Raw genomic sequence first — 231,611 nt, forward strand, 5'->3', positions numbered from 1 at the left:
CAAATTCATGGACTTCGGATTATGAAACCTGCTCTCTCTCCTGGGCTCGCCCTCCGTTCCCCTGGGTGAGATCTGTATTTTGTTTGTGTTCTTCTAGCCTATACTATACAGATTTCATAGGGAAGACCAGCATGTCTCAAAATTGGGGGCTGTGACTCAAAAGGAAATTGCAGGGTGATCAGGGTTATTTTAGGGGTGTCGTGGTATTGCCACCCTTACTTCAGAACTGGGCGCTGGAGAGCGATAGCTGTTAACTGGTCTCCCAGTGCCCCAACAGCAGTAGTGCAGAAGTAAGGAGGGCAATATCATACCATGCTACCTTACTTGTGCACTGGTGCTGGAGGCAGCTCGGCCTTCAGAGTTGAGCTCACAGCCAGCAGCCCCTGCTCTCCAGCTGCCCAGCAATGCCACTGCCAACAGCATGGGAGGGTAGCAGTACCTCAGTGCGCAGAGCAATAACTTTTCAACACTCCCACCCCCAACTACTTTTTTGGGGGGAGGACCACTACAATTTCACCACCATGACATTTCAGATTTAAATAGCTGAAATAGTGAAAATCTTATGCCTATGAAATTGACCAAAATGGACTGTAAAATTGATAGGGCCCTATTTATGTTTTTCCTTGCTCCCTATGAGTTTCTCTCTGTTTTGATTTAACTTTAATGGAAGGAGTTGTATTGCAAGATAAGCTACCGGGGGATCCATTTAAGCTAGAAAGGGCAATTTTTAGAGGACAACTAAGCCATAAAATGGAGAAATGAGTCCTGTTGTCACCAAAATTATACCAAACCTTTAATCATCCTTAGAAAAGAGAAACTTTTTACGAACAGGTCTCCCAAATTATTTCAGAATGGATTCAAGGAAAACAGTAGAGGAACAAAGAATTCAGCATAAGTTCAGAAGGATATTAAGACAAGTAAGATTATTTTTGTCCTATACCAAGTAGTCTTATATTTGCTGGAAGAAAATTCAAAACTGTTTTATCATTTGTCAATAAGCCAGTACTTGTGATTTTTATTAGAACGCATTAAAATCTCGTGGCTTCTATGAATGCACAATTTTTAGTTGCCAGTAGAATTTCTGGCTTGCAAGAGGCGATATATACTGTATGACTGTTTACAGTTGCATATAGCACATTCCATATCTTGACAGATATTTAAGATTTACTAGATAAGCCATGGAAAATTCCTTTTCCTTCTCAACCTCAACTTTGTCTCCATGAAGCATTGCTGCTAAATTCATAATCTTGACTGTTAAAATAGTTTACTTCAAGATGTTGATGCTTTATTTAAATACTCAAATCCCCAATATCCCTTTGAAAAAGTGAAGCTATGTTAAGGTGAAGGAGTTCGAGATTTACAAAGCCAATAAGAATTCATAACTTCTGCATTTTAATCATTCATAGCCACTGTATTTGATTTACCCCACAATTTCCATCAGAAAATGAAAAAGTTTTGAAGAATGAGTTATTCTCAATGTAAATCTTCCACAAGGCTCTGTCAATCATATTAGTCCTTTCTCCAGTTAGCTTTTCCTGCCTCCTGATTGAAACTACACGACCAATTTAATTGCTTTGTGACTTCCTATCTTAAAGGCAGAAAATATGGAAAGCTAAAATGAAGAGTTTACACTCAGCAGTTCCTTTAAGCAATGATGGAAAGCCTTTAAAAAAAACATAGTGCATTAAGATCTCAAATGGATTAAATTCACCCTTCACTACCCTTATACGTTTTTGAGGGAAGCAGTCAGCATGCGATTCCACAATTACAAGAAACACTATTCTGAAGTCTTCTCATATTAGAATGGGAAGAGACTGTTTACCATAAACTACTATTCTAACAAGGTCAGGAGATTTTGAAAATGGGAGGGAAACTATAATTTCAGGAATTTTAATGTAAAGATAATATTCTAATTTGGATTTTGGGTGTAAAGACTTGCAAAGTCTTCAGTTAGCAAGTTTTTATAGTTTCCAGGCTGTTGAACAGATCCTTGTACAATGCACAAACGCATATTTTGTTTGCAGTGTGGTTTTCTATGAAAATTCTATTTTCTATTTCTACCATCAGTGAGGAATGGGGGGAAAAAAGACCTGGAAATATGGCAAAAATGTTCTAAGCTTTGGAGGGACAGTGATTTTCAGAACTATGTTCTAAAGAAGTTTATTTAACAATGCTCCAATTTTTATATGATTAAACAAAATAATTTTAAAAATCCAGTTAACATGTCACTCTCTGCTCCATTTAACTTTTTGCAATTCTGATCAGTTTGGACAATTAAAGACAAATTTCAGTACATGGTGAAACTCTCTAAACTGGGACTCTCTGGTCTGGCAACCTCCAAGGTTCAGCATGGATGTTGCAGGACTAGAGTGTCCTGGTGGAGGACCAGCAGCAGGGAGCCCTGCAGGGCCAGCAGGGCAGCAGGCTGCCAGCAGCAAGTTGCCAGCGGGGCTGCCCAGTATATGGTAGCGAGGTTGGGAGACCCAGTGCGTGGCTGCCTGGCAGGGCTGGGAGCCAGGGTACATGACTGGCTGGTGGGGCAGGAGGGTTGGAGCAGCAGCGGCTGCCTAGCAGGGTTAGCAGGGCTGGCAGCAGGTAAGGAGCAAGCTGGCAGTCGAACCAGGGTTGGCGGAGGGGCGGTGGTATGGGGACCAGAAATTACCTCCCTCAGTCCAGCAAAATCCCTCATCTGAGAGGGATCAGGAACCAGGGAGGCCCAACCTGTACTGTTTATAGTCCACTTCACTGACAGTTCAGTGCCCCAAAAATTGAGGTTTAAAATCACTGCAGGAAAGTGTTTGCTTAAAAGACCCACACACATCCCCAACTGTTTTCAATGGTACTGTCATTTCAAATGTACATAAACTTCTTTATTTAGGTTGTATAAGAACTTGATTTCACAAAATAAAATTAAGCCCAAAAGTTAAGAGTTGACAGTGTCACTTTAAACCTTCAAATAGAAAAATACCTAAACAAATCAACCAGCTGTTGTGCTGACAACATCAAATAAAGAAATTGCGGAGTTTATTCTACCCTTTATCAATAATGCATGGCTGCGCACAGACAATTTATAGCTGTTTTCCATCACTGGGTATTGTGTAGTACTAAATTAAATCTACAAAATTCAAGGACGGTCCACCCACACAGCTACTGTAAGCCAGACATGCCACTTTGAATAAACATTTTAGAAGCATTTTATGAATTTTATTAGCGTATTTGGTCACACAACTCCTCATGGACCAAATATTTCCTTAAAAATACTCATGTTGAGAGTGTTCCTGAAGATTATCAGCAATAGGAAAAACGTTGGTGTTATGCCTCCACCTTGTATTTATTGATATTTTATGTATATAGGTCTGACTTTAAGGGTCAATAAAAAAATTAAACTAAAACCCCTTTTGTTTTTTGAATCTTGTGGTGTCATAACTTCATGACTGCAGCATTCGCCATAGAGTTTTTGAAGTTAGGCAACGTTTTAGTTTATTGGGTAGAAAATAAATCTTATTTTCTACAGCTTCAGAGGGGTAACTTTGTTGGTTTTTAAGTTTATCCTGTACAGACTAACTAATAGTCTGGTAGCACTTTAAAGACTAACAAAACACGTAGATGGCATCATGAGCTTTTGTGGGCATAGCCCACTTCTTCAGATGATTCGTCATCTGAAGAAGTGGGATGTGCCCACGAAAGCTCATGATGCCATCTACATGTTTTGTTAGTCTTTAAAGTGCTACCAGACTATTTGTTGGTTTTAAAATTTATTTTCTACATAGGTTTAAATTTTAAAATTTAAAGTCCAATGATTGAAGGACATTTTAAATATGTCATTGCAGGTCACAATCTTTGGAAAGTACACATCAGGTTTTCAGAAACATATATAATAAAATATAATTAGGAAAATGGTTACTGTACTGCAATCCCCTTCTAGGCTATGTCTTTCAAAAGAGGGATGTAAATTAGACAGATCAAAATTGCCAATGAATCCAGGATTTGAATTCCCCACGTTTCATTTACATAATGGCGGCCATGCGTTCTTTCGAAAACAGGTATTTTGAAAGTGAAACCGCTGTCTAGACGCAGTTCTTTTGAAAAACAAAACAAAACCCCTTTTTCGAAAGATCCTGTATTGAGGAGCAATTAGTGACAATGGAGAGCCCTTATTTATGAGAGAACACCACCGTTCTGAGTTACGAGTTTTGTGGATCAGTTCTATTAAGGCTCTGCCCACAGTGTAAGAGAAGCCTGATTTCAGCATAGGTCTTGCTAGCTTCATTCCAATTTCAGAGCGGACAAGCGTGTTGTCAGTTAGAAAGGGTTGGTCGTACCATCAACAGATAGTCCTCTGTCCCACTGTTAGCCCATTGCTTCCTTCACTGTACAGTCACTACTGACCCATTGTCCATCTACAAAAAAACCACTGGTGACACCGACAGTTTGGTGAAAGCCTTGCTTCCTGCAATACTTTTGCTTTTCCACTAGCAGCCACCACAGCAAAAGGAGTGTCTAGCCCTGACTGTTGGGACCTGGCTATACACCTGTGAGACCTAGTTGGGCTTCCATCTGAATCACATGGCGTGCCATCCACAGAGTAATGCCATTAGCGCCACTCTGTGTGCATATCCAACTAGTACCCTAACCCCAGTGAAGCAACATGGGACAGATACTCATATTTTCCCAGAATACAGTTAGACTTCATTGTTATTGCAGTGTTGTAGCAGTGTTCATCCCAAAAGATTAGAAAGTGAGATACTATAATCTGTTAAACCAAATTCCCCTTTTGAGCTACACAGAGCTCTTCTTCAGGTCACTAGACAACACTGTTAGTCAGTACGCAGATACCCCTCAGGAGCTGGAGTCGTCATGTTATTTTCTGAAGAGCAGAAAGCAACTATCTTGTATTCCAGAAGGTGATTGCCTGGTCAGCTAAAAAAAAAGCAGAAAGCAGTGGCAAGGCAGATTAAGCCTCAAAACCAAAGCCCCTCCTCAGACATGCTCTCCATCTCTGTCATGGCATCAACATGTTTACTTGGAACAGGATTAAGAGTTTATTGTCTGAGAGGCAAAAGTTACTCCAGCTCAGATTCAACTGTAATTCAGCCACATCTTTTACATCAATCCAGTTTCACCCATGAATATGTAAAAGCCTCTTAGCCAATGCTCATTCAGTAAATTTTTTAAAAGTACGTTTACTGAATGCTTGGATTTAAATTGATAAAATAAAGGTTTTTAATAGGTCCAAGGATTCCTGCTATAGAACATGCAGCTGCCCATTTAAGATTTGATATGACTGGACTGTTACCCTCAATTAATTCAAAGCAGTAGGAGAGAGCTCTGAAAAATGAGAATGCTCTGATTCAGGTTCCTTTGGTTGTTTAAACAAAAACAAAAACAAACAAAAAAATCAGTTATAAGAAGCCTGTTGTTCTCGCAATGCCAAGAAGTTTGCTTTAGAATTAGACAGGTTTTCATTTCTTCTTGCATGAGCTGCACTGATAATACAAAATATACATAGAATACTGGGACTGGAAGGGACCTTGAGGGGTCATCGAATCCAGTCCCCTGCCCTCATGGCAGGATCAAGGACTGACTAGACTAGCTCTGATAGACATTTATCTAACCTACTCTTAAATATCTCCAGAAGTGGAGATTCCACAACCTCCCTGTCAGCCGACAGTCAGGGCAGTGAGTGGTGTGTGTGTGTGCTATACACCCGAGACTTCAACTGCTGAGACCGGGGTCCCTTGCAGCAGGCAACCTGGAGGAGGTTGACGAGTGCCCCAATAAGTTTACAGAGAGAGCTTATTACACTTCAGATTTTAGCTGCTAGAATCCGTGATTCCTTCGCAGCGGGCAGCCTGGGGGAGGCTGAGAAGTGCCCCAACAGATCTGTCACCTGGGAGTGACACAAATCCAAACGCCCAAGCTCTCCCTATATCTGTCCCTTAAGACCGGCTGAAGTTCTTTTAAATTGTGCCTGGTTCTGTTGCAGCAACTGAAGGAGTCAGGTTAAAGCTTAAACAGTTACAGGTTTATTAAGGAAGCTTATAAATCATATGGTTGCAATGGCTATTGTTCTATTTCTTAACTGCTAGCAAAATAGAGATCTTTAAAGATTAAGCTGTTACTTGGTACTATTATTTCTGTTTTCCTATCTTTATCTTCTTTGTAACCATTTTTAAAATCTATAAGTCTGTGTACACTTAAGACAGAGGACCACATCCAGGTACAATTTTTACCCCCTTCTGTGCCTCTCGACTCCAGCGTGTCAGGCCAGGGCCGGTCCCTCAATTCCTAGGAAAGACGAAAATACGAGGTGGGCGTCCCCATAGAACTTCGGGATGTCAAACACCTAACCCGACCAGCAGGTAGAGGGTAGATTGACACTCAAAGTGAGTGTGCTGCTGTACCCATCTTTATACCCATGGGGTCACGTATTTCTCTTTCTTATCTGTGATGCCAAATAGTGCTGGTCTGCCTTTTGTGAGACCAGTTCTTACAAGGGAGTTGTGAACTTAATTTACACTTGTAAGAGAGAGTTGAGAAGATTAAATTGGAAGTACTGGAGATTCTTTTCTCAGTGGGGGATTCCTCTCCCAGGGACGGCTGTGTGTTCGTATCAACATGGGTGCCAACCGGGCACTTCTCGCAGCCTCGAGGCCAGCTTATTGCCTTAATCGTTCTCTCCTCATATCTATGTTTTCAGCTTCTCAGGATCAGATGAGCCAGCATAGACTATGCTGATTTTATTGCTCCTTCTCTGGCCTGTATGCTTCAGGAACCTCAGAGAGGCAAATAAGATGGCTGAGATGGGGGGGGGGGGTCTGTCTGGCTACACTCCCTGCCGGAGAAGCGCGCCAGTGTAGATGAGATTTTCCGGAAAATAAGCCCTTTTCTGGGAGATCCCTTATTCCTACTTTCAAGGAATAAGGGATCTCCCAGAAAAGGGCTTATTTTCCGGAAAATCGCGTCTACACTGGCGCTCTTCTCCGGCAAAAACCCCGAGCCGGAAAAAAGCGGCAGCCATATAAATGCAAATGCCGCGGCGGATATTTAAATCCCCCACGGATTTGCAATTCCGAAGTGTCTCATTAGCATCCCTTTTCCGGAAAGGGATTCCAATGTAGACACAGGCTATGTGTGAAACTGATTGTTCCTTCCTAAGTGGAGCACTTTGCATTTGTCTTTAGTAAACTTCATCCTATTTACCTCAGACCATTACTCCAATTTCTCCAGATCATTTTGAATGACCCTATCCTCCAAAGCACTCACAACCCCTCCCAGCTTGGTATCATCTGCAAACTTAATAAGCGTACTTTCTATGCCAATATCTAAATCGTTGATGAAGATATTGAGCAGAGCTGGTCCCAAAACAGATCCCTGCGGAGCCCCACTTGTTATACGTTTCCAGAAGGATTGAGAACCATTAATAACTACTTTCTGAGTAAGGTTATCCAGCCAGTTATGCACCCACCTTATAGTTGTTCCATCTAAGTTGTATTTGCCTAGTTTATTGATAAGAATATCATACGAGACCGTATCAAATGCCTTATTAAAGTCTAGGTATACCACATTCACCGCTTCTCCCTTATCCACAAGACTTGTTATTCTATCAAAGAAAACTATCAGACTGGTTTGACAGGATAGCTGTTCCCTATCACCTTATTACCTTCCAAGTGTTTGCAGATGATTTCCTTAATTACTTGCTCCATTATCTTCCCTGGCACAGAAGTTAAACTAACTGGTCTATAGTTTCCTGAGTTGTTCTTATTTCCCTTTTTATAGATGGGTGCTGTATTTGCCCTTTTCCAGTCCTCTGGAATCTCTCCTGTCTCCCATGATTTTCCAAAGGTGATAGCTAGAGACTCAGATACTTCCTCTATCAGCTCCTTGAGTATTCTAAGATGCATTTCATCAGGCCCTGGTGACTTGCAAGCATCTAACTTTTCTAAGTAATTTTTAACTTGTTCTTTTTTTAATTTTATCTTCTAACCCTACCCCCTTCCCACTAGCATTCACTATGGGTATGTCTACACTACCCTCCTAGTTCGAACTAGGAGGGTAATGTATGCATACCGCACTTGCTAATGAAGCCCGGGATTTGAATTTCCCGGGCTTCATTAGCATAAGCGGGGAGCCGCCATTTTTAAATCCCCGCTGCTTCGAACCCCGTGTAGCGCGGCTACACGGGGCTCGAACTAGGTAGTTCGGACTAGGGTGCCTATTCCGAACTACCGGTACACCTCGTTTCACGAGGAGTACCGGTAGTTCGGAATAGGACCCTAGTCCGAACTACCTAGTTCGAGCCCCGTGTAGCCGCGCTACACGGGGTTCGAAGCAGCGGGGATTTAAAAATGGCGGCTCCCCGCTTATGCTAATGAAGCCCGGGAAATTCAAATCCCGGGCTTCATTAGCAAGTGCGGTATGCATACATTACCCCGCTAGTTCGAACTAGCGGGGTAGTGTAGACATACCCTATGTTAGGCATTCCTTCAGACTTCTCGGTAAAGACCGAAACAAAGAAGCCATTAAGCACCTCTGCCATTTCTGTAATAAGCTTGAGCTCTATTCTTCAAATAGAGGAAACTGCTTTAGTATGCACACTGTCATATAGACAGGTATATGTACAAATGAGAAAAAAAAACAAAACCCTTTAAAATTAAGTAGCAAATAAATAAAGTATTGATCTGAACATATTACATATACACACAGTGCTCCAAACTTATTTCATTAAAAGAAAACCTCAATTATGTTTCTACTAAATGAATAGTATTGCTGTACTGTGTTTTAATTTTTAATAAGACTCTCCTTAATAATACACACTGATATTATTAATACGGTGCTTTATTAGTACCAGCAATTAAGTAGCCACTTAGGTTATGATCTGTTTTACTTTCACCTTTCAGGTACAAAAGGCAAGAAGTGTTTACTACAGCTAGGAAGGGTGGGCTAGAGAGGAAGGGGAAGAGGCAGTTGAGCAACTTAATAAGGAGCAATGCAATACTGGCATCTCAAACTTTCTCCACATTTAAGAGAAAGTTTTAAGAGAAAGCAGGGACCACATTTAAGAGGATTTCATTCCTCACCTATTTGCACTCACTTAACAGGCTCGTGGGCACCTGGCAACCACATCAATAGCTTATGCCTTACATGGAAGTAGCATTTGTTTGTTTCTTAGCAGGCTGGTGTGAGAAGTTTGACTTTGGAACAGATGAGAAGGGGGAAATCAGATGCAGCCTGCCTCTGACCATTCTTCACCAGTCTCCCTGCTTCTCTTCCATTCATCCCTTTCTCCTCCCTTTGCGCATGCTTCCTTGCTCTGTTCTCCCCTGCACATCCAGTCCAACCACCAGTTGTGTCCTGCACAAATCAACTAGCTGCCTTGTTCTCTATGCTCCTGGGCATTTCTCTCTCCCACAAGTGGCTAGCACCTCCAGTCCCACAGTTGATCCCTAAAGAAAGCTCCGCCTTCCCGACTTGCTCCATAAATAGGATTCATTCCTCCAATGCTCTTCGCTGCACAAACAGCCTGAATGCCTAGGATCATGAGGGAAACCCAGCACTGCATGACCCAATAATCATAACAGAACTAAAGGGAGCAATCCGTGGATCATCAATATCCCAGACTACAAACTAAAATCCACTGGTTTAATATGCATATGGGCAATCCAAGCTAATGTTTCCTTTTCACCTCTGGAGTGTATCACTGTTGCTCAGCATGGATGAAGTTCAGCTCTCCCTGCACCAACCCTGAAATGAATGCTGTGCAGTAACTCCAAAGGGAAGGAACCAACAGAAGCTACGTTCATCTCTAGACACGCCCAGCTGGCCTCATGGCCACCACAAAACCCCGCCCTCGCACAGAGTGACTACTTTGGGGGGCTGCTGTCCCAGTGATGTTTTTGGGCCATTGGATTCAGCTGCCTCTGCTTACCCAAAGGCACCCATTGCAGCCAGACATTCAGGAAAGGCACAGAAACCTCAGGGCCTAAGCCTGTTTGGAGCTCTGCATCTGCACTGATTTCACTCTGATTAGGTGTCTCATTTCTTCTTAGTTACTTTCAAATGTGGCAACCCTCAGGGTTAGTAAGAGATCTTTCACATTTAAGAAGCATGTTTAGTTCTAAGTTGTGAGCAACTCCCATCTTGTTTCTTCTTCCAGTATCTCTGGGAAGGTGGGTCATGACAGTGGCCTGTATCTCTGGGAAGGTGGGCAGTGACAGTGGCCTGAGAGCTGTTGCTGTTTCAGCTGTAGCCACTGTCACAACCTAACGAGACCTATGGCATGGAGCAGCTGAGGGATGGCACTTGTGCCTAGAGTTACCAGGTGTCCAGTTTTGAACCCAACAGTCTGGTATTTGAGGGTTCTGTTGGGGACAAAAAATTTAAAAAATACCAGACATATAAAGTGTCCGGTATTTTCTAATTAGGTTAGTTTTATTATCATTAGGAGTTTCAGTACCGAGTTGCAAACTGCTTGGCTGGTAGATAAGTTCACGTATGCAACTGCAACGATGCGAGGGGGGGCGGGGGCAGGACAGAAGGGAATCCCTGGGGCAGGACTCGCTTGTGGTTCGCCGGGACCATGCACAGGATGGGCAGCACCCCGGGATCTGCGTGCGCCTGGGTCAGTCCCACTACCCGCCAGCCGATTCTCTCCCCCCACTCCCCTCCCTGGCCAGCCCCGCTCCCCCCGACCACCTCCCGGCCAGCCCCACTTCCTGTCGGCCGGTTCTCCCCCGTTTTCCCCCCCGCTGAATTGCCCCGGCTAGCCCCACTGCCCCCGACCAGCCCTGCTTCGCACCCCGCTCCCCTCTCCTCCCAGCCGGTGTCCCCCCGCCTCTCCCCCCCGCCCATCTGAGATCAAGTGTGTCCAGTATTTTTTTTTAAGCCACCTGGTAACCCTACTTGTGCCACGCTGCTCCCCTGACATCAAAACTAGGATCCTAAAAAACAAGAACACGTACCAAAACAGATAGCTGACAGTAAGAACCAGCAGGCCCCCTGGCACAGCAGGCAAACCAGAAACCAGCCCCAGGATGTTGCCTGCCCTCTCTGAGCTTGCTAGCGTCCTGCCTCTTTCCTCTATATGCCCTCAGCTTGGTTTTAGAAAACGAAAAGGGAAACTGAGGTGTCTCTTCAGCTCCAACGTCAGTCACCAGGAGCAGAGTACACTGCAGCTCTACTATGATCTTTGCAGACCATCATACAACTCGTTCCTCCTGTATGTTATAGCCCTACTCTCCACCACTGCCCTGATGTCTGGTCAGGACTGCAAGCTCGTCAAAGCAGGGACTGTTTCTAAGTGTGTTGCCCTTAACCTGACTTCCGCCCACAGATAAAATCTCTCACTCAAGCATACGCCATGCCTTACACCAAGGCTAGCTGGGGCTATAGGCTAATGCCCAAGTGCTGCTGTCACTAACCTGCCCGCTTTGCGGTGAGAACACAAATTCAACCCCTTGAGTGCTGACAATTCAGTGCTTTCCCCACAATCCCCCTGTGCACTCAGATGCACAGACAAGTTCTCTCACAATTCACTGTGAAAGGATCATAGAACAACTCAGCTCAGCCCTAAGAACCAAGGGCTAAGTCCTCAGATACCCTAGCTGAACACATGGGGAAGCGAGGACACCATATGGCTTTGCAGTTTGGAAATTCATCCCCACACCAGGTCAACCCAGGTGTCAATCACCTCAGTTAACACTGCAGTGAAGACTTACCTTGTTTATAGCATGCCTACCCCAGCAAGATGCACTCTCATTTGGCTTTTAGGAGTTATGGTAATACAAGCACAATATAATAGTAGCTAGCAGCTCTACTCAAAGACTGGAGAACAGGGGTTACTTTTCAGATCAGAAAGGCACTATAACTTTTATATGCCTCAGTTTCTGGTAAAAATGGGGCTCAGGCAAAGACAAAACAAAACCCAACACAATCACTGTAGGTGAAACACAGAGGGATATAACGGAAGGAGTTATACAAATACTAAGCCTAGAATTAGTAATTTGGAAGAAGCCTAGTTGTTCGATTAAAATATCCTAAATTAATAAAGCCTCATTAGTTCAATGAAACTAGCCATGATTTAACTGACCTTAAAGATCTAAAATGAATTAGTCTGATACCATTGGGATGGGGGTTTAAACCTTACCTCCAAAAATCTGTACTCAACACAATCCTCCAGTTTCCTCCAAGTGTTTTTAAGGTCAAAAATAAAAGAAAAGATGATTCAGCTAGTGTACCACTTCAACATCTAACAGTACATTCAGATCCTTGGAAGTCATTCTGTATGGAAAAAGGCAAAAACAAAGCACCTGTTAATGATCCACAAGAGTAGCACTGAGCATTTAACATACCTTAAGTTTGTGATCTAATTATTTCACTATTTAGATTTGTTAGACACTCTAGACATTTTAAAAATAACCAAAGTTTTTTTTAAAGGCTCAAAGTCACCTTCTGCATCCAAGTAACATGACTATGCTCACAAATAGTGAGCAAATTGTGGGTAGGTCTAGACAGCAACGCTATTTCAGGATACATCCAATATCCCAGAGAGCGTTTTCCACATCTTAACAGCACACCCATTATTTCGGAATGCAATCAAAATAACAGGCTTGCTATTCTGACCTCCCGGTAAACCTCGTTCCATGAGGATTAAGGGACTTGTCAGAATAGCAGTCTATATCAAAATTTGGCGCTGTAAATTTCTAAATAGACTATCTCAAAATAAGCTCAAAATTTTGAGCTAGTACCACTGTGTAGACCCACCCTCAGGGAGAAGGAGTTTGTGAACTTTTTGGTTACAGGATGGAGTTTGTGAACTTTTTGGTTACAGGATCTCTGCAAATAAAGGAAGTGTGTAAGGACTTTACCAGTTTACAGCAACAGCCAAGATGAAATACACAAAACAAGAAGCTGAGCTTGTACTAAAGTTATAAGAATGCCATATTTACCTACTATTAATCAGTGCTGCCAACATCAAGAATGAAAACCTAGAAAAAAAAACTAAAGTAGCTTTTGACCCAAGTTAGTGTTTTGTCAGTCTAGATTATTAATGTACAAGCATTCGGTAGAAGCATTACTGAATAATCATAAGTAATAGTTGAATGTGAAAAGCACAAGGATGCATTTTACAGAATGTGCTGTTAATGAAGACTTGCTAAGATGTAACAAATTTGTTATTCCCCTATTTGTCTCAAAATTGATTGAGCCACTTTATTTTATCCCGATTTTGAAAAAGTTCACACACATGCTGAACTTTACACATGATGTGTAGTTCTCACTGAAGTCAACAGAGGTACTCAGAATTGCGACACATGAGACAGTACCCTGTTATATCCTGCGCAAGCCTTATTTAATTAAGTATCTCTGGAGTCAAGTATATTAAAATGCAATTGTCTGTGTGTTAGAAAACACACAAACATGGAGAGTCCACATATGCACTAATTCAAACTGGATTCACCAGGGAACTATAAAGAGTGTTTGGATAAAAAGACTTGCTTTAAGCTAGCTGAAGACCTCCTTTCCTCTCCAGCAAATGGACAGGATTTCTGGTCCAAGGGAATCCCCAATCCTTAGGGAAGGGTTGGATGGACTTTGGCCCACATAGGCCTCCCAAAGCTTTACTAAGCTGCAGCAGTGATGAACTTCTCATCATAGGGACCATTCCTAAGTGGGGTTTGAAGGACTAACTACTAATCAGAGCGAGGAAGTGATCCTTGCTAAGTTTATCAGAAACTATATAGGCTCTTTTATTGTTTTTAATAGGTTTGCTCAGTAATGCTTTCACTGTAAGAATACATTGCTTGCGTACAGCTTCTCTATATTTAAAAACACTACAAGGGTGTGTCTATACCACTGCACACCTGCAGCACTTCGGCATGGGTAATACCTATGCTGAGGGAGGGGTTCTCTCACCAGCATAGGGAATCCCCCTCTCCCACGTGGCAATAGCTTGGAAGAATTCTGCTGTCAACCTAGTGCTGTCTACACAAGGACTTAAGTCAGCTAATGATGCCACTGTAGGAGGTGGATTTTTCACACCCCGACTGATACAGTTAAACCAATCTAATTTTTTAGAGTAGACCAAACCATAGAAACAGGCATGTGTAACTTAACTTAGAAACCAGAGGTCACCTGAAAAATAAATAGGCAGCAGGTCAATGCAGAGTCAAACTGTGGAACTTGTTGCCAGCAACATTATAAAGGTCAAAACCATAACTGGATTCAAAAAAGAAAAAGGTAAGTTCACAGAGGATAGGTCCATCAATGGCAATTAGCCAGAATGGCCAGAGAAGCAACATTTGACAGTGGGACCAGATGACAGAGAACGGATCTCTTGATTATTACCCTGTTCTGTTCATTCTCTTTGAAGCGCCTGGTATTGGCCAATGTCAGAAGACAGCACAGTGGGCTAAATGGATGATAAGAATGGCCATACTGGATCAGACCAATGTTCTTAACTGTGGCAGTCACAATGTGTCCCATCTCTGAAGAGAGAGGCAAAGCAGGCCTGCTAAGATAGTCAGTCTGTCTTTTGCTGGAAATTAAGTGAAGGCCCGGAAATACTCCACTCAGGAAAGAGAGAGGAGCAGGTTTCCATGTAAGAGAGCAGATAATTGGGGAGTATGTGTTTCCACTGGTGGTGCACATCTGCACATGCTTTGGAGCACAACAAAAATTATTCATCACATGGGTAGACAAAATTAAAGAGAACACTGATGGGCACTCAAATTAAATCTCATCCTGATGCCCCTCTTGCTGTTTTATTTTTACAAGGCACATATTTTTAGCCTGGCTGCTTTAGTAACATAGGGTATGTCTACACTACCCCGCTAGTGCGAACTAGCGGGGTAATGTATGTATACCGAACGTGCAAATGAAGCCCGGGATTTGAATTTCCCGGGCTTCATTTGCATAAGCCGGCCGGCGCCATTTTTAAATGCCGGCTGGTTCGAACCCCGTGCCGCGTGTAGCCGCGTACAGATAGTTCGGAATGGCTTGCTAGTTCGAACTATCTAGCCTGTGCCGCGTGTAGCCGCGCAGCACGGGGTTCGAACCAGCCGGCATTTAAAAATGGCGCCGGCCGGCTTATGCAAATGAAGCCCGGGAAATTCAAATCCCGGGCTTCATTTGCACGTTCGGTATGCATACATTACCCCGCTAGTTCGCACTAGCGGGGTAGTGTAGACATACCCACACATACATAAATTTTAAAAACTCAAAAAAACCATTTCTGCTCAAATGCTGCTTAAAAAAATAAAAGCTAGGATGACAGGCACCTTTTTATAGCTTAGAAAAACACCTGATTTTACTCAAATTTCGAGGAAGATAGGAGATCCAATATTGAACAAAGACCAAGGAGTAGCCCCCTTATTTGTTTAAAACCTAAAAAATAAACTATTAGCAATGAAAGTAGACCCTTTCATCAATTTTAAGGCTTTTCAAAGCTGGGAAACAAAAACAGATGAGTATTTATTTATTTTATTTATTAAAAATATATTTACCCCACCTCTTTATTTAAAATATCCAAGGCGACACACACACACACACACACACACACTTTAGCCTGACACCAAAACAATGCTAACGAATTCCACAGCCTGGGAGCAAAAGCTGAGAAGGTTCTGCTCCATGTAGATGTTAATCTTATCTCCTTAAATGGAGGAACAATCAGCAGAGCCCACACTCCCCTGACCTCCGCTGACCTCAATCCCCAGGCAGATTCCTATGGGAGAAGACAGTCCTTCAGATACCCAAGACCTAACCCACTTAGGGCTTTATAGGTCATAACCAAGACTTAAATTTGTGCCCAGCCACCCACTGTGGGAGCAGTGACGGCTGGTGCCCCAGGCCCTTTTGAATTGCCGCCAGAGCGCCACTCTGCCTAGCTCTGCAGCATGCTCCCCACCTCTCCCCAGCCCACAGTCTGGGCGACACTAAGGGCTGACTGCCCTCAGCACCGCCCCTTTCACCCTCGGCCCCGCCTCTTCCGAGGGCACAGAGCCAGCCCCCGCCCCCTAGCTAGCTTGCCCTAAGGTCTGCAGTGGCTGTTAGCCCCGCTGCTTTCCACTGCCCCGCCCAATCCCTCAGCTTAGATCAACATTTCAGATTTGTCATATATAATAAACTTGATTTGAGTTACACATTTATCTATTCAGGATGTCCTCTGAATGACTGTAAAAAAGCAAAGGAAAGCAGTAGGGCTACATTTATTATTAACAAGAACTACTTGACACATTGGCTGAAGTTCTCTATTTTCAGTGTCAGGGGGTTACAAGCCACTTCTCAGCTCAACTGTATTACATCTATTTATTGTTCTACACAGATTTAGAAAGAAAAAAAAATGGTTCTCCAATGTTGGTTTATATTTGAAAATACTTTAAGTCTGGTGTTTATTTAAATGTACCATATACATTTTCAAGTTTGTCAAAGATTTCCAATCAAGTCAAGCCAATCACATCTGAAAGGGGTTTTATTTTGTTGTTACTTTTTACTATATCATCAATTTAAACTTTATCTAAGCCACTGTATAATTTTAGGTTTAGAGAACTTTAGTATTTTGTAACTCCATTACCTATTTTCCCTTACCGAGGATTTTATTGATGTTTTCAAAAATCCCTCCCTTCTTCTTTATCTCTCCCTCCAAATACATAATTCAGTGATTTAGATCAGTGTTTCTCAACCAGTGGTACGAATACCCTTAGGGGTACTCGAGAGAAGTCTGAGGGTACATCAACACAACTGAAATTTGGAGAAAACTGAATTTTTGGGTGTAAAAAGTACAAAAATAATAACGTGCTGTAAAACTTTACACCCAAAAATTTCATCACCCACCCAGCTACAATTAAGTTGTTTAAACAAATGTGTTGCAATGATAGAAAAAAAATGTGTGTGTCTAAAAACTGTAGGTATTGGGGGTACTTATTTTTAAGGGTACTTTTTTTTAAAGGGGTACTTTATAAAAAAAAAGGTTGAGAAACACTGCTTTAGAAGAGCTAACTGAGATGACACAAGGTGGGCATATTCTGAAACCAGATTGAAAGAGGTATTATGGAGCTCTGTAGTCCTAGTTTTGAGAGTCTCCTGTCTTCAGCTCTCTACACTGCTACATACAGCATAACAATTGAAGTTCAAGGTTTTAGTGCTTAGACACTCAGGCTATGTCTACACCAGTGTTGCTCAATTTTTTTTTATAAATAACCCCTTTTTTTAAAAAATAATTGTAAGTACCCCCAGTACCTACAGTTTTCAGACACACAAAATGTTTTTCTACCATTGCAACATATTTGTTTAAACAACTTAATCATAGCCGGGCAGGTGATGAACTTTTTGAGTGTAAAAAGTACAAAAATAATAAAGTGCTTTAAAACATTAAAAATTTCAATTTTCTCCAAATTTCAGTTGTGTTGACAAACCCCCAGACTTCTCGAATACCCCTAAGGGTACTCATACCACTGGTTGAAAAACACTGGTCTACACTAAAGGCTTCCTGCAGAAGAAGCTTTTTGAGAAAGAGATCTTCCACAAAAACTTCTTCCGCAAGAGCGCGTCCACACTGCAAAAGCGCATCGAAAAAGCGATGTGCTTTTGCGCAAGAGCATGTACAAGGAAAGGAAACTGATTGCTATTCACCGACTGGCCACCAGGGCACTTGCGCTTTTTTTCAATTTCCACTTTGTGCAAAAAAACCCTGTTCCCCATCCACAAACCTTTTTGTGCAAGAGCTCTTGAACAAAAAGGAGTTATTTCTCATAGAAGGAGGAATACCTACACTGGAAAACCCCCTCTGTTCTTTCCTTTTACTTGCTTACAAACACACAAGTGTGGATGCTCCATGAGTTTCTGAGCAAAAATTCTGTAGTGTAGACCTAGTCTCAGTTGCCTAGGCCAAGTATATCTAAGGGCTCACCTAAAGCTCTGCAATAAGGACCATGACACACAACTCTACATCTATTTTAGAAAGTTCCACTGTGCTAGAGAAGCAAAGTTTGTTGACGTGAGAGACGAGCTCTCAGAGGAGCTGGTTCAAGGCAAAAATCCCACAGCACTAAGGAGCATCACAAACTTGGTTCTTTAACACACAAACAGCACACACTTTTTAAAAAAAAAAACACAACACACACACACACACACACACCCCTTTTTACTTCTAAACTGCCAGCTTTGTCACTTAGCCTGGCTTATTTATCTATCTATGATCAGACCTTTGTTAAAGTCCACAAGTGAGGTACAAAGCAGAGGAGAACTTAGTTCACTTCACCACAGCATTTCAGAGCCACTGCAGCTAACCAGAATAAAGATGAGAAACAAAACTTTGCTCAAAAGACAGTCCAGATACTATACTGGACACAGAGCACATCTGTTCATGACATATTTACACAGCCAGTTTTCCAATCTTCACCATATTTTCATATAAACAAAACTCATGCACAGATTGAGGTCAGACGGGGCCACTGTGATCATCTACTCTTACCTCTCACATGTTGCAGGCCACAGAACCTCACTAATGCCTCCTACAATATACCCATGACCTCAAACTGAGCTACTGTAGTCCTCAAACCATGGTTTAAGGGCTTCAAGTTAGAGAATTTGCCATTTATTCTCATTTAAGCCAGCAATTTGACCCACATTCCATAGTGCAGAGGAAGACAAAAACCCCTCATGGTCTCTGCCAGTCCAACCCAGAAAGAAAAAAATCCAAATATGGCAGATAGTTGAACCCTGAGCATGTCAGCAAGACCCACCAGCCAGGCACCTGGGAAAGAACACTCTGTAGTGACTCAAGAGCCATCTCTAGCTGTTGAGAATTTTTGTTAGTAGCAGTCGCAAATGGGCCAGATGCCATTTTAGGCAACCTCTTTGCACCCTCCTCTCCTTAAAACTGATCAAGCCCAGTATTGAAAAATGTTAGGTTTTTTACACCCACTTGCTCTTCTGGGAAGGCTGTTCTAGATCTTCACTCCTCTGTTGCTTAGAAATTTGCATCCAATCTCAAGCCAAAACTTGTTGGTGGCCAGTTTCTATCCATTTGTTCTCATATGAACATTGGCACTTAAAGTCCTCTCCCTCCCTGGCATTTATTCCAAAAAAATCTTATAGGACTTTCAAATAAAATGTGTAATAGAGCCCATTTTTCATGATGAATGTTCAGCTACTAAGAGGCAAGTTGAACAGGGGCCAAAATAACTTGGCAAGTTTCTTTCTGATGTTTCAGTGACAAAGCAAATTTTTTGCTTAAAGTCCAGGCTATCCTGTCTGCCCCACCTCCCCCGATGATCTTTGTACGGAGAGGCAGCATCGCACTTCACTAGATGCAAATGGACTTTCAACTTTTTGGGGCTTGATGGAGTGCACAGGATCAAGAACAACATGTCTGGCTTCTGACTGAACTGCCTATTAAAAAAAGAATAGTTGGTGGTGGGGTGGAGTAGTACAAAGTTTAAAACATTTTACTGTGTGTTTATTAGAGAAGTCATTCTTCTGCTCTACTGTGCACTGATTTGGCCTCAGTTGGAGTGTTGTGTCCAGGAAAGATGTGGATAAATTGGAGAAGGTCCAGAGAAGAGCAACAAAAGTGATTAAAGATGTAGTAAACATGGCCTATGAGGGAGACAAAGAACTGGGTTTGGTTAGCCTGGAAAAGAGAAGAAAGAGAGGGGACATAACAGCTTTGTTACAAGGAGGAGAAGAAATATTATTCCGTTTAACAAGAAGCAATGGGCTTAAATTGCAGCAAGGGAGGTTTAAGTTGGACATCTGGAAAAACTTCCTAACTGTCACGGTGGTTAAACACTGGAATAAATTGCTTAGGGTGGTTATGGAATCTCCATCACTGGGGATATTTAAGAGCAGGTTAGAGAAACACCTATCAGAGATGGTCTAGATCAATGTTTCTTAAACTATGTTCTGCGGAACACTGATGTTCCATGAACTCGCAGGTGTGCCGCGACCTCTTCTTTGTTTTTGTCTTTTTTTGTCTGACAATTTTTTTTTTCATATTATTGTTTGGTATTCCACGGTCTCAAAAAGTTTAAGAAACACTGGTCTTAATCAGTGTTTCTCAACCAGTGTTATGAGTACCCTAAGGGGTACTTGAGAGAAGTCTGGGGGGTACATCAGCACTGCTGAAATTTGGAGAAAACTGAATTTTTGTTTTAAGTTTTACAGCGCTTTATTATTTTTGTATTTTTTACACCCAAAAATGCCATCGCCCACCCAGCTAGGATTAAGTTGTTTAAACAAATGTGTTGCAATGGTAGAAAAAAATTGTGTGTCTGAATAGTTTTGGTACTGGGGGTACTTATAGTATTTTTTTTTTAAAGGGGAGTACTTTATTAAAAAAAAAAAAGGTTGAGAAACACTGATCTAGATATCACTCTAGATGAGGGCAGGGGACTCTGGTCTGGATGACCTCCCAAGGTCTCTTTCAGGTCTAGTATTTTATGGTGTTATGATTCTATGATTATGCAACTACACCCATAGGAGCTATTATTCAAAGTGGAAGGCAATGAGGAGCTGTGCAGAGAGGCTATAAAAGGATAGCAAAGTGGGATGGTAACATGACTACCTCCACACTACACCTGTGTAAGTGACAAGCCTGAGCATCATTTGAACAGGCAGTTTCAGTTACTGGGTAGCCACTGGCTATATGGAGACATTTTCTGGTTAGCCACATTAGCGGCAAACATGGTTTCTTTCCACAGAAATCCTCTTGTTTAAATTGAGACAACCTTTTACCTGGAAAATCTTATTATTTCAGGACTTTAATTATGGTCTCTATCAAGGCTGTGCAGCTGACCTCCCCTGCACAGCTCAGCAACATGAATTAATGCATGAGATACTTTAGCAGCAAAGACTAATGGAGCTGGTAAATAGGTTACACAAACTCAAGTAGGACCTTGGCTAAAAGAGTCAGTTCTCAAGTTTCAGTTAATTTACATAGAGGTTTGAGAGAGAGTGAGAAAAGGACAACTTCACCTTGTTTAGGATTAACTTCGGAACATGGCTAGCTATGGTCAGCCATCTCCCTGACACCTGTAACAGTAACTGAAAAAGAGCACATAGCATTTCTAGTCCAGGCAGCTACATGACGTTTGTTTAAAGAGACCACCCTTATCAAGCAACATGAATGCCCTCTTATCAATTCAAGAATATCACCAGGAGAGAGATATGAAAACTGTTGTATCAAAAAAATTAATAAATAGGATTTATCAATAAAATAGTTAGCTTGCCTGAGATTTAGATCTACAGAAGATCCGGTCATGGAAAAAGAAGGAGGATTAACAAAAGCAAAAGTTTTCAGTATATGACCATTCTCAAAACAGGTAGGAAATGTTCTTTGTGAACAATTACCAAATTAAATTGATGCAGGTTCAGGAAAGGCAAATGGGATGGGTATATATGGGTAGCCTTTTAAAACACAGCTTTTTTTTTTCTGTTTTGATGTCGTAACTTTTCCTTGGTATCTCAAAAAAAAGTATCCAACCATTGGGTCAAAACAATAGCTTGTATAAAACAATAAACTGTAAGAAGTGTTTCATTAATTACCAGGAGGATTAACTTGGCATTCCTTTTCATTCCAAAAATGAACTGACCATTCATTTACCTGGAATTTGCTGCCACAAAGTGGCTATAAAATACTTCACTCCTTCTATAGTCCATGTATTTAAGCTTGTGATAGAGCCTTCATGGTATCTAGTTACATGTAAATACCATGCTGTATTATTATGTGCCACTGTAATAAACAATCTACCTCATCATTGTGCTAAGCAGAATTTTCACCTGGAAATTAAGACTGAGCTTCACTACATACTTGCTAGTTTCTTTCCAGGTAGAACAGAACCCAAACAGAATCCTCTGAACTGTGATTCATGCTTAAATTCAACGCTTTATGCCTAACTTTAAACAAAGACATTAATTATCTTACCCATTACAAAGATAGCTTTCCCAATTATCACCTCTAATATCATTAGCTCACAGACATTTACCTTCCCCCTCCCCCACATCCCCTGTTCTGTTCTGAAATTTGATTTGTCCTTTTCATATGTGTTCATTTCTTTTAATTGTATCCTTTGGTATATATGGTTGTGACAATTTTCTTCCACTATTTGATCTGAGGAAGTGGGTCTGGCCCATGAAAGCTCATCATCTAATAAACCATCTTGTTAGTCTTTAAAGTGCTACGTAGTCCTGTTTTTTGTTTCACCAAACAATTAGACACCCAACCAGCTACTTCCCCAATAATGTCATTAACGGTACATTTACACTGCAAATGAAGGCGTGACTGCAGCTTGGGTATGCATACCGCACTAAACAGCAATGTAGACTGATCTGGTAGTATACAGGCAGGTCAGTACAGTCCACTCAATCACTTCTTCACTGCTATTTCAGGCTGACAGATTCAGGGACTTTTTAAAAAAGATAAAGATCAGGTCGGGGAGGAGAGGAAGAACTATAACTCATTCTGCTCTTTCCATGTCTAGATCAGATAGCCACTCATCAGTTAAGGGTGGGCAACATTTACCTTGAGGCAGACTGTTGCTCTGCTGAATGTGACAAAGTAGGTGAAGTAATATTTTTTTAATTGGACTAACTGCTGCTTGTGAAAGAGACATACTTTTTTTGCTCCAGGGATCTGAGTTCTATGGTACTCAAAAGTCTTTCACCAACAGCAGTTAGTCGAATTAAAAAAAAATTACCTCATCTTCTTTGTCTCTCATATCCTAGGACCAACACAGCTACAACACCCCACAAATGGCTCAGATGTGAAGCAGTTGCCTAGTGTCTGTAGTACGCTGTCTGTAGTCACACTGAAGCGTGGAAAAATGCCTCCGGACCATAAGGGAGCAGCCATAAATAGCTAGTTCATGCAACATTATTAGTAATAATATATTGTCCATTTATAACCTTGAATTTCAGGCAACTTTATAAGCAGAGCAGTTTCAAGAGTCTCTTAAGTATTTAAAAAGTGCACTTAAAAATAAGCTTCTAGGCTGCTGAAGCTTAATCGAGGTGGAGCACATCCATGGAGAGCTAACTGTGTGCTAAATTCATCTCTGGTGCAAGCCAAGGGAAGCCAGGGTTAACCTCAGGGATGTAAGCAGCCTAATACATTTGGGCTGGGATTTTCAGAGAAAGCCATAAAGGGATTGAAAGGCAAAGGGATTCGTGTATTTAACTCTTTCAAAATGCCTTTGAAAATCTCAGCCTTCATTTTTGCGCTCTTCCCTGGGCATGGAATGCAAAATGTATTGCGTTGCTTCTTTGACTGACATGGGCATGACTGAACAATAAAGCATCGCCTATGCAGTTGGTTTCATTGGAAAACTATAGTGCCAAGAAATAATAAAAAAAAAATCACATCCTGGATGATTCATATCTGAAAAACAAGACTCTCCATATTAAGGCCTGGAGCATCGAAGTTTTACTTTTCCTGCAGGGCACCTTAAAGTGGAATTTGGTGAGACCAATAGACCTCACCCTTCCTTCAGGACAAAGAATTTTTAAAACTTCAGATCTGCTGGTGTTACATCACAGTAGAACAAGCTTCCTACCTCAAGCGATTAGTACAGGGGAAATGGGACTCGGATTACCTGGATCCAACATCTGGTTGTGACACTGACTAGCAGGGGAACCTTGGGCAAGTCACCTGGCCTCTGCGATGGATTTTCTATCAGTAACATGGGAATAAGGATGCTTAGCTGCCTTTGTAAAACACTTTGAGATCTCAAACTTCAATATGTGAAGTTTCAGCATCATTTCATTTTCTCCTCTGGGGTAGTTTTGAAGAGCAATGGTAAATTAGGCCTCTATAAGACAGGTAAGTTTAGGAGTGCATCTCAGAAATGTATCTGGTTTAGTTTTCATTCTCCCCACTCCAAACACACACTATCTTTTGTTTCTCCTCCAGCCCCCACGCTGCTCTAGGAATTGCTCAATCTCGAACACCGGCAGAAATGAGCGGGGCTGCTCATTTGCCGTATTTTAAAGCTGCACTAATTTAGTAGTTCTGGATTCAGCTGCAGGCAGCACCATTCTGTAAAATGATTGGCTGTCTGCTCAAACACGCTGGTCAGAATTGTGGTTTGGTGTGAGCAAGCATGGGCATGTACCAGTAATGGATATTACTGATGGTAATGCTGCTGCTTTATGCAGAGGAGGAAGAACTACAATAGCTGGCTCACCAGAGATGCTGAATCAGGAGCAATGTCTGCCAGCAGGACACCACTAATTAGGACTCTTGGGATACAAGACACCTTCACCTCTCTCGAGAGATGGCCCTTTCCTCTTCTAACTTGCACACTACTCTGGCCCCACCTCCCTTCTTTAGCTTCTTCTCCGACAACCAAGGAAGCAGGGGATGGGTGGATTCTAACTACCATATAGGCTAGGAAAGAACAGCAGTAGACATCACCATGGTTAAAACTCCAGTGACTGCCAACACCTTGTCTCTATTAGGACCAACATGGTTGCTATCAACAGTTCTATGGGGAAAGTGAAGGACCACCCAGGGAGCTACAATGGTTAATATCCAGTTCTAACACACTCAGCAAAGTTAGCAGCTCTAGGTTAAGTGCTACCCAGAAAAAGAAAGTTAAAGAAGGAAGCAAACAGGAAACTCTCCATAAACTATATGGTCCATTAGGCATGTTTGCCTTAATAACATCCAAGTATTCTTTATGTACATGGTTTATAAAATAAGCAGGTCAAATAACAATGCAATATAAACCAGCTTTGGCTGAAGAGGTAGAGTTGAATGGCAAGTAACTACCAGAAAGGACAGGCACAAGAAACCCAATGTAAAGTTCTGCCACACTGCTTTATCATCACATCAGCGTGAAGATTCAGCATGCTTGAGGTTACTTAGGGATGTTCCAGATGACTTGCTCATAGTCATATCACAGAATACATTGTGCAGGACTTTCAAACTTGCAGTATCCATTTGTATATTCTCTCTTTCTTTCGATGAGGGAAGGGCAACAGAAAGACAGAAGAGATGTAGGAAGTTTACAACTACAGGTTTTTAGGGTATTAAGCACTACTCCTTAAATAGGATTTCAGTCGTTATTTTTTCCATTTAGCTTTTTCTAAATGAGCTTTAAAATAAAAAAATACTTTCCCAAGATACCAATGTAACCACCAATACAAAAACCTATAGGACTTTATTATTTAGTGTAAACAAAAAACTTAATTTAGAAGGCTCTTAATCCCATGCCCCTCCAGCATACAGTGCATCATTTGACCGTAATGCTTGGAGCAGTAACTTGACCTGTCTGGGAAGGTGGGTGGTGCTACACAAGCTGAAACATTAGAAAGTTTATGCGTAATTAGGCTGGGTTTTTGCCACATTCTTTGATCCATGAACAAAGTAGTACAGTATGAATAGAAAAGTTACTTTGACACTCCAGACTCAGATTACATCCAAAACCTTTAAGAGGACTTTTATGAGATTCAATGCAAAAGAAAAGTTCTCATACCTTCCCAAAAAAGCCCCATTGAACTTTCCTACTTAAACTTTCCCCCTGTGGTGTTGTCAGCTCACACAGAGCCAGCATTGTATTCCAGCAAGGGTTTGCGACCTTTCCTTCCGGGACACAAATTTCAGTCACTTTGTTCTCCGGTGAACACACACAGAGACACAGAAGCTTTTGCACCTATTCATGCAGTAATGCCAAGGACACCTGCCAGTCCACCCTTTCCTACACCTGCTGGGCAGTGGCAAGGGCTGCTCTCTGCGGCACTTAGCCCTGCCACTTTTGAGAGGGCATACATGTTCTTCTATGCGTCCATGCCCCACTTCCTTCTCTGCTCCTTGGCTTAGAAATCCCATTCAGGGATGCCAAAAACAAGTGAGAAAAATAAAATCTGTGGCTTTTGCTGCACTTATCAGGAACAAAGTGTTGCCAACTCTGGCCAACACCAGGGAAACTTGTCTGCCCCCCTCCCGGCCCCGGACCCCTTAAAGAGGCACGGGCTGGCTACGGTGCCCGTGCCAGATGCAAGCCTGCCAGCACCCAGCCAGCAGACCCTGCACCTGGCACGGATCGAGGCACCCACCCGATGCCCAGCCCTCCCCCTCTTCCCGGGACCAGGCTGGCGGTTCCCAGGAGCTTGCCCGGGACCGCAAGAGGCGGGCACCCGCCTGGTCCAGTGCAGACATCGTGGACCTTGTCCACGACCTCTGCACTAGGCACATGAAAGTGGCCGTCTAGGGCAGGAGAGCTGCCAGCCTGGCCACCCAGGAGCAGGTGTGCATGAAAATCAAGGTGGTCCACTGAGACCCCCGACCCTGAGCCCTGAGCATACAATGGCCATACTGGGTCAGACCAAAGGTCCATCTAGCCCAGTAGCCTGTCTGCCGACAGCGGCCAACCCTAGGGACCCTGGAGGGGATGGACCGAAGACAGTGACCAAGCCATTTGTCTCGTGCCATCCCTCTCCAGCCTTCCACAAACCTTGGGCACTCCTATCCCCTGGCTAATAGCACTCCATGGACCCAACCTCCATGACTTGATCTCACTTCCCTTTAAACTCTGTTCTAGTTCTAGCCTTCACAGCCTCCTGCAGCAAGGAGTTCCACAGGTTGACTCTTTGCTTTGTGAAGAACAACTTTCTGTTACTAGTTTGAAGCCTGCTACCCATTCCTTTCCTTTGGTGTCCTCTAGTCCTTCTTTATGGGAACTAATGAAGAACTTTTCTTTATGCACCCTCTCTATCCAACTCCTGCTTTTAGAGACCTCTATCCTGTCCCCCCTCCGTCTCCTCTTTTCTAAGCTGAAAAGTCCCAGTCTCTTTAGCCTCTCTTCATATGGGACCTGTTCCCAACCCCTGATCATTTTAGTTGCCCTCCCCTCTCCCAGCCTCTCTCTTCCCCTCTCCCACCTCCTTTTCCCAGTCTCCCCCAGTTTTGTTCAATAAAGACAGATTCAATTTTTGAACACAATTGTCCCTTTATTTTGTACATCAGGAAGAGGGGCTAGGGAAGGGTAAGTGGAAGGAGGTGAGGGAGGAATGGGGTACGCGCCCCCGATGGGGAGGACTGGGCTGGCTCTGCGGGCTTTTCGGGTGGAAGCTCTCCTGCAGCCCCCCAATTGGCCCCTCTCCCCAGATGGCAGCCTGTGGCAAGTGCAGCCGGGCTGATGGCCGAGTGCTGTGATGTGCCCAGTGTGGGTACTCCAGGAAATCCAAGCCAGGACTGCTTTGCAAGCAGGGCACCCCTGAGAACTGTCTGTCCGGGGTGGGGGTCGGGACCCTTTAAGCACAGCCCTCGGCTAGCCTGAGACAGCAGCTCCACGCTCTAAGTCCTCCTCTGATGCCCTGCCGGCACTGCTTCCGGCCATCCTTAAGCCAGGTTCAGGGTCCACTTAATGTGGACATGCTAGTTCGAATTAGCAAAACGCTAATTCGAACTAGTTTTTTAGTCTGGATCCGTTAGTTCGAATTAGCTTAGTTCGAATTAGCACTTTTTGCAGAAAAGTGTCCGTGCCAATCTAGACGCGCTTTTCCACAAAAAAGCCCTGATCACCATTTTCGCGATCGGGGCTTTTTTGTGCAAAACAAATCTGAGCTGTCAACACTGGCCCTTTTGCGCAAAAGTTTTGCGCAAAAGGACTTTTGCCCGAACAGGAGCAGCAAAGTATTTCTGCAAGAAGCACTGATTTCAGACAGTAGGAAGTCAGTGTTCTTGCGGAAATTCAAGCGGCCAGTGTAGACAGCTGGCAAGTTTAAAAACTTGCCAGTCTAGACACAGCCCTGGATTTATTTTAATTGCTTTTGTATCCTGTAGCTAAAAAGGCCAGTGCCCATCAGATGTCTAGAGTGTGAAGCCTTCTCTTCTAATCACAGGCAGGAGTTTTAGGGGAAACAAAATTTAAAACAAAAACCAGTGAATGTATGGTTTGTTTCATATTACGGATGTAAGTGACTACTCGAGTAGTCAACAAAGTTAGGCTTATCAACTACTGGCTCCCCACCCTTTGCTGCCTCTGTATTTGCCTCTGCAGCAAGGCGGAGGAGGGAGCAAGAGCTGGTGCTGTGGGTAGCCAGCTTAAAAGCCAGTTCCCTGCAGCACCATCGCCGTGGTGCGAGGGGGAGGCAGAGCTGCAGTGGTCCCAGAGGCTGCAGCTCTGCCTTTTAAATGTAGCGATGCTGCCTGTGCGTCTGGCTCCTACTTCATTTAAACTGCAGAGCTGCAGCAGAGCCCCTTATCGACTTATCGTGTAGTTGATACAAATTGTTTCGAGTACATGATTAGTCAATTACCCGCTTAACATCCTTATTTCGTATAAAACTTCAAAATTAATTTAGGGATGAATTTTGGGTGATGGTAAAGAGAGACTTTCTCTATATGAAAGATTATATGTGGCAGATCTGCCACAAATACTCTCAGCTCACTCACTCTTCTAGCTGATGTGATATCCACCTGTTCTCATTTACTTTCTAGGTGCCAACGGTCTGGTGAGAACTGAAAGGATTTCACCAATGGTGGGAAAGTTTAATAACTCCTTTCAGGATTCCAGTCATTACAGGATGAGTCAACAGATCACAGTCCTCCACTTGAGGATGAAAAGCCTTGATTGCTACAAGATGGACTGGTAGGAAATTAACACAGAGGTCTGATGTCTTAAGGGAAAGCAGAAATCCTAGTAAGCTGTGGAGATAGCTGGCCGTGCTATGACCAAGAGGAGAAATACTTTCATTTGGCCAGATAGTATCTGTTAGAAGCCTTCCTGCTTCGGTTGAGAAAGGCTTGACCTGCCACTGAACTTGAGTGCTCTATGTCTGGTGCTCTCCAAATACCACTTTGAGGAGTAGAGGTCCTATGTCAGAGTGCCTGATCATACAGTTGCATTGCATCAGCTGATCCAGAAATGGTCAGCTGTTGATGGTTATAAAAGGTTGAAATCCTCAGGTGGTCTGAGAATGAGAACCACCATTGAACCCTATCATGACTGATCTTTTCCAGGACTTGTGGCATCAGTGGGATTGGAGGAAAGGTATATCTGATGCTGTCTGTCCAGGGTAGCATGTAAACACAGACTAGTATTAATTACTAAGATTTTGTGCACCATGTATTCTCTAGGTTTTGAAAACATTAGATTCTCCACCCTACTTTTTGCACATCACTTATGTGTACTGAGAATTTTTTAAAGTAAAATTCCCAGTTATTTTCCAAGGTTGACAAGTCACCACATTCAAACCCTGTCTAAACTTTCCATTGGAGGGGTGAGGAGGTGAGGGAGAAAAAGAAGCAACTTTCATATGATTTGAAGCTTTTTCATCCAGTATTTTCAATGCATGTTTTTGTTTGTTTAGGAAGTGCTTGTTTTCAAATAAGATACTATGGAAATTATAGGGAGGATGGTGTAGTATCCACTCTCAACTCTAGTTGTAAGCCTTTAATTGCACTTACAAATTAAAAAGAGAATCTCTTTTTTTCTATATTTCAAATGAAGAGGTTTCCAGGTACTAAGTTAGTGCTGAGTTTTGAATTCCAGCTAAGGTTGCCAGGTGTCCGGTTTTGAGCCAGACAGTCCAGTATTTGAGCTTTCTGTTCGGGAAACAAATTGAGAAAATATAAATGAGAAAATATAAATGTCCAGTATTTTCTAAAGGAGCTGTAATGTAGATTGTGATGTAATGTCAGGTGTGTCCAGTATTTTTGTTGAAACCATCTGGCAACCCTAATTCCAGGAGGAAAACTGCTTGATAGGAGAATAACTTGGAGAGTTTCTAAGGAAAAGTCATAGTGAATAACTACTATTTTTTGGCTTGGCAATGAAGGTTCTCAGGTTTGTCTGAAGAAGCCATATGAACAGCTTACCTGTGTTAGACCTCAGGGCTTTCTATAAATATTTTGTATTCCAGTACAAGCTTAGACAGGTTACATAAATCTCCACAATATCTTCTAAGACTGTGAAAGGGTGAGTAACTCCATCCTACATATCTCTAAGCCCCTGTTTTATAACCTGTTTTCTGCTACAGGCTTCCAGCTCAAGAATGTGGCTCCCTAATCTAAACTATCTAGTGCTCTCTAGTAGACACTGGCGTATTAGAGTTTAAGTATTTGATTTAGCATGGATGACACAGGATGAAGAGGAGAGAGAAATGAGCATTTATTTCTTGCAGATTTAAGTACACAAATAGGGTTGCCAGATACTTTCACAAAAAAATACTGAACATGGTGGGGGGCGGCTGCAAGCGGCCTTCTGTACCTAGCTTCAGTATACATGTCCGGTATTTTATGGGGTTTATTTACTGGACAGAGGCCACAAATACCAGACTGTCTGGGCCAATGCTGGACATCTGGCAACCCTATACACAAATAGTTCCCCTTTCTTTGCTTATCAGTGCTTTATTTTTGGAAATAGGGAAGTGCCAATATAATTAATGAGGAAAGATGGGTGGTGGCAGGGAAAGAGTTATATTACAGGTTGTTGACAAGACCACAGGCCCATCAACATGGCCCTTTAGACTCACTGCCAGCGCACTGAGCAGTGAGCCCCAGAGCCCTGCGCGGCACACTCCCAGACAGCTCTGCAGGCCAAAGGGGGGAGGGGACGGTGCCACACGGTCTGGGTGGCAGTGAGGGCTGGCTGCCTCAGCCCCAGCACTTCCGTCTGAGGCTCTCTCCTTTCAGGTGTGCAGAGTTAGCCCCCCCTCCATTGGCCAGGGACCCAAAAAAAAAAAATCACACTGGCCTCTCTACAAGACTTCTGCTGCGGCAAAGTCCACTGAACAGAATTTATGCTTAGTCTTTAGCTGACATAGGAACTACTCTCTGAAGTTTTAAAATACCACAATTTAAAAAGCTTTAAAATGCATAAGGTCCCACTCCTTTAAAGATGTAATATTAAAAAAAAAGAAAAAAAAAAGAGCAGGTATACCACAAACACATGAAGCTGTGATCAACTGTTCTGGAATTCGTTTTTCCAGAGTGTTATCAGCCACTGATCAGATGTTTATTTCAAAGCACACTGTACGAAAGATAGCTTAATATCAAAATATTTGCTTTACATAGAAAGTCCAAAACAAAGTTCTAACAGAGCCAGCAGGCTACCTGCTATGTTGACTGAGCAAGAGGAGCTAATGGGGGGGGGGGGAGGAGGCTCGTTTGCACACCCTGCTCTCCGTAGTGCTTTACAGCTTTACATTAGATTGCAAAAAAAGTTTGCAAGTTCTTCCTAGCAAATTCAACTATTTCATTAAATTTAGGTTTCCCGGAGGCACCTGCTGCCCAGTCTCTGGTGACATACATAGAACAAAGATACTGTATATACATTCCCCAGTCTCACTGAAGACAGAGCTCTTCACATATCATGGAATTGCTATTCACCACCTACTGTGTTCCACAGCAGCTATTTAAGGCTTTTGGTGTTATTGAGGGAAAACAGCAGCAGATAAATTTGATAGCTTATAATATCCATGTTGTTATTCCACCATGTATTTATAAGGTTTCTAAAACATAAGCAGGTCACTGTTTAAAACCACAATATCATACAAGCAGCAAAATAGTCTTAAAAAGTCAAATGACTTAAAGTTCAGATTTCAAAGCTACAATCTAGTCCTCTGTTAATCTTCTGGGGGAAAAAAACAGAATAGATACCTAGCTTCAGTCTGATTAATATAGGAATTCAAACTTCTGCAGAAGGACTTTCCTAAAGACTTCAAAGACCCAAGTGTAATACTTTAATATTGGTTTACTGCAGGGGTAGGGAACCTCACACCAGGGGGTAAGAAGCGGCCCCCGGCTTCCTTGGATTCAGCCCCAAAGGCTCAGCATTCCAGTCCCCCAGCCAGCCACTGGCAAGGCTAGAGCATACAGAATCTTCTAGCTAACCACTTCCTAGGCTCTTATGAAGACGGGGAATGTGAAGAGTGTCTGTATCAGTCAGGGACTTCTCACTTGTGTGCAGCCTCCTGACTGATTTCTCTGGGGGTCAGTGGCTCCTGACCCCAAAAAAGGTTCCCCACCCTGGTTTACTGTATCATCCATGCTATCAATGTACGCTTTCTGTAACAGCTCTAACCCCAATGAACTAGTCCAATATTCTTAATCTATTGGCCCTCTTCAACTGACACAAAAAAGATGTTACACACACTCTAAAGTAACAGGACATTTTCAATGTAGTTAAAAATTTCAATCTTGTATACAGAGACTTTACTTCCAGGCCTTCTGGGGACACAACAATGAGAGTGTTTACACTATAATGCAAATTTGTTGAGAAAAACACCCAGTTTTGACAACAAAAAACTTCCACCCTGAGAGAGACTTTTGTCTTTTCCCCTCCCTTTATTATGGACAAAGAGCCAGTGTGGACTCTGCTGTTTGTTTTGGCAAGACGACTGGCTTCTGCCAATATCCTACAATGCCTGCCCTGATGGCTGTGCTCAGGGTTTTAGGATCTCTGCTGCCCTGCAGGCATATGCCCCTCTCCTTTCAAAGGTACAGGAAGTATCTGACAGCTGAGTGAACTGCTCTGTTTGAAGAACAAACAAAGAATAAATCATTGGAGTGCTTCTGTTCTGCCCTGCTAAGGAACACAGCGGCAGGCAGACTGCTGCTGCAGAGGGATAGGAACAGGCATCCTCAGCATGGAGAACTCATAGAGCTATTCATGGTGCCCCTGCTGTCAGCTGAAGAGGCTCTGGGAGAACGAAGGAAGAATCCCAAGATGTGCAGGCATCAGCTCTGTCTTCCCGCAACACTGCATTGTGGGATACATACCCACAGTGCACTGCTCACACTGTTGATGATAATGCCCCCATTGTGGCCATGACCTGTCGACAGAGGGAACAAGCAAGAACACCCTTTGCAGTTTTTGTTTTGTCAACTTTTGGGTGTTGACATAAGGTTTGTTGACAAAACTTGGTAGTGTTTTGGCACTGAATCCTTGCCTTGAAAAGGATTTACTGGGATACCAAGACAAAACTGAATGAAGAATAGGAAAGTGAATGACTTATCACTAAAAGGCAAGACCAGAGAAAAGAGTTTTAGGCAGAAAAGAGGAGTTTCACTAACTGATATGCACAGCAGGTGAATAAAACTTATTCTCTCAATACAGCAACTCCTAACAGCTAGCTAGTAAACTAACCTGGTGTCCAAACTTTATTTCTATGGCTCCTCACTTCTTTGGCACAAAAGAACAAGTAACAATTGCTCTTATCTTTCAGTGGGGAGCAGCCTTCAAGTAATTCTGTTTGAGGAGCCTGCCTTTGATTCTCCCTTACTCCTGGGTCTGTGTGTCTCAGAACAGATTGGAAAAGGGACAACACGGCTTCCTTTTCCTGGTGGAAATTCTTGAGGGAGAATAAGGGATTTAAGAGAACTAAACATTAAAGCTTTAAGTAAATGCCACTTGATACAGATCATTTTGTGTTGGCCAATATCAGGCCACGAAAAATACAGAATTATCAGATGCACATTTCCAAATCACTCCTACATGTTGCAATTTGAGAAGAAAGATGACACCAGTTAGCAGCCAGGCTGCCAATTAATTCCTCCATCTTTCCTCCTCCCCCAGAGCATTGCTAAATGTCAAGCTAGCAGAGTACCAGCTAATCTGGGAACAAGTGTCTGATAATATTGAGAGGTCTCAGAGGGGTAGCCATGTTAGTTTGTAACTTTATAAACAACCAGTATCCTTTCCAGAACCTCTGTGAAAGACTCGCAACCTAGTTAGAAGAGTCCCTAGCTCAGCTGCTTTCTCTTTTTGTATACCAGTAGCTGATGTACCTGGTCTCGTAGGTTAACCTTTACGGTTACACACAAGCTCCCTCCCCTCTGCCCCCGCACTGTACAAAGGCAGCAGCACGGGGAGTGGGAGAGGAGACAGGCAGGTCCGCGGGAGCCGGTGCAAAAACCCCTATGGAGCTGCTGTCCCACCTGCAAAAAAAAATGTTTTTTCAAAAAAACCCCCACTTCTAAACATCCTTCGTTTATTTTCACATTTTGAAATTCTCACACATTCAAGAAAATTCTGACCATCAGTTTCACCCTAAATCATCCCCCTTGTTCAGCATACCTATGCTCTGTGCAAACTCAGCAATGCCTTTCGAGGATCCGGTGCATGCCCATCTTGTACTCACGGTATGGAATGGGTGCTCATAGCATCCATGCCCACACAAGCCTCAGAGGTCTAAACTCTTTCCCTATTTGTAAAATGGGGATCTCAGTTTTTTTCCCCCAGGGTGATGTTATGAAAGTTATTTACACCTGCTCTTTTAAGACCCTCAAGTGCAGGGGCTTTACGAATAAACAGCATTGCCAACAGTCGGAAACTTGAACTGGAGTTTTAAGAATTCACTCAAGAAAGGACAAATGAAATGACATGTCATTATCCTTCTGACACTCTGCATGCAACTATTGATTCACTTAGTCTTAGTTCAAATTATGACTCTGAGAGTCCATTCAAACTGCTGTATGAAATTAGTTATGTAAACTAGAGCTGAATTTGAAGGGAAGCCAGAAATCATTCATGTGTCAAGAACACTGGCAGCCCTCCTCAATATCAGACAATATTTACATTCAAGCCAAACCTGTGGTTTGGCAATGAAATTCATTCACCACACCAGTGCTTTGATCTTCTGACATAATTTCCTGATACAAGTTTAAACATACAAGGACTATGGACACCAACCAGCTGTCACAGTTGCATAGGGAATTGGCATTAAATTCCAGACATCTTGGGTGCATCGACACTGCACCTATAGTTCGAAATAAGCTACACAAAATGCATAGCTTTTTTCGAGTGTATTTCGAAATGGCTTATTTTGAAATTTGGATTGAGGTTTACAGGCTCGGAATAGCAAGCCTGTTATTTTGAAAGTTATTTCAAAATAACAGGTTTTTTACAAGACACAGAATAGCTATTTTGGGATACTGGATGTATCCCAAAATAGTGCTGCTGTCTAGATGCACCCCTTGAGAAATAGGGAGGAGTCAGAAGAAGAGTAAGGGTATGTCTACACAGCAGGGCTAAAGTTGAATTAAGCTACGCAACTTCAGCTACATCAATTGCGTAACAAGTCAAAATACATTAATTCACCTTTTGGCACTATCTACACAGCACGAAGTCAAAGGAAAAACACTCTTCCTTCCACACTCTTTGTGAAATGAAGGTTATCATGAGTCGGAGTAAGAAGTCCTCCAGCTTGATATTATTTCAGAATAAAGACTTGTAGTATAGGCATGCTCTGTGTTATTTCAGAATAATGTCAGTTATTCCAAAATAATTCTGCTGTGTAGACATTCCCAAAGGGAAGACAGCCTATTTGGACCTATAATATGTAAAAACTAGGGAGGGTTTTACAGAACTTATTTCTTCTCTTGGTAGTTACATGATAGAAGTTTAATATCGGGCAGGAAAGCAGTTGCAGGACATTTTTGCCAGCAGAGAATTACCATGCTAACTTTTTAACACACTAGAAAAATTAAGGTTTTTCCTCCTTTGCTTTCTCCTTCAAAATTCTGAAGGTACCAATTAAAGGGATCAACCTTAGATACTATGACGCATTTTGGGAAACTCTGCCAGTGACAGACAAGAAACCAACTTTTGATTTATTGGAGGGGGAAAAGTGGGGGGAAAAAAGTTAATTCTGAAGGTTGCTGTAGCACTCCTAATTTGGTAATCTTTCAGACAGTAGGGTACAGAACTTACATCTCTCTCTATAGAATACCAAAGTGTTTATGTTTATTCAAAAAGAGGTTTAAGAAGCAAGACACAAGTTTTTAAGTGTCAGAATGAAACTGTTGAATTCATTTGTTTAAAGGTAGGTATTTAAAAACAAAGATTTTGCTTCCTTACCCCCATCCCATTAAAAATATTATGTACACCCCTTACAACATGTTCTGGGGGTAGTTCTCATTTCACTCACTCTTATGCTTAGATGCATTCATATTCTAATGTGTTCACAGTACTAATATTTATTAGAATGGTGTTTCACAATTCAGACAAATTTATTCTAAGAAGACTTCTAAAGCACAACCAAGTAAGAAATTCACAGAGGTTCACATCTGTGAACAGCCCATGATTTTTAAAGACAGCAATTTATTGATTTAAGGTTTCAAAAGGAATATTCCACAGCAGTCAATTGTTAAATAAGTTTCCATCCTCATTCTGCCTTAAAGACTTTATGTTGACCTTTGGAAAAAGTCATCCTACAAGTGCTTTGTTTCTCCCCTGACCAAAGATCTTTATGAAACTAAGAGTGTTTATTCACAGGCTTCAAAGAAGTAAAGCATTTGTTCTGTAGATGTCCTTGAATCTCTTTGACTGCCGACTGCACAGAGCTAAATTCTTTACTCCCACTGGTGAGGCACGTGCTCCTCTGCAGTTACTTCTAATTTAAAGTGATTTCTGCTAGCCAGCTCAACAAAAAGTATTGCCACCTTCTAGCAGGTATGCCTCCCACCTTACGGAAGGTCCAACTGGATCCATATCTTAAAATAAGACACCCAAGAAAAACCAGTGTGAGGATCATTGTGAGGTAGATTTCTTTTGCATTTCTCTCATTTTCTAGAAGACTCATGGACCCACATTGTGATGCAAATCATTTACAATTCCCAGACACTCAAAAGCCTTTAAGCTGGAATTAAAGTTGTAATTACATAAGTAACTTAGACAGGGGGGGAAGAGAGACTTAATAGAACACTGATGGAAACAGACACACGCACAAAAACCAGGAAAATCAAGTTTAGGGTTCTACTTAACAAATAGAACCACAAGGCAGACACCAGGGAGTATGGAAAGAAGAGCTCGTGCAAACTAAACATTGTCCTCTGCCCCCATATAAGGCAGACTGCCTCAACTAACATGATACCCCAAAACCTCTCCATTTGGAATTCGCTCCACAAGAGAAGAGACCTATGCCTTTCTTGGTTTACAAAGAGCCTGCTTGCTCTTAACTCCACAGATTAACCATCTTTCAATTTCAGCAGCTGCAGGGATCTTCGACTTTGATGATAGTAAATGAGTTTAAGCATCTGTATAATTTGCAACACCTGGCACTGCAGGGGCTCTAAAGGTCAAATGGTGTAAATAATGCTGCAGGAAGAATACTTCTTATGTACATGAACACCTTTCCTATAAGGGTTTGTGCACTTCAGAGATCTAGTGAGACTAAACCTTGTCTACACTACCAAGTTTTCTGGCCAAAAACTGCCATTTAGCAACAAAACGAGAGCGAACATACCTCAATGCAACTTTTGTCAGGAAAACCTCCTGATTTAAACAAAAATCTTCCACCCCACCAGAGACTTTCTGACTTTATTTTTCCCTGTCTTTATTGTTGACCAAGAGCCAGGGTAGACAATGCTGTTTGTTTTTCTCCCCCAGAGGTGGCTTTCCCCACTATCCCACACTGCCTGCCCTGGTGGTTCTGCTCAGCTTTGATCTCTGCTGCCTTGCAGGCATGCACCCCTCCTCTTTCAAAGCTCTGGGAAGTATCTGACAGCTGGTTGGGGAACAAAGACCAAATCAATGGAGTGCTCCTGTGTTGCCCAGTACTAAGAACAAAGCTGCAGGCAAATTGCTGCTGCAGGGGGAGGGGAACAGACTGCTGTGCTACTTTAACATTCCTCAGCAAGGAGAGCTCAGGGAGCCTCCTGAAAAGGCTGTGGGAAAACTAGAAGGGAATCCCAAGGAGTGCAGTGGTCTGCCTTCCCACAACACTGCACTGTGGGATGCATTCCCACAGTGCATTGCTCACACTGTGGATGATGATGGTGCTCCCAATGTGGACATGCTCAGGCGAACACCCTCTGGCAATTTGTTTTGTTGAGTTTTGGTTGGCAACGTACGTTTTTGTCGACAAACTTGTGAGTGTAGATAAGGCCTAAATCACATGAGACCTTGGGGAATATTTTCTCCTTTTCACAGAGGGAAAAAAAAACGGATACGGAGAGGCCAACGTGACCTATGAAATGTCAGTCATGTCACGGTGTCAGGAAATCTGGTAGCCATATTCTCATGTCCCTCACAGGGGACACCACAGACAACAACAATGGAGTGATACCATCCCTATGTATGGGGAGACAAACGCCAGCTCTCAATTTCCCAACCTCCAATTTAATCACAAGACCATCCTTCCTCTCCCCACAGAGAAACCTGATACTGCTATCGCATCAAAGGAGGTGAACAGAAGGCAAGACGCCTATCAAGCTGCTAGCATACATGCATCAGATGGGAGGTGAAGACTGTGTGGCTCAGAGTGCAGAAGTTGAAGCTGTAGCGTGCCAAAGTATCTGGAGAGTCTAACTCGGGGAGATGGCAGATAGGGATTCTCTCTGCCTATTCATAATTTCTGAAATTTGGAGAGTTTTAAAAGATGACCTCGGTATGGAAAAAAAATATTGAGTTAATGCCACTTTTTTTTCTTTATGCATGAAAAAAGCCTGAAAGCTTCCCCCAACATACCACCTGAAAAACAAAATCCTGATAGTTTTCAGATCCAGGACCATCTAACCTAGAAAGCCAAGACATCTGTACGCTAAGAGTTAGTGACATGATAATCTCACAGGGGTTGAGGGGATGTTTCTTGGTCGGACCATTTAACAAGTGTTTTAAAACCTATTTAACTTCTACAGCCAATTAATGACTGGGATCAAGAAAGATAGTGTTAAAAGATTCACAAGACCCTAATCCCTTCAATCAAGATGGGTACTCACAATAAACATGATTTAGGTCAGTGGTCTTAGACAGGATAGTGTGCTCAGAAGTTTATCAGTAAACAGGCCCAAGTGGAATTCCATTTGGCCAGTGTCTTTGGAAGGTTTTTCAAAAGCTATCACATGCATCATGGGCAGACACAGAACTGCCTGTTAATGCTCCAAATTTCTGTTTCCTAAATGTCAGCAAAACCAGTCTGCAAACCAGTCTTGCTAAAGAGATGTTGTGCAGTTAAGTTCTCTCAAGTGAGTTTGCTGCTTAAATTATTTTCAGTAGTATCCAGGTCTTTTGTAGGCTAGCCATGGTTCAGATGTTGCCTTGCAAGCTGAAAACTCTTCTAGGCTATGTCTACACTATAGAGTTTTTTTGGAAAAACAGTTGTTTTTCCGAAAAAACTTCACTTGTGTCCACACTGCAATCGCAGTTTTTGGAGGGGGGAAGGGGAATAGAAAGAACAGAGAGATTTTTCCAACATTAATAAGCCTCTTTCATGAGAGAGAAACCTTTTTCCGAAAGAGCTCTTTTGGGAAAAGGCAAGTGTGGACGGGGAAGAGGGAGTTCTTTCAAAAGAGGAAAGAGGAAAAAGCACCGGTGCCCTAGTGGCCATTCTTTCCATAGTAATCACAGCTTAAATGCGAGATAGCATCCGTTCAGTGTGGACGCTATCTTTCAAAAAAGCAGATCACTTTTTCAATGCACTTTTGCTGTGTAGATGCTCTCTTTTGGAAGATCTCTTCTGCAAGTTTCTTCCAAAAGAAGCCTGCAGTCTAGACGTAGCCCTAGTGAGAATTCTTATGGCAACAACAAGATTAGAAAAGTGGCTGGTTACATGTGAGGCTTTATTTCGATTATGCTCTAGCTCTGGCTGAACGGAGACTGAATGGATTTTGCTGCAGTTAAAATAAGTCAAGTTCTGAATATCACAGCATCACTCCAAATCAATTTTTGTTTTAACTTGTGGGAGGGGGCTGGAGGAGTGTCATTTTCTGTGTCAACTGACCAAAAAAACATTTTCAGCTGAGGGCACAAAGGAATAGGACTATGTATGTCCAGTCCTGCAATGCCAGAGTCTGAACTTCTACCACCCACATCTGAGGTCTGTACTTAATGTCTGTTCTTAATGCTTCTGAGATCTTTCTTTATCTATTTAAAACAAGTGTTTTAAAACATAAAACAAGACTACACACCCCTTCACCAAACACACCCTCTTGCCTCTGACATGTAATAAGTCTCACTGGCCAAACATTAGGCACCTATTCCCATATATGGAAACCTAGGGTTTGATCTTCAAAAGTACCTAAGTAACTCTGGAGCACAAGTCCCTCTGACTTCTAATAGCAAACCCTGATGGAATACAGCCTGGTCCAAGCACTTCAGCTTTCTAGCCTTGAGGAAGTTCAGCATATCAGAAGGTGATATTGCTTCCAATTACAGCCCGGACTATTTGCTTATCAGTTTAGTGTTTCAGCTTGTAAGGATGTTAATGAAGCCCTAGACTTATTTTTAGTTCAGATGAGCATGGTAAGTATGAAACTTATTGAAGCAGCTCTGTGTAAAATTTTGAAATTCTACTAGCAATTTGGGCAACAAATGAGAGAGCAAATACAAAACTGCCACTCTGCCAACTTGAGACTATAAAATAAGTAGTAAAGAACCAGCAACATAAAGGTCTTTTTAATCATCACTTTTATCCACCTTGACTAACACTAAGGGCACATCTACATTGCAGAGCTAAAGCCGAAATAAATTATGCAGCTTGAGCTCCGTCAATTGCGTAGCTTAACCCAAAGTAGCTTATTTTGGTCCTCCGACTTCCCTCACTCCTCGTAAAATGTCAGAGTAATAAGTTCTCCAGCTTGACATTATTTCGACATTACTTTTGGAAGTGTAGATGCGGAGTATGCTATTTTGGAATAATGTCAGTTATTCTGAAATAACACTGCTGTGTAGACATATCCTAGGTGTCTTATGTAGAGGATTATTTTAGATAATATAAGAAGACTATTAATTTATGCAATTGTAGGGTGCTTCCTACAAAGCATCTTCATAAGCACTCGTTACTATTGTGACAGGCCAGGCTATAGATACCAAAATAATTCTTCCACTCTAGAGAACTGGATCTCACCTACCGCTCCTGTTAGTCCTGTCTCAGTGTTAATACTAACACCCAGAGTGATGTTGTGTGGTGTCCCATTAATGTGGAACATAACTATGGTGTGTCAATTGGGTGAAGTCATAGTAAATACAAAACCCCTCCCCAAAGATTCATTTCTTTCCCAAATGGTTGCAGACATGTTATTTTCTGTTATTTCCTTAATGAACACAGCTCTGGGACCACTGCAAAGTGAAAGTGACAGGCTGATGTAAATAAATGAGCTGTTTGGAGAAAGGGGAAAGATATCTAGTCACAACTTTTTTTAGCCCACAGTTGGAGGACATCAGCACTCTGTGCAAATAATCCTGGGCCTCTTCCATTATTTCTGTTATAACTTGTTGCTTCGCATTGTACTCTCTGTCCGTCTCCCCTCCTCCAGAAGCCTCTGGCGCCTTCACTTCAAAAGTAGCAACAGCTGCCTGACTATCACTCCCTTCCCCTCCCCCCACCCCCGCCTTCAGCTCACTTGCATTTGGTAAGCAAGTGACTCTATCCAGTCTATCCACTTCACATGAAGCAGAGACAAGGCAGAGGTAGCTCTAAACAGGAAGGCCCACATGTATCTAAACATTTGCTCCTCATGGGGCAAGTGAACATCTTGAATTTCCCTCTTCCTTGCCCATTTGTCACAGCTTAAGGCACCAAGAGTTTTACTGTTCAGCTCCTGCTGTCCTTTCAGCTAACAGAGAACACTTACATTTGAAGGCGATTAAAAAAAATCTTTTCATCCAAAAGAGGAATCTCTACAGCAAATGGCCTCTGTGCAGTCACTGGCTTCTCACAAGGGGGGGGGGGGGGGGGGGGGGGGGACAATCCGGAAAAGGAAAAGGAAAAGGAAAAGGAAAAAGAGACCTGCTCTCAGAGAAATTCATCTAACTCCTAGGATGTTGGGGTCTCAGACAGCTTGGTCCTGTATTATTCTAGCCAAGAATAATTGAATGGGACCAGAATCAAGCCCAGTTTCCATACAGCGGAAGGGGGGAAGAAATGATCATGGCTCTGTATTGCAGGACTATGACATTCCCTAACTCAGACAGTCCGTGGGGTGCGGATTGCTTGCAAACACTTATCTCCACAATCTGACAATAAAAAAAATCTCAGTGCACACACACACACACACACACACACACACACACACACACACATTGTCTGCTTTGCCAGAACATGAGTAGGGCAACGGGGGAGTTTCCCCAGTCGGGACACACATTAGCATGCTCTACAAATTCATACGCTTGCTTCTCTGGACTGTAGTGCCATGTTAGGCTAAAGTATGAAAAATGATAAAATAAAACAAGAATTGTGAAGGTTCTGAGGGCTCATCAAATGACTGCTGCAGGGAAAGGATGGACCATGGCTGGGTTTTGTTAATGGGATAGCTAGTGGCTGATTTTTTTCTGTATCTTTGAGGTGGCAACCCTAGCAGCCAGCCACGGGTGTTTCAAGCAGAGCCACCTATCCAACAGTACTAAAAATGCCAGTGGCTGCCAGCATCTGGGCTGGACTAGCATTCCCACTATTGCTACCGTTGGTGGAGAGAACCAATGATGGGACACGTTAAGACAAATAAACTCATGGCAGATAAGAACTACTTGTAACACAACTTTCAGTGGAAGGCTAAAAGTTTCCAAGCAGAATCTGATCCAAATTAGCTCCTCTTAAAAAGCAGAGATAACACACACTAGCCAGCTGTGGTGTATTGATGACCCCATGACAAAAAAAGAGAAAAAAACCCAACCCACAGGTTGCTGAGTTTTATAATAATCATTTTATCAATTTTACAAAATACACAAGCATTTCCGCCCCTCATATCTGACCTATGAGACAATCCTAAGGCCTAGTTACTGGTAGTCCCAAGCCTTGTCTACATGAGGAAGGTACCCATTACCACCTGTACAAGTGTAGATGAGGCTAACATGAGTCCGCCACTAGCTTAAGCCAGCAAAGCAGCTTGCTACCTTGTGTTGCTCGCTATAAAAAAAAAAAAAAAAAAAATCAGCATTTTGGGTGGCCACTCAGAAGGGAGTCAGGTGCTGCCCTGCTGATTAGCAGAGCGCCCATAGCTGCCAGCATATGTTTTTCCTGGTGGTGCACATCCACACATGACTTGGTGCACATAAAATTTATTCCATACATGGATGGAAAAATTAGAGGGAACATTGGTGTGAAGTGTCTAGCCATTAGGAACAGACTAATGTGCAAAACACAAGTTAAAATGTGTTCAAGATTCTGTTAATTAGTCCAGAAAGGATGCCATTTTTGTACCATTGTGGCATTCTTTCTGCATACATTCATGTAAACGTGGCATGCTACCGTATTGCTGGCAGATCCCAGTCATCTGTGGGCGGAACCAAACCTGGGATTTCTGGAGCTCAGAACATGAGCCTCTCCTGCATAAGCTAAAAGCCAGCTGACTATCAGCCAAGGCTGAAGAGCAGACCCATTATTCTCCCTGTAAGTGGTCTCGGTGCCACTCAATGGGAGAGTAACACCACACGCACAACCACAAAACCAAAAGCTACATCTGTAACATTTGCACCAGAAACTCAATAGAAAGCAAGCTTATCCTAAGGGAAGCCAGAGTAGGTGCACCACACACTTGTGCACTCCCCCACATGCAACTATGTGACAAGTCAAAACAAAACAGCAGCTCACATTTCAGGGTTAAGATATCAAACCTGAACAAAAACCACCTGAGGCTATAAATTTCAGAATGACAAATCTTTGCTTAGTTGGGGATAATCTGAACTCAGAAAGATGCCAGATTCCAGTAAAGGAGTCACTATCAGGTATTCACTCTGCTGGAACAACGGACTAGGGTATTTTCTACTCTGAAGAGAGATTTAAGTTAAATTAAGTAGCTTCCTTCTCAACAGATCTTCTGCTTGTGTCTACTCTGTCATATCTACTTAGGGAAAAGCAAACCTATATTTCAGACTGGCACTGCAGAGCAAACACAGCTGTGTGAAGTGTGAGGTGCATTGTACCCTAGTTTACCAGTCAAATGTTTTCTTTATAGGGTAAAGGAAGAGAATGAGATGGAACAGAGTGCAGAATATCAGACTAGCAATGATGCATACATGAGAAAGAACGTAGTGTGAACTTCAGAATGGCAGCTGAATTTGCAGAGCTGAGAGAGAGCCATAGAAGCTTACCAAGCCTCCATACTTCCCACAAACCTGGACACAAATTGAAATTTCCTAATGTCGTTATTTTTTAAATGTAACTGAGTTTGTTTTGTCACACCATCAAGATTCACTTTTCATTGTCCTTTAGTATTTTCATCTTATATTTGAGAAAGTTTTATTTTAAAACCTCCCACATAAATGTGAAAATAAATACTCCCTATAGGTAGTATTTTCCTATGAGACTGTAACATTCTTCTAAGTGGCACCGAAAGACTGAAGAGAATGCCCATCTGGAAACGCAAGGGTAGCCAAAATGCCTTCCTCCTATTTCCTAATCAGAGAGAGGAGTTTGGAGTTCCTTCTAGAAAACCTTTGCATTATCATATACTGACACAAAGCAGGAAAAGCTAATATTTATAGATAGTTAAGTATTGTCTCCTGAGGTTTTTTTGGTCACAGCTGGCCCAAAACAGAAGTCCTCGGCCTCCATCCCTCTTTGCCTTCATTTAATCAATTCTTAAATAGGAAAGAACTTTGACAGAAGCTGTGGGGTCATATAGCCATGTTTATGCACCTAAACAAACACATCTAACCTTTAATACCTCATCACTCCAGGGGTGACTGGGAAGAATCCAATCCCCCAGGTTGGGTAAATAATTGCAGTTTAAAATAAATAGAACACACTGATCAAGGAGAATTGAATTTTTAACTTTACCTTCCCTTCACAATCTACCACGAGTTCCAGAGTTTGACATGAACAAGCAGCCATGTCAAACTTCATGACTATAGATTAAGTTTAAACAAGACACAATTGCACAATCCTAACTGAAGGACAGTGTTTTAGGTCACTGTTTCTAAATCCTCAATCAATCTAGGGTTCCTACAGCTCAAGAGGATGGGGAATTTGTAGACAGCCGAATGTGCAGCTGTGTCAAAAAGAATCAAGGGAGATGCATAAAGAACAGGATAAAGAATAAAATGGAAACAATTATAATGCCGTCATATAAGTTTGTGGTGCAGCCTTCTTAAGAATTGGAGGCACAGCATTAGAGACCCAGTCTATGAAAGGATATTGCCAAACTAGAAAGAAGTTCAGAGAAACACCACAAGAATGATCCAGGACACAGGAAAGGTTTCATAGGAAGAGGTAAATTGAAAACACTGGAATTGTTACCTTAGGAAACAAAAAGAGAGGGGATGTGATAAAAACATAGGAAATAAGTAATGGTATAGAAAAGATAGATCTCGGAACCCAAAAAGAAGGGACAGCCAAAGAAATTAGAGGTAGAAAATTCAAAACTGATGAAGAGGAAATAGGGATTTTCCTACAAAGACTGTGGAACCCATTGGCACAGTAAATCATTGAGGCCAAGGCTTTAACAATATTCAAAAAGGGATTAACCATTTTTATGGATAACAAGAAAACCCAGATTCATAATAGTTAAAGCTAACAAAAAGGCTGGAAGGAATTAAACCTCATGTTTCAGAGCTTAAGTCAGCATCTACTCATTACAGATGAGTATGACCAATGGTAAGGGACAAATTATCCCACATCTTCCTACAGCAAGGTTATTACACCTTCCTCTGAAGCATCTGGTGCTGGCCCCAATCAGAGACAGGATACTTGAGACAATATGCCAGAGGTGCAGGTCATTATGCTTGTCTCTTACAGAACAGAGTTGTTTCAGGGTCACTCTCTATATGTTCAGATGACTGGCTCCATAGCAGAGACACAGTTCAGCCAGAGGTTTTGGTTCTCTAGCCGTGCCTTCAGAGTTTGAGTTAGTAGATCTCGTTCTTTCACCTTGGCTATGTCTAGACTGGCCAAGTAAGACGGAATATGCATGCAAAGCAGGCAAGTCAGAATAGGGAAATCCGCGGGGGATTTAAATATCCCCCGCGGGATTTAAATAAACATGGCCGCCGCTCTTTTTCCGGCTTGGGGAAAAGCCGTAAAAGAGCGTCTAGACTGGCGTGATCCTCCGGAATAAAGCCGTTTTACAGAGGATCTCTTATTCCTACTTGCAAGTAGGAAAAGCCGGAAAAGCCGGAAAAAAAGCCGGGGAAAAAAGCGGCGGCCATGTTTATTTAAATCCCTCAGGGGATATTTAAATCCCCTGCGGATTTCCCTATTCTGACTTGCCTGCTTTGCATGCCTATTCCGTCTTATGAGGCCAGTCTAGACGTAGCCCTTGGGTTTATTCATAAAATTGGCTGAGGAAAACAGGCTTCCTTGCTTTTTCGACTCAATAAGTTTTTCCTCTTTTGCACCTGATATCTACACTGAAATCAAACGTAACTAAGGCAAAAGCTTTTCTGCACAACAGAAACTGGAAGTACTTACATTTGGAAAAGTGTAAATCCCAACATATTTCATTGTAAAGAAAGTAAGTAATATAGATTCTTAATGCAGTATGTTAAACTTTATAAATGTCACAGTGTGTTTGGACCTAAAATGTTAAAGCTCTCTCCCGCTAATTCTGTATATAATAAAAATATATAATTCTGTATGTAATTAAAAAGGCAGCACCCTTTTAAAAAATTTGAGCCCCCCTCAAATTTTAATGTTAGATAAAAAATTAAATTTTAATAGATGAAGTTTAGCAGTTATTTTAAATTGCTCTTTTTTCAAATAAAAAAGTATTTAAATAGAAAAAATAATTACGTTTTTAATCCACCCTGATTTGGGTACTGATCCCTCAGACAGAAGTGGCCATGTTTGCACTACCTGTGATGCACACACAAGTGGAGTGGAAACCAAGAGTTTATCTACGTGCCTCAGTCTATAGCATGGGATGTGAAATGCAGCATGCACTGAATTGTTCTTCTGTAACTGTTTCTTACTGATCCTGTTAGCATGAACAAAGAGGTACCTAGCTCACATTAACATAGTCCTGGAAGAAAGGGGGTTACACAGACCCAGGTCAGTTACAGCATAACACTTTAATGCCTGCTATAACTCACACAGCTGTAGTTTGCACTGCAGGGCTGTCTTTAGACAAACTCTAGTACTCCCGAACTCATTATGCACATATGACAAGAATATGAGAGACCCCAGAAAATAAAATGCTCAGGCATTCCACCCTATTCCTAGAGATGTTAAATATCAGTTAACTGAATAGTCAATTAACCTCATGAATTCTTATTGGTTATTCGACTATACTATAGTCCCCAGGGCGGGGCCAGCAGCCAGTGTACGCCAGGCCCACTCCAAAGGATCCCCCTGCCACTCCATGCTGCTGCCTATATCAGAAGCAGCAGTGCTGAATGCCAGGCGGGAGCTGGTCCACAAGGGAAGCCAGTTTAAAAAACAGCTCCCCTCGCAGACCAACTGCCTGTCCAGAGGTGGGGCTGAGCTCCCAGTCCCAGCACGAGCCGGAACTGAGCTGGGATGCCTGCCCAACTGGCAGCTCCTAATACATTTTAAATGCAGAGCAAGAAGTGTGGGTAGGTCCCCGACCTGGCGTGAGCCAAGACTGAACTGGGCTGCTGGCCAGCCTGCTAAAAATTTACTGGGGGGCGGGGGGAAGGCATGTAGTCTATAGCATTAACCTATAAGCTTTTGTTTATCGGTTAATTGGCTACTCGACTACACTATTACATCCCTACCTGACCCAGAGTGTTCAGTTGATCTGGTTTTGCTACAGAATGAGTTGTAGATTTGCTTCCCAGTAATGTCACTCTTCTGTTCCTTCAGAGAATGTAATATCAAACCCCTTCTGAACTCAGCACATTCAGAGCTTTCTACTTTTGCCTTCTCTCTATTTTCAAGAGTGGCAGCGTCTCCAATAACCATGTTCATCATATTAGGAACTGGGGAAGAGTAGGGAGCAGGAAAACAGAAAGAGCTTGGGTTCTGTTAAGACCAAAAGGTTGAAATACTTGTTTAATAAAAGCTCCCCAAATATGGCTTTAGGTTTAGTCTTCATGTGATGATAGGCTACCACAAAAATACTTGTCATTGCCTTCCTCATCTTCCTTCTAAGAGTCTCAAAGCACTTATAAACACAAAGCCCTACCTCCCATCTGGGAGGCAGGTAAATATAATCCTAATATTCATGAGGGTGGGTAACACAGGCAAGAGAAGGCACAGCCTTCCTAAAACTACCTACATGCCAGACCGCCTAAGGCTGGGGCCACTGCCAGGGAAGGCTAGGGTCACGGCGTGGCAGCCCAGCTCCCCCTGGCCGCCAGGAAGGCAGCCCAGCTGCCAGGGAAGGCTACGGCCATGACACAGCAGCCCAGTTTGCCCCAGCTACCGGGGAATGCTGAGGCTGCAGAGTGGCAGCCCGACTTCCCCTGGCCACCAGGGAGGGCTGAGCCAGGCTTTCCACGTGGCCGAGTGGGTGGGGCCTCGTGTGAAAGGGGCATGGCCTTGGTCAGAAGGGGCAGAGTTGCAGCTTGCCTTCCCCAGCTGGGTTTTCACCTGACACCCGTGTTAATATTTAAGCTCTAGGAGGCATGACAACTTGTGTGGCTCTACCAGTGCAGACTAGTGGTCCACCTAGCTCGGACAATGACCAGTACCAAATAGTTCAGAGGAAAGTCCAAAAAAACCCCATCATGTACTATTATGGAATATTTGTGTCAGTGTGAAAGCTATCTTCCTAAATCCCAGGCAGCTGGAGGAGCTGGCTTTAGGGTTTACTTCTGTAGTTCAGGTCACTGAAGTCAGGGGAAGATAAGTTACACAAAAAAGCAGTGAATTGGACCAAATATCAAGAGTCAATCCCAGCTCTGAGAAGGGACCTGTAACAGAGATTTTCACATCTCCCTCTGATTATTTCCTCTGTAACACTATTAACCATCCAACACACACCCTTCAATGGAATTACCTCTCCGGATGGGTAGTAAACAGACTTCATTCAAATGTATGGCCACTATCACCTTCAAGTGAGACACTGCAACCACAGAGAGCAATGGAATTCACTCCTCAGTCCTCCTGCCATACACCACTTTCACAAGGACACTTAACAATCCTACTGTAACTCTCAACACATCACAACAGTTATTCACAACTAGCCCACAACAGGTTCTCACTGGGCAGGTCAATAAGGTTAATTAGCTAATCCTAAAGTTGAAGGAAGTGGAAAACATTTAAAAACAAAAAAACCCCATAGTTTACCAGACTAGATCTGAGTACTATGTTAAATGAATCATGTACTCTGTACTTCACCTAGTTCTTTACGCCCTCCCAACCCCATTATCTTCAGACCAATGTAATGGCAAAATATGTAAAAGTGTAGGGAAGTAGGAATTCATAGGGAAGTGGGAATTCTCTTGGGGAATGTCACCACTCTCCACATCAGAAATCGACGTTCTGGCGTTTGATTTACCAGCTTCGATTTAGACCCATAAATCGAAAGCTGAGGGCAGCTCCAGACAGCACCTTTACTCCTCTCAGTCTCAAGGAGGAAGGGAAGGCGACTGGAGCGTTTGTGTCCGTTGGCCTCCCACTGTGTGGACACGGACACACTCAGTTTAAGGTAAGCCAACTCCAGTTACGTATTCTACATAGCTGGAGCTGCAAAGTTCCAGGTCTATTGTAGATCTTGCCCTGGAGACTGTAGGAGGTATCAAATAGCAATCATTCTTAAAACTCTCAATTATATGGAGTAAAGAACCTCTGAGGGAAGGAGGGACATTTGTTAGCAAGTCTAATTTGCTATCCACACAAAACAGGCAAAAAACCAAAGGCCAATTTTGTCTTAATAGCTCATAGAGAGAGTCAGTTAAATATTCCTATCTAATGTAAAAATCTGAAATGCACAATATCAGAGTTGAGTTTAGCTACCTGACATTGCTCTAATCTTAATATGGTCAAAAATCCAAGCAGAGCTCCCCTCTGAAGTATATTTTTGCATGACACTAGGTGCTACAGTTCGTGAGAAACAGTTGGAAGTTAAGATACAATTCACACAGGCAATAAGAAAGGAACATTAAGGTAATCTGCATAAGGATACAATCCCTTCTAGTAATTGTGTTAATTGTTCATTCCTGACATGTACTGTCACCCTTCTTTTCAGGCCCCGACCTTCTGACAACTGGCACAATATAATTTGCATGTTATCACACCTCAATATTATAGCATCTCTAAAGGGAATAAGCCATAATTGTGACATCCCAAAGCTAACAACTCTAAGTTGTTTCCTTGATTATTCCACAAGAAATCTAAAATGTTTTTCTATATGACTGCCAGTTACTCAGCCACAAAAGGACACTTTTAAAGATACTTAAAATGAATTATGTCCCATTAAAGTTAAGAACACTGTAAGTCTGGTTATTTAAGGCAAATTTAGTTTCAAAGGCTAAGTGAGGTTTATAAAAAAGTAACATTCGATTAGTCATAATTTCACAGGGTTTACTTAAATACATTTTTCAACCAAGAATCCCTCCATGTGTTTATACAGTATTGTAACTTTTATTTTAAGTAACAGAAACATTTATTGGATACTATAGAGGGAAAACAGTCAAAGCTTCTCACAAATATTTGTTAAGTTTGCCCATGGAATCACAAGAAGCAGTATGCCAAACATTAGGACATGGTAAATAAATAAATACCTTGTTTGTTTAATATGTGCTGGATTATTTTACCACAACCCATAAGTATTTACAAATAATTTTACAATATATTCTAGTGTGTATTAGAGAAGTTTAGCATTTATGTACACTCTGCCTTACAGTCTGTTTTTCTATAAACAGTTTAAGTGGTTCTGATCGTAGCACATGTTGATGCTTGAAACTTTCACTAAGGCCTATTACTCAATTCTAACTGACCAGAAGGCCGCCCATCCCTGCTCCACAGCCACAGTAGGTGCTGACGCCGTAACAAATGTGAAACTGTTCCCACTTAACAGATTGTGCTTTTGTAACCAAAAAGCAAAAGCGACTGCCTACTTTTGACAGCTTCTCCTAGGCTGCAAAGAGAAACAGAGAGAAAGAGAGAGACGCCGCATTAGTTACAAAACAGATTCTTCAACAGTTTTAATTTCACTTCCCACATCTATTATTTAGATGTATAATGCACAGCAAGAATTGAGACTCATAGGTATCAGAGTTTAGAAACCAGAAAGGGGGTGAGAGAAACGAAGTTGTATAATGGATTGGCTTCATTTAAATGACACTCCTGAATATTTCCATTTCCATCAGTGCAAATAAACATTTACCATGATCTGTCTAAGCCACGCTTGTTGCCATGCTACGCAAGAGACCCAAGTTTAATTTCCAGTCCAAGGCCTGATTCTATTCTGTTACTCTAGGACAAGTCCAAAATAACTCCATGGAAGTTAACGGGAATGTCATGTATCTAAACTCCAATGGAATTTAGCCCCATGACTCTTACTTTACCTTGGAGTGCTACAAAAGCAACATGCTTCATTTAGGGTCACCATCAATGTAGTTGAGTCCCACCCATCCTCAGGCCTATGCAATGTAAAACATAGTTTACAAAGTGGAGAGGGGTTACTTGGCAAATCCTACCCTAATGCAGGGAAGGAACTAGATCAGTGTTTCTCAACCAGTGGAACGAGTACCCCTGGGGTACTAGAGAGAAGTCCTGGGGGGGGGGGGGGGTAAGTCAATACAACTGAAATTGTGGAAAACTGAATTTAAGTTTTCAGCAATTCATTATTTTTGTACTTTTTATACCCAAAAATTTCATCACCCACCCGGCTACAACTAAGTTGTTTAAACAAATGTGTTGCAATGGTAGAAAAAAAATTATGTCTGAAAACTGTAGGTACTGGGGGTACTTATAATTTATATATATTAAAAAAAGGGTACTTTATAAAAAAAAAAAAAAAGATTGAGAAACACTGAACTAGATGACCTGTTGGAGGCACTAAAGACCCACATAAGTGGTCATCAGGTCTTTAGACCAGGGCCTCGGAGGACACCCTCATCCTGGTAAGAGGTAGGCTCTTATTTAATATACATGAAAGACAAGCAAATAAGTGTAGCATCATCTTTTCCTCTACCTCTGTACTTATTCCCTTCCTCACATACATACACCTCCAAAGGGATCTCACCCAAAGTCACCGTGTCAGAAGAGGCTGAAATAAGAATTACAGAGGTACAAATAAATCTGATTTCTCAATTAGCCAATTGGTACGCCACCTCTCTCAGCTAGCAAAGACTCAAGGTTATTGACTAAGCAGAGGAATTGCCAGACAAGCTATTTTCTTAATTAAAACATGTATTTTAAATAAAAAGCCCAGCATAGTAGGCCTTTGCTTTACAAAAGAAAAATCGAAAGTCAACTGCTGTTAGCAGAGCAGTCACAGTGAAGCTCATCTTCATTACAGTTTTAAAGCTCACCTGAAACACTTTTTAAAAAACATGCTTGTAACACTGTAGCTTCACACACTATGTTCAAAAGTGTCCAGTGATTCTGGGTTCCTAACAAGGGGCCTGATTTTTAGCCCTCTGAAAGTCAGGCCCATGTAAGGTGTCTCAGGTTCTTAAAAAGGGGGGCAAAGTTACCCTCTACTGTGGCTTCAGCATATCAGTGCTGTCAAACACATTAGCCTGTATGAGTGGGATAAACACTCCCATTTATCCATTTGTCTCATATCTTCTTCCCCCATTCCCTTTACACACGGAATGCCATTCCTGAAGAGCGACAAAGCCATTATCCTCTCTCTCCCCCTCAAGAAGCAATGCTGCCATGAATCCTCCAAGAAATCAATTAGCATTGGTAAGCGGAGGGGCATGCGGCGCTTGTTTTTTAAAGACATAATATTCATTTTTACGTTGTGTCGGTTTTCCCCATTCCCTTTGAATGGCGTTTGTCTTTGCCAACACTTCACAGCAGGGATTGTCCCGCTGCGTGTGGCTAGCACATTGGGAGTGTTACTGAAACAGAAATAAGTAAAATGAAGTTAGTTCGGAAGAGGAACAGTATTGTAGTCTAGGCCTACCCGGGGAAAATCTCATCTTTACTGTACACACACATCACAAGCACGTCTAACTGTGTTGGAATCAAGATTTAACAACTCAGACTTCAGTTTAAATGCAATTAAACACCCTCTGGGATGGGGCTTTAATTTTCAGTAGCCATGGGCTACTGAATACAGGCCACCCTCCTAAAATCCCACCCAAGAGCTGCAGCAGTGGTAACAGTAGGACTCACTGATGCACGGTCTGTCTTTGTTTTAAGTTTGCATAGAGCATGGCACAATAGTTGTGGCCTCTCTGAGTTACTGTAATAATAACGTATTAGCCAGACTCTATACCACCTCACCTAACTCAGTGCTGGACCAGAGGATGGAGAACAATCTTTTCAAGGGTGCTCAGCACCAGTGTACCCTGTAAGCTGTGCACTTAGGGTGTGTCTAGACTACCTAGTTTTGTCGACAAAAGTGGACTTTTGTCGACAAAACTATACCAGCGTCTACACTACCGCTGAGTTCTGTCAACATAACGTCGACAGAACTCAGCAGTTTTGTCGACGCTGGTATACCTCATTTTACGAGGCATAACACCTTCTGTCGACAGAACTCTGTCAACAGAAGGTGTTATTGCCTGTAACACTGCGTCCAGACTACAGAGTTCTGTCGACAAAGCAGCTTGCTTTGTCGACAGAACTCAATGTGTCTGGACGCTCTTTGTCGACAGAAGTTTTGTCGACAGTATCTGTCGACAAAACTTCCGTCGACAAAACGCGGTAGTCTAGACGTACCCTTAGGCAGCACCCAGGAGATATTCAAATGCCACCCAGCTAATTAGCAGAGTACCCAGAGCTATCACCATGTGTTTCTATTGGTGGTGCACATCAACACGTGTTGGTGCACATAACAAAATGTATTCCATGCATGGGTGGAAAAAATAGAGGGAATGTTACTCAACAAACATAAGCCAAACCAAGTTTTCAGAAGTGCTCTTGGCGGTGTTTGTCTGAAGATCAGGCTGTGTTTCACAACAGGAGCTGCAGAGAGCTGGCTTTTAAGTAAGGTGCCTTAGTAGGAGGCAAACCAGGGCTGGGCAAACTACAGCCTGCAGGACATGTCCAGCCCATCAGACCTTTTACTCCAGCCCTCAAGTGCTCACAGGGAGTGCAGACAGAGGTTTGGCCTGCTTTGGCACTCCAACCCAGGAGCAGGGTTGGAACCTTGCCTCGGTCCATGCAAGCTGTGGCTCCATGTGTCTCCTGAACGCAGGAGCTGCCAAGGGGCTCCACATGCTGCTCCTGCCTCAAGCACTGGCTCTGCAGCTCCCATTGGCCAAGAACCATGATCAACGGGAGCTGTTGGAATGGCGCCTGCGGATGGGGTGGCACACAGAACCAGCTGACCACTCCTCTGAGTAGGAGCTGGAACCGGGAACAAACTGTTCCTTCTGGGAGATGCTTAAGATAAGCACTGCCCGGAGCCTGCACCCTGAGACCACCCGTGCTAGTCCCAACCCTCTGTGCTAGTCCTCATCCTTTTCTGAACCCCTCAGTCTCAGGCAGAGCCCTCACCTCCCCCCATGCTCCAAACCCCTGTTCCAGCCCTGATCCCCCTTCTGTCTGCCAAACCCCTTGGACCTCACCCAGAGTACCCTCCTGCACCTCAGAACCTTCTTTCCTGGCCACACCCTAAAGCCTGCATCTCATGCCAGGGTCCTCACCCCCTCCTACACTCCACCCCCCAATTTCATGAGCATTCATTGCCTGCCATACAATTTCCATACCAAGATGTGGCCCCTCAAGCCAAAAAGTTTGCCCACCCCGATCTAAACTCTTTTGCAAATCCGGGCCACAGTGCTTACTGCTGTCATACACCAGTGGCCTGTCTCCACTAGAACTGTTGGTAGCAAGGGCAGGAATTTTTGTGGTTTATTTTTGGGGTGCAGAAGAGTCCAAAACAGCTGTGGCCTGAATGCCTCCCTATCAACTCTACAACAAGGGTGATGTTGTAAAGCTGTCCCCTGACAGTGGATTTGGTCTTCGCACAAAACTCTGCTTCAAACTCAGCATCCGGACCCACGTTTTCCAAAGCAAGCCGCCCTGCAAACAACAGCTCTCCCCAAACCAACAGTCATCAGGCAGTTCGTCAGTACTGTCCCAGCACAGAGCTACAGAAATCAGCGCTTGTAACCTCCCTGTTTCTACAGGCTCCCAACACGTCCTGTTACAGCGAACCTCCCAGTACAATCCCAAGCTTCCAGCTATGCAGACAGGGCAGGCTCCCGCGTGCTAAGGGCAGGGCTGCCCAGCAGCCGCTGAATGCAGCGGGGAAGTTCGAGTCTGTCCTGGCAGGGGGGGACCATCACCGCGGCCTCCAAGTTATGTGCTCCGGCCCCTGGCGCCTCAGGAACAAAAGCCTCCCTCATCCCCTTCCCCGGCAGCCAGCAAGTGGAGGGAGAGGGGAGCCACCCCTGCCTGGCCATTGCAATGTCAAGTGAAGGGGAACCCGCAGCAGCGCGCCGTGCCCGGGGGCTGAGCATGCAGCGGCAGAGCCACCCGGCCCTGCTCCACCCTCCCCACCCAATGTCCCTAGGGAGATGGCCCAGCCACACCAGGCCGCCCCTCCCCCTGCTCCCAAGCCCGGGTGCAGGCAGCGGAGGGGGCGAGGCAAAGCCACTTGGTTGCATCCCCGCAGCCAGCCCGGGGCCAGGGGCGAAGCTGGGGCTGCCCGAGCCTCTGGCCCCCGCCCCCAGGGGACCCGAGCGCTGGGCGGGCGGGTGCTCAGGAGCCCAGCAAAGTTTCTTCTCTTTGCCCTGCCTCCCTCCCCGCCACCCGGGGCCGCTCGCAAAAACCAGGGGCACCCGCGCGCCGCGCCGCTCACCTCTCCGCCTGCATCCCCTTGCCGCGCGGGCGGCTCCTCGAGGACCTTCCCCCGGCGGGACAGGAGCGAGCAGGAGCCGCATCAGGCGCCAGGTTCCCCCAGGGGACGCAGCGGCACCGCCTCCCGGGAGCTCCAAACTCGGGTCTCTTTGTACCAGCCAGCAGCCAGGCGCCCGCACTGCGGCTGCGCGCTGCCCAAAATCAACAATGCAGCCCCCCTCCCCCCCCTGGGGTGGGGGGGGGGGGGAAGCGGGATCTGGAGCTGAGCGCAAACCCACTGCCTGGGGGTGCCCTGCGCCCGGCTGCCTAGCAAGGGGCGCTGGCTTAGGGGCAAAGCCAGTTCGCTAGAGAGACGAGGGGGAGTCCTGTGGCACCGTAAAAACTAGCAGATTTACTTGGGCATAAAGTTTCCCGAGCAAAGATCCGCTTCATCAGATGCCGCTGGCAAAGTGGGGGTGGGACCCACCAAAGCTTATGCCCACCTACATCTGTTCGGCTGAAGGTGCCACAGGACTCCTGGTTGTTTTTTGCGGATACAGACCAAGGCTATGTCTAGACTGCAAGCCTCTTTCGAAAGAGGCTTTTTCGAAAGTATCTTTCGAAAAAGCCTCTTTCGAAAAAGAGCGTCTAGACTGCAAGCAGTACTTTCGAAAAAGCAAGCCGCTTTTTCGAAAGAAAGCAGCGAGTGAGTCTGGATGCTCTCTTTCTAAAAAGAGCTGTTGGCATTCAAGAACACCTTTTTTCGAAAGAGCACTTTTGAAAAAAGGCGTTCTTCCTCGTGAAATGAGGTTTACCGCCGTCGAAAGAAAAGCCGCGTTCTTTCGATTTAATTTCGAAAGAACGCGGCTGCAGTCTAGACGCAGGTGAAGTTTTTTCGAAAAAAAAAACCCCTGAGTCTGGACACAGCCCAAGAGGCTACCGCTCTGAGACTCGTCACCTGGGGAGCTAGCTCATAGCAGAGTACTTTCAACCAGGGGCTAAAGTAACAAGAGTGAGAGGAGGCTGTGTCCATCCCAGGGGGTTAAAGGAAAGGACCAAACTTCAGGATGTTGCTTGGGTAGATCTGATAGGTCAGCTCTGTTCTGTAGAGCTGCCCCTCCCTTTTTGTGTCACTCCCTCTGTGGCTTGGCGTGCCCATCCTGAGGGTGGGGTTCTCCCTAGGATAGGAGAGAGGGTGTTTACTGGATGTATTTGTGTCACTGTTTGGATGGAGCAACAGTAATAAAAGCCCATGCCTAGTGCTTGGCCTCTTCGGATTATCTTAAATAAAACATTTTGCAATTGCTATATTAACAAACAGAATTTCCATTCCCAGGCATGAAGTTGCATTGCAGAGCTTAGTTTGGGAATGTGTGTCAAGTGCTTTGAGATCCTAGAAAGAAATGCTGCTGTACACGTCAAGAGGTATTTGAACCTGTTATCATTAGTGGTCCATGAAGTAGGTTTCCTTTTACTGATCATTCCTTTGTAGTGATCCCTCCATCTTAAGGCTCAAAAGAGACTGTTACTAGCTATTTCCCATGGATGCTGATGGGTTTGCTGATTTGTACAGATAATTTCTCTCTTTTTCAGAGCAGGTAGGAAAGACTGTTGCATTGTGCTCTCGGAGGCAGAGAAGACATGCTGGAGATTGTGGGGTGCTAATTTGAGACAATTCTTAGTAGACTGACCTGCCATCATGGCTAAAATCCCTAGCAGAACTCACACTCCCCTTGCAACAAAGATATTCTGACTCTTAGCACATTTGATTTAGGGTTGTCTGTTGTATGGACTGGATATAGAGATCATTTGGGTATAAAAAATTAAAACGGGGTGGGAGGAAACTGAGGAAGAAGTGTCCAAACTGATCTTTATAATCAAACCACAGTATCCTTGAAAAATTGCCTAAAACATATTTGTAATCTAGATAAGGAAGTATTCCCTCCTTTAAAGGGCTAAGAGTGTGATTCAAAGCCCATTGAAATTAATGGGAGTCTATTGTCTTCAGTGGGTTTTGGATCAAGTCCCAAATCCTGACACAGCTGGCACAGCGAGGGCATGTCCTGTGTCAGGGGACTCCTGACAGCCAGAGCAGGATTCCTCACTTCAGGCTGTGAGGACCCCAATGTGAAGTTCATTGGCTTTGATCAGAAGCAAAGTGATTCCCAGCCAGCTAGTACTAAATGCTGACTTCCATATTTGGTATTTCTCTTTCAGTAGGGAATAGATGGAGTATTGAGGTGAGATTTTTCAAAGCAGAGCAAGATGTGTGGTCATATCACTTGCACTGCTTTGAAAAATCTCAATCTACCACACCTCTTAAAAATATGGTCTTAAAACTGTGGTGCCAAAACTCTGTTGGCCAGTAAAACTATATTTAAAACACTTTTCAGCTAACAAGGCCATGGTTTAAAAATCATTCACTTATTTTGTATGCCTCAGTGGTTTAGGCAGCCAACCTGAAATTTCAGCGTGGATAGACGCTGTAGTTCCTTCCACTGTTTCTGTATTATATTGGGCTCTATTCTGAGTGCTCGGTGCCTCTCAACTCATCAGAGCAATAGCTTCAAAATACCTTTGTGATAGTGGAGAGACTAATTTTATAGCTCTGATTCTGAAATCTCTTTGAATTAAGGAGTGGTTAACAAATGAATTCACAGGCCTGGAACAAGTGGCACACGATAGACTCAACAAATGCCAATCGTTTGAGGACACTTGGTCTTTCTTTCCAGTTTTGGATGCATAATGTTGCTCATTGCTCAGCCATGGCATGTTATTTCACAACACACAAAGACACAACTGTTGCACTACACATATCTCTTTGGGCTTCCCTCTCTGCTTCAGTGTCAGTGTCTGACATCCCATGACCTTCCCTGGTTGTTTCATTCTTTCTCTTTCTCTGATTGGTTTCTATCTTTCTTCTGAGGAGTCTCTGGAAACCCGGCAATTTTCAGGTGTTTTTGCACCTGTAATATCTGAAAACTAATGTGACCAATCTAGATTGTTTCAATTAACATTCATTCCAGAATATAGCAGAAAAAAGATCTGAGTAAATCTACACTCTCACTCATTTTGTTAAAGGCCACAATCAATTAACTTTAGGCTCCACATTTAAATTGGTTACTGGTTTTATTAAAAAGGGGGGGATTACATAGCTTAAATAAAAGTATTTCCACCTAAATCATTTTCAATTTTGTTTTCAAACTCACCAAAACCATTAGATTATTTTTAGACACTAAACCACACACCAGCATTTATTTTGTGTAAATAAAGCTGTTGTGAAGCTGTACAGGCGCAAGTCATTTCACAAACCATTAAGCTTTTATTTAAAACAAAACCAAAAATAGCTACTTAAATATGTTGTATGTATTAAAACATTAGCACCTGTTTTTAGAACTCTTCCAAAATGGCACTGTGTTTAGATCCTGCAGTTCTTACTAACAGGAATAATCTCAGTGCTAAACTTCAGACCAGGACACATTGTTATGAGTTATCAACTCCTGAAAAACTGGGGCTTAAGAAATGAAATTTTGACCCAAGTGTCAACATTGCAAATACACTGCTAACAGAATGGCAGATGATTCCTTAATATCATCCCAAACAACAGCTAAATACAAGCAGGCCTCAATCTCCAATCCTTATTCACATAGCCCAGAAGTCGACAATGGGCTACGCACCTTTTAAAGTGAGCACATGAGTAAGAGCTGAGGAGTCAGGCCTTAAGTTTCATGAATGAACTGAATCTGAACATTATTTATTCTTTGTATGATAGTAGCCTCAGTCGTGGACCAAGCCCCATCCCCCCAATTCTGTTCAGAACTGTACAAACACAGAACAAAACTACAGTCCCTGCAGGGATGCAGTAATAAGTGGCTCACGGGCTGGACACGATTCACTAGGATTAGCCTCTGGCAAGCCATCAGAGGCTAACTGAGGTAAAACAGGTCTGGCCCACGGGCTGCTTATTGACCAGCCCTGCCCCCAAGAGTTTACACCCTAATTTGATCCTTGGCTGGAGCAAGGAGAAGAGCAGGCAGAACCTCCTCCTGCTTCTTTTGCTGCTCAATCCTTTCTTTCAGAAGCTGCCAACTGGTGATATAGTTTAATGAATGAAATTTAAGCAGAAGTCAGTTGATGCACTGCCTTCATAAGAGCTCAGGAATAGACTTTACATGGTCATGCAATAGACAACGTTGTTCTGTTTTGTCATCTAAGGCACCGGGGTCCTGGCCCACGCAGAACCCCTTGGCAACACACTGCCAGCACACAAGGCTTGTAAAGTACACAAAACAGAAAGGTGAGGATTTTCCTAGCGTGGGGAGAATCCTCATCTGAGGAAAGACTAGTGTAGCACAGCACACTCTATTCCACTCATCCCAGCCCCTGCTCAGCGGGGTTATGTGGGGACAGCAGAGATGTGAAGTGATGTGTGCTAAGAGCACCCTACCCCAGTGATTCCTTACTAGCATGGAACAGCAATGAAGCTGATCTAATTTACACGTAGGACTGAACTGGCCTCTGGGGATTAGGGAAGTGCATTTACCTTTGTTCCCAGACACAAGCTCCTACAAGATGAGGCTAGACTCAAGGCACAATATATTTTCTTAAATAATTGATGATATTGGGAGCGGGGGTGCTGGTTATTAGAGGCTAATGAGGCTCACCAATATCACAACAGAGCAATGTGGAAGAGTTACCTGTTGGTGGCTCTGATAGACTCGGGGGCGAGCTATCAGGTTGCAATTCATCTAAGTGCCAGCGCAGGGATTCTGGGCTCTGCAACATGGGCTGCAGACAGCCTGAAGAAGTGGAGAATGCCTCTCAGATCACAGGAAGGTGCTGCCGCAGTTCCAGACCACCTGCAGGTGGGTGTGCTACACACGATGAACAACCTTACTGTCAATTATTTGTGCTGGTTTCTATTGCACTGGCATTTGTTTTGTTCTGTTTGCTCATTTAACACTAATTAGTGACCTCTCTCCAAATTAACATAAGAACATAAGATGGCCATACTGGGTCAGACCAAAGGTCCATCTAGAGAAATGAAGGTTGAAACACAGTCCATTCTAGTCAGCCCAGAGTCTCAGCCAAGCTACAGCGTCTACACTTAAAATACTGCAGCAGTACAGGAGGGGTGCTCCTATCAGCCCAGGTAGCTCAGCCTCAGAGGCAGTCGCTAGGTCATTGGAAGAGTTTTTCCATCAACCTAGCACTGTCTACATTGAGCATAGGTCATCTTAACAACACTTAGGGGTGGGGAGTTTGCACCCCTGGGCAATGACAATTTTCTAGAGTAGACCAGGCCTTAATCTCACTGCCTTACTTCCCAGGTGAGAGAGCTTCCTCAGGAAGCCAACATGTCACCCTTCTAATGTTTTGTTCTCAAACTGAGGTCTTTCCCTGAGGAGGGTTGGGAAAATCCATCTCCCTGTGGGTCATTGGTTGATAGGTGCCAATATCGTGGTGGCTGGATTTTCCATTGTCCTCTCCAATTTTCCACTGATGTGGAGTCAGCTTTGGCCTGTCCTTTTAAATGACCCATTCAGAGTTCAGACAGCGAGACAGCACACACACACACACACACACACACACACACACACACACACACACACACACACACACACACGTATGTCTCTTAGCCTGCCCTCAGAGCAAACTTAGTCCTTTCCCCCTCACTGAGTAGCCATGCAAAATATGGGTAGACAGCTGAGTCTGACAGATAATCAATAACAGTAATTGATACGTCATGCATTTGCAGAAGTAAGCGACTGTAATGCTGAAAAAAGGGACTATAGAGTTCCCCAGAAACTAGATCAGATCCATGTAAATATTATGTGTGGTTTGGCAAAGTTTTGTGTTAGTTTGAAAGTACAAGTTACATACAATACACATAAAAGGCTAACCACACAGTATTTATTTTAGAAACTAGAGAGGATGTTAGATACACCGTGTGTTTTATGATGCTATAAAAGACCTTTATTTATTTTGATTTACCTTTTGGTGTGTTGTTTTACCGAGGCAAATGACAGACACAGTCAGATTAGCTATTAAAAAAAGGGACTGCGGAGGTTAATTTCCTAGCTCTTTTGTTATTAGCACTTTCCAGACCTTGGTTGCTTTATGTTCTAAGGTTAACTTAATTAGAATGGACTTTCTTACTGAATAGTCCATACAGTTTACACAAGGGCAATGTTAAGTGATGCTGCTGAAGTGTGAGGACATGAGTCTTAGTCACCCTCCGGCACTTTTATGCCACCATGGCAACATAAAGGAGTGGAAACAGCCCCAGAGCAAAGGCCCTCTTTGACTAGCATAGGAAAGGTAGAAGGATGCTGTGCCAACCCTGCTCCCAGTAAATAGCATAGGGCAGTATTGAGGGTGGCCCAAGGACAAGGACTAGGACAGAGAATGGGGCACAGTCAAGCCAGGGATAGTGAGAGCACATTGTGCTATAGATATTCTTTGGTTTCCAAAACCCTATGGGTTCAAGAGAAACAAAGCGTAATTTACAGCGTACATCTACACTGCAAGGCTATTTTGGGATACCAGAAGCATCCCAAAATAGCTATCCTGCGTCTACACAAGCCATCCGTTATTTAGAAATCATTTTTGAAATAACGGACTCGCTATTTCACCACCCCGGTAAACTTTTTGTTGCATGAGGGATAAGGGATGGCTCAAAATAGCGCATTATGTCAAAATTTGGCACTGTGTAGACACACCAAATTTCAAAATATGCTATTTCAAAATAAAATTTAAATGATACACAATTTGCATAGCACAAATTGTGTATCTTATTTCAAGTTTAAGGTGCAGTGTAACCACACCCTCAGTTATATCTGTTGTACCAGTGTCACTGCACCTGCCAGGGATCAGATGAAGCATAGTCTAGTCAACTTCCTGCCCCCACCCTCTCTTGTTATAGTGTTCTCTCTGTGTGGGGTCTGGGTGGGACCTATGCTACCAGCAGATTTGTTTGGTCAGAGAACCCTCAGATGCCCCTTAGAGCAGCTTTTGTAGTTGCTTTGCAATGCGAAGCAGGTGGGGTTGGAGCTGAGAACTTGGCTCAGGGAATAAAAGGCTGCTTAGCTTGTGCCACAAGCACAGGGAAGGGGTAACTTAGAACAGGCCCCAAGTATCTTCTGCTGATAAATAAATACCTTAGCATTCAGCTAGCAGGATTGCATAAGTATTAATGTAATACAGTTTGAACCTCTCTAGTCCGGCACAATCTGGTCCAGCAACATCCATGATCCGGCATGATTTTACTTAGGCAGATGTCCACTTATCATAGGTGTGGCCAATATTCCTGCAGTCCCATGAAGTTTGTTTACAGCCACCAGTCCTGGGTCTCAGTGTTCTGTGCTGTTATTTATCTCTAATTTAACCCTAAATGTCTTCTAAGAGCCCAGTAAGCCACAGAAGTGTTGGTAATGCTTCTAGACAGTATTGACCTCCCGTGGTTCAGTAAATTCTCTGGTTTGGCTTTGGCAAAGCTGGATTAAGGTTATGAGGGGCCTAAGGCTAGTGGGAGGGAGGGGCCTAAGTATGAATTATATATTGCAAACAAAATTATGAGGTCATCAAACATTTATTTATATACATATTTACATAAAATTAACACATTTATTCTATCTCATTATACTCCATTTTTTCCCTCCACTTTAGCTGTGGCAAAGTAACGAATGATGTCATCATCGTTCAAAGTCCTGACAATTTCTTTCTCAGTTCTCAAGAGAGACAGACAAAGGACTGAGATGCTTTTGAGTCGCGGTGGATCAGAGGACATCTTTGACCTTTGTTAGACCAGAAAAGGAATGTTTCTTTATTAGTTAGTGATTGTTAGTGACAAATACAGCTGTAGTGCAGTTTCAACATTTGGGAAACATTCTATCACACTGAATTCAGTGATAACTCAGTATATCCAAATAGATAAGCTTTCATCATCTTTTCTCTATGTCTGAGAGTGATACGAATCCAACAAATTGAAAATAAATCTTCATTAAAATCGAACAGGGAGATCATCTGGGTACTTTTGACACAGATGTTTGATCAGATCCTGAGCCCTGTGTGAGGACTTTTGCTGTCACCAGATGCCTTTTGGTTCATGTGGGAGCTCGAGAGCCAGGGGAACCTACTACACAGTGTCCTGTCTCTAGCTAGCGGCCTAAATGCATTTCCTCTGTATTCATTAGCTCTTCCACAATTAGAATCATAGAATCACAGGGCTGGAAGGGACCTCTAGAGGTCATCTAGTCCAGTCCCCTGCACTTTTCAGCTTTTGTACGAGTAAGACAAAACAGAGCTAGCCCCTGTTGTGTTCTCTGCCCCCTTAACAAAAAGACTTAATTGAAAATCAAGATCTCCAAAGAACCATCATGTCTGGATTCGGTTTGTTTACTAGGCTGGTGTAGAATGAAGAATCAAGTGAATGGCAGACAAACCTTGCTTCTCTATGCACCCTCCCCTCCTCCATTTAAAGTGTTCACAGAGGAGGAAAGTGAATGAGATTCTGCTTATCCAGGTGTGAAAAGCAGTCTTGTCTAAATCTAGCCTTGTGCAAAAATCACTTCTCCCAGCCCTAGCCTGAAGTGAGTAAGGCTCCAAAGTGTAACTGTCCCCAGGAATTGCCCTTTGTTCTCATTCGCTTCATAGAATAGAATACTAGAACTGAAGGGAACTTGAGAGGTCATCAAGTCCAATCCCCTGCACTTATGGCAGGACCAAGCACTGTCTAGACCATCTTAAATATCTCCAGAGATGGAGAATCCACATCATCCTTAGGCAATATATTCTCTCTGTCTTCTCCTTTCCAAACTAAATGAGCCCAGTTCTTTCAGTCTTCTCTCATACCTCATGTTCGCTAGACCTTTAATCATTCTTCTTGCTCTTCTCTAGACCTTCTCCAATTTCTCCACTTCTTTCTTGAAATGTGGTGCCTGGACACAATACTCCAATTGAGGCCTAATCATCGCAGAGTAGAGCAGAAGAATGACTTCTCGTGACTTGCTCACAACACTCCTGTTAATGCATCCCAGAATCATGTTTACTTTTTTTTTTGTAACAGTGTCACATTGTTGACTCATATTTAACTTGTGGTCCACTCTGACGCCTAGATTCCTTTCTGCAGTATTCCTTCCTACACAGTCACTTCCCATTCTGTATGTGTGAAACTGATTGTTCCTTCCTAAGTGGAGCACTTTGCATTTGTCCTTATTAAACTTCATCCTATTTACCTCAGACCATTTCTCCAGTTTGTCCAAATCATTTTGAATTATGACCTTGTCCTCCAAAGCACTTGCAACCCCTCCCAGCTTGGTATCATCTGCAGACTTAATAAGTGTCCTCTCTATGCCGATATCTAAATTGTTGATGAAGATATTGAACAGAACTGGTCCAAAATCAGATCCTTGTGGAACCCCATTTGTCATGCCCTTCCAGCATGACTGTGAACCGTTAATAAGTACTCTCTGAGAATAGTTATCCATCCAGTTATGCACCCCCATTATAATAGCCCCATCTAGGTTGTATTTCCCTACTTTAGTAAGGCATTTGATATGGTCTTGCATGATCTTCTTATCATTAAAGTTTAGGTATACCACATCCACCACTTCTCCCTTATCCACAAGACTTGTTATCCTATCAAAGAAAGCTATCAGATTGGTTTGACATGATTTGTTCTTTACAAATCCATGCTGGCTGTTACCTAGCACTGTATCTTCTAGATATTTGCAGATGAATTCCTGGTCCATTATAGCCAGTTTCAATGGCTACAATATTTGAAAATTGGTAAAATTCATTTTTTCAGCTTTTTAAACTGGAAATTTCTCAGTATTGTAACCGTGGGGATTGAGGGTGGGTGTCACAAATTTGTTGTAGGGAGGTCAATGGATTGCCACCCTCACTCAGTGCTGCCTTCAGAGCTGGATACCGAAGGGAGCAACTGCAGGAGGTTCCAAGAAGTAGAAGTGGGTCTGATCTCTCCTGTACAGCTGAGAGTATCTCAGCGAGAGGCTCCTTGTTGCTAGTCACAACCAGCTTGGGAGGGACAGTACTTGCACTCTTTCTCTGCACAGACATTTGAAAGTGGTGCACCTCCTGTCCCACCCTCAGCTGCAGGACCCTCAGGCTCCTGCCCAGTCCAAGCATGTCCTGCAGCAGCGGCAGGCACCCCAAGCTGGGCCTGTTGGGTTTCTTCTCACCCCTAGCAGCTATGCAGGCGGTGGACAAGTCATGTCTCTCCACTGCCCAGTCAGAGCTAGGAAGCCCACTTTGATGGGGTACTCCCTACAGCACAGGAAGATACGATCCAAGTCTCCTCCAGCTGCAGGAACCTCAGGCTTCTGCCAAGTCTCAGACAGCATCCTGCAGCAGGTCTGCCTGTCCTCTCACTGTCAGAGCAATTCACAGGGGAGGGACAAGACCTGTCCTTCCACTGCCCAGTCAGAGCTAGGAAGCCTCCTTTGATGGGGTGCTCCTAGGAACAAGATTTCCCAGGGAAGGGCTTATTTCATGGTCTATGACACATTTTTCATGGCTGTGAAATTAGTAGGGTGCTAAGTATTAGATAGGTTCACCTATCTCTGTTAGCCAAGCTAGTCAGGAACTCAACCCCATGATCTGGCTGTCCCTAAACTGCCAACTGCCAAGAGCAGCTGTTATTGGCCACTATGAGAGACAGGCTACAAGATCACTGGTTTGAGTCAAGAATTTAAGAATGGCTATTCTAAGCCTATGGAGCACTTGATGGAGAGAAAAAGAGACGTCAGGTAGGAAATTCTGGAAATTGGTGGTTAGAGAGCAGTGAAAGACTTAGAAGACCTAAGGATGGGCTGAAGAGAAGCAACAATCCTCAGGTAAAAGGGGGTAGGCCTAACCTGAGATTGGGTGGAAGACTCTTTCATATTTGTATTGGACTTCGATACCCTGGGACACGGTGTATTTTTTCTTTAATATCTTAGCCAGAGAAGTCTCTGCAACAAGCAGCATAGCAGTCAAACCAGCCTGGAAGGTTGGGGCATCCAGTCTGAGGTAGTGGTCATCCTGAAGCCAGAGTGGGTAGGTAGCGCTGCTGCATTTGGAGCTGATGTGTGATTCAGTGACAAGTGCACATTAAGCATATTTCAGTCATCCACATCCCTACTTAAAACACGTGCTTTTCCACCATTCTTTGTTAGAGAAGTAAGCAGCATAGGAGAACGTCCCATGACTTGAAATTATGCAGACTGAATTTCTGTGCTTCAGCCTCTGCAGGAGATGATGTAGAGGCAACTGACTGGGATCCAGGATATTCTCTGTGTAATGCCATTTGGGATGATTTATAAGTGTGTGCGCATATACAGTGACATCCTGCTGAAGCTGTTTCAGGGTTTGTTTTTGTTTTTGTTTTTTTTTTGCAGCAATATGTATCACAATAAGTAGCATTGGCTTTGGTATTTTACGTAGGCTGAAAATCTGTCTTAACCACATTCTTGGAGCTCAGCACCAGAAGTTTTATAGTCTTATCTATCCTATGTCCGATGCATGCTTGTTCCTTGCTTACTTTGTCTCTTTCTTTTTCTTGGAAATATTTAGAAGTGCTTCCATCCTTTGCAGTGCCTCTTCCTACAGCATGCTGCCACAAAGTTGCAATCTTCTGCTCGTAACATCACAATCTGTGCTCATGAAAATGCTTGTGGCATCTCAAAATAAGCAGCATGACATCAAGAGCAACTAGGCATGGAGAGATCATGCTGACATTTAATCACAATTACTGTAGTTCTGAGAATTTGTAAGCAAGGGAAGAAAAACTATATTATAAATGGGTTTAATATTTCTGTTGTGGTTTATGAGTAGGATAATCCCTTGTTATCCCTCTTTTAATTTTCAGTCCAGTTTAAAATGTGTCTGTTCACAAGTGGTAATATATAATATCAGTTCTCATGACCTCAGTCAAATCCAAATAGTTTACATTGGGTTCCTTGCTGCCAGGAGACACCCAGGCTACATCTATACTGCACAGTTATTTCGGAAGATATCAGAAAAGGCAACACACCTGTTGGAGTACACTTTAATCTACCTGGACACTCGTTAATGGATCTCCAAGTCGCCCTGTTGTTTCAGGACAATTCCACAAGCCAAATACACAGGGAAGGATTGGAACTTAACTTTATTTACAAGTTTAATTCTTATGCAAATAGTATGAACAGGGACATCAGCTGGCTAGCACACTACCTTCCACATCCTAATGACTTAACCAACCAACCAAACAATGGACGTGCTAATTGTGCTTATCAGCCTCTTGTAATTCCTTGAACCATCTACTCTCTCTCTTTTCCTTTCTCTTTTTTTCCTCTTTACCCCCACCTCTTCCCTTATTTATTCTTGGATCTGGACTTCTAATACTCCAGTTATCTGAACAAGTGGGTTGTGCCACGAAAGCTCATGATACCATCTACATGTTTTGTTAGTCTTTAAGGTGATACTAGACTATTTGTTGTTTTTTAAGCTATTCCTGAACAGTTATTCTGAAATATTTTATTTTGAAATAGCACATCCATACTTCAGGGAAGCCTCAAAATTAGTCCGAGGCAGGCTTCCCTAATGTAGGCGTGGTATCTCGATTTACAGCCCCTAGAGGAATAACTTAGAATGGCCCTGGTGAGGGGCTATTTTGAAATAGCAGATGTGGAGGGTCTACACATGCCTTATTTCGAAATAACTATTTCAGAATAGGCATTATTCTTCGTAGAATGAGGTTTACTGAAATCGGAATAAGCCATCTGCTATTTTGAAATTATTTCAAAATAGTGGTTTTGCTGAGTAGATGTTCACTTAGTTATTTCGGAATAATAGCCATCATTCCGAAATAACTTTGCTGTAGACACACCCTAAGAAGGGATAGTGTCAGAAGAAAAATTCCTTTACTGTAGCTGGGTCCTGCCAGAGCCTTCCAAAGAAGATTCCCTTCTCAAATCACAGTGATTCTATGCTTACCCAACATTTTCCATGTGGGAAAGAAGTTAGTTTGAATTGGGGCAGAAAAAAGATTAACTGCAGGTTTGTTTAGCTTTCAGTTTTTGGAATGAAACCAGAGGTGAAAGTAAGGCGGTGCACCCTGGTGCACCAATGCAGTTAGAGCTGGCTGGGGCACTCTGCTGTGGGAGGAGTTGGGCACACTCCCAGCTGGGTTCCTGGAGCTCTCCAGCAGGCTGCTGTGCTAAGCAGCAGTCAAGTGAAAGGAGCTGGCTTGGGGGTGCATCCTACACCAGTCTGGGACTGCCTGGGCTGCCTCCCCAGCACCATTCAGGAAGTGCAAAATGGTCTGAAGCCTCTTCCAGATTCCTGTTCCCCTTCCATCACTGTTAGGGAGCGAGAGGGAGCTCTTTCTAATCTACACAGGGCTGCTTTGCCTTGTCTTTCTTGCTGGCGGGACTGCTCCTGGCTCCAGCAGGACTATGCAAGCTAGCTCACTCCTCAGCCTTCAACCGGCCTGACTCTGCCTCCTGCCTGAGCAGGAGGACCTAAACAATGGGAGGACCTAGGGCTATAGCCTTATTAGTCTAATAGTTAATCCTGCCCCAAAGGTGCATCTGACAAAGTGGGTCTTTGCCCATGAAAGCTTATGCTCCAATATACAGGCAGTCCCCGGGTTACGTACAAGATAGGGACTGAAGGTTTGTTCCTAAGTTGAATTTGTATGTAAGTCGGAACTGGTGCTTATTGTAGGGGAAACTCTAGCCAAACATTACTCCAGAGCTCAGTTTTATTCTCCCACACCTCACTTCCCTCAGTCCTTTATTCTCAAGCTGAGGTGTCTGCTGAGAAAAGCCGCTCCGCGTCTCCCTGGTCTGCTGGAGGGGGGGTGCTAGCTTCGCGTCTCCCTGGTCTGCTGGGGGGAAGCAGCTAGTGCGGGTTTGCCTCACCCCATTTGTAAGTAGGGATCCGATGTAAGTTGGATCCATGTAACCCGGGGACTGCCTGTATCTGTTTGTCTATAAGGCGCCACAGGACTTCTCATTGTTAGTCCAGAGAGGTTCGACCTGTATGTTGCAGGTCTCTCCCACCAGCTACAGTGCTCTTGCCCGCGCTTGTATCAGTCCCTATTCAGGGATTGGGCCTGGATCTCCTAATCACGGTTGCCTTGTGTGCACTGCTTCTACCTATTTTGCTGCTGATGGGCTTTTCTCGTCTGAGGTGAAGATAGGCAAGAGATGTACTTTGGAACGTAGGGCTTAGCTCTTCAACTAAGATCAGGGGCTGGCTCTTCACCACCCGGCCTGAGGTGTAGTCATCTGTAAAATGCGACACCTGCTTTGCACAGATGCATTGTATAGTCTTACACACACTGCCTTTGCACAGGTGTAAAAGGCCATAGAGAACCTTAACAGGCTAGTTGCAAAGCCAAAATAAGCCCAACTTTGGCCATTTTCCTATTGTGCTTACTTGCTTTTTTGGGGATGCAATTATTTCTGAAAGCATTCTTCATCTTCTTTTATATCCCAGTCTTAGTACAGCACTCCACTGGTAAATTATACTGCAAGGTTTATGTTTCTGCATGTAAATTTAATAGGAGGGATTTCACAAGCACAAAAGAAGCCAATGCATTCCCTGAACACCATTTCAATGTTTATATCTGTGACTAGCTTTAAATAGCTGCATGTGTGTGCCTGCCATTCGATCCCAAAGGAGGTGAAATTTTAGTATATGATGGCTTTCTAGTATCTGGCTTTTTCAGTGCTTGAGGGTAAATTGTGCAGTTTGCCAGATCTTATCTCACATCTCACCATTAGGTTTATGCACATTTGTTGCTCTACATTGTACTTGGGTTTTGCATGAGTGCACAGGAATGTAACTCCAGAAATTATTTACTAGGTGGAATGTAATTCCTGTCTGTCTTACTATCTTTAAAGGAGTGCTATCAATTTTTTAGTTCTCCTGCCCTGCAAAAAAGTGTGTGGCTACTATAAAGTTCTGGAAGAAAGTCTTACAGCTTATCTAGATTTCATTTATAATTCTTTATTGAAACAGTAAAGAGAAATTTTCATTCCCAACTGCTGAGCCCCTTAGAACTCCTACAGGTGCGAAAAACTCCATCAAATGCAAAACTTTGTAATCAGTGTACATTATATAACTGTGTGGCAAGGTTCAGTCTCAGTATAAAGTTCCACTCTTGCTTGGCCTCTCCTGTCAGCTGTCTGCCAATAAGAGCATCTGCTTGCTAACATTTTTTGTTTTAGTAAAAGCGGCGAGGAATCCTGTGGCACCTTATAGACTAATTGAAGTGTTACTTTTAAAGTTTTGTTAGTTCTATAAGGTTTGTTTTAGTATGCACAGATAATGTGATTTTAGGGAATCCTTTTAAAATCCAGGTTGCGATTTGCAGAAGGTTTGATTTGTAGCGATGCAGTTATTTCTAAATATATATATATGTGCTGGACTCTGGAAATTGAGATGGCCATGTGTTCTTTTCTTTTAAGATGTTTTGGAACATTTGAAGAACTCTGCACTTGCTCTGAATGTACAAGTTCTCTTATGCCAAGAATTTACTCTGTAATAATGGTAAGAATCTTCACAGGCTTTGTTTTCCAAAATATGATTTCTTAAACTTTATCCCAGCTTTAGATGCATGAGTGGACTCTGATATCACTACATCATAACATTTCTGTAACATACCACTTGGGTGAGAGAGGCCTTTCTTGAGGAAAAAGTATTAAAGGGGTAATACATTTGGTGGATTGGGACAGCTGTTAATTTTTCTTTCCTACTGATTGATTTCCACTATTAGGAACTATATATCCGTTATTTAGGGTTCAATAATGAACATTTTATTCTAATATCTGACCAAAGTCCAAGCCAAAACCACCAACCAACAAAAGAATAGTTCTTTTTCCCATTGAGTGGTGGGAACCTGTTCTGGAAGAAGTTGCTGCTAGTTGAGTTCTGCAGTATGGGCATGTCTATATTAGGAAATTATTTTAAAATTACTAAAATCGACATAATGCCCAATTTTACAAAATCGAAATAGCGTGTTCCCACTACAGGGAAGCCTTGAAGTTAGTCCAAGGCAGGCTCCATTAATGTGGATGTGCTACCTCAGCTTAGAGCCCCAGGAAGCACTAGGGAGTAGTTATTTCAAAATAGCAGCACTGGAGTGTCCACGCTACCGCTATTTCGAAACAACGATCTCAAAATTAGTGTTATTCCCCAAGAAAAGCAGAAGTACAGATTTCAAAATAAGTGGCCCGTTATTTCAAAATAACAGGCTTGGTAGTAGTGTGGATGCTCTGCGTATCGTTCAACCTTGGGGGGGTATTTAAAAATAAAGCCCTAGTGTAGATCAGGGCTATGAGAAGCACATGCCCCACGCGTCACTGCGAGATTTCTAGAAGCATTTATGTGGGTGACGGTGGGGAGGGGCAGATTAGACCACATTTTGCCTGGGCTGGGATTGCTGTGCTTTCCTGTAAAGCATGTGGGGTTGGCCACTCTAAGGGTATGTCTACACTACAGCACTAATTCAAACTAACTTAATTCTAATTAATTAATTCGAAATAAGCTAATTCGAATTAGTGCATCTAGACCGAAAAACTAATTCAAATTAGCGTTTTGCTAATTCAAACTAGCATGTCCACATTGAGTGGACCCTGAACTGAAGTTAAGGCTGGCCAGAACCAGTGCCGGCAGGGCATCAGGTTAGGACTTAGAGTGTGGAGCTGCTGCCGAGGGCTAGCCGAGGGCTGTGCTTAAAGGGATCCGACTCCCACCCCAGACAGACAGTTCTCAGGGTTACCCCCTTGCTTGTCTACCTCGATGAGGGACAGCAAAGCAGTCCTGTCTTGGAGTGCCCTGAGTGCCCACACTTGGTACATCAAAGCACTCAGCCATCATCCCGGCTGCACTTGCCGCAGGCTGCCATCTGTGGGGGTAAATCGGGGGGCTGTCAGGATCCAGGAGGCCCTGCAAGAGAGCTTCCACCCTGAGGAACCCGCAGAGCCACCCCAGTCCTCCCCATTGGGGGCTCATGCCCCATTCCTTCCTCATCTCCTTCCACTTACCCCTCCCTAACCCCCCTTCCTGATGTAAAAAAATAAAGGACACCTGTGTTCAAAAATAGAAACTCTCTTTATTTAACAAAACTGGGGGTGGGGGGGGGGGATTAACCTCTGGGGAGACTGGGGAAAGGAGGTGGGAGAGGGGAAGAGAGAGGGTGGGAGAGGGGAAGGGGAAACCTGGGAGGAGGGAGCTGGAAGGGGGAAACCAGGGGAAGAAGGAGGAGGGGAAGTATAAAACTATGGTACGCCATATCTTCAGTACTGTGTACAGATGTGGTCTCCTCACCTCAAAAAAGATGTTTTGGCCTTGGAAAGGGTTCAGAAAAGGGCAACTAAAATGATCAGGGGTTGGGAATAGGTCTATATGAAGAGAGGCTAAAGAGAGTGGGACTTTTCAGCTTAGAAAAGAGGAGACTGAGGGGGGATATGATAGAGGTCTATAAAATCATGAGTGGTGTGGGGAGCGGGCATAAAGAAAAGTTCTTCATTAGTTCCCATAATAGAAGGACTAGAGGACACCAAATGAAATGAATGGATAGCAGGCTTCAAACTAATAACAGAAAGTTCTTCTTCACAAAGCAAATAGTCAACCTGTGGAACGGTGTCCCTGGCCTCTGTTTGTGGAAGTGCCCAGTGCAGAGATTGTGGACTTTGGAGGCCTCCCCCCAAACCTGGATGAGGTCTACGATCTCTGCACTAGACCAGGCGGGCGCCCGCCTCTTGCAGCCCCGGGCAGGCTCCTGGGAGCTGCCAGCCTGGTCCTGGGAAGAGGCAGAGGGCTGGGTGGCAGTGGGTGGCTGGCTCATGCCAGGCCAGGTTCAGGGTCTGCTGGCTGGGTGCTGGCAGGCTTGCACCTGGCACAGGCACCGTAGCCAGACCGTGCCCCTTTAAGAGCTCCGGGGCTGGGAGGGAGGCAGAAGAGTTTCCCTGGCTTGGCCCAGAGTGGCCACCAGGGCAAGCTGGGGAGGGCTAGCCTCCCACTAGTTTGAATTAAGTGGCTACACAGCCCTTAATTCGAACTACTTAATTCGAACTAGACGTTTGTCCTCATAGAATGAGGTTTACCTAGTTCGAATTAAGCGCTCCTCTAGTTCGAATTAAGTTCGAACTAGCGGTTTGTATGTGTAGCGCCTATGAAAGTTAATTCAAACTAACAGCTGTTAGTTTGAATTAACTTTGTAGTGTAGACATACCCTAAGTGCTGGCCTACACTAGGGCTTTATTTTGAAATAACCCCTCTCAGGTCAAATGCAGGGCAAGTGGGAATGGTTAAATTTACTGTGTTCCCTCTGGAGCATCTGAATGGAACAATTCTTTGGGTCTGCCAGTGGAACTTAAGGATACCTCACAGCAGCTGAAGGGAGGAGAGGAGACAGTAGGGGTGAATTTTTCCTTCAGTGCTAGTCTGGCCTAGGGAGATACCCCTGGCACCTATTTGTATCATGGAATGAATCAAGCCCCAGTGGCAGTATCTGCAGACTCTCTATTAACATTCCCATAAATCACTGACTCTCTGCACATTATTTATTGTTTCTCCTCCATGTGTGATTGCACAATCCTCCCTGGTCTTCTGAGGGACTCATCTGGATGAATTTTAAGGTTCTTCTTCATTATATAAATGGTGCCGCTAGGAAGAGATGTTGTCCTGAAAGTAGATATTCCCCTCAATGCCACCATGTCCCATAGAGTTTGAATTTATCTTTATTTCCTCCAGAGACTACATCCCCTGCCCAATGCCCTTCCATATAATGGCCAGCCTTCCAACCAAAGGAAACCACTGCAGACCACAACTGGATCATTATGAAGTCAGGCAGGGCATGTCTACAACAAAATGCATATAAAAATATTCCCTATGTTTATTCCTTTTATTAAGGAAGGCCACAATTGCTGTTATCTGCTAATGTACAAATGTGCTAAGTGTGATAATGTGTCACAGACACAATGCATGGTGGCTAAGTAATTCATTTTTATGGATTATGTGTTGTGTTTCCTCTAACATGCTTTTAAATATAGGTGGGTTTCTGCTGAAATAAACAATGGAGAAGGTTTGCATAGATTTTGGGGGGGGGGGGGGATGGGTGGGGAGGGATGTGGTATCTTGCACATCAAAGTCACTCATTCAAATCACAAATTCACCACTAATGCATCTGAAAACCATTAGTATCTGAGGGTTGTTGTAAAGCTTATGTGAACTGAGTTTGGTCTGTCTACTGAAAAGGTCTCCATATCATAGAACTATACCTCCAGTCGCCCCGACTGGCTCTTCCACCAGCTTTGTCGAAAACTGAATGAACGTGGAGACTGGATAACGTTCTCTTTGCTCCCCGCCCTGGAGTGTGGAAGCTGAGTCTGCTGTTTCCCCCACAATGTGTTCAGTAGAGCAGGAACTGCAGTTTCCAGGGCTTTCATTCTGGCTCTTTTCATGGGCATTAAAGCACAGTTTTAAAAAGGAAGCCTGAAGCAAGTCATTCTTCAAGCAGCAGGGATAAAACAGCCATGGAAATCATGTGATGGAATCTGTGAATCTGTAGATTACATGCCCCTTCTAAGACCAAATCCTTGGCCTCATTGAAGTCAATTGCAGAGCTCCCCTTGAGTTCCCTGGGATTAGGATTTTACCCTAAATATTTTTGTTTTAAAGAGAATGAAACAGACACTTGTGACACACACTTGTCAGGGATGATCTAGACGGTGCTTGATCCTGGCGTGAGGGCAGGGGACTGGACTTGATGATCTCTCGAGGTCCCTTCCAGCTCTATGATTCTATGAAAGGGTAGTTACTAGTCAAGGGACACTGTTTCAAGGGACACTGGTAAGAGACAAGGCACTCAAACACAACTGGATCTCTCAATTTTTATTTGAAACTTACCTTTAATTATTGCAAAATAGAATAGCAACACTCAGTACTTTTACCCTTTACACAGTTTAGCTCTTAAAGATGCACACCCTATTTCATTTTTGCAAGGGAGGGCATGGAGATTGTTCACCAGGGTCAGTAAGGGTTTCTAATCAAATTCTGTGTGGAACTAACAGCTCACCATTGTGAGGACGGGGTTAAAAATCTAGTCCTAATTAACCATTGTAGATTTTCCAACTTATTTCTTCAACTAGTGGACCTGTTGTGCAGCACCACACAACATGAAACACTTTGACAGTCAAACACAGTGCATACAGTGCAAACTGTATGCTGCATATTTGTAGGTTTCACCTCTTTTTTATTACCTGAGGTTTTTGTTAGTTGGCTGCAAATGATAAACCTCTTCAAGCTGGATTGTGGGGAGAGTGGAGTCAGTGGATTCTGAATGTGAGACTTAGATCATTTTTCAGAGCAGGGTGCTAAAAACAATAATAGAAGCACAATGTTGTGGCATTCCAAGAATCCATAGTTACCAGGCTGTGGGAAATTAACTTTCTGTTTAGTTTGTAACTGTTTCAAAGCAATTTAATTAAAGGAAAGCCACTGTCAGGAGGCATGTATTGGCTTTTAATTTAATAGATTGTTTACTCATTTGCTTCAGATGCTTTGGCTTCCTGATGCACAGAGAAACCACCCTTGGAATATTGAATTTTGCAGGCAGTGAGAGGGGGCAGAGGAAATATTCTTACAGCGCTATAGTTTGTTTTTACAAATCAGTACAAATATCAGTGTTTGTTTAATTCATCCCTCTTCCTATCCTGCTAGGAATTGGGGGATTTGCCACAAATAACTCAAAAACACTCCAACTTTGCCACACATGTGTGTCCTGCTGTTGATGTAAGTGCTAGGGGAACATGCACATTTTCAGAATGGCAAGATTGGAAATGTCCATGAAGGGTCAAAATGCTTTCAATTCTTCAACAAAATTAAAAACAAGTGAACCAGCAATCCATCAGCCTGACTATCATTTATGCTTACACTGCAAAGCAGTGTGCAGGGCCTTTGTGTAAATGAGGATCATGCTCCATAAATTTTAAATAAATTCCACTGTCCTTTCTGAAATGCTTTGACCAGGCATGACTCTGAAAACAAAGTACGAAGGAGAAAACTTGGTTTATTATTTTTAAAAACTGGTATTTTATTCACAGAGCATACAGCCTTTTATTGAAAGTATTGTTTCTATGTCTCACAGTCATGTTAATGTTTTACAAAAAATTACCAAGAAGATGTAAAATTGAATTATACCATGAAATCCTGGGTTTTTTTAAATAAAAGCAGCACTATTATTTCAACAGTTCTTAATTTAAAAGGGTAAGAATTAAGGGAATTCGTGTGGTCAATAAGACTGAATGTGTGGATTTGAAAAATAGAAGTTCTTTAATTCAAAATTTATTTTTGACACTGTCTCACTATAGGCATTAAACAAATCACTTCATATTGCTCTCTCTCTTTGTTTCCCATCTGTAAAATGGGAATCATAATACTTGCTTATGTCATAGAGGTATTCTGAAGATCTGAATGTGCAAAGCACTATTTATTTATTATAAATATTTAAGTGCTAATTATGGTTATGTCTTAAAACCTCACAAAGTTAAAATGCATTGTGGGAAATCCTCACAGAGCAGTCCCTGTAGTTTTCTGAGAGCTTTCTATGGCTACATCTATACTACAGTGGAAATCAACACTTTTGAGACTAAGCCATCAGCAGTCAATTTAGTGGGTCTAGTGAAGACCCACCAAATCAACTGCAGATTGTTCTCCTGTTGCTCCTCCCACCCATGGTGTAGATCCCACAATAACTTGACCTAAGATATGTCAACTTATGTCGAATTTCTACGGTAGTGTAGACAGTAGCTAAAAGAGCACTGTTTACTTAAGAGTTGCATTACTTATAATTTACATCTCTACTGTTAATTGTCAATTTTACTGAACATGACACTGGTTAAAAATCTTAGTCTCCCAGAGGAATAGCTCACATATTGAACAAAAACAACTCTTAAAAGAGCTATCTTTGAGGATAGGCAAGTTTATACAGAAATTGCTGCTTGCTTGTTGTTTCTTGGCTTTCAAGCTTCGCTGTGAGAAGACGTGTAAGAAACAGTCCTTTCCATTTAAAAAAACTGCACATAGGTTGCTGTGGTACAGGGAGTCTAAATGAGTAAATTTACTGTAAACATTACACATCTTTCCTAAGGCTCCAATTCAGTAAAGCACTTTACACACATTTAAATTCTTCCCTATTTAGGACAGCACTTCAGTGGCATTCAATTTTCAGATTATACAGCTGTCCTGAGGGTCATGCATAAGTGCTGTCCAGAATAGGGACCTATCTGGTAAACAGTCCCCTGTGTCCATTAAGCACGCTGAGCTGAGTCTCCGGACACATACTCAACCCCCTGGAAGTTCTAGTGCTCTGTAAACGATTGACTTCTGCACAGTAAAGTCAATTGTTCAATTGTTTATCTCTTATAATTCTCTGAACAATATTTTACAATAAATACTAAAGCAGCCTAAGTCAACTCCCTTTTTACCATCTTTCCTGCTCAATCCCCATACTTCTTTGGTTCTGTACACTACGTTTAACACTCAGTGTGAACTGGCAAGAACATGTGCATGTTACATTGCTAGAAGAGTTTCCCAATTTGCACTGCATTGGAGTATCTTCTCATAGCCGATCCACAGCAAATAGATTTCTGTCTTCTGAAGCAGACAGTCCTTAGATGTTCTGTGAAGAGTGGGCTTCATGTTTCTTAAAACTAGAGTTACGAAAAGAGTCCCTGAAATGAAATAAATCCATAACTAAAACATGGAATTGTCAATATTTTAATACCCAATAAATATATTTGACTCTTTTTCCTTGATGCACATAAGCGGTGTTGAAAAAAAACAACATATCCAAAGGTATATAGTGTCACACAGTTTGTATCTGGATCCTGGATCTGCAACATAACATGCAGTCCTGAAGTGAAATGATCACACTTATTTCATGATCTACAAGTGCTGGAATGTGCATACATTGATATAGATCAGTGTTTCCCAAATGGTGCTCCATGTAACCCTGGGGTTGTGCGAAAAAATTCTGCTCCCCCGCCCCCTGCAGAACCCGTAGGCAGCTCCCATTGGGGCTTTGCCGGAGAGGACAGGCTTCTGGGGGCATGCGGCTCTGGCACCTCCACTATGCACTGTGACTGCCCCACCCCCGCGCATGGCGTGGACCCTCGTCACTCTGCCGGACTGCCCTAGCCTGGTGCCTTGCAGCTGCCGCCGCCTCATGTGCAGGCAGAAGTGCTTATAGTGGCTGGGAGGGGTTGGGGGAGAAGTGGCCCAGGGCCAAGGAGCCGCTCTCGGACCTCGGCATGTTTTTTTACCTGCTGCCTGCGTGGAACCTGGTTTGGGCTCTGCTTCGCCCCCCCACTTGGGGTGCACTCATGCTCTGCTGCCCTCCCCCCCACCTGGGGTGCGCTCGGGCTCTGCTGCCTCCCTCCTCGGGCATGCTTGGGCTCGCTGCCCCCATGTGCTGCTGCTCTCTCTCCCCTGGGCCCCTCTCCAGCCTGCTGGGGAAGTGGCAGAGTTTGATTTGGCGGGGACTGGGTTTCTACACCCTCCCCTCCACCGCCCTGCCAGTGGGAAGCATGACCTAGTGCTGCAGCTGCACTGGTTTCCCCACTGCATGGGCGGGGGGGAGGGGAGAGAGACTGAGCTCCCTCCCTTCCCCCCCCCCCCCCCAGGAACAAGAGCATGCTGCCTAGAGGCTTTCCCTGCTGCAGCAGGGAGCCAAGCCAGGTAAGCGTCCCCCCTCTTGCCCAAACCCCATACCCATATCCCCCTCACTCCCCTCCCCCCCCACCAAGAGCCCGCATTCCCAGCTGGCTCTGGAACCCTGCCCCAAGTCTCCTCTTGAACTCTCCCTTCTGGCCAGGCACCCTGCCCCAAGACCCCTCTTGTACCCTCCCTCTTGGCCTGACACCCTGCCCCAAGTCCCCCTCTTGGCCAGACAACTCTGCCCCAAGCTTTCTCCTGTACTCTTCTTCCTGGCCAGCACATTGCAGATCATCTTTGTGATTTATACACAAACATCATGAAGTATTTTCCTACCATAAATGACAACAATAACTGGATTTGAAATCCATTAAGTATAACAGGAAAGCCAGTCAGTTTTTCTATGCAAGATTATGAAAACCTAATCGAAATCACTTCAGATGGGCAATTAATACAAAAATTTAAAGACGTTTCTCTGATTCCATTTTGGGGTGGCTTATGTCAAGAATATTCAGCTTTATCAAGACGTGCAATTCGTCAACTGCTAACCTTCACCAGTACATACTTGTGTGAAACTGGGTTCTCGAATTATGCAACAACAAAAACAAAATACAGAAATTGACCGAATGCAGCGCCAGATATACAAATCCAACTTTTTAGTATTAAACAAAATATTAAAAAAATTTGCCAAGAAAAGAAGAAAAACCACTCTTCACATTGAAAACTGCCAATAGAATTCATATTAGTTTTTGAGCTTTATTTTTTGTACTCATTAAATGTGATTCTTTTTAAAAAATATGTACAACTAAACTAAATGTTGACCTCATGACCTTTTTTAGCATTTGTTCATTATTATTATCCTTACTTATTGGGGGGGGAGAGAGGAGAAGGTGTCATGGCACTCAGGTCTGGCTTTTTTTTTTTCCTCAAGACATTTTCCCGTAGGGGTTCCTCGAAATTCTTCCGAGTTTAAAAGGGTTCCGTGGCCAAATAAAATTGGGAAACACGGCTTTAAACCAACTTTAAAATGAATTCTTATATTAGTGTAAAAATTCTATTCCTCCTTCATCTTGTGGTGCAACAGTTGAGCAGCACAATTCATATTTGATTCTGTTTAATTTAGGGCTGTGCCTCAGAAGCAAAGGAAAACACTGTCTCACCTCTCACCAATAAAGAGGCACTTTTTTTGTTCACATACAAACAGCACCCAGGGCCTTAGTTGTACCTGGTTGTACTGCGAACTTTCACAATAGGTTTATACAGCTCTGGGATTTTCCTCTCAATCATCGGCCTAAGGTTCTCCTTCAGCTTGTTATAGTTCTTTTTGAGCTCCAGCTGGTACTCCCGCTGATCTGCAGTAATAAGGCGCTTGTTTTTCTCCACGGCTTCACCACATCTGTTCTCAAAGTAAAGATTTAAAAACACATTGGTTAATTCTGACAAACACTTTAAAATTGTATGACAGTGAGTGTGTGTTAGTAAAGCAAGATTTCGGATGTTCAGATTATGTGCTGCCAGACCCATTGCAGTCCATTCATCAGGTATTAAAACTACACGAGGGAAATGAGCACATTTCAATAACCTCTGTGACACAGCATTACATTTGTGGAGTAAATGGATGCAGCTCCATTGAAAGTCGGTGAAGTTTGCACCTTCCTGCATCAGGTATGAATGTGGCTAGTACATGTCCCTCAAAAGCCTCTCTGTTGCCTCAATGTGGATGCATATGTGAGTAGATGGTTATGCATGGGACTATGAGAGCATGCAGAAGAAGATCTGCATGAATAAAGAGCAGTATACTCTCAGAGCAAGGGTGCACATCTGCAAATGTGCCTGCCACGCAGGAGTGGTTGAAAGCTTTGTCACGGAGCAGTTTCTGCAGAAAAAGCTGAGTCAACAAAACTGAGACAAGAATAGGAATCTATCAATTTAAACAAAAGTTAACAGAAATTATCGAAGTACTTCATTTCACATTTCTAAAACATAAAAGTTCTTTGGAATATCAAGGAGATATTTTTTACCCACTGCCTCTTCTTGTTCCTCCCCTTCCACTCCCATTCGCCCCCCCCCCCACCAGCTCCCATTCTCCTCTATTTATTTTGGTCCTGGACATCCAACACTTTGGTCATCTGAAGTGGGCTGTGCCCACGAAAGCTCATGACACCATCTACATGTTTTGTTAGTCTATAAAGTGCTACCCAACTATTTGTTGGTTTTTTATATACAGTGTGAAAATCTAGCTCCTGATGTTTACTGCATGGATTTGTATTAGTAGTGACAGTAACATAGCTACAGTTCCACACGCTAGCACAACTTATCTTCAATTAGTTTTCCATTCACTCACCTCATGATAAATTCCTTGAAGCATAATCTCAGCTTGTTGTGATGTCTGTAAAGTTTTGGGTCAGCTGGAATTTCTGCCAGGAACACTTGGGCTACCTCTAGTGGTCCCTTATAGGAATAACACAGTATAATATTACTAAGACCAAATTTTCTACATAACCGAAAAGGAAGCACAAAACTGATTTATTTGGTTAGGGTGTGGTTGGGTGGGGTTGTTTTTAACTTCACAGCTGGAGTGACCAAAAAAAAATGTTTATACTGTAGCAGGAAGATGCCCTATTTAAAGGTTTTTCCTGAATGTGTTTGTGTTGCATTAACCCCTGTTTTCTCACCTCCCTTTCTTTAACAATCAATGCTCAGAAGACCAACATATTTCTGTTCTGTTCTACTTTTGTGTATCATCCCCTATTGCCAGTTATTCTACCACAGAAAGAAAATAGATAAAAAGGAACAGGCAGGGACTTCCCTACAAACAAACTGTTTTACATGGAAGATGCCTGGCTATCACAGGGATGGGTGACAATACAAAACTCAAAAGCATGAAAAGTACACTTTGTCCCCAGTACAAAACAGCATGTTCCTATAATGAGTTCAATCTGGTGGAGGTTTGGGTTGAAGAAGGAGGACTAGGGTCTAATTAAGCAGGGGTAATCAATTATTTTTTTGTCAGGATCCAAATTTCTTGGTCAAGGTATAGTAAAAGTCCAGACTCCAGAGAAAACATTACAAAAATTATTACATGATGATGATAATAAGTAAATAAAAAGATCGTGCTGTTTGTTCAAAGCATTGGGTAGTCCGGATTTGGCACACAGTCCACCTATTGACTACCCCTGGATTTGGGGAACTAAGCTCTGCAGAGGTATGTTTAGGGCCTTACTTTTTCCTTCTTATTTTGTCTTCGCAGTGTTCAGTTTTTGTTAAAGTGTGTATTGTAATAAACGTCAGTTGGGTGATATGTTGGGGAGGGGAGGGGAGATAAATGCTTTCTTACATGCTAAGAGTTCTGGAATTCTGGTGACCCCACAGAAGATAGATTTAGTCATTGAGAAGTCCCTTAAATGACTAAAGTTGTTGGGATGGTTAGTACTCCTGTGAAAGATGAGTCAACTCAGTATGAGTAACTGCATAGAGCTTCAAATGCATATCCATGTTTTAGCCATGGTCTCTGAATCCATTGCAACCTCAAAATTGGGCAGTAAATGTAATGGGAACAGGCGGGTGTGAGAAATTCAATTCTTTTTGCTTCAAACTGGGATAAAAAAAACCAGCAGAGTGGACTGTCTCTTAATATTTTAGCATTTCTGTTTTAGGTCAAAACGAGGAAATGCAGAGATTTACAAAAATAAACCTGGGAGAATAAAAAATTATCCTGATTTTTTTTTCAATGGGTAGCCGAGTTAGTCTGTACCTGGAAAAACTTAAAAAAAAAAAAAACAAATAGTTTAGTAACACAAAACATGCAGATGATATCATGAGCTTTCAAGGGCACAACCCACTTCATGATACTGTCTACATGTTTTGTTAGTCTTGAAGGTGATGCTAGACTATTAATTGTTTTTTAAGTTTTTCCTGATTTTTCTGAATTTCAGAAACAAAGTGAAGGTTTAGGTTTAGGTTGGTCAACTCTAGAGGCTAGTCAACAAAGATGAGCCACAATGGGCAGAGTTCAAAGGGGAATCTGCAACTAATCAGTCTGATTAAAAGTGCTCTCATCAGTAAAGGACAAAAAGAGGTAGAAAAAAGCACACAAGAGGAGGGGTGGGTGAAGAAGCAAAGCCAAAGGCTGTTCAGAAGATACATTATTTTTGGTGAGTTTGACCTTTACCTGATTTACAGTAGCTCCAACAGAACCCTGTAGCACCATCTGGAGCATTTTGGCATCTGGTGGCTCCTGGTTGGTTGCAACAGCCAGTTCTAGTGTCTTTTTCTGCATGTCTTCAATAGCAACTTCAATTGGGGTTAAAGTGTACTAAAAACATATGGACAGTTGAATTATTATCTGAGTAATAGATGTAGTAGAGCTGATACAGGCATTGCAGTTGTTTTGGGTTGGATCACAGCCAGGATGGCAAACCCAGGAATATCTCTCAAACCATATCTGATCTCTGTAAATTCTGAGTTAAATCCATATACCATTAAAGTCAATGAAAAGACCTCAGTAAGATTTAGCTCCAGTCCTATATCTGCCATAATTTTAGGTTATTGTCTTTCAGGCTAAAACAGTCATTGAGTTTCCTACTTTTACAATGCTGCTTCTATATGGAACTCCCTCCCAACTCTACATCAGGTTTCTGATGGACATGAATGCATAGCTGAAAATTGGACTCTTCTCTCTTTCCTGTCACTCTGCTGTTATCCTTGCTGTTGGGATGCTAGGTGGAACACATGTCTCCCCAATAGTGTTCCCAGCAAGCTATGTGTGTGTGTGGCCACTCAGGAGAGATTCAAATGCTGCCCCGCTGATGAGCAGAGCACTCAGAGCTAGGTATGAGGAGAGGTTAAAGCAACTGGGACTTTTCAGTTTAGAAAACAGGAGACTGAGGGGGGATATGATAGAGGTCTATAAAATCATGAGTGGTGTGGAGAGGGCGGATAAAGAAAAGTTATTTATTAGTTCCCTAAATAGAAGAACTAGAGGACACCAAATGAAATTAATGGGGAGCAGGTTTAAAACTAATAAAAGAAAGTTCTTCTTCACACAGCGTATAGTCAACCTGTGGAACTCCTTGCCAGAGGAGGCTGTGAAGGCTAGGACTATAAGGGTATGTCTACACTACCACCCTAGTTTGAACTAGGGTGGTAATGTAGGCAAGCGGAGTTGCAAATGAAGCCCGGGATTTGAATTTCTGCACTAGCGGACATTTAAAAATGGCGGCGCCCGGCGAGATGCAAATGAAGCCCGGGAAATTCAAATCCCGAGCTTCATTTGCAACTCCGCTTGCCTACATTACCACCCTAGTTCAAACTAGGGTGGTAGTGTAGACATACCCTAATAGAGTTTAAAGAGAAGCTAGGTAATTTCATGAAGGTTAGGTCCATAAAAGGCTATTAGCCAGGGAATAAAATGGTGTCCTTGGCCTCTGTCTGTCAGAGGTTGGAGAAGGATGGCAGGAGACAAATCGCTTGATCATTGTCTTCGGTCCACCCTCTCTGGGGCACCTGGTGCTGGCCACTGTCGGCAGACAGGATACTGGGCTAGATGGACCTTTGGTCTGACCCAGTACGGACGTTCTTATGTAGGTTTTGTGTTTCTATCCGTGGTGCACATTCACACATGCCTTGCTGTACATAAAAAATTATTCTGCACATGGATGGATTCCTACAGAAGCCAGCAGGAACGTACATTATGCATCCATTAACTTGATCTATGGCATTTCTATAGCACCAGTCCATGTAGAATTTAACATCATCCCTTTCCCAACCGTGCCTTCAAGCCCTGTCTAATGACTGAGCACCATACTCAGATTCACATCTCTGACAAAGACACCATTTACCTCTTCCTTTTGAATGACACCGATTCTGGTTTTGACATAGGGAAAAGCATGCATTGTGGTCAGGATGGTGTTCCTCTTGTACTGCTCGCTCAGATCACCCCGGGGGCGTCCATCCAGGGTGAAAGGGGTGGTGTACATGAAACGCCGGAGATTGAAGTTCTTTTCAAAGTAGGTCACCCTGTCTTTCATCTCATACTCATCAAAATAGGGCTCCACAAATGTAATTTGTATGTAGGCCTGGAAGAGAGGGAAAGAAGAATCTTTGTTTTAGTGCCAAGACAAATGACTGTGGAATAAATGGAATGCATGAAATATCACATTGCTCAAAGTGAGGTGGCATGCATGAGGAGAACACGCAGGCAGTGCTCTCTCACACAGCAAGATATCTCTGATTCTGAATTAGTTGCAACGACTTCACGTTGTCCAGGACCTACTCAGTATGCTGTATTTCCACTTTTCTTTCCCCCATTTTACATCTGTACCGCTCCCTTAAAGTAATTTGTTACTGACTTCGTTTAAGTCAGCAGGGTTTCACAAGTGTATATACAGTGCTTAAGTCTTGCCTCACTGAAGTTGGAATGGTATGAGAGGAGAATTTGGTCCACTAGGTGTTTAACCATTTGATTGAAACTTAGCGAAGAAAATTAACATGTTGGCCTCTAAGCAGTAACTGTGTTTTTTCCAACTAAGACTGCCCATGGATTGACTTTATTTTAGAGTGTGGGAGGAGAGAGAAGTACTAAAGAAACCGACATTGAGAACAGACAACACAAGTCTTATTTTTCGCTTGTGTACCTTTTTTGCTGACATCAGCTCAATATAAACTAAGCAAACCAAGCATAGGAGAAAAGGGGAAAAAAGAAAAATGTAAAAAAAAATTAAAGGAGGGAGGGATAGGGAAAGTGATAAGGATTGCCTATCATCCTCATAGACTTATTCCAAACTCGCTGCAGATTCAATACCAGGTGAACTCCAGTGTCTTCATCTTCATAGTGCCAAACAGAAAAGTATCTGGCTGTCTCACTCCAAGCTCAAGTCTTATCTGTGTGTCTTATGTATTTATATGGTACATCACTCTAGCATCTGACCACCTAGCAGTCTTTAATCTATTTATCAATACAACACTCCTATGCAATACAGAAATAGTACCATCCCCATTGTACAAACAGCGACTTGATAGACACCATGAGGCTAAGTGACTTGCCCAGAGTCACACAGGAAATCTGTGTCACAGCAGGGCTTTGGAAATCTGGGTTTGAATCCCTAAGTGAGTGCCCGAGCCATTGGAGCATCCTTCTTCTCCTCAGGTGACAACTGCCTCCCCGGTTTGTTTTATAATGATAGCCCTGAACATCACACACACACTTTTTGATAGCTGTGCTAATACCATTCCTACCTTATTGGGATCCAGTTTTCCTCTGTCTACAGGAGCGGAGTCTTTAATCACCTGCACAGCATCCTCCCCAAAACACTGGCCATAAAACCCCTGGAAAGGAAAAATAATTATTCAAAGGCGATTTTACCTCTCTATAATGGAATGCAAATAATCTGTGCTGCTCTGATTAACAAAGAGTTGTGATAAGTTCTGGATTGATTGAATGGAATAAATACACTATCCTGAGGGTTAAAGTCTACAGAGGCCCTGACACCTTAATGAAGATTCAGCAGTGAATTGTCAGGTAATAGGCAGAGTGCCATTAAAGGAGGCAAAAAAAGTGAAAAATCTGTCATTGATGACCCAAGCAAAAGTTCAAAAGGATGCAAAACAAAACTTGTATCCCCTCAGGTTAACTCGATAAATTCCTTATACAGGGAGGGACATCAACAACCTCAGGACATAGGACTGCAGGTATTAAAAATTCTGACATTCTTCCTTCTGTAGAAGTGGTAGTAATCCAAAGTATCAGACTGATTGAATGATCTGAAAAATCAACTTGACTGATGTTTGTACATCACCACCATCTATAGCTTCTGTGCTGTGACTTCTTTATTCACCCAGCTGCTGTCTTAGAAAACATAACACAAAGCAGGAAATTACAGAACTATGATTTCTTTACCTCTAGTCTGTGAGAAATCTCAGGAAGTTTAGTAATTGCAGGCTCTTTATAAACAAACTCCAGTTCATCTAGGTCCCCGAATTTGGATCCATAGAAACCAACACGGAAGTAAGTTCCAAACATTCGCTTTTGACCCTGATTGATAAAAGAAGGGGAAAAAATACTCAATTAGCTTTTCCCCCTTAAATATAATCCAATTTTGATGCCTTATTCATCTGATTTATACCTGAGGTACTCCTCTGACCTTAAGCGTGTCCAGATTTCAGAGCAACAGGGTTAACATAGCACCATTCAGTTGCCTATTTAGTGTATTTATGAAAAAAAACCTATAAATTTGTCTCAAAGTTTAGGCTTTGCATGAACTCACTTTTGCAAATCTAAAACCACAGAAATTTAAAAAAAATCAGTGGAAGAATTTTAAACACACACATTATTCAACCTTCAAGTCTTTGCAACTCACAAAACTTTGAAAAGTAATAGAGAGTTAGCTGTGGTAGTCTGATCTTGGTAAAACAAAAGGAAAAATAATTATGTAGCACTTAAACTATCTTGTTAGACTTTAATTAGGTGATGAGCTTTCGTGGGGCAGACCCACTTCTTCAGATCATATTCTGGGGTCTGCCCCACGAAAGCTCATCACCCAATAAACTATCTTGTTAGTCTTTAAAGTGCTACATATTTTTTTCCTTTTGTTTTCACAAGACTTTGTAATGCTGTAAAATCCACGAGAACTTAAAAGTGACTAGAAATGAAACTGACTAATCTATTTTCATTGTCCAAACTAAGAGAAATATAGAAACAGCATGAATAGTGAAAAGTAGATTAGGTTTTACAATTCTTATGTTTTTGTAATATAAGGTACTAGTAAAAACGTCAAGAAAATTGTTTTTTCTTTTTGAATGTGTGGCCAAATGTAATCTTCCCTGCTTTCACATGGTCTAAATTTAACCTGTGATTTTTTTTAACCCTATGTGTTCCTTTAAAATATTATGAATTTTCTGTTAATCTCTTTTTATAGATGTTGTTTATAATCCTCTCCCATTTCTCCATGTTTCTGAGAGTCATTATATTTTTCTTCAGTATAGATTGTCCTTAACAGGCAAGATCTAATTTACAATAACATGTAGTCCAAAGCAGATGGAAACTCAGGTTAGAGAAAAGAAATGCTCCTGTTTGGCATGTATGGTCTTATCTTCATTATCCATAAACAAACACCGCAGCCCAGCAACACACGACTTGCTCATAGAGAAGCAGCAGCAGCAGGTACCTTATTAATAATGCTGTCAAAGGCTTTTTGAAGCTTGCTGTGAGTAGAAGTAAGCTTCCTGAAGTCTCGATGTGCTTCCAGTATGGGGATGACAATTTTGTAGACCTCGTTCACGGTTTCATACAATCCTCCCTTGTAAGTGGGAATAAAAAAAGGAAAGAAATTGAGTTTTCATACATGATATAAAGAGATTGGATCACTATGGGGATAGAAGGACAAGAGCTATTTTATTAGCTAATTTTTCTGATATGCCTGTTTTAGCTTTTAAAAAAAAGTAAAGTGATTATGGGTCTATGGGTATATAATTATAATACCATGTATTAATATGTATACATGTAATGAATCGGATGGAGTTTAACTACATGAGTCCTCTTAAAGTAAATGTGAATTGTGAGACTAAACTCTAACTGAGAATCCATGAGTAACTCTTAGAATCTGTAGTCTGTGCAGTAATATGAAGATCTTATTTCAAATTTACTCTATCAGGATAATACCCAGAGGGTATTACCCAGATTAATACCTGAGATAATACCCAGAGGACTCAGTTAATTACTTGTGCAAACCAGACTGCAAGCCCCAAGCAGTGATCAGTCTGCCTGAATTTGGGGCATAGCTGCTTGCAATCCCACCCTTTAGAAGTGGGCATGGCCTACCTCTGAGAGTCAGGACCACCTGTCCTGAGCAGACTGTACCAGTGGGGATCCCACAGGAGTCTCCTCTGAATCTTGCCATTCCCCACCATTGCCTTCCCCCCTAAGAGCACAACAACTGAACAGGAGTGAGTCTGATTCAATAGCCAAACTCATCCCTGGCCTAACTTCCATGATCTTCAACGCAGTAGTTATACAGGAATGAATTTGGCCCACCCTCTCTTCACTCACCGTGCTGAAGAGCTCTGCAGCTTGTTCCAGCAGCCCCACTAGACCACTTTCAGAGAAATACCTCCCCGAACATATCCCATCCTCGTCAGGAGACAAAATATCATCTGAGACGGCAGATTCCTCCAGCACGTTGGAGGAAATATTCTGAAATAGATCACAACAGAGACCCAAGGCTTGGAAACCAAAACCCAACAGATTATCTCAGCGACAGACCCTGCAACAGAGATTTTTTACAGACAAGATCATTCACTCAGCACAAATAAAATCACAGAAGGCCAGCTGCTGGATACAAGGCTACAGTCCACCAGGGAGCTTTTATCATGTCATAAGCCTCTTGATCTCTGGTGCTGGGGTTTTGTCACCAGAATCCCAGCTTTTCCTTTCCATTTCAGAATTTTGAAACCAAACCTCCCCACCAGCCCCAAAATTCCCTCTGCAGACAAGAGACTTCCAGGCAACTAAAGGTTTCCATGGTGTAGTGTTCACTCTCACTCTAACAACTCTTCCCCCTTTGTCAGCTGAGCATCATTGACGACTCCACAAATCCTTCCGAGATTATATGGTCATATGCTTCATATCCACTCAAAGCTGAACTATTCTGGGGTATTCTGGTTTTGACTCCACTTACGCAAGTGTGAGAGAGTGCAATGCAGCGGATGTTGCTTTCAAAACCGTAACAGCTGAATTCTTTTTTACTTGCACACACTTGACTTCTCAATCTCAGTACTTCTTCATGGTATTTTACTGAAGGTACAGGTTGAACCCCTCTAATACAACACTCTATGGTCTGGCAACATCCATGGTCAGCATGATTTTAGTTAGCCAGATGTCCACTTATTATGGGCATGACCAAGTTTCCCACGGTCCCACAAAGTTTGTTTACAGCCACCAGTCCTGGCTCTCAGTGTTCTGTGCTGTTATTTAGCTTTAATTTACTCCTAAATTTACCCTAACATCCCAGTAAGCAGTGGAAGTGTGGGTAATGTTGTTAGACAATATTGACCTCACGTGGTTCTGTAAATTCTCTTGTCCCAAGGGTGCTGGACTAGAAAGATTCAACCTGTAATATATTAGGGTATGTCTACACTACCCCGCTAGTTCGAACTAGCGGGGTAATGTAGGCATACCGCACTTGCAAATGAATCCCGGGATTTGAATTTCCTGGGCTTCATTTGCATAAGCGGGGAGCCGCCATTTTTAAAACCCCGCTGGTTCGAACCCCGTGCAGCGCGGCTACACGGGGCACGAACTAGGTAGTTTGAACTAGGCTTCCTAGTTCGAACTACCGTTACTCCTCGTGAAATGAGGAGTAACAGTAGTTCGAACTAGGAAGCCTAGTTCGAACTACCTAGTTCGTGCCCCGTGTAGCCGCGCTGCACGGGGTTCGAACCAGCGGGGTTTTAAAAATGGCGGCTCCTCGCTTATGCAAATGAAGCCCGGGAAATTCAAATCCCGGGATTCATTTGCAAGTGCGGTATGCCTACATTACCCTCCTAGTTCGAACTAGGAGGGTAGTGTAGACATACCCTTAGAGCCTGAGCCTGAAAGTAAGTTTCCCATTGAAGTTAATGGAAAATGTACTGAATAAAGCCAGCAGGATCAGGCATTTAATTTTTTTTAGACCACTTAGTAAAGTCCAGAAAATGCTTTGGCACCCATTTGAATGAAAAGCAACATATCAATGCAAAATCAGCATCACATTAGCATTTTACAATTATATGTAATGAAGACATGTAAACATAAATGAAAAGTAATAGAGAGGTAGCCGTGTTAGTTTTTCCTTTTGTTTTAGTAAGATCAGACTATGTAGCACTTTAAGGACTAACAAGATGGTTTAATAGGTGATGAGCTTTCGTGAGCCAGACCCAATATGATCTGAGGAAGTGGGTCTGGCTCACTAAAGCTCATCACCTATTAAGCCATCTTGCTAGTCCTTAGAGTGCTACATAGTTTTTTCTTTTATATAAACATAAAAACACCCCAGCATTGGTAGCTTTCTATAGCTGCAATAATGTATAGCCTCTGAATTGTTTTTAATTGAAAAAAAAATAAAGGTAAACTGAGATCCTGAAGTCCCACTTGTTAACAGAAAGCGGCATCTGAGCTGTTTCTGCTGAGGAAAAATGCCAGCTAGCTGGCAACATGAGCTTGGAAATGCCTTTTTCTAAAATGGCAGAGACCAAGTGCTACTACTTTTGATCCGATGTAAAGTTCTGATAGCTCACATCAGTCACAGCATGGGGATACTCATCTTCATTGCAGCTTTATGGGCATGTTTTCATGGAGTCTGGGCCAAGAAGGGACGGTTATAATAATCTCTGCTGTGATCATTTTTCCTTCTCTGTGGTTGAAATTCACTCTGTGCAGAGCACCCATAGAAGGCCTGTGCGTAACTTTAGTCTCACTTAAACCCTTAATGGACAGTCCAAAACCAGAGGAGCTGAATTGTGACATTAGTGACACACAGAGCTTGTGCTTTCCCTAGTACACAGCAGAACTTCACTTTTATTTTTCACATTAAACACTCATCAGTGCTAGAATTTGTTCCATTCTTGTACACATTTATTTAAACTCCCCGAATTAAAAAATAATGGGAATATGGAAGATATGGATAAACTTTTTTTTTCAGTATTGTACTTTGCACTTCATTATTAGTGTATTTATATTAGGGTATCCCTTAGAGATCTCAGTCTAGGTTCAGGGCCCTACCATGCTAGCCACACAAAGCAAAATGCCAATCCCTAAACTACACATCTTACAATTTAGCTAACAAATGTGTTGCACTTTTCATTCCAGTATCCCAATGTGCTTTCACAGGCTTAGTTCTTGGAGTTCTACTGTCCTTTATGAGCATTTTCATGGGGAATTTAAGAGACTTCAGAGCAGGGATTTATTAGGAAGGGGGAACCAAGGAAATTGCAGCTATCAAATTCTCTGTTTGTTGGCTCTAAATATTTTCCCGCAGCCCCCCCTTGTTAGCAAGGAACTGTCATTTCTGAGCACCTCTTCTATACATTTCTAATGTTTGTGCTGTCTTTTGAGAAATGGTAAGAGAAACAGGCTTTAGAGCTTACACAGCACTCTTCTTTATGTCTGTGTAAGCTTGAAAGCTGGTCCCTCTCGCCAACAGAAATTGGTCCAATAAAAGATATTACCTCTCTAATATCCCGGGGCCAACAAGGCTACAACAGCACTTCATACAACAAATACATGACTGAGTGAGGGTAAGATAATCCTGATATTTTAGCAGTCAGGCAACACTTTGGGTAGCTGTATCCAGGGCCACACACATATCAAGTGACAGAATTTCAAAGCTACTGAACTTATACCATCCTAACAGTAATTTATTTAATCCTTCCCCCCCCCTTCTGGACATTTAATGAAGCTTACAGAGCAACAGGAAAGTTTCAGCTCTGAATAATCTACAATCTTTTTGAGCCACATATACTTAGCTTTCCTTAAGGAAAGCTAAAAATTCCTAAATAGCACAAACGCAAGGGGCTCGAGTCTCATTTATGCTACATCCTGGTTCAGGAAATATAAAGTGGTCTTAAAGTAGGTGTAAATATAATAGGGTACATCTAGACAGTAGAGCTATTTCAGTATCCCCATGTCTTTTAAACATGCCCATTATTTCAAAATATTTTGAAATAACGGGTGTGCTATTTTGGCATCCCTGTAATCCTTGTTCCATGAGGGCTAAGGGATATGTCAAAATAGCGCATTATTTCAAAATGTTGGTGCCAAATTTCAAAATAAGTTATTTCAAAATACAATCAAAATAAGATATGCAATATGCGCTACGCACATTGTGTATTTTATTTCAAGTTTCGGGTGTAGATGCACCCATATACACTTACTTCAAGTTCCCTTTACTCAGTGTAAAAGAATTTAAATCCAGCACAAGATGACCTTTGCTGAAGGAAATATTTTATGTTCTACAATGCTAATAAGCCATGTATGTGTATTCTTACAATATACTGTTCTGTCTTGCACAGAATAAAAAATATATGTTATGCTACTGGTTAGTATAAGGAGGCTGGAAATTGGAAGTCAAGACTCTACCAATGACTGTGTGAGGGATTCGGGAAAGGCAGTCAGTGTCTCTATACCTCAGTTTACCCATCTGTAAAATTGGAATAATCCTACTGCTGACCTAACATATTATTTATATACTAATATTTTACATTTTATAGCACCAGCCATCCAGCTCAAAGTACACCGTAAACATTGCTTAGATTGTAAGAGTCTTTTTTGCTTTTGTGTTTGCACAACATCCAGCACAGCGGGGTGCTGCTCCGTGGCTGGGGTCCAGTAATACTATAATGCAGCTGAGCTGACAACTATTTTCCTCTTTCTCATTTTATAGACAAGGAAACGAAAGTGGGCAACTTACCCAAAATCACATAATATGTCTGAGTTCAGGCTCTGAATGAAACCCAGATGGTCTCACTAATCTTGTGCTTTAGCCACAAGATCACCCCCCCTTCCACTCTCAGCCTTACCTCAGAGGTACTGCAAGGCTTACATAATGCTTCTGTGTCACTAAGGATTTTCTGGAACCTTAAGCAAGAATATTTATTTCATGATCTCTCTACCACAGAACACTATAGCTCAACTGTCCTTTTTCTAGACATGCATCTTGATGAGAAGAGCAGATCCACTTGGGATGCTTCTAGGCACTATTTGATGTGATAAGATCAATGGATTGTAGCTGGGTAAATGACACAAGATTTCATACCAAATTACTGTGGTTTATACAGGTATTCCAGGATGGGGATAAGGGATCAACTTTCCAAGACAACTGTAGAAAATGACTGATGCTTTTGAGTCGGGGTCTCTCCTACAGGTGCCTAGAATACTTCGGTAGATAATACATATAAATGAATGCTCATTACATGTTTTGAAAAGCCACACATTGGTGAGAGGTTAGCCTTTTATGTTTAGAATGTTTCCTGTGCATCTGATTCAATTAATAGGCACAAGTTAGGTGATAACATATCTAATTTCTGGAACATTTTTGGATATTTTAGAATGAAAGCTAATATTATTACTGAATAGGTAGTTCCAATTTTAGGTATATTAAAGGTCTTAGATGTAGTAGTTGTAGCTGAATGACATAGCAGCCACAAAATAGAATATCTACCAGATTTTGAGCTACTTCAGGGGTGGAAGTTGTCTAACAGCGTACAGCAAAATGATGAAAGTTTCAGATAGGAAGTGAAGTGTACTGCTATTCTATCAGTTTAGCAACAGTTGGTCCCAATTCAGTGTTAAACAATAAGGTCTTGGGGAAACAAGTACATTATACAATTGTTATACATTTCCATCTAAATAGCCCAGATGTGGATCTGGTTAATTGGCTCTGATTGGTGCCAGGTGTGTGAAATCTCCCCAATCAGGAGAAGAGTACTCAGACACAGAAAAAAGTTTCCTGTTAGTTTTACCTGAAAGCTGACGCTGCCCACAGGCAGATACTTGTGATCTTCGAGCATGCTCAGGTATTCCGCAACCAGAGCGGCAGCATGGACCAGGCACATGGCTGCCTCGGTGTAGCACTTCTTCTTGGCATGTTTCTCTGCCATGTTCTGGAGCCAAGTCAGCCTCAAGTCAGGCGATGTCTGATACCCCTTGGCAATTCTAACGACACAGGATCAAGAAACAAATCTGAATTGGTTTCTTTTCTTTCTTTAAAAATGTACCTCTCCAGCTTCATAACTGCTGACAATGTGCATACTGAACCACGAATGAAACTGAAAATCAGTCTCTTAAAATCTGTAGAAAGGTAAATAATTGACTGCTGCACTTAGTATGTTATAGCACTAGGAATGGCTCTTTTTATCTGAACATGGTACCTGGAGAACTTGTCAGTAAATAGTACTTGGGGATACTTCTCAAAATTCTACAGGCCCTTTGTATTTGCTTCATTTCATTTGATTCAATAGCAGCACGAGAAGGTTTCACCTGTACATGAGATCCATGAGCATCTCTGGATCTTCCTGAAATTCCCTCATTTTCACTGTGTCTGACAATATATTGTTCAGATTACGTAGCAGCTCCTTCACCTGGAGATACACACAAACAACACGTGTTACGGGGTTTGATTAAAAGTTCAGTGTGAACATAAGCAGATGTATTGTTTAATCTATGAACTGTTGATCCAAATGTCATAATGCAGGATACTCATGGTGCAGACTTTACAAATCATATTCATTCAGCAAGCAACTAACAGATCAATTACATGGCAAGAGAGACTCACAAACAAAATAGCTTTTTCAAATCAAGTCCAGGCCTTTTTTTTTTTACCATGACCTCTATTATATTTATCCCTAAATGTTGTCCAACTTGTGGTGCAGAAAAACTATTGTTAAGCAAATGTTTTTGCAGTTCTTAGCACCAGATGGTTCATTATCTTAAGAGTGATAGTAAGACATGATTGTTTCTAGGAATGCAGTCACTTCCTGATGAACTGAAAAGAGTGAAAAAATGTAAATAAGGTTTCCATATATAACTGTTCTGATAATGTGGAAAATGACAAGTTTGTATTTCTCAGGATGGTTATGAAATCATCATGATTTGTAAAGTGGGATGCACAAAAGGGAAAATTTGATTAGCCAAAATGTGAGCCAAACTGAGTGAAACAAGGGTAACTTGAATAATGTGTACAGATGTGGTTTCCTCACCCCAAAAAAGACACTTTGGCCTTGGAAAGGGTTCAGAAAAGGGCAACTAAAATGATTAGGGGTTTGGAAAGGGTCCCATATGAAGAGAGACTAAAGTGACTGGGACTTTTCAGTTTAGAAAAGAGGAGACTGAGGGGGGATATGATAGAGGTATATAAAATTATGAGAGGTGTGGAGAGGATGAATAAAGAAGTTATTTATTAGTTCCCATAATAGAAGAACTAGAGGACACCAGATGAAATTAATGGGTAGCAGGTTTAAAACTAATAAAAGAAAGTTCTTCTTCACACAGCACATAGTCAACCTGTGGAACTTCTTGCCAGAGGAGGCTATGAAGGCTAGGACTATAACAGAGTTTAAAGAGAAACTAGATAGCCTTTTATGGACCTAACCTCCATGAAATTATTAGCCAGGGGATAGAAATGGTGTCCCTGGCCTCTGTTTGTCAAAGGCTGGAGATGTATGGCACGAGACAAATCTCTTGTTCATTGTCTTCGGTCCACCCCCTCTGGGGCACCTGGTGCTGGCCACTGTTGGCAGACAGTCTACTGGGCTGGATGGACCTTTGGTCTGACCCAGTATGGCCATTCTTATGTTCTTATGTAACTAAAGTGATCATAAATAATTAGAGCTGCTATCTGTACACATTATTTTTAAATTATGTGTTCCTTTTACATAGGAACTGTTTGGGTAGTTGGAATCACTTAGCTTTCAGTTTCGGAACTCACAACCACACGAAGAAGTGTAAACATTCTAATTGCATATCTTCTCCTAGGCTACTGCCTTATAATAAGGCTTATGCCATCTTTCACTGAGGGGTTTTTGGGGAAAGAAGGAAAGTTATGGTTTCAGATTGGCAGAACTATGGTAATGACCAAGGCTCGACCCATGGCGAGTAGATATCAGTCGGTCGCTCCGTTTACCAGCGGCGCAATGCGGGTCTGGCGCATGCACAGTGAGGAGCTGGCGAGTGGATTTCACCGCGGTTTGTCAAGCCCTGGTAATGACACAAATAACAGTCTCCAATACTGTACATGGGTATAACTTCTACTGGATTTAAGGGGAGTCATATACCCATAGCTCAGAGAAGAATCTGGCCTACAATAAGTGCTAATTGAATCACTCTTAAGGTTGCCCCATGGAATTACGTTCAGCTTCTGTCCCAGATATCCTAGAGACTCTCAGGATTGTTCTGATTTCAAAGGTGTGGCGTTGCATTAAATTAGAGATGGGCCCAAGAGGCATTTACACCAACATTTTCAGTTTTTCTGGTTTAGAAGCGTACGGGTATGGGGATCTCGTTCTGGCTCATATCAAGAGGAGAGGTCCTGAAAAAGCATCAGAAGCCACAGAAGCCACAAAAGGCCTAACCTGGGTTGGAAACTGGGTTGGCTGCATGTCCACGTCTTCTTCTGCATACGCCAAGATGGTTCGTAAGGATCTTCTTAGGTACTCCTCATTGAAATCAGATGATTTACCAACCAGAGAGGCCAGGGACATTGTCACCTGCATCTTCACTCTTGAAAAATTCTTTTTAGTGGGGAGGAAAAAGAAAAACAAAAGTCAAAGGCCACCCAAGACCTACCAGGAGTACAGATTCATATGTACAGATTTCCCACAGGCACCATATGTTTTTATTCATTTGTATGCTCTTTATTATTTATTTAAATACAATGGGCCAAGTACACCTGTTTTTGCTATCATTTGGCCCACTACTTTGGATGTGAATACCTGAGGGCTAGACTGTGTCTTAGGTTATGTATCTATGCAGAGTGTAAGGGGAAGTAAGAATGGTTTCTTCAACATCTTTATTAATGACTTGGATGAGGGGATGGATTGCGCCCTCAGCAAGTTTGTAGATGACACTAAGATAGGGGGAGAGGTAAATACCTTATAGGGCAGGGATAGAGTCCAGAGTGACCTAGACAAATTAGAGGATTGGGCCAAAAGAAATCTGATGAGGTTCAACAAGGACAAGTGCAGAGTCCTGCACTTGGGATGGAAGAATCCCAAGCACTGTTACAGGCTGGGGACCGACTAAGTAGCAGTTCAGCAGAAAAGGACTTGGGGATTACGGTGGATGAGAAGCTGGATATGAGTCAACAGTGTGCCTTTGTAGCCAAGAAGGCTGATGACATATTAGGGTGCATTAGGAGGAGCATTTCCAGCAGATCTAGAGAAGTTATTATTCCCCTTTATTTGTCACTGGTGAGGCCACATCTGGAGTATTGCCTCCTACTCTGGGCCCCCCACTATAGAAAGGATGTGGACACATTGGAGAGGGTCCAGCAGCGAGCAACCAAAATGATTAGGGGGCTGGAGCACATGGAGAGGCTGAGGGATTTGGGCTTGTTTAGTCTGCAGAAGCGAAGAGTGAGGGGGGATTTGATAGCAGCCTTCAATCTCCTGAAGGGAGGTTCCAAAGAGGATGGAAAGAGGCTGTGCTCAGCGGTGACAGATCAGAGAACAAGGAGCAATGGTCTCAAGTTACAGTGGGGGAGGTCTAGGTTGGGTATTAGGAAAAGCTATTTCACTAGGAGGATGGTGAAGCACTGGAATGGGTTACCTAGGGAGGTGGTGGAATCTCCATCTATAGAGATTTTTAAGTCCTGGCTAGACTAACCCCAACTAAACCATCCCAGCCAGCGCTTTGTCCTACTTTGGGCAGGGGGCTGGACTCGATGACTCTTGAGGTCTTCCAGCCCTATGATTCCATGAATTTCTTCTGTCACGGCTTTTCATATGCTACCTGGACCTTACATCTAGGGATACAAGTGTATGAGGGTTGTGTGCACCTGCTACGCCCCATTAGAAAAGATGGATAATGAATAGGTGGAGTCTCTTCCCTCAATGAGCCAGCCAGTGCAGCTGAGTTTATGGGAGATGTTGGGGGTGTGAGAATGTCATAATTGCCCCTGATATAGGCCAGCAACAAACAACTATCATTTGCCACCCACAGAGCATGAAGCAAGCAGACTGGGAATTGTGCCTCAGAGGTGTGTCTGGAAAAACTCAGTACCCGCCCTCCTTATATACAAATGTTTTCAATCTATTGCCATTTTTATTATTGGTTTTAAACTCAAATGCAACAGAATGGTGTCAAATACTTTGCTATATCTAATAACTTACACTGATGGAGCTGTAACTGTGTCTCATGAGGAGGTAAAGGGTAGCACAGGCTTGAGTTCGCGTGATGTCTATGCTGCTGCTGCAGTGATGTAGAACTCTTTGACAGAGGTCAGCACACTGTTCCATCTCCTCTTCAAACAGCAAGTCTCCAAACTAAGGGAGATAGAGAAGACACTATCAGGGCATTCGGCATCAAGCATTCAAACATCATGAGATTTAAAGATAACACAGTTTGGTTCCTTTTGATTTGGATTCTGGTGTCTCTGCCTTTCCTCCAGACTGAGGAGGCTAGACATTTACCCTTTAAAAATAAACTAAAGCTACAATTCTCAGATGAGCTCATGGCTCCAGGAGCTTTAAGCAAAACATCAAATATGGCAAGATTTGCAATAAGACTGTCTTAGATAGTATTTCTAGACTTTAACCACATCAACTCAAAGAAGTGAAGAAATATGCCAATAGCGCACTGAGAATATGGAATATTCATTGGATCTTTACACATCCTTCTGGGACACACACCCTAACTCACAGCACCAAATAATTTCACTCTCCTCAAATCCTCCTCCCAACTTTAGAGCTGTGATAGGTTTAGTTTGAGACACACACATTGTTACTGTCTCTGGTAGCCCCACAATAGGCACTGTGAAATGCAAAACTGGTAACATCCCCGTTCTGCAGGGATCACATTCTAAACAGAATATAGATGCATACACATATAGACTACGTCTAGACTGGCATGATTTTCCGGAAATACTTTTAACTGAAAAGTTTTCTGTTAAAAGCATTTTCGGAAAAGAGCATCTAGATTGGCATGGACACTTTTCCGCAAAGCACTTTTTGCGGAAAAGCATCCATGGCCAATCTAGATGCGCTTTTGTGCAAAAAAAGCCCCGATCACCATTTTCGTGATCGGGGCTTTTTTGCACAAAACAAATCTGAGCTGTCTACACTGGCCCTTTTGCGCAAAAGTTTTGCACAAAAGGACTTTTGCCCGAACGGGAGCAGCATTGTATTTCCACAAAAAGCACTGATTTCTTACAGTAGGAAGTCAGTGCTTTTGCGGAAATTCAAGCGGCCAGTGTAGACAGCTGGCAAGTTTTTCTGGAAAAGCGGCTGATTTTCTGGAAAAACTGGCCAGTCTAGACACAGCCATACTGTTTGTACACAGATAGGAACTTAGAAGGTGTACCTATAACAATAAACACACACCTTTGTTGTAAACCTTGTACACCTCTTTCCTAACTCCACCCTTGATTCATTGTCTTCCCTGGCTATGTTACATCTAGTCTATGCTGCAAAGTCTTTGGCACAGAGTCTCATTATGTTTGTTTCTAAAGCAATATGCACACACCTATAGTGCATTATAAAGACTTAGAATGGTTGCTTCATAAATTACAGCACCAGGTCATGTTAACAGGAAGATAGATTTCAGCAATCATAATGAATTGTAACTGAGGGATAATTAAATATTCATTGTACTTTATGAGTTTCATAACTATTTAGGAAACTACCCCAAGACTAATCTTTACTGCTTATCCATATTTAATGGAAGACAGAGATTAATAGGGCAAGAGTATCCTGTTTGCTTGTTTTTAGGATAATCACAATTTTTTTTTGGAAATTCTTTTTCAGAGGAGAATGACTCCTTTGTCAAATGCTAAAATATTCTGAATGAGGCTCTTCTCTTAAGACTATAGTAAAAGATAAGAAACTTGGTTTAATTCATGTTATACAGTCATCAGGCAAAATTCGGCCCTTATTTACACCTGTGGAACCGCATTAATTTCAGCAGGGATGCACAGGGGAAAGTGAGGGGAAAGTTTGGGCTAGTACTTAGAAAAAATGATATTGTAAAATATACCAAAAGACTAAGGTTCTGATCTCCATTACACCTGTTCAGGTGACTGACAACAGTGTAACTGATCACAAGTTAGTCTTTAGGCTGTAGTAATCTAATTTCTGCTAAATTAGTGAATTCAGTGCAATAAAATTCCTGATAATAAAATTCACTAAAGTGGACAATGCTTTTGTGTGGAATTTGCTATGCATTTCTATCAGTATCATTTGCTGAGCTCGTTGATAAATTGCTAGAAGCAAAAAGAAAACAACGCTTTTATTCCACATGAGTTTTTCCATCCATATTATCAACAATGTCTCCAAAGAGCAGAAGAAGACGGCCCTGCATAATAATGAAAAATGCACGCATGCTCCATGGAGGCAAAAGTGCAGTTTTTGCACCCATGCAAGTAATTCCCCCCTCTGAAAATGTTGCCTTAATGTCTTAACCAGAAGGATGAAAACAAGCAGGTTAAGAGTTTACCTTGGCAATGAGTGCTCTGAGCGTAGCAAAGCAATGTGTCAGGTAAGTGGTGCTCTGATCACAGCTGAGGGAATTTACCAGGACCTTCAACACACTGCCCAAAAGGTTATCTTTGCAGTCTGCAGCAGAGCTTGCCTACACACAGAGAAGTCCAGTATTAATTTAACCAACAAGCAAGCTAACAGGCAACAGAAGCATAGGGACCAAAGTTCTGGTCTATTGTCCAAGAGACCAAGCCTTGCAGGCTGCAAAGTGAGGTTGGAGGCTTCAGCTTCTTCCATTCCTGCCTACATGCTTAACTACATTGTGTTTTATCCTACCAAACAGAAACAGGGAAGTTGCTTGTCATGGAACAGGGATGAAAAGGGGAGTCCCCCCTGCGCCTCTCAGTTCTCCAAAGGTCCTTCCTATCCATTTTGAACTCAGTTCATTTCTAGACCCACCCTCAAAGCCCCGGGTTTTCACAATCTTACTCCTGCCTGAGTATTTTATATGTGGCTTTAATGGCCTGCATGGAATTCCCTTGGGAGATTATCACTTTTCTCCTGCCAGGGTTAAAGAGGAGTACAAACCATTTCCTCATGTTAGGACATGACCACACTGCCTCCAGAGGACTGAGAAACTCAGCTGGAAGAGACCTGTGGACAGATCCTCAGATGGCATAAACTGTCAAAGCTCCACTGATTTCAGTGGAACCGTTACACTGTACACCGGCTGAGGACCTGGCCTCTAGACATTAAGGCCCTGATTTGGCAAGTCGACTTTAAGACCCTGATGCCAACGAGGCTCCAAGCAGGCATAGTTGGGATTGGTCCTGCTTTGGGCAGGGGGCTGGACTCGATGACCTCCTGAGGTCTCTTCCAGGCCTCGGATTCTATGATTCTATAAGAGTTCCCTGTGCAGAGGCCTTTGTAGGAATGGAGACTAAATACCAAGGGTTATGTGATAACGCAGAACAATGTCACAAATCCCTTAGGCCAGTCCAGTCCCAAATGCTTAAGATCCTCAGACAAATTCCTGAAATAAATGAAAATCCTGCTCTCCCCCATCCTCCTCAGATAGAGCTAAGACCCGCCCCCACGCTCTAAAGCCAACTGAAATTGGATTTCAAGTTACTGTTATAAATAAGTGAGTCTCTTAGTTACACTGCTGCTCCCCTAGTGAACGAAAGGGGCTTGCCAATGGCTGTAAACAATTTTTTTACCTGGATCAGTTTTTATTTATTTCTGATTATAAATGTTTCCAGGGTTCCTTTTAATTAAAATGTACTGCCTAAGAGAGAATGATGCTAGGACTGGCCTACAGCTAGCCATGTAGTTTCTCACCTGGATGATATTCTCCTGCATATCTAAGATGATCAAATTAGCTTCTGTAGCCAGGTTTCCACTGATCAGAGCTTCTTGATCTAGATCCGCTTTTGTCCTGTGAAAAGAAACTCTAATTAAAGCATACAGCAAATACCTCATTATTTGCTTCATAACCTACTGTCTACACCAGTGCAAAAGAGAAGCAAACGACATTCTGAATGTTCCCATAGGGACAAGCAACAACAACATTATTGACGGGCATTTCCTAAGGACTACTGGACAATTGGGAGGGATTACTACTTTTGCCCATTGATCCCCCCAAAGTGCCACAGAACTAGGCCTATGGATATTTTTAAATAGAAGATGCTGTTTCCTTTGGTATCATAAAATAACAATAATGAATGATATAAAATGACACCATGCCCTACCCCTACTAAGATTCTCAAGGAGCTATGCAGCAGCACAACAAAATGGAATAAAATTACCCTTTACAAAATGCAAAAGAAATAAAATATAAGGATAAAGGGGCTTGGGACAATGTTCTAGTTAACATGGCAATTAAAAAAAAATAACTGTATGAGTAAAGACTATCCTGAATTTTTTAAAAGCATGGACTCAGGTGAATGAGAAGGGACAGCAAGTTCCATACCCCTGAGTCCCTGTGACAGGGTAGTCCTGTCACACCTGGCCCCAGAAAAGAGCCATAGATAAGTCCTCCAGAAGACTAGAGTGGCACTGGAGGAACCAGCCAATCAGAGGCCAGGAAGGCCTACAAAGGGAGCTGCAAAGCAGAGCTGCTGTTGGTCTGCATTGCGTGAGCTTTGCCATGTACTGTGAGGCTGGCTGTTTGGCTGAGGAAGCTGTCTCTAGGAGGGGAAGTCCTGGAGGCACCACTCTCTATGAGTGGGGAAATGGAATGACTGAAACACATGGGACAAGAGGACACTAAGATGGGACCCCTTTTAAGATGTACACCAGAAGGAGTTTGCATTATACACAAGAGTGTGACTTGGCTGGAGCGCTGAGTAGACTTTTAAAGAGACAGTGCAAGCACATGCACTTGACCAGATGGGAGTGCTCGTGGGAGATAAGTGCCACTCCATTACAGCTCACTACACCCAAGGCACCATCACCAGTTGATTTAAGAAGGGACGGTGGCATGCATCCCTAAAAAGAGACGAGGGAATGATGGGGCAAAGAGCAAACCTGTATCATGACAAGGCTCAGGGAGCAGGTCTGGAACATAACCCTTCTACCTCTCTCAGCAGTATGATGACTTGAGGTTTTTTTTTTTTTTTGTTACAACTCATTCATCAGGCTCATCTATTCATTGACGCTGAGTTACCCATGAACACAAAGGAATTTCTCAGCTGTGTTCAGTATTACTCCTAGGCTCCAGCATGTTCACACGCTCTCAGTTGTAAGTATTCAGTATTGGAAACCAGAGCTGTTCTGACAGGACTCCTAGCTCACGTAGGCTGTGTCTAGACTGGCAACTGCTTTTGCGGAAAAACTTGCTAGCTATCTACACTGGCTGCTTGAATTTCTGCAAGAACACTGACTTCCTACTGTCTGAAATCAGTGCTTCTTGAGGAAATACTATGCTGCTCCCGTTCAGGCAAAAGTCCTTTTGCGCAAAGCTTTTGCGCAAAAGGGCCAGTGTAGACAGCTCAGATTTGTTTTGCGCAAAAAAGCCCCGATCGTGAAAATGGCGATTGGGGCTTTTTTGCGTAAAAGCACGTCTAGATTAGCACGGACCCTTTTCCGCAAAAAGTGCTTTTCCGTTAAAAGCATTTGCGGAAAATCATGCCAATCTAGACATAGCCATGGAGTGTTTCTGTCCTCTGACTGGATGAGTGACTCTTACAATCAGGTTTCTGGTGCAAATTCACAAATGGAGTTCTGTGAATGTTCTGCTGTATTTGATTCAACATTTATATAGGAATGAGGTTAGGAATCTCAGCTCATAGAGTGTGTCTAGACTACATGGCTCCATTGACAGAGCCATGTAGTCTAAAGTAGTTTACCCGACATAGTCAATGAAGCTGGGATTTAAATAATCCTCGCTTCATTAAAATAAAAATGGCTGCCGTGCTGTGTCAACAATCAGCTGATCCGGCACAGTGCAGCAGTCTAGACGCGGAGCGGTTGACAAGGGAAGCCTTTGTCAACCACTCCGTTATGCCTCATGAAACTAGGTTTACCAGAGTGGTCTTCCCTTGTCGACCACTCCGTGTCTAGACTGCCGTGCTGTGCCGTATCAGCTGATTGTCGGCACAGTGCGGCAGCCATTTTTATTTTAATGAAACGGGGATTATTTAAATCCCTGCTTTATTGACTATGTTGGGTAAACTACTTTACATGGCTCCGTCGATGGAGCCATGTAGTCAAGACACACCCATAAAGTCCAATCTGGCCATCAGTTATTTCAGCAGTGTTACAGACTGCCAGAGAAAGGAAAAAAAGGCAGGTGTAACATGTCTGACCACATTTATTTAGAGCTGTGAATGCTGGAGAAGCTCTGCTGGGAGGTGATTACAATAATCAAGCCACGTGTTGCTAAATAAGGGTGCAACCTGCACAAATTGAATAAACACATTCTTTGGAGTCATTTCCAGCAGGTGGGGCATGGAGAAGTGAGGGCAAGTGTCTGCATGTGCGAAACTGAACCTGCTGTCCACCAACTGACCTCGAATGCTTTTTGGAGTATGAAAATGACAATGTGCCAATACTTTTCCAATGGGAAATGTACTAAGTCCTGGCCCACCCTTGGCTTAGGGGAGTCATTAGGGACGAGCAAGACACTCAGATACTCTAAAAACAATGGGTAGTCCTGTAGCACCTTAGGGTGTGTCTAGACTACAGGGTTTTTTCGAAAAAAGTGGCCTTTTATTGAAAAAACTTCCTCTGCATTTAGACTGCTGCCATGTTCTTTCAAAAGTAAATAAAAAAGTGGCAGTTTTTTCAACCGCAGAAAACCTCATTTTACGAGGAAGAACACCTTCTTTTTTCAAAAGTGCTCTTTTGAAAAAAGGCGCTATGTAATGCAAACTGTGCTTTTTCGAAAGAGAGCATCCAGACTGCCTGGATGCTTTCTTTCGAAAAAGTGGCTTGCTTTTTCGAAAGTACTGGTTGTAGTCTAGATGCTCTTTTTCGAAAGATATGGAAAGATGTGGAAAAGATACTTTCGAAAAAGCCTCTTTCGAAAGAGGCTTGCATTCTAGATGTAGCCTTAGAGACCAACACAAATATATGTATAGTAAGTTAGTGTCTAAAGTGCTACAGGACTACTTGTTGTTTTTAAAGTTACAGACTAAACTGCATTCCTCTTTTGAGAAAGAAATGCAAATGCAGATGAACGAAATTGCGAATGAAGCGCGGATTTAAATTTTCTCATTGTATAAGGAGTAAGGGTAATTTCAAAAGAAGGTTTTCTTCTTTTTCTTTCTTTTTATTTTCTGTTGAAATAACTGTGTCTAGACAGAGTTTCTTTTTTCAAAATAGAGTATTTCAAAATAGTGCCAGGACGCGATTATGCAGATGAAGCATGGGAAATTCAAATCCACGCTTCATTTGCAATTTTGTTCGTCTGCATGTGCATTCCTCTCTCGAAAGAGGAATGCAGTATAGACATACCCGAACACGGCTACCCCTCTGAGACTTTCAGATACTCTAGTGAGGAGTGCTGCAGGCCATGTCTACTTACAGGGCTGCATGCTGCAGCTACCCTGCACTGCACTGGGTACTCTCTGTGATGATAGGAGAGAGCTCTCCCAACAGCTTAAAAAAACACTCCCCTGTGAGTGGCATAAGCTATGTCAGCAGGAGAAGCTCCCCGGACAACAATGCAGTGCACACTCATGCTTACATCAGTATCACATGTGTCACTCAGAGGGATGGAAATCACACTCCTGAGTGATGTCAGTTTTGCCAACATAGGAGGTAGTGTCGACGTAACCATATAAACATAAAAGCCTTGTGCACATGTAGAGTTGCACTGGTTTAACTAAAGATGTGATTTTAAACTGGCTTAGCTGAATCAAGGCAAAAGACTGTAGCAAACACGTACTTCGGTTTAAGCCAGGCTTATTTTGTTTCGCTTCGGTCAATTCGGAAATGGTGTAAATTAAACCATAATAAGCCACTTTAAAACCAAAAGAAAAATGTCCACACAGGGGGTTCCACCACTTTTTAGTTCAATCAGTGCAAATTTGTGTACAATCTTCCTGACCAACAGAATCCTTATCTCCAATTACTCAATGACTGCTTTTGCAGAAAAGTAAAATTCCTATAAAAGTCAATGAGTTAGGAAAGATTGAAAAGGGCCACAAAATTTGGTCCCAAAGTTTTAACTTCTGTTTTCAAAAAGAGGATTATATTAATCCTGCTAAATCAGCATTCTATTCCATAGTTACAACTGCTACATTATTTAGTCCAGTAATTCTAGGATGTACCAACAACCTCCTGACTTAGCCACCTGCATTCTGCTACAAAGACCTTTTACATCTGCACTTGAAAGGGAATCCTCTGAACTGTCATTCATGTTAAAATTCGACACTTACGGACAAGGACTTAACAAGTCTTTGAACTTTCTCACCCATTATCAAGACAGTTTCCCCAATTATCACCTGTAATACCATTAACTCACAAACATCCCACTCTCCCTACCTTTAATATCAGCAATTCACAGACACTTACCTTCCTTCCTCCCCCTTCCCACCCCCCCGCATCCTCCTTCTGTTCTGCAATGTGATTTGTCCTTTTCATATTTGTTCATTTTTTTAAATTGTATCCTTTGGTATATATGGTTGTGACTACTTTCTTCCACTATTTGATCTGAGGAAGTGGGTCTGGCCCACGAAAGCTCATCATCTAATAAACCATCTTGTTAGTCTTTAAAGTGCTACATTGTCCTGCATTTTGCTTTGACTGTACAAATAGCACTGTTAAGAGACTGCATCAAATTGATTTTCATGAGGAAATGATACATGAACAGAGTAGACAGAGTGCACAAAGATTTGTCACTTTTTAAAATTACAATGAATTCTAGAATCAAAAATCTGCATTAAAAAAACCAGTTCTGTTTACTGACAACAATGTAGTCACTTTTCACAGTATTCACAAAACCCAGGCCCAGGAAAACAGGGCGAAACCAATTATCAAAGCCAAAATTAAAAGCTTACTACAGTTTAATAGAGAGAGGCTACTGCACCACCATAATGAAAGGCAACCCTTTCACTTAATCTAATCTCGGTTCATAATAGACAAGTAGCTGTGGAAAAATAATATCTCTCTACATTTCTATATTTATGGACACTTGGCACACACACAGTTTGCAGGAATTGTTAGTAGCATAATTAATTAATGAAAAGCCACTTTTTTATACCGCCAGACGTTCACTGATTTATGTTCTGTTGATTATGTTGATCTATTTTACCTGTGCATTCATACTTTGGAGAATGACAAAATTTGTATCCACAAATCACAATGTACAACTTGCAATGGGAAAAACATGTCATCTTTTCCCACTTTGCAAATAAGTCAACTCAAATAGAACACAAAGGGTCAAAGCTTGTTCACCTGATATCATAGTTTCTAAAGCCAGAAGGGGCCACTGTTATCATATAGTCCGAGCTTGTGTATATCACAGCCATAGAATATCCCCAAAATAATCCAATCTTGATTTTAAAATTTCAGGTAATAGAGAATCAAGCATGACCATTGGTATATTGTTCCACTAGTTAAGGTGTTCATTTTTAACAGTGAAGGTAATTATTTCCGGTCTGAATTTGTGTAGCTTCAACTTCCAAACACTAGAACTTGTATTTTGGTTCTGCTAGACTGAAGAGCTTGCTATCAAATATTTGTTTGTCGTGTAGCTACTTAGACTGATTAAGTCACCCTTGTCTCTTTGTGAAGCTAAATCGATTGAGCTCCTTCAGTCTCGCATTATAAGTAAGGCTAAGATTTTGTCACGGATATGTTTAGTAGAAGTCACGGACAGGTCACAAGCTTAAAGTCTGTGCATGATCTGTCCCTGACTTTTACTAAAAATATCAGTGTCAAAATGGGGAGCTGTGGGGTTCTCACAACACCCGTGGCAGCTGACTTCCAGGGGTTCCCACTGCTCATGGGGTCTCAGAGCTCCAGTGTCCCCTGCTATCAATAGCTTGGGGGCTGCATGGTCCTCCCTGTCTCCTGCAGCTCATAACTCCAGGGGCTCCCACTGCCCATGGTGGCTAGGAGCTGCAGAATATATCCATTGCCTGCAGCAGTTTGGAGCGTGGGGCCCTGCCGTGGCCTGAAGTCATGGAGGTCTCTGCAAGTCCCCATGGGTCTCCAGACCGCAGGCTAAAAACCACTGTTCTATGGCAATGACAACCTTTCGCAGACCCTTGTCTGAACACCGCCAGGGGTCCCAGGCCACAGGTTGGAAACTCCTGTGTTAGATAATCTGTTCTGACGTCTTTTGCCCTCGGAAGAAGGGGGCTGGACCGAAGCTGCAGATTTTGTAATAAAATCATCCCAGGAAAAATAAGCTTCTGGTATAAGCGATAAATGTTCATTAAATGACTTACTTATCTAGCCTCTCGTTGGCCTGCCGCCACTGAGTCTGCTCTTTTCTCCATCGCAGGTTTTCATTTAACCCCGGGAATCTGTCATTCCCTAAGAGTGCAACACAGGTCAGCAAGATTAAAGCAAAGAGGGGTGATCTGGATTTTGATACCAAATTGTACAGGAGGAGCTATGTTTCTCTAACAGTCACACAGGTTTCAAATCTCCCGGCTTTCAGTCTCCTGGACCCTAGCAAATACACACTGTCAAACATTTTAAAAAATCTGGGTTGATATATTTGGTTTTGTTACAAATGCCTTGGAAAATTAAACTCCCTTTTGAATTGAACTGACTGCCTCTGGGTAAGCAACTTGTTTATATTTAATATTTTTGAAACCACTGCCACATTTCTTCCTGGTATAAGGGCACTGATATAATGATATCACAAGTGCACCCACTTTTTTTTGCTTCTGCTCCTACAAGGAAGATATGGTTCTTACAGATCTGCTCTTCTTACATGTTCTGATCCTATCTGCTTCCAAGTCTGATAAAATACAGGGCCATGCAATCTCCTAAGCAGAAAACCCCACATCAGGAGCAGGCAACATTGTGAGTTTCAACTCACGCTCTTCATCTATCCATTAGAGGAACAGGGTTTTTTCTGTATGGAACAGGAAGGGAGTGCAACCCTCTCAGATGCACAGAGTTGTCCAGCTCTATAAACCTCCTTGCAGGAGGCATAAGGGATCTGTCGAAAAAGGTGTTCTTTCTCGACAGATCCCCCTCTAGACTGCCACTTTTTGCTGACAAAGTGCTGAGTCGGCAAAACGCGGTGGCCATTTTTATGCAAATTAGGCAAGGGATATTTAAATCCCTGCTTCATTTGCAGTGTCAACCTGCCTAATTTGCATCTCTCTGCCGACAGAGGGATGCAGTGTAGACATTCCCTGAGTGACTGCACAGTAGCAGACACAGGAGAGGCCCCATTGAAATTAATGTTGCTTGGAAGAACAATGGCTCCCAACTCTCAGAAATCTACTGGAGAACAGATGCTCTCTGGCTCCTCCCACCACCACACATCCCTAAGGAATACTCATGACATAGAGGCCAAGCAATTTGGTGAACGTACCATGGAGCCAGCACCCCTCCATTAAACATCCCCATATGCACAGTCCTACATTTTAAACTTTTTTTTCATTCCTCTTAGCTCTGCAGAGCCAATACAATGATGGGAAAATGAGCTCCAATTCTGTTGACCATGCCCAAGCCAGAATAGATTCTAAGTGGATCCTCACTGCAGATTAAAAAATTATTCACTGGCAACGTGACCGAGCTTGACTTTCAGATCCCAGGATGACTTTGGTATTCTAGCAGGTGGAAGAATTCTTTTTTAAGTTATAGATGGAGCACATCACATATAAAAATACTGAGAGGCAACAAACACGAATCAGATGTCCACAAAACTAGAGGGTAAGTTGAGGTCTGGCTGAAACATAGTGGCTACGTCTACACTGGCCCCTCTTCCGGAAGGGGCATGTAAATTTCACGAGTCGTCGTAGGGAAATCCGCGGGGGATTTAAATATCCCCCGCGGCATTTAAATAAAAATGTCCGCCGCTTTTTTCCGGCTTTTAAAAAAGCCGGAAAAGAGCGTCTAGACTGGCCCCGATCCTCCGGAAAAAGTGCCCTTTTCCGGAGGGTCTTATTCCTACTTCAAAGTAGGAATAAGACCCTCCGGAAAAGGGCACTTTTTCCGGAGGATCGGGGCCAGTCTAGACGCTCTTTTCCGGCTTTTTTAAAAGCCGGAAAAAAGCGGCGGACATTTTTATTTAAATGCCGCGGGGGATATTTAAATCCCCCGCGGATTTCCCTACGACGACTCGTGAAATTTACATGCCCCTTCCGGAAGAGGGGCCAGTGTAGACGTAGCCAAAATGCCTCTCCATATATTTTTGGGCCTCAGGGAACAGATGGTGTCTCCCCCTTTATTAATACACTATGCAAAACTTACGTAGAATAAAAGAAACATGTGAATTTTGAGATATGTTAACTGCATATTTAGAGCGTAAGAAGAACTCATGTATTATATATTTTGAAAGCTAAAACATTTTTATCCACAGCAAAGGGCAGAGAAGTTTGCAAGGGCAGGAAAGGAAGAGAAATATAAGAGCTAAGAAGGTCAACTTCTACAAGAGAGGGGTTTTATTGTCTTCCAAAGACACAAAGGGAAAAACATTCACATCCACAGCTTGCTTGTGGTCTTTTGATAGACATTAAATTAAAATTAGAGCGGGGGAGAAAGTACCAGCTGGTGTCCTGCAGCGTTTCATCATTTCGCCTCTGGCTCCTTCTCCTCTCAGTAAAGCCTCTTCTAGCCTGGCTTTTACATCTCTTGATTTCTGAAGCACTTGGGTGCTGACTTTATCAGAGCTTTGTTTGCCCTGGACATATATGAGGAAGCAAAGTTTCAGTGATCAGTTTCTAAAGTACACAGTTAAGTTATCTCTAAGGGTATGTCTACACTACAGATTTTTTTTGGGGGGAAATGGCCATTTTTCCGAAAAATCTTGAGTTACATCCACACTGCAAGTGCATTCTTTTGAAAGAAAATCAAAAGAACAGAGGTTTTTTCCGGCATTGGTAATCCTCATTCTATGAGGAAGAAACCTTTTCCCAAAAGAGCTCTTTTGGAAAAGGCATGTGTGGATGGAGAAGAGGGAGGTTTTTTTTGAAAGAAGAGGAAAGAGGAAAAAGTCCAGGTGACCACTTTCTCCATAGTAATCACAGCTGAAATGCGAGATAGAGTCCATTCAGTGTGGATGCTATCTTTCGAAAAAGCAGAACGCCTTTTTGATGCGCTTTTGCAGTGTGGATCCTCTCTTTCAAAAGAAGTTTTTCCTGCAGTCTAGACATAGCCTTAGTCCAAAGTATACAATGAACGCTGTAGCGAGTCTCCAGAGTCGGCAGGGGGCACTGAATGCTAACAAAGGGGTATAGGCACACGCAATCAAAGTACCATAGCAACATGCACGTGGTCAAAGAGGTAGTATGTGTGTTGTTTCTAAGCATACAGGGATAGCTGGAAGTAAGGACAAAGGTGGAAATTTCAAAAGGCTCCATTGTCATGATGCTACTATAGTCATTTGTACTTCTGTAGCATCTTGCATCCTCTGGGCTTTGCGGCTACGTCTACACTGGCCCCTTTTTCGAAAGGGGCATGCTAATTTTAAACTTCGGAATAGGGAAATCCGCGGGGGATTTAAATATCCCCCGCGGGATTTAAATAAAGATGTCCGCCGCTTTTTTCCGGCTTGGGGAAAAGCCGGAAAAAAGTGTCTAGACTGGCCCGATCCTCCGGAATAAAGCCCTTTTCCGGAGGATCTCTTATTCCTACTTTGAAGTAGGAATAAGAGATCCTCCGGAAGTACTTTGAAGTAGGAATAAGAGATCCTCTGGAATAGGGCTTTATTCCGGAGGATCGGGCCAGTCTAGACGCTTTTTTCCGGCTTTTCCCCAAGCCGGAAAAAAGCGGTGGACATCTTTATTTAAATCCCGCGGGGGATATTTAAATCCCCCGCTGATTTCCCTATTCCGAGTTTAAAATTAGCATGCCCCTTTCGAAAAAGGGGCCAGTGTAGACATAGCCTGCATGTTTTAATGTAGTTAGCCTCACAACTCCCTTGTAAAGTAGGCAGGTAGTATTATTTCAGATGAAGAAATGATCTCATCACAAGTGTTACTTGACCAGGTTCAGACAAGTAATCTGTGGTTTAGATAAGAGTCTTGATTTCCAGAGCCATACCTGAACCACAAGACTATTCTTTCATCATGTCTTGCTACAAAGGGGAGAAGAAAGAGAGCATGGACAGAAGCTACCCGCTCCCACCTTCACACATGCTACTTACGTTGCTGACAGAAAGAAGAAAGGGATTGTACTGCAGAAATATGTTACAGATTTACCCAGCGTTGCTCGGATCCCTAACTCAATTAATTTTTGTTTTTCTTCATTTGAATCATTGCTCTGGGGTGAGGTTGGGGATGAGGTGTTCAGTATGCAGGCTGCCCTGAATAGAGAGGACTACCCCAGCCCTCTCTCACTGCAGCTTGGGGCCAGGTGAGAAGCTCCTCTCCATGGCTGCTGCAGCTCCAGCAGGCACAGCTGGGGGAGGGGTGCAATATTCCCCAGCTGGGGCAAGTTCAGGTTCACCTTCCCCCTGCTCTCCCCAGCTAGACTGAGGAATGCAGCAAATTGTGCATTTTTCCCTTGCTCCCTGTCAAAGGGGAACAGCCAGCAATGTTCCTGAATGAATGTGGGGGGAGACTGTAGTCCTCCAACCTATCCCTAAAGAGCACCTGGATGGGGGGAGGCTTGGGGATGGGGGAGTCCCAGATGGAGGGGGAGCTCCCAGGGAGCCCCTTTCACCTGCCTGATGATTTGGTCTCTTTTCTGTATGCTTTTTTGAGACGAAATCTCTTTCCTGGCACATCCCAATTTCCTGGCACAACCAAACCCTGACTTTGCTTTAAGTTATGATAAGTGGAAGCTGCATCCCAAATTTGGTGGATCTAGCTCTTACCATTTAGGAGGAGTTCATGAACAAATAGACAGACAGACACACTCAGTCTATGTCTGGATTGCAGACTTATTTTGGAAGAACCTTTTTTCGGAAGAGATTTTCCGGAAAAACGTCTTCTGAAAGAGAGCGTCCACTCATACAAGGGCATCAAAAAAGCGATCTGTTTTTTTGAAAGATAGCATCCACACTGCATGGACACTATCTTGCATTTAAGCTGTGATTATTATAGACGGATTGGCCACCTGTGCTTTTTCCTCTTTCCTCTTCTTTCGAAAGAACTCCCTCTTCCCCATCCATACGCCTATCTGCGAAAGAGCTCTTTCAGAAAAAGGCTTCTTCCTCGTAGAAAAAGGATTACCAACGCTGGAAAACTCCCTGTTCTTTCAATTTACTTTTGGAAGAACATGCTTGCAGTGTGGACGTGACTCAGATTGTGTTGACTCTGTGGTGTAGACATAGCCTCATAGACAGACAAACTCTCTAAAATATATAGTAGATGTATGAGATGAGTGAAGCTCCAAAGTTGAGAGGCTTACTTTAGGTATAAATATTCAAAAGCCCTGGCTGTTAATCTGTGTATCAGAGAAATGTTGGTAAAACAGACCCTTTTGCCCGGCTATTGGATCTCCTGCTTCCATTCAGAAGTAAGACGCTCCACGCCAAACAAAATGGAAAAATCAATAAATAATGTAAACAGCTTTATAGGAGCTCATAAAAAGTTTAATCTGAGTTTTCAAAAGCTTGGGTCAATTATTTTGTCTGAATCAGTTTGCTCATCCCTTATAAAAGCAGATGATAAGAAAGACAATTTAATTTCATCCGATCTTAATGTTATTGGTAGCCAACGAAGGTTTGCACTAGAGAGTTTATTTAAAAAAATCTGAGACAAAAGCATCAGTGGAATGTTCCATTTACCTTGTACTCAAAGCATGAAACGCAAATGAAAAGGAGATCTAAAATCCTGTTCAGCTGCATGGATGGAAGGTCTGCAATCCATTTCCGAATAAGACTCTGCTCAGCATTTTTCATGATCCAGAGGAAGCAGATCAAAAGGTTGCGAGTGGTATCAGGACTTAATGTATTGTACTGTTTGTAGGGCTAGAGAGAGATAAGAAGCATGTTCCACGGAGGGATAAAAAGGAGAAAAAATTATACAGGTTCAGTAATATTATTTAAATATGGTGGAGTGTTATATCAAAACCACAGTGCATTGCTGAGAGTGCTTCATATATTCCATGTTCAATATTTGTAGTATACAACCATGGTTGTGTACACAGCGTGCATGCGTATAAAAGAAGAGGGAAGGAGCACTGGTTGATAGTTATCTGTACATCAGATTTGTTAGCATGTAGTGTATAGATAGAATTCCTAAATTGTTAAGGATTTTCCTGTTGTGTTTTTGTAATGTATCATGTGTTTACACAGATACACACATCTCAATGCTCATTAGTGCACACAGATACATCCCATGCAATTTTGGAAATCTAGGCCATAAAGCATAGACCAAATTTTAAAAGCAGTTATCCCAAGTTGTGCCTCAAAAACATTTCTGTGCCTGTATAAAGGAACAATTGCAGTCAGGGTAACTGAGCACACAAGAATACACTTTTAAATACTTAGGTACCAGGCACATATGTATCAATGTATAAGTGTCATGATCCTTTTGTGAGTGTGCTCATATTTTGTGGCAGCTATTTGAATTACTGTTTTTGAAAATATTGCCCTATAGCAATTACAAAAGGCTTCTATTTTGGTATTTAAAAGATTTTGGAATGTTTGAATGCAAACAGAAACCACTTTCGGCTTATGATGGCTTACAAAAGTGAGACCAACATCAAACAGTAACAAAAGGTAAATCAGTATAAATGCACAAAGAATGTTACAGAAAACTTTATCATAAGCATGGCTGGTTGTCTGACACTCTGCATTATAACGCCTGCTTTCAGTTGCTTATAACTTTGACAAAACTAACCTTTTGGGCTGATGGGTTTCTGATTCAGGCTTTTAATTGATATTATTATTTCAGCCAAAATGTTTCAGCCATTTCCAAGAAGGAGGCTAGGGGAAAATAATTTTTTTCCCCATCTGAAAAAATTCTTGCAATCTTTCCTTTGAAATGCTCTGATATCCCTATGGTTTGGAGCAGGGACTTGAACTTTGGCAGGGTAGTGGTCTTTGTGTCAGGGATAAAACTTTGAAAAAGTGCACTTTGCATATGCACATTAGAAACATGCTAGAGCTAAAATCTCTGAAGATTCCATTACCACAATGGGCGTGTCTACACTGCAGGGCAAAAGTCGAATTAAGATACGTAACTTCAGCTATGTCAATTGTGTAGCTGAAGTTGAAATAGTTTAATTCAGCTTTTGGCGCTGTCTACACAGCAGGAAGTCAAAGGAAGAACACTCTTCCTTCGACTTCCCCTACTCCTCATGAAATGAGGATTACAGGAGTTGGAGTAAGAAGTCCTCCATCTCAACATTATTTTGAAATAATGGCTTGTTTTGTAGATACGTACTATGAATGCTTGAGCCCCCCACAGCTTCTAAGTGTTGACCAATCTGCATATGTGCCTTTTCCACAGGACTACTGAGTATTCTCCCTCCAGCCTGTAGATCAGGGGTTGGTAAATTCCGGCCCATGGGCTGGATCTGGTCCACAGGGTTAGTCCCTGGCAGGCCTCCACAGGTTTCGGAGGGTCATAGCTCTGGTTGGCAGCGAATTGCCGTTCGCTGTCAATGTGAGCAGCAACCCAGTCCATGGAGCTTCCTGCCACTTGCATTGGCCACGAATGGCAATTTGCAGCCAACAAAAGCTGCGATCCTCCGATTCCTGCTGAGGCGCAGGTAAACATAGTGGTAGTGGCCCACCAAGGGGACTAACCCTGCGGGCTGCGGTTTTTTTATTGCTCACCCCTGCTGTAGATACAGGGGCAAAGCTGGCCTATCTTTCTAATGACTGCTCCCACTTGTTTTAGGCCACGCTCTGGAATTGAAAGCAGGGCGCCTGTCTCTCCAGTACTCTAATGGTTTAAGACAACCCCAGAGCGAGGATAAAAAATACTTCCATACAGAAAGGCCAGGAAAGCAATGCAGACATACCAGTGAAGACAGAGGTGCATTTGAAGTCCTTAGGAGGCTGAACTGATTCCCAGCAATGGCCCAGGCAACAGACTGATTGATTGGGTTGGCAGATTCTTGGTCTTCATCTGGAGTCCCTGCACGACCTTTGCCACTGCGGGCTTCTGAAACTAGATTTGAAACACCCCATTGACTCTGCGTAGCATAATCCAACAGTATTACATTGCCTCAGTATTACCACATTCCATAGTCTTGTATTCCTGTTGGCTCACAAAACAACTGGCACTTCCATGCTAGTCATTGCTTGTTAGGTTGAAAGGGAAAGGGAGACAGTGTATGAGGGGGGAAGAGGAGTAGGATTATCAGGACAGTTTGAAACCACAAGCGGACTGCCACCTTATTCCAATAAACATAGGGAGAGAAGGGTCTGTTCTAACCTGCCCCTGCTCTCTGGTAAAGCTGATTTACACTTCAGAGGCAAAGCACTAACTAAAGGATCTCAGGATGGCTCTGCACTGTAGAGTCAAACCTGTGCTTTGCATTGCTTGGATTAAATCATCAATGTCAGGTTCCATGACATTACATGACTAAGTATCATCATCAAAGCTATGGCTGGGTGGAGGATTCTCACAGAAATACACATATAATACAGTATCAGTCAGGCAATTGCTGACAAAGGAGGCGTCGTCTACTGGTTAAAAGACACCCTTAGGATTCAAGCCATCTCATTTCTATTTCCAGTTCTTCCACAGACTTTCTAAGTTACTGTTAGCAACTAAATTATTAAAATGAATTAATAACTAATACTGAATGCCAATGTTCCCTCTAATTTTTCCATCCATGTGTAGAATAAATTTTGTTATGTTCTCCAAGCATGTATGGATGCGCACCACCAGTAGAAATACATACTGCCAGTTGCGAGCAGCTGTGGGCGCTCTCTGATTAGCTGGGCGGCATTTGAATGCCAACCAGTCAGCTTGCAAGGAAACACTGCTGAGTGCCCAATTCAAGACACAGAAGGTATAACTTTTGGAGGTGCTAAGTGACTCCAGCTGACTTCAATGTGCTCAGTAGCTCTGAAAACCAGGCCCATGGCACCTCAGTTTAGACACCCCAAAGCACTGGACAAATTTGAACGTTTGAACGTTCTATGCCTCAGTTTCCTCATCTAAAAATAGGGACAATACAGAGTATGGTGTGGTTTCATCAGTGTGTGTCAAGTGCTTCTACACTCTTGGATGGCAGGTGGCAATAGAAGTTCAGAATATTATTGTTTTATTCCTGATATGTATACATAGCTCTTGATAACTGATGAAAAACGTTATTTTCTCAAAATTACGATGTACTTTTCTTTGCTGCTTTGAATTTTTCATTAAAACAAGTAATAGTTTTGCAAGCAGCAGTCTTGTCCTTTAGCTAGAACATAAATAACTGATTTCTCTAAAAAGAAAATGTCTGGGACAAATTCATGAAAACTCATTGAACATCAAATATGATTCAATCAGAAAACATAGAGAACTCATGTAGGTGCACACTAGCTAAATAATAAAACAACATAACATCACTACCTTTTTACTCCTTGTTATTGTTTGTTATTCCCATTTATATCTTAATATTAGATTGTAATCCTGTCAGGACAGGGACCATGTCTATATGTCAACCATCTAGCCAAATAATTATTAATTTTGTAACGAGAGCATTATGCATCAAGAAAGCATTGCTCTATCATTTGCTCATCTAATTCTTTCTCTATAGTTTCTATTTTATAATATTTGAGCATTATTCTGTACCTCAGAATCCAACTTACTTTTAATTAAAGAATCGTTTGCACTCAGCCATTTGGAATTACAGTGGTTAAAGCAATCTCTTTTTTGAATTTTGTCAACTCACTTAATTAAATCACTTTGGGTGCGTTTGCACTGCACCATAACTCGAAATAAGATATGCAGTTTGAGCTACATAAATTGTGTATCTTATTTTGATGCTATTTTGAAATAGCTTATGTTGTCATTTGGTGCTATCTATCCAGCACCAAATTTCGAAATAAAGTGCTATTTCGAAATGTCTCTTACCACTCACTGAATGAGGGACGTTTGATAACAAGCCTGAAATAACAGGCTTGGTGTGAAGATGCAGGAAAGCTATTTCAGTATCCTGAAATAGTGTTGCAGTGTAGATGTACCCTTTGAGAGGTCAAGTAAGGGAAGAAAAGAATGTCTTACCTGTAAAGTCATACAGCTGTGGCAGTGCATCCAAAATGATCCCAACCAATGGGAGGTAAAGGGCAGCAATTTTGACCTTCACCTCTGGTTTTAAGCAGCGTTGGTCTAGGTCATGGGAACTCAGCAGGCTGTGGACAGCACTGATTGCTTTCCTCTGCACTTTACTGATTCTGTCAGCACAAACAAGAATTAGCTCTGTTACTAAGACTATTTCTAGACTGCAAAGAAAAGTCGGAAAAAGATACACAAATTGCAAACTGCAATTTGTGTATCTTTTTCCGCTTTTTTTTTCGGAAGAGGCTTTTTTGAAATTTGGCCCATCTACATGGGGCCAAATTTCAGAAAAACTTCCTCTTTTGGAACATTCCTTCTTCCTCATACAATGAGGAATAAAGGGATGCCAAAAGAACGTGTCCGCTTTTTCGGAAACTGTTCTGAAAAAGCGGACCTGTTCCTTGGACACAGAATAGCTTTTCCAGGTATCTCAGAAAAGCTCTGCAGTGTAGACTTAGCCTGAGACACTCATAGTCTATATGGATCAAAGAGGCTATGAGAGATGACTGAGGTGGATGAAGTTAATAAATATTTTGTGGGCAATCTCTTATGCTATGGTCAGAGAGTAACATGCCAGTCTACATTCCCTACATAAATCCTGATCCAAATGATAGACTTTTACACCTACAACACAATGATCACTGGTAACTTGTTTGCCAAAGGGCCTCCAAGGAATCCATTAGGAATAACTGTCCCAGGCAATTTCAGCAGGGCGGAGAAATGTATTTAAAGACACATGTCATATCCTTGCTATGGTCAAGTATGGCAATTGTCTAACCAAATCCGCAGTGTTTTTAAGGCCTTCCTCTTTCTAAGAACAATTGAAATTGCCATGGATGGTATGTGAAATTCCCAATTACATGTGTTATATTTATTCAGTACTATTGTGTGTAAATACTACACATGCATTCACTGGGGGAGAACAAATTGCCTACAAACCAATTGCATTACTGCCTAGTTACAAAATGACCCTTCCCTAAGTAATTGCCCACAGGGTGAAAGCACTATATTTATCTGATTGAAGCACTAAGAGCTGTATATAACTGGCTTGTTCCAAGATGGTGTAGGTCTTGTTTTCACCACACTCTGCACTGTTAAAGATCTGTTATATTTAAGAGAGATTACCCTTTTCAACAAAACTTTTTACATAAGAACATAAAAACGGCCATACTGGGTCAGACCAATGGTCTATTCAGCCCAGTATCCTGTCTGCCAACCGTGACCAATAACAGATGCCCCAGAGGGAGGGAACACAACAGGTAATCCACATGTGATCCCTTACCTGTCACCCACCTCCAGAGAAACAGAGGCTAGGGACATCATTCCTACGCATCCTGGCTAATAGCCATTGTTGGACCTAACCTCTATGAATCTATCTAGCTCTTTTTTAAACCCTGTTAAAGTCCTAGCCTTCACCAAATCTTCTGGCAAGGAGTTCCAGAGGTTGACTGTACACTGAGTGAAGAAAAAGTTCCTTTTGTTTGTTTTAAACCTGCTGCCTATTAATTTAATTTGGTGACCCCTAGTTCTTACATTATGGGAATATGTAGATAATTTTTCCTTATTCACTTTTTTCCACACCAGTCTTGATTTTATAGACCTGTATCATATCCCCCCTTAGTCTCCTCTTTTCTAAGCTGAAAAGTCCCAGTCTTTTAAATCTCTCTTCATATGGGACCCGTTCCAAACCCCTAATCATTTTTGTTGCCCTTTTCTGAACCTTTTCCAATGCCAGTATATCTTTTTTGAGATGAGGTGACCACATCTATACACAGTATTCAAGATGTGGGCATACAATGGTTTTATACAGAGGCAATATGATATTTTCTGTCTTATTTTCTATGCCTTTTTAAATTATTCCTAAAAGTCTATTTTCTTTTTTGACTGCCACTGCACACTGAGTGGATGTTTTCAAAGAACTATCCACAATGACTCCAAGATTTCTCTCTTGAGTAGTTGTAGCTAAATTAGTCCCCATAATATTGTACCTATAGTTGGGATTATTTTTTCCAACGTGCATTACTTTAGATTTATCAACATTAAATTTAATTTGCCATTTTGTTGCCCAATCACTTAGATTGGTGAGATCTTTTTGAAGCTCTTCACAATCTGCTTTGGCCTTAACTATCTTGAGCAGTTTGGTATCATCTGCAAATTTTGTCACCTCACTGTTTACCCCTTTCTCTAGATCACTTATAAATAAGTTGAATAGGGTTGGTCCCAGGACAGATCCTTGGGGCAATGCACTAGTTCCCTCTCTCCACTTGGAAAACTGACCATTTATTCCTACCCTTTGTTTCCTGTCTTATCAGTCCATGAAAGGACCTTCCTTCTTATCCCATGACAACATACTTTACTTAAGAGCTTTTGGTGAGGGCCCTTGTCAAAAGCTTTCTGGAAATCTAAGTTTTCTATATCCCCTGGATCCCTCTTGTCCACATGTTTGTTGACCCCATTTTTATACTCTTTAAGTTACCCCATGTGCTTCTTGTACCATAAATTAACCCTCTATTTTCCCTGTGAATTTATATCACCATAGTTGTCCTCCTAGACAGAGAATGTGACAGTTCACCTTGCTCAAAATAACTATCCAAATGTCAGTGTCATTGCCTGGGATCCATGGAAGCAATACTGCAAGTGGATGAATTTTAGTTACAAGCATGCACATTGAGGTTAGCATGTGGTTTATTACAAGCATGCACATGGAGGGTAACATACCAACATTCTCCAGTATATACAAGGCCCGTGAAACTCTATCAATTCTACTCCAAAGGCAGAGGGAGCAGTAAGGGGTGTTCTCTCTTGATATGCTGCCCATACTGCCTTTATAGCATCTTCATAATGGAAAGCAAGAGGCTGGACCTAAAAATCAAACCCACATCTCTCACATGACCATGCTGCGTACGGATCACAGGCCCACCAGGAAAAATCCTCTTAAAAACTGAGAAGCCTACCCTTCTGCCTCTGTGTCCAGTGCAGCTGCTAATTCAGTGAAGAGTAGACCAGTCAGGAAGTGCTGCTGACGATATTCTGCTGAAAGGTCAAACATACTGGCAATTTTCTGATCTTGGAAACTAGAGCAGGAGCTTGAATTCTGCAAAAGTACATGAGGTGTTTTAATGGATGATCAAAGAAAATTACAACTCATTTAAGCAAAGAGTCATGGCAACTCACTGACAATACAGCCAATGGCTTATTCTGCTGAAAACAACAGTGTACAACATGCGAACAAGATAATCATCTGAGGGAAATAGCGGAATGTATAATAAAAACATCAAGCTTTTCAATCAAATTGAACAAATTCTTTCCCAAGCAAATATTTTCCATGAATATACAGAGCTATGCTGGATGATTGAAAGCTACAGCAGAGTGTGCAATTACAACAGAGTAATTTGTTCAATGAATTTAGCATCTTTTACTGTTTGCAGTGGTTGTATATGATTTTCTCGAATCCGTTTTGAGGAATTATTCAGTGAACGCTTTCTGTTATTAACCCTTTGTGTTAATTACACATGAGCGGCTTGGTGTGAGTGTTTAATAGGCAAGCAAGTTGTGTTGAATAGGACACAAAGCCAGAAACAACCCTGTCTTCCGACTCATCTGTAGAGTCTGCACCATTCTGCTAGCACAAAGCAACCCTAAGGCTGGCATAGCCAAATATGGAAGGATCACTCCAGTGTCAAGGGATCCACTGATGGCACCGAGCATGCCTAGTGGCTTCTTTGCTGCATGCCCCCCACAGAGCACCCTATGGCTGATGCAGAGGTATGGTCAGCAAGAAGGACCCTGCTTTTCCTGTACCCCGGCAGTCTCTATCTGGAGTTGCTAGCAGATAGTGTAATTTAGAGCAGCCTTCAATCTGCGGTGATTTATGGCTGGGGCTGATGCACAGTCAGACCAGGATCAGTGCAGATGGTACTGAGTTTGTGCTATCAGCACCTCAGCTGTAACCATGGGTCTGAGCCAGAGGTCACTTGGTCCATTTCTGTTCCTGAGTGGGTGAGCAAGAATCTTATACTCTGCTTTCAGTGCAAAGACTTAAGTTTGCCAGTTCAGAATTTGCTTTTCATTGCCACTCTTCAATACCGGCTTGAAAATATTTCTGCCAATAAACTAATTTGCTTGAATATTCCCAGAAAACAAACATATAAGAACCAAATCCCAATGTTATGGCTGACCCCAGCTCCCCAATGAGCTGAATCAAAACACCATCTCCAATCCCTGCTACCTCCCCTGCTCCAAACTTTGGGACCGTACAGGCCTGAATTTGGATGAAACCACTACAGAATGGTCCCATCCCAATTGCCAAATGTACGCAGATGTAACTGTTTGCAGTAACACAGAGGCACGGAACATCCAGTTAAGTCAATTTCATATGTGAGCTCTACACAAAAAAGTTCCACAAGATTTATCCCTAAAGCAACATTTCTTATTGAAAAAAATCTCACTCTGGTTAGCAATTCTCCTTTAGACAGAGCAGAATTGCTAACTTGGGGGTCAGCTACTGCAGTGAATCATGCAAGAGCAGCCAAACCCACAATGGTTCAAGTAGGTTGCACTTTGTGGGTGACTTTCTAAGCGAGGAAAGAATTGGTGATACTGTCTAGGGAAAAGATTGATTCTAGCTGCCAGGCTCTGCTTTGCAGTATCTGATTCTGATAGCTATGCAGAGTTCCCTGGTATTTTTAGTAGTGGAATCCCATTTCCAACTGTTTGGTATCAAGAATTAGCAATTAAGCAAAAGCAATGTGAAATCCTGTCCTTCAAGATGTATTTTAAACATCAGAAAGGACTTTAAGAAAACCTAAGGCTACCAAATCTGACATCTTAAGTATACAGGAAAGTTAGCATCCATTAAGGCAATAAACTCCCACATGCACAACTATTGTGATAGCACCAGTTTTTCTTTCATAGGAGCTCTTGGAAAAGATACATGAACTTGTACTTCCTAGGTGACCCCCACCCCCACTAAAGACCCCCAGCCACATCTCATTATATGGGCAGTGGGAGACAGATAAACACTCTGTTTTCTGCTGAGCTGGGACTACCTACCCCAGAATGATAGCTAGAGAATTCCCTTTTGATTATGGAACATTCCGGTTAGTAGCCTGCTGTGTGGAAGTGCTTCATTCTTTTGCAACCTCCAGCCTTCGAAGGCCATATTAACACAAGGGACACTGGGGTGCAAACTGGCAGAGGGCACAGGGTGAACATAGTTTTATAGGGATCCCCTGGGTCAGATATCTGCATAATAGCTCAGTTGTTGTGAGTCAGTAGCCCTCACACGCTCTGTGAAATGTGCGTATAGACAAATATTTAAGAAGTTACACTAAAGGTGTTGAGGTTAAGGCAGGTCACAGTGAGCTCACATGCCTTGGATAGGTTCCTTCCAGGCACCCATACCCCTGTTTGGTTATGTGTATATTGTCTGCCTCACAACGTAGGCCTACTTGTGTGCTGAGCCACAGGAGAAGTCAGAGGTTGCAAAATCTGACAGAAAGGAAATCGTTTGCAGAGGCTTGAGGGGGAGGCCTCAAAGAGCAGATGAAATCTTTCACATGGGAGACAAACTGACAGCATACTTGTCTCATGAAAGCAGGATCACAACTAGTTTGGGTGTAAAACGCAGTGTGGATTTTGGGTGAGCAATATTCTACAAGACGTGTATTTCTGTAGGCTACGACCCTCCGAAACAGATGTTGCCATCTATCAGATGGGACTGTATGCTGTATCTCCACAAGCACAGTTATTGCTGTACTTTGGGTGTACCTAGCTTTTATTCAATGGGTACCTAATGAAAATTCCCAAAAATATTTCTCCCTCATTTGCATGGCAAATATGTATAAATGTGTGTAATTCAACTTTATAGGAACATCTTGTTGATATTAGTCCTTCCTGCCCCTTTTCTACAAAAGGGAGCTTACAACTCTTGATGGCTAAAGGCTGATTAATCCTGACATAGCTGAATACAGTAACAATGAAAAGAGCGCCCATTCCTTACCTATGTCAAGGGGAAAAACATGTGACTTAGGAATGAGTGATGCCTACCTGTGATGACAGAGAGGGAGAAGGCGATGCTGGCGCAGACACTGAGGTCATGAAGAAGAGATTCAGATTGAGGTAATACTCATGGCTGCAGAGGATCCTTAGGAACTCCAGCCTCATGGAAATTAGGGTGGGGAGAGTATTGAGCTTGCTTGACAGCTAGGAAAAAAACAAACACAAATATCATGTGACAAGTCTGGGTAATTTAGATGTATTCTTGAAGTACATGTTAGCCTCATGTTAAAACAACATGAGTACTTGAAGACTCATGTTAAAACATCAGTCAACTTAATACAAGTAACTGAGCAGAGACACGCACAGTAAAAAGTCCACAGGGCTTGTGTCTAATTTCCCATCCCTTTGGAAGTTTAGTGGTGGATCAGTTATTCCTCCCTCCCAGAAAAAATGCAATAGCCTTTGCAAACTTATCCGGGAAATAATTTTGAAGAATTCCCCCGCAGCGTACACCCCTTTGTGTAGGTCGGGGTGGGCAAACCACAGCCCACATGCTTTCAGTCTGGTCTTCAAGCTCCTGCCGTGGAGCAGGATCTGGGGCTTGCTCCGCTACACACATTCCGCGGCTCTGCACGACTCCCAGAAGCAGCGGCATGTCCGTCCTTCGGCTCCTACGTGCAGGGTCAGCCAGAGGCTCCAGAGGCTGCCCCTGCCCCTGCCCCAAGTGTCAGATTTACAACTCCCATTGGCTGGGAATCCTAGCCAATGGGAGTTGTGGGGGTGGTGGCTGTGGAAGGGGCAGCACACAGAGTTGCCTGGCTGTGCCTCTACGTAGGAGTAGAGCAAGTACTTGTTGTAGCTTCTGGGAGCTGCTTGCGGGCTGCTTGGAGCCTGACCCCCCCCTTCATCCCAACCCCCCTCCCACCTCTGCACCCTTTGATCCCAGCCTGGAGGCCCCTCCTGCATCTCCCAGAGCTCACACCCAACTGGAGCCCCTGCGCCCCAACCCTCATCCCCCTCTTGCCCTCTGAACCCCTTGATCCCTGCCCAGAACACCCTCCTGCATCTGAAATCCTCATGCCTGGTCTGATGCCAGAGCCCACCCCTCCAGCTGGAGCCATTACCCTCTCCCACATCCCAACCCTCTGCCCCAGCAGCCCTGAGCCCACTCCCACACCCTGAATTCCTCATTTCTGGCCCTATCCCAGAACCTGCACCCCTAGCCGGGGTCCTCACCTCTTTCTGCATCCCAGCCCCCAATTTTGTGATCATTCATGGCCCATCATACACTTTCCATACCAAGATGGAAAAAAGTTTGCCCACCCCTGGTGTCTACTCTTATTAACTTAAAAAAAATAATCCTTTGCATCCAGGGCAAACTAAACAAAGGCATTTGCTCCTCCACTGTGCATCGCACCACCCAATGAGTACTGTCAAATCCCTTCCCAGAAACTGTGGCAAAACCGTTGTGGACCTCAGTGGGAGTTGTGTACATGCCCGGTGACAGAATATGGCCTTGTTTTAGGGAACATGGAAACAGGCTTTATGTGCTTAGAAAATACAGAAACACAAAATGACTTTGTGTGAAAATAATGGAGGTTTCATGAATTTTTATACTGGGGGTTTTTACTAGGATTTTTAAGCAAAGACACTCGCAAAGAACCCAGGAGATCAGAGCTCAGGATGGATATCTTTTTTTTTTAATCTAAAACCATGTGCCATGATCCAGAGGGAAGCAGAGACATGAAAAATCTGCCAAAATGCAGCAAGTACATGTCCAAGAAGGAGCAGAGTCAGCATAAACATTTTCTCCCACTTACTCCTCCAAGTTCCAATGTTCAAGTACTTTAGGGTATGTCTACACTACTACCCTAGTTCGAACTTGGGTGGTTAATGTAGGCAACCGGAGTTGCAAATGAAGCCCGGGATTTGAATTTCACGGGCTTCATTTGCATATTGTCGGGCGTCGCCATTTTTAAATGTCCGCTAGTTCGGACTCCGTGCCCGCGGCTACACGCGGCACGAACTAGGTAGTTCGGATTAGGCTTCCTATCCGAACTACCGTTACTCCTCGTGGAATGAGGAGTAACGGTAGTTCGAACTAGGAAGCCTAGTCCGAACTACCTAGTTCGTGCCGCGTGTAGCCGCGCGGCACGGGGTTCGAACCAGCCGGGATTTAAAAATGGCGGCGCCCAGCTTATGCAAATGAAGCCCGGGAAATTCAAATCCCGGGCTTCATTTGCAAGTGCGGTATGCCTACATTACCCTCCTAGTTCGAATTAGGAGGGTAGTGTAGACATACCCTCAGATACCATCCTTTGAATGATGCCTACCTGATTACAGTAATGTTTGATGAGGTTAAACACAAACCCACGGTCCATTAGAGAAAGCAGATCGTATAGGAAAAATGCCAAGCTAATGTTGATCTTTTCTGCTTGTTCAGTTTCCTTGAAAGAAAAAAAAAAAAAAAAAAAAGAATGTGAGATTTATGATACATAAAACCATTTGACTCATTCACCCAAGGGAAGTTATGGAAGCTCCACTGAATGTTTAGTATTTGCAGAAAATTAAAATACTTCACACAGATTTGACAAAATGTTATTTTAACTCTACTTACTGAATATCAGATATTGTATTTAGAAACCTTAAATTTGATTCATGACAAAAAAATGTGCAGCAAGACGAATCTCTGAGTTTTATGATTTAGCAGCTCACTTCTGAATATTTATTAATTATTTTCAGGGTCCTAGAGCTCTCACTGAAGTCACTGGTAACTCTGTATACTCAACACCTCTAAAAATAAGGCCCAAGTTCTTAGAAAATTACTGATTTGAACATAATCTTTAAAATCTTGATTTTGTGTGTAGTTCAGTCCAAAGAACTGTCTGTCGGCTTGTGTGTATGATTGCTTCTTGTGTGCATATGTGCAGGAATGTATTTAATTAACTTGTAGTCAAGTACTCCAGAGGGTATGTCTACACTGCAGAGTTTTTTTGGGAAAACTGCCATTTTTCTGAAAAAACTCCAGTTACTTCCACACTGCAATCGCGTTCTTTCGGGGGGAAAAAAATGAAAGAAATGAGGGATTTTTCTGACATTGGTAAACCTCTTTCTACAAGGAAGAAGCCTTTTTCCAAAAGAGCCCTTTCGAAAAAAAGACGTGTGTGGATGGGGAAGAGGGAGTTCTTTCGAAAGAAGAGGAAAAAGGAAAAAGCACAGGTGCCCTAGTGGCCACTCTGTCCATAGTAATCACAGCTTAAATGCGAGATAGCGTCCATTCAGTGTAGATGCTGTCTTTCAAAAAAGCAGATCTCTTTTTCGGTGCACTTTTGCTGTGTAGACGCTCTCTTTCAGAAAAAGCGTTTCCAGAAGATCTCTCCTAGAAAAGCTTCTCCCAAAAGAAATCTGCAGTCTAGACATAGCCAGAGGTAGCTCAGTCATGACTGATGCAGAATTTGTAGGAAGTAAGATTAAGGGAACTGTATTGCCTTAGTGTCTCATGGTAGAGAGACTGGCTTTATAGCACTTCAAGTGTTCAGAGATTCACTTTTTTATATTTCTGTCTTTTCTATTCAGACATATAAAGCTATTTTCTGTGATCTTTAAATCATGCTGTTAATTATTTTCTTACTATCATGGTGCAGCTGCTTGCTAGTCTGGGCACAGGAAACCAGGGGGACATACTTCATCACTTCAGCGGGACTTCAGCAACAAGCTACTCAAAACCATACCCAATATTGTGTTGAGACAAGAAGGCTGCTTTGGCATTGTCTGTAAGAATTATGCAAGTGTCATAGAATCATAGAAGATTAGCAATAGAAGAGACCTCAGGCAGCTCATCTAGTCCAACCCCTGCTCAAGGCTATGGCTTCTGAGTATAATTAATGTATAGGCCCAGTTTTCTAAGCCAGTGGTTTTCAATTTTTTTTCTCATGACCCAGTTGAAGAAAACTGTTGATGCCCATGACCCAACATCATTTGACTAGAGTTTAGACTCCAGGGTGGGGCTAAGGATAAGAGCTTCAGCTTGGGGGTGTGGTAGCAGGGGTTTATTTCTAGCAGCTTCCAGTCAGCAGTGCAGTGGGAGTGCTAAGGCAGGCTTCCGGCCTGTCCTGGCATTGCAGACCATGCTGCACCCCAGAAGTAGCCAGCAGAAGGTTCCCAGCCAATGGGAGTGCAGAGCTAGTGCTCAGGGCATGGGTAGTGCACAGAGCCCTGTGCGCTCTTCTCCGTCCCCCCCACCCGCCCCACTCCACCTCTACCTAGGAGCCAGGCCTGCTGCTGGCCCACCTTAGCACCCCACTCATCACCCTGCAGCAACAAGACCCTGCGCCTAACAATCTGCAGCCCAGTACTGGGTCACAATCCATAGTTTGAGAACCATTGCTCTAACCCCCCGAGGCACTTCAGAGGCATTTTCATGCATGGAGAACGTTTACAATTAGACCCTCTGTCCTCCCTGTCAAAATGGGATCCAATTAACAGTACTGCCTGTGTAAGACTATTTGTGTCTTCTCTGTAAAGAAGCCATACGCAGGTCATGGCTGAGTGCATTGAGGGCATACATTAATATTTTGTTGAAAAGTGTTTTACTTAAGTAAACAGAGGTACTTTCATGGAATGCTTTTAAAGATCCCAGGAACCCCATTTTTTATTTAAACGTTCCCAAAGCATTTTGCTAATGCATGAATACTAGAGAATGACACTGACAAATCTATTTTCATTGTCCAAGACAACTGAAATTCATAATGTAAACAAATGGCATAAGTGATGAAAAGTAAGGTAGGTTTTTTTAATTCTCCCACTGTTATGACCAAATATGTTGATTTTATATTAAAGGAAAGAGTTGCAGTGAGGTAAGGATTTTATTTTTGATCTCTGATTTTCATATTAACAGCATCTGAACTGGTGATTAGATCAGGGGTTACCTTAATTCCTGATATTTCCCAAGGCAATCAATGGAATCACTGATGGAATAAGTTGCTATGCAACAAGAATAAGGATATTAGAATCTACCACCACAATGATTGACACAAGTGAGACAAAAATAGAAATAATGGGTCAAAATCATCTTTGGTGTAACATCAGTGATGTCAGTGAAGATACACCAGAATTGAATTTGGCCCAGGAGGGCTTGGGAAATAGCCACAAAAAGCATGACAGGAAATGGTTTTTTTTTGTATCCCACATTTACCTTCTGTACTTTAACTAAAAGTGCTGCGATCTCCGAAGTGACCACATTGACAATAGTGGTGATGTCATCTTTGAAACGATCTGAAAATCGACTTCTTCGTGGAGAATCTTGCTTATCCACGTTATTAACATGCTGAGCCATGCTCTTTATCTGCAAAAAAACAAAACAAAAAACTGTTGCAATCGAACGGCTGCTTTAGCCGTGGCATTGTGGGCCTGATTTCCCCCAAAGGGCTATTTCACCTGCACAGAACCACCTCCAACAACTGGCATGGAGTGAGAATGGAGACTGAATTATCATCTCACACCAAGAAATTGCCCCAGCAGGTCAGGGTTGATGTAAGTCGGCAGGGCAGAATGGAGAGGTTTGCACTCCTGCTGTTTCTGCAGTACCTGTTTTGTGTAAACAAGAGGGTTTCATCCTTCCTCACAGAAGGCCAATTTTGTGCTTGGTGCTGTACACAATATACAGAGAAATGCACAGTCCCCGAACCAAAAGATTTAGGATCTAGAATAGACTGACAACACAGCTACTATCTAAACTAAGTTCCAAGAGCAAAAATGGGTGGTATTTATCAATGTCTTTTTTATGGTAGATTACCTTCAGAGATGAAAGATGTTTCTAGGAGCGATTTGAAAGAAGAGCAGATGGTCATTTGTTATACCAGGAGACGGAGACTGTTCTAGCTGTCAGACACACTCTCCATTCTTGAGCTTCTACATACACAGACTCCATTTCTCCCTACATGCCACCTATTTGTTTTTTAAAGTACAACAGACTCCAGACCTTTTCTCTGCTCAAGTGATGAAATACAAATGCCCGTTTTACCAAATACACATGGCAAAGCACACCAACCCCGCTGCATCACCATGTTCTCATGTAGGTGCTGATATTGTAACAGAACATTGGTACTTAGAAGGACAGTGCCAAATTCAGCCACCACAAAGACAGGGTGTGAGACGCCAGCAGCAGAAAGGTTAAATCCATTTTTTAAAATCTTTTCAGTCCTGTCCCATTCACTTTCTAGTCTCCATTCTGAATTCCCTCACTCATAAAAATCTCACTTAAGCCATAGCTTCAATAATCAGAAAGAAAGAGAAGATGACTGATCAGGAGTTTGAGATCAGAGAGAATGAAGAATGAAGGTCCTTGTGATCACATGATCTCACCCCTCATGACAGGTGTGGCCAGGGCGTCACTCTTTGAATGAGTTCCTCCTTCTTGCATGGCTTTTGGACGGTTTATTTGCTGCTAGTTGTAACCGGTAAGGCTACATCTAGACTACAAAGAAAACTCGGAAAAAGATACGGAAATTGCAAACTGCAATTTGCGTATCTTTTTCCAACTTTTCTTTCGAAAGAGGCTTTTCTGAAATTTGGTGCATCTACACGGTGCCAAATTTCAGAAAAATCTGCTCTTTCGATACATCCCTTATGCCTCGTAAAACAAGGTTTACAGGGATGGAGAAAGAAATTTTTTTTCGGAAAAGCAGACACGTTCCTTGGATGCGGCATTGCTTTTCTGGGATACCTGCAGTCTAGATGTAGCCTAAGAGACCATTTTCCAGTGACATCAGTCACCTCATACCTACACAGGAGAACCTCAATCTGTGAAGTCCAGGTATTACAGTCAGTTGGCAGAGGGGAGAAAATGGCAGCTGGAATATATTTCAAATGAAGGGAAGAGCCTAGCTTCAATTTTGGCCTGCAATGCTCTGTCAGCTGGAGACCAATGGGTGCACAGTGTCAGCAAGGTTCTTTGACTCCTCCTTGTAGGCAAGAGTCAGCCAGCTCCAGTTAGGACAAATTATTTCAGAGAGGCTAAAAAGGCTGATTTTTCTGTTTACATGTTGGAGTCATCAGGACTCCATGGAGAGTTGGATCCAAACCAAACCTCCTATCCAGATACACCTAAACTTTGGGGGAGGTTCAGATCTGGAGGAGAGCCAGGCCCATTCTGATAGGGAAGATTAGCCGGACAGATGGAAAAACACACATAGACAGTGTGGGCATGTTCCTAAATTGTGGGCTGTGATCCACGGGGGGCTGTGATGTTAAGACTAGGGATGCAAAAGAGTAGTCGAATAGTTGACTACTTGCATTTCCCCTTGCCCCCCACTGCCTCTATATGAGAGGCAGCAAGCAAGGGGAGCAGGAACAGGTGCTTGGGGCGATGGTTTAAAAGCCAGCACCATCTCCGTGGTGCAGGGGGAAGAAAGGAGAAGCAGAGACGCAGTGGCTCTTACTACATTTAAAAGGCAGAGCCTCAGCGGTCTGAACCCAGTGTGAACCAAGACTAAAGCAGTCCCAGCTCGTTCTAGGTCCCGACCTACTCCCACTGGCTGCTTGCACTCCCTGCTCCTACTACATTTAAACTGAAGAGCCACAGCGGCCCCTTATCAACGAATCGTGTATTCAATACAAATTGTATCGAGTATATGATTAGTAATTTACTTGATACTTAACATATTTAGTTAAGACAGAGACAAATCTGCTTTACTTAGTTAAGACATTGAGTACAAATGGCATTTCATTCCCCAATCTACTATATATTTTAGGAACTTTGTCTGTCTGTCTGTGTCCATCCATCTATGAGTCCATTTGTTTAAGAACTCCGCCTAAATAGAAAGAGCTAGGATCAGCAAATTTGGTATTCAGCTTCCTCTTATCACAACTTAAAGCAAGGTCAGAGTTTGGTTGTGCCAGAACAATGGGTTGTGCCTGGAATTTGATCTTTCTCATAAAAAGGAAAGAAAGAGGTCTGAGGAGAGGAACAGTTATACTATAGAACAGCATTTCCCAATCTATGGGAAAAATATACCGGGCCTCAGCGTGGCTGCCGGAAGGGGAGCAAAGCGGGACGGGCTGGGAGGAGGTGTGTGTGTGTGTGGGGAGGGAAACCGGCTGCCGGGAAGCAGGGTTGGAGGCAGCAGGGCTGTCCCGCGGAGATGTGGGGAGGCGGGCGGCCGGCGGAAGCAGGGTTGGAGGCAGTGAGGCTGTCCCACGGAGATCGGGGCTAGCGGCCGGTGGAACCAGGGCTGGCCGGGGGCGGGTGGACTGGCCAGGGGAGATCAGGAGGAGGAGGACCGGAGAACCAGCTGCTGGAAGCACGGCTGGGGGCTTTGGGAGGACCAGAAACAACGTATTTGAATATTCATCATTTGCTTAATGAATATGCAAATATGCAAAGGAATGTTACCGGTCCTCCAAAATCTTGTGAATGGATTTACTGGTCCTTGTGTCAAAAAGTTTGGGAACCCCTGCTATAGAATAACCACAGGGAAGGACAGAGATGGAGAGCTGGACAGCTATAACCCCATTGGGCCAGCAGGGGGCAATAGTGAAGAAAGAGACAGTTCTCTACTATATATTTCAGAGAGTTTATCTGTGTGTCTGTCTGTCCCCTACCCAGGGGGACATGCACCTCTTTCCCGGCTGTGCCTGCCGCAGCTAAAGTGCCTGTCCATGGCTGCTACTCACCTTGGTACTGTGGTGAGAGAGGGCTGGGGGTGGCTGTTCTCTCTCCCCAGGACAGCCTGCATGCTCATCCCCCAGCCCCACCCCAGGAAAATGATTTAAATGAAGAAAAACAAAACTTATTTGAGTTAAGGACCCGAGCAACACTGGGCAAATCTTCTAGTGGTTATATAGTCTTGTGAACAAAATCTTACCAGAAGTTCAAAGAAGAACCAGGCGTACTTGAAGACGGTTTCCCTCACCATGCCAGTGCTGACCACCATCTGCAGTGCTAGTTCTTCATGGAAATGCTAGTCAACAAACACAGCATGGTGAGAAATTTCTAACTCACTCATCGTCTATCACTGAACCCTCAAACCAGTACCGTGTGGATGAAAATCACTCCGTGAGTGCAAGGCCTTCCATGCTACTGTGGCCTTTTGTGGGAGAGGTGATGTGGGAGGAGTTACTGGGCACAGAGCCCTTTGTCCTCCATATATACTGAAAAAGTTGATAAATATGCTGCTTAGATTAAGCTGGTAAGAGGGGAGTGATAGGAACAGATTAGGTGAGGGGTCACGGTAGCCATGTTTACATGTATTCATGGCTGAGAAATCACCAAATGAAGGTGCAGATGGGAAGCAGCCATTTCTCAAGGCCATAGGCAGTATGTTTCAGGAGTGAACTTTACCCTATACTGATTCTGAGCACCTCTGTATAATGCATTAGCATATCTGAGGTTGGGGGAAGATGGCAAATGCTAAAGGGCGGGAATGAAGAAATCGTTGAAGTTGGACTTTTACATTATTTGAAACAACACTGTGTAGAGATGGCTCTGAACTGAAACCAGCACCAAACACCCCAAACTTTTAGGAAGTTCAAATCCAGGTTTAAACTTTGCAGCATGGTCTATTCTGTACATAAAAACAAGTATACAAATAGAGATAACGAACCATAATGGGAATATCTCCAGTTACCATGGAGAAGAAAAGTAAATCCTTCAAAAATTAGGAATCGATGTAAACCTTCATGCTTCGTAACTAAAACGCGAACGGAAGTCAGGAAGAAACTTCTCTTGTGGGCAAGTTATTTTTTAATTGCCTACTGAAGGACATCCTGTACTTTCTTCTAAAACAGCTGTTGCTGGTCACTGTCAGAAACAGCAGACTGGATTGGAAGTATCACTGGACTGATGTAGTGTGGCAGTTCCTACGTTCTGCCACCCTGGAAGATATTCTTTGTTCAGAGACAGATTGCCTTGGTTTCAAAGATGATGATCAGGGAAAAAGCCAATTTGGTGAATTCAGAGCACAGCTAGTCCTTCACTCCCCTTCCTTTACCTTGGGAAAAGCTGATCCATCATGATAAAAGTGTCTTCAGTCATATATACACACTGCTACTTTCCAGAACTATTCTGGAAACAACCTAAAAAGCCTGAAATAGATGGGCTTGATACAAAAGATATAGTAATTTATCTACTGGTCTACCACCCTGATATAAATACAACTTTTCTGGCACTCATGAATTAATCCTTCACCTCTCTCCTGCACCTCACCTAAGTTTTACTGACAGGCTGTGTCTAGACTGGCCAGTTTTTCCGGAAAATCAGCTGCTTTTCCGGAAAAACTTGCCAGCTGTCTACACTGGCTGTTTGAATTTCCGCAAAAGCACTGACTTCCTACTGTAAGAAATCAGTGCTTCTTGCGGAAATACTATTCTGCTCCCACTCAGGAAAAAGTCCCTTTTGCGTAAAGCTTTTGCGCAAAAGGGCCAGTGTAGACAGCTCAGCTTTGTTTTCCGCAAAAAAGCCCCGATTTCCGCAAAAAAGCCCCGGTCGCCATTTTCGCAAAGCACATCTAGATTGGCACGGACGCTTTTCCACAAAAAGTGCTTTTGCAGAAAAGCGTCCGTGCCAATCTAAGATGCTCTGTTCCGAAAATGCTTTTAACGGAAAACTTTTCCGTTAAAAGCATTTCTGGAAAATCATGCCAATCTAGACACAGCCACAAGGTTTGTTTTAACAGCTGTTTGCAAACATATCAGCCAGGCTGCTGGTTTTGTTAATAGTCATTTTCACATTGTGGGCACTCTACCTTCTTATTAGTTGGTCTTGGGCTTGCACACGTATTTGAAGTGTCATTGTTGGGTTCGATATAGAAAGACATCCGACTGGAGCCGCGATCTGCAACCTAGAGAAAAGGACCAAAAGTCATGGGGGAGAACTTTAATCAATTAGGGAATGTCTTCACAGCAGGGCTAAACTCGAAATAAGCTACGCTACTTGAGCTACGCTAATTGTGTAGCTTAAGTCAAAATAGCTTATTTTGACTTTTGGTGCTGTCTACACAGAAGTTATTTCAAGAGAGAGCACTCTTCCCCTGACTTCCCTTACTCCTCGTACAATGAAGGTTACAGGAGTCAAAATAAGAAGTCCTCCAGCTCAACATTATTTCGACATTATGTCGAAATAACTGCTTGTGTATAGACACAGGCTATGTTATTCCGAAATAACGCTGCTGTGTAGACATAGCCTTAATGAATTAACAAAGGAGAGTCAGATACTAATTATAAAAAAATAAAAACAAAGCAACCCTCCTCCCCAAAATATCTCCCTTGCCATCCTCTCTCATACATACTCCATAATAAAATAAAATAAAATAAAATAAAAAAAATCTATGCTAAGATTTGGAATTCAAAAGATAAAGAAAAGTAATGTAAATACCTCCACCACGTGGCCTATCTAAGTACTGTATTTAGGTTTTAAAGCTCTCTTAATTCATTCACTCAACAAGGACTGTTCTTGAAGGAATTTTCAAATGTAGAAGCACTAAATAAAATGACATAGGGGAGTCTCTTTCATTAAAACAATGTCAATTTAAAAAGTGGTGAAATGGCAGTACCCAGCCAAGCATTGTAAATTGCTGTGAAGCAGTTTTAATACCCTGGAATGTTGATATTAATGTGATGCAGCTTTAATAACCTGCATGTTAATTTTATATTAATTTGGGTGAATTAAAAAAACTCCTAGACCTGAGTTATGTTTTAGCACGTAGCAAATAGGAGGAAAATTCATAAACAATTAAATACAAATCTGCACCATTAGAAATTGATATGGATGAATAAATATGTCCATATAAATAAATCAAATATTCATAACTTGCAAATATGACTAGTTATTCTCTTCTATTTTATTATTTCCCTCAATCTAGACACAAAAGTCTGATTCACTTTAACTGAAGAGGCACATGCATGTTGGATGGAGAACAGATTTCAGAGAGTGTCATTTAAGCAAGTTTGAAAACAAACCACTGAGTCTATGTCATTCTGAATAAGAAAAAGAGAAACATAAACTGGTTTTCTTCTAAGTTCCATTAAGAACTCAGAAGAGAATGAATTCCAAAAGCAGATGCTTTTGGTGCCATGCTAGCGGATGTAAAATCACTGTGCAGGTGACAGACATCCCACCTAGTCTCTTACTTGAAGTGCATGGGGATTATTTAAATCCCCGCTTCATTGCCTATGTCGGGTAAACTAGTTTACATGGCTCCATTGAGGGAGCCATGAAGTCTAGACACACTCTGAGAAATGACTTAAAGATCCAGCAACAGAGCTTTAGCTTGCTGTTTTAGGTCCCAGGTGAACAGCAACACTGCTTGGTGGTATATGCACCATATACTGGTAGAGATGAGTCCACCCACAAAATCTGTATCTGGGTTCACCAACCTGGGTTGGAGTTAGGCACATTTCTACCTAGCTAGCTTTTTCCCCCCTCCCTTACCTTTGATGACATGATGTTTTTTACTTCCTCATCAGTAGCAGTCTGTACACCAGCGATATCTGGATTGCTGCAACTCATCACCCGGCTTTGCAGAAGTTTGGACCCAACAGACACAGCTGAGGTGCGTCCACATGTGTAATAACGAGACTCTGGCAAATTGGCGCTTCCTGCTGCACCTGGTCATAGGAAGGAGTTTATTCAATTAGTTGGTTGATTTGTTTTTACCAGGACTGGCTATCATATTAACACAATATAATGATGACATGAAAGCCAGTTGTGCTCTGCACCTTGAGCAAACAGAGCAAGAACAGCATGTAGAACATCTCTCCACCAACCTCACTTTTGATAACTTAAGTTGGCACCCAGCAAGAGCATGCAGGTTTAGGGGAAGGATCGTAAACTGTCCAGCACAGCACTGAGAGAGAGTGTACCACAGGGAGATCAGAGCAACAGCTCCAAATCAGCAGCTTCTCTCTCGTTCCTTTCTCCTTCCACTTCAGAGACAGCCCGTTAGCTCCTTGTTGCACATTAGACTGTGGGCCTTTTTGAACCATGGGCCTTTTTGAATTGCTTGGCCCCAGGGCAGATGTCCTCTTTGTCCCCCCTCTATTGGTGGGCATTCCTGTGTGTGAAAGATCTGGGGATTCCAAGCTGCAAAGCTAGTTCAACTTGCCCTTTAAGAATCTGCAGCCCTCTTGTATCATTTCTCAGGATGAGGATCTGCTATTCATAGCCAATCTCTTTAGTATATTAAGCTTAGTTTGCATGTTTTGTTTATTTGGTAGGTCATCTGCTTTACTTTGTTTGCTATCTCTTATAATCACTTACAATCTTGCAGTTAATTTGTTTTATTCTAAACCGGCGATCTCTGACTGGAGTAGCTGGAGAAAAACTCTGCTTGATTACCACAGGTGTGCATTTTCCACTTATTATTGAGGGAGAAGCAGACTGGATATTAAACTATATACTGGCCAGATTTGACTAGGGCAGGAGGGTACTGCTCTGTGGTGTGAGGCTGTGAAGCTGGAGTTTAGAGACCCTGGGTGTGTCCCTACTTGGCTGAAGGCTGGTGACAGTTCAGGCTGGAGGGCTTTATAGATTGCCACAGTAGCACAGTGTGAGAGGGTATCCAGGCTAGTGGGTCAGAAGGCTCCAGGTGGCACCTCAGGGGAAACCTATCACAGCTCTCTCTCCTATTTCTTGCATGTACTATACATTACATTTTAAATCCTGCTTCTTCTGAGTACAAATTACTCCAAATGTCAGGAGTCATGCACACCTCTGATGCTTAAAGAGATTGGGGTAGGTCAGAGAGAAGGGAATTACTTTAGTGAGCATGCAGCAAGAATACCTAGTCTGGCAATATCTTGCTGAGGCTCTGGAAGGCGAAACACATAATAGATGTATGATGCCAAGAGACAGTTCCTCCCATGCTGGTCCTTGCTCAGATCTTTACTGTTGTGAAGACTGTTCACTATTGCGACCACAGATTCAAAAGCAAACTGGGAAAAATTGGCTGTGAACCAAAGGGAAAGAATTAGTCTCAGTATTAAAGGGCATAACTTAGTTAAGTCAGCAAATTTTTTGGCAGATATCATCTGATCCATTCATTGTTTAATCTAGCCCCTAACAAATTCATAGTTGAACACAGGAACATCACAATTACCAAACTGTCTCAAATCCAGCATCCATTGAGGTCAGTCTCTTCTCTCTGACAGTGAGTGCACCAATTGCTTCAAAGAAAGATGTATGAAACCTGCAGTTGTCAGATGTGGACTTATCTACCCCCCCTCCACCCCATAAGTCTTTTCCTGATATGATCTCCAAATCTGTAATAATGCAACTCTGGCAAATTGGCACTACCTGGTATTGGGAAGAGGTTTGTTTCTTTGTTTCTTTGTTTCTTTGTTTGTACCAGGACTGCATATCATATTAACACAACCTAATGATCACACAAAAAACAGTTTTGCTTTGCACGTAGAGCAAACAAAGCAAGAACAGCATGTAGAAAACCTCTCCACCAACCTCACCTTTGATAACCTAACTAAGTCATCATGCCCTTAAGCACAAAGCTTAATATCCCTTCAAACATTCTTGTTGGGGTATGTCTAGACTACATGGCTCTGTCAGCAGAGCCATGTAGATTAGTTTACTAGACATACCCAAATGAAGTGGCGATTTAAATAATCGCCACTTCATTTAAATTAAAATGGCTGCCGCGCTGTGCCGATCAGCTGTTTGGCGGCACAGCACTGTAGTCTGGACGCTCTGCAGTCAACATCAAAGGCATTTGTTATTTAAATTGCAGCTTCATTTGGGTATGTCTAGTAAACTAATCTACATGGCTTTGGTGACAGAGCCGTGTAGTCTAGACACCCCGTCGGTGTTGATTCTAACTGTGGAGATTGTGTTAAGGTGCGTCTACACAGCAGCATTATTTGGGAATAACGACCGTTATTCCAAAATAACAATGCAAGCATCTACACAGCAATTCCATTATTTCAAAATAAATTTGAAATAACAGACGGCTTATTCCAACTTCTGTAAACATCATTCCACAAGGAATAATGCCTATTCCAAAACAGCTTTTTCAAAATAGCTGTAGTGTGGATGCTCCACTGCAGCTATTTCAAAATAGCTCCTCCCCCGGGGCCATTCAAAGTAATTACTCCCCAGTGCTTCCTGGGGCTCTAAATCAAGGTAGGGTGTTCACATTAGGGGAGCCAGCCTCAGACTAATTTTGAGGCTTCCCTATAGTGTAGACACGCTATTTTGAAATAAGTTATTTTGGAGTATTTCTTCTGGAATAGCTTATTCCAAAATAAGTGTCAGTTTAGATGTCCCCTTACTGATATAAATGTCAGTCTGCAGATACTGCACCTTTGTGCAAAATATTTGCGGAACATCCAAATAAGTAGTGTGCTCAACTTCCTGCAACTCTCTCAAAGTCCTATAAATATCCTCTAGCAGTTAAATCAGCTAATATCAATTTAGAGCCAGTCTGTTCAGCCAAATGTTTCCCTTCCACACATCTGGTTTGCTTGAAGGACCTTTCCAATACTAATGCTATTCCATTAGTCAAAGTCCATGTTTCAATAAGTACCTGTCTGACCAGCAATAACCATGGGCTGCACAGCCAGCTGGAAAAGTTTCTCCAACACCAAGTGTAAAAATAAGACCAGAGGTTCAAGGCGGGAGGAATTCAAGCAAATAATGCTGAGTTTCAACTCATGTTCCAGAGTACCCTCTGTGATCTTCTGATCCATCACTCGAATGGGGAAGGTGACTTGGCTTTCCAGAGAATGACACAGAGTGAAGAATTTTTCCAGGTGATTGTCCTGTGAATACAATTAAACACTTGGCATGTGACGCTGGGCAGTTACGGCACATTCTGTACTGCTGCATCCACAAGCAGTCACAGAACAATCAAGATGAGTGACCAAGAGCTAAAAATGTCACCAGCAGATATCTGAGAGGCAAAGAGCTTTGTATACCATGCACCAGTCCCCTTAGCCATCCAAACCCCCGATAATTCAAAGGAAACTTACGCTGGATGTAACAGATTGGCTGTAGATTCCTTACCTGAGTGTGAACAGATGAAACAGCCTGCACTTCTATGTTAAATACCCCCTTGTGCCCTTCGACCCATTTTATTGGAGGTGTCTGTGATGGAACTTTCTGTGTTGAAGGCAGAAGAAGATAATCAGCCTAGCACTTTTTCTTATAAGCAGCCAAATAGCAAACACTGTTTACTAGAGCACCTGTAGCTTTTAAGGGTGATTTTTAGTTAGAAATTAGACATGCTCCAGGTATCACCTTTTTATTCTACATCTTTTCACTCTAAATCATTCTTCACAAGGGTTCTGGTTTGCTCTGCCAGAGAGATTGAGGTCAGTGATGCAGCTGCATCTTTCTGGTCCCCTTTGCATTAAAGGGGCTCTGTCCTCATCTTTGCTGCCTTCCTGGGGGAATCCGACCCCTGCTTCTCCATCCCAGGCAATATCTTTCCTGAAGACTCCAGGCAGTGACACTCCCCTGTACTGTGGGACAGTTGAATGTTCTGAGCCACTAAGTAGCTGGAGAGTATTCAGGACCATATGACCCAGAACCCAAGGATGGAGTTTCTAGGAGGTCAGTGACAGCGGCACTAGCAAGCAATTATTTTGGTACTGACAAGCAAGTGCATGAATGTATAGCCACTTGGTTTATGCATCTTCTTTAAAGATGTTTTCCTGGTTGATTAGTTGGCTGATTTGTTAAACCATGGGGAACGGATCCTCCATTTAAGTTAGGGTCCCAGCATTTGCCTAAAATACCGACAGTGCCCCTTTAACTAGGGAAATAGTATGTATTACAAATTTTGTTCGTTACCTCTGGAGAATGCATTGAATAGTTTAAAGGCAACTTATCCACAGCCACAGGGAGACAATAATGTCCAGTCTGGAGACGATCATTTAATAGAATTGGCAGCCACTAAAATAAATAAGGCAAAAATAAAGTGATATCCGTTACTGCATATGAGTATGGCTGTTGATCTGGTTTGTAATAATTACAGTCAACAGAATAATGATGAGATATCGACAAGAACTGTTTGTTACGCCACAGTAATTTCTGCCAAAATCTTTGCATTTTCAGTTCACTGTTTGCTACTGCAGAAGTGTCATCATGTGTCCCTCCTCCCCCGCCATTTTGGACTGCTTTTAAAATCTATTCTTTCTGAACAACAACAACAACAACAAAAATAATACTAGGCTCTTCATGACTAGCAGAAATTATCCCGATGAATCTTCCCAGGAAATTATAGAGTCTATGTATAGGAAACAACAGTGTTTCTGAATCAGAATAAAACACATCTTGGGCTAAAGAAATCTCTGGAGTAATTCCATTAAATCAGTAAACTTATGCCAGGGATAAATTGAACCCTCTGGCTATCGTTGCCATTAAGATTACTTGGATCGGCATCAGAAGGATTCATCCAAACAACATTTGGATACATTGCGTTCTGATGCCACTCAAGTTTGAGAGGGGGATGCATTCAAGCATAACAGATTGGAATCATTCCTTGATTTAGTGAATGGAACCTTGCAAACATAGAAAACGAATTCCTGATCCTCAAAACACTTGTGCAAATGAGCAACCCATTGATTTCAGTGGGACAATTCCCATTATAAAGGCAAGCACTTTCCTTTCCTTTTTTTTTTTGTAAATTGACATAGAAAAGAGCAAGTGCATAAGGCCAGACTTCTTTAGGCCCACTCTCAATGTGTTAAGTTAAGCGCCCGCAGAAGTCTTTGCAGGGTCAGGGCATCTCCCTCAGTCTGTGATCTGTACTTGTGCTTATTAATTCTTTTTGATGTAGCCACAAAAGGTGTAACATTTGAATGCAGACGTGGAGTGTTAAAATTAAGACCTATTCATGTCCGGAAATTGCTATTTGCAGTGTTGTTGCAGATGTGTTAGCCCCAGGATGTCTCCCATAAAAGATATTACCTCACCCATCTTGTCTCTCTAACAACAAGATAGAGTGTTTTAGCCATTTTGGCTGGGGACAATGTGAGGAAATTAGCTAATTATTGTTGCAAAAAGTCTGTGTGCCTCCAAAGCTGAAGTGTAAACCACAGGTGACTTACTGAATATCCCAGGAGGGTTTCTGCACAAACTCCTTGCTTTGGCTGACAGCTGATATGGTAGAATGTGAACAGTAGGTGGTGTTTTCCTGTGAGTTTAGCTGGCAGTTTAATTTTCACCTCTTCATAAAAGTCAGGAGACCTATTTTAAAAATACCAAACACACCCCTCTTGAAATACAAAATAGGCAGGAAGACTACCTTGTCTTTATAAAATTTCACTAATCAACTGTTTAGTTTTTAAAGAACTTAAAAAGATATGCACAGTTAAAAGCATCCCTCAGTACATGGTTGGTATTTAATATATAATAATAATAATAATAATAATAATAATAAATAACAGTACACATACTTGTTATGATATGTGATAGCAGTGTACATCTCTTGCACAAATTCTGGACCTGAAGACTTTCCAAAAATGATCTGTATTCAAAAATAAAAGTAATAGTGATCATGCATTGAGCTATCAAATTTGACATAACTTTTTAAAAGATTTAAACATTGAAAAATTATTTTCTATCAACAGGTTGTCATGAATGGGGAGTACATCTATTACACCCCTCATTTGTGACAACATGCTGATAGAAAATAGAACTCACATTTCAATTCTTTCTTAAATACCTCATAGTTAAACATCTAAAAGGAAAACATTGTTAAAAGAACATCAAGGTTTCAAAGTCTCTCATGCATACAAAAATATCTAGGGCTGCTGAATGGAATAGTTGTCTGCAACCCAAAGCTGTTTACCAGCCCTGTCTCACTATGAATGTATTTTCTGTTCCAGTGTCAAGGTCACAGGTTCCGTCCTCGGTGTTGGGAATGGCTAGGTCTGGTATTTGTGTATTCAAAGTGTCCAGAATTTATTGCGTGGGAGACAGGCTATAACATTCTTAACAGGGTTCTGAAGCTCTGTGGATTTACTGGTAGTTTCCAATATGGTATTAACCTAGAAGGCAATGTTATTTCTTTTTAAATAGAATCTACTGAGTGTTTGCTCTTTCATGAAGGATTAGAGAATACAGAAGATTATATTCCTGTTCCACCCTAATTATAAGTCTCAGTTGGTGTTCCTCAGTCCTTAAGTCCTGCTTCCTAATGGGAGCTGCATGAGCACTGTGATAGAAACCATTCTGGCTTCAGTGCATGACTCACAAAAATTGTAGCTGTGTGTGAAGCACAAGAGCTACGAGTCAACCCTCCACATGCTTTGTTAGTTTTTCAGCTGAGTACACTCTTCAAAAGTCTGATCCTGTTAGTCTGTATTACCGGCATTGCACAGGTAGCATCTTCTCCACACATAAACTGAATCTTAATGGTAATGTTCCTTGAAGAGCCAAGTCGATTAGCAAAATTCAACCTCTGAGGGTAAACATAAAGGAGATTTCTGGAAGCAAAATAAAAAAAACATAAATGAGTAAGGAACAATTATTTGCTTTTGAAGAACAAAGTACTTGGCACAATATCTGATTTGGTCCTTCTTCATCCAATGCTGTAATTCCACCTGGAGAATGAAGACTTTGAAAGTTCTCTTTCTAGCTATACAGCTTGTTGGACAAGGGTATGGTTTTGGTACTGCACAATAAAGAACCCGTATTTTGGGGTATTCCTAAAGATAAACTGTGCCTTTGAGAGGTACAGAGAGGTAGGGAATTGGTATTCCCTAATTCTTCTAATGTACCCTGTCACCCAGCCCTTTAACTCTAGGCTGTGAGACAATCCAGAGAGTTTGGACCCAAGAAAATCTCCATACTTGTGTGAGAACAAATACAACTCCCATTCAGATACCGTAGCAAAGACAAGCCTACATTAGTTGCTAACTTGCTAGACAGACAGAGAGAAGAACAACTGTTACTAGTCCCACTGCTGGAGAAAGGGGCCAAGGAAGCCCCTTGTTTCCACCCCTCTTCTCAGGAAACTTTGAGTACATATTATGGAGGACATCATTCCATCAACTAGCCAACAATTAAAACAAATGTTTCCCTCAGTATATATATAATTATCTTTCTCTATAGGACAGCAGTGTATCATCTGATGATCCCTGAAAATCTAGGAGTACCAATGGCACCCAGAGGCTCATTGAAAATGGCAAAAGCTGATAGGAGGGAAGAACAGGAGCCTGTACCTTTGTGGGGAAGGAAGCTGGCAATAGGGGAGTCTCACAAACAAACAAAAAACTCACCTTATTTTGTGTTTCACTAGATATTTTGCTCAAACCAACAAACTTTTTAATCCAGGTCCACCTAATGTGTTGCTTAGATCACTACAAAGTAGCCTGCATGTGCTAGCTGCAATGATGCAGTTCACTGATTTTTTAAAAATTTTAGTTTACTCTTTAGACAGCAGCTGTCTGATTTTATAATTGCTGGGGGGCGGGGGGCAGAAATCTCGCAACTTTCACAGCTAGCATTTAAAGCTTTCTTGCCAAGGAAGGGAAAGTTCAAGGTACATTGGGTCTCAGCTAATCCTTCATTCCCCTCGCATTCCAGAACCTAGAGATATAGCTTATTATGAGGCAACTTGAAATGGAAACAAATGAAAGCCATTTTCATGCAGTAAAATGTGCTGATTCTGTAATAAATTAACATTCCTACTGTATACAATGAAAATTTAAAAAAAACTCTATTCAGGAAAGTGAACCTACTTTGTCTGCAAATGTTAAAGGGGGGGAAGCTTCTAAGCACTTCTTAATAACACAAAACAAATAAAGAGCATTGCCAGATAGGGCTGTTGCTTCTCAGTTACAGAGAATTTGGCTCTGGCTGAAGGTTGTGCTCAGAGATGAGAAAAAATATTCACTGAATAAACTCAGCAACTTGATTTCACATTTGCCACAATTATAACAACTCAATAGCAAAGCAGGTTAATGATGCATTTACATAGTTTTTCAACCTGTAGTTCTTAGTGTCTGGTTTAGGGGACTGATTTTCATTCATTTTTATACACATATTTTTTTCAAAAAAATGGTGCTTCTCCTGGAAATGCAGTATAGGTTTACAATTAACTAAGCCCAAATCTTGCAAGCTTCTCTACACAGGCAGATCACTGCATCTGCACAAAGCCGCATTGACTTTTGGGAGTAGAGAAAAGGCTATCACACTGGATGAATCTGAAGGATTAAATCCCAAGGGTACATAAGGATACTTTAAAATCCAAGGGTAAAACCTGGCCCCAGTGAAGTCAGTGGCAAAACTACCTTTGACTTCAGTGGGGCTGGCACAATACTGTGTTCATTACAAATAAAAAGTTGCATCTCTGCATACTATAACAGCAAAACAATATTCACTTTATACCACTCATTGGGCCAAATTTGCCATTCAGCTATATGGGCACTATCCCATTCTGAAAAAAGCCTCAAGGGAGGAAAACATGGTTGTTGTGAAGTCATTTTTATGTTGCTCTGGAAGCTCTAGAAGACTTTTCTTTAGCTAGGATTCTGCTAAATGTTGACAATGTTTAATGTAGACCAATGGCCATATGATATGAAAAGCATGATTTGCATGATTTTGTCTCTCACATGTTTCATTCTGCCTGTCCAATGTAGATCAGATTTACTAAGCAGTCCCCTACCTAGCACAGTGGGAATGAAATTAGCACTGGGTAACGAGCAAAAATCTTTGGCTGAAACTGCAGCATAAACATGAGCAGAAGGTATCCTATAAAACTTAGAATAGTGGTCACCATTTCCCATATCCTACTTGTAATTGTTGCAATCATAAATGGCACACAAAACAGCTCAGCAGTACTATATATATCCTTGTCACTTAGGCTACGTCTGTACTGCACACCACTAAGTCCAGGCCTTCCACACCTTAAGCTTGTGCTGCAATCACTGGACCATTCTTTCATGAACATTTTCTCAGAAAAAGTCCCCAGTTTTCAAGCAGCCAAAGTGACTTGCCCTGGGTCACACAGGAAGATTGTGCCAAAGCAGGGAACTAACAGTGGCATGTAAGGAACATGTAGCTATACATGTCAGGGAAACTGTGGGGGGAAACTCAGGGAGGGAAACTGTGGGGGGAAACTCAGGCAGCTCTCTGCTGCCAAAGCCTTTCATTGAGGCAAGGTAATGCTCTGCCACAGGGAGGAAATGAGGAAAAGTTCCAGCACCAGGAAGCTGCCCGAGACTTTGTTTGCTGTTGCTGCTCTGCCAAAGACCTTTCTTCAACAGTGGAAACTCCAATAGTGGAAAGGCACTGCACCACACAAAACAGCAGTGTAGATGGGAGAGGCACTGCTTGGGCTCTGGAGAGCCATGTAGGGTATGTATCTGGGTTCATCCCACAGAGTTCAGGTGTGTCTTTGTTCTACTGGGGGAGGAGGGGAGAAGTCTAAACATCTCTTTAGCCTCTCTGTGCCTCAGTTCTCCATGGCTAGATCTATACTGCAGGGTTTTTGCACAAGAAGCTTTTTGAGAAAGATATCTTCTGCAAAAACTTCTTGCGCAAAAGCACGTACACACAGAAACCTCTGTGATATTGGCACCTGCTATCATCATCCCCATTATACAGATGGGCTACAGCTACACTGCATGGATGCTCTTGTGCAAGAAATCTCTGATGGCCATTCACAGAATGGCCATCAGAACACCTGTGCTTTTCGGGTAGACTCTATTTGCGCAAAAAAACCCCGCAGAGCATCCACACTTGCCTTTTAGCACAACAGCTGTAGCACAAAAAGGAGTTATGCCTCGTAGAAGGAGGTTTACCTACACCACCAAAAGCCCTCTCTTCTGCCGTTTTAGTGTTGATTTACTTGAGCAAAAGTGCATTTGAGGTGTGGATACTCCGCAGGTTTTTGTGCAAAAACGGCCATTTTTGCGCAAAAACCTTGCAGGGTAGACTTAGCCTATCTGTATAATGGGGATGATGGTAGTAGGTGCCAATATCACAAAGGTTTTTGTGAAGAAAAATATATGACATACTGTGAAGCAGTTTGAGATCATTGATGAAAAGCACAACATCTAAGTATTATTATTAATTATTATTTTATTATTTTTACTATTATTTTTCTTTAACTACAAATAAATTTAGGGGGACAAAACTTAGCTCTGTTTCTCAATGTTTCTCAATGATGCAGTACTTTGTGATATGTAGCACGCTTAGCAGTGAAAATAAAACACACCATGGGTTGACTTATCTGCTAGGACGTGCTAGATGGACTGCAACATGGCTTAACGGACAAGCTAGTGGATGACTTGGCTTTCATTGTGCTGTGTGCCAAGTCTCACAGAGTAATGCAATCTACCGCTTACATTTTTATATGCAATTTCCATTCAGCTAGGTTCTCTCCAACATGATGTTATGAAACAGCTAAGTAAAGTGCAAAATATATCGGTAACTTCTATTGAATTATGCTTGGGTGAATGACTTATTAAACAAAGGATATTATCAATATTACGCCTGTCAGAGATGAAAAAACACATAAAGAAGAAATTGTATAATCTGTTCATTGGTTTATGGACCTGCAGCTATATAAAGGGTGCCACAAATCCATATAATGACCTAGAGTGCTAGATTTTACATTAGATGTGACTTAAGATGAAAGATGTGTAAAATCACATGAAAACAGAGAGCTCTCTGCTGCCTACACATATGAGGAGGTGCCAATATACGAATTACTCTAGCAAGTACATAGATAAGGGCCAACTTCTGACCGCCTTAATGCTCATGTATCTCCACTAGTCTGACATTTGCATAACCCCCATCACAACTAGGGACAGGAAAGGGCAGCATTTAGCACTAAATGTTTTGCATTCATAAGGGGTCAGATTGTAACGTATCCTGCTGAGCCTGTGCAAAGTCTGGAGAAGTAAGGTAAATGGAGCTTCCTCCCATTGTGCAGGAACCAGATACACATGGCAGCCCTAGCATTGTTCTGAGCACAGGCACTTTGCACAGAGTACAAGCCACTCTGTCAGGGGGTGAGTAAACAAGGAGTTGGACATGGCAATCTCTCACACTAAGCACCCCTCTATTCACACCCTACACACTCTTGTCATAATCTCTGTACAACATATGCCTCATGAGGAATCATTGGAAAACTAATAACTAATTGATCATTAATATTCTTTTGTGATGTATGTTTGCAGTAGGTATTAAAAGTTATGGATACATGCTAAAAGTATGACTAACGTGTGTTTGAACCAGGCAAACCAGATCTGCCACAGACAAAGGAATATGTCTTCCCCACCTAGGAGTCATTTCCAAAATTCTTGCAATGACAATGAGAATGTATTTACATATTGTGTAAACAGAACCATCAAGCTAGCAAGGGCTGGAGGCAAACTTCACCATAACAAGTGACGGAGGAGAGAACATGGCATCTATGCCCAAGCAACAGAGAGAAGCTGGGTCAGGGTTTTACCTGAGAAAAATCCACTGCTAAGGTTACTGGTGTATAAAGGGCTGAACCTCAAGTGATAAGCAAGTGAATCAACTGATTGAATACAATATTACTGTAGTATAGAGGTGTACCGAATGAGATTTTTTCCACTAATATAATGAGGCAGCGAGGCCTCCCTCCCACCCACTACACAGCCCTTTCTAACTTTATCTTTTATGCCTGAACTCACATAGAATACTGTTCCCTTTTGTTAACACATTTGTGTTACTATTAATCTGAAACATCAGTGCTGCTTGAATTAAAGTGAATGTTAACTCCAGTTTAGGCAAATGTTGGCTACTTTTTAGGGCTATGCACGTCCAGACGTCGGTCCAGACTCACGTAATGAACTAACTATAACTGAACTAACTACCCACTCCGTTCTTGCTGGCAAATGAGAGCTGCCCAGAGAGATGGGTCTGCAAAAGCCCGTAGTGGTATTACTGATGTGACAGGGAGGCTAACTGGTTTTTGTCTTTACATTTTATAAAAAATGTTTCTCAGAGGCACATTCTTTAGATGCTGCATGCACTTTTATTGGAATACATTCTGCCCTTGGATACATGCACCTGCCTCCCATTGACTTTAAGGAGAGACACAAGCGTATATTTGAAGATTGCATGTGGCATGTTGGGTGAACTCCTAGATCCATTAAAATTAATGGCAAGACTTCATTAAGGGCAGGAATTTATCCTTTGTTTTTATTTCTCAAAAACAAAATAGACAACCCCTCCGAAAAGCCTTTGAATGTTGACATCAGCATTGCTGTAGTTAATACGGGGAGGGGAGAAAAAGTAAACACATCGTAACCACGCCTAACCTCCAAAAAGAGATAAAGTGGGGGACAAGAGATTATAATCCTGTTCCTCAGGTAGTAGTCAAGGGCACGAAGTAGAAATAAGGCTCATTTATCATCTTTGGCTTCCCTAATCTCCAGAACAGTCAGGGCCAATTGGGCTCCTAGTACTGGCTAGTGGAACTTCAGTGTTCTCATTTACTTTTCCCTGTGATGGCCAGTTAAGCTAGACTGGCCTGGATGAAGTGCAGTTGAGGTGCAAAGTGTGCAAAGTGATGAGGCAAAGGGACGTCAGAATCTGATACAATGGCTGTGTCTAGACTGGCCAGTTTTTCCAGAATATCAGTCACTTTTCCGGAAAAATTTGCCAGTTGTCTACACTGGCTGCTTGAATTTCCGGAAAAGCACTGACGATCTCATGTAAGATTGTCAGTGCTTTTCCGGAAATACTATGCTGCTCCCGTTCGTGCAAAAGTCTTTTTCCAAAAGACTTTTGCGCAAAAGGGCCATTGTAGACAGCACAGTAGTGTTTTCCGCGAAAAAGCCCCAATCGCGAAAATGGCGATCGGGACTTTTTTGCGGAAAAGCGCGTCTAGATTGGCCATGGACACTTTTCCGCAAAAAGTGCTTTTGCGGAAAAGCATTCTGCTAATCTAGACGCGCTTTTCCGAAAATGCTTTAAACGGAAAACTTTTCCGTTAAAAGCATTTTCGGAAATTCATGCCAGTCTAGACGTAGCCACCCTGTTTTAAATAAGCACTTTTTCCTCTCACTCTATCTCTTTTTATTTTTTATGAAGATTAATTGTTTTAAGGGACACCTTACCCTACAACCTACATTTTGGCTAGGCAAAACACTTTGAAATTTGATCAGCTAGAACCACTGATATTTTTGTTTCTAGTTGAGAAACCTTATCTTCACAGTGCTGTACTGTAAATTGTTCCTTTATTTAGCCATCTTCATATAAGCAACACTGCTCTGCTATTATAAACATCTCTATTTGGATTTATTATCTCAGCAACATCCACTATGTCGATATGGACAGCCACAAACTATAACACACATTATTGAAGACTGCACATGACTCAACTTCCTGGAGGTCTTTGTGCATTGAACACTGCTGATAAGAACACTGTGGCTGTGAGAATAAAAATAATCTCAGCAATTCCCAATCATACTCGGGTGAACTTTAACATAAATGATGTCACCCCAGTTGCAAACTCTCTTTCCAGAATTTTTCATGACAAGTAAAACTGGGGTTGGTTTTTTTTCGAACACAGGCTAACATAATCTGGAGATGTCTGAAATCTAATCCAAGTTATCAGACTTCAGGTACAATGTAGTTTAAATAAAAACAACCACCTCTGATGCCAGATTTCATCAGTGTATTCTTTAAAAATCCTTTATGGGATTTCAACTATTTTTCAGATATACTAGTTTCACATATAAATGAATGGGGTACAGCATGATTCAATTACTCTTCTCAGGATAGTATTAAATAGAACCACCATCTTGAGGTCTATAATTTATTTTTAAAGATGTAAGTAGTTTTAGGTACTATGCCTGCTCTTTAGTCTCTCTGCCAGTGTGCTACTTTCAACTGCATTTTTCTGCTTTTGTAAATGCTTTTCTCTCCTCAGTTGCTGTATGGAAAACCTCAAAAGAGAGAGAGAGAGAGAGAGAGAAACTCTGGGAAAATCAACTATCTAGAAGAAAAGTGAAGCCTGATTATGTAAAAGGTCACACACTGTTAAAGTCAAAAGCATGTTTCTCTGTGTCTTTCAGTTTTAATAATTTTAGATGTGATTTGTAACCACAGCAAGGCACCAGGAGTCTGATTTTTAAGTTGCGTTCCTTCAGTGATAGTGTTTAGACACCATGTTACAAGGACAGAAATGACGTAGAACAATTTCTGTGCACGTCAGTATCAAAGCAAAAAAAGAGCTAAACGTTGGTCAAGATAATAACAAAACAATGTTAATGCAAGTCTACAAGACAATATCTACTAAAATAAACATGACTACACAAAATTAATACAAATCTAATATGATTAGAGTCTCTCAGTAAAACCGCCAACTCACAGAAACATCCCCTACTCACACATAACACTGACTTGGGTTGGAAGACCCTCTGAAGTGATATCAGCTGTGCTTCTCTGTCTAAACACAATGAGGTCAAACCTTACTCTGACTTGCAAACTGTAGAACTCCACCGGAGGAATAGGGTATTTCATGGACTTGTGTGGAATTTCATGGACTTGTGTGGAGACAATGCTTGTGGAGCCAAAACTTTTGTGATCCCAAGATTAAGGCTCTCTCCAACTGTACCAGCAGAGGGGCTGACCTAGAATCACAGGACTGGGAGGACTCTTGAGAAGTCATCTTGACCAATTTTCTGCAGACATGGCAGGATTTAAGTATTATCTGGACCACCACTGACAGGTGTTTGTCCAACCTGCTCTTAAATCTCCAATGATGGAGAGTCCACAACTTCCTTAGGCAATTTATTCCAGTGGTTAACCATGCTGACAGTTTTTATCATGTCCAACCTAAACATCCCTTGCTGCAATTTAAGCTAATTGTTTCTTGTCCTATCCTCAGAGTTCAAGAAGAACAATTATTTTTCCTCCTCCTTGTAACAATCTACCTCCAAATCTAATCACATTAAATCTTTAATAATGAACCAAAGGTTTACATTTCAGATGATCATTAATTCTATACTTTAAGGTACAGTGGACAATATTCTTGAAAGACGACAAAAGGAGTTTCTTGAAAATGTTCCTTAAATACGCCTCATTATTGACACTGTTGATAATTATGATAGAACTATTTTGGCCTTGTAAATTTAATAAATACCACTATCTTTGTAGGTACACGCCATTTAACGTAATCTAGAACTTCCCAAAATACTGATAACATGTTCCTGTGTAGTTATATGTATTACGTGATATGATACATCCTCTCACGGGCTTCAATATCACTTTTTTCCCAGGATGTTTTTAACTTATGTAATTTCAATGCAAAATATTTTGGAATTCAAAGCGAAGACTCATCACTAACCCTCCAGCATTCACTATTTAAACAGCTGCACTTCAACTGCAATAGGCGGTTAGGGGTTAACCTGTGGAATTTGAAAATACTTTGCTCTAATTGTGGATCGCATTCACATTTTCTCCCGCTGTGCTAGGACCTTTAAGTGCTCCTTTTGGAAACTTTTCTTAGATCAGTCTGGCAGATCTGTAAGAGGCTAAAAATCTTTGCAAGTTGCAATGTACAAAATATCTCTTTTGGTCCTCCTGAGTATTGCACATTTTCTAAATAGTGCAACCGAAGTAAGCTATGCATCAAGCAAAGAAGAAATGCCAGGTGCCCACTTTCATTATTCCAGTGAGGAAATCCGTGTGCTCTCTCAAGGTGTTCTGAAGCTTGGAGCTGGGTTAAAAGAGCAGGTTGACTATACCAAAGAGCAAATTACCTCTTTCTTTCGACAGCTCAAGATTTTTAACGACTCTTTGTTAGAATTATTGGAGCAGGTCAGCCTAAATAAGAGGCTGGAAAATGGTCTTATGGAGAAAACACAACAACTTGAAATTAGGAACCAAGTTCTATGCAGGCTCTCTGCAGAGCTCCAGAATCAACTCGCTGAAGTGATGCGCTACAAAATGACTTTCAACACCAGGCTGGAGTTTTTAGAGAAGGAGATAGCGAATGCCCTAAATTACAGGACTAATGCCAGTATCTCAGTGAATATGACTGATATTATGGTAAGTACTGGAGTTTTTAAACAGTTGATCTTTTTAATCTGTCTTTTAGCATGAGTATTTATTTACTTATACCTCACTAAATATCAGACATAGGACTGATTTTTAAATCCAGAAATCTATTACCATAGGAGCTGACAACTGACTTGTCTGTTTTGGTCTGCATTGTTTTCTTTATTTAAGGCTTATGTGGTTACATACTATAAGCTGTTCCAGGCAAAGCTGTCTTTATTTTTGTGCATTGTATAGCCTGATAAGTACTAATTATTATTTAGAAACATTAGTGGTAAAGCCATTTACCATATACCATTAAGAGAGGGATAAAACCTGCGGTCCTTATTCCAGCAAAACTCATATTGGCTACACTGAGAATTTAGTCTGCATGAACACTACAAAATTTACCCCCACAATAAATGTTCTATTCTATTTCTGATCATTTTTCCAGCTAAAAAACAAATCACATTGAAGATGCCCTAGTCTTTTTTTTCTTTTCTTTTCTTTCCAACACCTGTTCTACCACTTCTCCTTAGTCTTTTGTGCAAGCTCAAAGCATAAGAATTGATGAGTTGCTTACTGAAGTGGAGCTCCAGCAAGACCAAATGAGTATACAAGATTCACTCATTCAGAAATTACTGAAAAAGGTAGGCTCTTCATATTGTTTCTTCCCCATTCAGCTTTTCACTGCTGGCCTTTGTTTTGAGTTTGGAATAAAATAGAGTTCCACTAAATTAACATTATTATTTATTTATTTTTATTGTGGTAGCATGTAGGAACCCATCATGCAAGGTGCTATACAAGATTTACAAACAGAGGGTCCCTACCTCAAGGGCTTGGCCTGTTATAGGGGAAATACCGGTGATATGGTTTATCTAAAAGATCGATGAAATACAAGAGGTCTGCCAAAAATCTTGGCACCAAGAGTTGGGAATTCAAACATTGCCTGGCACTAATCTTCAAAGTACTGTATAAATAACATCAACCCTTGTAACACCTGTTTGCATGGTAGGAATTTTACAAAATGGGATACAGCCACTTACCCATGGCTATGCAGGAAATCAGTGGCAGAGCTGGCTGTATCTCTGGAAGACTGATGCTCATAGTCCCTATAGAAAGAATTTCTCTGTATACTTTATAAATGACTTGCATTAACTCTGTTTCTATAATTCTCTTTCATTTTTAACCATGCTCTGCATTGTTGTTGTCTTTTTTTTCTTTTCCTACACAGGTTAGGCCAAAAAGCAAACTAGCCAGACAGCTGAAGACAAATGGAATCAGGAAGAAAAGGGCAGATTCTTTTGCAAGACAGAACACAACATTATCAGTACATGACAGTATATGAAAGACAGTCAAGGGATTGCAATATTGTATTAGTGATCTATGCAGTGCAATTGCAGATATGCTACTAGAATTTCTATTTTGATTTAGAAGGCTAACATTCAATAAAGCTAGGAGCTATCTTATTCAATATTTTTCTGTTTTAACAAACTGCGTGGCCAACCTGCTGAAAATATCTTAAAAAATATTGTTATTGTAGTGTGAATATGACATTTACGTACTAAATTGCTCCTAACAGAAAGCTTATAGACCAGTAAAAACTAGTTACAAAGCACATATTTTAAACTACCGAGAAAAAGCTAAGACATTTTAGAGCAGTGCATCTGATTTTAAAAAAAAGGGGTTATAGACATTTCTTAGAACTGTGCTTTATCATAAAGTTTATGGAAAAGCATTATTTTATTCAGTTTCTTAGCTGACTGATTTTACTGCACAGTGATCATCATGCCGCATTGTATATTTTTCACCAATTGTGTAAGGCATTCCCTTATGGCATGTCCAGTGTGATGCATCAATTGAAAGCACTGTGATACACAAGATATATGCAGGGGGGATGCTTGTGTTACTGTTTGCTAGACGTTTTCCATGGTTTGTATTATGTTAAGTAACATTTAACAGAAATCATTAATTTATTATTTTAGCATACAAAAAAAAAAGCTCAGTAATTTCAGGAAACCTTACAAACAGGTATGTGTATGTACACACACACACAAAGGGACTGGTGGAACTACTCCTGGACAGTAAAAACAAGAAGCAGGATAAAGGTTTCATATTCTCTTAGCAAACAGGAGTGCTTACGTCACTGCTATTGGCAGAGACCTATAAAGAAGCAGAGAGGTAGCAAGACAGACAAACATAAATGGAGCCTCTGATGACCGGAACTCTGAGTGTACTACTAGAGCAGGCACCCACATTCTTTAATGAAGAGGAATAAAGTTGGGAAATTGAATCCCTCAGAAAGAGAAAGAAACCAGAGTAGCACTAGGTTCCCCAGGACTAATATACATATAGAGGAATGGGAAGGAGTGGTAATATACCTCAGAGAGACACTCTGAAACTATTAGCATGATGAGATGTTCTGCCCCAAGAGTATCACACAAATTAGGGCAGCTAAGCCCCCCAACAATACATAGACTATTTGTTGTTTTTTAAGTTTTTCCTGTTACAGACTGTCTGGGCTATTCCTTTGAAATTTATCTGCCCGATGTCCTCTTCCCCCTCCCTCCCCTCCATTATTTATTCTTGGTTCTGGACGTTCAACACTCCGGTCATTTGAAGAAGTAGGCTGTGTCCACAAAAGCTCGTGACACAATCTACATGTTTTGAGTCTTTTAAGTGCTACCAGACTATTAGTCTGTAACAGGAAAACCTTAAAAAACAACAAACTCGGCTACCGCTGTGAAACTTTTAATACATATAGGCTGCGTCTAGACTGGCATAATTTTGTGGAAATACTTTTAACGGAAAAGTTTTTCTGTTAAAAGTATTTCCGCAAAAGAGCGTCTAGATTGGCACAGATGCTTTTGCACAAAAAGTGGTTTTGCGCAAAAGCATCCGTGCCCAGTATAGACGCGCTTTTGCGCAAGAAAGCTCCGATGGCCATTTTAGCCATTGGGCTTTCTTGCGCAAAAAATTAAGGTGCCTGTCTACACTGGCCCTCTTGCGCAAGTATTCTTGCGCAAGAGGGCTTATCTCTGAGCGGGAGCGTCAAAGTATTTGCGCAAGAAGCACTGAATTCTTACATTAGAACGTCAGTGCTCTTGTGCAAATTCAAGCGGCCAGTGTAGACAGCTGGCAAGTTTTGGCACAAAAGCGGCCACTTTTGCGCAAAATCTTGCCAGTCTAGATGCACCCATAATGTCAGAGAGAAGTCCCTCTAATATGGGAACTTGGAGTGTGGGCCAGAGCACATAAATGTTCACCCAGGGCCACATCTCAGTAAAAGCATCACCACCCTAAAAAGTGGCCAAAATAATTGAAGTGGTGAAGATGCAACATTCTCTGCTCCTCCCTTCTTTTACAATATGTCATAAAATTAAACCTAAAGTTAGGAGTCTTCTACTTGACCTAGCATTATGCATAAAGTCCAGGACCTATCAGAGGGAGGCATGTCATTGAATTTCCATCCTGTATAGACATAGGAAATTACCAGCCTGTACCGGTTGAACCTCTCTAGTCTGGCACCCCTGGGACCTGACTAGTGCCAAACTAGAGAATTTGCCAGACCACAGCAGGTCAGTATTGTCTAGCAGCATTACCAACACTTCTAATGCTTTCTGGGTTCTTAGAAGACATTTAGGGATAAATTAGAGCTAAATAACAGCGCAGAACACTGAGAGCCAGGACTGGTGGCTGCAAACAAACTTTATGGGACCCCGGGAAACTTGACAACGCCCATGATAAGTGGACATTTAGCTAACTAAAATCATGCTGGACCACAGATGTTGCTGGACCAGAGAGTCCTGGACTAAAGAGATTCAACCTGTAACTGCAAAATCTCCCATTCACTTGTGTATTTTTTGTGTGTGTAGCTATTTCCTCCTCTATATAAAGGACATATAATAACTTACCAGAAAATTATATTCTCTTTCAGTATAAGTCCATGGCACTAGAGAATAAAGCTAGCCAAATGCTTTTTGGGTTGGTTTGTTTATTTTGTTGGTTAGCATTGTTGCCATTCTAATTGTATAAACCACTTAAATTATACTACAAATTGAGAAAAAGACATTAGTTTCCATGCTTCAGACACAACAAATTTCTTCACTATAATGTTCCTGGATCTAGAGTGAAGAAACAGCACCCTCAAGTGGCAGAACAACACAAATACGCATATTTACATGCCTAAAGCATTTTTACTGATAACATAGCTCCACTTACTGATGGTCAATTTTCCTAGTCCCATAAAATTTTACACTAATGCAGCCCCACTGAAGTTCTTATATCAATGAAAGGAGGGTTTTTCCCAGCATAATTAATCTGCAATCATGCACCTTGATCCTGTGGAGTGCTGAGTTCCCTCACTTCCCATCAAAGTCAACAGGGGTATTTTGAAGGAAGGGTTTCTTTTCAAAATAACCCCCTTTTTTTTTCTCGAAATACGACTTTTCAGAAAAGCAGTCGGCCACCATTATGCAAATGAAGCACGGGAAATTCAAATCCACGCTTCATCTGCAATTTTGTTTGTCTGCTTTTGCATTCTTCTCTCGAAGGAGGAATGCAATGTTGACATACCCCAGGAGTTGACAGTGTTGAGTGCCTGCAGGAACAGCCCTAGGAAATCAATGCCAAGGCCATAAAATTGACATGAGCCTCAGGAAGGATAGTTTTTGTGTGAGTGAGTTTCTTTTATTGCAGATTTCTAAGCTTGAGTTCTCCCTCATTCATCTGTCTTTGGGCACAAGTATGTGTGGCATGGGTCCTCAACAGTTTCAGTCAGGGCCCTACCAAAATCATATCCATGAAAAATGTGTCACAGACCATGAAATATAGTCTTCTGTGCTCTTTTACCATATACTATCCTGATTTCATTGTGGGGGGCAGTGTTTCTCAAACAGGGGATCCTGAACCAAAAGAGAGTTGCAGCAGAGGGGTGCAAGTTTATCATGGGGGGAAGAGGGTCGTGGTATTTTGCTGCCTTCAGAGCTGTGTGGCCACAGAGCAGCAGCCCAGCCCAGCTCTGAAGGCAGCAAGCACCCTGCCAACAGCAGCAGAGAAGTAAAGCCGGCAATAACATACCAGGCCACCCTTACTTCCGCACCGCTGCCTTCAGAGTTGGATGGCCAGAGAATGGTGGCTGCTGCCTGATTGCACTGAAGAAAGCAGTGCAAAAATCAGAGCAGCAATGCCATTCCATGCCATTCTTACCTTTGCATTGCTGTTGGTGATAGTGTTCGGACCTGGACTCCTGGCCAGCAACTGCCATTCTCCAGCCATCCAGCCCAGGTTCTCTAAAGGCAGGAGAGAGGGTGAACAAAGGCCACGTTGAACATAAACCTAAGAAATCAATGTGGACAAGGTTTATGTTCAACGTGGCCTTTGTTCACCCTCTCTCCTGCCTTTAGAGAACCTGGATCTCTGCCAATCTGCTTCAAAAAGTTATTAAACTTTCCATTTCTTTATTCAGCTTCTCTTCTCCCTGAGACTCAGGGACCTCTGGCTGCCAACTGGCAGAGGCCATGGAGGATGCATAGGGCTTTACAGGGATTCCCTGGTTCAGATCTATGCATATTACGTTCACCAAAGGGTGGAATATGAAGCCTATCAATAGCCATTAGCCCACTGCTTGTCATAACCATTCTGAAAGATATGGACAGATAGTAGATCAGAAGTTATGTATCTATATTGGAAATTATATTCCCAAAACCTTGAGAGTTAAGGCGGGCGTCCCAAGAAACAAGTTCCTTTTGAGCAGGAGGTAGCAGATGCTTCTCAACCCTTCTCAGATCTCACAACATAAACCTAGTTGCATACAGAGCCAAGTGCTAATTAAAAGACTGCAAAGTGGACCAGAGAGTGAGGTCCCAGGAAAAAAAACATCAGTAGAGGTGTCCTGTTTATGAAAAAGCACAAAGGACTGTCCTGATAGTCCCAATGGTACCAAGAGACCACCCATCTTTCACCTGGGAGACAAGTGGACAGCATGGTTTGCTTCATAAAAGGATGATCACAGCCAAGTCCAGCTGTAAGATGCTGGAGGGTGAGCATTTCTCTATTAAACAGAGAAATATCTAGTCTGGGCTCTAGAATGCACAAGTTTTTATTTTACAGATAACCATTTGTTTCCAGTGCTTCTACTTGCTTTTCCTCAAATCCCTGTACTATGTTAAATTCATTCTTAGTTGTTTCAATATCTTATGTAAATTCTATGAACTAAGCAGAGCAGTGATCCAAGCTATACAGGGCTCACTGCGACTTTGGGAGCAGCAAACCTGGGAATACTACAAGGCTATGTCTACACTCGCGGCTTCTTGCGGGAGTAATATGCAAATGAGGCTAAGCGTGGAATATCGACGATCCTTATTTGCATACCTAATGAGCCACCATTTTTTTCTTGCGCAAGAAGGAGCATCTACACTGCCCATTTTTGCGCAAGAAAAACCCTCTTGCGCAATGCCGTTACACCTATTACTTTTCAGGAAGAACGGCATTGCGCAAGAGGGTTTTTCTTGCACAAGAAGGGGCAGTGTAAACGCTCCTTCTTGCGCAAGAGCCTCTTCTGAAAAAAATGGTGGCTCATTAGGAATGCACATGAAGCTTGGCAATATTCCACGCTTAGCCTCATTTACATATTACTCCCGCAAGAAGCCGCGAGTGTAGACATAGCCCAAGTGTCCTGAGCAACAGGGGGTTGACACCCCCCAGGGGTTGGAGTGTGCCTTTCATTAGCTTGCAGAGAGAGCGCGAGGCCTGTGGAAGCCTGGAAGGATGTGCTTGTGTTGACTGTGACTCATGCTCAGAGAGCTGACCCACAGCAATCAAAGACAAGGCTTCCTCATACCACAGAATAGTGGAATAGCAAGAAGGGCCCACTATGGTGGGCCCCGATTTTGGGAGGGTGGGCAACAATGGGGATGAGGGAAATGGGACAGATGGGATGGAGATAAGCCCCAACCTTACTCCCCAGGCAGAGCTCTGGAATGGTGCAAGCCTTGACCCCGCTTGCTGACCGGAGGGCTGAGAGAGAGGGTAGCATTCCTGGCCCTGCTCCCCAGCCAGAACGCAGCAGGGCAAGCCACAGCCCCACTTCCTGGCTGGCTCGCCAGGCAGGCCGGAGGGAGGAGGGCCTGGGTGCAAAGTGGGTGGGCCATGGCCCACTCAGGGCCTGCCCAAGGCTACACCCCTGCCAAAAAGAAGTGGTGATGAGGTGTGTGACAGACACAGATCAGTTGGCTGCAATAGTCTAGTAGAAGGTAAGGATACTGGCCTCTGGATGAATAGTTTTGTGTTCCCTGGGTGACCAGGACAGAGGCTGCTCCAGAGCAGTTACGACAGGCAGACACCATAAGACATCTGGAGCCAGTTAAGAACTTGCTAGAAGCAATGAAGAGAGAGACAAGTAATCAGAACACCTGCAGCCTATTAAGAGCCTGCCAGGACTAGTTTAAAAGTCTCCCCTTCAGGAAGGGTGGTTGGTGAGGAGCTAGGAGTAAAGTGGTAGGCTGTGGAAGAGCTGGTAGAATGAGAATAATCAGATACCAGGAGCAAGGTGCTAGGAGGGTCTCTTTGGGAAGTGAGCAGGGCAGGACTATAGCTCTGGTAGTGGTGGAAAAACTACCTGTTGTTGCTGCCATTAGGGTCCCAGGGCTGGAAGCTCGAGTAGAGGGTGGGTCTAGGTTCCCCCCAACCCTGTACCACCGCTGAGACATTCCCTGAGTGGGAAGATTGAGACTAAGGAGGGTTCTCATGCCAAACCCATTGACTGGCCTATGATGAAGGCGGTTCAGTAGGCTGTGATTCTTGCCTCCAGAAAGGGAGAGAGGCTATGTGGAGGGACACAGTGAGGCTCTGAGGCAATCCCTAACTGCCTAGAAGTGTAGGACCCCCAAGGATAAACTGGAGCTTTGTCAATCCTGATGTGACAAAATGCAGGCAGTGAAGCAGTGAGCTGCACTTGCATCACTTAGACACCAATTAGTTCCACAGAGACAGCTGATTGAGCTAATTAGAGAAGCAGGTTGGTTTATTGGGTGGGATACAAAGCCAATTAACCCTTTGGCCTCAGTCTGATAAAGAAGCAGAGGAAGGAAATAGGGAGTGGAGAGAAAGAAGAGAACAGGGCTAGCAGAGGCCTCAGGGAAGCGAGACCCCTGTTTCCTTCAGGTGCTGAGGAGAGGGCAAAAAGTGCTGAAGATATTTCAAATATACTTTTGCAGAGGGACTCTCGTGTAGTGCTGGAGAGCACTCAAAATAAATGATGATGTGAATGCACAACTAGTGGAGCCTGGGCAACTGTGGAACAAGATAACAGGAGGGAAGACGCACCTTGTTACACCTGGGTACCCCCAGGAAGCATCATGTGCCCTCACTCATGTGAAATAGTCACATCTCTCTTGCTAATCAGACTGATGCTGCTATCTAAGTTCCAGTCCCATAGAGCATGCTCAGCTCTTGATTTTTTTTCAGTTCTAAAATATGTTCTCTCTTCCTTTCATCAAATTTCAAAAACAAATACAAATATTAGAGCTAAATCTATACATACTCCCAGAACATACCTTGAGTCACAAATTTCCAGACTATGTATTATTAACATTACCATACAGTACATCAGTGTGAAGAATATTCATAGCTCATTTGGGATTAATGTGTTGCCAGGCTAGTAAGAAATGATGGGACCTATTTTGATTTGTACTCTTTAGAACTTTCCCTTTTTAAATCAGTCAGAATAGACTAATACATTTTACAAAGTGATGTGCTCTAAGACAGGATCTTAATCATGGAGTATACAGAGGAATAAACTGCATCTTTGGGCAGTTTGATGACACTTAGTCACTACAAAAGCTGTTCAGTACAAAAATGCTCCAATACTGTGAATGTTACTCCTATAATGCAACAAGATAAAGGATACAACAGAATTCCAAATGAAAACATAGTGGCTGTGTCTAGACTGCATCCCTTTTCCGTAAAAGGGATGCAAATTAGACACATCGCTATTGCAAATGAAGCGGGGATTTAAATCCCCCCCGCTTCATTTGCATAAAAATGGCTGCCGCTTTTTTCCAGCTCGGAGCTTTGGTGGAAAAAAGCGCCAGTCTAGACGCGGATCTTTCAGAAAATAAAGCCTTTTCCAAAAGATCCCTTATCTCTCTTACAATGAGGGATAAGGGATCTTGCGGAAAAGGCTTTATTTTCCGAAAGATCCGCGTCTAGACTGGCGCTTTTTTCCGGCAAAGCTCCGAGCCGGAAAAAAGCGGCAGCCATTTTTATGCAAATGATGCAGGGGGGGATTTAAATCCCCGCTTCATTTGCAATTGCGATGTGTCTAATTTGCATCCCTTTTACGGAAAAGGGATGCAGTCTAGACACAGCCAATTAGTCTTGTGTTGTGAGTGTTTTAATATTCCAGGCCCCTGTTTTCCATGAATGTCAGTGGGATTTTAGAGTTGGAAAAATTGCAGCCTGGAGCCAGAATTCCAAGGCTAAAATTTTAAAAAATGGGTACCTAAAGTTAGGTTCCCAAATTCATAAGCAAGAAGCTCTGTAAAGTTGTTTAAGCACCTACAGAAGTTGATGAAAGCTGCTGGTTGGTTTTTCAACACTTCTGAAGCCCTTTGCTCAGGCCATTTATAATTAGATTGGAGAATAAACTGCAGAACACATAGTAGGGATCTTATCTTTATTGGCCAATGAAGAATGGTTGTAAATTTATAGGCTTAGATAATCTAACATGCTTTTTCAATGTCTAGTTTCTATTAATCTGAGGAAAAATATGCCATAACCATTATTGGAATAGGGGTTTAATAGTTTTTAAAAAAAAATCTATTTTTCTTACCTATATACAGTATGGGGAACATATACTTCTCGAACTGGGAACTCCAAAATCTCTTTCTGAGGACGGCTGCGGTTTTCTGGAAATGGTTTCACTTGTAGTAATTCAGGAGTGAGACAGCAATTGAGGACTTCTGAAGCTGGGGAGATCTCCAATTTAAGTGATCCTTTAAAAAATTACATGAAAACTCAGCCCACCATTAAAAATAAGCAATTAAAAATAAAACCAAACCAAATATGCATAAGATCAAAAGAAATATCTAGGAAATTTGATTTGGGTTTTTAGTTTAAGGGCTGCAGATGAAAGAAATCTTGACCACAAAAAGTGTTGTTTGTTATTTGGATACACAGGGAAGTCAATAGATATCCCTACACATCAAGATAAAGTCTCTCTTCAGATTTCATCATTATCATCTCCACAGTAAATCCAAAAGGGACATAGCCTCCTTTCAGGTTAAGCACTTCCCAGCCTGTTCTCTGGCTAGTTCCTAGAGGTAATCTTGCTGGATGTTCAGTTATGACAATCTCTGAGTAACTTATGCTGTTGAAGCTTTTGGCACCTATGTGATCCCCATCTACGTAGCATTTCTTGGCAAATGCACTTTCAAATTATTTCATCATCCAATTTAATATGTCCATATCAAGAAAGCCATTAAAACCGAACCAGTGCTAATGGAGGTGGATTCTGGGTTTAACTTCAATGATCCTCATTTCTGATCTTTTCCTGCTACCTAATATGGAACAGCTGATGAAGACAACAAACAGTCTTTGCACATTCAGGAAGGAAAGGGTACCATATACTGAGTTGACTTTCTTGTCTCGTCCATGCAAAAAGGGTAATACTTGTTAAGGATTTGATTTGGAAATAAAATAGTGAAGCACTCTCTCTAGTTTTGCATGCAAACCATGCACTGCCTTATTTAAGATGGTAAAATTAGGTGCAAATCTTCAGAATATAATTTTCCATATTTTTTTCTTGCTTGCTGTGATCAGCAGTGAAACAGTTAACAATGGTAATATCTGATCTGTCATAATTAAACTTCAGATTTAATTATCTATTGAGATGAATGGAAACAGTTCAGATCTCCCACAGCTGCTGCTTCACTGTCTCTACAGACCCTATCCCCACATCTGTTACATTCAGTTCACTTTCTAGAGATTTTCATAAGAGCTAGATATATAATGTATTTTAAATGAAAGCTTAGAATCTGGAGCACAAGAAAGCCACCACACAAAAAAGCAACGGTTGGTTAAGCTGTTGTGAGAGGTCACACTCGGTCTTATCCTGCGTTTAATTAAAATTAATTAAAACTTTTAAAAGTTAATTTTAACAGAGAGTCAATTAAAAGGGAAAGAGAATAAACATTTAAATCACCCAACCCTAGCTCTAATCCAGTCTAAAGAGGCATTAGGGAACCAGTAAAGGTCTTGCAAGTCTACTTTAATTAAATTCTCCTCAAAAACTTCAGGTAGAACCAAAAAACTGAATGGACCCTTTGTAAACCATTGATGAAAACAAACTAATTTAGAATATAAAACTAACTATAAATCTTGGTCTGCCAGGGGTGAACAAATTAGCAAGTCAAAAATTAATGGTTGGGTTGATAAAATCATTAATAAAATTAAAAAGTTCTCTCAAAATTACAGCCCTCAAAAGAAAGAGATAATTGCACAGGAGAGCTGAGATTTCCACTAGATTTGTGGTTGGGTTTGTTTTTTTGGTTTTTTTTTTTTAGTTAAGAGCCTATCTCTCATCCCATCCTAAACTCATTCCATACCTGGGATGGACTTCACTCTTCTCTGCAAAGAGGAAGATCTCTTGTAGTCAGTTAAAAATTTGAATAGGTCTTCATCACTAAGTCGGTCTCCTTCCTGTAAAGAGAGAGACAAATAAATACTGCTATATGGGTGCGTTATACTGTTGCCTACTTTCATGAATTAAATATATCTGCAAGACAAAGTGAGTTAGTAACCCTGTGTTTTATATTAATTATCCTTTTGTTTCCCAGTTATAACACTAAGTAGCATTGTTTTCAATTAAATCTGCTTTAGCACACATTGACCAGCACAATATAAAACTGCACACACTCCAAAATAAAGAGCATATTGTACCTGTTTTATAAAGTTATTGATAGTCAGAGTCGTTGTTTTGAAGTTTGACGTAGAATAATTTTCCTCTGAATTGAGGCTCCTTTCAGAAGGTCTTCTGGCTTGTAGCATCATTGCTTTTTTATCACCAGTGGATCCTTTCCCTTCAAGTGTAAATTATGTTTTTTAAAAATTCATCTTATTCTGTTTTGGTAAGCATGACAAATATACCTGGATTTAATAGTAAAACACCACAAGTACCCTACAATCTCAGGGGAACATCAAAAGACCTTAACTTTGTTTGTATTTTCCAACAACTTAGTAGTAGGCTATGTGAAACCGTGTAGTAAGGGCAGAATATTTTCTGTTGAGAGAACATCATTGCTGCTGCTTCATGATGCTATTCATGACTTTATCCCCAGCATCATAGGAGATGGGCAGTCTTGCGTGTGCTGTTGTTGGCCTGGGCCCTCTATTCATTGTGGAGGACTAATCTTCCAGCAATGTAAATCTAAAGTAATGCCACTAAAGTGAATGGGAATCCACTGCCATAAAAGTAATCTGTAACCAAAGTCAGGGACCAAATACAGGCAGTGGGAATACCTAGATTATATTTAGGGGGCTCCAATTGACGAACATGACAATTTGTGTGTATTTAGGGGGAAAGGAAGGGAAAACTGAGCATTTCTTAACTTCAAAACTGTTGTCAAGAGACCACTATGATCCAACGGCACTTTGGTACCCTGTTAACATTGCTACTAAAGCTTCTCATTGCACAGATTAGAATATTGAAACTATTACCATTTAAACTTTCTGCCTCAGATATTTCTCTTTCGAGTGTTGAAACGTTAAAGAAATTGGCTAAGCTTAAGGGAGCCCAGGCGAAAGGCATCCGGTATTTCCCCAAACGCTGACAGAAGGACTCAGCTTGGACTTTCAGTTTCTCAGCCTTTTCTTTGCTCTAAAATAAAGAGGAAACATTAAACATATTAAAAGGCCAACATTTGATGGACTATGTGAAGGCAATTTTCATTGTGTATGCTCGGCCTCCTCCAATTCTGTTTATACAGAGCCCAATGTAATGACTTCTTAAGTCAACGGGAGTCCTTGTCATTGTACAAAGCACATATTATACAAGGTCAGCCCAAAGACTTGAAATTGCAAACATAGTTTCTCTCTTTCTGGGTGAATTCACCTTTGTGAAGAGCCAGCTGAAGGTTTAGCCATCACTTTAAGCCAACTTACATCCTGAAAAATGGGACCTAAGTGTTGGATAAACCTTTTACTAACCCTCTACAAAGGGGCGAGCTTCATTCTCTCTCTCAGAAGTGCTCACCATCATGTTATGTGGGAGATTGTGTGGTACAGGCAACTCACATCACATAAAATAGGCCACTGAATAGTAGCTAGATTAGGCATGTTAAATATCAATTCATTGAATAGTCAAGTAACCTCATGCATTCTTATTGGTTAGTTGACTATTCTGTAGTCCCCAAGGGTGGGGCAGGCATCCAGTGCACTCCAGCCCCACTCCCGAGGAGCCCCCTACCACTCCATGCTGCTGCCTCTGTATCAGAGGCAGCATCACGGGGAGCGGGTCCGGGAGGGTAGTCAGTTTAAAACCCAGCTCCCCTCATGGACTGGCTGCCTGTCACCCTGTGCTGCTGCCTCTGATAAAGGGACAGCAGCATGGGGTGGCAACAGCCCCTGTTTAAGGGGTCTGAGCTCCCAGACCCAGCACGAGCTGGAGCTGAGCCAGGATGCCTGCCCACCCGGCTCCTAATACACTTTAAATGCAGAGCCGCAGTGGGGGTAGGCCCCAAACCTGTCGCAAGCCAGCACTGAGCGAGGCTGCTGGCCAGCCTGCTAAAAAATGTATTGGCGGAGGGTGAGGGAAGGCGTGTAGTCTATAGCATTAACCTATAAGCTTTTGCTTATGGGTTAAATGGTTAATCAACTACACTGTTACATCCCTAAACTGGATTATAACAGCTTTCATGTGACGACAGACCCAGTCCAAATTTGAACTAGTGGTCAAAGGTACAAGACAAAGCACACACACCTCCACCGTGCTGTGTGAATAATACCATTATATAATGAGTAACGATATAGTTATAGTTGAATGTATAGTACACATTTTTAAATACCTAGAATTAATTATACCATAGAGCCTTCCAAGTCATTGCAATGTAATTGGTGACTACCATACATTTATAGATTAGATTCATTTTTTTCCATACTTAGCGCTAAGGTTAAAATCCTTTACCTATTCTCTTTCATTCAAAGAAGAGGTGTTTTCTCATACAAGTAATGACCAAAACAGATCTTGACCTTGTTTCCATGAATATCATGATTTCACCACACGTGATGACCAATTTTAATATCCACCATAACAAATCAATAGATCTCAATATTATCTATATTCTGAATAGCTTTTAGTCGGAAAGCTTTAGTCTGAAGTTGACATTCTAGCGCTAAGCCTACACAGTGAGCTAGGAGTGTGATCCCCCTGCTCAAGTACTCAGGCTAGCTTTCATTGAGCTAGTGTGAGTATAAAAATAGCAGCGTAGCTGCCATAGGATGGCAAGAGGCAGAGGAGGCATAGCTTAACAATGTTGTGTACATTCCCACCACTTTCAGGGCACATCTCTGCTGTCTCAACCCCTGCTACTGCAGCTACACTTTTACAGCAGAACCTCAGGGTATGTCTACTGTTTTTCCAAAAAACTTCACTTACGTCCACACTGCAATCGCGTTCTTTTGAAAAAAAAAATCGAAAGAACTGAGGGGTTTTTCCGACATTGGTAAACCTCTTTCTACGAGGAATAAGCCTTTTTCCGAAAGATCTCTTATGGAAAGAAGAAAAATCACAGGTGTCCTGGCAGCCATTCTGCATATAGTAATCACAGCTTACATGTGAGATAGCATCCATTCTGAATGGACGCTATCTGTGAAAAATGCAGATCGCTTTTTCGATGCACTTTTGCTGTGTAGATGCTCTCTTTTGGAAGAAGTTTTTTCGGAAGACCTCTTTCAGAAAAGCTTCTTTCAAAAGAAGCCTGCAGTCTAGACACAGCCTCAGAATTACAAACACCTCAGGAATGGAGGTTCTTCTTAACTCAGAGTACGGCTACACTGGTTTTTTTTTTTTTTGGAAGAGGTATGCAAATAGCGCTCGCATTTGCATACCTTCTTCAGTTTTTTCCCCCAGAAGAGGCTTTTCCGCCTTTGGCCCCATCTACATGGGGCCAAAGGTCGGGGGGAAAAGCCCCTCTTTCGAAAGCCCCTGTAAACCGCGGGAAAACAAAGAAGGGGGCTTTCAAAAGGGGGGAGATTTCTGCCATTTGGCCCTGTCTACATGGGGCCAAATGGCGGAAAAGCCTCTTCCAGGAAAAAAAAATGCGAGCACTACCGTATTTTCCAGCGTATAAGGCGACTGGGAGTATAAGACGACCCCCTAATTTTCTAGTTAAAAGATAGGTTTTCGTCTTATACTCGCCGTATAAGACTACCCCCCCTTAAGAGGGCAACTGGCAGCACCCCAGCGCCCCTCCGCCTCCCCGGCTTTGCTCCCGGTGTCCCTGGTCTGCTGGAGACGGTCCCCAGCAGACCAGGGGCACCGGGAGCAAAGCCGAAGCGGCGGCGGGGTGCCGCGCTTCTGAGGCTTTGCCAGAGCAAAGCCTCAGAGGCGCGGGACCCCGCCGCGGCTGCGGCTTTGCTCCAGGTGTCCCTGGTCTGTTGGAGACGGTCCCCAGCAGACCAGAGGCACCAGGAGCAAAGCCGCAGCAGCGGCGGGGTCCTGCGCCTCTGAGGCTTTGTCAGAGCAAAGCCTCAGAAGTGCGGCACCCTGCCGCCGCTTCGGCTTTGCTCCCGGTGACTCTGGTCTGCTGGGGACCATCTCCAGCAGACCAGGGACACCGGGAGCAAAGCCTCTGAGGACGCCGGCAGCGAGACAGCCCCGGCGCGTCTGGGCTGCCCCGCTGCCGGCTTCCCCCGAGGCTTTGCAAAGGCTGGGCTGCCCCGCTGCCGGAGCCCCTCCGCGGCTTTGCTCCGCGTCTTCCTGGTCTGCAGACCAGGGAGACGCGGAGCAGCTTTTCTCGCCCCGGAGTACATGGGCGGCAGGACCACGAGGTCCCGCAGTCTGTGTCCTCCGGGGCGAGAAAAGCCCCGTTCGTACCTGCAAGTCGGGGACTGCCTGTATACCCGGCGTATAAGACGACCCCCGATTTTTGGGGGATGTTTTTTAGCATAAAAAGTCGTCTTATACGCCGGAAAATACGGTATTTGCATACCTCTTCTGAAAAAAAAACAACAGTGTATCTGTACCCTTAGAAATGTTCATAACTCTGAACAAAACGTATAGTTGCTCTTTCAAAAGTTTACAACTGAACACTGACTTAATTATAGCTTTGAAACTTTACTATGCAGAAGAAAAATGCTGCTTTTAATCATCTTAATTTAAAACAAACAAGCATAGAAACAGTTTTCTTATGTTTTCAACTCTGTTTTTAAACTATTCCTTTTTTAAAAAAAGACATTTATGTTTAACACAGTTCTGTACTGTATTTTCTTGTTGTGGGTCTGTCTGTCTTTGCTGCTTCCTGATTGAGTACTTCCAGTTCCAAATGAGGTGTGAGAGTGACTGGTCAGTCTGTAACTCTGAAATTCTATGATATTTAGGTTCAGGCTAGCTCTATGAGAGCCAGCACAAATATTTGCACCTCCTACTCACAGTGTGGACATAGCTTAAAGGTGACATACCTTTAGAAGCCTAGGAAACATTATCATTTTCCCTCTGCAGAGGTAAATAATAGTTAACTGAACCAATAAAGAGACATCTGATGAGATACTGCCTAACTGACCATGTATACAAACTGATGCTCTACACACACAAAATCAGTGATTTGTGTCCACACGTGCAAATATTTGTGCCTGCCAAACTTTGAAAAGTTAGCTCCTGGTTGTTTAACATTGCTCAAAAAGCTTTCCAATTATTGACTTTAGATGAAGCAAACAATAAAAACATACATAATCTTTTCATGAAATTTTTAGCCAATCACATGCATCAGGATTCTCTTCTATACATAACAAAAGAATATTTCAATTAATTGTCTTACAGATTTTAATTACAATATCAATTCTCCTTATTTTTCATCTCCTTTGTTTGCATTTAACAGTCATGACAGTATCATACGTACCTTCCCACCTTCACTTTCTTTTAGAGTAATGTAGGGTTCAGCACACTCTCCAATTTCTCCTTGCTGAAGTACTTTTTCAATCTATCAAATATAGTAAAAATATGAAAATAATAAAAGGAAGATATATGAAGAAAAATACAACCTATTGCTTTTGTGTTTCTAATTATGAAAATAAGAAAAAAGAAAAAAATGAAAAAAATAATTTCACAAGATTAGACTAGCACTAATACTAGAGCCATCCTTACCCATACGCAGAATATACAGCTGTGTAGGGCACCCAAAAATTTGGGGCACCTCTGGGTCTTTATGTCCACCTACCATCTGCCTCCTCCTATCTCTATTCTGTGGCTCTGCTTCTTCCGGCAAAAATCTAGGTAATGTAATAGTGAACCTTCTGGTGAGGATTTAGTTAACATAAAAGCTTGCCAGACCCCTTAGCAGACAATGAACCTGCAAAAATGCCATTCAGATGGTAATGAAGTTATTTAATATGCATTTGCCAACCCCACGTATATACTGCCAGTTTCTGAATTTACTTTGTTAGTCTACAGGACCTTAGTTTAAAATTTGTTTTAAAATATGTAATTAGTGTATTGCTGAAGTCTCTAAACAATTGTCATTCCGCTCCTCCCCACCCACACACACACACTCTGCCATTGGGCAGAAAGACACTAGTTTAACAGTACACTATGTAGTGCTCCATAAAGCCTAAGAATGTCCCTGACTAACACTATTAATAAATTAAACAAATACATATTATAAAATACCTCTGATTTTCTCTGTGGAATAATCTATCATAGTAATTCTCCCAGCTATAAGCAGTGGTCAGGAATGGAAGCAAAAAGAATGTCTCTGAATTTGCACGGAATTAAGGGAAAGCTAGTGTATCCTAAATGAAAAAATAGCACATACCAACCTCATCTGTGAGCTGAAAAAAGGCATAAACTCATGTAATCAACATAAACTGTAATTCACAGAAAACACTAACTGTAATTCAAAAATCAATGGTTTATTTCATTTTGCCTTTGCATTTTTCTTAGAAAGCTAGGAATAGTGTATACTTAGCAGCAATTTGTGTGACTGAGAGATGTCAATAGATTCCAGCTCCAGTACTATCAATGTTATATCTCTGAACAACTAAGCAACAAGAAATCCTGATTGATTATTACTACAGGCAGTCCCCGAGTTACATACAAGATAGGGACTGTAGGTTTGTTCTTAAGTTGAATTTGTATGTAAGTCGGAACTGGTACATATTGTAGGGGAAACTCTAGCCAAACATTTCTCCAGAGCTCAGTTTTATTCTCCCACACCTCACTTCCCTCAGTCCTTTATTCTCAAGCTGAGGTGTCTGCTGAGAAAAGCCGCTCCGCGTCTCCCTGGTCTGCTGGGGGTGGGTGGGGGCGCTAGCTTCGCGTCTCCCTGGTCTGCTGGGGGGAAGCAGCTAGTGCGGGGTTGCCTCACCCCGTTTGTAAGTAGGGATCCGATGTAAGTCGGATCCATGTAACCCGGGGACTGCCTGTACTCTCTCTGAAAAATTCATCTTCATAAATCTAACCACAGCTAAAGTCAGAAAACATCAATTAGAAACCAGAAGAATGATACACCCATTGCTACATACCTTTACTACGAGGTAGATATCAGAAGATGGGTAAGTGACAGAAAATACTGCAGATCTTGCCTGACTAGATGAATCAATGCAGGGAGTGTGAGTTCGTAAGAATCCTTTGAACTGTTCTGAGTTCAGGTCACAATGAAAATTTTCAGAGATCTTTAAAATCGCAACAACAAAATTCCCATATAGTTATCTGTTGTTGTTCATTGCACAGCAAAAGTGTATCAAATGAGAAAACATAAGAACATCACACGATAAGATATAAAAATGTTTTTAAAGAAGTAGCCAGAACTTCAAAATCAATATGGAAATGCAAGTTTGCACATATGTAAAACTCTCATTACATTTCAATAGATATAGGATCAGACATTATGGCCCGATTCCACAAAATATGGAGCACCCCTCAACTTAGTGAGTCCAGTAGAGTTGAGACCACTTAGCCTCCCAAAGCGGATTTAATACATTTCAGGATTAGGTCCTTTAATTTTTCACAATATGACCAGTTTTGCAATCTGGTTTTGTAGAGAAGGGACCACAAATAGCCACACAACACGTTTTTGTGCACTGTGCTCCACGTACATTGAAGATCATCCCCTGCAAGCATTTCATACAAGTGGATTGCAGCTGAACAAGCACGGCAGCAGATTTTTACCATACTTCCAGTAAAAGAAGGGCAATTTGCCCATTTTTGGCAAGACACCATAATTGTAACTTCAAAAACCAAGTCACAAAATAACATTATATAGAGGGCAGAGTCAAATGTCCTAGCATTTTCAAATTTCAATTAAACACAGCTGAGAAAAGAACAGATGGTTATTTGCCAGAATATTACTAATGTTTCATTACTGTCCTTTGCTCTGCTCTGCAGCACCCTTACCTTTTTCCTTTCCTTTATATCATAGAGGGCTATGCATGCAAACAATGGTTCGATTTCTATATCAAATCTGTTGAGGAGAGACACAGAGGATTAATAATTCACTCTTATGATTGTGCATATTCCAAAGTAAAAGGCTCTATTTTAGCTGTTGTGTCCTTTTTATGAGGAAAGTAGAAATGGGCATGATTCACAAAGTTTAGCTCCAGGTCCCAACTCTCCCAACCTCTGGGAGATAATTGGCTCCGTGATTTTTTGTTTTAACTATGAAAGAGATGAAGTCCCTGGTTCTCTAGTCTGTTAAATCTGCTTTGCACTCAGATGGCATCTTCTGCCTGGTGAAGGATTCCTCCAGTGTGGTAGACTCCTCCAGTGGCACATTGGTTCCTATGCCACTCCAACTCCCAGCCTCTGAGGTCAGAGATGTAGCTGGAAGAAAGGGGGATGGGCAGAGCATTCCTACTCCCTGATGATCCCTGAGTGCCGTAACAATTCTGGGGGCAGTTTGCAGTTGGCACCGTTTAGAGCAGCTTTGCGGTTACTGTGAACGAAGTGCAGGACTGATTCTTGTTGGTCTGATGTGGAAACTGGGGTTAGGTTGAATTTTCACCTAGGCTAGTGTCTTTCATTTAACACAGTGTTCATCCCTGTGGCCGAGTGACATCTCTGAAGATGATGCAGCTCTGACTCTTGTCATGCTGAAACAGCATTTGGCAGGACTTGCACAGCCACTGTTTCTTGACACGGATGAAGTCATATCCTCTAATAGTATGTCAGCGCGCACGCAGAGGACTCCAAGAGGAGCAGAGAAATTGGCTATCTGCTTGTACTTTCACATGTTTTGAGAGAGACAGTCATGGCCATGAATAGCAAAAGGATGACAGGCAGAGGGGATGCAAAGAGGACAGCAGCCCCAAGACCTGGCGATTGGAAAGGGGTGAGGTTCCTTGCCGCCGCTGTTGCTCCTACAGCAACAGTGGCAGCCAGAGCCCCAGGTCCTTTAAATCACCGCCGGAAACCCTGTACAGTGTGCTCCAGGCAACAATGAGGTTTGCTTGGGGTAGGTGCGGCATGCTCCGGGAAATGCTAAGGCTGTCTGGGGAAAGCTAGCCCAGCCCTGCCCCTTCTGGGACACAAAGGCAATTCCTCCTCCCTCCTCTGCCTTGCCCAAGGCTCCAAAGAGTCTGTCAGTCCCACTGCCTGGCACAGACTGTTTTCCTATTTTTAAAAAGCCAGTGGCACACACAAAGAGCAAATGAGTTTGCTCCCATTACATAGTTCAGGTATTGTTTTTTTCCCCATTGTCTCCTTGAAAATTTCTTTAACTGCAGATGGACAATTTCTCTCCAAGTATCAGCCTCAGAACAAGGAATCCAAACAGACCTTTGACATTAAAAATGTCTTATAATGGGTGCTGTTTTTCAACGGATATACAAGTTTTCTACACCACAAAAGAATAAGCATGTGACGGTCACATGAATCCTGCGAAAAACAGAAAGACACTTACTTCAGAGTCTGCAGCTTCACCAAAATCCTGTTGCCCAGATGTTCCTTTGGGCAGTCTGGAATTGGTCGTATCTCCACTGCATCCTCCTGTTATCAGCCATATTGTTAGGCACTTATTAATTATGTCTGGAACCCTAACTCGGTGTAACCAATTATTATACACAGAGGCTACGTCTAGACTGGCATGATTTTCCGGAAATGCTTTTAACAGAAAAGTTTTCCGTTAAAAGCATTTTTGGAACAGAGCGTCTAGATTGGCACGGACGCTTTTCCGCAAAAGCCATTTTCGCGATCTGGGCTTCTTTGCGGAAAACAAATCTCAGCTGTCTACACTGGCCCTTTTGCGCAAAACTTTTGCCCGAACCGGAGCATAGTATTTCCGCAGAAAGCACTGATTTCTTACAGTAGGAAGTCAGTGCTTTTGCGGAAATTCAAGCGGCCAGTGTAGACAGCTGGCAAGTTTTTCCAGAAAAGCGGCTGATTTTCCGGAAAAACTGGCCAGTCTAGATACAGCCACCCTGTAATGTATTGCCTTAATTAAAGAGTGTTCCTTCTCACGAGCTGGAAAATAAAAGCTGACAGTTAATATTGGGCTGGAGCTCATTACTATTCTGTGTTAGTACAATTTTGTACTAGTTTGTATTCAGTGTCTAATACAATGGAGTTAAAAATAATAAATTACAACAGATTTAGACTTTTGACCACAATGCCTGGATTTTCCAAGCAAACCATTTAAAATAAAGGGGCCCTTATGGTAGCGTTCCCACCCTGATTCTAGCACCCAAACATCCCCCTTTCATGGCTGTAAGAGAGACGCCAACTATCTTCATTGAAGAAAAAGATGTGGTTTTCAAATCGAGAGTTATCTCAATGCAAAATCCTAATGGAGACAAGGCACAGGTTGTTTTTATGGAAATGAAGCCAGTCCAGGTTGACCTCTTTTTTGCCCTGAAAACACATCCTAATCTTCACTAGACAGTTTTTCACCTCTTGTCAACTGATTGCCAATTAATGGGAGGTACCTAGTACCTCTGTAAAGAATGTTTATAGCCTTCTATACTGGGGTGAATTTCACTGGTCCACTAGGCTTCAACTGGTATGACACATACCTTTTCCCACATGGAAATTAAGGGATGAGTGAACCAAAATTTACATGCTAACTACAGCCAAAAGTTTACTCACAATTAGACCCCTACAGCCATAAATAAAGTGCCATCTGAGTATCAGTCCATAGCTGGTCAGAAGGAAAAGTACACCCTATGAAAAAAGGAGCAGCCACTGCAGCTGTATAGCCAGAGAGGCTTGTGGCATTTCCTTGGATCAGCAGATTCAGAGGTTGCTACAAGGAAGCCTAATTCCCATATTTATTAGCGCCAGAAGAAAATAATTTCTGTCTAAAAATGTGATACTAAAATGCACATGTTGAAAGTCTCAGAGCTCACCTCGTCCACAGCTGGATAGAGGGCAAAGAGCTCTGCATGCCTATTGGCTCGCCGGGCTTCTTCGTTCTGCCTTTCAAAGTCCTCCGCATTAACGTGCTTCAGCAGATTTTCCAGCCGTGGATCGGGCTGCAGGCTGCGTAGATCGAAGTCACATGAAGTAAGGGTGGTTCTCCCCGTCTCATCACAGAGTACATTTAAGGGCCTGGGAGCTGCCTGTTGGAAAGAGACATGAATGAAACCCCTAACAAAAAAGGAAAACTTGGACTTTGGAGTTACTCCGAGCTTGTTGCTACTTGGCATTATCCTCTTTCAATGCGATGAGGCCCATATAACACTGGTGATAGGTAGGCAGACTGTGTGTTATGATCACTGCTGATTACATGACTCAGTCTTCTGTTTTCTTGTACTCTGCACTTGTTGCCTTTCATCGTATGCTTAGATTATAAACTCTTTGGGGAAAGAGCAGTGATTTTGTTATGTGTTTGTACCGGGCCAAACACAAAGGGGACTCAATTCTTGACTAGGACCTCCAGGTGCTACCACAATTAATAGATAATATATTCAAGGTACTTTGCAAAATTGATGTATTACTCAGTACTGAAGACCTTTAGACCACTTTGTATCATTTAGCTTTGTTAGCACTGTGACTGGGAGTTACTGTGTGAGATCGGCGTTGTCCTGGGTATGGTGACACAATTACTTATGGGCTGGCACTATAGTTTAAAGGACCCCAACTAAGACTCTGGCTGTGTTAGTTTTGCTGTTAGGACAGTGGTGAAGAAGTCAGGCTGTGTGCTGCCTCTTCTCCCGTCCTGCTGCTGGAGGGTAGTTGGGAGGATTGGGCCATGAGCTAACTTCTTCATTGGTCCCAAAGTTCAAGAGAGGTGGTAACTGGGAGCTGCCTCACTCCTCAGTCCCACTGCTAGGAGCAGAGGGGGAGATCCTGCTGTGGTTTGCCTCTCTCTCTCCAATCCCACTGAAAGGTTTGGAGGAGTGAGGGAAGTCAGGTCATGAGTGGCTGAAAGTATATTGGACCTAAAGGCCTCGAGACAGTTCCTTGTTTAACTTGCCTCTGTGCTCAGAAAGAATGACAGGATGGTAAAAAATGGTGGAAGAGAAGTTATCTGCACTCACTTTTTAAAACAGAGTGGAATCAGACAATTGACCAGGGTGGAAGAACAACAGTAACATGGTTTGTACTCCATAACTTCAACTACACTGGGTCAGATTTAGCCCAGATCTATGTTGGCTGTTGCTCTCATGCCCTTGGTGGAAGCCACCTCTCCAACATAATATCTCCAAGGGGGGGGAGGGGCAAAGAAAGAACTAAATTCTTCCCTTCTCCATCACCCCAGCTGGAGGCCAGCAAAGTCCAAAATGGGACAGTGCTGGCTGTGCATGGAGTGCAGTCCAGAGAAACAAAGAACTAGCACATTCCATCCTCTTCCACCCATGGGGTGGGGCCTGCTCTCATTGAAGACAGTGGCAAAACTTCTGTTGTCAGTAGTGCATGATCAAGCTACAAAGCAGCATGTGGGTGCATACACTGGAACTAAAAACTCTGGGAGACAGTCGAGATGCAGCAGTGGCTGCCCTCTATTAGGTCAACATCCCTTGAAGTGTAGTGCCCCAGACTGGTGCCCGGAGGGGGGTTTACTCATCACTGCCATGAGTCTGCCTTAACATACTTGCACTTCAGAAACAGAACTTTTCCTTAAAGGCACATAGACATGAACAGAATGTACACGTTATGGAGTTATACTGTAAAATATAAACAACATCCCAAGCATAACATACAACTAACGATATTGGTTAGGGAGCCTTCTTTAAAGGAAGCTATGATATTTGAGAATCTAATTCAAATAGGCAAAGAAAAATACCTGGTAGCTGGCATCATTGCTATCCAATGTTTCCGATTCGAATGTTTGTTTTTGAAGGGTCTTATGAAAATCCTTTCGGGATCCTTTTTTTTTAAAGGTGCAAGTTTCTGAATTTCCTTGATTTCTTTCAATAACACAATCCGGCCAGTCAGAATGTAGGGAGAGTTAATGAAAATAAAGTAAAAATCAAAGTAAGGAAATAAAGAAGTTTCAGTTTGAAGAATTATTGCACAATGAGGACAATGCGGGACTCCTCTAATGGATTAAATCATAAAATGTTTATTTGGGGTACCACTCTCCTGGTATACTCTTTCATAACCCAGTATTTTTTAAAGAAACGTATGTTTATGTCACCATTCGCAAAGAAAGGAGCACTGCAACTCAACTCCTACCCAGTGTAGTTAACAGAAGAGCCTGATGTGGGCATAGTTCCTACAACTTTCTCCTCAAGCCTCCAGTTCCCAGAGTGATTGAAAGATTGAGAGCCCTGATAAGGAACATTTGCATTCTGACCAGTTCCCTGCTGGTGTAGTTACATTACAGGAACACGCTAGAAAGTGGTCTCATCTGAACTGCTGTTAGGGTACATCAGCTTCAACTTGCCGTGCCAGAAGACCCATCCAAAGCAACCCCGCACAAGTAGCCAGTATTATTTAGCCTCTTCAAACTGGGCACTTGTACACTGTAAACAATAACAAGCAATACAGACTAAACCAGGGGTGGGCAACCTGCGGCCCATCGGGGTTCTGTTTACCGTTGCTCATGTGCAGGGTTCTCAGATTCCACTCATTTCCCTCCATGCTGTTTTTTTCCTAACAATGCAGGAAGCCCTTGCCATTTGCAGCGGATGTGTTCCTGGTACCACCGCAAATGGTGAAATTCACGAATACTGGAAATCACAGCTCCAGCCCCCTCACAGTGAGCTCCCTGCAGCTCCTCATGTTGCAGTGAGTGCAGGAGCCAGGGGGGAACTTACCACAGGGGCTAGGAGCTGCAGGCAGCTGCCCTGTGGCTCCTGAACTCAGCCCAGGCAAATAGCAATTCCATGCATTGTGAGGGTCTCCTGCATTACTAAGGTAACATGCACATAAAGCAAGGGCATTTGATGTGAGGAGTGGGCTCATTGCACAGCACGTTGACAGTGAGAGCCGTGTGCTCCCTCTGCCTCCAATCAAAGTGCTGCTAAGATTCAATGGGCACATCCTACAAATTCAAGCGCAGTTAGCAAAACGACTTTTTCCCGGGAGACGGTTGTGGTTATGACAATCTTACGGCCCACTCACTAGCCTAAGTTGCCCAGAGCTGGATTAAACCATATTAATAGATTCCATTCCAAAATGCAGTTCACCAGGGACAGAAAAGGACCACACCGTCATGAAGAAGTCTGACTGAAAATCAAGTGACCTCTTCAGCTTACAATGTAAAGGGTTGGTTGGTTGGATGTGGTTTGATTTGATTTTTAAAGTACAATTTATGTAAGTACTTATTAGACATTACAATTCCCTCTGAATTCTGTAGGGGTATTTTGTAATCTTCAGAGCAGCAAGAATGAGATCTGTATTGAGGAAACTGAGAGGCCAATATTACATGCTGAAGATCTGTGTTCCGGAATAGCCTGGCCCCAGCATGCACACCAAACTGCTTGAGTCCTAACCCTCTTCCTCCATGGCCTCTTGTACTACTATACACAGATGATTTTTCAGTACTATCCATAGATAAATGTGCTAATCCTCAAACAACAACAACAAGGCAACATGTCTGAAGTGGGGCTCCTTTATATTTCATTCAATGTAGCACACCCAAGAAGTTCTGTGTTTGTTATGGTGAAAGGCAGGCAGAGTCTCTTCTACCCTTCAACTTGCTCACTCCGAATCTGGACAACTGCTCTTCCAGGGCATGTCTACACTAGGAAATTATTGCAAAAGAACTAAATTTGAAAAAAAATTCCCAAAATAACAAAATTGAAATAGCGTGTCCCCACTACTGGGGAACCTCGAAATTAGTGCAAGGAAGGCTCCGTTATTGTGGGCATGCTACATCAATTTAGAGCCCTAGGAAGCACTGGGGAGTAATTACTTCAAATTACTCTGAGGAATAATTATTTCAAAATAATGGGCTTAGTAATGGAGACGCACTGCCAGATTCACTTCTCTGCTTAAATGTCACAATCTGGACAAGCAACAAGATCTCTGGATGAAGTGCACATAAGGAGGGAGGATGGAACGGAAAAGGGAGCATAAAATGATGAACTGCTGCATATAAGAAGGGTCAAACCACAGTAAGTTTGAACCCCAACTCAGTGGGCAATAAGTTTCACATAAGTCTACTGTATTTGGAGAAGGCTGTTGTGGTACTATCTATTCCAGGCTGCTGCTGGCAATTCTGTCAAATACTGCAGCAAGGTCATGGTTTCTTGTATAACTTTGTTCAACAGGGAAATTAGGAATAAGAAAGTGAATACAGGCAGTCCCCGACTTACGCGGCTCCGACTTACATCGGATCCGCACTTACGAACGGGGCTTTCTCGCCCCGGAGGTCGAGGTAGCGGATTGCTACCTGCGAGCTCCGGGGCGAGAAAGCCGCGTTCGTAAGCTGCTCCGGTGCCCCTGGTCTGCTGGAGACCGTCTCCAGCAGACCAGAGGCACCAGGCGGGTTCCCGCACTTCTGAGGCTTTGCCAGAGCAAAGCCTCAGAAGCGCGGGGAACCACCGCTGCTGCCGCTTGAGTCCCAGTGCCTGTGGTCTGCTGGGGACCGTCCCCAGCAGACCACAGGCACCGGGACTCAAGCTGCAGCCGCGGGGGGGAGGGGTCCCGTGCCTCTGAGACTTTGCCAGAGCAAAGCCTCAGAGGCGCGGCACCCCGCTGCCGCTGCGGCTCTGCTCCCCATGTCCCTGGTCTGCTGGGGGGGGGGGGCGGCTAGTGTGCCCCCCCCCAGAAGACCAGGCTTTTGTTTTGGACCCTGGAGCAGAGCAGCTGGGGCGCTGCGGGTCCTGATTCAGCCGCTGCTGGTCAGTTTCAGCAGTGGCTGAATCAGGACGCCTGGGGCAGAGCAGCTGGGGTGCTGCTGGGTTGGTCCAGTAGCGCCGAGGAGCGGTGCTACTGGAGCAACACAGCAGCACCCCAGCTGCTCTGCCCCAGGCGTCCCCAAGTCAGCCGCTGCTGAAACTGACCAGCGCTGACTACAGGAAGCCCAAGGCAGAGTTGCTCTGCCCCAGGCTTCCTGGAATCAGCGCTGATCAGTTTCAGCAGCAGCTGACTTGGGGAAGCTTGGGGTTCTTAAGTTGAATCTGTATGTAAGTCAGAACTGGCGGTCAGTTTCAGCAGCGGCTGAATCTGGACGCCAGTTCCGACTTACATACAGATTCAACTTAAGAACAAACCTACACTCCCTATCTTGTATGTAACCCGGGGACTGCCTGTATCATGAAACAGGATTAGTGATTTAAACAAAAATTCAGTGAGTGCAGAGCTCTTCTGAATAATTTTAACAGTAAAGTCTTCTATATTCAGCATGATATTTAGCTGGTATTTGAGTGACATTTTTAGTGCCATCTCAGGAATACATGCATTTTGATACGTTCTGTAGCCAGATCTCTCAGTTACAATATTCTGATTTGCTCAGACTACTTGCAATAACCTTTACAAAAAAAACAGCTAAGCTAATGCCCGGAAGACTTCCATAAATCAGCCTAAGTAATTATGGATCAGGAAGACACTTTTTTGCCATTTTGGGAGTAACTGAATTATATGTACCAACATGTTTGAATTGTAATTCTTTACCAGTTGACTGAGAATGAAATCGAAAAAGAGAAGGCACCATTTCTTGGCAGCCCTATTTCCCCGAGTGTGACTTTGTTCAGGAATTGCCTTTGCCACCAAAGACAGCAGCTCTAAGCTCTTTTATTTTAAAGCCCCAAACATTCAAAAAGGGATTCTATTGTTCCTGGAAATAAAGCAAGAAATCACCAAAACCTCGGCAAACCATTTTAAATATTCAAGAGCTACATTTTTTTTTAAACAGTATGGACCAAAAATTAGGGTTTTTTTCTCCTGCTTTTCCAAAACCTTTCATGGATAATACTCATATTGAAAAGTTATTCTAACATCACTACAGGATGGCACTTAACAATCACAAAGCTATAGACCCTGTTTTCTGGGAAGAGCTCAAATTTCTGGGCCGTGCACTGAATGCTACATGGGCCTAGACTCAGGAAGACACTCTCACACGAAAGAGTAAAAGCAGAGCCTTCCCAACTGCTACAGCAGCCTTTGGGTTGGACAGTCCTTATTACACTCCCAGCCAATGCTTGGGGAATGACAGCAGTTATGGAACTACCAGCCATCCAGTCACAGATGATGGCCAGCGTTCAATAACATGCTGCAAGAAAACTTAGGTGGACAATTATGGAAAAATTTGCCGTAATAAGAGGTAGAAATAAGTGGTTTTCTTATGTTCTGAAGAATGAGAGTTATCCATTAGAAAAAAAATTATTCTGTCTCATGAGATTTGCAATATTACCCTATAAATATCTAACCCTTTTTTGGAGTTTTGTATTATCATCTCTTTACAGATTGACCAATGCATAGTTTAAATAACTTATTCAAGGTCACACCAAGATAGTGGCAAAAGCAGGAACAGAACCTATATCTCTTGGCTTCCAATTCTTACTGTGATTCCTCAAATGTTTTGATGCAACTATCCACTAAAAACACACAGCATAATTCCATTTACCCAGATAACCAAGACACTCAAACATACCATAAACCTGACTATGCTTGTATATAGGAAACAATATTTGTATGACTCCATTTACATCTATATGTACACAATTCATCACAGTATTTTGTAATTTCTATCTATGCTACTGTCTGTCACTATTACTTTTACTACCGATTACCCATTTGTGCACAGAGAAATTTCACAATCCTTTATAGATTAAATGAGGTATAAACTTACAAAACAATCATTTGTAAAGGGAGTCACTGTTAGCTAGCATCCATGCTCTGTGTACTGTAGATATTCAGCGTGAAATGCACTGCCAGCTTATCCTTAGTGACTTGTGTGACAATGTGTAAATGAATCCTCCAATGCTCATGAGAATTTAGAATCCATTTCTTCAGCTCCTGTGTATCTAAAACTCCTATTAACCTTAGTGAGTCATTTGTCTTTGTATAAACAGCAGAACCATATAGAACAGAACTGGCCTTCAGGATCAGGGATGCACAGCCTGGCTGGACCCTGAGATGGGAGCCTGTACTGTAGTGACGGATGGGCCCTAGAGGCCTGAGTTAATGCTGTCTGCAGAAGCTCCACTGGCATTCCACACTCCTGAGTGTTTTGCTCTGCAACTTGAACTTCATTAGTGTTTTCTTGGGTTGGGGTTTTACTGGTGTAATCTGGAGCATTTGGGAGAAAATTGAATTCAGCCAGGTATGATCTAACTGTATGATCAGATTAATTTACCACGTGCCAAAAAGGGAGTTGCTAGCAAACAATGAACTTCAACCTGCAGACCCACAGTAGGTAGAGCACAGATCCTACCCATGATTCCCTTTAATTTTTATTTAATGCATCTCAAAGTAGCTAATAGGAGTTGAGATATTTAGCACTTCTCAGGCCTTGCTAAGGGGTTTTTAATAGGTACATCACTGACTCCGCACCTTGAATTGCACTGATCCATATAAACTGAGGAAACAGACAGCTTTGCAACTGCTCAAAGTATTATCTAAAACAAGGCAGCTGACTGACAATAGGCTAACAATCATATGACTACAGTCAGTTCTCACGGGAGAGACGATGACATAGAACTTATGCTACTAATGCTGTTTCTCTTTCAAGTCTCCAGTGGAAATTAGTTTATGTGAAAATTCTCAGTTGAGGTTAAAGAAATGACACACAGAGCACAATTTCAATCTACATTTTGCTTCCAGTAAGTACAAAATAGATCCTTAACCACGTCTATGCTGAATGAGGTAAATCCAGCAAATCTTCTTGGCTAATCCTGCTCTTGAACAAACTGAACTTGGTTTAATCTGATGATTATTTGACACGCTCCACAAGAAGCTGTTTGCAGTGCATGGACATGTTCTGGCAGCAGCGGAAGTCTACCCATAAATGACACCTCTGGCTTTAGTCCAAAAAATACATTTCAATCTGTTAAGAGATAAGAGGTACTAAAATAATCTTTGAAACCTTGTTCTTTGGTGAGCCAGCTTTAAAAGTTAAACCAGCAGGACTGATAGAATTCCTTCTCCATCTCTTCCCCCAAATCTTCAGCAATACAGGTTCAATAGCATTTTGGGAAAAGAAATATTTTAAAAATACAGACTTTAAAAAGCTCTATGGTCCGCAAAGCCTTTAAATCCAGGGAATGTCTACACTGCAGTCAGAGTTTGAATGCAACTCATGTAGACATACTTGAACCAGTTTTAGTCTAGTTGTGACTGAGCTCCTGAGCCAAAGAAGTAAAGCTATGACAGCACAATTTTAGCACGGGCTGTCTGGAATCTTGATTGGATTTTGCCCACAAAAGCTCATGATATTATATATATCACCAAAAAAACCGAATAGTCCGGTAGCAGGGCTTTTGTGGGTTATATATATATTGCAAATCGTGTAGAAATATTTAAACTAGTTTTAATTGAATTGGTTGGGTACTAGACTGGAGCAGTCTAGCTGGAAGGGCATGAGGTTTAATATTTATTAGCTCACCTAGTAATTACCAAAAAAATGAGTAGTCCTGTAGAAGGGCTTTTGTGAGTTTTATATATATATATATATATATATATATATATATATATATATATATATATATATATATATATATATATATACACACACACACACTCTACTCATTTTTCTGGTAATTACTTGGTGAGTTAATAAATATTAAACTTCATGCCCTTCTAACTAGACTGCTCCAGTCCAGTACACCCAACCAACTCAATTAAAACTAGTTTAAATATTTCTAAACAAGTTGCAGTTAGAGCCCCTGATTAATTGTCTTCTATAAACACTTATGTTTGTGTACTGTATTTACCTTTGAAGTCAATGGCAATACACGTGTCTGCTTTTTTGATCCCATCTTGCTTATGATATAAATGACATTTATCTAGAGATCTTTACGTTGATAGATCCCAAAGCAATTTGCAAACTTAAATAACATGTAAACTACAAATAGAGATTCCCTTCATCCACAAGTGAAATACAGTCCAATCATCTCAGGGGTGCAATGGAAAAACGGCACACTGCAACACCACATAACTGTTTAGGACCAGAAATGAAGAGCACCGTACCATACTGAGAGGGAAGACAGAATTTAAGTATGGTGAATGTTATTAGTCAGTTTGGGATTTGGTCAGGATTTTGTGAATGGCACCATGGGAATTTTAATGAGAAGTGATCAGGACCTGAGTTTCACATCTCCCAAAAGTGGAGTATGTGAATCTACTTAAACAGATTCACCTGGCTTGTCAATTAAACAGGAGTAGCATAATAAATACAATATTCATGTTGCACAGAAATCATTCATCACTTAATATGAAATATTTCTCTCTGCATTTGTTCTGTTATTCTGTCAAAAAACAAAGTAACAAAAGCAAGAATTTTTATTTATGGTGCATCTGCTCAAACAAAAAAAATTATGGACAAAAATAGCTGAAAATGTACTCTCATCTTCAACAATTCAAAACCCACCTTTGTGGGATTAGTTATAACAACACCTATTATGTTAAAATAAAGCAAGGTAATTTGCTGTTTCATTTGAAAATATGTAACTTACTTTCGATTCACAATTAGCCACTCCCGAATATATGCCTGAACACAATCCTTGACATGTGGATCCAATTCAACACTGGGAAAGACAATAAAAAAATACATGTTAATACTTTGAAAACACTGTCATGTCTGAGAAGGGGAAGATTTATCTGTACTGCATGTGTTGTCATGCTGGAATTTTTGTTGCTGTTCTGGTTTCAACAGAATTAACTATTTACCACTCAATATAGCTCATGAATACAAGACTACCCAAGTGTTTTATGGCAGCCATAAAATCCTGCAAAACAAAAGAAATCATCCAGGCATGAATGCTGAATCTCAGACAGGATCACAGTCACGCCATTACTACATAGTTACTTTTAGAAGGTTAGCTTGATCAATGCTGATGCAGCTATGTCTTCTTAAGCTGAATATTACATGTTATAGCTCCAGTGCAAACATACCTTAAATGTACAAACAGTAAAACTTCCTGTAACTGGTTTTAGTTTTGCAATGTAGCTAAGATCCTTTCAGTCACGTTGGCTGGTGGTTTGTCTTCCCTGCTCTCCATGCAGGACACCTCTGACTAAAGTGCTTTACGTGCTACTGTGTGTACAGCATCCCCCAGATATTCTGCCTCTTGCTCAGGCACTCTGGGATAGCGATGAAGATTTTCTCAAAGTGCGGAGACTACCCTGGTATAGGGATGTCTACATGTAGTCGACTATATGATTAACCAATAAGCCTAGGCTTACTGGTTGATCTTTTCAACTACACGCATGTCCCCCCGACCCTTGCTGCCTCTGTATCAGAGCCAGCCGGGGGGAGAGACCGGTGCTAGGGAGGGAGCCGGCTTATCAGAGGCAGCAGCAGGGGATGGGAACAGAGGAGGCTGCCACAAAGCAGCCTCTGTCTGTGGATGGCCCAAGCATCCCGCAGACAGAGGCTGCTCCACATTCCACAGAGCAGCCTCCGTCCAAGGCAAGCCTGGGCCCACTGCAGATGAAGGCTACTTCACAGCAGCAGCCCCTTTTCTGCAGGGGGTCCCAGATCCCCATGGGCAGAAGCTGCTCTGCATCCCACAGAGCAGCCTCTGTCCATGGGGAGTTGGGACCCCGCACAGACAGGGGCTGCTGCCACCCTGCGCTACTGCCTCTGTATCAAGAGGCAGCAGTGCAGGGAGCTGGTTTTTAAACTGGTTCCCCTTGCAGACCGGCTCCCCCTGCTACTCCATGCTGCTGCCTCTGATACAGAGGCAGCAGTACAGAGAGGCAAGGGAATGCCCAGGAGTGGGGCTGGAGTGCACTGGCTGCTGGCCCCACCCCCAGGGGCTATTAAATAATCATGTAGCTGCAAAGATTTCATGCAGTTACATAACTATTCAATTACCCAATATCTAACATCCCTATCCTGACAGATATGGACATCCAAACATGGCTATTTATTTATTTATGTATGTAAAATATTTTTACCCCCCTCTCTCTATTTAAAATATTCAAGGCGGCTTACAACATTTTTAAAACACAATATAAATATATGTAAAAAATTAAAATACGAAACCCCAGGAGGACATAAAACCTGCTAAGACATGTTATGTTAAAAGCTGCTGGGTGCACATAATTCAACAATGGTGAAGCTGGTTAGATGCACTTGTCTCAAACTAATTACAAAAACAGTATTATCCCTGTACTAGAGACAGGGCCTATAAGCATGAGTCTACACATTCTTCCTGTGAAAAGGGAACACTGCTACTCTTCACTAACAGTAGGGTCTATAATCTGAAAAAAAAATTTTAGCTTGATCCACAATGAAGCAGTGTAACATTTTTAATTATTTATCTAAGCAAAAGTTCCAAACATCAAAGTATTAATGACTTATAATAATAAACTCTTGTTTTGGGGCAGATTAGAAATCACAATAATATTTATCTCCTTATATGAATTATTTTAAATAAAATTATTTTTTTAAAATCACCTTCTATGCAAAATTTTATGGACTATCCCAGGATTTATATGATGTAAGAGGCACTTGGAATTGTTCTCTGACATATTTTTAAACCGTTTTTTCATGTAATTCATTATGTGTGGCAAAACTAGATATTTCTTTCTCAATGTGAAAACCAAAAGGAAAAAATATTATCCACCATGAGGGGAAAATAAGGACGAAAATATTTTAAATTCATAATAAATAAACATTGAGCAACTGCATACGAAAATGTTTAACTTGGATCAATCATATATGATTTTGAGCAGATGGTCTACATTTAAAAAAATGCTTGGGTGAGTGATTTCTAAGGAAGTGAGCCATAGCTAACAGAACTTCCACCGACAGGAATGGCAAGTGTATACTAGGATCCAAAACAGCATATTGTCCATTATATTTACTAGGCATACTTTGTGCAAAACATATCCTAATTATGTAACAGTGGCCAGAGGAGCCGACAGCTTGTGTAGGCCGCTGGGCAAGGTGAGGTGAGGCCAGCTCTGCGCTCCTGAAAGGGGGGAGGGTTTGGGCAGGAGGGACAGGGATGGGAGCAGCCAGCCCTCCATGCCATGCTCTAGGCCTCAGAGATGCATGGAGGGTGCTAGTTTTGCCCTCCCACCCCTGTCAGCGGCCTGACAGTGGTGAATAAGAGGGTCTGGAGTGTCGCACCTTTCCCCTTAACTCACTGCCTTTGCATTAGTCAGTGACTACTGCCTGGCAATAATCTAAGGGGTAGGAGTGACACCCCAGAATTCCTTTATTCACCACTGTTATAAAATTAAGGTATGTCCAGTGCCTTGTGAGAGATCATTCTAAAAGTCTTGATCCGCAAGCTAGACATTAATATCTCGGAGTGTATCCACGTTCATCATATGGGAACTTAAGAAGTTTGGCTATGTATGTGCTACTGAAACATATTGTGAGGTTCGAAAAACCTCCACAAGCAGCCCTTCAGGTACAATAATTAACAGGTCAAACAATATTAAGGGCTGATTGAGGAAATGTACACAACCACAAAGATTACCCAGGAACTGTGTACAGAGGAAACCCCTCAAAGACAGCACTACACAATGGGAACTGTTTGACCAGGTCACAGCAAAAGAGCTTTTCAGCAAGTGAAGATATAAAAGGGGGAAATAACATCATAGGGATACCTCACTCTCCCAACAACAATACAACAGAAAACACCTGAGGAAGAAACACTGAAGTGGGGGAAATGGTGGTTCCAGACTAAAGGGATTTCTAGCCTGTGTATGGAACATTGGAAACCCAAGCTGCAAAGCCAAGGCAGCTTGTATCTTAAGAATCTAACAGCCAGTTTATCACTCAGAGTGAGAATTTTCAAATTCATACTCTACATATCTAGAGTGTTGAGCTCAATTTGCACTTTCCTAGGTTATCTGCTTTGATCTGTTTGCTATCACTTATAATCCACAAGAGGTGGACCAGGTATTAAACCCATATACTGGCCAGACTGGATTAGAGCATGATATGACTGCAGCGGGGTGTGTCCGTACCTGTGTGAATGCTGGTGACATTGCATGCTGGGAGAGCTTTGCAACTTGTCCCAGCAGTATATTGGAGAGGGAACCCAGGCTGTTGCATCAGAGGGAGTGTTTCCTCTAACTTTTCCCACACATGTGAGGAATTAATTTTTTTATGTGCACCAATATGGAAGTGATGTGTGACACAACCCCTCTGTGTTGGTGCACATAACAAAATTCATGTGGTAGGAGTGGAGCTGGGGTTCAGAGTACAGGAAGCGTCTTGAGGCTGGCGCATAGCATTTGGGGTGTGAAGGTGTTAGGACTGTGGTTGGGTGTGTGGGCTTAAGGTAGGGTCAGGGATGGGGCAGAAAATTGAGGTGAGGGAGGTGTAGGTCTGGGAGAGCAGGGAGGAAGGTTTTGGAATGCAGACTTCCCCGGGGCTACAGTGGGGAGAGAGAATTCCCTCTTGCTCTCTCTCCCCACCATGGCAACTCTGGGGCTGGAGTCATGGGATAGGCACCTCTCTCCCCAGCCACACAGGTCCATGCTGGGCCTGTTTTGGGACTGGAGGAGCAGTGCATGTCCTCTGGCCATGGCAGGCCTGTCCCCCAGCCATTGCAGGTCAGGTGCCGGACTGGGTGCTGGAAAGGACACTTCTCTCTGGGCCATGAAAGGTCCGGCAGAGCTGTGTTCCCTGAGCACCTGCACAGTGCTTAATAGGGAACTGAGGTCAGAGGGCTCAGTGCTACCGCATTTCCAGGTGGTATCCCGGGGGAACCTGTCAGAATGACCACAAGGTTCTCAGAGCCACAGACTGATTAATGAGTGCCCAGCTGCAGCTGGTCTTTTTCATCTGTTTTTCTTTTCTCTCTAATCAAATTGTTTAGTCATACGCAAAGAAAGTGTGACTTTTCTAACGTTCACATTTAGCTTCTTAATACTCTTTAACAGCAAAAGCAAAACACATTAAGAATTAACCGTGTGCTTGTTCTGATACAGCCTGTTAGGCTTAAAAGAAATAGAATGGAAGTGTGTGAGCCGCTTCATGTCTTGTAAACTGTGGTCATTATTGGCCATTTAGAAGAAAATTGCATCTCTTTTCTTTCTCTCTGAAATGTTATAAAGGAGAGGAGCCCAACTAGAACTCTGAATCTAAGCAAGCCCTGAACTTGGCGGCTGGTTTTGATCCATATTCAAAACACATAAAGGGCCAATTTTATCTAAAAGGAATAAGAAACGGAAAATAAGGTCTAGGCCTGTCTTTCTCCCAACACCTACACTCAGTGTTGCTGTCTTGTTGAAGGAGGATTCACTGACCTTGACACCTTTACAGGCTGTACAGGAGACCACCAGCTGCACACTCCCCCACACTGCCTTTTGCAATGGATGGCTGCCAGGTAATGCCTGACACTTACTTCTCCTGTAGCTGCCAACAATCCCTAGCAAGCCAGAATGGATTCAACTCCTTCCTAGACACGTTCTAGGATTTAAAAAAAAAAACCTCCAGAATTATGACTGGCCCCACACAGCTGAGCCCTGTGTCACACATGGGCCAGCAAGGACACGATCTGCTCCCTCCTGATTCTGGCAAGTAGTATTATTACATCTCCCTCGAGTCCTTGCATAGCTGTTAAGCAGTGGTCTCCCCTGTCCCTTCTAACTTTACATTTTGGGCAAGCACTCATGTTTCAAAAATACTTAATCCAGCATGAGCATCTAGCATACCTGCAGTGGGCTGTTGTTCAAGACTATTGGAATGACTGCCAAAAATTCTGGGCGGGGGGAGGAGATGGGTAGGAGGCAGGCCAGGGAGAAACACAGGAAGAGGAGAAACAGTTCAGGGGAACACATTTGGACTGAATGTGGCTCCCACTTTTAGGCTCTGGTACAGATTGCTAGCCCCATGCAGTGGCAGCAGCATCTGTTCAGGCAATTATGCAAGAAGTGTGCATGTGATGTGGCTGGGGGAGTTGAATCAGGCATTTCCTACTATGAGTTTAACTAAATAAACTGACCTTCAAAAGCATCATTTTAGCTGGCTACTAGTTGATTAACTACTCTGTTAAAAACTCTACCTTGAGGAGTCAGATCATAAACTGGATGGTCAAGGGGACTTGCAGTCCTATCACAGGCATTTATAGGAGAAAACTACATAGTCTCCAAAACAAAACCCTCTTCCACAAGTTAGATCACAACCGTCATCTATGTCTTTGCATAAATGTTTTCATAGGCTTCCAGTTCCTCGAGATATTAAGGTACTTCAGTATGTGAGCAACTCTTTTGAAATCAATGGGATTATTCAATTCCATGCTTAAAGTCAGGAACGTGAACAAGTGCCCTGCTGACGTGGGAGCATCTAGCCTACACATGGCTTTTCAGTCCCTTTTTAATCACACACTCTTTCAAAAAAGCTCTCCTTACCCTTCTTCAGGCAAGGAAGGCTGCAAAGTCCTGCATTCTTTTGGAGTAAAGACGATGTCCAAATCATCTTCAGGAAAGTCACCAAGTTCTTGCACGGTTTCTGAGTCTAAGTTGTTCAGCTGTGTCATCAGGAAACTTTCAAAATCCACTGGCTCCACTGCTTCATAAAACTGAGGCTGAAGAGAACAAATAGAACAGGTGTTTTACAGCAAGGTGGGCATTTCAAAGAAATAACTCTAGCTTACTGCCGCTGCTAAACCCAAAAAACTCTATTCCTTTTGTGGGGTGCTAGCAAAATTCTTCTGAGAAGAAAATGATTAGCGAAGGAGCTGTTTTAAAATGGAAGAGGTAGAAGAGAAAAGAGTTAATTAGAAAAGTAAAACACAGTAAGTTTGGGCCAGATTTGCAGCTCAGAACATTCACTGACTGGTGGAAGTGAGGGCTGGTTCAAGCATATCTGAGTCCCCTAAAAGCCAATCCATTTGGGCTGCTACTCCATTTAATAATTCAGTCTCCCAGTTCAGGCTGATCTTTATACTTGTGGGAATGGGTGCAGAAGCAGAGACAGATAGGAATGGAAAGGGCCCAATGAGGAAGGGTCAGCAAGCAGGCAGCAGCCAAAGGGTACCTAACATCCTCAGTGAAAGGCAACAGAAATATTCAGATCATGGTGGCTGAGTCCCTAATGTAGGAGCCACAGCTAAGGCAGGTACTGAAGATCCTGACATCCAATACAAACAGTCCGGGCCAAAATAATCAAAATATTTCACTATTTGGATTCCTGCCAGACATACTTCAATCCTAATTGTCAGAGTTGCTGAGTGCTCTCAATTCCAAATTAAATCCATGGAACCCCCAATACAATTACTATCAAAATCTAAAACCAGGGTTGTTTTCCTAGCCCCTGGCTAGGACAGATGACTTATTTTGATGATATTTTCCAATAATTATCAAAGGAACTCTTTAGAAATACATATAACTGCTGTTGCCATTATCACAAACCTCTAGCATCTGCCACCTCTGCAGTAAGTTGCGCTGTGTAACTTTAATAAAGCCAAACGATGTTTAGTCACACCTAATTAGCCATTCTTAAATGGAACATCCTCTTGAGAGCAAAGTTCAAAACATATAAACTCTTCCAATAGACCTACTATCAAATTGGTTGGTTCTTTTTCCTTGCATAGTCACAACAATAGTGTCAGAATTTCCTACTGCTGAATGGAAAAAAATATGAAACAGCAACTTAGAACTATGCTTCTTTTATATAAATATACAAGGTATTACATATGTAGAAGATACTGTTATTTCTTGTTTTTCACTGTGTAACTAATAAAAAATAGACAGCTTGTCTGAAGACAATGAAACACCTGTCCAGTCACATTCACGGATTATCTATCTCCTATTATAGGTCTTCATTTAAGTAATGAAGTGGTATAAAAGTATATAATATAATGAAGTCTTCATTATAAGTAGTGAAGTGGTATAAAAGTCTCAGTTTAAGATAATCTATCTTTTGTTCTCTGGGAGCGCTGAGGAAGTACATGAAAAACTAAGTACAGTGTGAGCCATGAAAGATAATTACAAGATTAGAATAACTAAATGTACCAATGTACAGTGGAGTATGTTTATCAAATCAGCCTGTTAAACTAGCCTTGACTGTCAAGAACAAGGACTCTGTCATGACAGTAGTCCAAATATTGCAAAAGGCTGTTTCCTGAAAGTACCAAAAATAAATGGTATAAGCATAGATCATAGTCCATGTGTACTGTCCTATAGCTGGAGATTACAAACAATATTCAGCAATTAACAAAAATAAGACATCTGATCTTTCTTATACCATTTATTTCAATATTTGGTTGATACTACTAACCACTCCCTATGAATCATAGAATATGTCTAGACTACATACCTCTGCCGACAGAGGCATGTAAAATAGGCTACCCGACATAGTCAGTGAAGCAGGGATTTAAATATCCCCGGCTTCATTAAAATAAAAATGGCCGCTGCGCTGTGCCGGCTCAGCTGATCGTCGGCACAGCGCGCGACTCAAGACGTGGATCGGTCCACAAGAGAAGCCTTTGTCGACCGCTCTCTTATGCCTCATAAAATGAGGTTTACAGGAGTGGTCGACAAAGGCTTCCCCTGTCCACCAATCCGCATCTTGACTCGCACGCTGTGCCGACGATCAGCTGAGCTGGCACAGTATGGCGGCCATTTTTATTTTAATGAAGCCGGGGATATTTAAATCCGTGCTTCACTGACTATGTTGGGTAGCTTATTGTATGTGCCTCTGTTGATAGAGGCATGTAGTCTAGACATACCCATAGAGTTGGATGAGATCTCAGGAGGTCATCAAGTCCAGTCTTCTGCGCAAGGCAGGACCAATCCTATTCTGTTTGCATTTCAAGGTTCTTCCATACAAATAAAAACTATGGACCAAATCCTGAAGTCCTTATTCAGGCAAAACTCTCACTGAAGGCAACAAGCATTTCAAAAGTATATGAACTGAGTAAAACATAAGAACTTCAGGTTTTGGGCAAACAGGTTTTTTATTTTGTTTTATTTTGTTTTTTACAAGCTTGGATTCAGATTGGATTCAGCTTTGTAAAAAAAAAAAGAGGGGCCCTCTTATAGAAATTAGGATATAGGTATTTTACATTTCAGTGAGTGAAAGTTTTTATAAATTCTTGCTTTGTGCTATTTGCATCTTGTTAGATACTATTCTATCCTTTCCTTTTCTACATCAGTTATGTTCCACTTTTAGGAACTTGAGGGTATTTTCAGTAGCAAGTGTTTGCATCTATAGCAAGTGCATCATAAAAACATCATTCTCCAGTACATCCAATACAGTACTAGGATGGAAAATTCCCAGTATGCAGACTGTCAGAAATGTTCAGGGTACTAATCTGATTTTACTTACTGTATGTGTTGTCAGTGTTATATGGACAAGTACATCTACTGAACACAAATCACATGTACAAAGTTGGCACTGGGCATTTGATGGTGCTTTCCATGTGTGCAGAAATCCACACCTACAGGATTGTCAAATCCTTTTACTGGCCTGTTTGAAATTGCTCTTTAAAGACCACAGAGCTATCTGATGTGAAACTACCTTCAGCAAGACTAATATGGATTTGACCTTGTTCTTTGGATTGCTATTATCGAAGTACCCATCTCTCCCAATTGTCTTCCCATTGCTAGCTTGCTGTGCTAATCCAATTCTTTAAAAGGGACAATATATTGTAAACAAATGGATTTTTGGAAAACACTAGCTATAATGCATGAAATCCTGGCCTCAGTGAAGCAAATAACAAAAAGTCCCATTAACTTCAATGGGGCCAGAATTTCAACCAATATCTCTAACTCCTCTGTAATCAATATACCACTACCATTCTATATCCTCTGTAGTCAATATCACTGGCTCCATAGATTGAGGAATTTTGTCTCAGTAGAAAAGTAGGAACACAGACTGATGCTCAATGGTTACTAAGTTCAGGCAGTCTTTGGCATTGCAGTCAAAATATCCTCACATATGCTCAAAATCCTTTAGAACAATTACTAGGTAAAGCATTAGTAATTGCAATTAACTCAAGCAATTAACTCAAAATGAACTAAATTTTAAAAATGCATCGTGATTAATCACTGTTTTAAGCATACTGGTAAACAATAATAGAATATCAATTCAAATTTATTATGCTTATTACTAACACTTGCATTGCTTACTTGGCTCTTAGAAGACATGTAGTGGTAAATTAGAGTTAACAGCACAGAAAATTGAGAGCCAGGACTGGTGACTGTAAACAAACTTTATGAGACCACAAGAAACCTGGCTACACCCATGATAAGTGAACACCCGGCTAACTAAAATCATGTTGGACCACAGATGTTGCTGGACCAGAGAGTGCCCGAGAGTGAGGTTCAACCTGTACTACTGTAGCACAATCTCTTTGTCATGAAAGTGTAATTTATAAATGTAGATTTGTTTTTTATGTAAAACTGCACTCAAACAAAGCAATGTAAAACGTTAGAGTCTTCAAGTTGACTCAGTCCTAATTCTTGTTCAGTCAGTTGCTAAGATCATAAACAACTCTGTTTACATTTGTTTACATTTACAGAAGATAATGTTGCCAGCTTCTTATTCACAATGTCACCCGAAAGTGAAATCAGCACGGCATGACACTGTGGTAGCCAGTGTTGTAAGACATTTATGTAGCAGATATGATAAAGATTCAAATATCTCTTCACTTTTCAACTTGTAGACTGCACTCTCTTTTTGTTTGTTTTTTTACAATACAAATACTTGTAATCAAAATATAAAGTGAGCACTCTGTTTTCTAGTTGGTGTTGTAACTGAAGTCAATATATTTGAAAAATATGGATAATAAACTTAAATTTGTTTCTATTATTGTTTAGCAGTGCAACAAAAACTCCAATTAACGATGATTATTTTTTTAAATCTCATGATTAATTTTGAATCATTTGCCATCATTACTAATAAGGCATATACCAGCAGACATCTGGTAAAATGTTCCATAGTTTACAAAAGATTGAAAACAAATGAGGCAAAGTGATTTAAAATGCATATAAGTATATCTATACTGATTTTTTTGCTTGAAAACAGTGTTTTGAAAACCAAATGATGTTGCTTATTGAAATCCAGTTTTAAAATCAACCATTATATTTACTTTCCAACATTACACCAGCCACTTTCATCAACCAAATCAATCATATTTTATTTTGCTTCTAACTTATCTAGTTTAGGTGGCAATAATAACCTTGGTCATTTGAATTGTGTGTACATTTTCCAGATAAGAATTTCAAAAAGGGGTGACAGAATAAAACTAAATAGAGATTTTATGTAATAGACTAACAGAAAAAATGCACATTTTCAAATGAGTCCTCATTGCATCTTATGATACATTATTGTACTCACCCTCCAAACACACACACTACACATGCTATGCAATGAAGAGCAATTTAATCATCCCACAGAAATAGCTCTAAATCAGACAGCAGACGTACCTTTTTAGATGATGGATGAAAGGCATGTAAGTTGTGACAGCTCACAAAATGGTGGCTACAGGAAGTCAAATTTAGTGTTACCAAATTTCCTAACAGCAGAAGCAGGTTGCTGACAGCAATAGAAGAAAGAAAACCCTGCCTCACCACGGCATTCAAATTGAGGAAGCGAGTAAAAATGCTAGTGGTTAGCCGTGACACACAGGAAGTGAATGCTTGCAGTATTTCCAGTTTTCTCAATTGCTGGGGCACAAATACTCTGCCTCCTGCTACAGCCACTCGGAAAAGGGTCAGATTTTCATTTCTGTTTTATTAGACAGCATCGGATATTCCCAAATATCCCCTGCTGTTGATGGGCCTTCAAAAAGATCTTAAAGGGAATATGTTTCCTCTTGTTACAATAAACAGGGGCTAGATTCCTCCCTATGTGACCTCTAGCAGGTTGGAGAGGATGTTGAGGGAGCACCTTACACAAGCAGAACGAGCCCAGTGACTTTCAAGCAGGGCACACCTACACACCCACTGCACCATCTGGGAAAAGGGCTTGGCATACTACCCTTTACCTGTCCAAGTAGCTCTACTGACTGACATGAAAGAGAGGAAGGAGCTAGCATCCTTCTCCCCATTCAAGCACCTAGCACACTTTTGGGTAGCAAGGATCACACTGCCCATCAAGATTCTGGATAGTCCCTGCTTAGGACCAGGAGGTAAGATACCTTTTTACCTCCAGCCCTGAGCCCCACTGTGGACAGCTGACTAGAATCTGGCCATTCAGTTGTTAGCACCTGTAGGAAGAAGACAGATCTGGAGGGCATTCTCTTGTTACATATTTGGCATTGAAGATCTTCCCTGAAAAGGCTCTAACATGGAATAATATAAAGCTAAACATCCAGTCACTTCTCTTTACTCTCTATGGCTAATTACTCGACACCTAAGCTAGAGTACTTCCTATTCCTCAGTACAACCAAAACATAAGCGAATCCAGTGCTGTCAGTTAACCTTCACTAGGTGAAATGCTGCTGTTTGGCAATAAATACAAGGAAATGGCCATCTGTCCACAGACTCATAAGAAGAAAAAAAGCACTGAAGTATGTTGACAAAATTTGTTACTTAACTAACGTACAGTCCTGTTTCCAACATTGGTCAGTGCCAAATGCTTCATGCTAGGAAGGTGGGGAACCGTGCACTGAGCTATAGCACACCTGGGTCACGTCATGCACTTTTTTATTCTATGCACAAAGCCATCTTTGCAGCGCACCATGGGCCAGCACCCAGTATATGCACCTCTATTCCTATACAGCCTTACAGGGCAGGGTTCAAAAGATTCCAGCAAAAGGCCATAATCTGCAACATCATTTATTTACTTTGATTGATGTTAACCTATCTCAGGCCCTTGGCACCACTGACAATCATTTCACATGTGCCATTGCCTCAATGCATATTGCAGTAATTTTCTTACAGCCTCATGCAAAGGACAGGAAAAAGCATGATCACCCCCCTAAAAGGGTTCAGTTAACTCAGTCTAAAAACATAAATCAATATAGATGTAAATACTATACATAAAAAACCTAAATTCAGTACTTACCAGCTGAATAGAGCCAGAGCCACTTATACTTCGTTGACAAAACTGTCCAAGGCTTGGTTGGAGGGTAAACTGTTTCCTTATCTCAGCTGATGAGTGCCTTTTATTAAAACAGAGAAACTTAAATGTAATGCACTAGCGATCCACAATTAAAAACCAACCGACAACTAATGTTAAGGGCACAGTGGTTAATTTCAGCTCTATATTTATGAATATCTGAAGTACAAATAAGATAATCAAATATTATTCCTAGAATTTAAGCAGTTTAATGATCTACTGTAATGTTTGGAAGCATATTTTGATCATTCCCTGCTTTCCTCTTGCTTTGTAGCAAGTGTTAGCCTTCACTGACTTGTTCATAAAACATCCTATATTCTCAGGATCCTGTTCAATTTCCCATCAACACATACAGTATTTTCTAAGCTAAATTCTTGGATTTGAGAAATTAAATATAAACCCATATAATAATTCGACTCTAAATCAAGTGAATTTGGAACATGAGTAGCAATACGTATTTGCAGTCTGTAAATTCAGTCCAGCAAAGAAACTACTGCAGAGCAAGAGAACAGAGAGGAACCATCAAAGAGGGAAAACATTTTTAATAAACTAGACACAGACCTGCCCAAAAAAACCCACTGGTCAAACAACAAAATCCTATACTCAGTAACACAGCATGCTGTCATTAGTGCCCCAGAAACAAAAACACTAGTCTAGAACTCTGTAGTATTGATAAGAGTATCAGTCGAACCTGTAAGAGTGAGATCTTCAAAAACACTCTCTATTTCAATGTGAGCAGAGACAGGTCAATGCCAACCAAGCACTTTGAAAAATCTCAAAATGATTGCTAGTACAGTCATCCAATTAAATCCACTGAATTAATAAATCCACTAATCAAACTGACTGTATTGCCTTCTTTTCATAACTTTCTGGTAAATACTCTATGGAGCTCAGGAAATAAACACCACATAATAATGATTGAGCAATGTCTTGTTTTTGTTTTGAAGCTGGTTATTTACAGATTTCAACATAGGCAACATGGGGAAAGATTCTCAAAGGTGCACAGAGCAATTACATGCCTAACTCCCACTGAAAATCAATGGGAGTTAGGCACTTACTTGCCATCTGCATTTTTGAAAATCTCCTCCACAATAACTTCAATTGTTATAAAACAAATATTGTGATATTACCATTATCTAGAAAGGGTGCGATGTTTATCAGGATCTTTAAACAAATCCAGGGTGTCAAATGGGAAAAGCAGAATATTGGGAGTCCATGAGTCTACTCCAAATGAAATCAGGAGGAGCTGCAAGTGCATAGCCCCTTCGAAAATGACGCCCTTAATCACCACATTCATCCCTACTGTAATTCTTCTGAAGCTAAAGGTAGTTCATCAGTGATGAACCGGATTCTCACTGTCTCAATTTACATTCTCTTTAGAGTTTTGTGCTGCCACCATCTCTAGAGCATCTGAGCCTCTTCCAAGTTGAACAGCTTGGCAATAGAATAGCCCCCAGTGGACTTCATTCAGGTTCAGGTTCTTCTCCTCTTTCCAGTTATAAAAGGCTTTTCTTGGGGTAGGGATATGTTTGTGTGTTAAAGGAGGGTCTGACTTTACTTTAAACAGCATAATTGCTTTGGACCAGATTTCAAGTTTAAAGGAAATTATGGAGTCCAGTTTCCCAGTGGAGGAGAATGAGAAGAATTCTGTGATACATGGGACAACCTGCATGGGGTTAGGGAAACATTATGATGAAGTGACTCTCTTCTCCCCAGCATTCCTTTTTCCAATGCTAGTGAGCATTTTTAGGTCCTTCAGCCATCAGATAATCAGGTTTATCAGACCCAATATCATGGCACTACCTTGTTCAACCTGCACCTTCTCCTCCCTCTTCTCCAGTCCCCAGCTTCCTGTGAAGCAATTGATCATTCAGGGCCCTTGTCAAATGTGACTAAGACTTTTCTTGGCTCTAAAAGCAGCAACCTTTGCAGCCACTGCAAAAGCAGCCCTGAAAAGCCAAAATACTGCTAAGGAGCAGGAAGAAGAGACATCTCGGAAAAAAAACCATGTTCTTATTAAGTATTGGCACCACAAGGCTGTAAAGCCACAAGAACAGGAAGAAGAACCATCACAGAAAAAAAACTGTTCTTACTCAGTATTGGCACCACTAGGTTTTGACAAGCCAAAATGTGGAGGGATTCTTAAAGCTGAAACAGAAAATTTCTTAAAGAGAAATAGGTACTGTATTTTAAAAACATCAGTGAGAAGGCACGTGGGGGAAACCCGTGGTTTTCCTGTCTCTGGTGTGTTTAAGCTATTGTAGAGGACTTTTAAAAAGAGAACAAGAACTGTATACTAAATCGATTTTCTTCCAGTTCATCTCCCACCACAAGTAACTTCGGATCATGTGACTGTCACAACATGAAATAATTCTGAACACAGGATTTTTCTTTGAAGGGAATGGGCCAGATTCTTCCCTGTGAAGCATACTATATGAGTTTCATTGATATTAATTGAAGTTGCCGCAGCATTCATCTGCTGGTCGACTATGGCTAAATGTTTCACCAAACCAGATGCCACTCTAGATGAGAGGATAACATGGCTCTATATTATGCTGCTGTGGGGTGGTGGGTCCCTAGAACAAAGTATTGTTCTGTGCTCCAAAAGGGAAAAGAGGCACACAGGCCTGCACCCCAACTCACCATCTGCTGTAAGCAGATGCAACTCCATAGCTTTCAAAGGAACTATGTGTAACCTACACACCTAAAGTGAACCACACTGGGGCTATGTCTACAGTGCAGAGTTTTTGCGCAAAACCAGCCATTTTTATGCAAAAACTCGTGGAGCATCCACACTACAAGCGCATTTTTGCGCAAGAAAAAGTACACAAAAAGGCATGAGTGGATGGACAACAGGGGTTTCTTGTGAAAGAAACCTCTATCAGAAAAAGCACAGGTGCTCTAATGGCTATTCTGTAAATGGCAATCAGAGCTTTCTTGCGCAAGAGCATCCATGGCAGTGTGGACGCTCTCTTGCGCAAAAAGTTCTTGCACAAGTGGCTGCAGTGTAGATGTAGGTGTCTGGGTTACATATGCTCCTTACAAGAGGCAATGAATTTGACCTCACCTATTTTTCAATATCTGACCGAAGAAATAAGTTTGAAAAGGAACACCACAATACTGAAGATAAAATTGCTTACATTTATGGGATGTTGAATAAGTAAAGTTCAGTTCAATTTAATAAATTTTAGATACTGATGTAGTATTTCTCATGTTTCATTTACTAAGTTAGCTGTATCTACTAAATTTAAAATATTGTGCACTAGGATAAAGGTACTAGATGGTAAAAATCGTGTTTTTGCAAACAAACTCTCTTCACTAGCTAGATTTACAAAGACACTCACTGAAAACAAGGGGCAAATATGACCCTTCGATATACACAAATTCAGTTCCATTGGGCCCTGTACATGTGGTCCACGTGTTGAACCATTTCCAGGACCGCTTGCAGCCTCTAAGCATTTCTAAAATCAGAACTGAAGTCCAAACATACAGATATGTCAGTATCAATGCAGTGCTCTTACTTGTTTTTTGTAGTACTCAGTGAGACAACTGAGTGTAGAGAAAATGTCATATGGCTTGATTCTGCTGTCACTAAATTCAGTGGTGAAATTCCCCTTGTGTTTGGATTCCATGTAGCATTCTTTGGTAGGCACAACCCACAAGGAAAAAGGAGGGCGGGAGAAGAAAAGGTAGCCTTATGCCACCTTTTGGCCTCCCACATGTGAGGCTGCCCTTAGGGGGCTGGAGCAGTCCCCCCTCCTAAAGCAGGTGAATTTTCCCAGGGACACTTTGATGGCTAAGTAGGTATATGCAATTGTACCGCAGTTTTTCCAAACAGCTCCATATAGTTGTGACGTGATAGTTTCCCTTCTTCCCCCCTCCCAACTCCTCTTCTAAACAAAATGTACAGTTTGTATAATACTCCTAAACCAGTATGGCAACCATGGTTACAGACAGAAGGGTACTAAAGTGGAATTAAACTTAGGGACCAAATTCAGAGAGTTCTGCCAGTGCAGAGTTCATTGCAGGATGAGGACACCAGAGACAGAACATTAATTAGGTTAGTGATTAAGCTTCCAGTTATGATTTTCTATAAAAACACAATCACATTGAGTTATGCTTAATTTTATGTTAAACCTTTGTTAGTTTGAGGAATGGGCCTGCTGGTCTAAAAGGCTACGTCTAGTCTGCAAGCCTCCTTCAAAAGAGGCTTCTTTGAAAGATACTTTCGAAAAAGCTTCTTTCGAAAAAGAGCATCTAGACTGTAACCAGTACTTTCGAAAAAGCAGGCCGCTTTTTCAAAAGAGAGCATCCAGGCAGTCTGGATGCTCTCTTTTGAAAAAGCACAGTTTGCATTACATAGCGCCTTTTTTCGAAAGAGCACTTTCAAAAAAAGGCATTCTTCCTCGTAAAACGAGGTTTTCCATGGTCTAAAAAACTGCCGTGTTCTTTCGATTTACTTTCAAAAGAACGCGGCAGCAGTCTAGACACGGGAAGTTTTTCAAGAAAAGGCCACTTATTTTTCCGAAAAAAACCTGTAGTCTAGACACACCCAAAGTGACAAAGCAAAACATTTACTACAATAATTCTTCTGTGCCTTTATTCTCAGGTTTAAAAGTTCTCTGGGTGCAACAAACAACACAAAAAATCTGCTAGAGAAATAAGTAAACAGAAAAATAAACAAACCACAACAGGTCAGATTCCAACCCAGCTGTTTAGCTCCCAAGCACAGAAATTATCTCGGAGATTCTTTCTCCTTCATACTACCGATGAAAGGATCAGAGTTCCCGTGTTTTCCTCTAAATTTCTAATTTAGTCTCCAGGTAGCACAGCTGTGCTTCATTACCTCATTCTTGACAGATGTGGTTGAGCTGGACTAGCAGTTAATTCTTTGTGTGCTTGGGTAGGGCCTCTGCACCCTGTAATGGGCTGATTGAGGGTCTATCAAGGTAAGAAACACCCTGCTTCATAAGGGAACAAAAATTCCAGACTGGACAACTGAATGTTAAGTTCCGGACAGTCATGAAGCATCTTCCCAAAGTCAGAATAGGGTGCATCAGAATGTGCAGAAATGTATGTTGAACTCTGGGGCAGAACATCATCCTCAACTTTATGTTATCGGCTAGTTGGTAGGAAACTTGGACAGGAGGCCAATTTTCATTTACATCCCTGGTTAGACATGCCAGTCATTCAAAGCACACAGGATTTTTAAGCCCTTGTGTTTAGCTACCTGGCCTTCACGGAGAGGAACACAACATATTCACAAATTAATTTTAAAATTAACCATGTCTGGCAGTGGGGAGGAAAGGACAACCATATTTCCCTGACACATAAACAAATTGAAGACTCAGGATTCGGTCACCTTGGTCCCTGTGCTTGTGTTTTTTTAAAATCATGGTCTGTGGATCAAGTACAAAGGATATTGGGTTATATAAGAGATTTGATTGTGCATGCACTGCTAGCTAGTTGGCTTCTGTGTTTAAGGTATTAAATGTATAGAAAGACATTTTACTTTGCCTCCCGATCTTGTTATTACTTGCTGGGTGTAGAGGGGAGAAAACAGCCAAGGAATGCATTTAATGTATTTACATTTCAGCTATAATTTTCATGTGACCAGTTCCTGGAAAACAAGAAGCTATATGAAACTTGAAAATGTTACTGAATGTACTGCTATACTAAAACTGCCTGTAAATACATGAAGTGAACTTGGAAAAGTAAATGTAAAAATGAAATTGGACCCAAGTAGATCATGCATGAATGATTTCAAGTAGCATTAATTCTGAATGGAAAATTATTTTTGTTTGAAAAAAATGGGATCTGTGTTTAATAAAGCTTGTCTGTTATCCCAATGTGGCTGAAAACTGTAAACACACAGGCTACGTCTAGACTGGCATGATTTTCCGCAAATGCTTTTAACGGAAAAATTTTCTGTTAAAAGCATTTGCGGAAAAGAGCGTCTAGATTGGCACGGACGCTTTTCCGCAGAAGCACTTTTTGCGGAAAAGTGTCTGTGCCAATCTAGACGCGCTTTTGCGCAAAAAAGCCCCGATTGCCATTTTCGCAATCGGGGCTTTTTTGCGCAAAAGAAATCTGAGCTGTTTACACTGGCCCTTTTGCGCAAAAGCTTTGCGCAAAAGGACTTTTGCCCGAACGGGAGCAGCATAGTATTTCCGCAAGAAGCACTGATTTCAGACAGTAGAAAGTCAGTGTTCTTGCGGAAATTCAAGCGGCCAGTGTAGACAGCTGTCAAGTCTAGACACAGCCACATTGTATGCAGAGGTCGTCTGTACCAGAGAAATGAATCCAATCTGACCAAATCTTATTATTCAGTGCTTGCTTCTGGGTTCTCTCATGCTGGTTGACCAAAAGTTCTTTTAATGCATTTTTGAATATGAGACTGAATTAAACCCCTAAATGTGCATATCCTATAGGAAAGTTGGATCTGAATCCAAAGTGAAACTTTACAGGTAGGGCACATCTTTAGGTTTGGTGAGCTGTTTAAATTGCTTTCTGTAAAAGAGCAGCATCATTTAATCAAATCAAAAGGATGAGTCCTCAGCTGTTCTATCAAACAACTTCTAAGATATTTGTGCCTTCATTTACACGCAGGCTCAATATGCTCTTTTTAAATTTGTTGGATATTTGTAATGTCTACAGCTTCCTATCAATCCAGAAACATATACCAACGAGATTATTATAAAGTGAATACAAGGCCATTTGATTCCAGCTCACAACTTCATCTGAGTTTAAAATAAATATCATCCCATAATAGGGCACAAAATATAGTTTTGCACTTCTTACTCTTGCTATTCAGTCTTGCATCCAGCAGAAGCACAAGACAGTTCCACTCACTGTTTATTTACAAGACAAATACAAAAACTATATAATTAAAAAAAAATTCAAAGCAAATCCAAGGACTGCATTAACAAAGGGCTACTGAAATAAAAGCAACTTCGTAAAATTTACAAGTGAGTTTACAGTTTGAAACTATTTCCTTCCTCTCTTCCTCACCTTATCCTTGTGGGGAGGAAGACTAGAATTAAAACATAGAGGTGATTAATAAGTCAGATCATAAATAAGGCAATGAATATTGGCCAATGGAAATAAGTCTTTATTTTTTTGCTGCTAATTAAAGATGCATAGCTAGAAATGTTTCTCTGGAAGGGAAGGGACCTTTCCTCCCATTCTGTATCATGTTTCTTTTACAGCTGGCATTTTTGGAGGAAGTCACAATGCCATTCATATTAATGAAACTGATGGATCTTTATGGGTGTAATAGCACCAAGGCCATTTCAAAAGCCACAGGGACATCTCATACAAATCCGCTGTTGCACAGATTAATAGTAGGAGTTGGAAAAAACATTATTCGTGGTTTGACCCTGCTGGGCTTTGACCGTTGTTCCCCAAGGACATAGGATTTTGTGTATTTGAAGTTGTGGCATTTTTGGAGCACTTTGCAACTTGTTTCAGAATGGCATGATTGGATCCCTGTTGTGATGTTTCTGTTGACACGTTTTTGGTCTTTATACAGATTTCCTGTGGCTCATAGCTTTACCGTTGCTTCCTTATCCATGATTCAGTTCTAGTTTGGAAGGTGCTGCTGCTACATTTGTTTCCCCCTGTGGCTTTAAACACAGGATGACATTGAAATAGGATTGGCTACTGTTATAAACAAAATAAATTTCCCCAAATTTAGACTGTTGCTTTTATCATTGTTGTTTGGACATTTGAAAAACAGACAAGAGGGTGAAAGCCTGCTGCTCAGTCACTAAAAGTTAGTGAGAAGCAGGTATGTAACTGGAACATAAAGTAAAACTTGATTCTCAGTTTGTCAAATGTGTCATTTACATCATGCCCAGCACCATGGAATATGAACATATTTAAAGGCTACACAATCACTATTGGTTGTGGATTGCCTGTGATGCTGACGATTAATGATGATTTAACAGTTGTGCTGCAGTAGTACCAAAGGTAACAATCAGGATTGGGGTTGCGCAAGGTGCTGTATATACATATAGAAAGACAAAAGCTCCTGTCCCAAAGAGTTTACAATCTAATAGAGGAACATTAAATATTAATAAACATAAGGTTTTATATTGTTGGATTATTTTTGTTATTTCTGAAGATAATGTCTCTGAGACACTGCATTTTTGAAACATACCCAGCCATAGAGGCCAATCTCTCTCGCATTATGGTTTATGTGAACTTTGATTTTGACATTTACACAAGTCATGGCAGCACTTATGATTTCTTCACAAACTGAAGTAATATGGAATGTTCCTATGAATGAGAACACCTGCAGAATTTGGCCCTAAGTTTACAAGCAAGTTGTTAAAAACAGATTGTAATATGTGTTGTATCTGAGGACTCTGGAAATGTCATTAGAACATAAAAATTCAATATTTGCACACATTTTTACTAGCAGTTTATTATATTTCCATCTACTCTGTATTTGACAGAGTTTGTCTGTAGATGAATGAACAAGTCTGTCTGCCCATCTGATGAAATAGGTCTTACCCACGAAAGCTGTATATTGAATACTGTATATTTTTGTTAGTCTCTAACGTGCCACAGGACTACTTGTTTTTAAAGTTAAGACTAACATGGCGACCCCTCTGAGACTTTTTGTTAATCTGTTTGTTCTAGAACTCCTCCTAAACCAGTGATGAACAACCTAGGCTGGGGACCTCAGTGGACCACAAGATTGTCATAAGCATGGCAGTCTCCCGGGATAGGGAAGTTTTGCTAACTACACTTGCCTAGCTAGAATTTACAGGACGTGCCGACTGAACCATAGCAGCACTTTGATTTAATGTACAGAGCGTGCACGGCTCTCACAGTCAATGAGTGCCACCAGAACGCACCTCACTTCACGTGCCTTTGCTTTAGTAACACTGGTAGGAAAAAAACCCGTAGGTGGACAGAAACCAGCAGAAGTTGGCAACCCTGCACCTGGACAATAGTAAATAGGCTGCAGGTTGCCCACCACTGTCCTAAGCTGTAAGAGCTCGGACCACCAAATTTGGTATGCAGCTTCCTCTTAGCATAACTTAAAGCATGGTCAGGGTTTGTGGGTGGGTGGGGAGGGAAAAAGGCTGAAGTATGGGGATGCAGAAAACCACACAGAAAAGAGACAATCATCAGGCAGGTGAAAGGGGCTGGCTGGGGGTGCACTTCCCCCATCTGGGACTGCCCTAACCCCAAGCCTCCCACCCTCCAGGCACCCTTTAAGGAGGGTGTGGGGTCTGAAGCTCCCCACCCCCTTCATACAGGAACATTGTTGTCTGTTCCGCGAGGGGAGAGTGTACAGTTTGCTCCGTTCCTCACTCTGGCTGTGGAGCGCAGGGGGCAGATGAACTTGGACCTGCCCGAGATGGAGGACATGCACCCCTTCTCAGGCTGTGCCCTCTGGAGCTATAGCACACAAGGAGAGGCACTCATGGACAGCGGGTGAAAGCCCAGCTGGGGAAGGCAAGCCCCAGCCTTGCCCCTGCTCCTCGAGGTTCTGTTCCTGGAGCCAAGTCCCACCTACTCCCAGCCCAATCCTTCCAGGCCACATGAAGAACTGGGACTGCTGTGCTGTGGGCCCAGCCAAGCCTCCCTAGAGACTGGGGAAGCCGGGCTGCCACACCGCAGCCCACTCCCTCCCCAGCAGCCAGGCTGCCAAGCCATGGTCCCATCCCTCCCCAGTGGCTCTGGGAAGCCAGGCTGTCACCCCACAGTCCCATCCTCCCCCGATGGCCGGGCTGCCTTGCTGCGGCCCCACCCCTCCTGAGTGGCTGTGGGAAGCCAGGCTGCTGCACTGCAGTCCTAGCCTTCCCCGGCAGCAGCCCCAGCCTTAGGTGGTCAGGTGGTCAGGCGCATAGGCAGTTTTGAGAAGGCTTTGCGTTCCTTTGCCTACATGACTACCTCCTACAGAGGCACTTCTCACCTGGCCCCAACCTGCTGCAGTGAGAGAAAGCTGGGGTACTCCTCCCTCCCCGGAAAAGCCTGCATACTGAACCCAAACCCTCATCCCCATCCCCACTCAAGACAATGATTTAAATAAAGAAAAACAAAAATTAATTGAGTTAAGGATCCAAGCAATGCCAGGTAAATCTTCTAGTACAAAGATAACACAACCCCCCTCCCCCCCCCATGTGAGTACTTTCAAGCTTTGGGAAAGTCTGGACTCATGTTTAATTTTACTTTCAAGACATGTTTTGGGTGAGGGTTTTTGGCTGTTGTTGTTAAGTTTGATACCAAACACAGATTATATATATAGTAATTGGTCTAAAATATATTCTATCCAGTCAAGTTTATCTGCACTATAAGGAAAAATACTAACACACACATCCTGGCTGAGCGACAGCACATGATTACTGAAGTCTAGAAGGAATGAGTGGTTCCTTAATTTCTAACCTAGACACAAAAGTTATTCAAAAAGAAGACATTTCATACAAGCAGCAGAGCAACTGATGATGAAAAGACCACAGAGGAAGAAGTGGTGCTGTGCCTACTTGTGTTATATCTAAGCTGAGAAAGGATTTCCTCCAGAGCAGTTCTTGGCATCAAGACAGTTATAAAAAGTTAAACCTTGTGCATATTTGCCACACCCTTAGAAACAGTTTTGCGTATTTCTATGGCAAGTGAGATCTGTTGAACTCAATCATGATTATAGAAAAGAGCAGATTTTGACTTAAAGAAGAGACATTCCTTAGTTACAAATCCTGAAACAACCCCCTTAACAGGTAAGGGGACTTTACTTGGGATATTTTTCTAAACACAAAACTTCAATGTGATATTTTAATCTTCTGGCAAATTCCATCTGAATTTCAAGTGAACCTGGCCCAGGATTTTTGTTACTTTGCGTGGAAATCATATACAATTCCGTGGGTTTATAGGGATTGATACCAAACCAGATAAATCTTGGCAGTTCTGGCAGAGTTGGGCTATGAATTTTAAGTCATTCAAATAGTCTGTGAATAAAGTAAATGCCAGACTCCTAAAGATTCCATAATAACCATCCTGAGAATAGAAACATGCAAAGTATCTCCAGTTAATCCTTTGCTCTGACTCTCCCTCCAGCATGCCACTTTCTCCTGCTATCTGAGAAGTTGTCAGCATGTAGGCGTCTCTGAAAGGGATGAGGAAACACTTTGCATTACATCATGCAGTTGTGGGTTGCACGGTGGAGCAATTTACTTGCTCCTTAGAAAGGCTGTACAAACAGTCTCCCAACATAAAAACAAAGCCCTCACATGAGACTGGTTTTTTTCTTAATGTTGCCAACCTTCCAGGATTGGTCTGGAATCTCCAGAAATTAAAGACTAATCTTGAATTAAAGATTGCATCATGTGATGAAATCTCCAGGAATATATCTAAACAAAATTGGTAACCCTATTTTTTCTCCAAAAGGCCTAAGAAGAAAACCTGCAGATTTTGGATTTGAATTTGTGCAACGTTTCAGGACACGATCCAAAGTTTTGGTTTGGGCTTATTGTACTGTAGTTATATTTTTGATGGGAAGCATGAAAATGGGCACATTATCAATTAAACCCTTTCCAGGGGATATTTTCTTCATTAGTGATGATAGTCTAAAGTGTGGGGGGTTTTTTACACCAGAAAACTTGTAGTTGAGGAGGAAATATGGTAAGTAATTCTAACTGTTCCAATAAACTGTCATAATGCTGAGACACAGAGTTTTGTTGGTCAGAGACTACATTGTATTTCCTGCCCCTGGTCCTCTGCCATGGATCACTGAAAAGGATAATGCTCCTATTGCATAACAGGGATTTCACTGATTATCTCTTCCTTAAAAAAAAAACAAATTCAATTAATTGGATTTTCTCAGTCCATGGCAGATGACAATTATTCTGATCCTTACTTAATATTTGTCAGAAATGACTGTTACTTCTTGAACCTCAATGGCTTTCTGATCACATGGCTCTTCTTATGCTAAGAGCAGCTCTTTCTGTAGTAGCTTCTTCAGATGCTATAGTAGAACTGAATTATGGAGCCTGCATTTGCTGCTCCTGGTATTTTTCACTGATTATATGGCTGTACGGGGTGGGGCCATATGCCAGATTACTGACTAATGTCAACAGCTGTTCTCACACCTTCTTCTTTGGATATGGGCAGATTCACCAGCCAGAGAAGGTAAAACATGTCAATCCTTTACTTCCGGGCTCCCTTTATTTACTCAAAAGGATGCAACTCGCTTGGCAGCAAAAATCATTTTATTTAGCTTTCTGAACTGCCCCTCTAATTTCCTGTTATAGTCCGCCTTAGATCAGCCATCTGATAGAGAACTTTTTAACCCCTTGTACATGAAACCATAAGAATGCCTATCTTGTCCTGTGACATACATGCATTCTGCTTATGTTTGCCTACAGTGTGGTCTTTAAAATCAACAGACTCAACCAAATTTCCTCCGGTGAAGTTACTTCTTTAATATGCTTTTGGCTATAAAGGCCAGAATCTTGCCCCAAATAAGCACATCTGTGATCAGAAGAAAGATACTTACAGAGATTTCTTTCAATATTATTATCTGAATTAATCTGCTGGGACTATGGCATAATCTTGAAATAATATTTGCATTATTTAGAAATACTATTCTGCACTTGTTCCATAGCTTGCTCCCACCTTGGAGCCCATCTACACTACATAAAGAAACATGGTCTTGCACAGTTCATTGTCAGAGCTAGGGACCTCCATATTATGCATTTTATTTCCAGAGTATAAAATGTAATAGGCTACAGACTAAAACACGGGCTAAAAGTTTGTTCCTTAACATTGTTACAGAATTGTCTTTTCCTAACCATACTAAAAGAGGGGGAAAAAGTATAACACTGTTCTTTTGGGCTACGTCTACACTGCAGGTTTCTTGAGCAAGAATCCTTTTGCGCAAGAGTTTTTGCGCAAAAACTTCTTGCGGAAAAGCACGTCCACACCTCAAAGCACATCATAAAAGCAATGTGCGTTTGTGCAAGAGAGCGTCCACACTGCATGGACACTCTTGAGCAAGAAAGCTCCTGTGCTTTTTCCCATAGGGGTTTCTGGAGCGTCCACACTTGCCTTTTTATGCAATAGCTGTAGTGCAAAAGGGAGTTATGCCTCATAGAAGGAGGTTTACCTACACCAGCAAAAGCCCTCTGTTCTGCCGTTTTACTGCTGATTTACTTGCGCAAAAGCACATTCGAGGTGTGGATGCTCCGCAGGTTTTTGCACAAAAACGGCCATTTTTGCACAAAAACCTTGCAGTGTAGACTTAGCCTTTCCGGACACAAGGCTCTTAGGCACAAGGCTTACAAATTACATTTATGGTTTTAGTTTGGTTGTGGTGGAACAGGGTAATAACATGGTTTGCTGTGCCATGTGAATGGGGTCAAACCCTGAGTCTGAAACGTGCTGTTATAATCAGGAGTGCTGACCAGCACCAGGTGAATAAGGGGTTAACTAATGTCTCCTAGCCAAGGTATCCAGTGGTCAGCCAACAACAATGTAGGTAGGAATTTCAAAATAGAAAAGAGGGGCTTTTCTCTCTCCTTTGTTTGAGACCTAGAGCAGTTTCTCCCAGTTATTGAGGGAGATGAGAGATGCTTCTCTCTCCAAGAATGTACGTCTTACAATGTGTAATTAGGGAAAAGTTTAAATTGTCCATCAGGGTTTATTGTTTTCCTTGTTTGGGGGTTTGGAAATGATGTCTGAACTAGCTAATTTTTTTTTCTTTTGTAACTAAGTCTTCAGCCAAGAAACTTTTCCTGAGTATCTATTGTAATGGAGGCTCTTTCTATCTAGTCATTTTAGTATGCTTGCAACTGCAGTTTTGTTTTAATAATAAAAGATTGTTTCTTTTTTCTAATTAACTGGTATTGGTTGATTCTTGTGTCCTGGAAGGTCGGTCTGTGTGGGTGTCTGCATGCCTCTGACTGAGGATTCAGCTAGCAGACACTGCAGCTTGTTTTTCTCTCTTCTTTTTCAAGATCTTTTGGGGGGAAAGAGCTTTGGGTGGGTACTCCTGGGGTTGATTTGAAGTGTTTGGGTTTTTTTATTTTCGGGTTCAAAGCACTTGATGGTGGCAGCAGTCCCCCAAAATCTGGGTATTAGGATTTTGTGGAGGGAAGTTTTTGTACCAGAGCCTGTAAAGGCAAGGTTTTGGAGTGCTCTTGCAGGCCCCCAACTTCTGCATTCATCATGCCAGAGTGGGGAACAGCCTTGACACGTGCATTAGCCCAAAATAGAGATCCAAGCCAAAACAGGAGCTTTTAATCCTATTTGTAAGACATGGTTTCGATCCCTCCATGGTGGCCAGTCAAATTGTGCCTCAACCAAATGTAAACTATGCTTAAATAGGGGTTTAAAAAATTGAAAAGCTCTGGGGCCTCATACTAAGTTCCCTAGCCATTTGGAAACACACTTTATCTCTGGAGCTGATGAAACAATAATGTGACAGACAGCTGAAAAGCTGGCTGTGTTATCTATAAAGCTATTTACATTGGACTCGATCCATCACTTAACTTAGTACAATGTTCCTGACTCCCTCAGTGGTGAAATTACCTAAAGCTCAATCCTCCCTACGGCACATCCCTCCCTTGGAGCAGGGGAGGTGCAAAGCAGTACTCTTCCCCAGGAAGATCCCAAGGGACTGAGTCTGCCTCAGTGGGCAGCAAGTGCAGGCACACAGAGGCATGTCCTGGGGTGGACCTTACTCGCCCACATGCAGTTAGCCAGCAGCTCTAAGTGGGGCATAGTGGGGGTGGATTGGTCCCAGTGCCTCTTCACCAGTACTATGATCCCTTGGGGCAGTAGGGAGGGAACAAGCGGGATGTACAAGTAATGTGCAAGTAATCCAATTGCAACTGGCACTTCTGAATACTATGTGACAAGAGAGTGGATTAGGCCCAGATCCTCAAAGACATTTAGGCAACTCGTCTTTTGTTTTGCGCTGTCTCCCATCTGCATATCAACATAAAGACCACGCATAATTTGGTCCCTGTATAAATACAAACCCAGAAGATTCCAGGACACCAAACCATGAAAGCAAAAGGTCCTTTCACAGGTTTGCTATGAGGAAGGGGAAAGATATGGCTTTTCATGAAGATGTGCACATGAATAAGGCTTGCAAGAGTTAGTTTTTACTAAATAACTGGGGGGGAAATTGAGTCGCTATTAAGAACTGTCTGGCATCTCTACCAATGACACACACAGGGAAATGCATCTTTTCCCCTCTTGGGAAAAGTTTCCAATAGCCCTAGTGAAAAAAGAAGGAAATAATTAAAGAAAAGTAAAAATGAATGAAAAAGAAATAGTAGTACACAATTCCTTTTAACCAATATTCCTAGGATAGTTTGTGAAGAATCCCTATGGCTGAGACAAAAGGATCTAAAATAAGAATAATAGCATGCTCAGTATTTAACAGCCAGCATATGTATCTATTTCTGCAGCCTCTCTGCACAGGGAATTCTGAGTAATTTTATTGATTTACAGCCTCAGCCTCATAATATTTAAAAGTCTAATCAAAATTGGCCTTTCTAATGAAGGAAACTTCTAACAGAACGGTTATTGCATATGCAATATGAAACTGATATAAATCTTATTTTATTCTTAATATGTTATTAGTGGTAGAAGATGCACATGACAAATACACACTATTATACTATTAGAAACACTGTATTATTATTATTATTATATTACAGATGTAGCGTGTGAAAAGCAGTCTGTTCCGATAACAACAGGCAACTTTAGACTCTATTTGTTATCATTCTAGTAGCAAAGATTAGGCTCACAAAAAGGAAAATCTGTTTTAAAAAAGGGTTCAATAATGATTTTCTAAGCTTCTGTAATCAGTACTAGCACATTTACCTGGTGTTGTTCTGGTCCTTAAGGAGGAGCTCAGAGCAAGGGGCTGGTGGTGTTGGGGGGCAGGAGTCAGGGAGGGATGGGGGGTTGAGGAGGGGCTCTGGGAAGGAGGCTAGCAGTGTGTATAGGGGGAAGCATAGGGGAGGGCCAAAGCCCAACTGAGATTCATACCAGGCTGCTTGCTCTTCCCCTTCCTGTCCCTGTCAGGGAGCAAGAGCAAAGTGCACAGCTGGTCTGCTGCATTCCTTTCTATGGCTGGAAAGCGCAGGGGGCAAACTGTGCACTTTCCCCTTGCTCCCTGACAAAGGGGATCAGCCAGCCATGTATCCATAGGAATATGGGAAGGGGAGCTTTAGCCCCTCCTGCTCTCCCTAAAAGGCACCTGGCAGGGGAGTGGCTTGGGGCTGGGTCAGTCCCAGACCGGGGAGGGTGCCCCCCAGCCAGCCCCTTTCACCTGCCTTATGATTCTGTTTCTTTTCTGCATGGTTTTATGAGAAGCAATCCCATTTCAGGCACATCTCATTTTCCTGGCACAACCAAACTTTTATGTTGCTTTAAGTTATGATAAAAAGAATGTGGCGGTCCTAGATCTTACCATTTAGGAGGAGTTCTTGAACAGACAGATAGACAAACCCTCTCAAATATATAGTAGATTTAAGGAATAGATTTCAAACAAATTCAAATGTATTAACATTTGAATGCCTTTTCAACTAACTAGGGGCATGATCTTGCAAATCCTTGGTCACTTAAGTCATCTTGCTTCCATGATTAGTTCCACTGGATAAAACTCATATGATGAGGACTCAATCCTGCACAAACCTTTTAAAAATTCTGCTTTGACTTGTTTGTGCGACTAATGTATTAGATTTGATAAACAGTAAAAGAGGTTATTTATCCTATCACTTCCATGCCAATATAAGTAACTGAGATAATGTTAAAGCGTCATGCTTTATATTAACAGTACATTTATGTTCATAAAGGATTCACAAATGATTAATTGATGTTATAAGCATGCTACATACACGAGTAGCATGTGTTAGAGATGGCTATAAGAACATCAGTAGATGATATTAAGGTTATTATAAGCCGTGGATATAACCAGCCTATTAACCTAACAATTTATTAAACATCTTTTAATAGTTTTAGATCTTTATAACACATAGATTAAGGTACCCTTAATATACATTGTGATTTTCGTCACTTCCCAAAAGCAAAGAATCTTTTTGTAATTGTGTTAACTGAAATCTCATTGCAAAAATACAAATTCCTCACAAGAAATAGCTTGGCCTAAGCAGCAGAAGTTGTGATATAATACATAGGTACATCTTTTTTACTTGCAGATAATTACTACCTTGTTCTTATCAATATAATAAATGGCTTTCTGCAATCCAGTCCAAAATGTCCATGCCAGGAACCCAGAAGTAGGGTACACCTATTAGTGCATACTGGATGCATTCTGTCCTATTTCTGAGACAATCTTCCCCGCATTCCCCATCTCTGCCATTTTAATAGGCTGTCGTGCTCTTGATGTCCCTAACTTCTGATTATTTTGAATTAACTCACATTCTTAGGGTATGTCTATGCAGCAAAGTTATTTCGAAATAGCAGCCGTTATTTCGAAATAACTTTCCTAGCGTCTACAAAGCCAAACCGCTATTTCAAAATTAATTCAAAATAGCGGAGCACTTATTTTTAATTTGGTAAACCTCATTCCACGAGAAATAACGCCAAATTCGAAATAGCTATTTCGAAATAAGTGCTGTGTAGACACTTATATCGTAATAGGGGGCCTCCAGCCTTCCCAGGGTGCCCTGGTGGGCACTCTAGCCTCAACCAAGAATACTCCTCTCCCTCCCCATTCCCCGGAGCCCTTAAAGGGGTTGACTCTGGCCACAGTGCCTGTGCCAGCTCCAAGCCTGCCAGCCCAGAGCCAGCAGTCACTTCCCCTGACCCAGTGGCCCCAAAACATGTGCCAGCAAGCCACTGGCAGCCAGCCCTCCACCGCTCCCCAAGAGCAGTCTGCCAGCTCCCAGGAGCCTGCCAGGGCCCAGAGAAGGTGGGTGCCTTCCTGGTCCAGGGTAGATATCATGGACCTTATTCAGGTTTGGGGGGATGCCCCCAACGTCCATGATCTCCGCACTAGACGGAGGAACACGGCCGTCTATGGCAGGATAGCTGCCAGCCTGGCCACCAAAGGTCACATGAAAACCCAGGAGCAGGTTTGCATGAAAATCAAGTTGGTCCTGCAAGACCCTCAACCCTGAGCCTTGAGCTTCCCCTCCCCCTTCTTCTCCTTGCTTCCCCCTTTCAGCTCCCTCCTCCTAGGTTTCCCCCTCCTCTCTCCCACCCTCTCTTCTCTCCTCTCCTGCCTCCTTTCCCCAGTCTCACCAGAGTTTCATTCCCCTCCCCCCCAGTTTTGTTAAATAAAGAGAGTTTGTGTTCATGAAAATACATGTATTTTATTTGATGTTAGGGAGGGGTAAGTGGAAGAATGTGAGGGAGGAATGAAGCACAAGCAGGGAAACCTGAGAACTGGCTGTCGGGGAGGGGGGGGTCCCTTTAAGCACAGACCTCAGCATAGGCATGCGCAGGGGGTGTGCCGGGTGTGCCCAGCCACACCCTAATGTCTCAAAAAAATAGTGGCTTTGTGTTTTAATTTAATTGCATGATACGCTCTTTTAAGTAAAGTTTAGTTGTTAATTTTAAAATAAATTAAGTTTAGTTAAGTTTTAGTTTCTTTAGCTTGTTTGATGAATAAAAATAATGTCTTTCATGATTGAGTATTCAATAAATGTTTGCCTTTAAAAAAAATAAAAAATGAAATTCCCTGGGTGCACACCCTAATGAAATGTGCTGCACATGCCTATGGACCTCAGATAGCCACAGGCAGCAGCCCCATACAGTAAGTCCTGACCTGGTGCCCTGCCGGAACTGGTTCCGGCCACCCTTAAATGTGATTCAGAGTCCAGTCAGTGTGGACGCACTATTTCAAAATAGCAAAATGCTATTTTGAAATGCATTTTGTGTGTAGACGCGTTATTTCAAAATATCTTATTTTGAAATAACTATTTCTAAATAAGATATTTTGAAATAACACTGTAGTGTAGACATACTCTCAGAGAAATATCTGTGTCCTTTCATTTAATCCTGATAAACTTTGGAAAGCAATGTAAAACATACCTGTTCAACCTGGCTTTTTTATGTTAGCTAGGTGTAACCTTTTCATTGGGTTAGGTGGGTTTGGATAGGTCTACCCTGCAAATGAAGGTGTGATTACAATATGACAGGAATAGCCACACTCACTTTAGTTTAGCTGGTATGGGTAACAGGTGTGGCAAGGACATGCTGTCATGGTCTAGCTTCCCGAGTACAAGCCCACTGTTCATACAGGTTGCTGGCCCATGGCAGGGTCCTTCCTGCCATAACTTCACTGCTATTGTTACCCACACTAGCTAGAGGAAAGCACTACAATTAAACCAGCCTGGGAAGGGTTCTGATTTTTTGCAGCCCACTGCTGACCATAGTTATTGATTGTTTTTAATGTTTGTACGCATTCCTGGGTATTTTTGGTGGGCATGGCATGATCTAAATAATTGTATAAACAAATACATTCATAAAAACAGAACGGGAAAAGCTAATTTTGTTCAGCGACTGTGATCTTACTGAGTTATTTTAGAAAGAACCCTGACAGGAAATAATGGAAATTGGAAAAATATTATAAAGACTGTAATGTGTAGCTATTGATGAAAGGCTGAGGCAAGAGAGAATGGGATTTCTATTTGATTGGAACGTGTGGAGACAATAGTAAGTAGTACAGGTCACATGACTGATGACAAAATGGAACGTGGTCAGAAAAAGGAGCCCTGTGGCTTTGAATGGTTTTAGGTTTTGTAACTTCTGTGTAGTAGAGTTGTCAGATATATGTTGATGTGTCCAGAGTTCTGGAAGAGTGCCCTTTGGCACAGACTTTTTTCCCCCCCAGATTAATAAATAAATAAATATCATAGTGGATGTAAAGTAGAAGATCAAGATAAAAGAGTAAACTACATTAACTAAATGAAAGCAATACAAATAGATACACTTACATTCTCTTCTGTGAATGTTATCTATGTGTATCCAAAACCACTGTTGAGTCAAATTATCCTAATTTAAATTCATAATGTTATATCTCTGAAAAACACACTATCAGTTGCTCAGTTATTAGGTGTTACACCTTCAGCACTGATGGCTAGTTTTCTGTTCAGTTTTTCTCCCCCAGCATTTATTGCTTTTGCATATAAAACACAACTTCAAAATAGATATAGTCACATACACAAGTGTATTCACCAGCTCAGCCCTTTTATGATCTCTAAGTGTAGTACATATTTGATACAACAGAAATGATCATACGGTGTCCTTGATTCTGTATTCCTTACACACCTAAAATTCCCAGGGAATGCAGAATTGGGCCCTCAATAGCACTGAGACGTTTATTAATAAAGATTTGCTGGTGAGATTTAACCTAGGTTATCCCTTCCATTGTTAGCTTTACCTATGTACAGAAAGCTAAATTGAAATTTTAAAAAGAACCTCTATTTAGTGTTTGTCTGACCTCAGAGTTAAGTTTTGTTCAAAGAGAATTTACAAATGTGAAGATTAATTGATTTTTGTGTTTATTTATGTTCATTTTAGTTTTTACTAGTATTATTTGTAGTATAACTGTGACCAGACCAGAAGTTTATTGTTTTGGCCAGGGAACCAACACAATAAGAGAGTCCATGGCCTGAAAAGTTACAATCAAAGTTGCATGTATCTGTCAGCATGACCAATTCTGTGCATGTGAATAGTCCCATTAAAATCAGAGAGACTGCTCACATGATTGTTGTTAAACACTTGCTCAAGTAGTTGGAGCATAGACCACACAGGATGCAACTGGCTGGTGTAAGAAGCAAACAAAGGGAGGGAGGGAGAGAAGATTAGGGTAACAGTGACAGGAAGGCATGGCTATGTATACACCCTACATGTAAAGCTTGCAAGTTTGAAGGTATTTTAAGATATGAATAAAAATAAACATTGCTTGTAATGTGGTAACTGTTCCCCTGCAATGTTTGCCACTCAAACGTATTACAGTGCCCAAAATCCAAGAAGTGAAATTGACTATAAAATGAACACATCTATTTTCACTGTAAAAATGAGCGAAGAGCAAAAATTAAAAGCTGAGTGAAGGAAATATTTAATATGCAATCTAAATAGTGTGATGTGAAATGAAATGTTAATATTTTTAAAATGTTAATGACCAAAGATGATATTTACAGGTAAAGAACTCTTTTAACATGACAGTAAGAAGGTGGCTGGCCCTTTAACAAAAGGCCACTGGGTGTACCACCATCCATGACTGATCATCTGGGGGACATCTGGTGCTGAAATCAAACTCTTTGGAGACAAGGATCATCTGTTTGTTCCATTTGTACAGCATCTAGCAGAATTGGGTCCTGATTCTTAACTAGGGCTCCTAAGCAGTGCTTAAATAGTGGTGGCAGCTGGGGATACCAATCACTTTCTACAAAAATGAAAGTGACATCACATCTGCCTGTTCTCCTGCCCTCCACCAATCCTCTCTCCCCCATCCCAGACCCATCAGTTCTACCCCCTCAGCCTCACCTCTGCTTCTCCTGTGTATTTGAGGTTCTCTAATCCCCTCTCCCAGGCTTGGGGGGTGGGGAGGTCTGTAGCAGGAGCCCCTCTTTCTCTTTCCAGAACTGATTTTTCAAAGAGGACAAATGATGGGGGAATAGAGCAGCTACCCTATTGCTCATAGGAGAGGATGAGAGGAGAAGTGAGGGCACAGGAGAGGAGAGAGCTCTGAGCTGCAGGGAAATAGGTAGGCTCCTGCAGGAGACACTGGGACAAGGGAAAGAACCCAGTTTATAGGATTCTCAGGCAGCTGTGCTGTCCATTGTAATCCTGCAGGGAGCAGGCTAGGAATGAGAAGAGAGGCTTGCCTAATCTCTTCTCCTACTCCAAGGGGAAAGGAGACAATTGGCAAACTGAATTTGTGTTTAAATGGTTTGATTTTCAAGAAATAAAACCAAAACCCTGAAGAAAGAAGATTAGACTTCCAGGGCTGGAGTGTGTTCTCTGGTGCAGAGGCTGAAGAATTAGCCCATTGATTTACCAAGACTTATCTTGAATCGTAATAGAGAGGTAGCCGTGTTAGTCTGATCTTGCTAAATAGTTTTTCCTTTTGTTTTAGCAATGACTTATCTTGACAGTGTTTCTTTAAAAAACCAAACAAGTAAATATTGCTGCTGTGAATGAAGTTTGTTTTTGCTGAAGACCATAGACAAGTGCTACTGTCTATGGGATACTTCACATGAACAGTGCAAATAAGATTTGGTCCATATAACATCCATCTGTAACTTTTTGAAGAGTGGTCTAAAAATTTCTACCAGAGAATATATACAACCTTTATCAATATTTTTCCTTTTCTTATACATCATCTCTATAGAACAGAGCCACTTCTGAATGATATTCTTAAAATAAATCTAATTATTGTTAAATTATAATCCTAGCTTGAGAACATGGTGTATTTAAATCTTTGTTTCACTACACAAACATTCAACATTGACACTGCAAACCCTAAGACAAATGTAAAAGGAAAACAAAATGATTGGTCTAATTTCCCAGTTTTTATCTTTAGCCAATGTTACAGGAGGCTTGGATAGATAATGCAGAAGGCCAGTTTTATTGGTATGCTTTGGCAATACAGAGCAACATAAACATTACTAGAGCAGGAAAAAGTAATCAGAGTAATTGGTGAATCTGGCCCTAAAGGCAGAGAAACTGCTGTTCATTCCAGTCCTGCACTCCTTACTCAGAGTTCCTCCTGAAGTCAATGGGAATTTTGCCAAAGAAAAGATTGCTGGGTTAAACCCTCCCTTTGAAAATCTCTCAATATAAATCCAAATGTTTGTGGAGAATTGAAAACTTGAAAAGAACTGTTGATGGGTTTGGAAAGGAAAAAAGATGTGCAATTTGTTTGGGAAAATTATCATGGGAAAGGCATATGTTTTGATAATGTAATTGTTTTCCCTTAATGACTATAAATTCCATTTCTTTCAACAAATTGCTGAAGTGGTGAGGTTTTGGGTTTTTTTATGGCACAGAAATGGACTTGCTCAATGTCAGTAATAAAATACTATCCTGTTTGTTCTTAGACATATATGAAAACTCAATTAATTTGTTTTTCAAACCAACTACCTGGAACTGAGGGGCTTGGACTGAGATAATTAGGCTGTACAAAAGACACACTGTATTTTCTTACTCAAAAACCATCAATGCCTTGATTTCTTAATGCTACATAATAAACACACCAGCTGAACAGTCAGCACTTTTCTATGAGAAAAGTCCACTGTTTAAACTCCGTTAGATTGAAAGATTAGCTGTAAGAGATGACAATGGGAGTTTAAGGTTAATCTTAATAGGCTAAATTTAAAATAACATTTCATTTTAAATTCTCTGGTGATTCATAATATAAAGCAGCAGAAAAGGAAAATGTGAGAAAAATGCTAATTGTCTTATTAATACAAACTGCCTATGAAGGAAAACCTTGTGTTGCAAGACAACCTGTAGTCCTGTGCACCTTGCAGACTAACAAAAATATTTAGCATCATGAGCTTTCATGGGCTGCCAAAACTAGCTCATCTCTGAGGAAGTGGGTTTTGCCCAGGAAAGTTCATGATACTATGTATATTTTTGTTAGTCTGTAAGGTGCCACAGGACCACTGAAGTTACAGAATAACATGGCTACCCCTCTCTCAGACTTGTGTTGCAACCATATTATCATATCCATAACATCATTTAAGCTATTGCATCTGAAGAAGAAAGTAATCTCATATATATTAAGCCTCAACCTTGTATGTGTGGAGCACAGTTTACAAACAGACTTGGGGCTAGACAAAACAATTAAACCTTAGTAACCATCACGTGGGGGCAGTTGACATTTCCTACCTGTCAGAAAAATAAACCCAGTGAATGCAGAACCATCACACGCACCAATGATCGGGACTTTTTTCCTCCCAGGGAGGGGATTTTTAGAGTGAACTTCTTTAGGAGAAAAAAAACCAAGCAAACTGAATCTAGCCAAGGATACTGCTGTGCCAAGTCAGGATACTTGTACTCCAGAGAGGGACTTTAAAATGTGAGGTGTTAACTGTCTGATATAAAGCAAAATCCATGAAGAGAGCCTGAGACACACGCTTTAAACCTAAACCACCCAGCAGGAGCCTCCCTCCACAGTGAGGAAACGTTGGCAGAACTCTGCAGTTATCAGGGGCACGCAGATGGCTCCACGCCCGGGGTCTCGTTTAGACCAGGACTCCCACACCGGAATCATCCCCCTCTTCACATGCAGAACGGAGGAGCTGCCTTCCCCAGCGCTGCTAGGGAAAGTGTGGAGGTCAGTAAAAGCCTCTTACCTGTTGATTTTCAGGGCAAATGCCCTCCTGTCAGCGGTGGGTAATGTGGCCATGCTTGGCAGCCTCCCTCCGATGTAAAGATCCTTAGGAAAGGAAAGGCTGGTAATTTCCACTTAGGGCGCTTTTGCAGTGTATCATACCAGGGGCTAAAGAGTGAGTTGCATCTGTCAGTTCTGGGCGGAAACTTCCGCATTTTACCTTCCTCATTGAAATTGACCAAGTGGGCGTGTTCAACTACTGACTTACCCTGCCTAGAGAAAGGCTTAGGCTGTATGTAAACCTTGTGAGCCGAATAACTCCGAGCTGTCTAAGCATGCCGCCCCATCAAGCGCTCCCCCCCCCCCCGCCCTCTCCGGTTTGGTTATTCTGGCAAGGGTCCAAGCCCACTGCAATTTTACAGGGAATATAATGAACCCTCAGGAAGTGGCTTGAAATTCATCCCTCCGTCTGAATGTAGCTGTCACCTGAATTAGAAATCCTTCTTTTGACTGGTCCAGATCACGCAGGAAGAGGGGAATTTACATAAGCAGTAAGGGGGGACTAGTTCCCCCACTGTAACCGGAGAGAGATCAAAGCCTCTTTCTCCCATGTTGTTTGGAAACTTTGCAAACTTTGTTTGCTAATATTTCGGCTTCCTCTTGCCTAACTGAAAGAGATGAATCTTTGCAGCCCCTGAACTCTCTTCTCAATAGGTGTCACTCTCGCTGTACTGAAAGGCAACTTCCAGGGAAGCTCTGGGCTTGCAAGAAAGCCATTTATGAAAAGGGAGTCTTCCAGTGAAAATCTCTGCGATTAGTTTCTGATCCCATCCTTCTTCTGCGGACAAAATGTTTCCATGCAGCCTCTTGAGAAAAATTGTGGCTCTTTTCTAAGTTGTTTCAGCCATTTTTTGTGCACAACCAATAAAATCTTGTCTGGGTGTGAATACTAAAAGGTGTAATACACAATGATAAAATAGATCCTGTTATTAAATATAGGTGATGCTGCAATGAGTGACAGGTACAAACTAAATCCTCACAGATGATCTTTCCAGTACTGTACCAGCTGAAAGATACACAAGCAATAGAGGAGGAAACATTTTTCTCCTTCAAGTATGCCTCAGTTTCCACAGGAAGAAATGATATTGGAGCTTTACTTAAAATGCATTTTAATGGCATACATTTGTACATCAGTGTTACAAAATCAAGCTGTACTATGTGTAACAAAAAGATGAGAGACAGAAATGTATACTAGTTACAATTGTACAGTAACCAGAATTTAGCTTTTTATAGAGATGTAATTATATTTATTATTGTATTTCTTGTTCCTCTCTCTTTCCCTTCATGTATGCATGGAATAGCTGAAAAGGACATTATTGCAACTATTTTTCTTATTTTAATACTATTTTATTATGTATTATTTTATAAATTGTTGATTCTTTACACTTCTTTTGCTTGTGCTCATTGATTTGTTATTGCGGATTTACTGGCTTGTAAACATAAGCACTCATGTATCTATTATGAAAAAAACAGAAGCCCTTAAATATATACATTTACATGGATGCTGCAGACAAATATGACAGACTCAAAACAGATCCAGTGTTATGCTTCCAAACTGTGACAACCTATTAATTCTATGCTCTGTACTGAAATGTGTGAAACACAGAGTTTTCATACTAAGGACCAGATTCTGATACCTTAACTTACACCACCCCCAGCCCCTCAAACTTCTACAGATTTGAATAGGATTCCTTGGAGAATGAGGTGCTAGTCACAGTAAGGGTAGCAGAATCTGGCTTTCTAGTTCAAAAGTACATTAGACTATTGCTAAATGAAGGGCTAATCTCAGTTACTAAAGTGAAATCAAGTAGCTATTGCTTCATACATTGACAGGGTCAGGCTGGAGGACTACAATAGATAAAGAATAAACTTAAAAAACAACAAATGGTCTGGTAGCACTGGTAGACTCACAAAACATGTAGATGGTATCATGAGCTTTTGTGGGCACAGCCCACTTCTTCAGATGACCGGAGTTTTGAGTTTAGGACAGGGGTGGCTAACCTGTTACAGACAAAGAGCCAAAATAGTGGTGGATAGAGTGCAAAGAGCTGAGGGAAAGAAGTTGTTGAGAAAAAAAAATTCTGCGTGTGGCCCAAGCAGGCTTCTATCAGCCAGAAAGCTGTTGAACAAAAACAAAAAATGCTGCCCCTTTAAAAGCCACTTTTGTGGCCCAAGCAGGCTTCTGTTGGCTGCAGCATCAGCTCTCGCTGCCCCAAGCAGTGCCCTGACCAGACAAGAAAAAAAGGTCAGAGCAGGGGAACGCAGAACAGCCGTGGATGCGGGAGCTGAGCTGCGGGTACGGGAACTGCAATTTTTCCTTTGAAGAGCCTGATCTTTCATAAGTTCTCCCAGGACCTATTTACTGAGCCTGAGAACCCCTGGAAATTGAAGCATGAGAGGAGGGCAGCCAAGAGACTGGAAACGTGAATCTTGGTGCAGAATCTAAGACCCGTCCTGGCTGGACAGGAGGCTGAGCCAACCAGCCGAGAGGTGACACAGAGGCGGTGAGCCTGAAGCTGGACCCAGCTCATCAGGGCCCCCGGGGATGGAAGAGGCTGAAGGCCCCGCTGAGCTCGGGCATATAGGGACTTCACTTGAGAATTTTGGGCAGGATCAGGACAATGACTCAATATACCAGAACGTATGCAAGGAAGTAGTTGAGGTAAATGAGGTCCCAGTAGAAAGAAGAAACAAGGGCCCGAGACCATATTATATAATCAAGAGGGATCTTCTATACCGAGTTGTACCAGGCCAGGAGCCAGTAGTGGAACAACCCTTGGTGCCCCAGAAACACCGGAGAGCTGTGCTGGACCTGGCCCACAGCCATTTGTGTGGCAGACACCTAGGGGTTGATAAAACATTGGATCAGATTTTGAGAAGATTGGGGTGTACATGAAAGTCTGGATATACTGCGTCTCCTGCCCTGAGTGCCAACTGCATGGATGCCAGCCGGACCAGAGAGCCCCACTGGTGCCCCTGCCTATTATTGAGGTCCCCTTTGAGTGTATCGCAATGACCTAGTTGGCTCACTGGAGAAGTCATCTTGGGGGCACCGGAACATCATAGTGGTCCTGGATTATGCCACCTGTTACCTGAAGGCAGTGCCCTTCCAAAATACCCATTTGAAGACCATAGCAAGGGAATTGGTCCAGATCTTTTTGAGCATGGGGATACCCAATGAAATCTTAACAGATCAAGGTACTCTCTTTGTCTCTAAGTTAATAGAGGACCTGTGCACGCTACCCCACATCCGAGCCCTGAGGACATCAGTCTACCACCTGCAGACAGACAGCCTCATTGAGCACACCTTCAAGGACATGATCTGGAAGGTGGTGAGCTGGGATGGGAAAGATTGGGATACCCTACTCCCATACCTCATGTTTGCCGTCCCCAAGGTTCCTTAGGCATCCACTGGTTTTTCTCCTTTTGAACTATTGTACAGGCCCCAAGGCATCCTGGACCTTGCCAAAGAGGCTTGGGAGGAGCAACCTGGATGCAATATTATTGAGCATGTCCTCCAGATGAAAGACAGAATCGCCCAGGTTACCCCCATCGTAAGGCCCAGGAGATCCAACAGAACTATTACAACCACCGAGGGACGGTCCAGAGGTTCCAGGTGGGAGATTGGGTATTGGTACTGGTCCCAACGGCAGAGAGCAAGCTCCTCACCAGGTAGCAGGGACCCTATGAAGTGATCAAGGTCCTAGGAGAAGTAGACTACAAGGTGCTCAACAAGGTCACCTGAAGACGGAACAAATCTACCGCATCAACTTGTTGAAATCCTGGTGGGACCATGAAGTACAGCTGGCTGTCCTGGGGACAGTGACACCAGAGGAAACCCCACAGAAGCAGGTGGGGATCTCCTCAGAGTTACCCCTGGACCAGCGGGAGGAAGTTCTCAATCTGCTGGAGCGACATTCAGACGTGTTCTCAACACAACCTGGCAGGATCACCGAGATTGAACATCATATCATCACAGACCCAGGCATACAGGTAAATGTGAGGCCCTACTGGATCCCAGAGGCAAAACAGGAGGAGGTTAAAAAGGAAGTAAAGAAGATGCTGGAACCGGGTGTCATAGAAGAATCTCGCAGCCAATGTCCAGCCCAATCATCCTGGTACCTAAGCCCAACGGCAGCCTCCAATTTTGTAATGATTTCAGGAACTTGAACGAGCTGTCCAAGTTCGATGCCTACCCCATGCCACAGATAGATGAGCTGATTGATAAACTTGGAAAGGCTCGATTTCTGTCTGCCTTTTACCTAACCAAGGGGTACTGGCAGATCCCCTTGGCCAAGGAAGCCAGGGAGAAGACGTCCTTTTCTACACCCAAGGGTCTCTGTCAATACACCATCCTCCCGTGCAGGCTACATGGAGTCCCTGTGACATTCCAAAGGCTTATGGATAAGCTACTATGGCCACATCGTGCATATGCAGCGGCATATCTTGATGACGTCATCATACATAGCCCAGACTGGGACACAGATCTGGAGAAAGTGGAGGCCATATTAGTCACCTTGAGGGGAGCTGGCCTCACAGCAAACCCTGCAAAGTGTGCGATGGGACTATCAGAAGCCAAATATCTAGGGTATATCATAGGAAGGAGTGTATGAAGCCCCAGTGAATAAGGTAGCAGCAATACAGAACTGGCTCTGACCACTCCAAAAAAAGCAGGTCCGGGCGTTCCTTGGATCAGTGGGGTACTATCGGAGGTTTATCCCCCATTTTGCCTCCAGAGTGTGTCCCCTGACAGACCTAACAAAAGCCTGTGGCCCATAGGTCATGAAATGCACTCCTGTGCCAGAGGAGGCAGTCATCGACCTGAAAACAGCTCTGTGTAGTGACCCAGTACGTATAGCCCCAACTTGGAGAGGGAGTTCTTACTCTAGACAGACGCCTCTGAAGTTGGATTGGGCACCGTACTGTCCCAAATGTTCAGAGAGGAAGAGCATCCCATCCTATCTCTGAGCCAGAAGTTCCTCCCAAGGGAAAGAAACTATGCCATCATTGAAAAAGAGTGCCTCACAGTGAAGTGGGACATGGAGAGTCTGCTATATTGCCTGCTCAGATGAAAATTCACCCTCGCTATGGACCATGCACTCCTACAGTGGATGCACCGGAAAAAAGACAAAAATGCAAGAGTGACGCAGTAGTTCCTGTCCCTTCAACCATTCCACTTCCGAGTGCAACACAGAAAACACAGTGTAATTCCCTAATTCATCTGTTAGTTGTAGTACTTTATACTGGAAAAGACTGTTGTGATTGTTCCTTTTCTCCTATTGCAGGACGAATTGATCCCTGGTACATTTTTCTTTTTAAAAATCCATTTTTGAAATTCCTGCTAAATTAAGTTGTAAGTTCATTTTAATCAATGTGTGATGTATTTTTAGCATTACTAAGCATTCTATAGCCGCTGAATAAATGCTTCAGCCACTGTTGTACTTATAAAAAGGGGGAGGGAGGGAGGGAAGGAAATTCAGAGCAAAGTTCAGCAAGTGTTTTATCCTAACAACTCAAGTGGCATGGATCTCTACAATCTTTGCGAGTCTAGTGGAGAGTCTAATGGAGTCTCCTGAGAGATTACATTAGAATACATGTAATCTAATGTAAATTGATTACATTAATCAGTACTGCCTTTAATAATTAAACATATATTTGTATATGTCCTGCAGTCTGAACTGCAAGCGTCTTATTTTACTGTTTGCAGCAATCAAATGTGCATTGCTAGGCCCTTGAAAAGCACAAGGAAATGTTTTTGAAATTAAAAGTATGTTATTAATTATGATCAGAAAAAAATACCTATAATCAGGGCTTGACAAACGGCGGTGAAAGCCACTCGCCAGCCCCACACTATGCATGCGCAAGGGTAGGAATCCACAGTCTTGTCCATACCCTTCCCTCATCTATTCTAGTGTTCCAACTGGCTTTAAAACGGGTATATTATGAAACATTTCCCACGTATACACAAGGTTTCAGAGTCTAATCATGATCCCATAGAAATCAATGGAAGCAGGATCTTAACCTAAGGTAGCCATTTGGAAAGTACCAAAGAGATGCCAAAGATCAAAGCATTCACCAGAAGATTGGGCAGCACCTACAGCTAAAGAACACTCTTCAACCTACAGATTATACGATCTGTATTTCTAAGTGCCATCTGGTGGTTTCTTACAAAATCACAGGCATTTCTAATCCCCTTTTTTTCCTGAATATTCTCAGAGTAAGCAGGCAATTATCACTCCTTCATTATCAGTGATATACCTGCAGACCAGTAATCAGTAAAAGTATCTGTGTGCAAACTGTTAAGTGGTACAGTATTGGTATATGCATGATAGATTCAGCAGTGTAATCTTTTATTACTAAATTTCTCTTTTGCTGCCCAGGATAAAAAGGGAACGCAAAGACTTTTTTGTGCCCTAACGGCATGTCTACACTAGTAAATTATTTTGAAATGACTTATTTTGAAACTTTAACTCCTGAAATAACTGTTTCAAAATAGTGAGTCCACACTACATGGAAGCCTTGAAATTAGTCCGAAGCAGACTCCCTTAATGTGAACATGCTACCTCGACTTAGAGCCCCAGGAAGGACTGGGGAGTAATTACTTTGAATGACTCTGGTGAGTAGTTATTTCGAAATAGCACCGGTGAAGCATCCACACCACTGCTATTTCAAAATAACTATTTTGAAATAAGCATCATTCCTCATGGAAAGCAGGAGTTATCATTCTGAAATAACCAACCTGTTATTTCAAAATAATAGGCTTGGTAGTGTGGACACTCTGCTTGTTATTTTGAAATAAGGGGAGTTATTTAAAGGCTAAGGGACGTCTTTAAGTACAGAAAGGATTTTCATACCATTCTCATCCCGTGTTAAAGCCTGATCCTGCTCTCACTGAAGTCAATGAAAGTATTGCCAATAACTTTAATGGAAGGAGTTTGGGCCCTTAGCACATACACTGCAGTGCTTCATTTCAATTTCCAATAATTACCTGGTAGCGTGTAAGATGCATTTGTGCCAGTAGGGGCGGATATAGGGCAGGGCGAACGGGGCGGTCGCCCCGGGCCCCGCGCTTCAGAAAGCCCCGCGCATGCTCCGTGGCGCCGCTGCACATGCATATGGCGTCACCGCGCATGCGCTGTGGCAAAGGGGGGGCCCCGTGGAATTATGCTGCCCAGGGCCCCGCAAAACGGTCATCTACCCCTGTGTGGCAGTTCGAAGAATCATTTTCTAATTGCTCTAGAAGTCCAACTGCTAGCAAACCCTCTGTCCGAGGGATTTGATGTTTCACCCATTACACTGATGCAGGAAAAGGACAGAGAAATATAGAGTGGGCAGTATAATTGGTCACTCTTGTTTCATATAAATGTAGTAAAGTATCAAATTTTGCTGACATTTACATTGATATAAATCCTAATGAACTCCAGGAAGTGTGTGCATTTACTCCTGACTTACGTGAAGATAACAAAAGCAGTAATTAGCCCATGAACTTCAGAAAATGATGGGTATTTTTCTATTCCTTATCAGTATCAGTGGAAATAGAGTAGTAAAAAAATATACCTAGAAGAGAATATGGAACTTAAAATCATACAATGTACTTAATTTCATTTTAGTGCTACTGCAGTTCAGAAAGGGAACAAAGCTACTTTTGCAACCCTCTCATTTCCTTCTTTCTCTGTGTGTAGACATTACAGATACCACACTAACAACCTGTGGCATTTCATGCCTACACAGGAAGTTGCATCTATGTAAAAGGGGAGAAGGATGGGAGATATGAAAACATTTTATTGTCTGTTACTTTTAAAAACTAATACTTTGTTTAAAATTTTCTTTGGTTATCTTAATACGAAACAAACTCAGTAGAGGAAATATTTTACAAATAAAAACTCTTTCCCTGCTATCATCTCCTCTTTACCACACATCCCCAAAATCTAAAACATTACAAGCAAGCAATCTATTAGATCAGGTCACATGAATCATTACAGTGAACATTTCATTAAGTAAAAACCATTTTTTAAAAAGTGCCCTCTGCTGAGGCACTTAAGAAACTGCAGTTAAAAGATGATAAAACAGAATAAGGGTATGTCTACACTACCCCCCTAGTTCGAACTAGGGGGGTAATGTATGCATACCGCACTTGCTAATGAAGCCCGGGATTTGAATTTCCCGGGCTTCATTAGCATAAAGCCGGCTCC

At 42.2% G+C, this 231,611-nt stretch overlaps 3 protein-coding genes across 7 annotated transcripts in view; 1 reads left to right on the top strand and 2 right to left on the bottom strand.

Annotated features, from left to right (window-relative positions):
- Positions 1 to 55,887, bottom strand: part of KANK1 (KN motif and ankyrin repeat domains 1) — a 172,416-nt gene extending 116,529 nt beyond the window's left edge. For all 4 annotated transcript variants that reach the window (XM_006137863.2, XM_006137860.2, XM_006137862.2 and 1 more), the window contains exons 1-2: positions 55,712 to 55,887; positions 12,146 to 12,279 (exon numbers count right to left, since the gene is read on the bottom strand). The gene's annotated coding sequence lies outside the window, so the exon portion shown is untranslated. The remainder of the gene's footprint in view (positions 1 to 12,145; positions 12,280 to 55,711) is intronic.
- Positions 55,888 to 74,794: 18,907 nt separating this feature from the next.
- Positions 74,795 to 223,568, bottom strand: DOCK8 (dedicator of cytokinesis 8). 2 transcript variants are annotated; one of them, XM_075931670.1, is made up of 48 exons: positions 223,382 to 223,568; positions 199,032 to 199,128; positions 192,428 to 192,603; positions 186,562 to 186,633; positions 178,782 to 178,905; positions 176,902 to 177,114; positions 175,461 to 175,546; positions 173,957 to 174,023; positions 173,086 to 173,235; positions 171,465 to 171,545; positions 167,068 to 167,227; positions 166,291 to 166,430; positions 165,957 to 166,050; positions 164,183 to 164,345; positions 144,689 to 144,806; positions 143,775 to 143,845; positions 143,427 to 143,565; positions 142,168 to 142,269; positions 141,379 to 141,474; positions 140,900 to 141,134; positions 139,148 to 139,312; positions 137,797 to 137,972; positions 136,112 to 136,207; positions 134,234 to 134,329; positions 130,564 to 130,713; positions 127,703 to 127,816; positions 125,418 to 125,573; positions 122,324 to 122,463; positions 119,316 to 119,485; positions 117,115 to 117,263; positions 114,929 to 115,111; positions 111,742 to 111,877; positions 109,461 to 109,548; positions 102,901 to 102,997; positions 101,576 to 101,710; positions 99,256 to 99,408; positions 97,498 to 97,656; positions 95,408 to 95,508; positions 94,891 to 95,083; positions 89,444 to 89,587; positions 88,563 to 88,694; positions 87,296 to 87,430; positions 86,635 to 86,724; positions 85,239 to 85,475; positions 83,570 to 83,713; positions 81,743 to 81,849; positions 80,624 to 80,794; positions 74,795 to 78,416 (listed from the first exon to the last, which is right to left on the bottom strand). In XM_075931670.1, exons 1-48 carry the CDS (start codon positions 223,432 to 223,434, stop codon positions 78,356 to 78,358), a joined length of 6,315 nt encoding a protein of 2,104 aa, XP_075787785.1. In that variant the 5' UTR covers positions 223,435 to 223,568; the 3' UTR covers positions 74,795 to 78,355. The 2 variants fall into 2 exon arrangements, with proteins under 2 accessions (XP_075787785.1, XP_075787786.1); XM_075931671.1 differs by lacking the exons at positions 199,032 to 199,128; positions 223,382 to 223,568 and adding an exon at positions 197,450 to 198,920.
- On the top strand, positions 153,788 to 155,820 carry LOC102460560 (angiopoietin-related protein 3-like). Its single transcript, XM_006137856.4, has 3 exons — positions 153,788 to 154,362; positions 154,890 to 155,000; positions 155,585 to 155,820. The coding sequence occupies exons 1-3, from the start codon at positions 153,868 to 153,870 to the stop codon at positions 155,696 to 155,698; spliced, it is 720 nt and encodes a 239-aa protein (XP_006137918.2). The 5' UTR covers positions 153,788 to 153,867; the 3' UTR covers positions 155,699 to 155,820.
- Positions 223,569 to 231,611: the final 8,043 nt, after the last annotated feature.

This window comes from Pelodiscus sinensis, chromosome 6, assembly GCF_049634645.1.
Source record: "Pelodiscus sinensis isolate JC-2024 chromosome 6, ASM4963464v1, whole genome shotgun sequence".
NCBI lineage: Eukaryota > Metazoa > Chordata > Testudines > Trionychidae > Pelodiscus > Pelodiscus sinensis.

Excerpts from the sequence above, each read along its gene's own strand:
- LOC102460560 (XM_006137856.4), top strand. The coding sequence starts at position 153,868 with ATGTACAAAATATCTCTTTTGGTCCTCCTGAGTATTGCACATTTTCTA. Across the intron at positions 154,363-154,889 it reads TGAATATGACTGATATTATG|TCTTTTGTGCAAGCTCAAAG; the intron begins GTAAGTACTGGA and ends ACTTCTCCTTAG. Across the intron at positions 155,001-155,584 it reads TTCAGAAATTACTGAAAAAG|GTTAGGCCAAAAAGCAAACT; the intron begins GTAGGCTCTTCA and ends TTTCCTACACAG.
- DOCK8 (XM_075931670.1), bottom strand. The coding sequence starts at position 223,434 with ATGGCCACATTACCCACCGCTGACAGGAGGGCATTTGCCCTGAAAATC. Across the intron at positions 143,846-144,688 it reads ATGCTACCTGTGCAATGCCG|ATCATTTTTGGAAAGTCTTC; the intron begins GTAATACAGACT and ends TTTTGAATACAG. Across the intron at positions 86,725-87,295 it reads AGATTTCTCACAGACTAGAG|GGGTTTTATGGCCAGTGTTT; the intron begins GTAAAGAAATCA and ends TTTCCTTTCCAG.